The sequence below is a fragment of the Epinephelus lanceolatus genome, chromosome 14, assembly GCF_041903045.1.
Source record: "Epinephelus lanceolatus isolate andai-2023 chromosome 14, ASM4190304v1, whole genome shotgun sequence".
Lineage (NCBI taxonomy): Eukaryota > Metazoa > Chordata > Actinopteri > Perciformes > Serranidae > Epinephelus > Epinephelus lanceolatus.
In genome coordinates this window covers 12671850-12931568 of record NC_135747.1, presented here as the reverse complement: position 1 = coordinate 12931568, position 259719 = coordinate 12671850, and the positions used below count along the sequence as shown (strand labels likewise).

Sequence of the window (259719 nt, the reverse complement as noted above, 5' to 3'; positions counted from 1 at the left end):
AGATTAAGTTTTATTGACGTTCACATATGCTACGGGCAATTTTGCAGTTGCCAATTGCATGTCTCTGGAGTGTGGGAGGAAACAGAAGCAGAAGGTCTGGACCCCCCCTTCTTTGGAAAAACAATATATCATTTTAGGAAACTATACAATTTTAAATTATATAATAATAAAAACTGAAAGGACTTGTGCCAATTATATACGCAACATGATGCATTTTTAACTTTAAAAAGATTGCATCCTCGCCCATCATCTGCCTCGCAATGGTTTGGTCCAGACATGTCAGACACCTTTATTTACTTCTACTTTTCAAAAGAACAAAACACGTTACCAGTTGTAACCAGACAGCGTTTTGTTGACTTCATTACCTCACGGTGTAATCTTCTGCGTGAATGCAGCAGTCATACAAACAGCCCAGCTGCTAAAAATCATTCAAACTCAAAGAATTTTGGACCAATTTTAGTGCAGTTTGGATTGTTAGAATTTACAGAGGTGTGTTTACAAAAGGGAATACTGCATTCTCATACCAATTTTTTTATCTTTTGCAAATGATAACTGTAATATTTCTATATTTAAAATCAAATTTAAATTGAAAATCAAACATCTTAAATGATTAAGTTCCAAGTATATTTTTCCTGCATTTGAAGTTGTTGCCATGGTGTGATTTTGTTTATAGTCTTTTAAATAAATGAAGACTTGATATAATTACAGCGAACATCAAGTGTCTGGCAGCCTTCATAATAATGCGTGTGTTGTTGTTTTTTACACTGACAGTAAAACAAATAAATTTGCTTCTTTGGGAAAATTAAATTCAATTAGGCATATATTAGCTTTAATTCAGTTAACAGATTTTGTCTCTCTCCTACTACTGTAAATAACCAGCATGGCGTGTGTGTGTGTTTGTGTGTGTATGTGTGTCCTATTTATTGGCCATTAAGGTCAGCAGAATTGGCAGAAAAAAGAAAAACCAACATCCGATCACTTTTCAGTGCACCAAAACACCAAGTAAGTAGAGAGACCCTGTAGTATGAAAGGCAATTTAATAAATATTTTTAAAAAAGTCATACATAACATACTAAAAACATTCACATAGGGGCTACTGTATTGAGGAGGGATGCTGTTCTAAACATTATTATTACTTTTAATATAATTATTAAATACATTTGACCATGCGGGTTCCATGTTGGCACAAACTGGCACATCCTTTTTAAGAGTGTGTATTCATCTAGGAAAAAAAAAAGATTTTTTTTGCTTTGCAGATCCAAACTGTTGGCGAAGTTCTCTATAGGTGGGGATGTGGATGTTTGTCACGTCCCAAAGTCCTCTCTCTCAGACATTCCGACATCCCATTAAAGTCCATGTCAAATACTGATGTCTTAGCAGAGATATTCCAGAAGCTTGCCGAGAAATAAAACGAAAAAGGTCTTATCTCAGTGGGGTAGCTCCTCTGCAGAACTGACAAGAGGCTCTACAAATTGATAGATTGAGCACTCAAAACTCTGATAAAGAGATGGTTGTTTTTCAATTGGCAATGAACTCCTCAGTCTCCTGGTGTGGGCTGGAACCCATAGGGAATTCACTGTCTGGGCCTTCCTGATCCTCAATTGACTCAAGCTGGTTGTTACTGACCAAGTATCTGTCAAGATATGGACCATGCAGAAAACCATATCTTTTATGTAAGATTCACTGGATGTTTCCAGTTCAGCAGACTCCTTTGACTGTGGGGAAGTAGGATGCCCGAATGATTTCACCTAATGCACGTTCACCCTTTTCGTCATCTGTGCTGCCATCAACTCCAGTGTGTTTCAGAGTAGTGGGACCTCGTCTGTGCGACTCCTAGCATCACACCAAAACATGAAATGAATTCCCCAGGCTGGCTTGGATATCTTCCTCTGTCATACTGGAATAATTACACTCCCTCTGCGCAATACTGTTTCTTAAAAAGACAGTCAGTCACTGTAGGAAATATTGATTGTTACATAATTTATAATTTATTCTGTGGCAGCATTTATTAAATAAATGCTCACTGACATTCTCCACCATTTTGTATGAAAAGTTTGATTGATATGATTCATTTAGGGTGTGCATTCTCCACCATTACATATGTAAGATTTGTTTGATTATGAACAGTTTATTCAGGTGCCTACATTTTTCACCATAAATACTGTAGGGTTTGAGTAGCTCAATATTAGGAAAAAAGTGATGTTAATTAAGCAATATCACACGAGAGGGAGTGATGTTATACTCGTATATCATCACGGCTGTGATTTGGTCATAGGCACGAGGCCGTGAAAAGCACAATTCAACAGCTGAGCGGCATGGGAAGCAAAGAGGGAAACATCTGAAAACTTAGGGGAAATCCTAGTTTTATCTAATACTCCCTACCATACTTATTAAACTACGCATCAAACCCCAGCACAGGAAAATTATGTTGTTTCACCTGAATTGTAGCAGACCAGAAAGAAGATGCTCTGGAGGGGGGAAGAGGAAAAAGCAGCGCTGCTCCTTGGTGTGAACCGCTCCTGGTGCTGTCCCACGGGGCAGCCTGCTCAGCTGGTCCTTCTCTTCTCCTCGGTCGAACTTCTTGGAGCCCTCGGGCACTTTTGGGCGTTCCTGAGCCCACATGGCAACTTTGACTCGGGTGAGCTTGGCCCTCCATGTCGGTCATCTTCACACACCCAGTGTGGGCATGCAGGAGTCTGCCTTTCTTTTTGACCTTGTTGGTCAAAAAGTCTCTTCTCATCTTATAGTTGTCCAAAGGGGTTGAGACTGGCAGGCAGGCTCCGGCCTCTGTGCTGTGATTGGCCTTGCCAGCTGTCTGTCTCAGGCTGATGTCCAGTAGGAGCAGTTCACTGTCACTGGCGGGACATTTCACTCCTCCCCTCCTGTACCTTTGCTAGTTTAAAGTTTAATTTACTTTAATTGCTTCCTAGATAGTTAATGAAGCTTGGAACATTTCTAATGCTTCCTTATTTACCAACGTGCCGCTGTCTGCTATTGAATGGTACCAAACACACATTGTCTGCAACAGGATATTACCAGCTTATAAATAAGTGGTCAACAGACACTACTAATTCAGATTTAAATGTTATACATGGTGATCATGTTATAACATCATATATATATGTACATGTCTATGTATATGCACTGAAATAGAAAGAAAGGTGAAGCATAAAATTACAATCAACATGTTGGTTCCTGGAATCCGCATTTCTGTCTGTCCTCTTAAAAGACAACCGCAGGGAAAGGTGGGTGTTATCACATTAGCATACAGTACACACAGACGTCTGCACCATAGGGGACCTGGTGTAAGAGTGGCATCTCAACTTGAATCTTCTTCCTGGATAACACCAACACCAACATGTTAAATAATAAAGTTAAGTTTGAAACACCTTTCAGACCATGTGGCTGAGTTTGTCTCTGAAGTGACCCAGTGGTTGGTCACCGATTCCTCTCTGATGTCAGGAAGCTGAGTAGAAGTCCATTAGTGTAAATCCAAAATAAACAGGCTTGATCACCCTACAGTCACATATTAGTCATACTGATGATTAAGAGGAAAGTGTGACTGAATAAAACAATGTTTGGTTGTAGGAAATTTTGACTTACATTGTAATAGAAGTGTTGCTGGAGTTTCTGCCACCCTCTTGGTCAATCTGCATCCTACTTGTAACCTGAGGTATCGCAACATCCAGAGGGTGAGCATTCCCAAAATTGCATCACACACGAGGGACAGAAGAGTATTTGTGTCTGAGTGGATGTGGCCATCCAACAACAACATCCTATGCCTGAAAGAAAAGATTAGCAACGGTTAAAGTCCTGGTAAAGCTGGACCATCAAACTACTTTTCATAATTTTTGTGTCCAGGATTTTCCATGGCTCAATAATGCACTGGAGCAACCCTTAACATAACCCCACCCACACTATATATAAAAACTCATGTCAGAGCACATTGCATCGGAGATCTCTATTTTCAACAAGCTCTTTTAGCTCTTTCATTCGAATAAACAGGGTAAATGAATAGATCATACATAAAGATCTCTGTTAAAGCTACAGTTGGTAGCTTGACTGTGTGAAGTGACTTTTCGTCATTTTTGATGAAACTGTCACTACAATCTGTAAGAAGTACATGAGAACATGAGACTGTCTGTGCCCCCCGTCGCCCCCCCCCATCTTCCTACTGCCTGTAATGGCACTTGCTAGAATCAGATCGTAGGGTGGCAGCAAAGCATTTTGATGCTATCAATTACATATGTGCTCTTTCTACTACAAAAAGCCAAAATGTCAAATGTCAAAAACAATATAAAGCAGAAACCTGGAAGAGGAGGCTGAGGTGCCTACTGCACCATTGATACGAATGAATTCATGAATGATGTGTGAATAAATGAAGGATCTCAACACTGCCCTACGGTCTGTCTCCGGGTGCCTGAGAGCCACACCAACAAACCACTTACCTGTCCTCGCTGGTAGCGCTCCAGCCGAGGTCAGACAGGAAGCAGCAACACTTGCCCTTGCCCGAAAGGCACAAACAAGTGAATCCCATCTCCTCCACATCGTTACGGAGGCACCACAACATACGCGCCTCAAGTCCTGATGCACATGCCCAAGGACTGCTCCGCACAATACCAACTGTCACCTCCAAAGCCTCCTGGGTCAAGGCAAGATGGAGGGCCCAGTGGAAGTCAGCAGAACCATCTAGGCTTCACCAGTTTATTGAAGATCCCACGGACGTCCTTGGCCAGCATCTGCCCTGACAGCAATGGACAACCCTCAACCGCTTGAGGACAGGTATAGGATGCTTCGGTGCAGCAATGCAGAAATGGGGCATTGCGGACAGTGCCCACTGCAAATGCGGGGATTAATTACAAACTGTAGAACATATAATAAGCAGCTGCCCCATATACCGGCCACTGAATGGTGATCGTGGTCTAATCGACGTGGATGATGACACGCTGGACTGGTTTGCATCAACGGAGCTGACGGTCTAAGGACATACACCAGAAGAAGAAGAAATTAAGGATCTGATAATTAGTAGTCATGAGAATAAAGTAAGAGGAATACAATTATAGAGAATAAAGTAAGACTGAGTACATAATGGTGTGCTCAGCTTTACTAATTACCTAAATATAGAGACTTGCATAGGCTGAAGACAGGGTGAAGAGATATCCATTTCCCTGATGACATTTTCTGTTCATTCAGTGTCTTGCTGAAGAACACTGTTGCAAGTTGAAAAGAGCTGGTCAATACCTCTGCTTGAGGAATGCAAAACACAATACCCTGTAAGCTATCATCCTAATCTCCATGAACAAACATCTGCATTTAGAATCTATAGGCAACAGCACAACATTTTGGTATCAGCAGTGTTCTGCTTTCTGTTCATAGTTTGATTAGTATTTTTCATGGAGTGGCCTGATGTGGCCACTGAATATCTTGGGGTTGCAAACCAAAATCAAAAGCCATGACTGAATTTCAGGAATTGTATTTTGCTGTTGTAATGAATAGGTTAGTTGAAAACTATGCCAATTTGGAGAGTTAAAGAATCCCACTCTGATATACTTCGGTTTCTTATTTTACAGTATTTTACAGTTTTACAGTCTGCATTAATGTGCTGATATCTCTTTATAGAGATTAGGTGTATGGCTAAACTTCATAAGCAGAACTTGTGCTTATGATGTTTGGTTCTGCATTACCTGCATCAATCTGTTTATTCAGTGTGCGACTGCGTATACCAGACTGTGAACCCTGGACCTTGATGGTTTGGTTCGAACTGATACAGCCCTAGTCAGAGGTGTTGAATCATGATATGTAAGTTCATAACCACATAACTTGAACTCAGCAGTTCATTTGTGTTCATGCATGTACCTGCAACCTGAAGTCTATTTTTAATGCTTTTTCCTCTGACTACATTAGCAGTGCATGGCACATTGAGCATTGTCAAAAAATCCCAGGTATGGACTGGCATTGACAAGGAGTTACTGTACATGACAGTATGCAGGAACAGCTAAACAGTACTGTTTTTTTTATTCACAAATCAAAAGCAATTGCAAATCTGCAACTCAAGAGGGCATATGATAAATTAAAAGGTTTGTTAGAAAAAGGTCTCTGATAAGGGGCCGGCAACTAGCCTGTTAAGAATACAATTTGCAGAGCACAGTTCCACAAGGTACTTTGAAACCGACAGTATGAGAACATCCTGTGTGCCTGCACAGGAGCTCGGATACTGGATCCTGTGGCTGAAATAATCCTCCAAACAAACAAAACCAAAAAAAGAAAAACAGAATGGCAGATGGCACAGCAAGTAAACAACACAAACACTATGGAATGGGAGCTAAAGTGGCAAAATATGAAATAAAATCAAAACTGACAAGTTTTTAAAAGCAGTACAGCTGGACTCAAACACACCAAGCCCTGCAATAGGCTTTAATTGCCATATTGTGGACAGGCCCCCAATCAGAAATGTGAAATTGCTGCAAAACAAGTTAACACCGTTAGTCTTGGGGTGCATTACTCTAAGTGAAGGTACTTTTCTTACTGAATGTCTCACTTGAAGATTTATGTGCAAAATACTTGAAGAGCTGTCATCACTGAATCACCAGAGTCAGTATTACCATTTGTTCTGACAGTCTTTCATACAACAGCCCCTGTGAGAGATTATTTTCCCTTCAGCAGTCAATTATTTGAACATATTAGGTAACCCTGACCCCAAACTAATGTCTCCTGTCCCCCTCCAGCGAAAGTATGTTTCTGTTATGAAATACTGAACAGTCTCAGAAGCCACACAGCTACATGAATCATCTACTTGCAACTTTCTGGCTCATCATGCCAACTGAGAGATCTCATTGAAATAACTGAATAGCCTGCTATCCTGCCAAGATATGCAATTTGCAGGCCTTCCAAAATTGTGAAGGGGCTCCAAAATTTAATGAGTTCTTCCCTGGCCCATGCTACACCCTTCCACCAAGTTTCATGAAAATTGGGCCAGTTGTTTTTCTGTAATCCTGTGAAAAACACACAAATCAACCAAAAAACAAACTGAACCAACACCATAATGTAATTGGCGGCAGTAATGAGATGACTGTTCCATGAACTTGATTTTTCATTTACCCACCATTACCAAGTGATTCATGTTCAGTATCCACTCAGTTTATTAAATCAGAATCATTTATTTTATTTACATGGTGCTAAATATAACACATTAGTAGTTCTAGAAAAAAAATTCAGAAGTCTTTGTTCTTAAAACTAGCCTCAAAACCAGCCACAACTCAGCCCTGAACAAGAGTGACAGTCCGCTACTGACCAATCAACGGACTGCAGTGCTCACAGTGCTTTCTTTTCCTATCAGATCTGTGTGCTAGGTACCCCAACACAAGGGGAACCAAAAATGGGAACGGTACGCAATGGTTCAGTTGGTACCATCCACAACTTTTCGCAGTGGAAATGGAAAAAAAAGCGTACCGAACTGAGCTGTACTGTACTGCTCAGTGGAAATGGGGCTTAAGTGTGGCTGTGTATCTGTTGTTGAGAAGTGGCCCACTGTGGCCACATGGTAAAATGATGAATTCTTGCATATTTAATGTCCAAAGTTCTTCAGTCAGTTTAAACACATGATCAGCAGGTGACCTGACTGACAGAAAATGGGATGTGAAAACAAATATGTCTCCTGGTGAGATAAGGTGTGTTGACATCTTTAGCGTGAAGCGGTCAATTGTAAATGTAGGGATGAAATGCAGCAACAAAGCAATTCTGGTTTCCAGACTCAAATTCCACTGAGAGTCATTTTTATAGGCACCCTGAAAGTCAACGTGACACAAACATAGATTGAGTCAATTCAGCACTCTTTTTGTGAAACCCTGGGATATTTCACATGAACACAGAGAAACTTTTGATTCAAACATTGCCAATTCATGAAAGTAATAAAGACTCCATCAGGGAAAAAAAACAATACATATATATATATATATATATATGTATATATATATATATCTGATACAAGGCTGGATATTTAGTTATTGAATTATTACAAGTGTCAATGGGATTTAGAAAGTTTTCTTACTTCTAAAACAATGTGACACCTAAAAGAAAAGAAGTGATCAGATGTATTAACATTGAAACAACTTTAAGAGCCAGCTCAAGCCTTAAGTGAAAAGTTACACACAGTATTAATACATTACCACATGGCTACTTTAGTCATATATCAGTTCTATGGGTTCTACATAGATGGTAATATACAGTAATACACACTGTATGTGATATAAATTAAGACTAGCTTTGCAAGTAGACAAAATAATTGAATAGCACCTTGCTCCCCATGGCCCCATCCTAATAGATTTTCAAATTAAATGGCCATTTCATGCCAAGCCAGTAATTATTTCAAAGAGCCTCTCTTCAGAGCAGTAATGAATGACATTCAGCAGCTAATGCCCTTTGCTGGTTTGAACTGCCTCAGGCAAATGTGACTTTATAAAATATCACCATTTGGGAAAGTAAGAGGATGAATTACGATTAAGTTAGTTCATAGCTCAAATAAAGATAGCTACAATAATGCATTAGTATACTGATGCTTCCCACCAAGCAAATAACATCCACAGATTGGCTTCCTCAGGTCCACATGTCATAGCTATCACCACGCCAAACCACAAAAAAAGTCCTTGACTCAGCTTTGTATGGTGTCTATTTTTCTCCAGATTTCATCCAGGATGGTCATGTTTTAACATCTAGTTTATAATTTAACAAATCACCAAACTTTTTTGTGAAAACACAAAAATCTAATTTCAGGCTTTAAGAATTAGCTAAATTAATCATTCGGGTGAACCTGTTAAGGAATTAAGTTTTGAAATAATGTGACAATCAGTTCTTCTCATACATGCGTGTTCTGCACGTAGCTTGGACTATACCATTTTTGCCCCAGAAGTTATGGTAGTGTGTGGCACATAGCTCACTCTCCCTTTGATTGTTCTTATGTGGGTCGTTCTACTCTCCCAAAATGTATTATGATGTACTGCCCTTTGTAACCTGGAATAGGGGCATTTTGAAGATGAGTCTATATTTTTGAGGCACTGCTTTCTGGATGAGCAATTTCTTTGGACTACGGCCACCCAACAAAAAACAAGGTCACTTTTGGTATTCAAACAATGACTTCGATTGCCATCCTACAAAATGTAGGATGGCATACCATGCGTGAAACCCACTGGCAATTGTGCAGACTGAATAATTACCATGATTCTGATACCAGGAGGAGTGCATCATATACTCTGGTTAATTCCATAGACTTAATGATGGAGTTGGCCCCAAATTGGAATTCAAAATTTCTTTACCTATTGTTGTATAAAGTTAATGTGTACACAAGCCAGCCACTGATGGCAAAAGCCATCTGTTGCGGTAGTATGATATCCGGACGGATGGCATCAGTTCATAACACGGCCAGATGGCACCTGACGCAGTGGTATGATATGCCACAGGGTGGCATCAGTTTTAAACACTGCCAGTAACGACATAAGGATTTGGAAAATCCTATAGTGTGAGCAGGAATAGTGTTAGAAAGGTCCAACAAACCTTGAATCCTAGTGTTCGTTTCCTGTATTAATGTAGAAGCAAACCATATGCTTCTGTTGCCTAAACCTTACCATGTGCTTTCGTTGATATGCCGGTGCTGGTAGTGACATCCTGGGATGTCAACCGCAAACGCAAGAAGATACCTAGTGTGTTATATATAGACGTAAAAGTCCACTGACAAAGAAGCAATATGTCACAACTTGGAGTGAGAACATGTTGCACTAGTGAAGCAACAGTAAGTGGCAGGCTGGCGTGTGGAGGACACATTAACAACAGAGTCGATGAGTACATGGAGTTTCTTTAGAATGTCACCACAGAGAGCTTTTTGAGAAGCAGGGATAAGAACACATTTCTGAACCTGGTGAGAAACTTGTTGGTCACAGTCATGAGACAGGAACAAAATTATGTAATTTATGCCTACCAACCTTTGCCTATACAACCCTTGAGTCCATGATCACAGCTGCCCATGAAGGAAGGACTTTAATCTTTTAACACATCCAGTTACCATGGGCAGTCGCACATGCACACACAGGCAAATCGCATTCACTGGAGCATGGCTAAATGTCCCCTTGTGTGGCACTCTCTGACATCAGTGTTTCACTTTTCATTCAATCAAGCTATGAGTCAGAAGTTCAGCTTCCATTTAATAGTCTTAATTAATTTCATCCCACCATTTCTATTCATCTCTGAAGCTTTTTGCCTGGTGCTATATTTAATTCTAGCTTTTTCCAATTAATTTCCACCTGGCTTTTGAAATAAGGTCAAACAAGCTTTTTATTTTATTTTTCTTTATGACACTGGTGTCATTAGCAAATGTACTATACTTTACACAGCTTGGTTATGCCAACTTCCATTTAGATGCTTTATACCTTGCACTTCAGAAATGTCAGAGAATGAGCCTGTGCTATGTTAGAATTCATATACATACTTTGTGGGAAAGACAAGATCAAATACCCTGGTTAAAGATCCAATAAGCAATCTTTTGGTCTTTTCTTTCATCCTTTTCATCTGTGTCTGTGCATGAAATAACATGGAAATCGACTGTAACAGACTGCACACTGTGTTCAGCAGGCCATATGGCAGCAGGAAGTGAAGACTGTTATTGTCATCAAACAGCCATTTCAAACCTCTCTAGCTAATATCTACAAATCCCATGCTGTCTATAGATTGAATTCTGAGGCTGTACCGTAACCTATCACAGGATGAAAGACAAAAGAAAAGGAAATGCAAGTGATGTGTGACAACCGTTGATTCAGCAACCTACACAGGGTACTGGTCCACCTGCTGTCTGCTTTCTTTTTTCCCATCGCTGAAAATAAGGGTAGGCATATGGACTAAAACTGCCCTTCGAGAGCGAAATAAAGTGACTCACATTTTGTCACAATTTTGTAAATGCCTGAATTTGACTTTCTAATTTCCTGAATCTAAATCATTATGCCATTGGATTCTTTAATTTCTTTCAGAACAGCCTTGTGAATTTCCACCATCTACTAAAGAGAGCTAAAAACAAAGCAAAAAAAATCAGTATCTGCATTATATGTTATTGTAAGATGAGATTTATTTTGTTTTAGTGTTGTTCTGAATGTTGTTTTGTTTTGGGTATTAGTTGAATATTTCATGATTTAGTTAATGGCTCATTATTTGATAAATACATTATTTACATTTGTTGGAATGAGGAACTATATACATAAGCTGCTTTGTAGTGTTTGTTTACATTGGGCGGAGTGATATGTGTCGATGAATTGTCAGTTGTCCTACTTTTCTTAAGGGACATTAAAGTATTCACATGTTTTCCTCCAGAGAAGTTGTCCCCGTGCTGTTATTACCCACGCTACCCTATATACTGTATTATACAGTTAATGCTAACTCAACACCAGCATTACATTATTATTGCATTCTACTTCTGTATTGTTACCCAGGATGCAGCACTCACCTAGTAAGGTTTATAATTTTCCTAACCCACTTTAGATGAAACCACAGCCATTTCCACGTGGTGAAAGCGGGCTGCCAGACGTCAAGGCTTGATGATTGGCTGCCAGCCTGTTGCTAGCCAGTGCTATTGAAAAAGACTGCTGCTACCCAGCTAGCACTCCCAGTGGTTATTATGCCTTATTTTCCTTGGCTCAGAGGCTACAAAGCTGGAAAGGTGCACTCAAAGCCCTGGTGCTGGGTTTTGCGCTTTGAGTTGCTTAGCAACTGAAGGTCAAAATATGAGAGCTACAGCACCTTGGAAAAATGCAGCATGGCTAGTTAAGGAAAACGTTGCAGATTTTGCAGTGTGGGTAGTGTATACAAATTAATAGTGTTTTGGCTTCCCCCGTGCTGCCAGCTTGCCGCTCATTTGCCAGTGGAGGTTTGCTGGACTTTTTCCAGTGGATGAGCTAGGTAAAGTTTAGGCAAAGTTTCCCTCAGGCAACTGTACCTTTATTTCTGGTGTGTCACGTTGACAAAATAAATGTGATAAGGCAAGGTTACTAAACAGTAAAAAGCAGCATGGAGGCCAGTGAAAGTGTTACAGTGGTTACCAGCTTTTAATTTCTGTTACTTTTTCAGTATCTCCTTCAAATTAAGGTTAGGGTTAATCATCATCAGGAGACCTCTCACCTTGTTGCATTTCCAGTGTTGCATTTTGAATAATAAAAAGAACAAACCTGCTGTTGCATATTGTTCCTTACCATGCGCCAACCCCCCAGGTGTCATGCTTCCAATAAATAGCCAATACTGTGACTGCTGCAATCATTTGGCCTAGAAATGAATGCTGATTGTAACCTTTCTGACTAAAGACAGTAGCCACATGTTAGCAGGTGTGCGTGGACTTTTTGTCCAGTCAGAAAAAGGCTTGAGAAGAGCTTTTCTGTTGCCCTGATGGCCCTGGTGGATGCAGAGCCTTTGCTTGATCAGTATGGGGCAGAGGTCTGGAGGCTGGAACCCTCAATTTACCTCAAGATGTCATTATAGCTGGGGCTGAACATCTGGGTAACATACCCCTCACAGTGATTGGAAATTCCTTGTTCCTCTGAAAACCCATTTGAAAGGCACTATTCTGGACACAAGATCCTCTAGCAGAAGAAAAGTTTTAATTACAGACTGTCATGGGTGAGAAATGTTGTGCAAAGTGCCTTTGGAATGATGGATCTTCCAGAGAAGGACCCACTTCCACTGGAAAAAAAGTGGATGCCATTGTGCTGACAGGCTGCATTCTGCAAAACTTTCTCCTCAAACCCACACAGAATCAGAGATGGCTTTAAAAACAAGAAGGGAACCAATTTGAGGAAGTGGAGAGGATGGGGGACAACAGCAGTGGGCAGGCAGCATATGCAGTAAGGGACAAGCTTTGCTAATAATGCAACTTGCCACAAGGGACTGAGCCATGGCAGGAGCTTACAGTGTAGTGGGAGAGACTTAACTGACTTGCTAGGCACGTCCATACAGTATGTCTTATGGGAAGATTGCCCCTGCTCTGCCTCTGATTGTCTATACTCTTCTAGGCATTTGCTGAATGCTGATGTTACCCATGCTATGATGTTAACTATGAACTAGACAGACCAAAGAGGAGAGCAACTCAGCCCCAGGGACCCATATTTTTGTGTCTGTAGTCCAGAAGTAGGCTACATGGTCCAAACAACGGCACTTTATTTTCTTTGTATGGTATTTCATCATTAAATTAACTTCAAAGAATTTTTGAGGCGAGAAATCAGCTGTGTAATTATGAATACTGGCAGCTTTACTAACGTTTACTAGATAGCCAGCTGGCTCTTGCAGACCCCACTGTGAGCTGACTGGAGCTTTCTCAAGAGACTGATCTTGAAGGCAAGAGTCTTTTAGTTCCCTGTTGATGGATGGTTTACATATCACAACCTAAATGTCCATTATAAAAATAATGAGAACCTGTGGTTAACTGCCTTGTTGTCCTGTTTTTTTTTTTGGTGTATTATCATTATTATTATTAATAATAATGAAAATAAACCTTTGTCTGATAGACAAATCTCTTCCCAGGACAATTGATACTCTCTAACAAACATGAAAATACAGGGATGTGTAAAATATTATAGTATAATGAAAAAAATGGACCCACAATTGCAATGTACATCACGAAACATCTCTTTTTTAAACAGTGTTTCAATAGCGGAGAACACTACCATCTGGATGTAACCTAATGTGTGTAATCATAAATAAACAAATAATTAGCTCTGCGTGCCTCTCTGCCTGCTATCTGTTGATGTCCTTTTCTGCAGCTGTGACACAGAGGGATGGGCAATACTGCTCTACTGCAAGCAGGGGAGTTGGTTGACTAACATCATCTTATAAAGGTAAGGACTAAATAATGCCACCATGTCCAAAATTAGGTAACTTTTTGTACTGTCTCGTAATATACTGTAAACTTTTTCATCCTTTGGACAAACATCTGCACATTCCTGCACCATTGTACACTTAACAAAGCAGAGACTGTAATAACAGAAATATTGTAATGTATTCTATATTCTTTTTCATGTTTACCATATGTTTCCTTATTTGTATTACTGGAATTATTTTTATTTTTTATAATGTCTGTATACGTTTGCGCTGTCTTACTGTCACACATCAGTTTACTGAGTTAAAAGTCCTTGTTTGGCAATAAATAATTTGTAATAATTTGATTCTTTTTTTAATACAGAATTGCAATAAAATGTTATTATACCATGGTCTGGGTGAATACTTGATTCTGATTGGCTGCAGGGTGTCCATCAAAGCCTGATACAGGACGCTGACTATGTTCTTGTGGTGGAATTAGTGCGCTGACTACATAGTAACAGTCTGTAAAAATGAGGAGCCATAGCAACCGGGACACAGTCAAAATCTCCATTTGCAATGTATTGCAGCCAGATAACAAGCTAACATCTAATAACAAGCAGTGAGTTAAGCATTTCTTTTATCCTATTTAGAGAATATGAAACTTTGGTGACTAGGATGCAAATTCAAAAGGAAAGGGAAAAAAAGTTAACATTGGACGAATTAAATCAAATAGAAGATAAAAAAAGATGAGATCAACACACTGAGTTAACACACTGAAAGACTTCCTTGCAAAGCAACAAATGGATTCCAACTTTGAAAACTACACCGCTGATGGTGATGACCCTGTAGTGCTTTTTGGCAGCTATCTGAAACATCAAGCCAGGGGTGAGTGCAGTGTTGCCAGCCTAAGGAGTCTTAGGGCCGATCTAAACTGTCATTTAACTGTGTTCAATGTCATATCTGACACCAAATTCAAAACCAGCAATGCAGTGTTTCAAGCCATACTTAAATGTTACAGGAAAAGTGCCACAGATACCAGTGTCCACCAACCCTGTATCTCAGATTAACTTTATTTTGAAACTCCACTGCACTGTCTCCTGATATGCCTCTCGGTCTGGTCAGATAAGTCCAGTTCGACAACCAACTATCTTTGGCTTAGCATGGCAGGGAGGGCAAACAGGAGCTATTCATGAAATCTTCTATCCTCTGGAGAGATGAGGATGGGGCTGAATGTCAGGCTGGTGCACAAAACACAAACAAAGGACAATAAGGCCCAAAATGACCCAGACAAGAAAAAAATCTAAGAAGTTTTATGTTTGTCATACCAGAGGATCCTTTGTGTCTGATAGCAAGTTTCAAGAAATATATTTCCAAATGTCCATCAGATTACAAACTTTTCTTCTTTCACCCAAAGTGAGCTATGAACTCTGATGTGTGTTACAGAGATGGAGATGATAGGTGTCCACTACCTTGTGAGCACCTCATGAAAAAGATCAGTGAAGAGGTTAATACACTTAATGTCTATCGACTAATAAAGACATAACAGTCTAATAAATCTGTATGAGACTAAATTGTAGCCAACTGTCTCTCTCCATCACCAAAATATAATAAATATCCTTGTCATTACACCTTTCAGGGAGGTCTTGGGTAGGTCGACACAAACCACATCCTCTGAAGTACTGCTGTAGGTCAGCTTCTCAGACAGCAGTCTGGAGATCTGTCAGATACTGTTGGTGACAGGCCATTAATGTAAGAGCAGCCTATGGGCTTAGCAGGTGGCACCATGTATAGTAGCCTCAACCACCAGTGTGTGAATGTGTGCATAAATGGGCAAAATGTGCCTTTCTGTTATTACATTTAATGTAACTCTGTAGTGTAAAAGCACTTTCAGTGGTTGGAAGACTAGAAAAGTGCTTTACAAATGCAAGTGCATTTGCTATTTACCAGTCCCCAGTTGTCAAACATCTGCCTTGAATATCCGCTATGCTGGAACTTGAATATTTCTCTATTGAATTTCACAATAAATGGAAATGTGCAAATTAATTTTAGGTAAGACAGGTACTGTAGATAGTTCTTTTGCAGTGGCTTTGTCTGGTGCAAAAATTATTCATAATTAACTACTCAGTTTGTTTCTATTAAGTATATGATTTCCATTGGTGCCAATTTGTGGAGTGGAATTAACTGACATGTTTCTTTACAGTAAAAATACAAATTACTACTTGTGGTTCTTAATCAATTAAAATCTAGCCGTGTGACAAGTCCATGACTACAACATGAAACACATAATACATCCAGTCAGCCTTTGCTGTTTGAAAAAATGGCATGAGCATTATAGGTTAAATATTTCAAGCCTCATGTGATATATCTCGTTGAGCCTTCAAACGTCTGCCGGAAATGGTATTAGCTTGGCGTGGACACCTTGACATTTGGAGAAAATGGGGCAAAAAAATCTCTTTATCTTAACAGAACTGAGTGCAATTCTTAGATGCCTCATTCTCCTCTGAAAACCACAGAATGGTGACTGTTACACAAGCTGCAAGAAGTACTGCCCTGCTACTTACAGATCATTACTTTCATATAAGCAATCATCCACATCACATTTCCTATTCAATTCGTTATTTCAGGGTGTGGCCGAAGGTACCCATGGCCTGTCATTTGATAACATTATTATCATTTAATGTCAAATATAAATGTGGCAAAACATCTAGGAAAAGATGAGGAAGATAGGCACCAGCTACAATCCCGACCGCATGGACAGGGACGATCCATCTCTTAGTCCATCTATGGATCCATAGCTACATCAGAGGCAGTGTGGCAAGTGAAGAGGAATCAAACACAGACTGTGATCCTGATTGCGTGGATCTTTCTGCTGAACTAGTAATCTGCTAGCCCTTGTACAAGTGCAAGATGATAACCTGCCCACGTCTTTTTGTTCATTATGGATGAAACTATTCTAGAGACCCCTCAAAGTGTGTCCTTTGTTCAGTGGGAGTAGTATGTCTTTCAGTTTCCACTTCCTCTCTTTCTCTCAGCTCTTCAAGTTTTCTTTAGTCTTTCGCTCCCTTTTCACGTCCTTCATACAGGATACTGCATACTCGGGAAACCTTCGTATTTGTTTGACAGTAATCTCTCAAGACAGATTCTGCAATTTACATTGTAGAATCTGTCGGCAGCCCTGTGTGAAAGATGACTAGAGAGGGGGGGAGGGCGTGGCTTTGAGTTTGAACAATGCTGCGCTTTAGCCAATCACAATGGAGGGGGCGTGGCCGAGACGTGCAGGTGTCCCCAGGAAATGTGTACCTACAGAAACAGCAAGCTCCGTGTTCATAGCGACTGCTCCACCCAAAACGCCGCCTCGTCAATGTGAAAAAAAATATTTTTTCCAGCAGATGTCTTCGTTACAACATGGTTGAGCTATCAGGAGTAGTTTCATGTCGTATCCAACAACGGGAGGCTTTTAGCAGATGATGTCCTGATGTTAGCTTTGCTGCTGCTGTTTGCTGTGCCTGTCAGCTGCAGCCACTGATGCTTTCTAGACATCGTGATTTCCCAAAACTGAATAAATACCACACATAGCAACACAAAACTGCTTTGCTAGCTCAATCATGTTGTAACTAATATATCTGCTGGAAAAAATATTTTATTCACAGACCGTTTATTGAGTTATTACCTTATTTTTATACAGTCTATGATTATTACAGACACCGCTAACGGCTAACATTAACAGCTAACGGTTAGCCCAGCTAATCTACGATGTTATTATTGTTATTATTTACAAAACGTGCACACAGAAATAGTAACGTTTGTTCAGTCATTGTGTTTATAGACTTAACAAACAAAGATTAGTCTACACAGTGATATAGTGACGTGAAAAATGTGATATATAGCTAAACCCGAAAAACTCCGGGCTGTGCCTCCAGAGGTAAAGGAAGATTTTTTTTTTTTTTTTTTTACCGATGGATTTCCAGATTGGTTTAACGGTGATATTTGCTTCACATCCTTTCTTTTTTGTGTCTTATGTATGGAACCATTGTCATTTGTTGCCTTTGTTTGCCCAGATGGTGATGTACTATGCATCACCATGGTCTAACACATAGCCATTTTTGTATCCAAGTGGTGAAGAGTCATGGTTTTTGGTGTCCCCCAGCAGGTTCAAATTGACACTCTGATGTGCGGGCTGTTGGACTTGAGATAGGCCAAGGACTTAACTTAATGTTCTCATTGTCAAATTCTGTTAGGTTGAACTGCAAAAACTGTGAACAGTTTCACAGCTGTCTGTATCATACTTATACAATTGTGCTCAAGCAGCATAGCATGGGCAGTGCCATCTGTAACAATGAATTAAGCCTAATTTGCCACACCAAAATCCGCCATGGCGTTATTGTCGTAACAAATGCAAAGACTGAGAGTTTGAGTGAAGCTAAAAGAGAAAGGTAGGTTATACAAATGAACCGAAAAATGTGTGCTGGTAAAACCATTTGAGTCATAGATCTTTAGAAATAAAGTGTGTATACAGTGGATAATACAGTGTGGATGTGTTATTCAGCAGAAGTGTATGCTAAACTAACTTCAGTGTTGTTCCTGCCATGAACGTGAAGAAATTATAGAAAATATATGCAGTATGGAAAAAGGTAACCATAACCTCAAGCAAAGTCTACAACAGATGCTCCATGCTGAGTGGTGATGGAACTGTCACCAGTTTCTGAATTACTCCTTTTCAATATTTCTCTTTTATTTACAGGGAAGTTTTAGATTATACAGATTTAAAATAAACAAAAATATTAGCATAGCTCTCACTCATTCTGTTTCAGGATGAGGTCAGCAAGTTGCTTCCATCACTACAAAGATGCTCAACAGGGGCCCTAGAAGGTAATGGTGTTGTACTTGACAAAGAGATTCCTAACTATAGGAAATGCTTGCAGAGATGTGCAGGTTGTTATGTAAATCCTTTATGTACTTCCTCATGACTTATGCTGTCAGATGGTCTCTTTTTGGGATAATCAAAGACAAAAGATTCCCATGACTCATTAGCGAAGTCTGTTGAATCAGATGGGATTTTCTCATCTTTATTCTCAGTTGGACTGCTTTGTTCCAGTACATTAGCTCCTTGCAGGAGGATAGTCCTCATGTCCTCTCTGTTCTCAGGGTTAAGAAAAACCTTGACATGGCTGTGGTTGCCATTTTTGCTTCTTTGCTGGTTAACGCTGATCCAAAGCAGTTGCCTGTGGCCTCATTAAAAGTGGTGCAGTTTAAACCGAATGAGGCAGTTTCTTAAAGAGCTTTGTCTTGAGGCTCAGCAAAGTAGGGAGTAGAAATCCAAGGAAACACTTGTCCTCACCCTGGAGAAGGTCGACGAGAGCCGCTGACATCCAAAACTCTCACTCCATCATTGTCATTTTCCGACTCATGCTCTATTGCACCGAACTCATGGAATACCTTTGCAATTACTTCCATTGTGTGTTACTGTGGACCTCACTTTGTTCTGTGCTTTGTATTCAGCAAGAATTTCATTTAATTTTGTTGCTAAGGCATCTTACATGTGTTGAGACTTTAAGGATGCACAGGCCAAGTTGCGATTTTCATTCCATACTGTCCTCTTCCAGTGTCCTCATCAAAGAAACTCCTGTTTTGAGAACAAATGTCAGCTGTGGAGACTATCTACTTTAACAAGCTTGAAGAGTCTAGATTCATTCAGTGGAGCAAAGTCTCTATAAAGGCACTGCATCAGAATATTTTAAACACAACTTTCTTCCCTCCACAGATTAGCTTGAACAATTTTCAGAATGCTGACTGCTCCACCAAAGAAAAGCATTGTACATTATTAACCACAAAGCTTACACTTTGCTGTGATGCGCTGAGCTCGAGACACAAGAAGAAGAAAGGGATTGCTGTGAGGAGATGGGGTAATGGAGCAATAACAGTGTCAGGCTGTGGTGGTGGATGGTACAATATGACACAATAAAAGATGTGCGACAGTAGTCAAGTAATTATTTCTGGTAAAACATTGTAACAGAGATACATAAATGCTAAAAAGCAATCAAAGTAAGAGTATTACAGAAGCAGCTGTCCATGAGTTATTAGGACTACATTTTCAGACTTGAAAGGCAGTAACTCAGTGGAATAATGTTAGATGTTTTCCCATACCATGTCAAGGTAAGTGAATTTTACGTTAGTTGAATACTGCTTAATAACTAAAGACTGCTATCTGCAGCTGCTGTCCCCACAGACAGCATTGTCTAACATCACTCAGTTATTGCCATATTTATGCTGTTAAATATGGCAATAACTGCAGATTATGAGTTTGATACACTATCAAAAGACTGTAAAGAATATTGTTTAATTCAAACTGTCAGCACTTATAAAATTTGATTTGATATGTTTGTGAAACATACTTTTTTGTATTGCTTAGTCACCATTTACTGCGTTATGTACATTTTCATAGTCAGGTGTGAAATGGACCATGTTTACTCTTTAACATTTTTAGCGTATTTTAATATACTTGTATACATGTAAAATGTACTGATCAGAGGCTTGCTAAAGATCATAAAACATAATACCGGGGGTGAGGGTACAGATTTGCCAGAAGCTTTATGCAGCCCGCCACACAAAAAAGAAAAATATGAAAAAGAAAAAAACATTAAATTCACTGACACTTGGGATTAACTTCTTCTTCTACTCTTCTTTTTTTTTGCAGTAATAATGTTTAATAGTGTATTGTATCACAATGTTCTTTTTTTCCTTTTTTGTTTGACCTTTCTTGTTTAATTGCATGTAATAGCAGAAATTAGGGATTAAAAAAGGACCACCATCATCATATAAACATAAATTTGTGCATTGTTAAATAAAGTCCAGATATTGTGGTTACGGTTTGGCAAATAGTTGTTTTTATTTACATATTCACAAGTAAACATGGGTGGGCAGCACAAGCGTTTGCTCTACTCTAGCCCTTTCTCCTCCTCTCCCATGGGCGCATATTCTCCATTGCTCTCCAGCCCTGTCTCCTCTGGTCAGACATTGATCTTCTGCTCCCATGCTCTTCAGTCATCTGTTCTCTCCTCTCCTGCCCTCTGCCCTGTGCTCCATTCATCTCCTTTCCTTTACACTGCTCTCTTCTCTCATCTCCTGACCAAGCCATCTGTTCTGATTTGCCATTCTTGAAGCAAAGGATCCAAAGGCCCTTTTGTGCTTATTGTTGACATTAATATTTCTTCAAGGTCCAGTCTGTCCAGTTTGTTGTGATGAACCTGACACATGGCCATATTATTCAGCATTGTCTGACTCATGGTGATCTAAGCCATGGCTCATGCATCCTCAGGGCACAAAACTCCTCTCAGCCTCGGCAGAGCAGGCAGGGATGAGCAGCAAGAGCCTCACTAAAGCTTCTACCTGAATGAAGAGACCTCTTGACAGGGCACCATTTCCAGAAAATGCAACATCTGAGCTTGTTTGATATGTAAAATTAGTCCCAAACATGGCCAGCACATTTACATGCTGCTGCAGCTTGTGGAATCCTGCTTGATCAACCCTCTATGAATTGAATCTTCACTGTGTCCAAGACATTGTAGAATTGGGCCTTGTACAAAGACTGAGCATCTGGATGGATATGAGCTGCAGCCCGACTGTTGTTAATGCTTTGTAGGTTTGTGGACTGGAGGCATCTGAATAGCTTGTAGATACAACTTAATTGCCAGAGCAGCTGCTTTTGCAAAGAAAGCATCAAAACAAACAAGTGTTTCAAAATAGAAGCCAATTTTGGTCATTTCATTCTATTATTTTAGTTTCATAACTAAAATTGTGTGGTTTGCCTCAGACCTTCCAGGCCAGGCAGAACCATCATGGGGGCCAGTATCAGCCTGTGTAATGCCAGGTCTGCGGGAGGGGCTGAGCACACTTTTCACATGGTCACGGAGAATTGCTGATCCAAAAACTGTCAGCAAAGCCAGTGCAGTATTCTTGAGACAGCTAAACACCTTTGTTAGAGACATCCAGCAGGTGTTCTGTGATTATGTGCAGCTGTGGTTTCCAGCTGTTTGTGTAGCTCTGCAAACTTTATCATCCGCAGTGTTGAACTCTTTAGCTCAGTCAGCTGCATTACCATGTCCTGTGTGCCCAGTCAGTCCCTCCGGGATAAATCCAGTTCATGTCCATCAAAGCTCTCAGGTTTGATTAAGAAAGACAACATGGGTCCATACTTCTGAAATTTCCAAAATCGTTTTGTGAATTCAAACTCAAGCTCTCTTATGCATGCGCATATTTCAGCAGTGTTGATGCTGTGCTGCATGAACAGCCCCCTAAGTGTCTGATGTACTGTCATTTAAAGGCTTTCCACATTTTGCAGTGGACTGAGCAATGTGACAGCTTGCTTTGAAAGCATGATTCGTAGATGTGGCAAAGACCTGAGGGTGTTTGCTAGAATCCCGTACCGGAAAACAGCATGTTTGATAGATTCAGCCTTGCCTGTCTCATCCTTGAATGTTTTGTCATGTTTGGTCTCAAAATGACATTTCAATTTTCCACATTTTCAGGATATAAAGTACACATGGCACAGTCCTCCCAAAACACAAATCCCCGTTCTTCTGTACACAAGCGCTGGAAGACCCGAACATTGACGTTACCTTTCTTAGCTAGCAGGCCCGCCATTGTCAACTAAGCCCACTCTGACAGGGTTGTGTTTTTCCCCACTTGCATTCTGTGAAGAAGGTAATGAGTAAGAGTGAATCTGAGGCAGAGTAGGGTGGGTCTTTAAAGAGTGCTGATAGGTAAAAACTAGTGCTGTCAAGAGATTAAAAAAATGGAGAGATTAATTAATTATGATCTGTAATTAATTGATCTAATTAATCTCTTTTTTAATCTCATCTCAAAATTGCTGAGAAAAGCCCTCAACTTGAGGTATTTTCATTTAAATTCATTACATTATTGTGGCAGATGATCAAAAGATTGATATATATTACAAAAAGTGGTTTTATAAAGTCATAATTATTGTTTTCAACAATAACACACTTGAAGACAGATGCAGTACACCTAGCCATTACATTCTATTGTTTTTGAGATTAGTCCCAATAAAGAATGCTGCAACCTTCAGTCTCGACCACCAGGGGGGTGCTTGACTGTCATGACATGTCAGCGTCATTAAAAGCATAGCTGCAGATTAACGCAACAATAGATGTAAAACACACAGAAACAATACATCTGTGATCAGTTCCCTAATTTTATTTTAACAATTTTCTAAATTATTTTACTCTTTTTCAATTTCTCGTTTTATTTCATGGAAGTGATCAAAATAAGTGCACTTGTCCTTTAAACTTAATAAAAAATAAAAGCTAACAAAATAAAAGACACCTGGTGCATTCGTTACAGCTGTATCAGTTTATAGAACAGTTTTAAATAGTTAGAACAAGAGGCTGCACTGCAATGTGCAAATCACTCCTTCTCGTGGCTGCCTGCGCTTTCCCTGTCCTTGCGGCTGCAATTTATGCTGTCTTCTCTTCTTCAAACTACAACACCCATAATTCATGTGCAGCCAGTGGGAGCTGCATGACAACTCAACCACCATGATCAGTTTTTAATGTTTTATCGTGCAATAACTACTCCAGACTCTGCCCTAGTGTAATTTTCGGGACAATCAGGCCAGGATTCAGGATTCAGGACAACTGCTTGGATGCCGAAAATTACACGGAGGTTGCCGGGGAGGTCAGATACTTGCGTGCTAGGGCAGACAGCTTTTCATAGGCTCCTGAGTGAGCAGACCGCCACTGCAGGGGACAGTCATCAATGCTGATGCTGGGCTCTGCTCTGTAGCGCTGCAGCTTTCCCACAACTCAAGCACAAAGAAGCCCAATCGTACGCCTACAGATGGATTTTATAAAAGGCAACTCTGTGGCATACAGAAACAGTAAAGTTTAAGATGATTAAAAATGAGATTAATGCGAACAAAAAAACATATCAATCAAACCACTGTGGCTGTTAAAAATCTCTTTCACTCCTATTTCTAGTGTGCAATGGATCAAGATACTACATGCCAGTAGTGACACGTGCTCCTAAAGCGGGGTACACACATAAAAATAATCGGGCTGATTTTGGCCCAATTTTCCCCCTTCCTGACCAAGGACGGCAAACGCCCGATTATCTTATGTCTCATAAGATTATCCTATAAGATTATCCTGTGGTGTGAGGTGTGTTAAAAGTTAATTTGTCCCGATAATCTGCTTGGAAAAGGGTCAGGGCCGACAATCGTAAATACTAAAATTGTTCAATATTTACGATCAAAAATCCTCATGTGTGTGGGGAAAGTCAACGACTCCCGAGTGAATTGTGATGTGGAACGGAATGTAGCCAATCAAGAAGCAAGCTGACTGAGGAACAAGGAAGCAGACATAGTAAATAAAGAAGTAAGCACGGCCGAGCTGAAGCACAAAGTCAGGTGGACGTCGGAAATGGAGGACCAGCTCGTAGAGCTGTGGGAAACCCATGAGTGTTGATATAATGTCTCCACCAAGTCGTATCACAACAGCAACGACAAGGACAAGAGTTGGCAAGAAGGTAAACTTATAGCTAGCAAGCTAACAGCTAGTCTTGCTCCAGCCAGTCATTATGTGTGTGGTGTGCTGTGTTGAGAATATTAGAGCACACCACACACCGTACAATCAAAACTCTTCAATCCATGATTTTTTATCCTCATGTGTAGGGTCTCTCACAGATAAAAAAATCTCTTAAGATTTATAAAATCCTTATGTGTGTACCCCGCTTTAGGTTACCGACCCCTAAAGAGTGTCCTATTTGACTAGGTATGAGATTTACATTTGGCTGTTTTGGCAAGGTCCACGGTCCTCCCTTCCCCCTTGCACCTTCATCTTCATCTGCCTCTTGGCAGTCTCTCTCTGTCTGAGATACACATGTAAAAGCCTTAGTGTCATCAACAGGCTATTGAAGAGAATATTTCTGTCTATTAATAGATGGCTGGACTAAACTTAGCATTGCTCTGTGGTCTCTCTGCCTTACTCAACACTGCAAAAAGACTGTTCTACCAGGAGAACAGCAGCTGTGGAAGCTCTGCATGGACCTTCAGTTCACTGCTGTCACAATTACAGCTCAGCCTAGGTCGTAACACTCATGTTACACATTCTAGTTTTCCCCTTTAAAAAACATTTTAAAGTAATGAAATTGAGAGACAATATATTGTTGTACCAATGGCCAATCAAACAATGGCTTTTGCTGCGGTATGGCAACACCTGGACAAACCACATGCAGAGCTGCAGTAGCCTATGCCATAATACTAGAAACAGTAGTAATAATGGTAGTTTAATGGTAATTTGTTACGTTTATTTATGTCAATTACGTATGCTAATGATTATTTTGGTATGGTTGTCATAACGGAAGTGTCAAATGTGGACCCACAGTGCAGACATAAGACTCTGAAAAGCTGCTGGTAGATGAAGAAAGTCTTTTATTGTAATTACAAAAGAGCGGAGCTGGAGCGGGGTGGGGGTTGCAGAGTCTGAGGGGTCCAGAGAATGTCCAGAAGGCTCCAGGTGGGTATGGCTGTGGTGGTATGAGGCTGGGTGAGGCTGAGTGCAGCAAGACAGGAACAATCTAAGTGGCAGAAAACAGAGTCAAAATCCAGAAGTTCAATAAAAGACAAAGAATCATGAGCCAAAGCACACTACCACGCAGGTAAGCAGACAATCTGCCGAAGAGATGTGAACTGGGCCAGGCTTTCATACAGAGTGGGGTGGAGATGGCTTGATTGCTGATGGTTGGCAGGTGGCTTGATTGCTGATGGCTGGCAGGTGTGCAGGTGGGTGGTGACTCCAACTCCACCCAGCTCCAGACAGACACACACACACAAGACAGGAAGACGAGACAAAAACAAAAGGGGAGGGAAAACAATGGAAACACACTAGGATCCTGACACTCAGTATGTTTACATGCACAGTTTAATTCCACTTTTAATCGGAATGAAAGGCCATTCCGATTAAGAGTGGTCATGTAAACGGTCATTCCGATTGAAAATTAAATCCGATTAAAGGGGGTGGTTTATTCCGTTTGTCATTCCGAATGAAAGAATTCTGTGTGCATGTATACACTCATTCCTCTTTAAATTCATTCCAGTCTTTCTGCGCATGCTCGTTTCCTTGCCCTTCTGGCGCAATGACGTATATAGCGTGCATAGCAACGGGCTGCATAGCAACAGGCTGAGATAGAGCAGTCGGACTTGTTGCACTCACCGGTTTCCATTCGCCACAGCACGGTCTTCTATCTCCCTTCTTCGACCTTCTACCTCCCTTCTCATCCTCAACAGATGAAGCATTAGCAGAACAAGGTTGTTGTCGTACTGCTGCTTCAAGAATATAAGCAAAACACACCCGAAAAATGCACTAAGAACGGCATCGTCAAACATCTTGTTATCCGGAGCGAGGACTACAGTGTTTTCTTCCGGCAAACGTAAACACGTAACATCCGCCCCGCCCCCTATCCAATCAGAAACCTTCCCTGACCCAAACCTTGCGCAGACCTGAATAAAGGCGATTGAACTGATCTCCCATGTAAACCATCATTTGGAATGAATATTTCCCATGTAAACTACCTGGAAAGACTTTAATTCTGAATGATTTCATTCAGATTTATTTCATTCTGAATGAGAAGCCATCATGTAACCGTAGCCAATGGTTGCCTGTTGGCCCACTGGCATTAAAATATTTGTATTTTTAATAAATATGTTGCCTTTTAAGCATATATTTAATATTGTGGATGTGCGTCACCCCCAACATATATTATAATTATGACCTAGCTGTTTTCACTCAACCATCTGCTTCATTCTCCCTATGACTTCTGCGCAAACTGTCACACACTCTTGGATTAGAAAAAATATTCCTGCCAGTGAACATATTCCAGGCAGCAAAAGCAAATTTATTGTATATAAAAAGTATTGTCTACACGGCCACACAGAGAACATCAAAACTAGTACTTGTTCAGCAGTCTGGCATATTCACTTGGGGGTTTTCCTTAGAACAAGAAGAGTCATGCCATCATGTTTTCTCTGCTCATTGCATTGGAGGAGGGGGGTTGGGGGGAGTATGATGACAGCCTCATGCTGACTGTAATTTCAACTATCAGTGCACTTTCACGGGTTGTCAGAGTGTTCCTTCCTCTGCTGTGCCACCAAAACAAATACGAAAGAACTACTAAGACAGTACCACCTCCAGTCTCGTTGAGTGACAAATGTGACCTTTAATTTCTGTTAATGCTTATGCTCACTGATCTCAAGAAGAAAAAAGCAATTTTTAATTACAGAGACTACTGACTCAATTAACTATCAAGTTCCCTTTTTCTCCCAGAAATATGAGAAAGAAAGAGACAGAATGTGGTTAAGTATATCTCCATGAATATGTGGATACCTCTGTTAATTAGTGGGCTTGGGTGTATAGGCCACGCTTATTGCTAACCATGCATTAAATCAAGCATAAAGCCAGGCATACAGTACTCCTCTGACAGACATTTGCAGAAACATGAGATCTCGGTGACTTTCAACATGGTGTTGGAAATGTTTGCCAAATTTTTGCCCTGCTGCACCAGCTCCAGTCAGCTGTAAGTGTTTTGATTGTGAAGTGAAAATGTGTAGAGGCGAGAAGAGGTTAGCCTGAGAGAGGTGAGCACACAGAAATGTACCATAAGCACAAAATGCAAAACAATATTTTGCTTTTGGTTTCAATTTTCGCCAAACAGCCTTAGAAAAGTGGCAAGAACTGTCCTTGGCTAACCATGTTTCCCTATTATAAATATACCCCAGGTTCCTGGTTCGAACCTGGGGTTGGGGGTTCAATCCGCGGCATGGAGGAGCCCTTCTGTGTGGAGTTTGCATGTTAATTGGTGACTCTAATTTGGCTGTAGAATTGAATGTGAGTGTGAATGGTTGTCTATTACTATGTGTCAGCCCTGTGATAGTCTGGCAGCCTGTCCAGAGTGTACCCCGCATCTCGTCCAATGTCCGCTGGGAAAGGCACCAGCCATTTTGACCGGTTGCAATTACCACCCCTGCCCACTTGGCGGTGGGGTGCACAGTCAGTGGTTTAAGTGACTGCCGTTTTCACACTGCAGAGAAAAGGTCATTCATCTGCTTCATGTAGCGTTGTTGACATAACGCCTAGTCTGGCAACCTGTCCAGAGTGTACCCCGCATCTCGCCCATTGTCCACTGGGAAAGGCACCAGGTTAGACTGAATACATCCAGCTCCAATAATGCTAACCACAGACTACCCTTCTCTTTCTGTTGTGCTAAAGTAACACATTACCTGTTAATTCCAGCTTGTTAGGCATTATTGTGCACTTGGCACTGAAACAAGAACCTCTTCCTATTTAATTTTCTCTCTGCCCTTTCAATTATCAGTCTGGTTGAACCAATTGCCACATCTACTCGTATATTTAGTAATTACTGTGTAATAATTTCGTACTGTGAGAAGTTCTGAAATGGACTGATCTTATATGTGTTTTATGAATATTCGGACAATTTGTGTCAATATAATACCTTTTTAAAAAAAAAAAAAAACTCTTTAAGCTTTTATCCATTTATGTGTTTTGAATTTGTTTGACAATTTCTGCTGTTAACTTATATGCAATAAACATTCACACAGTAGCACACCATGCGAGCAGGAAACAAGTAAAGACGAATGAATATTACAAATGAGCATGTGGATATACTGCATGCAAAATATTCAAAACACTCATATGAAACTCAACAAAATAAAGCTAAGCTCCTAGAGATTTTCAGAGTCGTCAGATTTCTGATAAATATTTACATCGATTGAGGAATTATTAAGGATATTCTTGCTGTTATTAAGGGTCAACATCTGGCCCCCTGTTGTCATTTGTGTCTTTATATCTGATCCCAAAAAGACTGCAGATTTTCTTCAGCATCAGGTCAACAATCTCCTCCTCGTCTGAGGGCTGGGTGAGAGAAGAAAGATAACAAAGATCACACTTATTGTGGAACACAAACCCCCGCAGAGAAAAACTATGAAACAACTATGTTTCCTTACAGTGACATTTTGCAGGCGTACCATGGCTCTTCTGAAAAATCATGTTGGGAATAAAAAGAGGTTGTCGAAATCCAATTCCAGTTACTGTGCAACTCCACCAGGAAGTAGTGTTAATGGCCCTCATTTATCAATCTATCTTACAGACCAGCATCTTACACCAGCGCAAATCTGAGTGTAGAAGAGTTTGTGTGTGCTTTGTGAAACATTTTGATCTCACCAATCACAGGGAAGGAATGATCAGGTGCTGATAAATGTGGTGGCTGAAAATGATTGTCATTTAATTTTCCCACCCCAATATTTTCTCGGTGTAAAGGCCTGGCCCCTAGAGTTTACGACAAGAAGAGACGCAACTGGAAACGCTGATGTCCCAGGTCCACTGTAACCAATTCAACTGGTTTCTATCCATAGACTGTAAATAAAGATGGACGACATGACAGCTACTGAAAAATAAACTGAAATGCGGTGGTTTGTCAGTGTTTACACAAAAAAAGAAAAGTTTCAAATAGCGCCAGGCACAAACGGTGTTCATCCTTCGGTCAACCTGGAGCCACTCCAACAGAGCCAGAGCACACGTCCAAATGGTGACTACATGTTTGTAAGGTGGTTAATATGTAGCTACAAATACTTAGATGCCAGTCAGAATAGTCATATTACAATTCTGTGATTTAGGCGGATCTACTGCTGTACCGCAAATCCAAGCTGACTCAAAGTTGCGTACGGGAGCTGAGACCTTTAGTGTTGTACATTTGTTTTAATGAATTAGGGCCACTGACTCCTGTGTTGTGTAACGTCTCTTGGTTGCTACCACTGAATGGATATTATATTCTCAATATCCCTGAAACACTCACAGGTATCTTGAGTTAATCTAATTTCAAAACACGTGACATCGCCCGACTCACTGCACTTATAACAAATCTCCCTTCACTCCTCAGCGAATCACAGGCCCCCAGCCTCTCAGCAGGCTCAACTACTGTCAGCTAGCTTCTGTTGGTGTTCAACAAAATAAAAGGCAAACTTATTATGTCTTTTCACTGTGTATTTGCAGCAGCAACATGTCGGTTGGTTTAGAATTACTTTAGCACTGTTGTGGACTGTTAACAGGAGCTAGCTGGGAACATTTTGTTGCTGCTGAAGCAGTTGTTGAGCCAGTTGGATGGCCGTAAGTTATGACTGATTTATCACATGAATATAAAGTAATAAAATGGACAGCTTCACTGTTTACTGAATTTTATCGACTGTTTCAAAATAAAGTACAGCTATTTCATTATGGGGTTTTATTATTAGGTGACATCAATCCACTTGAAGAGGGCAGCTTCAACCACAGGTGCTTTAAACCTGCACATCTGTTTTTGTCTCCAACACCAGCAGCCATTACCAGCAGTCACAAGCTTTGAGGAGACTGTTTTTCATTGAGAGAAAATTACTTTCTTTTTCCCATCATGATTTCAATGTGCACACAGCACCAGTGTCAGGTAGGTAGCTGAAAGCAGACGGGTTACCACAAGGCAAAGTAACTTTGCAAAAGCTTTATGTTATCATGCTAACCTGAAAATCCAGATGCCCCGCCCCTAGCAAATTCTAATTTGCACTGCACGGGAATCTGGCCCCAATGAGCAGAGCCTGCTGAATCGCCTATCGGACCAATCAGATCAGTCTATCTGACAGAGGCGGGCTCTGGGTGGGCGTAACATGATAATGACAAAGCTGCGCCGTAGGAGTCAAAAAGTAAACAGCCAAGATGGCAGTTGCCAAAGGGCCGCGTCCATTCAATTTAGCTTTGGAAGAAACGCTAAGCCAACTACACTTATCTTTTTCCTTGAGAGAGGAACAGAAGACTGAGGAAGGAAGTTTTTGCTGTTTTGCCGACGGGATACGGCAAAAGCATAATATATTAGTTGGCCCCACTGTTCGGAAAATAAATGGGCCTTAGTGCAATGAATACGTCAGATTGTTTTTTTGCTCTGATTGGCCATCGTGCTATCCAATTGCATGCGGTGGCATTTGAAATGCCTCAGTTAGTGCCGCCCTTTGGGTAGGAAGGGTGTGTTGGTGAGGGCCAGACTCAAAATCTGGATTTCCAGGCTATTATCACGCATGATGAGAACCAAAATGAACACTGTAAGCCAATTACTTGATTACTGCAAGCAAATTATTTATACAGTAATGATTCTGTCCCAAGCTTTATGATCCACTTAAGCCGCAAAATCACTGTACGCAACTGTGTGTATTTTATTCTTAAAGGGCCAGTGTGTAAAATGGGTTGAAAACCGTTGAAAACAGTGACATTAGTGGTCAGATTCTAGATTGCAGGGTTCACTCGCTCACCCCTCCTGTCGGGTAAATGATGGTGGCCTCGTAGGGACAAAAAGCCTTGCGCACGACTTTTTCAGGAGTAGGTCTATCTAGCGACGAGGTGAATGTTTATTTAGAAATCTAAGCCATGTTACGATATTGTAATGAATCCCTCACGAGCAGGAGACCAGAGGAACGTTTGGGAAAAAGGCCAGTTTATTTGAGCACTCCAGAAACTCCGGTAACACTCCACTCTGTCCCAAACTCTGACTCTTCTAGCGTAACAGACACACTTCATAACTTTACACACATACTCGTTTACCATTCTAAGTGGGGACCCCCTCCCCTCTCTGCTCTGCCAATCTCCAGCCCGCACACTGACTGACAGCGTAGCCGGTAAACAGAGCTCAGCTGTTTATTTAGCCTAGCGATATCTCCGGACTATAGTAGCTGCAATGGACGACTTTGAACGCGATTTTGAAGAGTTTCTTGTAGCAGACACAGACCCAGAGCCATACCTGTTTGAGCCGGAGCACACAGATGAGGAACTCCATGTGTTTGATCATGAGCGGGTGAGAAGAGAGGCTGAATGCACAGAATGGGATTCGGTGCTACTGCTACCATCGTTGGGGAGATATATCATCAGGAGGAAAGCGCCGCAGAGAGTGCATCACAAGGAGTGAAGCTGCGTCTTCTTTTCCTCGCAGATGACGGTTCGGGTTCATTCCCTCCTGTTGCTTGGTAAGTGTGGTCCATTCGCAAACTTTATAACTAAAAAAACTTTTCACTACTCTCTATCGACGAACTACTAACACTCTCTGCTGTTTCCTCCTCCTTCTTCCTTCCTTCCGCTGTCTTCGTTGGTTCATTTATACATGCGAAACGCGTTCTCTGGCTGGCTGGATTGTCCACTCGGTCTGCCGTACATACATGGCGGCGCAAGATGGCGACCTCTCTAAAGCAAGGCCCTTGCTATATATATATATATAAAAGCATAATTATAAGGCTACGAAAACCAAACGAATTTTATTTTATAGCGATCATACACTTGTATAAACATATTAATGGGTAGAATATTCAGATTCAGATTCAGATTGACAATAAACCATGCCAAATATTACACACTGGCCCTTTAAGACTAAACATTACTGTCCAAAAGTTTGGAATTACCTGGTACTGATGTTTTTCTTCTTTCCTCCAACAAAGGATATTTTAACCTAGATACAAACATTCAGACACCAAATGTACCATTTACTCTCCTAAAGCAACAACCCTGCTGATTTCAGCTTGTTATGGTCATTACTGTGCACTTGACACTGAAACAGGAACCTGTTTGTATTTAAATGCTTATATTTTGATGCTAAGCTTCCAGTTTGAATAGTGATTTCTTCTATTCATATTGAACTGTTGCTCAGAGATATCTTTGTCTCATTCTGCCCTTTGAATTGTCACGCTGATTGAACCATTGTGCAGCGTTTTGTTCTCGATACACAAAATGAAACCGCTCATACAAGATAACATAGATTTGTAAAGATTTTCTACAACCTAAAAGCATGAGAAAAACATACAAAATGAAAGAGTAGTACTCTTAGCCATCTGACGGCACCCAATACACTTTTCTGGTAGGCAATTCCAAACTTTTCAACTGCAGTGTACATTTTATAATATTTTACTTATTTAATTAATACCAAACACTTTGCAGCTCAATCCAGCATCTCTCCATGGATATTTCAAACACTTGGGCATCATTTTCAGTAGTTTTTCTTACATGTGACAACTGATTTGGCATGAATGCCAAAGTTATGTAGCGTTATGTAGAGTCTTTCACCTCACATACTCCTGTACAGTTTCAGAAGTAAATGACAATAAAGGGTGACAGAGGGCACACTGGAAAGTAAACTGCAGCAGCCACAGAACAGAAATGAAGAGCAGAGAAAACTAAATATTCAAAGAAACAATTGTACCAAGGACAGGCTGGCTGTGTTATCCTTCAGCTGCTTTTATGCTGGCCATGTCTTCTTCAATGATTAGGCCAACCTAGCACAGGGTATTTAAAAGGAGACATGTCTCTGGGAAACTTGGAAAGGATTGATGAAGTTCTGGACTTGGCAGCAGCTGTACATACTGCAGGGGCATAATGAGCAGATAAAATCAAGAGTTTCCTTGGAGTCTTTGAGAGCACTCAGAATTTCAGCCTTGTGCTGTACCTTGGACAGCAGAAGTAAGCATTTATGGGACATAATGAGGTAGGTGGCTATTCAGTTCAATACATTTTCACCATATTGATATGGATTTCTTTGCACCTATAGGACTTTGCGATTTTCAACTGCCTCTGTAGATGTTCTGGTAGTTACTTACCAGACTTTTAATTCCTATCTTTGCTTTTGAACTGCACTGTTTATGATCAACTATTAACTATTAGCAATAATGATTGTTTTAGCCACTTGGTGGGAGTAAACAAAGCTGTAAACATAACACTGATATATCACCATTAAAGTTGCTGTAGCAAAGTTGTTAGCAGAAAGTTACACATCCAGCAGACACAGAGTAACATTTGCATTTATTTGGAGCCAAGTTTCTGGCATGCATGAATGTGTGTGTGAATGGGTGAATGTGACGAATAGTGTAAAAGCGCTTTGAGACAAGAAAGGCACAAGAGCAAGTCCACCCATTTAGCATTTCTAGTGGCTTTCAGTGCACACTGTAAAGTAAGAGGTCTAGTTTTGTAGAATATTAGTAAAAGTTAACACAATTAAAGAGATTTGGTCAACCTCTAAAAAAATTCTAAAAATGAAAAAAAAAGGATTAGACTTTAATTTTTGGTCTAAAAACTTTGATTAGAATGACTTGTGATTAATGTTACCTTGTGATATATTTGCTCCTGGTTGAATGCCACGAGGATCACTGAGAGGAGGAGATTAAGCACCACAAATGTCATGAACACAACACAGGAACCAAAGAGTAATCCACCAAGCACAGGGGTACCGTCCAGGACCTGGCAAAGAGTGCACCAGTGAGACATCAATATCAGTTTGAGCTTATGTGGAAAAATCCTTATTCATGCACATGATATGGGTTAGAGATTCAGCAATATGCCCCTAAAATTATTATTATCTCATACATACGTTTTTTTACATAGCAAATATGTGAGTAGGGGGAAGAGCTCACGTACCTCGTCATAATTAAAGATGCCTACTTGCAAACTGATGATTGTCAGGAGAGCATCTGTAAACGTTCTATATGTGGAAATCCTCCAGCCATAAATCACATTGGACTGGAAGGTGATAGACGATTTTATCAGCAGAGGAATCACTAAAATCATTTCCATCTAGCTTGAAGTTATATTGAATTGACCATCCTGGAGATAATGGACTGAGGTTAGCTAATTCGTATTTCATACAATTCATTCACATATCACCCCTTAGATTAAAATTAATGAATATAACAAAGATCACCTCACAGGGCACCACCATCATCACAAAAATCTTACAATATGGTATTATCCAAGGCCCAGTAACTCAGAAAATAGCAGTAACTTAGTTTCCTTACCTGCGTATTGAATAAGACTTTGATCTTTGCAAAAGGGACAAGATACTCACTGCAACTGAATATGCCACGAGCATGATCACAATGATTACAAGGAAACCAGATATATCACTCCAGGCCCGCCGCAGCGCAGCAGTGATCATGTTCATCTTAGGGTTCAGTCTGAGCAAGTGCCACAGTTTGAAGGTGGCGAGCAGGACGAGGAAGGCGATCAGATACTGGAGCACTGAGTCTGCTGTGGCTGTCTTGTAAAAACTGGCAAATCTAGATACACAGTAAAAAAAAGTACTTTAAAAGAACACTGTAAAATACTGCCATGATTACAGAAGAAAAGTTTAAATCAAACAGATGCCTTCATATAGCCATACTAGCAGCTCCATTAGACTTTACTTGGGCACAGCTTTGAGCTAAATTCTAACTTTAGCATGCTAACATACTCACAGTTATAATAATCAGAGACGGCTGGTATAAATGGGCTAGCAGGGCTAAGCCCTGCCTATCTTTTACAATAACAACGAGAAAATTATTAAATTAAAGAAAATATTAAAATATTAGTTACTGAAACTTGGAACTGATTGTATTTGGTGGAACCTATAGCAGCAACAGCACTAAAATAGTCACAAAAACGCAGGATTTATCTAAATGGGCTGATTTTTTACAGCCCATACTCCTGGAATTCCAATCATTGTTGTCACATCGTGAGTGACAGGTGTCGTAACAAGCCCCCTTGATTTACTGTCCAGTTGGGCTCAATTAATTCAGCCCAGGCCACTGACTTTTGGCCAATGACAGTGTGTGGAAGTACAGTGAGGGCCTGCCCGCTGTTACTGTAGTGGGAGAGTGAGCTTTGAGTCTTGCGAATTGCGTTAGCATCATGCTGAACGAGGTGGATCATTTTAAATGCTGTCTATCGAGCGGGACCTCATCCAAAAATCATCGGACTTAAATGACTTGGTGATTTAGTGATGTGATGTGTGTGCGCGCACGTGCAAGCGAGCGAGCCAGCGTGCGCGAGAGAGAGAGAGAGAGCGTGAGAGAAAGAGAGAGAGAGAGAGCTTTTGGCATCACAACATTTTTGTAATTAGCCTAATTCTCTAGTTTTGTTGTAGTGTATTGTTGCTGTAACCTGGTACTGTATCTCTGTGTGATGTTACTGTTACTGCAGCTGAACTATTGATCAGTATAGGCCATAGGCCTAATGCGTTAGCCCTCCCACCCAATTTCACCACGAGCCGCTACTGATAATGATTATCAACAAATTGCTAATATGCTGATAAGTATAAAGTTTACCATGTTCACCATCATAGTTACACATGTTTGCTAACATCCGCTAAACACAAATGACAGTTGGGGCTGATGGGAACATCTTTGCAGGTTCTTCAAACAAATTAAGAAATTGACCCGCTGATGTTAAGTTAAGGGACCATCAAAATGATAACAAATCATCGTGAGGGGGACATGGGTGTGTTTTAGGGGTGGGGGAAATTTCCGATTCTTAGATGCATCACGGTTCGGACGTGGATGAATCTGAATCGATTCACAAACGCCCAAATTTCGATTATTTAAATCTATTAATTAGAGTAATACAGAAGGTTCTAAATAATGCAGAACTAAGAAGTGCGGTACGTGTCATTTCCGGGACACTTTGGGATGCGCACCTGGAGTGGACACGCTGACACGCGCACAGAGGAAAACAAACATGGCTGACCACCACCCACCTCACCGTGAGATCCAAACAGCTCCTTCTAATTTAAAAGCAGACGTGTGGAAACACTTAGCCTTCTACAACGTTGATGGCGGAAGCGAACTGGACAAGAGCCACGTTATATGTAAGCTGTGTCATGCTAAAATAAAATACTTTGGCAACACAACAAACATGAGAAGCCATGTAACTTGAATTCCACCCGACGGAGGAGTCAGGGAGACGGCAGGCTGTTGTTGCTGTGGCAACTAGTGGCGCTACCGACCAGAGAACAATCGAGGAAGCAATTAGGAAGCTGCCACCCTCATCGGAAAAGGCGAAGTGAATTACGAAGGCCATTGCGACATTTATTGCCAAGGATCTGCGTCCTTATTCCGTTGTGGAAAATCAGGGATTTCGAGCACTGCAGCATACATTGGAGCCCAGATACACCATCCCATCCCGACGCTATTTCACCAACACGGCCATCCCGACACTCTACAACCAAACCAAAACAGAAGTCATGGCCTCGGTGTTGAAGGCAGGTAGGATTGCAGTTACATGTGATGCATAGACGTCTGTCGCCACCGCATCATTTGTTACTCTAACTGTGCATTTTATCTTGTGATTTAAGATGCCTGTTGTTACCTTTGGTTCCATACAACCAAGTTGTAACTTTACAGTTTGCAAGCATTTCCATTTATATGTTTAATAAAATATAATGGAAATGAATTCAACTGTTTCTTATTACAAATGCACTGTTTTTAAAAATTGCAAGTGTTGAATGCTTATTCAGTGAGACAAAAAGAAATGTGTGTTGTGAAAAAGTGCATCAATATACATAAATTAAAGATGCATCAATAATCGTTTTATAATCGAATCGTAGCCCCTGAATCGTAATCGTTATCGTGAGGTGCCCAAAGATTCCCACCCCTAGTGTGTTTACCTAGTTTCATGGCAATCTAGCTTTTGAAACTTTGCACAAAAAATAGAAAAAAAAAAGAAAAATCAATGTATTCTCATGCAACAGTTTGTTTATCTTACAAAAAGTTATGCACATTGTTCATTTGATGATCGTCGAAAATTTTTCATTTACGAATTAATGTCACTACCGAATAGGTTAGGTTATGTTAGATTCCGTAAAAGAGTCATGGTTGTGCATTGTCACGTAATGCAATTAGTGTAACGTGACATTTCATATATGTAACTTAAACTAACTAAATGTTGAGGTTTGATTTCACATGGGACACAAACCCTTGTCTCCTGGGTCAAAGTCCTGTGTCTGGCTAACCTGTCCACTACCCTGACAATCTAGCCATGTGGACTTAGTCACTCTTAATACTCTATGACCTGACTTTTTCCTTTGCTCCCATCATATAACCGGACAGCTTGCAGTGCATAGGTCATGTAATCACCATGGGCCAATTATGACACAACATCTCCACCACCTCTCCCACATAGGAGAAAGACACACAGACCTTGTGGTATTTTGCATCTCTTTGTAGTCGTTATGCTTGTTTTTGTGGGTTTGTCTCTCTTAAAGGTAAATGTGTGTCTTTTCTGGTCATTTTGAGTCTCTTCTTGGTCAATACTTGTTAATTAAAGTTTGACATTTTGCAAGTGAATGCCAGGGGGGCCACCTGCCACTTAGGGCCCCTGGGCCTGTGCCCAGTAGGCCCATTCAGTAATCCATCCATGGTGATCAGTTATAGGCTATACAATTGCTAGTGCATTGGGTATTAGTACAAACAGTGAACAATACCTGCCTGAAAAAATGCAAATGTCAACGTCATTGTGGTGCTAGAGGAAAGATAAGGGGATCACCCAATGATTAAGTAGGAATAGGCTTATTTAAGGATTAATCGTCTAGGGATTTCTGTACCACATTTTAAGGCAATCCATCAACAAGTTATTAAGATATTTTAGTTTGGATCGAAGTGGTTGACTGACTGATTGCTGCTTTCATGGCTAAGTAGCATTAGAAAGTAAACCATACATAAAGCGCACTGTGCAGCTTCTACAAACTAAAGATCAAGGTTTAGCACACTATTACGTGAGTCTTACTGGTCTTTGTGATTTTGGTAGTAGGTCATATCATGGTTCCCAAGCAGGGTCCTTTGTATGAAGACAGCCACGGTGCTCCAGCTCAGTAAGATGATAGCCAGCTCAAGGAGGTTCCACTTGCTCTTGAAGTAAGCCCATCGCTGCTGCTTCATTAATTTGCCCTGCCAGGAGAAAAAAAAGACAGTTGTCATATGTAAAACAACAGCAGTGAGTTTGTGTGCATGTATTGGATGTAGAGGTTTTTACCTTCGCTGGTCTCTTAACATATTCAGTACATGTTCATACATGTTTACACTCAAAAGGTTGTTGTAGATGCCTGACATTTTCCTTAATTTGCAATCTGAGTTAATATTCATTACTTCTTGACTTCTTATGAGACTTTGATCTCAATGCTGCTAATACGCAAACTTCAAAGGTGTCGGCAACCACTAAAGAAAAATCTCCTGTATTACATTTTGTCAAGTGCAGTATTGAATAAAGAAAGCCATCTGCATGTGCATGTATTTCTGAAATCAAAACACTCATGAAACGAGTCTATTTGTTAATCCCTGTATCACAATAAGAGTCTCCAGGGGCTGCAAGGAAGGACACACAATGCAATCCAAATGTCTCTCACAGTTAATGGTGAACAACACCCATGAACATTCACCATAATGGCCCTGAGAAAAGTGGAAAATTATAATTGAGATATTACTCAATGCAGTGATTTTGGCTCGACTAAGAGGTATTACATGGAAGAAAATCACAGAGAAGATAATGCTATTACATCCTCACGACAACATCAACATCGTCATCAACACATTAAAGTTAATGTCTTCATGTATTTGTTTCCTTATGTAATTGTTTTAAGAGGCATACTACACTCAAAGAGGGCAATTTAATGTCCTGTCTTTTTTTCAGGGTGAAAGATTAGAGGAACCATGAGCGGGGCGCAATAAGAAGCTTTGAGTCAGCTGTACATTGCTTTTGGATTTATAAGCAAATCAGTTAATGAAAGTTTGATGAGGTTACCACATGCACAGGTGAAACACAGCGGTTTAATTAGCAATTTAGCCTCAAATCAATCTCTCTAATGTTAATAATCCTCTTTCTAGATTGATTCTCGCCAGTCTCTGTCGCAAACAACTGTGGCATGTCCCAGGGAACTGCTCTAAACCAAAAAGCATCTCCTATCTAAACAGGGTGACAGGGTTCATGTCAAGAGAGTAATGAGCCCTGTGTACATAGTTTGATGTCAGTTTTTAAAATGCCCTTAGTGAATGGAGAAGCTCATGGGAGTCTCATTAAGCATCTGAAATCAAATAGGTGCATCGATAAGAAAGACCCAAGCAATTAGTGGGACTGGAAGTATATGCTGTAGTAGTCGTGTTAGTGTGTACCTGCAGGAACATGTAATAAAGGATGAAAAGCAGGTATATGATCTCAGCAGCCATAACAAAGATGTGAAGGCCACCGGTTGATTGGTAGAGGCGAACACTCTGTAGCTCACTGTGGAACTGAAATGCCCCTGTAAAATCAATTGGAACACTTTTGTTTAACACATGCAGGCTAGTGTGACCTCATTCATACACTGTACGTCAATGTGCAGATAGGAAGAGTGAATAAAATCACAGGCTTAAACTAAGTTATAAGACAGTATGGTCTAAGATGCACAGATTTATGTAACAATAATGTTTACATCTTCCTGAAAATCCTCTTCAATAAAGCGGCATTCACACCGACACCTTTGACAACACTATGAATGCATAATGTTTGCGCTTTTCAGAGGAAACACTTAATCTTACCTACAGCTGTGGTCTCCAGCAAGAATGTGACGATGCAGAAGAGGTTCACATTAGCATTATAAACAGTGAACTCGACAATGATGGCTCTTGTGTATATATCCAGCCACGTGTTTCTGAATAGATACTCAAGGGTGCTGTAAATGAAATATGCAAGAAACTGTTTACTGAGGGCCTCTGTCTGCTTTTTCTACTTAAGTGTTACACTTGTCTTAAAATGGTATATCACTCCAGCTTTGTTCGACTAGAAAATAACAGATTTTTACATCTGTGTTTTCAATTGTAATAAATTAACTGATAAATCTGAAGGTCACTGAGCCCACTGAGGATAATTTAAAGTCCTCATCCAGACATATTTTAAAGTATATGAAAATACACTGCTTTGATTTGATTTGATTTGATTTAACATGGTTTTCCTGCATGAAAAATAAAACATACAATTCTGAAAAGGGTCTGGAAATAAGGATCTTTTCTCCCTCTCTAAGAAATTCTGGCTCTGGCTTTGCTCATGCCCTGCCCACCACTGCTGTTTGCGGTAGGTTTCACTTTCTCAAGTACTAGCAAGGTGCTAAAACAAAGTGAGGAGATAGGTCCGGTACGCATGACTATGCTAGTTTGATCGATGACAGAGCAGTGAGCATCAAGAAAGCTAGCGTTAGTGTTAGAGGAAATACTGGAGAGATTCAGCCATATATGTTGGAGCCTCGGTCTGACCTAGCTCAGATGAGAAGTCTGCTGTGCACCAAAATCGGTGACTAGCAGGCATATCAGAATGGTAAGTGTAGTTAGAATCTTTCATTTGTTTATGTTGTTTGTTTGTTTGTTTGTTAGCTTGTAACTAGCAGTGCTGATGCAGTGTTAGTGGTTGCAACATACACTGGTTTGGTTTACAAAAAATACCTTTAGTTCTCAAACTGATGCATTCCAGTTTGATAATGGACGTACCTGCTTGCATTTTGTGAATCTGGACCAAGCTCTGCTACAAAGCCACCTCCCCTGTAGAGCACCATTTTACCCCAGAGAGGATGAGCCCTGAGCTGAGCCTGCGTCTGGTACGTCCAAGGGCTGGAAGTGCTCACAGAGATATTATCCCTTACAGTATGGTTCCAGCCAGGGTCATAGGAGCCCATGTCTTCTGCCTCCCATGAATATGGAGCGTGACAGTCTGGCACAAACTGGAGCATGGAGTCTGCAGTCTTACAGGAGTCCTTCTGCACTCTCAACTGACGAAGACGGGCATTACCCACTAGCTTGGAGTTTCCATCTGTGATAAATCCTGAAACACAGCTTTTTGCAGTTAATTTGCAGTGCTGAATGAAAATTACTTTAGGTGTGTGGTTGCCATTTGTCACACATTTAACACTTTGGTCAGTTTACTGGGTCTGAGCCAAAGATCTTTTTAGGGGTGTTTCACCCAGAGAATTGTTCTGCACAAGACTCTGCTTGCCATTGTATGCACTATATTCAAAACTATCTCTTTTGGGGTACCAAGAAGCTTATCTGTTAGAACAGGCAACCCATGTCCATGCCGCAGTGGCCGCAGGTCATCCCCTCTCTTTCCCCCTTTCCCACTAAGACTGTCCTGTCAAATAAAGGCCAAAAAAAAGCTCCAAAAATTAGTCTTTAAAGAAAAAAAGACTAAACAAACACTTGTCACTTGTGATTGTAACTTAGTAGTGTGGATGATTGCCTTTCAGAACACATAAAAAAAAAAAAATCACCGGGTCAGTCTGGGTCAATATAGCACTTGCAATAGCACTTGCACAATACAGGGCTAACTTTCCCAGTACCAATGAGCTGATGTTCTAACCCAATGGTATTTTTTTAATTATTACCATTGGGTTATTATGTTATTATTTATTATCCTGTATGTTAATTTTGTTATCTCATACAACACATTTTATTCAGTTTGTGTTTGGCTATAATCCTGTACGGATTAATTAAGTGGCCAAGTTGTTTGTGCTCACACTAATCCCTGGTCAGTTTTCAAATAAAATTTGTTCAAACAAGATGTTGTCCAATGTTAACAAAAAAGAAAGAAAGGCTGCTTTGTGCAATTGTAATTGACGGAAAGAAAAAAATACAGAGCTCCCGATGGTTTGAAGATGCAGACAATATGGTCTACAGTTACATCCACAACATGGTAAATACTACTCCAGTGTTGTCGGTGAAGATTCTCAGTCATCCAGGTCATGGTAATCTTAAGAGCAAAATCGTAGGCAACTGGACTTGCTTGAGTTTCCTGAAGACGTTTCGCCTCTCATCCAAGAAGCTTCTTCAGTTCTAAATGACTGGTGCGGAGTTGCAGGCTTTAAACTTCCTGTGAATGTGAACCCTTACAGAGTCGCTGAGGTCACATGTGAGCTCTAGGTTTCAGAGTCGTTAACGTCACGTAAGTCGTTGACCCACCCGGCCATCATGTGAGATGGGACCAGGTGCGAATGGAAGTGAAGTCGCCTACTGAACGAAGCCAAGAAAGCCAGATGTGAAAGAAGCCATCTTCGTCAAACCGGAACAACTATCGTTGAACCGAGGAGGTGGCCTACGCCATCACTTATCACCCACCTGCAATGCAGCCTTAGGATCCCTCCCCAGATGACTTCACATCGATTCACACCTGGTCTCATCTTATCCTAACAACACACATGATGTCCAGGTGGGTCAACAACATATGACCTTAACGACTCTGAAACCTAGAGCTCACATGTGACTTCAACAACACTGTAAGGGTTCATACCCACACAGAGTTTAAAGCTTGCGTCATCTAGAATTGAAGAAGCTTTTTGGATGAGAGGTGAAATGTCTTCAAGAAACGCAAGCAAGTCCAGTTGCCTGCGATGTAGCACTTGTGAATACTCCAGTGTTATCAAACTAAAGAAAGGAAGGAAAGGAAATCAATCAGATGTTGTCAAACAGCCAATGACAACCAATCTGGCAGAAATGTGACCCAATCCTAAAATCAGCAAAGGGTTACCAATTAAGGCAAAAATCAGGCTTAATATATAAGGTGTCTGTGTGGTTTCAGCATTCAAAGCTGCAAAATGATTAACATATTGAAAACATTCAGTTACAAACGGTAATGAGTGAACCGTTCGGACATACCACAATCCCAGCAGTCACAATAAAAAAAAAACTAAATAAATGACACTAGCATTGTGTCAAAACAACTTATTGTCTTTGGTGTGTTTCTACCCATTTGGTACAGTTACGCCAGCAATAGGCATGAATTAATATGTGTGGGTGCAAATACAGCTGCAGTGCTTTTAAAGACAGAGTTATCCAGTGAGAAGTTGGGATCATGAGAATCACCTGGCACCTCTTAACAGTTCCCTCTGGCATGAAGGACTGTATAAAACCCAGCAATTATCTTGTGACAAGAAAGCATTTTGCTCCCCAGTGGTGGAGTTGTTTGTTTGAATCCACAGCATGAAAGCGAGAAGTCTGTTTTTCCGAAAAGCAAGGTTTTAAACAGCTTTCACACCAAAACAGTTTTGGCACAAGACAATCACGGTCCTACAAAAGGAAAAGGAAATAGAATGCTTTGACAGGAGGCAGTATAAATTATTAAATAACTAAATGTGTAATATAAGAATTCAGAAAAGCACAGCCATAACAGAGCTGTAAACCTTTCTTTACAGCTCTGACACAAAATCATTTGGTTACTAGGACAACAAACAGCAGGGTCTGATCACTTCTTTCTCATCTGCATGAGGTGTTATATATATTTACCTGGATAAACTCCAAAAAGGTTGCTCAGTAGTGATGTATTAGCCCAAGTGAACACTTCTCCAAGACTCATGCTGTCTGAGATCCCTCTACTGAAGCTGTTCCGGATGTGCTGGTTCAGGAAAAAAGCATTGGGATCTCTCTGGCCATACGCCATCAGCAGCAACATCCACATAAACCCCATGTAGGCTGCAACAAATGGGCACATTAGAGTTCTCTAAATTCACCATGCAAAAACAGAGCTGGGTGTCAGAGTCAATTAATATTAATATAAAGCAGATGCTGCAATTTTTGAATAAACAATTTTTTAAAAAAAATATAATTTACCAGCTGCGATTTTACTGCTGAAGAACAGTGCATAATAAGCACACAATAACAAGAGTGACAGTTAAGCAGCATGCACAACACCAGGACTCTGGAACTGAGGCAGCTAAATGATATTCAGTCATCATTTATTTTAATATTTACAGCTGTGCTTTTCTTACTGTAATGTGTCAAATTGTCTGCTGTGAAAAAGGCTTCCTGCCCTATGAAAATCAATCATTGGCAGAATAGATAATAATGGTGGATAATTAGAGTTGTAATGGGAAAGTTAAAATAGCATGTGGATTCTCTCTCTATATAAAAATTGCATACTGAATCCTGTGAATGACAGGCTATTTAACTGCATCGCATAAAAAAAATGATTCATATCCATTCACTTATTGCCATAAAACTGTGTTTCTACTTACTCAAAATCTCCTTAAGGAGGGCAAAGGCTTTCTGTTCCATTATCTTGTTTCTTCTCATTTTCTCAACGTCTGCAGGAGGCGGAGGCTTATAGAGATTACTGTTCTTTCTGACCATTTGTTGTTCCTTACGTTCACCTGTGGGTAAAGTGTAATATTTTTGTAACACCTGCACATTTTTTGATGATAACCAAGTCAAAATCTGAGACCAGCGAAGAGTATTTAGAAGTTTTATCTTTTACCTAGATTTCTGTCAAACTCCATATTTTCAAAATCTTCTTCATCAACTTTCTTTATTACAAGAGCAAAGAAGACTGCAAGTAAAAGCACCTGTGGTAAAAGGATAAGTTAATACAAGTGTTCTTTCTAAAGAGAATAAATACAGTATAAATATTGACATCTGTAGGAAAGTTTAAAGGAGCAGTGTGTAGGATTTTGTGGCATCTAAAAAGTAAGGACTGCAGATTGCAACCAGCTGAAACTTGGCTGCTAGCCCAGTACCTGCTAAGGTGTGCTCACCTTTTTTCTCTGATAACCTAAGATCCAAGGGTTCAGGAGGTTTTTACTGGGGGCCATATTATCTGCAGAGGTCTTTTCCTCTTCAAAACAAAGGGACTTGGCAAACCGGTTAAAAAAAATACTGAATAAAGCAGTGTTTTTCTGATGCTGTTCGGTTTGCTGCGGAGTGGCTGCTAACTATAGTGGATGATGCGAAAGCACGAAAATGCAAATAGCCCTAGTGTTTGATTTGTCCATTGTGGGCTTCTGTAGAAACATGGTGGTGCAACATGGTGATCTCTGTAGAAAACATACTTATTATATTATATTCCATTTCTACCAATATATCCCCAGAATCCTACACACAGGACCCTTGGGCCCAATTCCAATCCGATCCCTTACAGACTCATTGACTTAGAGGCGCGTTCATGTGAAGTGCGTGAGTGTGTGAGGGCTGTCCCATTGTCAAATCGTCAAGTCAGTGAGTCAGTGAGTGAGCCCTTTATGCCCCCTTACCGTAGGTCAGCATCGATGCGGACTTACGGTAAGGAAATTACCCACAGTTCATAGCGTTGTGACATCAAATACAGGGGTTGCCCTCGGAACACCGGAAGTAACACGGTCGGCAGATATGCAAATATTAACGTTATGGAAGGAGAGCAAAAAAACAGATAGATAAACAATGAAACATTACATTAACAAGGATTTAAGATGGTACATAAACACACATGAAGTCAGAGGAATACCAGTGGTTATATTCCACACACAAAGAATATATAGATAGATAGATAAATAGATAGATCTATCTATCTATCTATCTATCTATCTATAGATATATATAGATATATATTCTTTGTGTGTGGAATATATGCTGACAATAACTGATAAATGATCACGCCCAGAGCCGCCAGTGTTAACAACATTTTGTAGAGAGGAGGATAAGTTCTGTCCCATTCCTATTTGTAGCATCCGGAGCCCTTTCAGACTCTCACACTCAATCACTTACAGCTGACGTCAGTTAAGTCAGTGAGGGTTTAGGGCTTGAGTCTTTAGGGGCCGGATTGGAATTGGGCCTTACACTATGATGTTAAGCTTTCTCAAACATGTACAATGAATCGGATTGGAAATACAGAGCTACCACAGAGGTATATAGTTCTTTATGAAGAGAGGAAAGAATCTTTTCCTCACCTTCAATGGCTGAATGACGAGGATACTCTGAAAAAAGGAGATGATCATGGACACCAACCAGCTCACAGAGCGTTCCTTCCCAAATTTCAACCCATAAAGCATTGTGAAATATCCTGATACAACACTGCTTGCGATCACTAGCAGCCAGCCGACAAAAATAAACCACCAGGGTAGCCCTCCATGACAGCACACCCTTTTCTTCTGACTGCCGTCACCATCCGTGCTATCTGCAGGACTCAACCTGCAAGTGAGAGCAGTGAAAGAATACCATTCAACTCTCTTTAGAAGGCACTTCACTTGAGTATTATTATTTTAAACTACATGCAAACTGAATTTTACAAAGGACATTTTCCTGTATTTCAGCTCCAAAACATTTACTTCAGTCATTATTAGACTATAAAGTTGCATGTGTGAACTATATAAAGTAACTGATATAATACTAAGCTGTTCATTTAATTTGTAATTTTTGGCCCATTATCCACAAACTGTGTATTTCGTAGTGAATAGTTAAAACATTTTTGAAAATAGGTTCATTTGTTGTGACTTGGCTGAAAACATCAATACCACTTTTATGCTTGTATGCTCAATATGAAGCTACAGCTGGTTAGCTTAGTTTGGCATAAAGACTGGAAATAGGGGGACACAGAGAGTCCGCATCTATCCAAAGGTAACAAAATTCGCCTTCCACCTTCAATCATAACAAAAACAAAGTGAAAAGGACATGTTCTGGTCTTACAGAGTGTTTACAGGGGTTTTTACACTGCAACAACTTCATGGTGAATAGCTGCAGGACTCAGTGACCTGAGACCATGAGCTCGCTGGTCACAGTTACAGCACACAAACCTCATGAACCACAACTCATGGCTATTAAATGTCTTGTTTGTGTACCAATTAAACAAACAAGGAATAGAGGCGTTGGCAGGCTAACCCTAGGGCCACACTGGACACGGAAGCGCTGCGAATAGCCTTGAAGCGTCTTGAAGCGAAGCCAGTTTCCTTTCGGCGCCTATGTTAACCGATTGTGTCATCCACACCGGCCGCGCCGGCGCTGCAGTGAACGTTTCGGCGTCTGGTCTATTTTCTGTGTGAGCCGGGAGTGAAAGTGTCAAGCCGGGCAGGAAGTCAAACAAAGGAACAACAACAGCATCTGGTCAATTTTCAGAATAAAACAAATTTCAAAATAAAACACCCCGTTTGACAAATGCAATGTATATATGTATTTATATACATATTAGTCAGTGGTATCTAAACAGAGCGCGAGAGAGATGAACACACACACACACACACACACACACACACACTCACAACCACTAACACACATGAGAGAGACAGAGACAGAGAGGGCTGGGGCACACACACGCAAACAGAGAGAGATACCCATGATGGAAAACAGCCCCAAATGTGACGGAGACAACAGCTGGGAGCAGAAGCGCTTGTCGACCGGCATGGAGAAATGCACGTCTGATGTGAATGGGCTCGCGCGAGAATTTCGGTGCGCTGCGCTTCGAAGCACTTCGTTGGCAGAGGCCCTGGTGTAATTTTTCAAAATTACACAAAGCGAGGCTATTTGTCTTCCTCTGCTTCTAGTCTTGAGCTAAGGATTTATGTTTTGCTTTGTTTTTCATTTGTTTGTAGTGTCTAATGATTGGATCATGGATTCTTTGTATGTAATGTGTTGTTTGAATGTATATAATGGATATAATGGGATTTATGTGTCTGATCCAAGTGGCAACCTATGGGGCTGAAAAATGAAACCAACATGGAGGTGCCAAAAACTGCATTAACTGAATGACCACTTGAGGCTGGCTAAGGCTGTCAATCCCCATAGACCTCCATGTTAAAATGCCCAACACTACAGCAGAAACAAACATGTTTACAGCCTGGTACAAAAAACAATTTTGGTCTCTATAGCTTATTTCAGCATTCAACATATGAAACTAACGAAGATGGCGACAGCTGAAATGCCGTACTCAAGGCTTCAAAACAGCAGTCCACAAACCAAATGGTGACGTGACTATAGCTACTTCTCTTTTTTTTAAAAAAAAAAAAAAACAGTCTATGGTCAGACCCCAGGAAAACTAGCTGAAGCTGAACCATTAGCTTTTAGGGATCGTAACAAACAAATTAACCATCTCCTGCCTCTTCATATCTAATATAGCCCAGTTTCTCATAGTGAATAAGCCTATTTTGCAAAACACTGAACTATTCTTTTAACATTGACGCCAGCTGTTTTCCAAACCGCCCAATTTTCAGTTGGATTCCGTTCATTTCAGCACACAAAGAAAACCAATTTGCGGTGACTTGGAAAATGTGTGATACATTTAAAGACTCCTGACAAAGTTCTGTGGATGTCAAAATGGTATTACACTTGTGGGCAAGGACCATAAACCATAAACACAATGCTTAACAATAGCTGCTTCCTTGTGTTGGAGGTCAAAGTGTCCTTGAAAGCACAACCAAAAACAGTTTTCAAAGTGGTTGCCATAAGCAACAGCGCCTGTGTGATAAATAACATTTACAGAATAACAAAGACAAATAAACATAAAGGCAATTAATACTTAACATTAAAGTCTTTCAAGCAACTTATAAGGCTTCGGCTCATCTTGGAAATGGAAAATAGATACACAGCTTGTAGATAACACATGCAAATCCACCACTGTGGTCTTTTAAATGAGTGACTTCTGTACTTGCTCTGGGTGAGCTCATCTGGGTTGGCACAGCTAAATGTGAAGAGTTGATCTTCAAGAGAGCCCTTCATGCCCTGGACCTGCTGCAGAGCCTGGCTGTAGCTGTGTTGGGTGGGGAAGCCGGAGGGTCCCAGCAGGCTCAGCTCTTTGTCAATGTGACACAGCTGCCGGTAAAGATACTGGGTTTTGTTGCTCTTCTTTTGAATCCCCTCTACTGTTGACCCAGGATGCATACTTGCACTGGCCTCTAAAAATGTATAAGATTTCAGACTTAGTAAACTGTGTCTACCTCATTATTTGTGTATGTAAGAATGTAGGCACATGTTGCATAGGGTTGTGGTCAGACAGAGAGTAAAGTAAAGTCTTTGCCTGGCAGCATACCTTCAAATTAGCAACAGATGCAGCCTGTGTGTTTGTGTTCAGCTCATCCTCTGAAAGTTTCCGAACTTACTAGAAACTTCCAGGTGTCTTTGTTATACCCCTTCAATGTCTATACTTTTTTCTTTGGTCACCGTACTATTACACAGCAGACTTAATAAGCCCTGAGATATGTGCGGAAAATGTCATGCAAGTCAAAGCCTTTCAGCTCACTCAGACGCATATTTGTGTCCTATCATGTCTTTCCATCGACTTTGTATGCAGTTTCACTCTGTCTGAACACACAGTGAATTGTATTACCCCTAATACTTAGGGTGTGAAATCAGTTGCCTTGGAGCCAGACAAATCTGCGAGAAAGTGTTTTATCTGCTCTGGCAGCAGCATCTGGCACCCCTCACCTTTGGACATATTGCCAGCAACTCTGACGGGCCAGTCACAACCGTTTATCTAATACGTGGTGTGGTTGTGACAATGATTGTAAAGAGGAGCACTGCTGAGGCATTTTTGACGATGAAGAAGTCAATCTAAAACAGTTAAGGCCTGTCCTGTTGATTCAAATATTTTAGTGAAGTAAGTCAAAACACATACTAATGCTACACCATCACAGCTCATCTCTGCATGATGTAGTTGATTTACATTTATCTGTTGCTCAGTGCTATGTCATGTTTCCTTGCTCTAATTTGTTGTAGATCTATTTGATTGTGTTAAGAAGCATTTTGGTCTATGCCCATTGATAACGCCCCCTGGAAATCAAAAATGAAATAAGAGAGTCTGGAATACTTCACATTTGCGAACTTGTCTGGCAATGTCAGGCTACAAAGTCCGTTCATGTCTTATTCCAAAAAACTGAAACACAATGGGATTTTCTGTGCATATTTGAAGCTAAAAATACATGTGCTTCTGTCCTGGGAAGACAAATTTGTGCACCTCCTTTTTTCATGCTGATAATATAATCACTTTTTGGTTTTGTTGTTCCCAAATTTTACGCAAGCCTAATAAAGTCAGTATACTCCTACTTATGCACAATTGAATGCCCAGGTATTAATTCAGATTTTCACAAAGTCACAGTGGGCAAACATTTCGCCTTCTTTTTCTTTTGTAAAATTTGAGAACAAAGCATCACTTTTCAAGTTCTGCCCCCAGTGCGTTACATTTCATAGAAGAAGACATGAGGCAAGCACATACATTATCTTTGCATTTATATGAAATTTTATCAGTAAAGATAAATAATCAGGTTTGCTGCAGGCAAAATACTTTTGAATAGTCAAGCACTTCGAAGAAATGATATTAAGTGAACTGAAAAGAACTGAATTTACCAGCGTGTGTTTATACTGTAGCTGAGACTGTGGGCAGAAACCCTCAGTGTCAAGCTTCTTAAAAGGACTATTGAAAGAAATCTGTGAAAGCTATCAAGTTTAATCAGGTTTAGCTGAGTAGAGCAGACATTAGCTGGGGAAGCGGACAGGGCTTAAGCACTCTCTTACATCCACATCAGCTCATGCTATAAAGAGCACTCTACAAAATTAAGACAGCATTATCTCAAATGTCACAGTATCCACCATCCACAGCAGGTACACACCTGGCAGCTGAGGCTGAACGGGGTTGCAGAAGCTCTGAGTTTTGGTCTGGGTGGTGTCGCTGGTTTTGTTATTCTGTTTGATGAAATCCTCCACCACAGAAAGGACAGCATTGATATCCACTTGTTGTCCAGGCCCAAACTTGAACTCTGTGCATGGTACATTGCTTTTTACAGTCTTAGACAGTGAATGAGCGATTCTTGTGATATCCTGAGAGAGAAAATGTTCAAATACTGTGGTGGGTTTTTTTTTATATATATAAAATTACATACTATATATGCATTTGTAAAATACACTTTATTCATTCAAAAATAAGTATTTGCATATCCATTGCTTTTTGAACATGTACGTGGCCATAGAAAATTTATTATTATATAATTTGAATGCTACTGATTCAGCAGCCCCTAAATGTCTATGGCAAACATTGTAAATAGTTACCTATCACATGAAAAACATGAAGCACCTACCTTAATGACAGAGTCTAAAGTGACACTGACATTCATGTCGTTGGTGTTAGCCTGTGAGCAGGAAGTCTGCTCCATAGTATCTGGTTTTTCTGTTTTGTGCTTGCAACAAGACTTCTCCCGAGGACAAGTGTTTCTGAAGATGCTGACAATAAGGATATTCACAGGAAACATGATGAGAGAACTCTGAACTCCAATCATGAACTGTTGCCAGCTAAACTCAAAGTGACCTGAAAATACAGAGGATGAGAGAGAGAGAGATGAAAGACACTGTACAGAATGTCCACAGCATTTTATAAAGGATTATGTCATCTGCAAATTCATGAATGCATATTTTGTCTAAAGCAACTACAAGGACCTTTTTCATAACTTGATGTTATACCACATCTCACAATTTATTTCATAAATAATATAGACAGATTAAGGACTTTGTCCAGGAGGAGGAGGACCAATTCAGGATTGATTATGAATCTTTTTTAAACTACTCATATGTTGAATGAGTGACCAAATTTGACCTGTGTTTTCCCCTGCACTCTATCTCATTCCCTTTTTTGTTCTTCTTTTCTTTTTCTCTTTGCTGACCCTGCCTCAGTGTCACTTATTACCAAAAAATATCACCACATCTGAAAAATAAATCTCTAAGAAATTTCCTCTCCTGCTTCCTTTGGGCTGGCTAATATATGACTCACTTTGAAACTTTACCAGGGAGGTCATACAGAGTCATTATAGTATTACACTGAGACTGTTTCATAACCAATTTAAACTCCTTGTAGCTGAACTCTAGAGTTCTGAAAACTGCCAGCACATTTTTTTTTTCTTTTTTTTTTCATTAATAAAATGTGTTATACCCAGATCCATGGTCTGCTCAGAGGGATCTGTTGGGATGCCATAAAACATGATGCTGGTCAGCATGGTACAGAGCAGCAGGCTGAAGCAACAGGAAACTCTCTGAACACAAGTGAAGGTGCTACTCGGTGGTCGACTGATCACAGAGTACCAGAGGTGTCCGTCACTGAAATCCTTTGAAGTCTTCATGAAGAACAAGTTACTGGAAAAAAACATGGTACATTGGGAAATAAAAACATTTTACAAACTCCATGAACTACCAATTAGTGATCATTTAGCATTAGTTTTTTTTTTTTTTAAACTCTCATCATTTCATCGCTGCATAATCCAACACATGCTCACTCCAACCTCGTCACATATTGGCGTTTGGTCATGAACTTTCCACGACCACATACGACATGTGAGGTACCCTGAGTGTGTTGGTTGTTGGCGCTCTGGGACACCGTGCCAAGTTCTGCTTGTTACATGCATTGTCTTCTTTCAAAATACACGTCCGTTTTCACAGAAAATTTACCGTTTACATACAGTCTCTTTCAAAATAAATGCACTACTTTGGTACAACACCGAAAATTGACTTTTTTTTCCCTTCAACAACAAACACGTGGTAACATTTCGGCAACAAAAATATGTGGTTAGGTTTCGGAAAAAAGACAGGGTTTGGCTTTAGAATCTTACAGGACGTGAACACCGCTCTCTCAGGTGAAAGTTGGAATTAGAAATCTGAACACAACTTTAAAGGGCCAGTGTGTAAAATGGGTTGAAAACCGTTGGAAACAGTGACATCAGTGGTCAAATTCTAGATTGCAGGGCTCAGTCACTCACCCCTCCTGTCGGGTAAATGACGGTGGCCTCGTAGGGACAAAAAGCCTTGCGCACGAGTTTTTCAGGAGTAGGTCTATCTAGCGACGAGGTGAATGTTTATTTAGAAATCTAAACCATGTTACGATATTGTAATGAATCCCTCACGAGCAGGAGACCAGAGGAGCGCTCGGGAAAAAGGCCCGTTTATTTGAGCACTCCAGAAACTCCAGTAACACTCCACTCCGTCCCAAACTCTGACTTTACACACATACTCGTTTACCATTCTAAGTGGGGACCCCCCTCCCCTCTCTGCTCCACCAGTCTCCAGTCCGCACACTGACTGACAGCGTAGCCGGTAAACAGTGCTCAGCTGTTTATTTAGCCTAGCAATATCTCCGGACTATAGTAGCTGCAATGGACGACTTTGAACGCGATTTTGAAGAGTTTCTTGTAGTGGACACAGACCCAGAGCCATACCTGTTTGAGCCGGAGCATACAGATGAGGAACTCCATGTGTTTGATGCTGAGCGGGTGAGAAGAGAGGCTGAATGCACAGAATGGGATTCGGTGCTACTGCTACCATCGTTGGGGAGATATATCACCAGGAGGAAAAGCACCGCAGAGAGTGCATCACAAGGAGTGAAGCTGTGTCTTCTTTCCCTCGCAGATGACGGTTCGGGTTCGTTCTCTCCTGTTGCGTGGTAAGTGTGGTCCATTCGCAAACTTTATAACTAAAAAAACTTTTCACTACTCTCTATCGACGAACTACTAACACTCTGCTGTTTCCTCCTCCTTCTTCCTTCCTTCCGCTGTCTTCGTTGGTTCATTTATACACGCGAAACGCGTTCTCTGGCTGGCTGGATTGTCCGCTCGGTCTGCCATACATACATGGCGGCGCAAGATGGCGATCTCTCTAAATCAAGGCCCTTGCTATATATATATATATATATATATATATATATATATATATATAAAAGCATAATTATGAGGCTACGAAAGCCAAACGAATTTTATTTTATAGCGATCATACACTTGTATAAACATATTAATGGGTAGAATATTCAGATTCAGATTCAGACTGACAATAAACCATGCCAAATATTACACACTGGCCCTTTAAACACAGCATTTTTGTTTTGCTCCCATTTTTCATAGGTTTAAGCTAAACATGTAAGACTTTTTTCATGCACTCAATAGACATAATTTTTCTCAAATTTTGCCACAAATTTGTTAAAATTTGTGTTGATGAGCACTTCTCATTTTCCAAGATGATCAATCTACCTGACAGATGTGGCATATCAAGATGCTGATTTAACACAACATCATTACAGCACAGGTGTGCCTTGGGATGGTTGCAATAAAAGGCCACTCTAAAATGTGCAGTTTCATCAGATAACACGATGCCTCAGATGTCCCAGATTTTAAGGGAGCATGCCATTGGTATGCTGACTGCAGAAATGTCTACCAGAGCTGCTGCCCATAAATGTCCATTTCACAACCATAAGATGCATCCGATGTCTTTTCCATTAATTTGGCAGTACATTGAAAAATGGGAGCAAAAATAAAACAGTAACAAAAAAAAGAAGGACATACTGTGCTGTGGCCTACATAGCTGAGAGTAACTATTCAGGGATTTATTCAGGCACACTCAGTGCTATTAATTTTGCATTTTCCTGTAACATATTTAAATTGCCTTTTGACTATCTGGCACAGAATGAATAGAAACATCCCTCTATGTTATATCTGCCTCATTCATTTTCTATGCATCAATAGATTTTGTCCATGGTAATAATTGTGATAAAAAACCATCTCACAACAGTTTGGGTTAACCATTCCTTTTTGCTTGTACTGCTGTGAAAAACCATATTAAAAAAAACCATACATACTTATCTCTTGGCTTGTTTGATTCTGCTGTCATGAAACAAAATGCACAAGTGTTGGAGCATAGGAACTCAGCTACATTCTGCCCTCTGGTTTTAGAATATGCCATAACTCAAAACCTAGGCTTGTGGTAAACTTGACAATATTCAAGCAAAAATCATTTCATTTGCATTTAATCTGCACTATCATTCACATTCAGATGAAAAAATTCTGCTTGGGTTTCACACTCAGCCTTTAGGCTTTCAGCAGTTTCCTTGACTGTATAATTTTGCCACCCATACCTGAATGGTTTCACCTTACCTGAACCTCTTCAAATCCACCTCTGTCGAAACAGGAAAAACTTTATCGAGGGAACAATCGCCCAAGTCTATCGCCAGCCAGGAGTTGCATAGAAAATGCCATTTCTGTTCCGTCTGTAGGTCCTGTACCACGACATTGCCTACATACCTGGAAAAAACACAAAGAAAGCAAAAAGGTAAAAACTTTTTTTTTTTTTATGTCAAAAGTCAGTTTTGTTTTGTTTTCTAAACAGACCTCAAGGTGGCAAAATGTTTTGTTCGGAGCACTAAAGTGACAACTTAATTGTATTTGATGACTGTGTTCTCTTACCAAAAAAAAGAAGAAAGGAGAAAAGAAAGAAACAGTAATTATGGATAACTGTGAGCCAAAACATATTGTACTCACATTATGTTCTAAGTCATATCAACTACATCAGAGGAAATGCTATGGCTTATGTTATATTGCAATAGCTTCTAATGGGATTGAAAAGTACACTTTTAAGATGCTTTTCTAAATGGCTCTGACACATTTACCTACCAGGAAGGATGGCTCCCTGAGTTGTTGTGCCACAGTCTAATGCCCTGCAGATCTCCCAGGGAGAAGGGTGTAGCTAGCAGGAACACATCCACTGCTCCTCTCTCAAACACACGTTTCTTTGGATCTGTCAGATGATGTGGTTCACTGTTTCCCTCTGCACCCAGCAGAGTGATTGTCACCTAAGATAGTTCAGTTGTCTGTATTTTAAAACTGAAAAGTCCAAAACAAAAAACTTACAAGTATACAACCTCCACTTTGACCAATAAACAACAACAAACCTTAAAGGGAACATTCCCCACCTTTTATGCCTATGTCCAATTAGTGCTGATGGTAAATGTAGTCCACTGAAGCAATAAATCCCTCAGTGCATGCTATACTGACCAAGAAAGCCCAGTTTCCCTGCTCATGGAGCCGTGCCAGCAGTGCAAACATCGTCCATAACAGCCTCTGCACTCATATTTTGAGACACCACTGTTGGAAACGTAGCTAGTTGGAGCAGCAGCAGCAGGAAGAACAACAGACCTTGCAGCTGCAAACTCAGCTTTCCTTGTCAATATAGCATGCACTGAGGAATTTATTGCTTCAATCTACTACATTTATTAACACTGACTGGACATCCACATAAAAAGGGGGCACTCACTTTTGGCTATTTAGTGCAATTTAATTAAAAGTCGTATGAAACTCTGCAAAGGTCAAGAGACTGTGTGATGTATACAAAAAATGAATATTATATCTGCCTTTCATTTGGCCGATCAGTGTAATTATGACAATGTCAAAACAATCCACTGTAACACATTGTTTGAGAACTTTTTCTTAGAATTGATTCAATGACATTTAACATATTCTCTCAGGAAAAGTCAAATACACACTCACCAAAGTAAGTCTTTTAAATTTTGGTTTAGACTTAAACAAATATTGATTATCGGAAGACTGAATAAGGAACAAGAAAGCTTGAATGATTTGCTGGTAAAAACACTTCTAAAAGGTTCACAGATAAAAGCTCCCCCCTGTAAAAATAACCAACTGAGTTGAAAACAAAATCTAAATGTATCCATTATTAATTGATGCTGTAAAAATGTATTTACACTGGCCACATAGCATAAGAACAAGCTGGTGGTCTCCATTGCCTGTGCCACTACAGACATAAACCAAACACAAATTGATAGTCGAAGCAGAAGTAGCCGGCTTGTGGTTAAAAGGTGGAACTAAGAGCAATGAAATCACTTGATGAGTAGCCGTCTGTCCTCCATTTAAAACTATTCAGGCAGAGATCTGACCCTGCACTTGTTTTGCCATTAGCTGTTTGGTTTATGCTTCACAATCACTGGTTCATTCACAGCTTTGTAGCTAATAACACAAAGCTCCCTCCACCACCATAGCTAGGGCTGAGCAAAATACTCAGATGAAACAAGTATCCTGTGTAGATACTGTACTTTATATAAGTACATGTTTCATCTGCAATAATAGTGCCAATATCTGTACGCGATGAAGGAAAATCCTCATGAGGGTAGCTGTTTTCAATCTCTTATTCTTGTGATCAAAAATGATCTGAAGCTCAATCTGGCAATTGTTCTGTTGAGAATTTTCTTAACTTCTGATTTAAAGGGGCTTTATTAATGTGGGAAACATTTGCATTGCTAAAGCAAGTGTGAAATGAAAACAAAAATTGTGCATATAACAAGTAAAGATCTACTGGAGCAATTGAGATAAACTGTAGCAAAATGGTGCACTCCGTTTTCAGACTGATCGTGCCCCCAGGCTTAAATAAAGGTAGGATCTGGAGAATTTTCAAACAAAACAAAATATAAACATATACAAATGAAATCCTGCTTAATCATCACCTATGGGCTTCTACTCATGTGTGGTGGTGACTCTGTTTGCAGAGCTCCTGCCCTTTAACTCTAATTGTACTTCGGGGCGGAGATTTCCCCAGCCAATGAGAGAGCGCAAGTGCCATGCCCGAGCGTGTCCGAGCATGTCCGAGCGTGCACCAGCGCGAGCCTTGCCTGAACCTCTTCTGTGAAGCCTTCTTCCGTACATCCGGGCTTCGTACACCCGGGAGAGTTGAGCCTGATAGGAGGGGCCAAATTTGTGTGTGTGTTTACAAACAGCAACTGGAAAATCCTCCAGACCCTACCTTTAAATAAGGACGCATTCACACTGGTGCTATTTGGTCCACTTTAAATGAACCCTGGTCCACTTCCATGAATAGTTTGGTTCATCTGGAGTGGTGTGAATGCTCATTCAAAGTCTGGTGCGGACCAAACAAGCAAACCCTGGTCCGCTTGAAAACTGGGGGTCTCGGTTCACTTGCAAGTGGACCCTGGTGTGGTTCGCTTACAGTGGGAAATGCAAATGGACTATCCAGTGAACCAAAGAGAGGAAGTGACGTAGAGCACAGTGCATTTTGGGGTGGAAAAAAACAAAGCCAACAGTGCAGGCTGGGAGAAAAAGTTTGAAAATGTCTTGTGGGCAGACGTGGAGTAGTGAGGAGGTGCAGGCACTTATTAAGATATGGTCAGAGGACTATATATCGCAGTTGCTTGTGGCTACCCACATTGGATTTCTGTTTTCAGTCCTGGCCAATCGATGAGCCAAACTTTTTTTCTTCCTCATGCTTTTTTTTTTTTTCCTCGTCAGTGGTTGTTTCGGGCAGTACCACCCCCCAGATGAGCAGCTGTTGTAACTGTGTGACGTTGTACAGGCTTTAAAAAGTGCAGTGTAAAAGTGAACTGAACCAAATGAAGGTGTGACATTTTTGGGCATTCCCCGCCCAATCGAACCGAGTCCCGATACAGACAATTTAGTTGATTGAATAGAAACAGATACAGATAAAGGTGTACTAACTCATCCCTAACCCTAACCTCCTACTTACGAGGTATTGTTGTTTTACTTAAAATGTAATGTCCATGTAATGCTTCTTAAAAGGATATCAGCAGAATCCTTGTTGTGGTGCAAATTCATTGCAGGCTCCTGCCAAATCTAACTTTAAATATTTGCTATGCACTAATATCATATTTACCTGAGAGGAAGTGGAGGCTCCTCCCCGGTGCCCAGTGCTGACACTCAACAGGTAGCGATACTCGTCCATGGGATCATTGTCCTCCAGCACAGTCACCTTGACCTGCCGACCAGCCAAAAACATAAAGCATGTTTCTTTTAAGATGCTTTTTGTATGTGGGGTTACATTTTATGTTGCTTTATTATTTTTTTTTATTATACTCTGGTACTGAAGATATACTGTACCTTGGCCGTGTCTTGAATGTCTTTTCTTCGTGCCCACACAACCACCAAGAGATAGGCCACAAAGAGAGACCCCACAAAGCAGACAACCACAGGATTCTCAGCAAAAGTCGCAAACAGCTCAGCAGTGCGTGATGGATCCACAAGGTTGGGAGTGACGAAGAAAGAGCTTCCGAAGAAGGTGAGGTGGTTGCAGAGGCACACTGTGACTAAATGTGTGGTTTCTACACCGACCTTGGAAGACAGTAAAAACATTTATTGTCATTAAAGTTTCAGAGACATGTTACACTTGACAGACAGATTGAATTACTGCACTTACCCTGCATCCATAACTGCTCCAATCCAATTTTGACTCATTCCAAAATTTGCATGCTGTAGTGATCGAGGTAATTGTTAAACTGGCATTGATGGATTTTATACCTGGGCCTACAATGGGCCTCACTACAAGATAGTGCATTCCAGTGTTTCCCTTTAAATCTTTAGGGTCTAGCAGCCAAGTGTATCTCTCCTCTGTACAAGACATACACACAAGTACTCAGATAAGTATCAAATCAAATTTAAAAGGCATTAGAGTAAAAACATGCCATCTCCACCATGAAGCAAAGGGATTTGTTACCTGGTGTTGCTCCCTGATGAGGCATCTCTGTCATTGCAACATAATTGGTTTCAGTAGGGTAGGCCATATAACCCAGGAGCAGTTTGAAGGGTAAAGGATCATTTGAAGGCACCATCTTTAAAACATATATTGACAGAGTTGCAACAAAATGATGAGTGCATAACTTGATGCGTCCAGAAAGTTCTTAATTTAAAGACAGAAGAATAGCAATTATATTCCAGATTTTTTTCCCAGCATTTTCAGATTTTCCTCAATTTTTAGACTCACGATACCAAAAAAAATGGCACAATTAACAAACAATCAAATCAGTAATAGTAGAAGAATTTATGATGTTGGCAATTGTGGTGGCCATGCAACCATTTCTCAATCCAGGGCATTAAATACCAATGCTTTGTCAGACCCCTTGTCATTTTATAGCAATACACACTGCATCCTTTAGCATATCTATAGCCCTTTGTAGATAGGAATAGTGCACATTTGCAGGAAAGCCCAATCAGTCTTTTTTCAGCATTGGCAGTATAAAAACAAAATCAGGGAGTGTGGCAAAATGCCGCCTACCTAATTTTGTTTATACAGAATGTGCCTTTTTCGGGGCAATGGGGGGCGTAAGAAAGTAACAAAACGTGTAGCTCAGTGTGTGACGTAAACAGTGACGTGGGAGGGAAGCCGCAGCTAGTCAGTCCTTCGGCAAGTCTCTCTTAAGTTGGCCCGTTCTTCGCCTTCCCCGTCATCTGACGGTTAATGGCCTCTTCATTTGCAAGGGCAATGTAGAGTCTGTATAGAGACTAGGTTATATGTAACATGATGGTAATACGTCATGTGAGTGCCTATTTTTGTCAGTGATGCAAGTGCAAGACAATTATACGTAAGTTGCATAATATTATGTCAAAACAGTATTGACTTGTGGTTTCACACAAGACACAAACAGCTTCCTGGATGAAAGTCTGGTTTTGTTTGACCCACGCACCTCCCTTTCCTCCCGCCCTAAGCAGTATTTCTTGCTCTTTATACTAAGTCAGTTGCTCTGAGCCTCAAATACTGCAGCAAATGGGTTTAAATTGGAGTTAGCCCACATGCTAAAGGGTGCCTTTGGCATCAATGTCAGACACTGAGGGCATGACAAAGTATTGGCATTTGACACCCTGGAAATAAGAATGGGAAGTGTTTTGCTAGTAATACAGCCAATGTAATAAATGTGTCAAAGTAAACCAAAACTGATGTGAAATTAGTTTTCTAAGGTGCTGATTACACGTCTCAGAAGTGGAGGTAAGAACATCTTACTGCACCTTTAACACCAATGTATTGTCAGCTACAGGAATGTCTATGGTGGTTGTGCTGTAGTTTCCCAGGTCCAAAACCGAGGTGTTCACCTGCTCTCCAACAGGTCTTGGCAACAGAATCTGCGGACCAGGCAAAGTGCTAGAAATACATCCAAATAACAAACTCTGTATACAAATATAAAATGATTCTCTGTACCATCTGCAGATTGTAATCTAATAAAACATTTTAACAAGCAGGCGGTGCAATTAACAGAGTGTGCTCTCCATGGTCATCATTTACAATATTGTTCTATTTTCTCATCTGTCCCATTAGTTAGAATAGTGTATAAGATATAAATGGCTGTATGGGTTTGGTATTTACAGTCTTTTCATTGTGTTTGGTGTTCTATTGAAAGCTGGAGAAGGGAAAACAGTGTAGTGTAGTTTATTATATATGATATAAACAACATTTAAAGTTAAAATTTTGTATTTGAATGTGTGTTAATAGTAAAAGTATTACAACATAGCCTCACTGCTAACATGAACAAACAAATAGACTTTCTGTTTGTCTTCTACTGTTCACACTTTGAAGTGTTCTCAAATGGTCTTGCTCATGTGAATTTAATGACTCATGACTCCCAAACAGTAAACAGCTGAGACACTAATCTTGTGAATGAAGGTTGAGGCCTTAAAAGTCACTGAGGCATTTCAAAGCTGACAGCATGCAGCACACCTGGGGTCGCTGGATACAAAGTGGGATGAGTAAGAATCTCTGTTCATGCATTAAAGGCAGGCGTGTTATGCACTGCCAACTCCTCTAATCCTCTTTAACCTGAGTGCTCTCCTCGTGGATGGGGGGGCAATGAGTCTGTTTTTAATGAAGTAGGCAGTCCTAACCTAGCCTAACTGATATATTGACTGTTCTCTTATGAATCTGCTTCAGCTTATCCCAGTGGTCTTTGCAGCCACAAGCATCTCTAACCCCAGGTTAAGTGCTCCGTTCATGCTACTGCTAATGAAATACTTACTTATGTACTGTACGCTGTACATTGTCTGACCTTTTCATTTCATAGAGTACTCCATACAAGCCACTTGAGTTGATTGTTCAATCTGAAGTCTGTTTTTGTTAAAAGGAGGTATAGACCTGTCCCCACAGTCAACATGCTCTCAACAGGAGAGCACAGCGTAAAACAATCCCCACTTGCTGCACTGACCTCGACATCCTCACTCAAGTTCTCCACAGGGATATCGGAGCCATCAGTTGTTGTGAGGGATAGAGCACCTATTTGGCCACTGATGTTTCCTCTTTCATTCCAGGAAAATGGGTTTTTGTCTACGCTCAGCATCTGTAAATATGTTTAGAGTGCAAAGTAGGTTTAAGCCCCGTTAGCAGGTCAGACGCTTCAGAAAATTGAGAAAAACATAGCATATAACATGCACACCATCCTCTGTATTTGTAGGGAAGGTGTCCTGAGGACAAAGACAACAGTAATGTTGAGAGTTAATAAAAAAATATCTGTAGCAAAGTAAATGCACTAACCAATGAACCACAAGCACATGACAAATTAATGCATTAATATACCAGAGAAAATTGATGCATCATTTTGAAGTGCTGACTCTGAAAATCAACAATCGACATGAATACGGGTAAACACATCAGCATTTCTGACTCACCCTTATATCCACTGGTTCATCTGAAGGTAACACATCAGGGGGTAGTTTTGGGAGAGAAAATGATGGGCTGGAACTGTTGGGAATATTTATAGACTCTGTGTGCAAACTTCCAGGTGTCACTCTGAGGGACAAAAAGTAAAGAGACTCATATAAGTTAGTTAGTTAGTTAGTTAGCTGAATGGTTGGTTGGTTAGTTAATAGTCAGTTGTGTTTTTTGTTTTCAGTTTTAGATTGCTTGTGTTCTTAGGACTACTGTTCAATCTTTGGGGATCTTACCCCTACATGTTTTCAGCACAGAGCCAAATGATTTAAAAAGATGTGCAGGCCAGAGGTATTACTCTACATTTTAAGTGCACGTCATTCATATAGGCACTTTGTCGCACTCTACATTTTTTTGGTAAAGGCAGTAACAAACTGATAGCCGACATTTGAACCCAAAGCAACCCATATTTCTTACATCATTTAGAAATCTCCCAGCACAGGGAAATACTCGTATAATCCCCATCTTAGCCATCTTCATATCTGTCCAGTAAATGTAGCCTACAGCTACAGATGTTACAAATGGTTAGCTTATTTGAGCATTAAGACTTGAAACTGGGGAGAACTGGTAGCCTGGCTCTCTCCAAAGAGAAAGAGCACCCACACAGCTCACTTAGTAACAGCTTATCTAGTTGCAGTGTGTTAGAGGAGCTGGGTGGGAGCTTTGGCTACCTTCAGATAGAACAATGTTAGCTGTGTCCCCTTGTTGTCAGTCATTATGCTAAGCTACAGTAACCTGCTGCTGGCTATAGACTTATATTTACCACAGAGACATGAGAGTGCTACCTTCTCATCTAACTCTCCACCACAAAGCAATTAATAGTACTTACAAAAAAATTGTACTATTGAAAGAAGTCTATCCACTGTATATGACAACCGTGCTAAAGGACTTACCTATGAACAAACACACCAATATGAGCTTGTTGGATGATAGTTGGCCTCTGGTGCACATCTTTAAATGCTAACAGTGCACTCTGTGTATTGCTCAGGGCAAGGAGAAGGGCATCAGAGACATTCCTCTGCAAAAGATAACACAAAGCATTCATGTCAAGAGAGAGTTGTTCTGTTATAAAGGGTTAGAGAAAAAACACCATCAGCACTGGACATAAGGTTAAACAACTTACACTCGAAGAATAGTGCAGGATATTGCTTATTCCTTCCACAATGGTGCTGGCTGCAGTGTGTATTTCATTGATATTTTCTTCGCTATTGGTAATGTTCATGTGGAGGAGGGATGAGCTGAGGGCTGCAAACAATAACGAAGCCTCTTCCTGTAGTGTGGGAATCAGGGCTCAAAATTACAGACACTTTTGTAAGATTTTATGTTAGAAGTAACATTTTGTATAATCAAGGACATGATAACACTCTCCTGATATCTCACCTCTTACAGTAATATCCTGCCTCATATACACATACAACTTACAAGACTGAGTTAACCTTGTCCTTCCAATGGCTATACATTGACAAAAAGCAATAAGCCATGGTTAAAACGGCACTTGACAGATTTTTCCTCCTTCCCACAAAGTGTGATTCACTGGACAGTACCTGAGCAGAGGTGCTGAGTTCAGTGCCTTTCTGGACAACAGCAGTAAGTCCTCTGGTGGTTGCTTGAACTTCATCTGGAGTGTTGATGGGAGCTGCTTTTACTATGTTATTCATTATGTCCAGCATCTTCTCACGAAGCTTCAACAGATAAAACCATGACATTTTGTTATTAGTGTAGTATTTAGTTGTACAATATCTTTAACCAAATGAAGATTAAAAAAAGTCTTCCATGTAAAGACAGGCTGTCTCTGTAGGTTGTACTTAGGTTCATGGAATTCTACTTATTTGAGTCTTGAAGAGGGGTGTCAGCCACACACCTCAAGGGGGGCAGACACAGTAACCTATCATACATGCCTTTACAATCACTGTTGGGCAAGTTAATTGAAATTGTAGGCTAATCCATTACCCATTGAAAAGTAATACATTACTTTATTAATACTCAACAGCATAAGTGGTTGCACTGCTTGTCATGGGGTTTGCATTGCTCAGCTCAGTTCCATCCATTGTTTCCACTTCCCCTCATAAGCACTGTCAGTACTTTTATCAGCTCCTTTACCCCAGTCAGTTGTCAGTATTTTTGAAATATCCTGGTTGTTTATGTGAGCATCATACCCTGATTTCAGAAACCTAGATAAGCCCTTATTGTCATGGTTTTGAGAAACCTGGCTATATTATGCGGTAATCTGATAAAAACCAGATAGGTGTAATTCAAAGTGAGATTAGTCAGGCAGTTTTTATTTGGAAATGGGTTTCCAAATGGGTTTTCATGTGAAAATTGACTTTAATTGTTACAGGCAGCCCCATGACAGCCGTTTATGAGCATAAAATGGCTATCATTTACAGTCTCTACACGGCCATGATCCCTGTTGCCCTGGACTGTCTTTCCTTGTTTAGGCCACATAGTCAACTGTGTCTAGAGCAGAGTTTTTCATTCTATGAAGATAGCTCTCTTTCAACCTAGCTAGATCGCCATTGTAAATTATGCCGCAGAAATATCCTAGTCGAGTTTGAAATTGGCAAAAGAGTGCCTTTCACAGCTACTTTCAGTAGCATCCCTCCTTAACAGATGTGAGTGAGTGACACAGATTCTCAGGTGAGGGAATTTTATAAATGCACTCTATCCACATGTATGTAACGTTACAGTTACAGAAATGCCACCAAATGAAACCATGAAGTTACAGTAGCCCTGACTCTATGTATCATGTAGCTTTTTTTTGCCATGTGAACCTACTGTATACAAGTGATGCAGAAAATTTGAGCAAAAATGCGTCTTTTTATTGACAAGGTTGTTTGTGCTTTTACTGAACTACCAAGTGTGTTTTTAGTGTTCTCTTCTTCATTTACCTATGCTTGCATGAAAAGAAGTCTTCCAAAAAAATTGCAGATAGCATTATACATTAATAATTCTTTAAATAATGAATCATTATGTGTTTACTTGCATATGAAATGCAGTATAATTTCCTCAAACCATATCATAACGTTACCACCTTGAATTGTGTTTGAAGCCTTGATCTTGATGTACTGAAGTCTGTTTTATGCTGCTGCTATATTACAGGTAATACTAGAATAGTGATTAGAAAATTGATCAGTCTATTGGTATTCATCACACAAAATATTCAGTCTATAAAAATCATTTCACTTTGATTTGCCCAAAAACTTAATTGATTTCCATGTACCCTTCATTACAGGATAATGTCAGCATACGTCAATTAAGTTCTTGAACATGATGTTTAAATCTGCCGCATCATATTTAAAGTTTATGAGCTGTAGAATGTGCAGTCGTCATGTTATAATGATGCTAATAATAATAATAATAACTTCTGAATTCACAGTTTTCTGCCGGCATTTCTCTCCTGCCTTAATTGAAGCAACAGTATCGCTTTTTATTGTTTCAGTTTTGAGAGTCAAACACGCATGTTTTGACTTGTTTTATGGCAATGCACTCAGAACAGGAGGTAGAGAGTCTGGGTTAACAGAGCAGGTTGATAACGACTTTTGTGGTAGACGTTATTTCAGACTGAGGTTTTACAGTTTGTTGAGCCAGCTAAGGCAAAAAAAGCCTGACTCTGTTTGACTTCCTTTGTCGTAAAGCCCTCGGGATACTGTAGCATGTAAGCACCTTAGCCAGGTTTCTGAACATTGTTTATTGGTACAAAACATAGTGGCTAAGATGGTGAGAAACCAAGACACAACTGTACATTGATTATTAGAAACCAGGATACAGTACGAGGTATGCACACAATCAGGTGTTTAATGACCATCAAATATCATATCCCAAATGAGATCTACACCAGGTCAGGGCTCCTCAAAATACTAATTATCATGTAAACGTACTCAGTGTTGCATTGTGCCTTGCCTTTGAGCCCCCTGTACAGTACCTGAATCTTGAACCCTGTAACCCGTACCTGAACCTAACCTTAATCGAAGGCTACACTATTGTAACCCTTGTTCTACTAGCACAGGCTGCACGTATTCAGGTCGGCACATCCCGATAGACCTACTACATTTATGTAAATTTCAGTGGGCAATTGCATGCTTGTGATTGAAGGACAGTATTACCCGTAGAGTCCAGTAGAGGGCAGAGCCTGTGTGAGATAGAATTTCTGCCTACCTGCACCTTTGGACTCTGTTACTTCTCTTTGGACTTTTCTACCCTTGCCAGTAAGTACATGTCCCATCATTTAATCACTAAATCCAGGAACTTCTCCGCCTGCTTCATTGTCTGTGTTTGAGCCCTCCTCCCTCTGTTGCCTGTATTTCTTTGTGGACATAAGGCATTCCCGATCTCTGTGTGTTGGAGGGTATAAGTCTGTCGAACCTATGACGATACCCAGGATCACAGCTAGGTTTGGTCTGTTGTGCTTGTGATGACACCCAACTGTATTTTGGCATTATGGTGGTTTTGTTTTTACAGTACACTCTTATCACAAACTTCTTGATTGAGAAATGTCCTCCAAGAGCATTTGATAGTTTGGACCATGGACCTTGTTTCCAGCACCCAAATGCAAATCAGGGAACTTGAATTTTCTCAGATGGATCTATGCAACCTACTAAGATGCACTTATGCCAGATTTTTGCAATCCAAGACAATGTCTCTGAGAGGTCATTTACCTTTTGCCTGTCAGCTTGTTTCGATTCATCAGATTGGGCATTCAGTTTGTTGGCCACAGAACTGATGATTTGTCCCACAGTTTCTCCTGACAGTACACCGTGCTCCTTTAGCTGAACCAAAGCATTCTCCACTGAAGTCTTAAGATCATCTACTGAGGAGCTAGATACCGCTGTGTAATCCAGCACCTGAGGAGAAAGACATATTCTTACTGCAAGATAAAGAAAGCTTACAGCATTTCTATAGGATGTGTTTTGTTAGTAACCCCATTTCTTCTATCATTGTGGGGTTGTTTTTCTTTTTTACAAACCTCTGCAGTGACAGTGGTGCTAGCTACAAAGCTGCCATTGTTTGCAGTTGCTTTGATATTCAGCTTGAAGTTGGAGCTGCTGTCTCCGAGAGGAAGGAAGACAGCCTTCACTTCATTGTTGTTGCTGCAGCGCAGATGCTTACCTGACAATTTTCAAAAAAGAAAATAAATCAGTTTGACAGATTTCTATAAAAGTAATCTAGGATATATTTTGAGATAGCTGTGTTTTTTAAAAAAATATAAGATAAATCAGTTCAGTTATCATAGAATCTTTTCTGACCTGGATCACTTACCTTCATCAGTCTTAAAACAATACTGACAGTCAGAACAAGGAACTTCAGTATTGCAAGTTATATCGAAAGCATCAAGGATTGTTCCCCTCTGCGGTGATATGCTACACTTAAGGCTGTCAAAATTGTTGGTGGTGACTGGTGGAGATGTATCACCAGTGTCTGTGGTGGTAGGTGTGGCAGTGATGTCAGTAATAGTGCCAGGTGATGTAGAGGCAGGACCAGTGGTGGTTTCTTCGGGACTGTCCTCTTCCTTACTGTCTTCCTCCTTACTGTCTTCTTCCTTCTCGGTAGATGATGATGTCTTTATGATGTATTTGTGGTAAAGTGGTACAACATCCGCTTTTGTGTTAATGAAAAAGAACAATATTATTTCCAAGAAATGAAAGTGCTGATTTGCAAAAGCAGGTTTATCAATCTTGATTAAATAGTCAAAAATAGTGACAGGCCAACATTAAAATCATTCCTTTAAATTGATATAGCATTGGTGTTTCTCACATGGTGTTGATTTCCCTGCATGAAATATGCTACACATGAGAAAACTGTTTACGTCATTAACCCTGGATTACATCTGACATAAATTAATAATTGGTCTGAACCAAAAAATGATCACAGATCAAGGCAGGATAATTACCAGCACAGCTTTAACATTATTCTAATGAATAATGTGTACATACCTGATGTTATCACCACAGTGACATCCAGACCTTTAGATTTGGCTGCCTGAAGAATCCAATTTGACACAGTGTATTCAGTCCCACCATGCATTTTCAGTACAAGTGGCCTTTTCTTTTCCATTTTATAGCAGTCTTTTTCTATATCTCCCTGTTAATAAAATAAAATAAAATGCAACTTAATTAAGTTTCTGACAAATTGTTTTTACAACATTAAACACTATGTGATCTTTGAGTCCCAGAATTAATTTATCAGACTTACTGGCCAGTTTTTGTCGTCACGTAGGTCCTCAATGTTCCACATAATCTGTGGACACTGTTGTCCTTTACAATCCATTTTAATTTTTGCATCATTGTTCTTCTTGATTGGGTTACAGCCTTCAGTGCAAGTGAGACTATGGTATAACAAATACATAGATCATTTGGTTAACACACAACTAGAATGTCTACATCTAAAAAAAAAAAAAAGTACTGCGGTGAAACAATTTACTGTAGGTGTATACTGTACTCAGGGTTCCAGGGTTCGGAGTTACGAAATACAAGTAATGGCGTTCCATATTTAAAATACAAAACATGAGTATCTGTATTTTGTTGCAGTTCATTGGCGGTATTCTGAATACACTTATTGTAGTGGAATACGTTTTACAGGTAACCTTCCCAACACTGACCAACAATTAGATTTTAGTTATCTGCTTAATCTGATGACACAAAAAACAGCATTCCATTTAGGTGAGCTTGTTCTAAGATCTTGGTGTTGTGCTTGCTGGCTCACTGACATGGCTTACTGAAAAACTGAGCCATTGTTAACAAAATTAGTTCCACCTGTGTCTTTCTATGACTGGTCAAAATGTCTGCCATGAGAAAGGTCTATCTTTACAGGACAGTTTTGCTCTAAAATTAGTAAGATATGTCAACTCCTTTCCAAAGCAGTTTCATTTGTTCCAATAATTTTCTGAAGTCAGTGTTGACATACTAGCCTGGTTCCAGACCATAGACCCCGCCCACTCAACTGAGTAGGCTTGCATTACTGGTCTGGCATACTTCAATGAATTTGCGATTTATCTCGTCCAAACGATGGACGGACCAATGAACGCCGGGGGTCTAGCGATTAGCCAATCAGCGCCACGCTGATGTCAAGCTGTACGCCGGTGGGTAACTGGTGAGGATAGCAACAATGGCAACCGCTACAGATCCTACAGACCACATTAACGATGCTCTCGAGGTATTTTGCCACTACTCGCGTTAATGGAGGACCAAATTAAGGAAGCTGCTAAACTGGATTTAACGGCGATGCAGCTGGGCGTGCACTACGATGGAGACATTTTAAACGGGCAATGCTCGCTTGTTTTCGGCACCCCCGAGGCATGGATACTAATGACGTCAGATTCTGGGTGAGTCGTTGATCTCTACTGATTGGTTAGGGAAAAATCAAATTCCCTCCCCCTTGTAAATCGCCTTCAATGGAAGCCATGTCAGGCTAAAGGTTCTGGAAGCTTCAGTCTGACACTCAGGCTAGTGACATACTGTAAATATTCATTTACGTTTACCTGTTTACCTGATTTCAGTTGTTAGAAAATGACAGATACACAATGCTGAAATGCTGCCAGATAAGGTGTTGAGAACACAGATGGGAATGTCAGGTCAAGTGATCAGAGCAGATCAATTTCAAGTACCTTAGCCAAGTTGGCACGTTCTTCTGAGGGTTGAGGGTGATGCATATGGATTCCGTTTTTTCCACTTTATTATTGTCTTTATTTATCACATTAAAATGGTACTTAAAATATTGAAGAGGATCTGGTAGGCAACGTTCTGTAATGTCATAAGTCAGTCCCTCAAAATTTCCCTGGCATCGACAGGGATTCTCTGTGAATCAGTAAGGAAAGTCATTATTCTACTGTAGGAACAATTGAAATGCCAATACAAAACATTTAAGAACAATTTTTCATGTATATACTGTATATTTACTGAAGCCATCCATTAGGAAATATGGGCAGGGGACAACATTTTCAAAAGTAGGCCCCCCATCCACACCCAGGGGGGGTGGCAGGGGGATTACTATACATATCACTATGCAAAATGTTATTATGCCTTCAAACATAATCCAATTAATCATATTTCTATATGTATTTTGTATCTACATTGTGTTAGGAGCATATTTTCTTACTGTGAAAAGGAGAGGTATTCACATGTGAGTCCTAGGCCAAAATAATCCCCTCCAGTAAATGATTAGAGAAAGGTAGAATCAATCATTGATTAAACAATTACTGCAGGATATTAAATCATGAGGTCTAATCCTGAGTGAACAAATAATTGTTTTTTCTTGATTCATTAATACAATCTTGAGGGCTACTTTAATCAAATATTGGTCAAATTGTGTGCAGAACTAAAACAATATAAGGAGTATATGCCTGTCAACTCTGAGTTTTCCAGTCATACCCAATGTACGTAATTCCAAGACTGTTCAGGGACCCCAGTATGCAGAAATATTTAGATACACTATTTTGAAAAATGGCAGTGTTCCTTTTTCCCAACTTTAAAGCGTTATTTCGCCCTCTTTCCGATAAGAAAGCACAACATGGTTGGTACCTATGGGTCCTCCAGTTTAAAATGATACCTGTGTCTTCACTGCAGCTTTGAAACTGAATTGAAAGTAGGAGCCCTGATTTTTGGTGAAGTATTCTGACTTAACTAGTCAGGCTGCAGTTTGCCTCACAAGTTTATATTAGCAGCAATTGTGAGTTTTGTGCCCTGTGCCCCTGACACCCTCTGTCAGATGGACTGTACCATTCACAATACCTGTAGATGGCACATTAAAATGTGGCATATTGAAATTTGTTTTAATAATAAAAATACATTTATTTATCATGTGAATCTTAATGACGAAAACTGTGTGTGTGTGGGTGTGTCTGTTTGTGTCTCTGTCTGTGTCCCATTTTTTTTCCTCACTGACTTGGTCAATCCATGTGAAATTTGGCACAGTGGTAGAGGGTCATGGGAGGATGTGAATGAAGCAATATTACTTTGAATGGGCATATCTCATGCCCCGTATGTCGTAGAGATGCCTCTCCTCACGAGGAACAAATTTGCCTAAAGAAGACCATAACTTTCGGTTATATAGATTTTCCGCCATTTTGAATTTTTTGAAAAATACTTAAAATTGATCTCTTCCTAGGAAGTTTGAGCGATCTGCATGAAACTCAGTGAACATAATCTAGGGACCAATATCTAAAGTTCCCTCTTGGCAAAAGTTGGAAAACTTACTAAAACTGAGCTTCTATAAGGCAATGAATATTGCAGAGGGCATGGCTCATCACATAAAGGTGTATAACATCTCAAGGGTTTCACCAATCACCACGCAACTTTGTAGGCATATGAACACACATAATCTGAGGGGACCCCTCCATTATTGACCTGATCAAACAAAATGGGGGCGCTAGAGAGCTAATTTCTTATCTAGGCCTAACCGCCACCGAATGTTTGTTTTTTCCTAATTTTTGGCATGACTAAGTCATGGTATGGTATGCTGTACATAATCACGGAAACTGTCAGTGTGTCATTCTGTCAGTCAGTCATTCTGTCTGTCCCACGTTTTTCTACTCACTGACGTGGTCAATCTATGCGAAACTGCACATAGGCATTGAGGATTGGCATAGGTAGAAGGTGACAAAGCTACCAATGGGTATGGACTAGTACATATAACTTGTATTGCCAGCGACATAGCTCAGCAATTCAGTTGTTGTTTTTGATCCTATTTATGGGTTAATCATAGACCTTTTCATGCTCCCCTTACTAAAATGTAAACAGGTGAGTTATACAAAAATTCCCCCCTGTACAATTGTCATGAATGTTGAAATCAGCCACAGAGGCCAAAACAGTTTTTATGTGCTGGACTGTAAACATGTTTTGATTTGCTGTAAATCTGAGCATCTGGAGCCAGCCCCAAGTGGCTGTTCACAGAACTGCAGTTTTTGGCACTTTTTGGGGTCATTTTTCAGCCCCAGAGTTTGCAGCATTATCCTTTTTTTATCACCTTTCCAAAACACAAAAGTAAAGATGCTCAGGATTAATTAAAGAGTCTTTATCTGTTCGAACGTAAGATGCAATCTTTAGTATGCCAGGCTAGCTAGCTTGATTACCTAAAAAGTAGTAGCAGAGGGTTTCTTCCGTAGCCACAGAGCACATCATTAACTATGTACATTAGTTTGTGGGGGGTAAAGGTTGTGTTAAAAAAAAAGAAATCCTAATTCATGACAAGCACAGCCACTATACTATTTTCCCACTGTGGAGGCTGGTCTTGAATGTTATCAAAGTCTGGACAGCATGACATTTGTCAACACATGGGTTATACCCCTTCTCTTGGAACGTTTGTGCAGTTGTGTTGGAACGAGATAACATATATATGATATTATATTGCTGCATTTATCCTCATCATAACCTACTTACTGGTAGGACAAACCAATATGATACAAAATACTACCAATAAATAGTATAATACTAAATTTAGAAATAATATGAAAATGCATAAACAAAGCTGTTTTTCTCCATTTCTTCCACATGGATATTCAGCTGGTGAGGATGGTAACTTTCTGCCTTTTTTTTTTTTTTTTTTTTTTTTAAACCAATTCATACAGAAACATAAGCTACAGTCAATATAAATACATAAATAAATAAATAAAATCTAGTAGTGACAGTTGGCTGCTTAGAAATGGGAAGCTAATTTTGTTGAAATCAAGGACCCATATTTTAAAAATTACCAAGAATTTAAATCTGTCACAGTTTACGTATTGTGAGAATAGAAAACTTGAAAGGCATAGTAACACTAGCAAAGGTAATGGGGTATATCAGATTCCTTTACATGTAATGCTCTGGCTTAATCTGTAGCTCAGACAATCAACACATTAACATGACATCAAAATGTGTTACTTTATGAACCTTATTATCATCAAATATGAAACATTTATACTTAATCTTTGAATTAAAAAAGATAAAAAGCGCAGTTCTTACGGCATGCCCACACGTATCGTTTCTTCGGGTCATTTAGTTTGGCTGCATCGCTTACTGAAAGCGTGATCGTTATATCTTTGGTAGGTACAGAATATGAAGGTGTTGCAATGGCTTTCATTGGAGATCTGACAACTCTAATTGGTTTCTTTCCCTGAAAAAAAGTAAAAGGATTTAATATAGTATGCACTATAAAAACACAGATTTATGAATAGAGTTAGGAGAGCTGGAAGGGGTAAGTATTTTTCTCCTTTACTATAAAATATGTCTGCTGTTGAGGGTACAAAGAAAACATTTTACCGGTCTCAAAAAATGGTCATCATGACCATTTGAGAGTGAATCCTTGCCACAGAAAGCAAACATATCCACATCCACTTCCAAAGAGGAGAAGACATTCCATGCTCTGACTTTCATTTGAACAGAACCTGCAGCAAAACATTCACTTAATATTCAACAATAACATCTGCACATATACACAGCTGAAACATGAGTATGAAATACTCACAAATCATTATATTACAGCCGTATTTTGACTCATATGTGACCCCCATTTTTGATACATCTTCCCTACCTTGAATAGGGTGTCCAATTTGAAAGATTTCCTTGCTTGTGTTCATTTCCCTGGTCTCGGTGTACGAGCTGTTGTCTCCAGACAGTGAGAAAAGGAGCAGCACAGGTGCTCCTTGTTCAAGGGAAACACCAACTGTAATATCTGGATAGTCTGGACAATCATCCCTCTCTGTCAACACAGTGGCCTCAAGCCTGGCTACTTTTTCCAACTCACACATCTGCAGTACATGAAGAATTACAGAAAAAGAAAAACACATCAACTTCCCTTTTCACATCACTTGTCATCTGTGAACCTTTTCACAGCAGACAAATACATTGGTTAATCAATTATTGTGATTAATTTTTAAGTTACAATTTTAAGCGTGTAACTACAGTATAGTGATTTTGCATTGGGCTCTGAGTGCTGCCAAAATGCAGGTGCCCTACAACTCATTACTGTACCTGAATGCATTATGAGTGGACATGAATGGAGCACTGAGGCTGCTGCTTTGTTAACATGTTGGTCAAGCTATGCCTTCAATTAGCTTCATGAGTTGTTTCTTATATGTTTCCAATAAGCCAACAAGGTCAAAAGTTAATGAGCCTATTAGCGTTATTAAGGAGCCATTGGTCTAGATCATCTAAGGTTTTCTTCTAACCTATCATCTGCACACTGAAAACTATTAATCAATAATATGTGGTGGGAATACAGCCTGGGCCTGACTCCTCCCTTAGCCAACCTCCTAATCAGGTCCAGACAATATTTAGCACCTGTCAGCCTTTGTTCTCCCTCTTCCTGCCTCATGCCCTGTCCCTGCTGTGGCAGCCCCTATTTGTTTACAGCAGGTTTTTCTTATTTCAGGACTGGATAGCCAGATTGGTGAGAAGCTAGGCACCCGTAGTGAGGTTCCTTCACTCTTGCATGTGAGTAGTTGCACTGGGACACCATAGATTGCACCATTTTTTGTTTGAGGATTGCTGTGTTGTTTGCTGTGCCCACTTGTAGTGAGTAGTGGTAGCACCCCTTGGCACTCCTCCACGTAGTCCGCCTCTCGACAAGTGGCCTCAGCTCAGTTTCCTAGTTTCTTTAATTTTGCTTACATTGATGCTGAGTTTTAACTTTTGAATCATTCGCTTTTTAGAATTTATATTAAGGCCTTTTGTTGCATAAATTGTAATAAAGTGTAAAGTAATTCTAAAAGTTATTGACACCACCACTACACCATTCCAACCCACTAAAATTTACCTACCCCCTCGCCACATACAGTACAGGCCAAAAGTTTGGACACAACTTCTCATTCAATGCGTTTTCTTTATTTTCATGACTATTTACATTGTAGATTCTCACTGAAGGCATCAAAACTATGAATGAACACATGTGGAGTTATGTACTTAACAAAAAAAGGTGAAATAACTGAAAACATGTTTTATATTCTAGTTTCTTCAAAATAGCCACCCTTTGCTCTGATTACTGCTTTGCACACTCTTGGCATTCTCTCCATGAGCTTCAAGAGGTATTCACCTGAAATGGTTTTCCAACAGTCTTGAAGGAGTTCCCAGAGGTGTTTAGCACTTGTTGGCCCCTTTGCCTTCACTCTGCGGTCCAGCTCACCCCAAACCATCTCGATTGGGTTCAGGTCCGGTGACTGTGGAGGCCAGGTCATCTGCCGCAGCACTCCATCACTCTCCTTCTTGGTCAAATAGCCCTTACACAGCCTGGAGGTGTGTTTGGGGTCATTGTCCTGTTGAAAAAGAAATGATCGTCCAACTAAACGCAAACCGGATGGGATGGCATGTCGCTGCAGGATGCTGTGGTAGCCATGCTGGTTCAGTGTGCCTTCAATTTTGAATAAATCCCCAACAGTGTCACCAGCAAAACACCCCCACACCATCACACCTCCTCCTCCATGCTTCACAGTGGGAACCAGGCATGTGGAATCCATCCGTTCACCTTTTCTGCGTCTCACAAAGACACGGCGGTTGGAACCAAAGATCTCAAATTTGGACTCATCAGACCAAAGCACAGATTTCCACTGGTCTAATGTCCATTCCTTGTGTTTCTTGGCCCAAACAAATCTCTTCTGCTTGTTGCCTCTCCTTAGCAGTGGTTTCCTAGCAGCTATTTGACCATGAAGGCCTGATTCGCGCAGTCTCCTCTTAACTGTTGTTCTAGAGATGGGTCTGCTGCTAGAACTCTGTGTGGCATTCATCTGGTCTCTGATCTGAGCTGCTGTTAACTTGCGATTTCTGAGACTGGTGACTCGGATGAACTTATCCTCAGAAGCAGAGGTGACTCTTGGTCTTCCTTTCCTGGGTCGGTCCTCATGTGTGCCAGTTTCGTTGTAGCGCTTGATGGTTTTTGCGACTCCACTTGGGGACACATTTAAAGTTTTTGCAATTTTCCGGACTGACTGACCTTCATTTCTTAAAGTAATGATGGCCACTCGTTTTTCTTTAGTTAGCTGATTGGTTCTTGCCATAATATGAATTTTAACAGTTGTCCAATAGGGCTGTCGGCTGTGTATTAACCTGACTTCTGCACAACACAACTGATGGTCCCAACCCCACTGATAAAGCAAGAAATTCCACTAATTAACCCTGATAAGGCACACCTGTGAAGTGGAAACCATTTCAGGTGACTACCTCTTGAAGCTCATGGAGAGAATGCCAAGAGTGTGCAAAGCAGTAATCAGAGCAAAGGGTGGCTATTTTGAAGAAACTAGAATATAAAACATGTTTTCAGTTATTTCACCTTTTTTTGTTAAGTACATAACTCCACATGTGTTCATTCATAGTTTTGATGCCTTCAGTGAGAATCTACAATGTAAATAGTCATGAAAATAAAGAAAACGCATTGAATGAGAAGGTGTGTCCAAACTTTTGGCCTGTACTGTATACGTTGGCAGATTAATAGCAACTTAATCCCTTAAAGGGATAGTGCACCCATAAATGAAAATTCAGCCATTATCTACTCACCCATATGCCGAGGGTGAGTAGTGTTTTGAGGACTCTAAAACTTTACCAGAGCCTCCCTCTGCATGAGGGTGAGTAGATAATGGCTGAATTTTCATTTTTGGGTGCACTATACCTTTAAGTAGATCTTATTGTAAAATGTAGTCTTTTTGTAAGTTGTCCTGTGGAGTTTTTGAACACTAATAGCACAAAAGAGCAAAGTTTTTATGTATTGTTTATTCTTGGCCTGTGCTAAAGGATGCACGGGCACAAAACATTCCTTATGATGACCTCACACTATTCTGTGAAAGGCAGGGGCTGGTAAGGGGCCAAGAAAATGCCTGCAATGCCTCAGCTAATGCAGGGAAGGAGAAGACTGTAGATTGTGAATGTGGATTGCTGAGATACTTATTGAGATACTGCACTTTTTTAAACACCATGAATGTGATAAACAAAAATGTGAATTCCTATTTTAAAACTGTGACTTGGCTGTCAAACTTTAGATGCCTTCCACAGTAGCATTGCAGTGAGAAAAGCCCTGGCACAGCCAAGAAAAAGAAACAAAAGATAGAATAAAGTGGCAGAGCAATTATATGCCAGTCATTCTATTGTTTAAGTCATGACGTTGCTGTTAAATTTTATGATATTTCCAAACTTCTGATAACAATTCCACACAAAATTTTATGGGTTGCGTCTGTTAAGATGGCACTCATGCAGCATTATACATGCCTAGAGTAGAACTTTGATTAAACTTTGATCCATCATACATTTTTCTCACCATGTTCCAGTTTTAAAAGTAACACTAACTAGCCAAATCAAAATTTTAAACTCAGAGATGACGTCACAGGATGCTGATTTGGATGAAATTCAGAGGGGTGTTGCATCCTCTGTGTTCTGCTGTTTCCAGATATGCCACTAACGCAACATGGTGCCATAATTAAAGGTTAATTTTAATTTCTAATTTAGAGAGGCCTTAATACTTCAATCAATGCCTTAATCACATGATGAAAATGTCATCTTCAAGTATTACATTTCATATGTCATTATCACAATCAGGACAAAACATGGAGGGATGACGCATCATGTTATTTGTGGCCGCATCATCGAGAGAAGATGACATGTTTACTTGATTAACGTTGATTTACCTGCAGGTGTGCGGACACTTCAGGGAATGTGACCATGTTAGATGCATAAAGGGTCAGCTGGTGGCAGCCAGGCCCACGCTGCGTCATCATTTGTGGAGTCACTGTGATGTTCTGGGGAATATTTCCTCTCAACACAGATAAACCTGACAACAACATGTCATCACTCTGGACTCTGTAGGTCACATTTGTACCTGCAGAAAGATAAGAAATACTTTTAAAAGACGAAAAATAGAATACAAACACCAAAACCTGATGCTTCCAAGCAGTGATATCAAATTGGACAGGACAAATCATTGTATATTATGGTGTTATGGTGCTGGCACCCACCTGCCTTTACTTCAATTTGAATTTGGAATGGCTCTCCCCAAAGGGCTTTGCAGTCAGTTGCATGGAAAGACAGTTTCCCAGCATAGCACCTGATTACACCAAACTCTATAATGGGCTCTTGAATGGTTATTATTTTCTGAGCTGTAATGTGCACGTCCCTGGTGATGCATTCGACAACCACAACAAATGTGCTTGGATAAGTATATCTGTGCACCATGCTGTTCTCCAATCTGAGAAAAAGCACATATAGAGACAGTTAGCTGTGACCACAGTATGCTCCTCTTATTTCCTGGAGAAAAATAATTCATTGGAGACAAAGTGGAGATGTATTGACATGAATAATAAGTTTTTGGTCTAATTTCACGGCAGTATGGATTGACGATATGGGCTAATTAAAGATAAGAGGTTTTGCACGCTTCTCGATAACTGAAGTTTATCTGCAACAATTGTAGTTCAACAAATATTTTCACCTATGGCTGCTGACAGAACTCTGAGCAGAAACACAAGGGGCACAAAAATGAGGCTAAACTTGAAATGCATTCATTATTAATTAAACAATTTACAGGTATATCATGCAGGATTATCCTAAATAAACAATGTATAGACTCATACAACAGTACCCTTCTCAATCATCACCTATGATCCACTACAGTGTGTGGTGCATGCACGTGCAGAGGGGGGAGCGGAAGGGGCTGGAGCACCTGCCCGTTTTGTCTCTTGACCCTCAAGTGCCCTGTTGTCAAGCTTCTTTTTTTGTGATGAAGGCCTTCCTGTGGCCCCTCACAGGAACATTTATTATTAATAAATGTTAATAATTCACAATATATGACATGCCGCCAGCCAGTTCATCATATGACATCACGTCATGACCCCAGCAGAGAGAGTTGTTGTCTGTCCAACAGTACAATAATGTAGACAGTACAACAGTATGACAGTAGAACAGTTGGAAGTCGAAGAACCGGTAAGTGGGTGAAACAAAGGATGTGTACTTTGTTTCATGTATTTTGCGAGACAAAGTGAAATGATCATGCATGCACGTTTGGTATGTTTCCATAAGGGCCTTTGGACACTAGCTAACCACAGACAGCTGCTGCTGTCTCTGTCAAATGAGGGCAAAAAGTATAATGTGGATGTTTTTCTTACTTTCCTGTCTTGGACTATTAATTACTGGGCCTGACATGTAGCCAGCAAGAGCTTGTCATGAAATGACATTGTTTAGTACCCGTGCCATGCAATGTGTGTGTTTGTTCATTACGTTTCATTCATGCATTCATTTTTGATTATTAATCATAATATTTTATCCTTTAGTGCAAAGATGCCCTGCAAAGAGAGGCACCTTCAACAACAAAAGAGGGAGCTGCATGAGGCAGCAAAAAGTAGTGGATCCCTAACCAACTGGGTTAAAAAGAGCACAACAGGTAAGAATAATATTTTCTCATAGACAACACTACATTGCAGTGTGTTTTACATTACATTTTAGATCTATGATTGCATAAGGTTCAAGAGTTGTTAATTACGTTTAGCCTCTCTAACTCCGCCAGGACACCGACGTCCTCGCTCCCCTCCTCCTTTGTTAAATCGTATCTCCTAGGCGCATTACGTCATCAAACCATGTGATGTTTGGTACTGCCGGATTCAGGAAGCTCTTGACTTTTCAAAAATAACATCGTTTTTCTTTTATTTCTTATGGATTTTGCACCAGAGCAGCCTAAACACACATAGTCCAAAATCGCAATGAGTGGTGACAAGTCATGTCATGCCGTTTTTCGACGGGAAAAGTTAAAGGATTACTCGAGATCTTATGTGGAGATCTTCTTCAAATTTGAAACAAATGTTCATTGATAGTGTGCCTACAGCCCCACAGTGCCATTTACCTGCTCAGATGAAGCCACAGACAGTTATTCATCCTGAAAAACATTTTTTATTTTATTTTAGGCAAAATCTAATTTTTTACTGACTTCAGAGGCCCATTACTCTGTCTCAATATCACCTAATTGATGCTGATTAATTGTTAGATTATTGCTTGTTCCTAGATCGACAGGAAGAAAGTGATAGGTCAGATGATAAATGGAGATGGAGCCAACTCAATTTTGCATCTTGTTTGTCAGGTGTAATTGTGATGTCCATGTCAAAATAAAATCTATCTAAAAATTGCAAAGTACAGTACAGGCCAAAAGTTTGGACACACCTTCTCATTCAATGCGTTTTCTTTATTTTCATGACTATTTACATTGTAGATTCTCACTGAAGGCATCAAAACTATGAATGAACACATGTGGAGTTATGTACTTAACAAAAAAAGGTGAAATAACTGAAAACATGTTTTATATTCTAGTTTCTTCAAAATAGCCACCCTTTGCTCTGATTACTGCTTTGCACACTCTTGGCATTCTCTCCATGAGCTTCAAGAGGTAGTCACCTGAAATGGTTTCCACTTCACAGGTGTGCCTTATCAGGGTTAATTAGTGGAATTTCTTGCTTTATCAATGGGGTTGGGACCATCAGTTGTGTTGTGCAGAAGTCAGGTTAATACATAGCCGACAGCCCTATTGGACAACTGTTAAAATTCATATTATGGCAAGAACCAATCAGCTAACTAAAGAAAAATGAGTGGCCCTCATTACTTTAAGAAATGAAGGTCAGTCAGTCTGGAAAATTGCAAAAACTTTAAATGTGTCCCCAAGTGGAGTCGCAAAAACCATCAAGCGCTACAACGAAACTGGCACACATGAGGACCGACCCAGGAAAGGAAGACCAAGAGTCACCTCTGCTTCTGAGGATAAGTTCATCCGAGTCACCAGCCTCAGAAATGGCAAGTTAACAGCAGCTCAGATCAGAGACCAGATGAATGCCACACAGAGCAGTAATCAGAGCAAAGGGTGGCTATTTTGAAGAAACTAGAATATAAAACATGTTTTCAGTTATTTCACCTTTTTTTGTTAAATACATAACTCCACATGTGTTCATTCATAGTTTTGATGCCTTCAGTGAGAATCTACAATGTAAATAGTCATGAAAATAAAGAAAATGCATTGAATGAGAAGGTGTGTCCAAACTTTTGGCCTGTACTGTATCTCCATGCTTACTCTATCACAATATATCATAGTACATTGAACTGTAATAGCCGTCATTGTCAGATTTTTGCCAATACACAGCTCTAACACCACAGTGTTTTAAAATCCGGTTCTATATGCCCCTTTTTGACTTTGAGCACCTGTCCCTTTAGAGGACTCTGAAGGACCCTGGTGTGGTGGTGTATTCATCTGCAGGGACCCTATACTCTGCCTGTATTTTCTTCTTATTTTGCCATGTTTGGGACATCCTTAGACACAGCACACAGGTGAGATCAGGACTTAATAAAAAGGTTGTGACCAGGTGCAAGACTGTAAGCAGTACGCGTACAAGAGGAAGGTACAACAATTGTGGACATATCGCCAAAACGTGCAAGAATAGCGAAGTGAAACGTCAATCTGGGGCTGGCTTTCGCTTTCACTTTCTCTGGTGATACTGTATACAAACAGTAATGAACAATTTCTGCATGGCATACCTTTAATAAAGGCAGCTACAGGATGTGTTACATTATTCAACAGAGCTGCATGAAAAAACAAAAGCAGTATGTGAGCTATGGAAACTATCACCAAATGCCAAAAAACATTTAAAGCTGATTTAGGGCATATTTTAGGCTTTAGTACTTTACAGTTAGCTTAACATACCTGTGATCATGTATGTAATTAATCTGCACAAACACTTGTGTAAACTTGATACAACTGTAAAGAACATTGTTTTCCCAATAATGTAAAAGAGAAGGACATGGCTGACTTACACAGTAAGAACATCAGAGAGCTTAATAAACACTTCTAATTGGAAGTTTAATATAACCTATGGCTTTGAGGCCGCTTTTGCAATGGCAAGAGTTCATGTTAATTTGTCTATCCCTCAAAGCATCCATGTGGGGTTAAAAGGGTATAGTAATGATTGCAACAGTGCTCCATACCCATAGAGGTTAGAGGACTTCCTCAGAAATCTTGACAAGAGATATTCTAACTTTTAGGTTTAAGTTTGGAGCTCCAAAATCACTTGATCCTACGTTTCCAATATTGCAACTCAGTCCTGTCTTTTGATAAACCTTCTGTTAAATGTCTAAGTCTTTCAATCTCTACCCCTACACTATGTTGTACATTTTAAGTCTCAAGCTAAATCATCATCATCATCAGGGTTATTTTGTCAAACTTGACAAAGCTCCACCAGAGCTTTAGAAGACATTATACACCTGTTTTCACAATCTGAGTAGTATTGATTGTATTTTAAACCCCCATAGTCAGTCTATACTCACCCCTGTGGACTAAGCAGATAAATAACATGGCCATCTCCGGTACTCAGCTTGCAGCTGAGGTTACCTTGCTGTAAATGTAAAAGCCATTCCACGTTGATGGTGACGTCATCATAAACAGCAGCCACAGTGCCCACTGACAGTGAGAGCCCTGTGGGGAGATAATGACCAGAAATGTAGCACAGTGCGTGTAACCCACCTGTTTTTCCAAAATCATTCTTTAAAATAATAATGAAATATAATAGACAAGCACAGATCCTCATCTCAGCAGACAGCAGAGAGACAGGGCTACTACAGGGATGTTTAATACAACAGCAACAAGGTAACAGCTTCATGGGTTTGCACGAATTCCCTCTTTCCTTTTTCCTATTTGCTCTGTACAGGTGACTGCACTGCGGCTTTTCAGACATTCATTCATTCATTCATTCATCTTCTAACCGCTTCATCCTCTTGAGGGTCGTGGGGGGGCTGGAGCCTATCCCAGCTGACATCGGGCGAGAGGCAGGGTACACCCTGGACAGGTCGCCAGACTATCGCAGGGCGGATTTTCAAACAAGATGAAATAAACAGATTTAATAAATAATTTATAACCACCATCATTGTCAGAACTAAAATGTATTTATTTATGTTTCTATGTATGAGCTCTAACACTGACACTGTTGTAGAACCTAGCAGTGACTGTATAAAAACACAGCAGAGTCTGTGAAACATGCCATCTATGGGTCATGAAAGGAGTTTTTGAAGCCTGGATTTGGGTAGACACAGTAAGTGAGTAAGTGAGGCCTAAAAAAACACATTTAGGAAAAATAGGCCCAGCCATTTTGACATTGCATAGAAGGAAGACCTACAAACAACCTTGTGTTTTCAGAGAGAGGTTGTCGCTTATTATGATGATCTCTGTGAAGCCACGGGTGGTTCCTGGGAACATCCATATAGTGTACCTCTTTGTTGGTTATTTTATAGGTTTCAGCTTTTGGCTGCAGAAACCCCCACTTGGGAAAAACTGTATACAGTAAAGGGCCGGATGGGAAACAATTGAACCAGCTTCTACTAGATGTAAAACTTCCCCTTGGAACATTTGTGATTTCTTAGAATAACTGTGACCTACCATCTTTGCAGTGGTAGTCCACAGACAGGTAGCTCCCCAGCTGAGGACAGAGTTCAACAAAGGAGTCCACAACTGGAGCAATCTGGCAAACCTGGCGACCATTGCAGTGAGCTGGGAAACACACGGGGAACTTAATCAGCTACCGATAACACACAGCAATGATAGTGACATTATGGATTTTTTTTCAAATTACTTCTTCCTGTTAAAACAAGTTTCAAAAGAGGTTTGCCCTATACTCCTTTGTGGTGAGATGCAGAATTACATACTAAGGATGATTGACAAAGGGATTCTGTATCCAGCTGTGTTGTTTGCTGAGGCCAGGGATGAAGTCCAGCATCTACCTTTTAAGCATGTAGCCTGAAGTGACTCCCCTTCAGTCAGAAAGTCTGACACATTTTCAGAAGACTCATAGTTTGCTCAGGACAGTCTTTTCTCCCACAGATACATTTTTGCACATACATTCTCACTATAACTCTTTATACACTGATGCTCCAGGTACCCCTCCAGCGTCAGTTTTAGATGCTTAGGGACAGCATGCCATACCAAACAAACCACACCAAGCATTAGTATTTGACGAGTTGGAAGTGTGGCAGGGTTGTCCTCACAGTCGTCTCTTTTTTGTCTTGTATGTAGACAACACATTCCATGTCAAGATACAATTTGCTAGGTACCCTAGGTGAATTGGTTGCAGATGTTTTGGTACACTGTGTCAAGTTCTGCTTGTTACATGCATTGTCTGTTTTCAAAATACACTTCCGTTTTCACAGGAAATATACCATTTCCTTACAGTCTCTTTCAAAATAAACACACTGTCGGTACAACACTGCGAACACTGGCCTTCTGGGTGAATGTCATTGGTTGTTGGACCCATCCACCACCACTCCTGCCCGCCCTACTCAGGCTCGGACCACTTCTTGTCCTGCCACATTTACCTCTGATGCCGCCGGATGCCGTTAAACAATAATGCCAACTGGCGGCATATCATACCAATGTGAAAGGATGGCTTTTTTTGTTGGTGTCTGACACCAGAAGCCACTGGCCAAGTACCAGATTTCGATGACTTTGGAGTGAGATCAGGTTGACAGAGAAGATTGTTCCAGCTCTACCCTGTAGTGCAAACTATATATTTTGATGACTTTGCTACATTGCCCTCATTTGTTTTGAGTGTTTCATTCAAAACCCATAACATCTGTGAGGTTTCCTGCTTGCTCCGGGACACCAAACACAGGGGAATTTACATTGTCCAAATGTCTGACTGTTTATTATTCTGTGTTGTTGCTCTGATAGACTTCTAACTTGCATAGAATATACACTCCCTTTTACCTGAAGGATGCTGGGAAAGGCTGCAGTGCCCCAGACCTTGAACAGGATGAGCAAGTTTGAAAAATGAATAGATGGATAATATGCTTTTGCCATCAGTTAAATGCATGAGTCAATATTTACTCTAAAATGGATAAATATCATTGATGTATCTTTAAGGCTATTAAGCTTTTAAGCTATTATTGTGCATTCTGTCCTCCATAAACGTCATGACGAGCACTCATTCTAGACAAATAATGGTCTGTAGTGAAACAATAATGTGCTTTGTGGTATCTGGCAATGACTTCCTTCAAAAGTGGATTGAATTTCATCACAGTTTCATCCATGCAAAACCTTTTCATGAACCACAGGTGTTTGTTTTCCTATTCACATTTTTTACCTATTGAGCCGAGCAGATAAAATGAGAAGAACTAATATAAATCTGATAGTAGTTATTAGTGGATATCAGATCCTTTAAAAGCTGTGCATTAGGTAATTGTATCCATTCAAACATTGTTTATCATAACACGATTACCAATTAAAAGATATGGCAATAATTCAAGTTTTCATTGAAGGCAAAACAAAACAAAACTATTCAACCATATTTTACCTGTTAATGTTTCAACAACATCCACCCAGCCACACTTGTGCTCTGTGGTTGTTGTTGGAGGGGAGAACATGGATCGACAGTAATGAAGGTTCTTACGACCATAGAAGCTGCGATCTATCATTAGGACTTGACCAGAGCCGCACTGTAGAGTGGTGTTACGACCTGCACACACAATGGATCTGCCAGAGTCTGGAAAGAATATAAGGCATTACAAAGTGGTAATTCATCACAGAGTCATTGCTATACTGTTTTTTCACAGAACACAGAATACAGATTACCTACCAAACTGGCAGATAAAGTGCAGTTTTTTGTTGCAGTGTCTTGTGGCTTCCCATTGGAAGCCTGAGTCTCTCAGTATGTGTCCACACTCTTCTCCTGGCTGTGGGCTGCTCACCCAGTTTGAATAGGTTAGATGAGAACCATCCAGCCAAGAGAGAGCACCTGAGGATGGAACAAACCACTGCTGAACATATGCAATGAATGCACAGTTTGAGTTGAAGTTAGGTAGTTAGATTTGGGCCACAAAACCATTTGGTTAGAGTTAGGAAAAGATTATAGTTGACAGCACAGTTTGTCACATCAGACAACTCACATGACTAACAACTAACTAATGAGTAACTAATGACTCAGGTTACAAAATAACTTAACTAATGTTGACTTTTAGTTTCACAGTGGAGACAAACACTGCTCTCCTTGGTCCAAGTCCTGTGCTTATCGGAACAATCCACCTGCCCTAAGCAGACTCTGCTGCTCTTTTTAGTACAACTGACCATCTAATAATTATGTTGTCTGAAACCCCACTGCGTCTCATACAGGCGCTAACGGCTACCTTGTGCATCCATATCTAAAGCCGAGGGCCACTGCTGAAGAAATGTTTTTTGATGCCCTGGGAATGAGACCTCAACATATTCAAAAGAGGCAACATATTAAATTTAAAAGCACCAAATACTCTAAAGTTAGGAGTACTCTAAATTTCACTTATTTACAAATCTCATTAATACTGTTAAGCATGAGGCATTTACTCCCTCTTATGTGCCACTCATACCTGTCCCCACAAAACAAGGGCGGGTAGGAACCAATTAGCTCATAACCAAGGGAACACATTGTCTCCACCACACATTACATAGTACGATAAATGACAATGAAATCATAATTTACCAGTAACTCAATAATGCTGAATCTATTACTACTTGAATATAAATAATGTACCCATTGGTAATTAACACAGTAACTCAAGTAATAAAAAATAACCCCAAATTATAATATGTGTATAATGTATTATGGTTGCAATACATTACAGCAGTAATAAATGTTTCCTTATAACAATGATACCCTGTGTAGCCAAAACCCATTGGGTAGTTTATACCTCTGCTATAGACCTCCGTTGTGTCCAAAAACTACGAAAAACATGAATATGAACCACACCGTTGCATTAGGTGACAGGTTTCTTCATCAAAGTGAACAAGGGCGTGTAGGTTGTTATGGATTAATCCCACATAGACTGACTGTGATGAGCATACCTGTTGCCATGCAGAGGATTGAAATGTTGGTAATCCCCCAGCAGACACCTTCTATAGATTATAGTTCATTTTCTCCTTCAGTGAACACATATGTACTCATAGTTTATTTAGTATTGTTGGCAGTACATCAGTTTCTATTTGTATGCACGCATTTAGTTAACTTCATTTTGTCTTTGATTAGTTTGCTTTAAATCATTCTCTCTATTTCTTTGTCCTTGAGTTACCAGTGCTTAGGGTCCTGGTTGTTGCTGCTGGAGAGTCATTTTGGCAGGTGGGAACAAAAGATGCATTCCATAAAGCAAAACTCTGTTCTGCAATAACATTTTTCTGGCTAGTACTCAGTGTCATATCTCAGGGATAGAAGGGGAGACGTTTTTGTCAGATACTGAACTGGTGACACTAATCTTAGGTGTCCACCTTGAAACTGCGCTGATTGTATCGATCTTCTGTGCTGCCAGGGGGGAAAAGATCTATGTAAAGCTTGTTTTTTACAGACATGGATGTAAACTGTAAATGCAACTTGGTGGTAATTCTAGTTTGAAACTTGTAATTTTTGTTTTTTATTTTTTGCACAAATATTGGCAGTGTGTGAAGTCTTTCTCACTCCGCTGAGGGGAAAGAAAAGGCTTCACACCATTAAAAGATTGTAATTATTGAACAGAGGAAAGTGAGAACAACAGCTCAATAGGAACAACATTTTTTCCAAGACACAGAGCCAACTGTGAATAAAGTAGACACATTGCACCAAATGTACCATCATTTAGAAGATCATTGCTATCAGTCACTGTTAAAGTATTCTCCTCAATGATGCACGAAGTTGCAGTATTTCATTAATTGAATCAAATGTGCAAGACACACAAAATCCCTTAAAATGCAGTTGTCATGGACTTTGGGAGAGATTGGCTCTTTAGCATTTTGTTGCAAATGTCTGTAGATTTAAACTCATTTGTCTAAGGTGGATAGACTTATGAGCATCTAAACAAGAGTAGATTTCCACAGTTCATAATTACACTCAAAACTTTATTCCATATTAATTTCAGCCTTCTTACCTTCAACAGTTGAAGAATATTGCAGGTTTGGAGAGGTGGAGGGCGCTACTCCAAGCCAGACATCCCTCTTGGGGTCCATGAGTGTTTGAATGAAATGTTGAGTTTCTTTATCTGGGATAAAAGCAAGGTGTCCATCACGCTGCTCACACCAAGCCTGCGCACTGAAAAAAGTATGCTGGAGATCCACAAACTCATAGCAGGAGCCTCCAAAGGCCGTCTGGTAGCCTGGACAGGAAACAGAAGCCCTTATCTTATCTTCAGCATTAGACAGACAGGTGAGTGTCATCAGGATCATCAGGTGCATAAAGGTCCAGCACATTTTTGTTCTCTTTTCTCTCAGTCTCACATCACACTTTTTAAATTTTCAGTGCTATAAGTGCAGTAACCCTGCTTCACTCTTTTTCTCTAATATTCTCATACAACCCTTATCACATCCTGCTTCAAATGGAAATGAGCCTCTCTCACACACTTTGTCTGTATTCAGTGGAACAACAGTGTTTACCTAACAGTCATCTCTCTGAAAACCAATGAATGCATTACCTTGGCACACAGACAGAGCTGGAACAAAGGAAACCTAGGAGAGTAGCTTCAAGCAGATGGCAGGGTAGCTTGAGGGTAGAGGTTCTAATAATGTACAGAATTTAATGACAAGGATTTATAGATCTTTATTGTAAAAAATAGGTATCTAGTAGATCAGTTTAATATAGATCTAAGCACTGGCTAACATGCTGGTTCCCTACTTCACTTCATTTAAGAGATGCTAAATAATGTCAGTAAGACAGAGGCTCCCACTGCAAGAAAAGAAATGAGGCCACTTTTCAGTGAGATAAAACATTTAAAATCACCCATCATTCATTTTTTATTACTGAAAGGTGCATGCTCTTTATCCACAGATAGAAAGTGAATTTCACATTCAGATGAAATACAATGAATCCAAAAATATTCTCAGTAATAATTAATCAATTCAATATTGTATATGTATGAAAAAAGGGGTCATTCATAGTGATGAAAGCACAAAAATAAATAAATGACAGGATTGTGCTCTTCTACCCAGCTTTACAGAGCATTATAGCATCCTTTGGCTCATTGTTTTGGTTTTCTCACTGTTTGGCTTTTTTTTTCTCATACAAGAAGTGGTTTACTGGTCATCCATCATACCAGGACAAAACATGGTGGTCTGCTGCATTGGTGGGCTGGTATACTGCCAAAAAATCTAAACATTTTTATCAACTGTCCAGCCCTGTCTGTGTCTTTACCAGCACTCTTTGTGTGCCTGTCATTTGGGGTGCGTGAGTGTGCTGCCTGTTTTGGGACTGGGTTCTCTGGCCAGTCTCCACCAAGTAGCAGGTTGAAAGCTGAGGTAGCCACACAGCTAGACCCATATCAATTTGCATACAAACAACAAAGAGGCACTGATGATGCAATCAGTAGCTGAGTGCATATGGTCACTACACACCTAGAGAAACCAAAGTCCTACGCTAGACTAGTTTGTTGATTTCAGCTCTGCATTCAATACCTTGCAGCCACACACACTAAATCAACTCAGTGTCAACCCAGTCATCATCAGGTGGTACCATTCATTTCTTACTAACTGCACCCAGCAAGTCAGAGTGAACAAAACTCTGTCCGAACTCACAACCATTCATACTGGAGCACCTCAAGGGTGTGTTAGCTCAACTGTGGTGTTCACTCTTATACAAATGAATGCATTAGCCACACTGAAAACGTACGCATCGTTAAATTTTCCGATGATACTGCCATCTTAGGACTTATGCAAACCGATTCTGGTGTGCTGGGGTATAAGTCTGCCATTCATGAGTTTGTACAGTGGCGCGACAAACACCATCTCATTCTCAACACAAAAAAAACTGAGGAGATGGTGTTTGTCTCTGACTCTTGCTGATCATTCAATGATCATCCACGATCCACGAGAGCATAATGCAGGTGGACTCTTACAGATACCTGGGCATCCACATAGATAACGTGGATAGATAACGGGTGGAGGACCCGTGTGGAGGTCATCTGTACCAAAGTACAGCAATGGCTGCACTTCCTGAGAAGGCTGAGAACCTTTGGTGTGACCCCAGAAGTGCAACTCTTTTTCTGTCATGCTGTGGTGGAAAGCCTACTGCGCTATGGGATTTCGGCATGGTTTGGAAATTTGAGAGTCCAGGCCAAGGCCCAAATTCACAGACTAGTAACGACAGCCATGAAGAATATGGGAGTCTGCCAACATCCCAGTCTTCAACATATTTTTCAACAAAGCATAATTAAACAAGCACAGAAAATCATCTTAGATCCAATCCATGTACTCCACCCTTAGTATCAGCTTCTCCCCTCAGGCAGACGGTACAGAATCCCCCTAAGCAAGCACAACCGGTTCAAAAACTCTTTTGTCCCCCTATCTATTAAGGCCCTCAATACCACTTAGGCTGGACTGGGGAGTCGCCATTGTTGTACTTGTATTCTTTCTATTGTTTAGTGTCACTCATCACTGTACTACTGTCATATGTGTGTCTCTGTTTTGTTTTTGTTTTTTTATGATGATGTAAATGGGCATGTGCAATTGAATGGAGGCAGTTGTCCTACTGCTGTATTTTAGTATGTCTGGATGTATGTGTTGTTTTTTTTATACTGTTCACAATGCAAACACTGTAAAGTCCAAGACAAATTTCCCACTGGGACAAATAAAGTCAACAGTATCCTATCCTATCCTATATCCTAAGTTTGTTAAACCTGTGCTTATGGCTTCCTACTGTTGCTGCTCTTAAGGAAACTGTTGCTAAATTGTTTTGAGCTTCACAAACTCTGCAAAATGACTCATTTTTGATTGAAATGTTCTAAACAAAAAAACAAAAAAAAAACAAAAACAAAAAAAAAACACTCTAGAAATGGTTTGTTCTTTTATTATTTTTCATGGAAAATAGAACAGCAGGAAAGAAAAGGTGAAAGTCAGGACAGACCTTTTTGGCTGGCTAATCAAAAAGCAATGAATAAACAGCAAAGACAAACAAAAGCTGGTAATTTCATTCTCTTTTATTAAATTCTGTCCTGCTGAAAGATGATAGACATTTGCTTATCTTTTTGGCTTGTTTGAAAATTTGTTGGCACCTGAGTGAAATAAATGAGTAGGTGATGTTGTTTGGATTTTCCTTTATTTCTTTTCACTTGTTTTCAGTGAATAAGAATTTGTAAGACTGCAAAAAAAAAGAGAATGCAATGCATCAGTTTGATTGTACCAATCGACTGAACAGCAGCAGGTCTGAATTCAACCAACTGGCAAAAAAAAGATGTGCTAGTGGCATTATTCTGCAGCCATTTACAATGTTGTTGTTACTTGTCGATCCAAAATGCACCAAGATCTCTATAGCTCTGAAGTTAATTTTAAAGGAGTTTATCATATATTATTATTAGGGGTGTCAAATTATCGCGTTAATTGCGAATAATTAATTACAGCCATATTTAACGCGCTATGTTTTTTGATCGCGTTAATCTAATTTTTAATCTCTAACTTTACTGTTTCTGTATGCCACAGAGTTGCCTTTTATAAAATCCGTCTGTAGGCGTACGATTGGGCTTCTTTGTGCTTGAGTTGTGGGAAAGCTGCAGCGCTACAGAGCAGAGCCCAGCATCAGCATTGATGACTGTCCCCTGCAGTGGTGGTCTGCTTACTTAGGAGCCTATAAAAAGCTGTCTGCCCTAACATACAAGTATCTCACCTCCCCGGCAACCTCCGTGTAATTTTCGGGACAATCAGGGTAGGATTCATGATTCAGGACAACTGCACAGTCCCGAAATCCAAGCAGTTGTCCTGAATCATGAATCCTGCCCTGATTGTCCCGAAAATTACACTAGAGCAGAGTGTGGAGTAGTTACATTAACATTAAACACTGACATTAAAAACTGATCATGGTGGTTGAGTTGTCATACAGCTCCCACCGGCTGCACATTGGCTGCAGCAGTTCCTACATGAATTATGGGTGTTGTAGTTTGAAGAAGAGAAGACAGCATAAATTGCAGCCGCAAGGACAGGGAAAGCGCAGGCAGCCACGAGAAGGAGTGATTTGCACATTGCAGTGCAGCCTCTTGTTCTAACTGTTCAAAACTGTTCTATAAACTGATACAGCTGTAACGAATGCACCAGGTGTCTTTTATTTTGTTAACTTTTATTTTTTATTAAGTTTAAAGGACAAGTGCACTTATATTGATCACTTCCATGAAATAAAACAAGAAATTGGAAAAGAGTAAAATAATTTAGAAAATTGTTAAAATATAATTAGGGAACTGATCACAGATGTATTGTTTCTGTGTGTTTTTACATCTATTGTTGTGTTAATCTGCAGCTATGCTTTTAATGACGCTGACATGTCATGACAGTCAAGCACCCCCCTGGTGGTCGAGACTGAAGGTTGCAGCACTCTTTATTGGGACTAATCTCAAAAACAATAGAATGTAATGGCTAGGTGTACTGCATCTGTGTTCAAGTGTGTTATTATGACTTTATAAAACCACTTTTTGTAATATATATCAATCTTTTGATCATCTGCCACAATAATGTAATGAATTTAAATGAAAATACCTCAAGTTGAAGGCTTTTCTCAGCAATTTTGAGATGAGATTAAAAAAGAGATTAATTAGATCAATTAATTACAGATCATAATTAATTAATCTCTCCATTTTTTTAATCTCTTGACAACACTAATTATTATATATATTTAGTATATAATGACAAAAACTCTGTCTGTGGGTGTGTCTGTGTCTCTGTTCCACGTTTTTCTCCTCACTGACTGGGTCAATCCATGTGAAATTTGGCACAGTGGTAGAGGGTCATGGGAGGATGTGAATGAAGCAATATTACATCAATTGGCCAAAGGGGGGCGCTATAGCAACCGATTGAAATTGCAAACTTTGAATGGGCATATCTCATGCCCCGTATGTCGTAGAGACATGAAACTTTGCACAGAGATGCCTCTCCTCATGAGGAACAAATTTGCCTCAAGAAGACCATAACTTCCACTTATATTGATTTTCTGTTATTTTGAATTTTTTGACAACAGTTTGACTGATCTGCATGAAACTCGGTGAACATAATCTAGGGACCAATATCTAAAGTTCCCTCTTGGCAAAAGTTGGAAAACTTACTAAAACTGAGCTTCTATAAGGGAATGAATATTGCTGAGGGCGTGGCTCATCACATAAAGGTGTATAACATCTCAAGGGTTTCACTGATCACCCTGCAACTTTGTAGGCATATGACCACACATAATCTGAGGGGACCCCTCCATTATTGACCCGATCAAACAAAATGGGGGCGCTAGAGAGCTAATTTCTTATCTAGGCCTAACCGCCATATCGATTTTTACTAAACTTGGTAGATATGTAGAACAGGACGCCTCAAGGTGACTGGAGAAATTTAACTCTAATTAGCAACTGGGTGGCGCTATAACAACAGAAAAATGCTAAATGGCTAAAATGTGACTGAACGCTGTGGCTCCCCCTGTGGCTGGATGTTTGGGTTTTTTTTTCTAATTTTTGGTATGACTAAGTCATGGTATGGTATGCTGTACATAATCATGTAAACTGTCAGTGTGTCATTCTGTCAGTCAGTCATTCTGTCTGTCCCATGTTTTTCTATGGTCAATCTATGTGAAACTGCACATAGGCATTGAGGACTGGCATAGGTAGAAGGTGATAAAGCTACCAATGGGTATGGACTAGTATAAATAACATGAAAAATGTAAGCCTAAAACTGTTCTTACTAGGAACAGTACTCAGTTCCTAGTAAGGATCTTAGTATCATACAAGCCATGATCTCTGCCAAACTGAACTCTTCATATCAACAAATACACATTTCTACACCCAACCGCCTAACAGTAAGAAAAGTTTGTACAGTAAAAAGGATGTCTGTGCTTTTGTAATATCCTTCTTTCAATCCTTAATAGATTTTTATTCTATACGCGTGACTGAAGCTCTGTACGAACAGTCTTTTTCATGATGATCCAGTATGCTGTGAGAAAAAAAAGTACATTCACATCAGACTGAGTGTGGGTGAACAGCAGCACCCACAGGCACCTGCTACCAGTGTGTTTTGTAAAAGGCTTTTTACCCTCTCGACACAACATAAGAGGGTGGCTTTTGTTATCAGAACATGAAAACAGACTTGTCTGTCTTAGTTATTGGCTCTACAGAGATATAACTGTGTCCAAGTTTTCAACATACATGAACACTGTGGCTTCTCTATTTTAGTGCATGTTGTTTTTGTTGCTTTACGGCTTATCTTCATATTTAAGGGCCTGTTCTACTAAGCAGGTTCACTGAATTATCTGAATAACGTTGTGGGAAATAAGAACAGGCCTCTTAATGTCTAAATTGCCAGCTTGAGGGAGTTCTGAGTAATACTAAACAAATTCATCTGAATAATTCAGTAAACCTGCTTCTTGGATCGGGTCATTTAATTTGTAGAGCTGCATCCTGTACATCATAATGTTCTGAAGTCACTTAAATTTGATAAAGTATACTGGGGTAAATAGAAATAACCTGAGTGTTTCTTTCTAGTTAGTTAATTTAAATTCAAAAGTATTACATCTAGAAGAAGCTTTAAAGGGATCGGATTCAGGGGCTGTTTTAACTGAAAATGAATCTAATATTTATAACTATGTTTTCATTAGTTTATTTGCCTGAAAATAATAACTGTTGTGTTTTTGTTACCTTGGAATGAGCTGTTTATATCTACATACAGAGCAGGTCCTCTCCCACAGAGTCTGCCATGTTGTTCTACAGTAGCCCAGGTTGGACAAATCAAAAGCCCTTTTTAGATAGGAGATGTGCAAATTTGCAGGAAAGCCAAATCAGTCTTCTTCAGCATTGGCAGTATAAAAACAAAATCAGGGAGTGCGGCAAATTGCCGCCTACCTACTTTTGTTTATACAGAATGTGCCTTTTTCAGGGCAATGGGGGGTGTGAGCAAGTAACAAAACGTGTAGCTCAGCGTGTGACGTAAACAGTGACGTGGGAGGGAAGCCACGGCTGGTTTGTGTTTCCCTCTTGCTACTAGCTGCTTGCTAATTCCTGCTATCAGCTGTTTCCTGTTTATCCACCACCAGTGGGTCGCACGTGCGGCGTCATCAACAGCTCCTCCCACAAGTCATCAACAGCCCCTCCCATTGCGGAAGGCTGCCTCGGTCTGTTTAAACTGAAAGGGTTCCGCCAATATGACTACCCTACGAGGCGGAAAATTGGGCACCTCGGATCAACTTGCCAATCCGGCTCTGTGTGTATAAACGCTCGCAGCTTGCCGGCAAAACGGCTCAACATCCGTGGAAAATCTGGCAGTGTAAAAGGGGCTAAAGACTGGCTAAAGATAGTGCCATTCATGTTTTTGTGTTGCCCAACATAGTTCTCCTACATGCTTGGCCAATGGGTGTCATCACAACTTGTTAAATACCACCACTTTGTCAGTGAACATAACTGGTAAAATGTGATGCACTAGGTATCCTCCTGCGTCTGGTTATTACATTTTGTGATGGCATGTCAATTTATGCTTTTTAGATACATGCATAGTCTTTTCAAAATAAACTTACAATGTACCTAAAACACCATGTTTTTATGATTGTTTCCTTAAGTTGAGGCAACAGAGGCCAAGGTTAGGTTTAAAAAAAAAAACATTATGGTTTGGATTAAAATAAGCAGCCTACAGTTGTTGTTACTAACATTATATAACATCACTTGACATATGTGACCGGATGTACATCACTGCCATAGCATGCTACACATACTAGCAAGCTACATTGTTATTCAAATAATTCTAATTCTTTTGGTTTCACATTGCAAATGAACAGCGGGCTCCCAGGTCAAAGTCCGGTGTTTGTTTGGCCTGTTCTGGGGACTTTCTTGCTCTTTATATTATGGTAGTTACCGTAGCATTACAAACTGCTGCCCGCCTGTGCGTTTCATAATGCCGTCAAAGGTGCCTTTGTGCGTCAGTATCTTATGTTAACATCTACTGACAAAGCAGTGGTAGTTGATGACTTCAGTTGCTGGCTGCTGTATGAACAACTGCCACTGCCCAGCACTTATTATACTGCTGCTAAAGGTCCCTTTGTGTGTCAATCTCTAACCAGATCACTGACAAAGCAGCAGTATTTGATGAGTTGGTAACTGGCTGGCTTGGCAGACAGGAGAAGTTTCAGTTTCTGCCACCAAATCCTACACATGGTGAATACCAGTCTTATAATTCCAGTAAGTTGTGGTATTCAACAAGTTTTTTTTTTCAGACTGTTTCAAAGTTCTAGTTGGAGTTAGCAAAGTATCCAACAGTCATCCAGGTGCTGCCAGAAAAGAGCTGTGGTGTTTAATTAAAGCCTGAGTTAAAACATTTGACCTTTCAACAGGTTCAGACTGGCCATTGGGAAGTTCAGAGATCTTCCTGGTGGGCGGTCTTGTAAGGGTCAGAGGGACCCTGGCATCATACAGCAGAAGCAGCCAGCAGCTACCTTAGCTGCAATGCGTAATAGCAGGAAGCAGCCATTGCCATCAAAAAAAAGAAAAAGGCTTTGTTGGCTGACACTGCAGGTACACAGAGATTACTAATTCATTTAAGCAGTCTGCAGCACCAGCAGGTGATGATGAGGACAGTGGTGAGGAACCTGAAGCAGGAACATCAGAGAGGCATGAGCAGCTGGCAGCAGGTGCTGCTGTGTCAAGATTACATGTTTTGTGCTGTAAACCAGCTAAATAAACTAATTAAAGACGCAGATGTTTTTGTTAACTTTGGGGTTAAATGCAGAGTCGGACTGAGTGCACAAACTTTTAGAGAAGATCACTTCAAATGTGTACATTAAAGAGACTGTGTTAAAAAAATGTCCCCAAAATTTGACTGGACATGGGTAAAATAAACATGTAAATTTAATACTTTTCTTCTGGACTATTCATCAGTTCTTTTCGCATTATAGCCTGTAAGGTACATAATATCTGATAGCTAGCCCAGCAATAAATACTCTACAGGTGAACATGAACTCTACTCTGCAGGTGAACTCTGAGCAAGAAAGAGAAAGGGATGGAGGAGGAGGGTGAACCAACACAGATCCAATTACAGCTGCACTATTGACTGTAGTATTCAGTGACTATGAATTCGAGATACAAACTGAGGGGGCAGGTGTCAGAAGGACATCCTTAGCAAAAAAAAACAAACCTGTATTAGTTTTACTGCTAGAAAGGCTAAATTTCAGTCCCAGTCCACCCCTGCATATACAGGCATACTATGCAGGATTGTCAGTTACCATTACGCTCGCCAACAAAAGTGAAAGTAAAAGCCAACCCCAGATTTACTTTTGTTTGCCATTTCACCTTGCTTTATTTGCATATTTTTCAGCATGCTGTGTTTCTTGGACTCCAGCTGCTTACAAACTGGCACCTGGTCACTACCTTTTCAGAAGCCTTGACCTCGCCTATGCACTGTGGGTGCACATAATCACGAACGTCCTGAGCACAGATAATAATAAGCAAATACAGGCAGAGGGCAGAGTCTCTGCAGAAAAATACACCGCCAAACACTTCTAGGGGGTCATATGTGGTGATTGAGAGAGATTACTTCTGTGTGAGCCTGTATATTGTTATTCAGGAAAATCCTGTATATTGAAGACCTTGAATAACAAGCTATACATTGGTATGATACTGTAAGTGACTTCTGTTTTGGACTCCATTGATTATCCATGTGGACATTCAAAATGATCAATAACTTTGTCAAATATCAACCATTCGAACACCATACCTGCTCCTGCTGATGATCTTGTGGCGCTATTTCTGACAATAAGATATTAGCCTACTACAGATATCAGTGGCAGTAATAAAGACAGATGTGTCTATTTACAGATGGATTTGATTACCCTTTGAGCTGACCAGTGGAAAATCAGTAAGGTCTGCGAGGAAGGAGGTCAGGTGAGGTCATTAATCCATCCTTGCAAAAAACCTAATAGCCAAAGACATAATCAAGCGGCAACATCTGAGGGTGACAAATGAAGCCAATGCAGAAGAGCCAAAATCTGCAGTTCCTTGAATGGCCACTTGAGGCTGGTCCTTCAGTGTTCCTTGTTCAGAGGGTTTTTACTGGGAATTATCTGAAGAGGCCTCTTCCGTTCCAAGACAAACAGACCAGGGGCCGTATTCACAAAGCTTCCTAGTACAAAGAGTTGCTCCTAGTGACGAAATTTTAAGAAAATTCTTAGAATTGTGACGTTTTCTTAGAATTTCCCCTTAAAGTTAGGTCCTTGAAAAGATTAAAGTCATTCACAAAGTGAGTAAGTAACCCTTAAAAGAGCTCCTAAGGTGAAAAACTGTAATGAGTAGGGGGGAGGACTTTTAAGTGATTTAAGAGTTTCTTAATCAGAGGAAAAAATGGCAGAAACACAAAGAGGTCGGAGAAATATTCTCCAAACGCTAAATGACAGTGAGTAAATGAAATGCTACAGATTAGATCATACAGGGATAATATGTGTGGTTGCTGTCATTAGGGATGCACACACATTTCCCACCTAACGCTATAACGCCAGACATAAAATGATCACAACACTAAGATATTTGGAAAACTGGAAAAATGCAACAGTGCAGCAGTGATGACTTTTGTCTGTCTCAACCTTTCATCGGCTGAGTGATCACACTAACAATGACAACAATTTCATAGTCTCGTGACGTGTTCTCACACAGTTCATTTCATTTCCACTGGGTGTCCACACCTTGCAGGCTCACAAAAGGGGCGTGTCTGTGACAACCAATCACATCTGTTGGAGCATCATACCTAGCAACAGGGTCAACAACACCTCCTCACTAAGATGAAAGTTTCCATCCCTTCTTTGCTCAGAGTTGCTCAGAGTTGTACTTAGAACTTTCCCAAATCACTCCTAAACTAAGACTCTTTACTAAAAGGTTTAGTCTAAGTTAGGAGCTCTCTGAGCGTACTCTCAGAATATGTGTGACTATGGCCCCAGATGAAAAAAAAATGTTTTTCTGATGTTACTTGTCAGGGATGGGCTGCTATGTATGGTAGCTGACACAAAAATGCAAATGTCCTTATCTAGAGCCAGTGTTTGGTCTACTGAAGCAAAATAGCAGACTCAGTGGACCCGCTCTGTATGTAGCTCCGTTACAGATACAGCTCATTCTAATGTAACAAAAACTCAAAACTTCTTATTTTCAGGTGATGATACACAAAATTATATAGAAATTATATTATCTTCCATTTCTGCCAATATATTCCTCTATACTGGACCTTTAACTTGTTCATCTTTCAGAGTCAAATCTAACATTACTATGGCAGATCCTGAGTAAAGTGAATGAAGACCTTCAATGCCCAGAAACACTAACAATAGGGGGAACAGAGGGCTGTTTGCCCTGAGGTGCATTTTTTGTTTTAGTACATGGAATGTATTATTGCATATTTTCCCCTTCCACTTTTTATTGATGTATTCCTAAAGACAACGCTACACCCAAACTGAAATGAGTGCTACAACAAAAGTGCTTGCTTTGGTATTCAGTAAATATAATATAGAAGTTGCACCTTTTGATTGAATTTCCTGGTAAACAGTAATATAAGGAAATTTAGAACATTTTGTGATTAGCTTAATTGAGGCTTTGACATACTACTTTCAAAAATTAAGTTAATGTTTAGTACACCAGCATATGTTAAACATCAGCAATCAGCATTAATCAAATTAAATATGTGCAATTTAAGAGAAGTCAAATGGATGTAACGTAAGTTAAAAACAGTAGAAGTAAAAGAAGGAGAATAAAAGTAACTACAGTACGTACCCAGCTGATCGAGCCCATACAACATGGGATGAGAGCACTTATACACTGGTGTAACACAGAGAGGACATACTGTATATTTTAGGACCAAAAAAAAAAAAAAATGAAACCACATAATTAAAACAAAACACTGACATGACAGACTGAAGACGTGTAAAACAGGTTGGCCTTCCTTGGAGGCTGCAAAGAGGGGCTTATTACCACAAGTCACACTGCAGTTATGCAGGCTGACAGGTTGGCAAACTGGTTATATTGAGGTGCTTTAAAGTCTGACAGGGCATCTGTCCCAGAACTTGTCCTGTGTGCAGATCATTTGCATCTGGGAGATACCGCCAAAGAACAGTCAGTGGTCACACAGTCATCATTTGGTTACAGGACTGTCCAGAGGTAAGTGTTGTAATTCTTTACTTTGGAGATAAGAGCTATGCTGGATACTTAAAACAAAAATGTCAATGTGTTACACTGCCTTAGAGAAGTCACAAGGGAGAGCCGTAAAGAAATGTGTGTTATGCTAAATGAAGTGTGGAGCCAGTAGCGAAAAGTTTTCTAGCATTGTGCCATTCATCATCATTATCATTGTCCCATTGTAGCTTCTCATATCCCTTGTGCCTTTAATGTCTAATTAGATATGGGATGTTAAACAATAAAGGAACATCAACAACATAAATCATAATCTATGGTCTGACATGTCTGAGAGAGAGAGAGAGAGAGAAAAAAAATAATTTCATTCATTCTCTCTCTTTCTCTCAGTCTTAAATCTTCAAATCAAATAGCTCGATTGGCATGAACAGATATGTTATTGCTAAAGCATTTCATAAAAAAAAACAAGTAAATAATTAGAAGTAAAAATAAAAAGTAATCACATTTGACATGTTACATACATTAATTCATTACATACATATTTAATATACAGGTGTCACATACAGGTTCTATATCATACTGCTGCTGTCCATTTTTGATTACTATACAATATAATATAGTACACTGCATTTTTTTTATTTATCTATTTACAATTGAATACATATTAGTTGTTAGTCCCTCAGGCTGTGGCAGGCAGATGCATTTATTTGCAGTGAACTCGTCTGGGGATCTGTTCCCAGCACCACCCACTTCAAGAGAAAGAGAATGCGCATGTTGATTGAGCCTAGGCAGATGCATTTAGCCACCAAAGGAGCTGTCGTCCCTTCATCTGTGAGGACTGCTAGTTTCAGTTGTGAGGAAGTTTGTGATTTTCTTAGCTATTTCTCCAAAATGGAAATCTCTGACTGAGGGGAACACACAGTCACAGTGGCGGAGGAAGTACACTTTCTACCTCTCCTGTCGAGCAGTTACTACATACATGCTCCTCTCTGGGCAGCCATGCCTGTCTGTGTCTCCCTGTTTCTCCTGCCAGGCGATGGTCACTCAGCCTGTATTTGGTCAGGATTAGTCTTTGTTTCCTGTCTCTGACAGAGTGCAGATATTCAGTCAATTTATATTCTCTGTTTAGGCTCAAATAACAATTACTTTGTGTTTCTCTCTCTCTCTCTCTCTCTCTCTTTGACACATCAGATACACTCCTTTACTCCTGTCTCACCACTGAACATGCAGAATTCTATGTTAAGGACACTCTGCATTAATGTAAAATAACCTTGTAACCTGGTTTAAAACAAGGCCAATGCCACCCAACATTCAACTCTGCTGCATCAGGCTGAGCCCATTTGAATCATGAGAAGGTCAAAGGACCCCCTGTGGAGGACCTTGTTTTTGCTACTGGTCATTGGTTTCATCTGGCTTCTGAGTCTTCCATATTTCATCCTGGTCTGTATTCTCATTCGTTCATTCACCTATAACATAAACATTAAAGTCAGGTCACAACTGTTTGCCTCATACAAACCTCTTCTTAAATTCAGTGTTCTGTGTTGTGTGACGTATCTTGTCTGTCTGAACTGACTTTAGAGTAATGCTGAGCAAGGGGACATCAGTGTGGCCGGTCACAACACACTGAGACGGCACGGCAAAGTGTGGATGGAAACAGGCAGGGCTGAAGGTGAGAACAGAGGAGAGGAGAGACTTTTATACACATTTTTGTGTGTAAGAAAATAATCACAGTGAGTAACACGCTCTCTCTTCCTCACATAGCTGTTAAGCAGTAAAGCAAATGAGGTATGCATGTTTTTCATACTGGGCAGATACCACATGTAGTAGGCTACATTTATTGAGTTAGCATTGTTCACCAGTGGAGCTTATTTGAATGGAGAATGATTAACCCTCCGCCATTTTAACTGCACACTGTAGAACTGAAGGGAAACAGGTTGCAATAAAAGTCCAGTGTGTAAGATATAGGGGCATATATCGGCAGAAATATAATGTAAGAGGTGTGTTTTCTTTAGTGTATAATCATCTGATAATAGGAATGGTGTTTCTGTTACCTTAGAATGAGCCATTTATATCTACACAGGGAACAGATCCGTGTCCATGGACATTGCCGTGTCGCAGAACCATGTTTTCACAGTGGCCCAGAATGGACAAACCAAAGACTAGCTGCAGATAAGGCCATTTGCATGTGTTGGTCACCATAGCCCCTCCAGAATGAGCAGTTACAGAAAAATAACACATAAATATACAAACTTATATGACTGGGTCTGTTTGTTTTGGAGAGGAGGATACCTCTAAGGATAATTCAGCCCCAGTCAAAACCTCCTAACTTATTGGGAAAAAAAGGTGAGCATGTATTAGCTGGTGATGGGCGACTGACATGTCAGGGACAAGCCAAATAGTGTACAAGAAACACTGATTTGTGACGTGAAACTGCTTTGTTAAGTGTTTTTTAGCAGTTTGAAACAGGTCTGTGCACCTCCTGAGTCAAATAAGGAGTGCGCACACACACACACACTGAGCGGAAGAATGAGTGAGAGCCACTGCTCAGTGAGCAAGGTGAGCACACATTAGCTGGTGCTGGGCTCATGGCCTTTGTAACGTGGAACTGTGGGAGAAACTATGGGTGAAATTTCTTTTGATTGCAGTCTGCAATCCTCGCTGCTCGATGTCACTGAATCCCTGTAAATATTACACACTGGTCCTTTAAGGACATTAGATACAGCTAAAGAAACATCCAAATAGGAGCTATTCACGAGAGGGGATACAGGATGTAAAATAAGGAGTGAAATTAAGGTAACAGTGGATAAAATTTCACTAAGTCAATAACTTTCTGTGGAAAAATATTTTTTGTTATGTCAGTAGAATCTTTTGCATCCTGAAATATCGGGGTTTTTTTCTTGTTTTTTAGTATACATCACAGCCTCCACTCTCCTCTCTTTCTTAATTCCCCCTGACTTTTCTGCTCAAAAACATTTCCCCTTGTCTTTCCTAGAAATAATGAAGAATATTGTTACGTTTGTGGATAATCTCCTGAACATCGTGGGATCCTCTAACAACTGTAAGCAAACTGTCCAAAAAAAGATGTTTTTTTTTCTGCCACACAAATACACACTCATGTCAGTAAATATAATATTTCAAAACTGCATTTTTTATCAAATTTAAATAGGAATTTCCTTAGTATTATTTGCTAACTGATATGACTAATGACTGTTGTTGAAATTCTTGAAAATATGCTCAAAGCAAAGGGATAATTACTCAAATGAACATAACAAACTCTCTGTCTCTCAGTCTCTCCCATGCCTCCATTGAGGAACTACAAAGAAGAATTACAGTCACTCCAGATTAAAATGGAGGCAGAAAAAGAGAAGGGAAAAATGAGGGATGAGATGATTAAGGAGCTGCGTTCCGAAAAACTCCATCTCCAGCAACACGTGGCTCAGACGGAGAAACTCCTAAAGCTACAGGCAGAGAAGGTCAAATCTGGTAAAAATGACTCTTGATCAATTTAAGAACTGAATGCTAAGTGAATTCCCCCAGATGCAAGTTTTAATATAAGAAACTCTACCATGACAGTGCAGAAAGTTGTCCAAAATGATTAAAGTTACGTCTAAAGTATGTTATGATTTTCCTTCTCCTCCCTACTGAAGGCTGTATCTTTAGAAATGGGTCAATAGTGAATATTTGGTTTTTCAAAATAGGCAAAGTAGTTTTGCAAAAATGCTGGGCGCTGTAGCTTTTAGCAAATGTTACTTAAAGATGAACTACAGGTGCTGCTGTTAGGGGCTACTTTCAGCCATGGATTTATTTGCATTTCTTGCTGTACTAAGTTTACGACAGCAAGACGGCGTAAATGGGATTGAGTACAATAAATTAACATGTCATCCAGTGGTGTAGCTCACTGATGTTTTTTGTTTGTTTGTTTGTTTGTTTTTTAATGGATTTTGGACAATAATGGAGCTTTATGACGAGGAAAAAGATAGAAAGATTTTTTGGTCTTATCATGTTTCTTTACTGTCATACAAATACACACTTATTCCACAGATCTCAGTTAACATCAAAATACATTTTCAGTGAAGAAACACTACATCGAAATGAAAGAGAAATATTCACTGAGTTATAGTTAGAGTATAGTTACCTATAGTTAGGTATAGAATGGCCAGTTGCTTAAACAGTTTTTTTTTTGATGCCATCTTCTTGAAAATATGTTCAGAGCAGAGGGTTGATGACTCAACACAACAAACTCTCTTTCTCTCAGTCTCTCCTCCACCTCCCTTGAAGAACTACAAAGAAGAATTTCAGTCACTCCAGATTAAAATGGAGGCAGAAAAAGAGAAGGGACAAATGAGGGATGAGATGATTAAGGAGCTGCGCTTGGATAAAATACAGCTACAGCAGCAAGTGGCTCACTTGGAGGAACTCCTAAAGCTACAGGCAGAACAAGGCAAAACTGGTAAAATTACTCTTGATCAAATTACGTGCAGAATTCTAAATAGTTCCACAGTGCCTGCTTTTAACATGGAGAAACTCAGTACATGCAATTTATTCTGAAGCGATTCCAGTCATGTCAGCACACAAGTGGTGATCTGAGATTGGTCATGTGGGGATATGAAAAAAATCACAGAACAAAAACCTTGTCTAGATGTACCTTCTTGACTATCTAGTCTATTGGCTTTATGTTATTCTTTCTCTCATTGTCAGCAATTTCAATGACATGTCCAAAGCCAACAATGCCTTTGTCTGTCTCTCAATATGTTGTGATTTCCCTACCTTATACTTAAGATTCAAATCTTCAATGGATCAAAAATTAATGAGGTGCTTTTTTCAGAAAAGGCTAAGTCAACACATTCTCACTCCGACCTTGTCATATATTGATGTTTTACTCATGACTTTCCACGTCCACATAAGACATGCAAGCTATGCTAGGTATGTTGGTTGTTGGCATTCTGGGACACTGTGCCAAGTTCTCTTCTTTCAAGATACACCTCCGTTTTAACAAGTAATTTTACGGTTGATTACAGTCTCTTTCAAAATAAATGCACCAAGTCAGTAGAACACCACAAATTGACGTTTTTTTTCCTTCAGCAACAAACACACATGGTTAGGTTTAGGAAAAAAGAGCAGGGTTTGGCTTTAGAATCTTATGGGACACGAGCACTGCTCTCTCAGGGGAAAGTCTGTGTTTGTTAGGCCTATCCACCACTCCTCCTGCCTGCCCTACTCAGACTTTCACCACCTTACCTTTCGTCCTCGTCCCACCGTGTTCCCCCCTGATGCCAGCGGGCGCCATTAAACTATGATGGCAACCAGCCATTTATCATGCCGATGTTAAAGGACACCTTTTTCATTGGTTTCTGATGCTGCAAGTCACTGCCCAAGCACCGGATTTCGACGACTTCAGAGTGAGACTGGGCAAAATAAGTAGTTCCTGAAAAATAGCTGGGCCCTGTAGATTTTAGCAAATGTAACACAAAATTTAGTGGATGGTGCTGTTGTTAGGGACTATTTTCAGCTTTGGATTTATACACGTTTGGTACTTTAGTAAGTTTACTACAGCAAGACAGCGTAACTGGGATTGAGTTAAACTCCAGTCCACCACAATGCATATATTACCTGCATAATCTATAAATATATATCTATTATATATATAAATATATAGTATAACCTTGTGATCAGGATGACGGCAATCACAGACCAATATGCTGATGGGAGTAGAGAAGAAAGTAGTATAAAGACTGAAAGTCCTTCTCGGCATGCTGGAGTGGTGGAAGGGTTAAACAACACAGGACTTTCCCCCAGGTGTTCGGCACCATGTGAAACCAAGTGAACTTTGAGCTACGTTAAGATTAAGTAATAAAGAATACAATGATTTTTTGGTTAGTTTTAAAACACACCACACTTGGGTTTCCCCTTGAACAAAGGTACCCTTGCCTTTGCAATGAAAGCAGTCTAGTAGCAGAAGTCAGTTGTGCCAATAACATCGACCTGTTGTTGTGTATTAGACAGCATCCCAGTACATGGCAATAGTGGGTCAAACTACTAAATCATAAATGTGAACTTGTTCCGCTACACTGTACAGATGCTTTCATTTCTAATATAATAAAGCAAACACTCAGGCTGTACTCGCTCAGAGAAACACAGAGAAACAGGGTGCATCGGGGTTCTTGGATTGTTCTTACAAAAGCCTTTACTTTTTTTTTGTTCCATGCAGGGATTGACTTTAATGCTGCTGCCTGCAACTACTCCTGAAATGTAAAAAAACAACTTCGCCTTTGTGTGACTGGACTCGCTTATTCAACCAATGTCTCTTCAGGGGATTTTACACATGGTTAGGAGCGCAACCTCAGGCGGCTGAATTTCTTTGCATTTATCCAGTGAGAACTAGTTAAAACCACTCCTGTAGGCAGGTGGTGAAAACATGAAGGTTGTCCTCCTCAACAAGTCTTGAAGGTTAAACTTTAAATATTTGAATTTTAGACTTAGAAAGAATGAATGATGTTTTTATTACATTTACATTAGTGGCAGTATTTCCCACTTCATTAAGCAGGAATTTGACACAGTCTCCTCCAGCACTTATTCCAATGATATCACTAACTGGACTCAGAGTGAAATAACTAAATAAACAAAATGAAGAAATGAATACATTTTAATGAACAGAGCATGCATGCTGTTTGTGTGTTTCTCAGAAGATCAGATCAAAGAGGATAAAAATTGCCCACTGCCACCCATGGATGGATACCCAGACTGTATGAAGAAATTGAAGGTAACACGTTTCTTTATCATTGTAGTAGCAACCTTTCATTAAAACCTCATTGGTAAAAAAATCCTTAGAATGAATTAATTTAGTGACTGCTCATTCAGTCATGTTTTCAGTGTACATTGAAAAAAAATGCATTTCTATTCTAATATAATATAAAGAGATTAAAATATGGAAGATACTGTACAGCAGCGGTCTTGCTCTTGAATAGCTTATGTTAAGTGTTATGTTCCACTTGGACCGTGTAAAGCATTTTATTGATCAGAATAATGTACTTGTTTTTTGTTGTGACCCCCTGTGGCGTGTTGGTTCTCCAGTGGATGAAGGACATGTGGAGGACTGACCCTTGCTACAGCAGTCATGGGGTGAATGGATCTCTGTGCTCCTTCCTCTTCTACCTCAGTGAGGTACCCAAGTGGCTTCAGCTCTCATATCACGCAGTAACACAGCTCAGTGAAGACCTCATCACATTCAGTGTAGTGCTCAATTTTGTAAATGCAAAAAGATGTAAAAGTGTACGATCAATGCTGATGTAGCTGCCCCCTCTTTCTTTCTGTGCTGTGTTAAGATAGAGCCCTGGTGTCCTGTACTTCCAGGCCGAGTGATTCCTGAAGATGTAGTGGAAAAGGTAAAAGCAAAAACGAAAGAATGTCAAGACTGCATGCTAGTTGTGTGTACTTGTTGTGAGTAAAATATATATAATCTTTGTAATCTTTTTCTAGCAGTAGCACACACCCTAAACCTACGCAAAACATTTTTCATTGTCCTCTGAGCTCATTTTCTAAATTAGTTGCCTACATAGCCTGATGGTTGATGTCACTTTAATGCTAGTACTGTATGTGGCGTTCATTGTCCAGGAAAGCAAAATTTCAAACTGACACAAATTGGAGTAGAGACATTGGCAATGATCTGTGATCCTCTTAAGCTCAGTTGGAAAGAGCAAATTTGATTTATCAATGCTAAAGAGGTAAGAAGTCATTGTGCTTTTAGGAGATTCGGAAGTCCAACACAAATTAACAAAAATGGTAGCTAGAAGGGCATATAGAGAGCATAGATTCCTGCCAAGGTCAGATGCCCTATCTTGCAATGTTAACAAAAGTGAGAAATAATTTGTGATGTATCCATCCTGTGATTCAGACCTGCTCCCAAATTGAATGTCTTCCTCCTTGGCCCATGCTACACCCCTCCACCAAGTTTCATGAAAATCGGGCAGGTAGTTTTTCTGCAGTCCTGCTGACAACAGTGTAACAAACTGACATCCCACCCTAAATTTTTTGTCTGTTTTCACAGGCAGAGCCTGACGATGCAGTGGTACAGGAAAGTTTTAAAGATCTGTACCCCCCTCTGGAAAACAGAGTCCAGTTTCGTTGGATACGCCAAAGAATTGGCAGTATGGAGAAGATTTGGGTTGATGCTGGGCGCTCTCTTTCAGCCAAATACAACCTCACAGAGAGAAAAGCCAAACAGGTAATGTATACCTCCCATCTGTTTTTATTGGAACACTAATTGACCGTTCCCTTACCCCCGCCCAAAGAGCTGTTTGTTCTCACATGGCACCATGGTGATGAGGGGGACTTATTTCCATCTGCAATCATTTTTGAACACAGGTCACTCTAATGACCTTTAATGCTGTAGCTTACTATGGCATTCACTGATTTAACATAGAGAGAACATGTGCAGGTAGTTTTGATTCTGTTTTGGATTTTTTTGTCATCAGTCTTTATTCATATAGCACTTTTCATACAAACAGAATGCAACACAAAGTGCTTCACACAATAACAATAAAACAATACCTAAACAATACAATACAAAACAGGAACTGTGACATGTATAGTTCCATAGTGATGCTCATGAAAGGGACACATTAATTTCTTGTTAGAGAATGCTTTTAGAGCTGGCTGCCTCACTCCCTCCTTAAATTTGGTTCTCATTTCAGTGATACTAAAACCAGGAAAACAAGTTTATAGATGTGAATGACGTACATAGAGACCTTACTATTTCTTGAACTCAACTAAACTGGCCTTCCATTATACATTACAAGGGTATTTAATGTTATCTGTGCAGGAAATGAGCCATCAGGCACAGATACTTTTTCCTTAAATGCTCAAAGAGCTTTTCATGTGATAGCCATATTATTTTGAAATCTTAGAAAATTGCTTCTGGGATCCAAGTGGGCAAAATATCTTGACCAAATTAAAACATATGAAACAAAGGAGAGTAATCTCATTCCCGCACATCTACCCCTCCCCAGATTCTGGTTCATCCTGGAGCAGTTACAGATGAATCACGTTCTAGAATAGCAGAGGCTGCGTTCAGTGGTGGCCCCCTTGGGGAACTAGTCCAGTGGAGTGACCTCATCTCCACACTTTACATCCTGGGTCACCATGTTCACCTTACTGCCTCCATACCTGACCTCAAGCAGTGAGTATGCACACAAAATAGGTTTAGGGTAAATGGGAATAGGACATATGACACAATAAACCAGTGATTATGGCTGAAAAAGCATCATGTAAATCATACACCATGCTCGTAATGTGCAACTTTGAGGTTATAACTAGTTGATGTGTACATTTCCACGTATTCCATATTTTTCCTTAATTGCTACAGATGTGTAATAACTCTATTTCTGTATATCCATTCTTGTGTTTATCTCTCTCTCACTCTAGTTTTTTTGGGATTAAGACAGGCAGCTGCCCACCTCATACTAAAAAAGTGGAAGCAGACCTGATCTATACCGACATTATCGGCCTTAGACAGATTCAGGCACTGCTAAATACATCTTGGCTAAAATACAGGTGAGTATCAAGACCCTGGTCCTGACATTATTTTAAAGCACTTGTGAGTTACATGAGAGTGAGACTATGTGCACATACAGCATCAGTGAAAGAGTGAGATGTCTCATACAGTGATGCCTTATCAGAAGTATACAAATTAAATGCAATTCACCTATGTTTTAGCATCTGTATAAGATCCCATCTGATGAAGATGATAATACCGTATTTCAGTCAGGAAGATTTCATTTAATAGAGTCTAAAGGGGTAGAGATGTCATGAACAGTGCCAGACCTAGCATGCAAGCTTCCCCTGACCCCTTGTGTTGTAATTTTCTGTTACTCTAATACTCTCCACATACACAGTTGCCCTTATATTTTGATTTTTTTTCCAAAAATCACCCCGCAGACAAGTAGATGATTAGCTCAGGAGAGCAATAGAAATTTAAAAAGAAGATTGAAGATGTCCTTCAGTGGAGAAGTAGTCAAGAGGCAGCAGAGAGGGGAGTCAAGTATGAGTCAATTGGTGATTATGCTGGCACAGAGGTTACAGAGGGTAAAGTGATTTTGGCAGAATTCTCAGAATAAGAAAGGACTATATGGATCCGAGTTCAAACTTGTTGGGTGCAATTACTGTTTTGTAATATCTGCTTTTATATAAATGATATAATTTCACCAAACAGGAATAATAGCAAGCCAGAGTCTGAGGCCTGTAAAGACGGAGTGGGTTGGAGATAGTGATATGATAAAAGACAATGTCAAATAAGGTAATGAGGTATCTGGCAGAAAAAAAAGGAGAGAAAGACTAAAAGAAGGAAAGTAATTTAGCAGTTTCTTGTCACATTTAAGGAAAAGGAATACAGAAAGAACAGATGCAGTGAAGGAAGATGAATGGAAAATTATATAACCGTTTTAAAATTTCATCGGGGGAAATGGAGCAGTTCTGATTTCTGCATCTAACATTTCAAAAATGGCAACATAAATGTATTTCTTACATCAATTTAGGATGAACAGAAAGTGGATGTTGCCATCACTCAACTTTCAATCAAGTGACTGTCTGTCATGTGTCACTAAAATGTAATCTGAAGTCTTGTGTATATGCATTCATGTTAGTAGAATGATGTGGGGAAAACAGGTCCCCATCCCCAGGTTTTCAAAGACCCTGTGGAAATTCTGAAAGCAGAAGAGCGGAGGCTTTTATGGTGACATATAAACGCTATGTTTTGGTGTTTAGGAATTATGTGGTCAGCAATCACGGAGTGTAATGTTCAGATGGATAGATAGATGGATAGATGGATAGGTAGGTAGGTAGACAGATAGATAGATAGATAGACAGATAGATGGATGGATGGATAGGTAGATAGATAGATAGATAGATAGATAGATAGATAGATAGATAGATAGATAGATAGATGGATGGATGGGTGGATGGATGGATAGATAGATAGATAGATAGATAGATAGATAGATAGATAGATAGATAGATAGATAGATAGATAGATAGATAGATAGATAGATGGATGGATGGATGGGTGGATGGATGGATAGATAGATAGATAGATAGATAGATAGATAGATAGATAGATGGATAGATAGATAGATAGATAGATAGATAGATAGATAGATGGATGATGGATGATAGACAGATAGATGGATGGATGGATAGATAGATAGATAGATAGATAGATAGATAGATAGATAGATGGATAGACAGATAGATGGATGGATGATGGATGATAGACAGATAGATGGATGGATGATAGATAGATAGATAGATAGATAGATAGATAGATAGATAGATAGATAGATGATGGATAGATGGATAGATAGATAGATAGATAGATAGATAGATAGATAGATGGATGATGGATGATAGACAGATAGATGGATGGATGGATAGATAGATAGATAGATAGATGGATAGACAGATAGATGGATGGATGATGGATGATAGACAGATAGATGGATGGATGGATGGATGATAGATAGATAGATAGATAGATAGATAGATAGATAGATAGATAGATAGATAGATAGACGGACGGACGGACGGACGGACGGACGGATGGACAGACAGACAGATAGATAGATAGACAGATAGATGGATGGATGATGGATGATAGACAGATAGATGGATGGATGGATGGATGATGGATGGATAGATAGATAGATAGATAGATAGATAGATAGATAGATAGATGGATAGACAGATAGATGGATGGATGATGGATGATAGACAGATAGATGGATGGATGGATGGATGGATGATAGATAGATGGATAGATAGATAGATAGATAGACAGACAGACAGACAGACAGATAGATAGATAGATAGATAGATAGATAGATAGATAGATAGAGGATGGATGGATAGACAGATAGATGGATGGATAGATAGATAGATAGATAGATAGATAGATAGATAGATAGAGATACGATGTGTGTGTTGATATGTTTATGTGTGTGTACCTTTGTCTGTTGACCAGGTGCAAGTTTCGTGTGTTGGACACTTTCGGCACAGAGCCAGACTTCAATCATGCAGCTTGGGCCCAGAAGAACAACCTTAAGAGTCCATTTGGCGGCCTGCACCTGATCCCTATGCAGTTCTACACCATGTTCCGTATGTTTCTGTTTCTTTCTCTTCTCCAACAGCTCCTTGTGTGATTTACATATGTAGACACAGAAATGGCACCTTTTTTTTTCTTTTTTAATACCTGTCTTAATAAATGTGTGTTCTCTTACTGTGAGCAGCTCATACACCAGACAACACATTCCTGGGCTTTGTGGTGCAGCACCAGCTGACCTCTGAACAAACTGAGCAGTTAAAGTCTACCACAAGACAAAACCAGGCACTTGTGTACGGCAAGAGAGCCTCGTTTTGGAAGGTAACAATGGACTGACGTTGAAATAGAAAAAAAAAACAAGCAAAAAAAACAAGCATTTTTCCGGGAAGTACTCTATAAGATATTTATTTCCTCAGGCACCTATATTGATTTGATAAAGTACTAAAGAAGCGTTCAGGTTCTAGTTAGGGGTGGCTGGATAGAAAAAAAAACTGTTGAGTAAAAATCCTGGTAGACAAATTTTCCAATGAAGAGGAAATAATGAAGGAACTTTTTTTAATTTTTCACATTTTAGGAGCAGTTTTGATTGTTATACGCATTGAAAACACTTCAAATATATCCCCTCATTCTACCTTTTGTGTGTTTAGTAGTTTGTCGGTTCACCCTTTTTTTTCAGACATCCCCTCACAATACCAACTTGTCAGGTGTAATATGTGCCGCATCCATTGATTTTCCAGCAAATCACCATTTGTTTCCTCTGCTGTTTCTCTGCAGGGTAAAGAGGCTTATCTGGACGTTATCCATAAGCACTTAGAGATCCATGGGACGGTCGATAACAGTGCTACTATTCCAAATTATGTGAAAAACCACGGCATTGTCAAAGGCACTGAGGTTCAGGCCTTGTTGAGGCAGAGCAAGGTGAGTGTGTGTCTCCCTTTAATTTACCTTTGAGATTTGCTGGCTTTACTTCTTCCAACATACAGCCCACTGCTGTATTCATAAAAACAATAACAGTAAGCTATTTTTCCCACTTGTGATTTTTTTTCTTTTCCTATGACCTTATAAAACCCCAATATGTAGTATTAAAGGTAAACACCACCTATAATTAAGAATTCCAATAAGATATTTCCATGGTGTAGGAAAATTTCTGATGTGAAACAGAAAATGTATCCATATACTTCGAACACTCCCCTGAGTGCTCTCAGTGTCATCTATAACATCTTTTACCTTTCATTGTCTATGGAGCAGCTCCACACTTTATACTTGATGACATCATAAATTTCACTTTTAGCTCTCTAGGTTTTTTTTTCTATTTGGGAGAGAGAGTTTTTACTAATATTGTTTGACTGTGTAAGAACATAGGAATAACATATATGAATTTTGAAAATGGGCATAGTTCCCCTTTAAAGTGGCAACTGTTCCCTCATTTGATGGAAGTGACGACAACGAAAACAACAACTAAACAACAACTAAACTCTTGGGTATAACCATTACATAGAAAATGTCTTGTTGATTTCAAAATGGGCAGAGCTATCAAAATGTGTCACTCATGTCCATTTTCAGGAATGTTAAAGGTCCAGTGTGTAAAAATTAAGGGGATATAGTGGCATCTAGTGGTGAAGATTGCAACCAGCTGAAACTTCTCCAGGTTAGAATTCCTTCAGTGGTCATTGGTTAGGAGTTGGTTCCCGGGAGCTGAATTTTCTGCACAAGTCCATGTTACAAATCAGTGTTTCTCCTTTGCTGTTCGGGACTGCAGGCAGGCTGCTAGCCTAGCACCTGCTAATCTGTGCATGTTAAAAACTCACTGTAGTAGGTCTGCAAAAACACAAATGGCACTCTCTGAAGCCAGCGTGTAGTTTGTCTATTCTGGACTACTGTAGAAACATGATGATGTGACATGTTAATCTATGCAGACAAGGGTCCACTCCCTATGTAGATTTAAACAGCTCATTCTGAGGTAACAAAAACATGATTCATATTTTCAGGTGATTATACACTAAAGAAAACTTATTTTATTATATTCCATATTTGCCAATTTGTCTCCTTAAACCCTACACACTGGACCTTTAAAGGAGATAAGATGTAAAATGTTTGTATGTGGCACATGTGCATTATTGGATGTCCTGAACTTCTCAGTTAGACAGAAGGTCAAATGCATGCCGTTCTGTCCTCACTGAAAGTGGAGGGGAGACTGGCCTGCGGTCTTTTAATAACCTTCCTCTGGAGATAGACCTTTACCAGGGATAAGCACTATCACAAAAGTAGACGAGTGACAGAAGATAACGTAACTCTTTTGCAATACAGACCTAGCGCTTTGAAAAAAGCAGTTTTGTAAAGGGTTGCCATTCAGTAAAATCATTCATCCTTCTTTATGAAAAAAATCCCTGAATGAAACTACTTTCAAAGAGATTTCTAAGAGTAATAGATTCAAGGTTTTTCTGACTTATACAGAGTTTGTATAGTTTATGACAAAAACAGATGTTAGTTAAAAAGCATAGTGGTGTATGTTGTGTATGTAGTTAGTGGACATTTGATTACAGTGTTTATGCTGCAGTACCTATTTATCATATGACAAAGTTAATTAGTACTGTATCTTGTTTTACGTGGATGTGTTTGTATGTAATTATGCACAGTATGCAGATGCATTTGTATGTAATTATGCACAATATGTGAATGCATTTGTGTGCACTGTTTTTCCCTAAGGACCACAGGAAGGGTCCGCCCAATCACCTGAATAGATGTTAGCATTGAACGTTCCTACAAACCAGGGATATGTTTACTTTTGTATGTTTCATATATAAATATAAATCTCTACGTTTCTTTATATGTCGTTACAAAGCTGTGGTTAATGTGTGATTAGGTATAGCCACAAAAAGCGCTTGGTTAGGGCGAGGAAAACATAATGTTTTGGCTTCAAATTCCCAGTTTGATTACTACAAACACTACTGGACATGTCCTGGTCTGTCTTTCAAAAACACCTACCTCTGCTGCTTTCCTGCCATCTCACCTGGGTGTCACACAATACATCCTTCTCCTCACAAGAAACTTAGCTCATATACATGTAATCTGAGCTATATCATATGTATGAAATGTACAAATGTAAAATATCAGTGATTTGTGGAAACCTACAGTGCCAACATTGTACTCTGGCTACTGTGCTGGAAGAGCAGCTGTTGCATTGGTGACAAAAAATGGGGATAAACAAGTGATCCAGATGGATTTATTTGCCTGTGAGACTCCATATAGAAGTAATGCCACACACTTCTAGTGGGTTGTAAGTGATGATTGAGAGGGATTACTTCTGTATGAGTGTATACATTGTTTTTCTTTTTTTAGAAAAATCCTGTGTAGTTTATCTTTGGAACATTACTCCAGCAGCATCACACTCTTTTTGTCTGCGTTTCATATAAACAAGAAAAATATGCATGCAGCCGTTTAAGACTCTTCCTATTCACTGAGCTCATCATTTCTTGTCCTGGTGTTGGCTGGCATCATGTGGTGGCAGTACAGTAGTGCACGTGGTTACCTCTGCATGTGTTGCTTACAAGGGTTGGGACATTCTAAACTGTTTCTTCTTTTTATCTTTGGTCTGTTGTAGGTTTTTGTCGGATTGTCTTTCCCATATGAAGGCCCCGCCCCATTGGAGGCCTTAGCCAATGGCTGTGCTTTCCTGAACCCCAGGTTACACCCGCCACAGAGTAGCCTGAACACAGAGTTCTTCAAGGGAAAGCCCAACATAAGAGAGGTCAGGGGGCAAATCTGAGACACTTACCATGAGCTGATAAACACTTAAACCTCAAACAAATGAGCAAGTTGATCCAACGTAAAAATCAATCTACTGTCTTTTCCTCAAAAAAAGGAAAAAAAAGATTAAATTAATTTAATCATTTTCACTGTTGATGTGCAGGTGACATCCCAGCATCCGTATGCAGAAGCCATAGGAGAGCCTTATGTTTGGATGGTAGATATGCACAACTCCACAGATGTGGAGAGAGCTCTCACTGCCATCCTTAATCAAACTGTAAGTACCCGCTAAATATAGTGCCAGATTTTGTGCCAGTCTTTCCCAAAGAGCAAAGTGTAAATACAGAGGAAGCTCAGCATGATGAATACAGAGCTGCAATTTGCCCGTGACATATCAGTAATTATGGGTTTTGCATATACATTTCAGATTGAGCCCTACCTTCCCTATGAGTTTTCCTGTGAAGGGATGCTCCAGAGGGTCAACATCCTGATTGAGAAGCAGGTTGGAGAAATGTTGGTTTTCAGATGGAAAAGGGATCAGAGATTAGGTGTTCAAGTGGAAGTGTTTTTGCGTTGCCTTTTTTTTCTTCTTCTTCAGAAATGTTTTTGCAAATTCCTGTGAGATGATACATTATAGACACATACAATTTTCACCAGTTATTGGAAGTTGTGTGCAAATGTTGCTCAAGAAACATGATGCCAATTGGCCACATGGGGGCGCTACACCTCCTCCTAAACCAATGGTCCAATACGAACCAAACTTTCTGTGGATCATTATTCAACCAACTTTATATTAATATATTGACCAAAAAACTTAAGAGGGGTTGTGGCTCAGCACATAAATAGACCTAAATCCATAACCATTTAGCCAATCATCACAAGACTTGTGATCTGAACATGTCGGAACATTCAACACAACATTCAAATTTTCTCTTCGGGAGTGCCAAAACTGTAGGTTTGAATCGTACCACATTTACTATGGATCATCATTGGAACAAACTTATCAAACACTTGTTGATATCTCACTGCATTTTGAGGATATTGATGAATGAACTTTAAAACTGGTGTGGTTCAGCACACAAACAGACCTACCTCCATAACCACTAGGCCAATTGTCACAAAACGTTGATATGTCTACATCAGTACCTTTAACATGAACTGAAAGTTTCATTCCAATCAACCACTCAAAGCAAATGCAGGCACAGGCGAGGCATAACGCAAATCAGAATATAAATCAGAAACTGTTTGTCTAATCCTTCCAAAACTTGCAGGATATGTTGAATGTTAAATCATGTGTGTAAAATTATTTTGAAATTGCTTAATAGGGGGTGCCACCAGTTGCAAACAACTGCATTGGCCTTTCACATGTACAAACATTTACAAACTCGGTAGATATTTTGAACTAAGCCACTGAAGTATGTCCCCAAAAGCTTACTGCATCTGACCAATAGAAAGTGACCATGCTGCCAAAGAAGAGCATGGCCCAGCACAAAATTTGGCCATTAAAGGAGCTATATGTAAAAAATCTAAAGCAAATTGTCGTACAATCATCCTAATATGTCACAGAGACTAAGGAATAATGTTCATATAACATACTGATCTCACCGACAACAATAGTACAGCCAGAATATTTGCATCTAAAAAATTTTTTTGCAGTCTGCAAATCATGTTTATGTTTTGAATTTCTGTTTTGGCCTGTTGTGCCACCCACCGCCGTCCACCAGTCACGCAGTCAGTAGAGTCTCAGCATCAGTTACAGTTACGACTGAGCTACAGCAGCACGGCAAGCAGCATTAGCAGTGTCCCAGTACATAGCATTAGCAGCCGGCTCCTCCTCTGCTGTATCCCGGCAGCAGCGTTAGCTATGTCCCGGTACATAGCATTAGCAGCCGGCTTCTACTCTGCTGTATCCCGGCAGCAGCGTTAGCTATGTCCCGGTACATAGCATTAGCAGCCGGCTCCTCCTCCGCTGTATCCCGGCAGCAGTGTTAGCTGTGTCCCGATACATAGCATTAGCAGCCGGCTCCTCCTCCGCTGTATCCCGGCAGCAGGGTTAGCTATGTCCTGGTACATAGCATTAGCAGCCGGCTTCTACTCCGCTGTATCCCGGCAGCAGCGTTAGCAGTGTCCCGGTACATAGCATTAGCAGCCGGCTTCTACTCCGCTGTATCCCGGCAGCAGCGTTAGCTATGTCCCGGTACATAGCATTAGCAGCCGGCTCCTCCTCCGCTGTATCCCGGCAGCAGCGTTAGCTATGTCCCGGTACATAGCATTAGCAGCCGGCTTCTACTCCGCTTTATCCCGGCAGCAGCGTTAGCAGTGTCCCGGTACATAGCATTAGCAGCCGGCTCCTCCTCCACTGTATCCTGGCAGCAGCGTTAGCAGTGTCCTTGTACATAGCATTAGCAGCCGGCTCCTCAGCTGTATCCCGGCAGCAGCATTAGCAGTGTCCCGGTTCATAACATTAGCAACCGGCTCCTCCTCCGCTGTATCCTGGCAGCAGCGTTAGCAGCAGAGAAGCCGGACTTGCTCGAACGGTCTGCTGGAAAACTGACGATCAAGGACGCAGCGACGCGGCCCTGCCACGGCAGCCGGCCGTGGTCAAACAAATCAGTCTCCAGCGTGCCGCTGTCCAGCAACCTCGAATCTGTAGGGGGGGGCAGTAACCGTTTTGGCCACATTTTTACATACAGTGCCTATAATAAATGAGAATCTGTCTGATCAGCATAAAACGTGTTGGTTATTTTTAATGCAGTTGTCATAAACTGTCAAAGGTCTTGATTCTATGCAGCTTTCAAATTTTAACCCCAGGATCGTACTAGCGGCGATATGTTCATTATTTTATTATTATTATTATATTTATTATTATGTTTTTTTATTTTCTTCTCTTCTCATCTTGTTCTCATCTTTACCTCAGGACTTCTGCAATAGTACAGGGAGCTGGCTTCCACTGAGCGCACTCCAGGTTGTGAAGGCGGAAGCGAACAAATCCTGCAAACAGGAATGCCAGAAGGCAGGGCTGATCTGTGAACCTGCATTTTTTCCATACCTTAACAATGCTGAGAATCTTGCAAAGTAAGTACACATGTCGGTGTGTATAGAATCCAGTGACACAAGTCCTACTTTATTTTTTTGTGTCTTTGTTTATGAAATATGGCTTGAAATGTGTTGTATGCAGTGTGAGGAGATGCTCTAATTGGGGGGGTATCACCTATACATACAGTACAGGCCAAAAGTTTGGACACACCTTCTCATTCAATGCGTTTTCTTTATTTTCATGACTATTTACATTGTAGATTCTCACTGAAGGCATCAAAACTATGAATGAACACGTGGAGTTATGTACTTAACAAAAAAAGGTGAAATAACTGAAAACATGTTTTATATTCTAGTTTCTTCAAAATAGCCACCCTTTGCTCTGATTACTGCTTTGCACACTCTTGGCATTCTCTCCATGAGCTTCAAGAGGTAGTCACCTGAAATGGTTTCCACTTCACAGGTGTGCCTTATCAGGGTTAATTAGTGGAATTTCTTGCTTTATCAGTGGGGTTGGGACCATCAGTTGTGTTGTGCAGAAGTCAGGTTAATACACAGCCGACAGCCCTATTGGACAACTGTTAAAATTCATATTATGGCAAGAACCAATCAGCTAACTAAAGAAAAACGAGTGGCCATCATTACTTTAAGAAATGAAGGTCAGTCAGTCCGGAAAATTGCAAAAACTTTAAATGTGTCCCCAAGTGGAGTCGCAAAAACCATCAAGCGCTACAACGAAACTGGCACACATGAGGACCGACCCAGGAAAGGAAGACCAAGAGTCACCTCTGCTTCTGAGGATAAGTTCATCCGTCACCAGCCTCAGAAATCTCAAGTTAACAGCAGCTCAGATCAGAGACCAGATGAATGTCACACAGAGTTCTAGCAGCAGACCCATCTCTAGAACAACTGTTAAGAGGAGACTGCGCGAATCAGGCCTTCATGGTCAAATAGCTGCTAGGAAACCACTGCTAAGGAGAGGCAACAAGCAGAAGAGATTTGTTTGGGCCAAGAAACACAAGGAATGGACATTAGACCAGTGGAAATCTGTGCTTTGGTCTGATGAGTCCAAATTTGAGATCTTTGGTTCCAACCGCCGTGTCTTTGTGAGACGCAGAAAAGGTGAACGGATGGATTCCACATGCCTGGTTCCCACTGTGAAGCATGGAGGAGGAGGTGTGATGGTGTGGGGGTGTTTTGCTGGTGACACTGTTGGGGATTTATTCAAAATTGAAGGCACACTGAACCAGCATGGCTACCACAGCATCCTGCAGCGACATGCCATCCCATCCGGTTTGCGTTTAGTTGGACATTTATTTTTCAACAGGACAATGACCCCAAACACACCTCCAGGCTGTGTAAGGGCTATTTGACCAAGAAGGAGAGTGATGGAGTGCTGCGGCAGATGACCTGGCCTCCACAGTCACCAGACCTGAACCCAATCGAGATGGTTTGGGGTGAGCTGGACCGCAGAGTGAAGGCAAAGGGGCCAACAAGTGCTAAACACCTCTGGGAATTCCTTCAAGACTGTTGGAAAACCATTTCAGGTGACTACCTCTTGAAGCTCATGGAGAGAATGCCAAGAGTGTGCAAAGCAGTAATCAGAGCAAAGGGTGTCTATTTTGAAGAAACTAGAATATAAAACATGTTTTCAGTTATTTCACCTTTTTTTGTTAAGTACATAACTCCACATGTGTTCATTCATAGTTTTGATGCCTTCAGTGAGAATCTACAATGTAAATAGTCATGAAAATAAAGAAAACGCATTGAATGAGAAGGTGTGTCCAAACTTTTGGCCTGTACTGTATATGTATACATATACACTCATCATACCTCTAGCTCTGTTCATTTTTTTCCCATCATTTTTTCATTAAGGCAATTCAGCTGTAAAAAAAACATCACCATGTCATGCATAGGCATTTGTCTTTGGAGAGCTGTCTGCTTTTTTTCTAGCCAACAACTACAAATTAAAAACAGGCAGACATTTACTTTAATATTTTCAGCAGTTTTTTTTAAGCTCATAATTAGTTGGCACTTTTTGATGTCAGCCAACACATACAATTTGGACTACTTTACAGTCTTTTTTATGTGGGACACACAAATATTGTATGCAAGTTCAAATTACTATTAAATATATCTAAGCTGTCAGAGCCTTCGCAGGAAGCCTTTTCACCACCGCTTAATTACACTGAGCCAATTTTGCCAATTTTAGCAGGTGTCAGAGTTAGCTCATAAGCTGACAAAAAAAAGGAACAAAACAGCTTAAAAACTTAGCCCAGCGCTTTTAATATGAGCCTTTCATGTAGATTCTCCTCTGGAGTTTTGCACAGGTCCCCTTCGCTGGGGTCACTTAATCCAGCCACATATACCTGATATGTGAATATAAGAATTTAAATGTTGTAGCTTGCTGAAGATGACTCCATCCTCCATCACTATTTGATTTACAATGATTGATGATGCTAATGATTTCTCCTCCTGTTTGTTTTTCTCCAGCTACAGTGTAGACTGTCAAACATCAGAGTTTTCTGACAGTCACTTGGTGTTCCCAGCCTACAACAGCATCAGTAAGCACTGTCTGTTCCAGTCTGACCCCCTGCTCTTCAGCTGTGTGAGATCAGACCAGTCTTTGATTCGCATCTGCCCCTGTAGAGACTACATCAAGGACCAGATAGCCTTATGCAAGGCATGTGTCTAGCAGCTGGATAGAAAACAAAACCCTATGTACATACAGGTTAACAAAAACCCAGTAAACATATTTATGATGATTTTATCTGAATGTCCTGACTCACTCCCTCATAGACTTTGGCTGATGTTCCCATCCTTATATTTCGGGGGGATAAACGTTTGAATTGAGGGTCTGCCATGAATTTTGTAGAGTGCCACTCCCCTGTAACACTGCAGTGTCTGACATGATCTCTTTCCTGAAGAAAGATACCTTTATCCTGTAAATCTCCCACTCCACCTCTACACTCCACGTGGCTCAGTGACACCATGCTCACCCATGTTCATTAAGTTCACCCTGAAAAGGGTCAACAGACTCAGAGACCGTTTACACGTGGCTGGCTATTTTCATAAACGGACATTTCACCATCTCCGTTTTCAAAAAGATCTTCGTTTACACTTACCCGTGTATATATACACAAGAGCATGCCAAACCTGTAGGTGGCAGTGTAACGAGAAGCTCAAGCCTTCCATGTATCCATTGTCACCATAGCAACATAGGTTGCACTTTTGACACAGGGGCAAGTTCTGGCGCATACTGTGACGTGGGCTGCCTATAACTCCGTTTATCTCTGTTTATCTCAGTTTACATGCAAACGCGCAACCGGAGTTTTCCAAAATCTCCACTCTGGTCGGAGTTTTTATGAAGACTCATTTTCAGAGGAGAAATCTCCGTTTGCGTGTAAACGAAGGGCACAAACGAAGGAAGATGTAAATCACAGTGTACATGTAAACAGCCTCTCATACTAGGAGGTGGCACCCAATGTCCTGAACTTTTCTTTAAAATCACCAGATTAGGATCTATGAGACTTAATTGCCTAATATCTGACAAGACCACGTGCCTGGACTTTTGGTATATAACACGAATGTATGTACATTTTTATGACTGAACAGTTTTACAATGGATTTATCAACAGTTGGGTTAGTATTTATTTATTTATTTATTGTTTTCCACAGTGGGGTGGGGTGTGGCATTGACAGACACGTGTTGGGGATTATTTTAATGGTCTATTGTGTTTCCTTTTTTGTCATTCTTAAAATCCCTTGGCATTTTGTAACTTTCTACTATTGAGCGTGACAATCTCCTTGCATTGTACATGCATTGTTGAAGTATACAGCCAATGTGGCTTGTTACACCCGTCATTGTTGGTATATAATGTAACCTTTTACAGACAACTTATTTGCAGTCATTTGATAGTTGCCTGAAAACCAGCATTGCATTTACAAGCTCACATCTGACAAGGGACTTTCCCCTATGTTTCTGTTTTTCTACTTCATCACCATTTCTCTGATGAAGCATTAATTAAACAGTATGTTTTAGCCCTCATTTAGTCTACATAGCCTTTAGGGACTCATTCATTTGCCAGCTAATAGGACTGAGCTTTACCTGATCCACACATAAGAATTAAGCAGCTGCCTTTCTGATAATGATGATAACAGTCATGGGTGTTTCACAGTCTCCTATCAATGTGAAAAGCAGTACACAGACAAAAAATAATAATAATTATAGCTGCTGCGCGGCGATGGGTCGGGTCCGGGCATTTTTAGGCAATTCTGAGCAACAAGCAGAAGAATTGGAAGACATTTAGGAATTTAGCAACACAATCGGCCTTTTGCATCAGCTGAAGCTTGAACTCACAACCTCTGAGACTAAGAATCAATTTCTATCTCACTGAGCTAATTAGTCAGTGACAACTCATATGTAGCTTCACAAACTGACTAAGGCAGATGTGCAGGTTTAGCAGCCGTCCTTGCATGGAAAAGCAGATTTCAAACCACTGAAAAAAAATCAGTTATCGAAACAAAAATCTGAAAATACACATATTGCATCTAGACAGCATGGAGATGTTGGTAATTTATTTTAACAATGATTGATTTGCTTCATAAAAAAACTGAAAAACTGATGTTTAACTAGTTGAGCCATGTGCAAAGTGAGAAACCTCAGATGGTTTCACACTGAAGTATTGACACTGGACCTTTGTGCAAAGTTTGGTTTATTTTCAAGCATAAGAAGGCAGATTTTCTAGCAGAAAAAAGACTTGAAGATGCTGCACAGTGATCAGTCACGCTCAGGCAATTTTAAGCAATAAGCTGGAGCACAAGAAAATGATTACATTACAATGTGGATTCTGCACCAGCTGAGGCTCAAACCCACAACCTCTGGAACCTAAGATGGTCATCTACCATTCTGAGCTAATTGGCAAGTAGCAACTCAACAGTGGCTTCACAAATTGAGTAAGCCATCCACTATTGTGTAGGAAAGCAGCCATCCGTGCATGGAAAGGCAGATTTGAAACCACTGTAAAAAATTCAGTTATTAAGACAAAAATCTGAAAATACACATATTGCATCTAGACAGTATGGAGATGTTGGTAATTTGTTTGTAACAATGATTGATTTGCTCCATAAGTGAAAAACTGATGTTTAAAATTACCATTTTTATATTGAGTCCAATTGTTCACATTAAAGCAAAATTCAAAATGCTGCCAAAAATTCAGTTTTTGAGATAAAATTCTGAAATTTGCCACACATCATCTACCATGACTCTAGAATTTTGTCATTTTTTTCATGAACATTGAAGATTTATTTAGCAAGAATTTGCATGAGCCAATCTACCAATCGAAAGATCAGCGGTTCGATCTCCGGCTCCTCCAGTCTGCATGTTGAAGTGTCCTTGAGCAAGATAATGAACCCCTAATTGCTCCCGATGGCTGTTCCATCGGTGTGTGAGTGTGTTAAAACTCAGCAGCAGATGGCACCTTGTATGGTAGCCTCGGCCACCAGTGTATGAATGTGTGTGGATGGGTGAATAGGACTCGTAGTGTAAAAAGCACTTTGAGTGGTCGGATGACTCGAAAGGTGCTATACAAGTGCAAGTCAATTTACATTGGGTACGTCCCAAGTCTCTTATTTTATACTGCTAACTCCTAACTCCTTACTTGAACCGGAAGTCGTTCGAGGTCCGCCATCTTTAAGGCCGTCTCATGTCTCTTATTCCTGCCAGTAAGGAGTTAGCGTTAGGCATTAGGAGGGATAGGTGCGATGAGTAAGGTAACACAAGAGGTTCCTAATAGGAAGTCTTTTTCAGCTTGAGGCCCCGACGTATAAATACCCGCCATCTACAACTGGCTCATTTGAACAAGATGGCGGAGAAACAGTGCAAGTGTACCAGTTGCATGCATTCTTTGCAATGAAACGCTGTAATTCACATGCCTACCTGACTACAAAGAGTAACGTTAATGATATTTCGTGCAAGGCTGTCATGTTGTAATTAAGTTTATTTCATTCACAACCTGTTGCGTTGTTCAGCGGACTGTCGGTGATGTGTGGCTGTCAAATGTGCAGCTGCTCATGTCCAGAACCACATGAACACACACACACACACACACACACACACACACACACACACACAAACACATTTGCCCATCATTAATTATCCTGCATGTCATATGAGTGGAATAATGTTTAATATTAATATTAATTAATATTATTACTTTCATTAATGTTGTTGTAAGCTACTGTCATTTCCCTTCTGTCCTGCATCTCTCTCTGGCTCTGTCTCTCTCTCTCTCTCTCTCTCCTTTCTCTCTCTCTCTCTGTCTCATTGTGTCATACGGATTACTGTTAATTTATCATGTTGATCTGTTCTGTACAACATCTATTGCACGTCTGTCCATCCAGTGGATATATATAATGTGACTTGGGATGTATGCTGGCTCCGTTATGCAGCAGATCCAGCTGTGTCGCCATCATCAGAAAAGGACGTCGCTTTACGTGACGCTTCAGAGTAAGGCCGTCTCATGTCTCTTATCAGCAATCCTCGCTCCTCACTCCTAACTCCTAACTCCTGACTCCTTGCATGTTTTCCTAAGTGGGAGGGACTAAACAGTTAGGTAAGGTGGCTAGGTTAGGTGGTTAGCAGTAAATTTAAGGGACTTGGGATGTACCCATTGTCTTGCCAGAGCAGTGAGAGTGCAGGCCTGGAATGATGATGCAAAGCTGTGAAATAGAATTAGGGCAGGTGAGATAACATACTGAATTGAGAAATGTTTTATCATTATAAAATGTACTAGGCTTTGACAGTCTATGAAGAATGATTCTCTGCCAAAAACATGCAATGCCTGCTATTCAACTGTTTACACAGTTATGTACACAGTATTCTGCATGTGTAGAGAAAGGTTTCAAGACTCTGCAGGGTCAGTAATAATGAGTTGCTCTTCAAGGACTTCACACTAGTCTTAACACTTGAAACACATATATAACAATCTTATATTCAGGTATTCACATAGCCAATGTCTGTACTGCAGAATTTTCATATTATACTGAAAAAGTATTCTATATACCTAATGTGGCATTTACAATGACTGTGACACTTGATGCAACATGATTTGTCTTTTGCTTATGCCACAACAGGCACAGTAACTGTAATCCAAAGCCTTTTTGATTCAGGGTCAAACTATGCCTACTTTAAGGGTGGAAACTGCTCAGCTTCATTCCACATAAAAATGTTACCAGTGCATCATTCATGCTGTAACCACCGATGATTACATAAGTACCAAAAAGAGTTCCCATGACCACAATACTATACACTACATATGAACAATACTAGGTTAAAGAAATAGTTAATTTGCTTGAAAAGTAAAGTGTAAAAACGTCACCTCTTCAGGGGATTTATGTGGCTGACTATTTTTTAGCTGGGCACAGTAACTTCCTGGAGTCTCGTCATCAACATGAGGTTGCCCTACAACCAGCAGAGACTCTGTGAAACTGCAGCTAAGGCCATCAAATACCAAGGCTTTGTTGTGCCCCTTGGCATTTGATAGGGACACACAAGGCACCCTTTACTGTATCTATGTGATCCACAGCTAAATCACATTGTAGCACGAGATAAATGTTGTGAAAAGGTTGCAGGTAGCTTTAGGCAACAAAACTACTTGGTAAGGTTTAGAAAAAAGTTCACATTTTGTGTTGAAATGGGTAGGTTTGTTACAATAATTTGCATAATGTTATGTTTTGGTTTTACACAGGACACAAACTGTGGTCTCGTGGGTGAAAGTCTGTTTTTTTTTTTTACCCATCCACCTCCCCTCCCTCTCACACTACGCAGACTTTCTTGCTCTTTATACTACATCAGCTGTGTATGACTTTTGCTGCAGATGGGTTTATATTGGAGTTAGTTGAAAGCCCAGTGCGTCTCCTAAAGATACTAAAGGATGCCTTTGGCAACAATATCACACATAGAGGGGCATGAAAAAGCATTGGTATTTAATGACCTAGGAATGAAAACGGGCAGGAAGTTAACAAGTTATCCAAGCCTCCAGTCTTTGTGCTAAGCTAAGCTCATCTAGCTGGCTTCTGGCAGTAGCTTCATATTTTTTGTACAGACATGAGTGGTAGTACATTTTTTGTATTTTATTATCTTTCGAACTTATTTTTTTCTAACTTAGGTTTACCATATAGACACAGCGGCTGATTGTTCACGATGAAAGAAACTATGCAATTGTTAAAATTACATCCTTGTGCCCATTAAATGTGTGATCTCAGTTGTAGAAAAAACAGTTGTGTGGTTGAGAAGGAAAAAGAAAACATGCCTCAACATTAAGCAGGATAAAACTTTATTAATCAATAAAACTTTGCTCTTTGACAAAGAGATACCTCATAGTTCTTTTACATAAATAAATGGTGTTTACATTGTCTGTAATACCACTGATGTCATTACTGTACAAACAGACAAACAATAACTGTTACAGTCAGATTTATTGGAAATACAGTTACATCTTTGTATGTTTGGTTGTGTGTGTGTGTGTGCGTGCATGCATGTTTGGCTGCAATGCACTTGTAACCACTGAAGCTGTAAGGGTTTTTACGCACCCATGCAAAGCCTATCGCAACAGAGAAGTGGTTAGTATTGCCATCATAATTTAATGAAATCAAGGCAGATGAATGGTTTGATGTCTCTTCTGGGGTGATAATAATAATAAGTCTATTCATCCATACAAGTATAATTTAATGATACACATGTCAGAAGAGATGACTGATGTTTCAGTGATTTGGCACAGTTCATCAAGCTGCAGAATCTGACGTTTCTGAGCTGTCTCAATGGAACAATGAAGTGTTTTCTAATATCATACCATCTGTCAAATGAATAGAGGTTTTGTGTTTGTGCAAATACATGGTCAGAGATAATTTCTTCACAAACCTCTATATGTATTTAAGTGAGAGTTGAGTGTGAGGGTTAAAACATTTAATTGAGCACTGAAGAAATCATGATAGACGAATAAAAGGCAACCACGTCTCTGGTGATCATAGAATTAAGGTTATATTCATTATACTTTTAGTTTTGGTATTCAGCTGTTGCACTGACTCAGTGATTTACAGCCAGTGCAGCAGCTTCAAGGATCACCCATTACTAAGGTGTGAAAGGGGGGCCAGGGCCACAATCACAGCACCCGGACCTAAATTTCATGTAGCATGAATGTGCACAAGAGAAGTGGCATAGAAATAAAACAAAGTGCAAAGAAGAGAGGTAGAAAGGATTTTGTTGCCCAGATCAAAATGGTCTCCAGTTTATCCAAACACAGCATAGCTAACAATATGAGCTAGTAATGCATACCGTTACTATGAGTTCTTATGAGTTTGTTCTGTGCCTTATGTGGTGGTTATTAGCATGTAAACACTGTGCGTTGCTAGTAAAAGTCATTGTAAAGATTGTCTTCTATGCATCAGAGGGGAAACATTACAAATCAGTGTGCTGTTGGTGAGTTGAAGTGGTGTGAGCTGATTCACACCTTCAGTTTATAGCTAATCCTTACTCTTCACACAACGAAACTAACGATAATACCAAGAATTTTGCACCTTGTCTAGTATGTCAACTGAGAGCTGATAATTACAGTGTAGAGTGGATGTAGGTGCCCTCAGAATTACAGTCCGAGGCTTTCTTACTGTCTTCAGTCTTGGATAAATTTAGACTCTCCCTTGGATCCAGTGCACTGAATACTAATTACAGCTCTTGTCATGTGGCCTTCTACCACAGGGGGGCGTACAAGCACCGTGGATCCACATTTACAGGAAGAAACCAGGCCACAGTCATGTATAGTGTACAGCAGTGACACTCAACTTCCAGCTGGGGTGGCCCACTGACCATTTTTAATTCACAATGGAAATAAACTGATTGATTCACACTTTTTGTACTTTGAATGTAAATAAGATGTCAAAAAGCATGCATAAAAAGCACCAACGAGCTTGTTCATCAAAAACAATCTGCCAGGGGAAGATCCCCCAGATTCCCCTCAATAAAGGTCCAGGCTTGGCCCCAGATGTCCTCAAATCCTGGAAATACTCTTGTGTAGATCTGACCTTTGGGTGTTGCTTCAACTGGATTTGCCTCTTGGCAATGATGAGTGAGGACAGCTTACGTCAAAAGGTTTCAAACAAGCAAATCAGTTATTATATATACTCATGAACATTAATGTTTGTTTATTATTTGGCCCTTGGCCTCCTGTCATTTTGCAAAAGTGGCCCCCAGGCAGAGCAAGCTGAGTATCCCTGGTGTACAGTTTACCTCACTTTAGATAGTGAAAATGAGTAAGAGTAAGCTCATTCACTATCTGTTTGTGTTTGTGCAAAACACATCTATGAATGATTTATATTAATGTGTTTTCATTTTGAATCTCCATAGATTTGTAGAAAACCAATCTAACAACTGAATTCATTAACCTAACTGCTCATTTCAAGGTGTTTCTGTTGCTTCTTCCGAGAGAATGACGAGGAAGGTACTACTCAATTTAACTAATTACACATGATTCACTTAAGTGTTTCGCTAAAAACTTTTTGGGAGATTTTACGTCTGAGCTTATGATACCCACTTAAGTTCAGTAAAAATAATACTGATTTGTGCCACCAGGAGAATTGCAAATGTCATTTTCAGCGTGTAAAATATTGATTTGACAGCTTTTAATAAATGATAAAGGAGCCTCGGACAGCGCTGTCAGATTCCACCTACATCTAGTCTATGATTTTCACTTACAGTGCAAAAATGTACAGTAAGACTTATTTCATTTCACCAATAATCTACAGTAATATGTAAAACAACATTTACAGTATAAGCAGTATAGAGTAAACATGTTTAACTATATGCAACATTGATCATCCTGTACTTTAACTATATGCTGTCTACTCCAAAAAGCCTATAATGTTGGCCATAAAGTACTACGACTATATCTGCGACTTTTTGTTACTGATGCACCTGAACAGTGTAATAAACATATTTACAGACTGTGTGGTTTGTATTTACATTCTGTCCATTGCACATAATAATGGATGGTAACAATGGCGACATGCAGAACAAATGAGTCATAAGCAGGTATGCAGACATAGGGGAGAAAACTATCCGTCTTTGCAAATGACATGCAGTTAAAAATTATATTCCCACAGACTGCTTTGTCTTGGTCATTGTGCTTTGTTTCATCTTGAGTTTGAGACTTCATCTTATCAAACTTTTCAGGTGAACTTTGAAATCAAAACAAGTAAATAAAAAGAATCAAACATGAATAAAATAATATATCTCAAGTGGATTAAGTACAATATTTCAGGAGAAAATGATAAATAATAGAGTTAAGGTAAATAGTACCAGAGATTTTCCTGAAGAGTTGAGTGCTTTTACATCTACTAATTATCAAAAACAAAAACATATTACGAAATTTTTCCATCTTACCCTTAAAAATACTTTAATTTTATTACTATTTTCCAGTTGTAAGCTATTAGTTGGTAAAACTTTGTCAAAGTAAATTTCAAGTAAAAAACAAAAGATACTGAATGTATTTCAGTAAATAACTGACAGGTATGTGTGTCTGTAAACAAATCAAAAGATATGTACAGTATATGGCAATGAAACATATTAGATACAGCAGTTAAGACAAAACAGGCCCTCAAATAATTTCTTAGTTTGTAATTACCCATTGTGCTAAACTGTCAGCAACAAACACCTGCGTATGAAGGAGAGTTGGCTAATTTGTGCTTGGATACATTACATACATTTCAGAAGGCTATGCAATGTAAATAAATAACTTGTGCACTTTAGGCTTACGGCCCCTGTATGGCAAATGTTTGTCCTTAGTGTCTCCTGTGCTCTGCTTTTAGTTGTAGAGTTTCTAGATCAAGGCTGACCTCACCTGACTGTTCACTGATGCTTTTCACCTTTTGGACAAAGCAGCATTTGCTGACTCAGTATGGCTCATATGCTCTCTGTCTAAGTCCTCTTTCCTCTGCTATCCAGGTCCTCTCTTCCTTTCTCAGCAACAAATTAGAATGGATAGTGTCTGCTTTGGGAGGAGGCTGGTGAGGTTTGGACAGGAACTCTCTGTCTGATTTAGGAAAGGAATATCTGTACTGAACAATAACTAGAATAATAATACAATTACTGAGCAGTCCTCAGCTTAACTTGGAGATTGTATTCTTAACTAAGATACAACAGGGATACAAAGTGGTTCTTAAAAAGCTAATTACATGTTTACGCAAGTAAATTACATGGGGAAACATACTGTGTTTTGTATGTGTTTACACCTCATTTAAGAAAACTCTACACAATTTGAAACATTTCAATTTTGACCCAATATGCCCACCATGACAATAGCTGAACCACAAGGACAAATCAATATGCTTTAGTTTCCTGCAGGTGAAAACTGTGATGATGTGAATGGTGCCATTTAAGCAGCAACTATCTCCCAGTCAAACAAATCCAAGGCCCCTGCTGGCAAACAGGAGTCTCAGCTCTTGGGCCTTTTCCTTATTCTAGGTGTAACATTTAAACCCATGGTTTCATGAACAAAAAGTGAAGAAAAGCGGGGAAAAAGAAGGATTTTACTTGAAGTGTTTCCTCTCCAGGATGTGGTCCTCAATCATGTCCTTTTCCCTCAAAGTCTCTCAGTTGTGTGTGCATGCATGTGTGTTTGTCTGAATGTATGAATGTACTATGTACAGTATATACAGCACGTGTGTATATTCATGTGTATGAGAACATGTATGTGCTGCATATGCAGGCGAAATGTGTATTGAGGTGTGTATGAAAGACAGAGAGAAGAGGGTGGAGGGCAGGAGGCAGCCAGGTGTGTGGACGTGTGTGTTTGAACCTGCTCGTCTGGTTGACACACACTCTCACTCAAAGCGTTCGTAGTTCCTCGTCTGTCTCACACGGGGCACCATGTCCTTCAGGAGTCTGTGGACACGGAAACAAGCTCTCATTGGTAAGTATGTAAATGTGCACAAATAACTTCTGCAAGGTGTTTCAGCCTGTTTTGGCACTTCAAACACCAGACAGTACAGAGCTGTTGAGTTGACATGTGAATGTGGCATTACTGGAATTTGGATCAACCTAATAGAAATGATCTGAAATCAGTAGGTCAAAGAAATGAAGACTGGTGGTTTTCTATCTTACTTGACACCATATGCCAAAATGATGAGTCCAATGAGAACTCCAATGGTGCCATCCAGAAACCAGACGTCAGCATGGTGCTTGAAGACTTCGGCACTGATCAAGATGGAAAATCCCATGATTGAACCGACCAGAGAGTTAAACCCTGAAAAACACAAACATGGGGACAATGTCATGTCTTTTTATGCATTCTGTGTCTGAGTAACGTGGTAATTTCAGATGCCCAGACTTAAATACGCTTTATCAGTCCTGAGTTATATGCAGTTATTATCAATGAGTGCGTTTACATGGACAGTTTAATTCCCTTTGAATTCGGAATGAAAGTTCATCCCTATTAAAAGTGATCTTGTAAACACCTAAATCGTAATGAAAATGGCCAATGCGATTGAAAATTCAATCCGACGTAAGGGGCTGGAATATTCCGTTTCTAATTCTGACTGAAAGAATTTCTCGCACTTGTATACACTCATTCCTCTTTAAGTTCATTCCGGTCTTTCTGCGCATGCTCGTTTCCTTGCCCTTCTGGCGCGATGACGTATATAGCGCGCATAGCAACGGGCTGAGATAGAGCAGTCGGACTCGTTGCACTAACTGGTTTCCATTCGTCACAGCACGGTCTTCTATCTTCCTTCTCCGACCTTCTACCTCCCTTCTCTGAAGCATTAGCAGTACAAGGTTGTTGTTGTACTGCTGCTTCAAGAATATAAGCAAAACAAGCCCAAAAATGGCACTGAGAATGGTGTCGTTAAGCATCTTGTTATCCAAAACGAGGGCTACAGTGTTTTCTTCCGGCAAACGTAAACACGTAACATCCGCCCCACCCCCTATCCAATCAGAAACCTTCCCTGCCCCAAACCTTGTGCGGACCCAAATAAAGGCAATTAAAAGGCGATTAAACTGATCTCCCGTGTAAACCCTCATTCGGAATGAATATTTCCCATGTAAACTACCTGGAAAGACTTTAATTCCGAATGATTTCATTCAGATTTATTTAATTTGGAATGAGAAGCCATCATGTAACCGCACCCAATGTGGTACACACATTTGAACATAGTAATCTGTTTATCTGATCTGTTAGGTCTTTTGGTGTCAAAGGGATAGTCTGACATTTTAGTTGATTCATTCATTTACTCTTTTGCTGAGAGGCAGATAAAAATATTTATGCCACTGTTGTGTCTGTGCAGTAAATGTGAAGATACAGCCAATAGCCTGTAGGCTTATCTTATATGATGAAGACTGGAAATAGGGGAAAACAGCTAGCCTGACTCTGTTTAAAACAAAATCCTCAAATACTTACGTTTTTTTAGCTCTGCACAGCAGACTATGGCGCCCTAGGCACCCCTCTAGTGTCAGTTTTGGATGGTCAGTGACGGTCAGTGATGGTGTGTCAGTTTCCCCTTGTTACTTTTTCAGAAACTTCCATGTTCACTGGAAATGCACAGTTTCTACTTGTTACATCCATCCAGTCTCTTTTCAAACTCTAATGCAGGTTTACCCTGTTTTTAGGTTTACTTAGTTGAGTTAACAAAAGTACTTGGTTTGGTTCAGAAAAACAATCAGGGTTTGAAGTGAAATAAGTAAGTGTGTTCTTACATTCAGTAACAACAAGCACTAACATAATGCTACCTACTGTATGATGCAGTTTAATAAACTCAGTGCCTAGTTTGGTTTCAAAGGAGACATGAACAGCAGTCTGCTGAGTAAAAGTCCTGTGTTTGACCTGCCCATCCACTCTGACATCATCCCTACACGGACCTTCTTGTTCCTCATGCAGACACTAAAGGGTCCCTCAGTGCGTGGTATAAGATGTCGAGGACCGCTGACCAAGTGCCAGTAGTGACAAGTTAGAAGTGAGAACGGGTTGGTCCTGGACTTTATTTTTTTTGGCCAGGCCCAGTGAATCCTGGAGTTCTATCGTCACCATGCAGTTGCCAGGCATCCAGCTTTAAAGGACCTAGGTGGATTTTTTGTACAGAGCCTACCTGTTTCCCTGCCTATCTGTCTTTATGCCAAGCTAAGCTCTCCAACTTCTGGCTGTTTCGGTTCATATTTACTCTACAGACATGAGAGTGGTATCAGTTCTCTCATGGAACTTTTGGCAAGAAAGCAAATAAGCGTACTTCCCACAATGTGGGATCCCTTTTCAGACCACAATGGTGTCAGGAAGGGAACATTCACTAGTGTTTTTTGAAACTCTCAAATATAGATGGATATAAATGCTTTGTAATTGTTGAATACATCTAATCAAATAAAGTATTTGAGTCACCAAGTTTTTTTTTTGTTGTTTTTGTTTTTTAATAATTACATTTCTCCTTGTATGAATTCCAGCGCAGTGGGTTATTGTCTCGCCTGCAGTAAGTGTATAGTCTTGTGGGAAATAAATCCGGTCTCTGAGAACAGCAACCTCAGGTTTATTGGATTGATGCCCTATGCGTTCTGAGACCTGGGGATAGCAGTGTGCAGTGTGTGTTTGTGTGTGTGTGTGTGTGTGTGTGTGTTTTCTGTGCTTTTGTTCTTGTGCGCATGTGTCTATGAGCAGCCAATGGGTCATAACCTATTAGTCCTTTCAATTCAGTTGTGAGAGCAACTTTCTCTCACACAGAAAGATTCATACACACACACTGTTTTGAGGCCTTGATTTTTATGCGTTGGATCAGTTACTTCACAGATTAAGACTTTGAAGGCCTATGATGAGCATATGGATGTGATGCAATGTTATACGGTGAATCAAACTACCCAACAGCATATAAAATAATAACATGAGCTCCATTTGGACCAGCTAAAACACTGAAATGACTCTGGCAAGTAAATGCACAGTAAAAATAACTCAATAACAATATATAGTAATAAAACTCTGACAGAGGGCATTTTGGTGCATAAGAGTATTTCTAGCTTTGATATTGCTGATATTACTGATGTACTGTTCTACTTCTAGGGATCTGAATAAATCTACCACTTATTACCATCTACCTACTTTCAAACTTATTTTCTTCAGCAGAAATCATTTTTTGTTGGTCTCCCTGAAACCAACATGTTTTTTACATGACAGTCAGTTTTGTAACAATTTAGGTTGAACTACAGGAGAGACACAGACACTGATCATCAACATTGAGAGGCCAAAGAATTGACTAATGATAAACACAAGATCATTTTGCCGGTCATTAAGAGAGTAAAATACTGTTTCCTATTGCCTTTCTGTAGCCATTTGTGAGCTACGTTAAGATCTCTTATATTAGTGTGCTATTCATTTATTTATATTCAACTATGTGTGTGTGCTTGTGTGTGTGTGTGAGTGTTTAAGTGTGTGTGGCGTTAGAAAACACACAGTCATTTTACATCATGTCGCTAGACCGCATCACGTAAATTTCATGTCAATCAGATGATCTTCATCACATACTATAAGACTGACTTCCACTTGTCAGTAGGTGGCGCTATGACTCTGAGTTAATAAGAGCATGTAGATGTCATCAGGCCTGGACTCTTATCCACCACGTGAAATTTAGGCCAGATGGGACGACATAAAGTCAAGTTACAACAGCTTCCTGTGTCATGTTAAAACATTGAAATTTAAGCGTGTGTGTGTGTGTGTGTGTGTGTGTGTGTGTGTGTGTACACTACCATCAGTGATGAGTGCCCGGCTAGTCAGCACTCTTCCCAGCATGAACTTGGCTACAGCCAGCACAGCACATGTGAGCCCGCTCACTATAGACACACTGTAGAGGAAGTCATCCTACAGAAAAAAGATAGAATAGTAGATTATTCATATAATACTGTGGGTTGTGTTAAACCATGTGTGTTTAGAGATACAGCATACAAACAAATTGAGAAAAAGCTACACACAGTATCTGTAAAACAAACACTAAAAAGCCACAAACATCTCAGTCAGACAGAATGACCCACAAAGCTTTTGTCAGCTCAGCCATTAATAATAAATATACAGGCTTGTCTTGGTGCATCAACCCAAGGTCATTCAGATGCATGCCTCTAAGTGATGTGAGGGTCTGGTGTTTTCAACTTAAGTCTCAAACAGACTCAGCAAAAATCAACACTTGACCCCAGAGTGTCTCTCTATCAGCTTTAATTGGGCCAACAGGGGGGAGAGAGACAGAGACAAGTTGGAGAGAAAAAGAAATGAGCAACTGGGACAATAAGAGACACATGAGAGAAAAATCAGACTTTACCTTTCTTCTCCAGACATTTAGTCAGGGCTATTTATAATGTACTTGGATAAAATTAGGCTCTGCTACCAACCCACCAATCAGCATATATAGAAATTATTAGTGTGGGGCTCCACTCACACAAACAAATGTAATAGGCCTTTTTTAACGACAGACATTTTTATGGACTGATAGAAGGAAATGCACAAGCATCACTTGTGACATTAATGATGGCTCTGTGTGCCTATAAGCCTTCGCATCATGATGTGAGCTATCATGCACAATACTGGGACCCAAAAACTAATGCAGCATAATGGAATTCAGCCATCACTGAATTTACATGCCATATATGAAATTGAAAATAAGAAAACAAAAAGGTAAAATAGAAGTTAAGGGTTGTTTTCTTATCTGAACTTTTCTTTCAATGCCTTCTTTGCAAAGAGTTCATATACAAGTGCTAATTTTGGTCTAATGCATCAGTAATCTGTCTTTACCCCTTCATATGTTGGATTGCATCCATCTGTTGGACTGAATGGTGAAATTGCAGACATGAATTACTAACATCAGACCTAATAATAGTATATGTTTATTCAAGGCACTACATACTCATGGTCCACCCACACAGGTGCTTTCACTTAATTTGCCTGATTAGACTCTTTGTAAGGACTGTGTGGGCCGGTAAAGACTGTGCTTAACTGACATCTAATTTTTTACACCTTTTTATTCCTATTGGTTAATGGATCTTGGTGAATTTGTGTAATTCCAGTGTAGATCCAGGCACCAACTGATTGAGTGTGGGTGTGAAGGAACATCAAAAGTGAAATAAGCCTTTTTCTCAGACAATATTTTGACAAGTCTGAGTGGGAAAGGCACAGGTGTAAATAAGAACAATAACTGAAGCAGCTAAATGCATTTTAGCTGCGCCAGGTATTGTTCATGCTGGCTCAACGTCACACTGTCATAGCCTACTGGATGTAATTTTATTAGTCACACCTGTGCTATTCCTACTCTAAGTCAGTTAAAATGCCCCTGCATAGTAGATAATCAATGGTTTACTATGGTCATAACATCATGGACGGCTGTAGAGTTGCACAATGGCAACTTTCCCTATGAGGGCATTACAGTGCATACACTTCACACTCAGCATTTAGACACTAATGTATGGGTCAGGGTAAATAGTGTGGGCTATATAGTAAACAGGAAGTGATTTCAGACAGTCTTAGTCCACTCCCGTGGTTTTTAATGATACAATAACAGTAAGAAGCATTCTGATTCTATTTCTCTCTCTATGACACACACACACACACACACACACATACACACACACACACACACACACACACACACACACACACACTTGCTTGTAGTTTGAGCTCTTGATTGCTGGCCAGCTAATAAGTTGTTAATCCCTTGCACCCTTTATACTCCCATTTACTTGAATTAGATGGAGGCAGAATAAGAACAAGCTGTTCTAAGTGAGAGCACTGTTTTGAAAAGATGGCTACACTGTAGTTTGTGGTTTTGGATTTCATTTCATACATGTCCCATCAGTCTCGGAAGTCATCATGTATCATCTGACGCCAATAAGCCTCTAAGGGCAACGGCCGATATCCAGTGTATTCAGCAGATATCCGGGCCAAGACTTCTACTTCTGTGCGCTGCTCTTTTCGGCTGATCTCAATAAACAGATAAGAATCTACATAAGAAAGCAGATTTTAATATAAAGTTAAATCGTCATCAGATGATGGCCGATCGGTTGCAAGATTAAATTTCAACCAATGTGCTCCGCCTCTCCACACAGACTGTTTACCTGGCGCTCAAATATAACTGGTCAATACTACTTAGACAACAAACAAACTACAGATGGAAACCAAAATGCTTCCGATAACAAATCTTTTCCTGTTGCCTACAGATTCTGCATACATATGCAGATATCTGTTTTTAGAGATTAATCCTTTATTGGCTGCTTCTGCTCGTGTTCAGTGTCTCTCAGTAATCAACAATATCCTCTCTGCTTCACAGTATTATGGAATATGCTGTCCACGCTGTATATGTACTGTACTGATTTCAGTAGACCGAAAGAGGCGGTAAAGGCAGCCCTGTCAGCTCTTTACAGATGATTTAGATTGGTGAGCGTTATTTCATTTACAGAGATCAAAATCAAAGAACAAACTGTGAAAAAGCCAGTTTACTGTAAGTGTGTCACTGCATGCATGTACTGTATGTATTTGCTACATCAGTGTGTGTTGCCCTCCGTCCAGCACAGAAGCAGGGAGAGCCAATCTCAGCTCTCTGTGTTTAATCAGGCACTAGACACAGACAGCCCGCTATGAGAGCAGCGACCCAGGACGTGATGCGAATCAGGATTCCTGATTTTCTCCACCCTCTGTCCGCTCAATGTGATTTTACAGCCCAATACTTCAAGGTAGCGACATTTTACAGTATTTGCACTGTATTGCTGCTGTCATCTTCTGGATGTTACATTTAAAAGGAAAATCTCTCAGAGGAAGAAATCAGAGAAGTGTTAAGCGAGAAACATCAAATTCAGCCTGCAGATTTCCCGCCAAAATGTCCATTTTCTTTTTCTTTTCGTAATCTCTATCTGGCTCCTTCAGTCACGCATGCTGTCCTGCAGACACGCACAAACAGAGCACATAAACAGATCACTGCTGGTGTGAAAAATCACCTCTGACTTCTCTTTGATGAAGACTTCAATGAACAAGGCCCAAAGGTTGATACAGAGAGGATAAGAATGGTGAAAATAAGAGTCTCAAAACAATAAAGCAGTGAAGACAGACATGCTAATGGAGGCAGAAAGACTAGGTGAGCTTGTCGGGAGAGGTTAGAGAAAGAGTGGGAATAATGATGGAAGAGGATGATGAAAACAGTGAATGATATGGGCTATGGAGGGAGGGGATAGAGAGAGAGGGGAAAAAGATAATGAATGTGGTGGTGAGAGAAGAAAGTAGAGAGAGAGACCGGATAAATGAGACAGAATGAGATGAAACTATCCTTTAAACTCCTGCATTTACAAAATTCAGCCAAAGCAAGTAGCCAGTCAAAGCATCTCACAATGAAAGACAGATTACTTTCAAACAAACTGATAATCGATCTGATGTAAGTTAAGACAGAGAGCGTCAGAGCCCAAGAACGATAAGATACAGTACAAGGAAGGAAGCGGGAGAGAGAGAATGTCAAAGAGACAGACGGTGGTAATAGGCGCTTGCTGGTGTCAGGAAGCTCCTCTGAGACCTAACACCCCCAGTTTCTATTAACATAATGGCACTGGAGCATCAAACGCAGTCTGCGGAATAGCTGCTGCCCTCAACCTGCTTCTCCACCGGTTCTAGTCTCTTGGCTTTTCATTTGTGGTCAAAGGGGCTTCAGTGACTCATTTTTTACACCATCAAACACGCACTTAAAAATGATCAAGACATATACCTGGTTTGTCTAGTACAGATATTTATACACCAGAGCGCTCTATATTTATCCTTCCTTCAAATCTTGTTATATGCACATGAATACAAACACATTATCTTTTTGTTTTCTTATTATACCTATATCTGCTTTATATCTGTTGGATAGAATTAGGCTCTGCTACCAACCCACCAACCAGCATATATAACCACTCACACGCAACAGATGTAATAGGCCTTTTTTTAACAAAAGACATTTTGATGGACTGATAGTAGGAAATGCACTTGTGACATTAATGATGGCTCTATTCTATTCTAACAAGTCCTCCAGCCAATACGACCACATAGTTCATTTGTTACTACTCTCTGAATATGACCCACAGGAGCGTTTCCTAAATTATCACCCCTACTGCTGCACAACACAACACCTAATAGATGACCATTAACAGTCACAGTTTCACACACGTTCTTAGCGCGGTGAAACGACCACAGTTGCATCAAAATTACGTGAGATGGTTTCCTACTTTGTTCCCGTAATTAATACAATGGCCACAAGAGGTTGCAGCCTTACAAAAAGCATAAATATGGGTCTGCTTGTAAAGGTAAACTATGTGGTTGTATTTTGGAGGGGGACAGTCTCTTTTATCCAAGTGTCCCTTGGGAGCCATCATGCACAATACTAGGACCCAAAAACTGATGCAGCATAATGGAATTCAGCCATCACTGACATTATATACGCATAAATTAAATTGAAAATGCAAAAAACAAAAAGGTAAAATAGAAATGAAGTTTTTTTTTTCTCATCTGAACTTTTCTCTCAGTGTTCTCTTTGCAAAGAGTTCTTATACTAGTGCTAATTTTGGCCTTATGCGGCAGTAATCTGTCTTGGTCCCTTCATATGTTGCGTTGCTTCCATCTGTTGTACTGAATGGTGAAGTTGTAGACATGAATAACTAACATCAGGCCTATTAATAGTACTCCTTATCTACTAGTACTCTTTATCTATTAATATCTAATATCTCCTCTTTATCTGCTATTTCTCACGTTGTTAAATATATTGTCAAAACTCTGGATATCAATTATCCTTTTTCTAAAAGGTGTATGTGAAAGTCTTCTAAACAACTGGACTCTTGTTACCTGAACCACAAGTGTGTTCAAACAGAAGACGAGGCAAAATTTAGAAATGTTATGAGTGTATTTTAAGTTTCAAGTGGGTGCAAAATAGAGGCTAATTTGCCTGGGGTGATGCGAACACGGGCCAAGATGCGTCCCCGCAATGTGACATTGATTCAGCTTAAATAAAAAATTCAGAAAATATCCCAGAACTTTATGAATCTGCTTAAACATACAGCATCAAGAGGAAAAAATAGACAGCCTGTGTGTACAGTAGTTGGTGCATTGTTTGCCAACTAGCTTATAGCTAACGTCTGTTGGTACAGTCAGTAAGCTGCATTGGTTGTTTGGGGTGAATAATGGTATACTGGTCAAGTTTGTGCAAATAATGCAAGGTGAAAAATTTCTGCCCTTTCTTTGTAAAAAGAGCTTCAGATAACTTCATGTGGATATTTTAAACACAGGCTACCATTAAAACAGTCATGGTCGCAAATATGTTTTTGCTATTGCCTGGGTCTTCAAGAGGGGGTCTGGGACCTCTATGGGATCCTCAGAGTTAGTGCAGGGAGGTCACCAAGTTACTGCTTGATAATTAAAGTTTTCATTCTTTTTTTTTCATTTCTTTAATTAAAATATGTCTGAAAATACATATTAACACAAATCCAACATATTGTTAGCAAAGATAAATTGGCCTATTCATAAACCCCATTTAATTTACAGTATACACAACATTCATGGTAGGCTAATGAATCCTTGTGCAATCATGTGAGCTAGGTAATGCTAAATCACTGTAGGGAGCCTTTTTTGTTTGTTTGTTTGTTTGTTTGTTTGTTTGTTTGTTGTCACTGAGGCACCTATCTATAACAGCGAGGCAAACTAGTTAGCTAACAGTTTTGTACTACTGAAACATATTGGTCAGTTAGCCTTATTATTATTCCAAGTGTGTGGACATTCTTGTGAGCCACAATAATTTGGCTTGTTTTGTAACTTTTTCGGGCAAGAGACTCTGACATACCTGCACCTTAGAAACCACTGGCAAAAGTGCAGAGGGTGAGGCTAACACCCCTAGCCATGCTACATCTGCTGCTGACTTAGCGGCTACAAAAACAAATGAGAGAAGACCCAAAAATATTTAGCCATTTATCTCAAGTGAGACTCAATTTTTTGACATATATGTAGTAAGGGTCCCTGCTCTGTCTCTTTGTGAGCTGAGGGGTCCTTGGCCTGAAAGACATTGAAGAACTCTTTGCTACTGTATATCACTATGGCATGTTGAAGAGGGTATGCGCAGAGTAGCCCATCTACATTACAGTATACAGTGCTTTAAGCAAACACATTTTTCTTCATTTATGGAGTTTTGGCCACTAGCAATACACTGGGGTAATGTTTTCATAGCTGGGTATACGTTTTGTTTGTATCCACGGACTGTATAAAAGAAGTGGACATAGCTACCTGGACATCACCCATTGGTTTGAAGACTCACATTGTGAAGCCTTGTCACCATCTTTTGAGTTAAAAATGAGCCCATTTGGATGATAGGGTAGAGTTGTGGAGGAGCGAGAGGTGGATCTGTCTAAGAACCTACAGATACCACTATGGTAGCAACTAGTCAATCACAAGGTAACCACATCCTAAGGCATGACCTGCTTTGTTGTCTATTTTACTCTAAATGGGACCATAATTTACAAATGAGCTTCATGGTGCGGAAGACTTGAAATTAGCGATTGGGACCATAAACTGATTGGGAAAATGTTTAGTGAGGTAATAAATCAAGTGAGATGTAGTGTCCTGTCTCGTAGACTTGGTTTAAGACACTTCTGCATTAGCTTTACACAGCACATTTCTGTCAATGATATACATGCTATTCCACTGAGCAACAGTTGGTAGTTATCCGTCAAGAAACGTATACCAGAGAAAACAAAGAAGAAGACTGCTAGCAGATGTCAACATGGATACAAACAATGCAGGTTTGAAAATATTTTTAAAATCAGCTTTGCATATGAATTGTGAGGAATGAAATGCTTCCAACACATTTGTTAGGCCTCGTGTGCAATAACAATGTATTTTTTGTGTCTACAGGGAAAACTTCGCAGAGCAAGGTACACCCCCTGTCTCTATTAAAGGTCCCACTAGTCCCCCAAGTCTCAAATTTCCTCTCTGCTCAAGGCTGTTTCAAAAATCAAATGTGAACTGTGTTGTGCTTTAAAAACATCAGCAGTGATATTTTGGGATTTGGGAGCATTGCTGAGATATATAACAAAATCAAAAAGTGCATGTTAGAGCTTTGAAACTACCTAATGGAGAACTTAAAGAGGAACTATGTGTCTTTGGAGTGTACAAATCTCTTTTTCCTCTCTGTCTTGGCTTTACTGGTTAATGAAATGGACAGATGGTGAAGGTTAAATCATTTACAAACCAAATATGAGAGTTCAAAGCACAGAACTGGAAAGGATGCAATGGGCGCTCCCCAAACAGTGTGACGACAGAAGAGTTGGGCCGTGCCCCAGCAACAGAAAGATGAGACTATTTTGGGACCTTATTCATAGTCTTAACACCTCCAGAGAGAGGTTGGAGATGGGAGGGGAGTGAAGTGTTGACATTAAAAAGAAAGCGTGTGTGCATGTGTGTGCGTGTCCAACAGAGAGAAGGAACAATAGTCAGGTGGAGGGAGACAAAACTCTGACGTCAGAGCAGCTACAGCAGAGGGCTATAAAAAGATACCTCGCTCACAACACTGACTGATGTGTGTGTGTACGTGTGTGTTGCTCTGTGTGTAAATGTACTGTATGTGTATGTATTGACTCAGATTGAGCACATATGGAACTCAAGGCTGTTGTAAATTTTCATTCACTTGTGTGTGTGTGGTATGCATGTGAACGTGTGCACAGAATGTGTATATAGGTGATTTGTGCTGTTTACTCACACACACACACATGCACCTGTGTTTGCCACTTTTCTCATAAACACGTTGTTTATATTGTCGGGGGAATAGCTGGGAGCAGCTGAAGAAAATCACAAAGCCCAAGGTAAGGTTTAAACTGCTGCACTGTCACGGCACTTGCAATCCCTGACAAAAAAGTTTTAAACTTGAATTTAACAGCATTTAATGAACAAAACACTGCCCCTTCAATACAAAGCTATACAGCACGATTATTATACACAGAAATCAGAGCATTCTGTTTTTAACACACATGAATCACAGTCTGACATTCAATTTAAACATGCTGATGTTGTGACAATGTTGTTCCCATTTTCTATGAGGTCAAGTCTCTGGAGGAGCTTTCCAAAGTTTGTTACATCTGGGGCTTAAAATTTAGAATATTAAATTTAGAGCAGAAAGCCTGTGTAACAAACTTAAGGTGTGGAGTTTGAAAGTGGACATTTAGGGGAGTAGAGCGTGTCTAATGAAAGACACTTTTGAGCTGCATTATGGGATGTGAAGCTTGACACATACTACGCACTACATAATGTAGATATTTTCGCCTCTGTCATATCATTGGACATCAATCCTTTTCCTGATATATTATTCATTATATGTATATGGGGATAGAGATGCCTCACCATTAAGCCAGCACTGGGGGTAGTAATAGCACCAAAATAAGATCCGTATAAACAGTGTGTTAAGGTGTTATGCGTGCAATCCACTGCAAGAGCTCTAAATGTAGCCACTAGCAGTTAGTAGCTAACTCAAGGAAGATGAACAGCAGCTGAAAATGTTGGCAAATTGGGAAAACAATGAGGTCTGGGAGCTCATTACTCTTCAAGCAGAGGAGATTAGAACATACAACACACAGTAAATGATTGTTATTGCCAAGTTATGCCATTGTTATTGTTTACAAAGCGCTGCTGGTGCATCTGTTTTATGTCACACCAGGGGCAGGTGCCGTTGTGTTATATGTCATGCCCATCACGCCACTATTGCTTCTGCAATGCCGGCATTCTGCCTAAAATCAAACACTGGAACAGCATGATGCCGCCATTGTTTGATGCTGTGTAAAAATGCAAAGACGGCATGAAAAAGGGACTTTGTAGGAGCTCTTTAGTGTCATCTCTGTGTACAAAGGGCTTATGTAATTTCCTCAAAGGTGTGTGTGTGTGAGTGTGTGTGTGTGTGTGTGTGTGTGTGTGTGTGTGTGTGTTTGTGGTCTTACCACTTCCGGGGGCATCCTGGTTGCCAGATCATGGATGGCCTTTCCAAGGATGCACAGGGAGGAAAGAACGAACACAATCCCAAGGATTACACATGCTCTGCAGACAGACAGACAGAGAGCAGAACGTTAGGCGTTCGCTTCAGTGAGTGTGATCCCTCTGCTTAACCTGCCATGAGGTAGTTAAAGTTGAAGCAAAGCAACAACCTTAAGAATCTGATTCAAGAGCACTCTCTCCCAGTTTTTTGTTTCTCTCTCTTGCATTTGAATCAGGACAATTTGTCATTTTCCTGCTGCAGCGAAGACACAAACAAATGTTCAAAGCATCCTGACATAAACAGTTATAAATAATACTGCCGGTGGCTTTGGGCAGTCTGGCACACTAGTAACGTTTTTTACCAACCACTATGAAATAATAAAGGAAAATTTTAGCAAAATTTAAAGCAAAAATCAGCCATTAACAACTCCTGTTCACTGTCTTAAATTACAACCAGTGCAACCCTAGACCTTTGAAAATGACATATATGTCGGTAAGTGATTTGGCAGTGCTATGGTAAGCCTACTCATGCATTTTCTTCAATTACATTGAATATTAATTAAGTTAATTTCACAGGCTAATGATAGAATTATCCATATGACAATATCTGGCACAGTGCATGATGTATAATGTTATAACAGAAACTGCTATAGGACTGAAAGACCTCTTTATGTCTGATTTTAGTGATAATGCAAACATATAATCTCACACATATATTTCTCAACATGATCGCAGTATTTGTGAGATGAGTCAGAAGACTGTTTGCAGTGTATTTGGGGCACTGTGTGCTACCAGAATAAACAAGTTGCCGACTTCCATCAGAGCACTTGAGGGCGGCACTTTGTGATGTTTGTTTATTAAAAAAATATCAGGGATAATGAGGTTAATGCTTTTGGGGGGTGGGGCAATGGGATCCTTGCACATGCACACTCCTGTGCTCTGGCAGCAATGGAATAAGACATGCTTATTCAACACCTCTCCGTTGCTCGATCATTTACAGTCTCGCTTGGTCTGACACATCTACTGGGCCTGAATTACAATAGCTGTGTCCCATCTATCTCACTACAGAACAGAGACACTGTATCTGACAGGTGCAGTGAGGTGGTGTTTATCCTTTACTGATTTGGACGGTGGTTGGTTGCGACACAATTGACTTAGAAAAGGACACTTTTAAAGTCTGTATGCGTTTGAGAAATGCTTCTCTCTAGGACACCTTAGAAAATGTCTCAAATTCAGAGTCACTTGATTTCTAGCTATTAAATGTGGTAAATTATACACACATTAACAAGAAAAGTGTTACATCACCTAGACAGCTGTGCTGATTAATACAAATGTAACCTGAATAAAAAGACACTCTTTATCCATTTGCACCAACCTAATTCAAAATGGTATAATATCCTCCTATGTCTCATTATCTTTTGCCTTAGTATCTATTACCTAAGTCCGATGCACTATAGCCCGATGGTCTCATCCAGCCCCATTCCTACATTCTTATTTTGTTTTTGCATATGTATTATCAGGAGATGCCACAAACATGCAAACTCACAGGAAGTCTAAAATCCTGCTCTTCACTAAGTGTGAGCACACACCACATTGGTCAAACTTTAATGGTTCAGTTTCTGTCACAGCAAACAGGACGTAAAATGCATGCTGTCACTTTTGGTGTGTATGTGTATGTTGCATGTATGTGTCTAACTACATTTTAAGTACATAGTAAAACTGAAAGGGATAGTGCACCCAAAAATGAAAATTCAGCCATTATCTACTCACCCATATGCTGAGGGAGGATCAGGTGAAGTTTTAGAGTCCCCACATGCCTTGTAGAGATCCAAGGGGAGAGGAGGTAGCAATACAACTCCACCTAATGGAAGCTGGGCGCCCCAGATTAAAACATCCAAAAACACATAATTGAAACCATACATATATATATATATATATATATATATATATATATATATATATATATATGTATATATATATATATACAGTACAGGCCAAAAGTTTGGACACACCTTCTCATTCAATGCGTTTTCTTTATTTTCATGACTATTTACATTGTAGATTCTCACTGAAGGCATCAAAACTATGAATGAACACATGTGGAGTTATGTACTTAACAAAAAAAGGTGAAATAACTGAAAACATGTTTTATATTCTAGTTTCTTCAAAATAGACACCCTTTGCTCTGATTACTGCTTTGCACACTCTTGGCATTCTCTCCATGAGCTTCAAGAGGTAGTCACCTGAAATGGTTTTCCAACAGTCTTGAAGGAGTTCCCAGAGGTGTTTAGCACTTGTTGGCCCCTTTGCCTTCACTCTGCGGTCCAGCTCACCCCAAACCATCTCGATTGGGTTCAGGTCCGGTGACTGTGGAGGCCAGGTCATCTGCCGCAGCACTCCATCACTCTCCTTCTTGGTCAAATAGCCCTTACACAGCCTGGAGGTGTGTTTAGGGTCATTGTCCTGTTGAAAAATAAATGATCGTCCAACTAAACGCAAACCGGATGGGATGGCATGTCGCTGCAGGATGCTGTGGTAGCCATGCTGGTTCAGTGTGCCTTCAATTTTGAATAAATCCCCAACAGTGTCACCAGCAAAACACCCCCACACCATCACACCTCCTCCTCCATGCTTCACAGTGGGAACCAGGCATGTGGAATCCATCCGTTCACCTTTTCTGTGTCTCACAAAGACACGGCTGTTGGAACCAAAGATCTCAAATTTGGACTCATCAGACCAAAGCACAGATTTCCACTGGTCTAATGTCCATTCCTTGTGTTTCTTGGCCCAAACAAATGTCTTCTGCTTGTTGCCTCTCCTTAGCAGTGGTTTCCTAGCAGCTATTTGACCATGAAGGCCTGATTGGCGCAGTCTCCTCTTAACAGTTGTTCTAGAGATGGGTCTGCTGCTAGAACTATGTGTGGCATTCATCTGGTCTCTGATCTGAGCTGCTGTTAACTTGCGATTTCTGAGGCTGGTGACTCGGATGAACTTATCCTCAGAAGCAGAGGTGACTCTTGGTCTTCCTTTCCTGGGTCGGTCCTCATGTGTGCCAGTTTCGTTGTAGCGCTTGATGGTTTTTGCGACTCCACTTGGGGACACATTTAAAGTTTTTGCAATTTTCCGGACTGACTGACCTTCATTTCTTAAAGTAATGATGGCCACTCGTTTTTCTTTAGTTAGCTGATTGGTTCTTGCCATAATATGAATTTTAACAGTTGTCCAATAGGGCTGTCGGCTGTGTATTAACCTGACTTCTGCACAACACAACTGATGGTCCCAACCCCATTGATAAAGCAAGAAATTCCACTAATTAACCCTGATAAGGCACACCTGTGAAGTGGAAACCATTTCAGGTGACTACCTCTTGAAGCTCATGGAGAGAATGCCAAGAGTGTGCAAAGCAGTAATCAGAGCAAAGGGTGGCTATTTTGAAGAAACTAGAATATAAAACATGTTTTCAGTTATTTCACCTTTTTTTGTTAAGTACATAACTCCACATGTGTTCATTCATAGTTTTGATGCCTTCAGTGAGAATCTACAATGTAAATAGTCATGAAAATAAAGAAAACGCATTGAATGAGAAGGTGTGTCCAAACTTTTGGCCTGTACTGTACATATATAATATCTCCATACTGCTCGTCCGTAGTGATCTAAGTGTCCTGAAACCCCAACATAAAAAGTTGTTTGGAAAAATGTCATTTGAACTCTGCTTTTAGCCTCATTGTAGCCTGATGCTCTAACTGCCTCTCTATACACCGTGCTCATGTGTGTGTGCTTGTGCGAGACTGTGAGACATGGGCACCGCCTTCATGTGTGTTCACGTGCTTTTGCTGGTCTCGCACGCAAGCGTGCACACGTGAGCTTGGTGTACACAGAAGCAGTTAGAGCTACAGGCTACAATGAGGCTAAAAACAGTTTTTTCCAAACAACTTTTTATGTCAGGGCTTCAGGAAACTTGGATCACTAAAAACGAGCAGTATGGAGATATTTTATGGTTTCAATTATGTGTTTTTTGGACGTTTTAATCTGGGGCGCCCAGCCTCCATTAGGTGGAGTTGTGTTGCTAGCCCCATCTCCGCAAGAGATGTGAGGACTCTAAAACTTCACCTGAGCCTCCCTCGGCATATGGGTAAATAGATAATGGCTGAATTTTCATTTTTGGGTGCACTATCCTTTGAAGTAAGTATAGAAAAATCTTTTATTGGACCCCCTGCAGACTGTTTAAGCTTAAACTCAGGAACAACACTGACTGTTGATCGTGTTGCAGCTCTGAAGGGACTCTTCTTCACTTACTCTGTAAATGTCCCATGAATCACAACTACTGGATGAAGGTTCATGAACGTATAAAAAACATCACCCAGACTAACTTCTAAGTTCTGCCCGAGGATGTATGTTCTCAGTGACCCACAAATGACATCTCACTGTGGAGCCAGGGGCTTCATTCAGACCAGTATAATGGTGGGAAAGAAAATTAGACGGGAGGAAACCAGGTTAGGCGTCTTTAAAGGAATGGTCACAGAGTTGGCAAAAGTTGCATCATATGAATAAATCTCTCTCACAGTAATATGTGGCAAAGTGGAGAAACTACTTGGAGTACACTGCTGGTGTGGATGGATCTTGAAGTGAATCACATGCCATGTGCATGGTGCTGTTTTGCACAGTTTGTGTGTGTGTGAGGGCTAATCAGCTGTAGGTCAGAGTAGATTGTGGTGCATATTTATGTAGGAATATAGGTTTGATTTTTTTTCTCTAAGAATTACTTTTTAAAGGGCCAGTGTGTAAAATGGGTTGAAAACAGTGACATCAGTGGTCAAATTCTAGATTGCAGGGCTCACTCGCTCACCCCTCCCGTCGGGTAAATGACGGTGGCCTCGTAGGGACAAAAAGCCTTGCGCAGACACGGGTTTTTCAGGAGTAGGTCTATCTGGCGACGAGGTGAATGTTTATTTAGAAATCTAAACCATGTTACGATATTGTAATGAATCCCTCACGAGCAGGAGACCAGAGGAGCGTTCGGGAAAAAGGCCTGTTTATTTGAGCACTCCAGAAACTCTGGTAACACTCCAGGGGGTAAAAGACTCCGTCCCAAACTCTGACTCTTCTAGCGTAACACACACACTTCATACACACATACTCGTTTACAGTACCAAGCAGGTACCCCCTCCCCTCTCTGCTCCACCAATCTCCAGTCCGCACACTGACTGACAGCGTAGCCTGTAAACAGAGCTCAGCTGTTTATTTAGCCTAGCAGTATCTCCGGACAATAGTAGCTGCAATGGACGACTGTCTGAGCCGGAGCATACAGATGAGGAACCCCATGTGTTTGATGCTGAGCAGGCGAGACGAGAGGCTGAATCCTCCGCTCCCATTTTGCTGCACAGAATGGGATTCGGTGCTACCATTGTTGGGGAGATATATCATCAGGAGGAAAAGCGCCGCAGAGAGTGCATCACAAGGAGTGAAGTTGCATCTTCTTTTCCTCACAGATGACGGTTCGGGTTCATTCTCTCCTGTAGCGTGGTAAGTGTGGTCCATTCGCAAACTTTATAACTAAAAAAAACTTTTCACTACTCTGTATCGACGAACTACTAACACTCTCTGCTGTTTCCTCCTCCTTCTTCCTTCCTTCCGCTGTCTTCGTTGGTTTATTTATGCACGCGAAACGCGTTCTCTGGCTGGCTGGATTGTCCACTAGGGCTGCCTTACATACATGGCGGCGCAAGATGGCGACCTCTCTAAAACAAGGCCCTTGCTATATATATATATATATATATATATATATATATATATAAAAGCATAATTATAAGGCTGCGAAAACCAAATGAATTTTATTTTATAGCGATTATACACTTGTATAAACATATTAATGGGTAGAATATTCAGATTCAGATTCAGATTTGACAATAAACCATGCCAAATATTACACACTGGCCCTTTAATTATAATTTTATTTAGTTGTTGGGTCTTTTTTTCCTCTTATGTATGTATATATATATATTTGATTTGCTAACAATCAGCAACACTGTTTATGTTTAAAAAAAGTTCAGTAAAATATTATTTGTTAATGGATGGCAGAGTGGCAGCTCAGTCTTTCATCCTCTGCAGCACCTCTGTGGTGCTGTTACGAGACGAACACGGCTCTGTGCAACCTGACAGCCACTTGATGGACTCAGCTGAGCTGCAGCAGGCCTGAAAACCGCTGGATTAACAGGCTTGTGTTTAGCACTGATGTACAGTCAGTGACCTTGTTCAATTAGGAATATATTGCTCCATTCGCTCTCACCCTCGAATGAAGAAATAGAGTTTGGAAAAAGTATTTAATCTGTCCAGGTGGATATGCCAAGCATGACTGAAAGCCTAATAAGACAAGGCTTCACACTCTCAAAGGCACCAGTAATATAACAATACCCTATTGGCTTAAAGCTCCCTTCATCCATCCCACATGCCCCTGAAATACTCTTTCACTGTAGTGGAAAAACAACACATTTTATTTCTGTTGGAATGTATGGAAACACAATGGATACAGAACGTGGACAGGTAGGTACAGCATGTCAGTGCTTTGACCATGCAAACACCTTTTCCACCTGATCTATTTGTCAATTCAAGAATAACAATATTAAGTGGTTTATTTTTTTAGAAGAATATAAATACATGTCACACACACATGCATGAAATGAGTGGATTGTAGGGCAAAGGAACAAAGCCCTTACACTTCACAGGACAAGAGCGACTCTCGATTGTATCCTGCTTCAATTCCACATTCAGTAAATTTCTCATTCAGTCACAACAAGGGCACACTGGATGTTACGTGAGCATTAAAATGATGTGCGGCAGCCTTCACCAGATCTTGACCCAACTCAAAACCAATGGCAATTTTGGGCCAAAACACAGAATGAAGGATAATCTTTGTATAGAATAGTGTCAGAGTTCCAAACCTTGGATAACCTTTTCAGTGGAGCACTGTGGCAGTTGTGGAGGCTTTTGGTGGACTAACTATGACATTTTATGTTAGTAAATGTTTGCAAATGCAGATGTTCTGTTGCTTTAATGCAGGTGGAGAAAAATAACCCAAATTGCATCAGACCACATGGATTCATTATCAATCAAACATTAATTAAACTCAGCAGGTTGCTTGGTACTCACATATACTCTCTGTGTGCTGAGTGCACAGCTGCTGCATTGCTGTAGCGCCAGAGGACAATGACTGATGACAGGACGTCCAGCGTGGCATCAAACTACAGCAGAAACAAAGAGCAAGCAACAAATGAAAAGAGGAAATGGTCTTAAGTTGCAAGTAAGCACAGTTTTTGCAACAAACTTGAGTGTTTTTTAGATAGTAGATAAGTATTTGCGCCACTGCAACACATCTGTGTTTAATATGCCACAAAAGATGTAGTATCTTTCACCATATCAGTGGTTTTAAAGATCCAGTGAATGTTTGGTATGGTGTGAAACATACAAGAGCTGCTTCAAAATGTAATGTATGACCAAGACTGTTTATGTTTTATTGCCACAGGGTGATAAAACATTACTTTCAACATGATACTGTATATGACTTTGTGCTGCATTGTTAGTTATCCTTTGTCAAAGACAACTTAAGACAGTCTTATCTGCCCTGAAGCTGTATCATAAAATATGATCATTATCATTTAATTTTCAAGTCACATAATGTACCTGTAAAAGCTAAAAGAAAAATGTCAACTTTCAACATTATAGCAGCTAAAGCTACAGGCAATCAGCTGCTGTGATCTAACCCCCCTGCACAGGGTTATAGCAACGTATTGTCTTCTTGCTACTTTATTAAAACCGTCATAGATAGCTTTCCTAATTAAAACCCAATCTTTAATAAAGAAATAGCTAGCACTGCAGATTATGGTATATAATATTCCAATCACATTATGCTAATCACGTTTGCCCTTACTGGCTTAGAGTGCGGGGGATTTAATATTCACTTCACTCTCAATAAGTCTTATTTTTTAAACTAATTACACCCAGTCACTTCCTTTAAAGAAAAATAGGTAATAAGAAGCTTTATTTTGGTGAAAGCCAGCAGACGTGTTTAGCAAACACAAAAGGCACCTGAGCTGCGTGCCAAGTCTCTCTTCTCTGCCCTGTTACCTTGGAGACAAAGGGACCAATAACACTTTGGTAACAGGATTCATTAATAAATCACAGAGCCCAAAGTTATGACTAATTGATCAATGCAAAGGGAGGTGGGAACTCACGGCAAATCCAAAGGATGACGCGCTGTGCCTCATGAATGATACAGCTGTGGAAGGAGAGAGAGAGAGAGACAGACAGAGAGAGCAGTTAGCACTGATTGATTAGCTTTCAGTGGTCAGTTTTATCCTATAGTTATGTGACATTGGTGATCTCATTTAGTTGAATACAAGATACTATAATAATGACACGTTCCCAGTATGCATTAATGAAGCATATTCATATGTACACATACAATGCATCATGTATAATAAACATGATGCGGAAAAACCTAAGTTAACAATGCAAACAACTTAACATGATGAAACATTACAGGATTATTAAAGGTCCAGTGTGTAGGATTTAGGAGCATCTATGGGCAGAAATTTCTGGAATATAATATTCACAACTAAGTTTTCATTAGTTTATAATTATCTGAAAATTAGAATCTTCGTGTTTCTTAATCTTGAATGAGCCATGTTGTTGTTGTTCTCTAGTGGTGAGGTTGTAGATTGCAACCAACTAAAATTTCTCCCATGTGGCAAGTGTGCAGAAGAACTACACTGGCCAAATGCAAATCTTTCCTGGTGACAGTGTTTACTTTGTCCATTCTGGGCTACTGTTGAACAACATGGTGGACTCCATGGAAGAGGACCTGCTCCATATGTAAATGTAAGCAACTCATTCTAAGGTAGCGATGACATGATGATTCCAGGTTTCAGGTGATTATAAACTAATGAAAACTTAAATATTTCATTCCATTTCTGCCAATAGATGCCCATTAATCCTACAAACTAGACTTTTAATGTGAAAAAAAAAAAACTTTTTTTTTTTCTTTTTTTGGTGGTTGAGAATTCATATCAGCAGCTCATGTTACATAACGCTATACACCTAGAAAGTGGAAAGTAGTACTATGATCAGTGGGATATTTTGCAGGTGAAATACTGAGAAAACCATTTGAATTTACTGTTAAACTTCAATTAAAAGCCTAGTCCCAAATAAATACCAGTCCCTTTTACTAGCTGTGTAGCTACACATTCTGACAAATAAATGCCTCAATTACACGCATGGTCTGGTTGCCAAGCAGTTCATTTTTATAGAAGTTCTTTGGATATATAAAACACGTTATTGGCTACCCACTTGAGTTAATGTTAGTTAGGTGCTTTGATCACACATATAAATATAATATGGAGATGCTGCATATTTTTAGTTTGGTTAGATTCTCACAATTCAATCATTCATTTCATTTTACTGAAACTAGTATGAGCATCAAAGAAGACAGTAATCTTCTGAGATATACTGGCCTAAGACACACAAGAGATGTGAAAAAAAAAGTGGTGACTCCCTATGTTACCTCTGAAGCAGTCATATAGTCAGAATATAGACGCATGTCTCAAATATAAGCCTGTTGAGTTCAGTGATTTAAGCAATAAATAGCACAGGCTATTATTAAAGTTTTGACGGTAAAAAAAACGGGAAAAAAAAAAGTTTTACGGTAAACCATAAAAGACTACTTTCCTTACATGACATGTTAAATCCTTCCGGTAATTTGGGGGCAGCACAACAACCTGTAAACCCACCACTGACATATTAACGTATTAGCAAATGGTTGCTTATTACACATCCAGCAGACACGGAGCAACATTGGCATTCATTTGTAGTTGTGTCTCTGGCCACCTGACAAAAGTAAGTCCTGTATTTACTCACTGATTAGCTCTAGTTTGGTCTCCACCAAATCCTGAGTGAAGTATTTGGCTCTTTAACTGCTAAATGCTTCACTATGCTCACCCGTTAGTCGCTAACATTGTCTGGATGCTGCTCAGTGATTTGCAAGTGAGCGTATCAAATGTTTTTGTTAAAACAAAAAAAAGAAAGAAAAGGAAAAAGGTTGATGACCATAACCCAAAACAGTAAAGTTGGGCGCCGTAAAACCAAAACAATCAGCTGAAAGACACGAAAACACTCCAAGGAGCTAAGAGGAACGTTCGTAACATTTGGTGCCATGCAAGTGGCATCACAGTTAAATGCTGTTCATATAGTAACAACCTTTCAAAAGCTCCATTGAGCTCAGCTGGATGCATGAAGGTTCCCTGAACGGCAGAGAGGGTATATTGAACATTTGTTGCAGTCCTTGTCTAGCACACCTGTGCTTTTTTGTCCTTCTGCCTGCCCTTGTGTTGCTGTTTCTCTTTCTTTCTCCCCCTGTGTTTTCAGGACAGAGTCTCGGGGGGGACAGCGTATCGGCAGTCAAATCACCATGGTAACAGGAGATTTGAGGCCAAGCTGGGAGTAGGCCTGAACTACAGAGCTTTCATCTTCTTGCTCTTTTTCTCCCCTCTTTGCTCTTTGTCTTTGCCGCCTTTGTCGCCCACTCCTTTCTCTCAGATTCTGATTTCCTCTGACACATATCTCCTTCTTTCTCTCCTTTCCTAACTATCTCAGTGTCTCTTGTCACATCTTTGAGTGGTGGACTTTTTCTTTTATTCATATAGGTAAGAGCTCACTGCTCCATGGCCATGGACATGGAGTGACGTTGCATTTTGCCAGAAACGAATAAATATTTAAATGTAAGTTACAAAGGACTTTTTCGTTTCTTTCGATGTTTAAAACATTGCTAGCATGAAAAAGAGCAGCCTAAACTACTGAGGCACAATACAAAGAAGAAATGAGAAACAAAAGAGCTAAATAAAGAGAAGTGATTGAAAAGGAAGAAGAGTGGAGATGAGAGGGCAGTCCCAGACAGACCCCTGATACAAGGCAGATGGTATTAGTCAGGCTGGGTGTGTAACACATGACTGCCCACAGACACTCACACACATATGCTGTCCCTCTGTCTCGCTCTGTCTTGGAGACTGTCACCCACGAGTCTCCCTCTTTTACACGACCTCTTTCTTGATTGTCTTCTCTCTCACGTACAAACTCTCTCTCACACTCACACACACAACACACACTCACACACACACACACACACACACACACACACACACACACACACACACACAGGGTGAGCCAAATGTGCAGAGCTCCACCAGGCCTCCGACCCATCTGGAGAGTCCAGAAACAGAGCCAAACTGAGAGTGTGCCTGATTCTCCAGTGAATACAAGAAACAAATACAGGGTAATTGGACAGTTGGAGACTCCCAACTTTACTGCACCTTTGTCACGATGCTTGAACCAGCCCAGTCGCCAGAGGAAATGTTGGCATTGTGCTTTTCTGCAAACCACAAATATGTTTCATTTGTACATTTCATACATACCATGTCAACATTTCTTAAGTAGCATTTTATATGAGTGACTTGGGCCCAATCCCAATAGCCCCCCTTGTCCACTACCCCTAGCCCTTGCCCACTATCCCTTGGCCCTCAAAATGAAGCAACAAGGGGTAGGGGTAGAAATCTTTCCCTAGGAATTGAGACACAACTCACTACGTCACCACGTTGGTTACGTTCACGCATACAAAACTATTTTAAATAGGAAGCTGCGAGTCATCTACATTTCCAACTGGCATCTACAATGGAGTTTCATTCATCCAACCGATCGCATTTGCCACATTCATCATGCTTCGTTTGATGAACGACAGACAACAAGGGACTTCTGCTAGCTAGCTAACCAGCTAACATTATGAGGCAGCATAGTTATACTAGCTGGCGTGTTATCGTAATGTGAAAAGTCCGACAAATTTGCAGAACAGGACAGATGACAGACGCCAGATAATGCGAGCTAGCTAGCTAGCTAACAAGCATCCTGACGACGGTAACGTTAGCTATGTATGAACTTTTTTCCCTGTCTCTTGCTCGGTGGTAGCCATGGCGACGTCTACTCCTCGCTGGCAAGTCAGCATCTGAAATCCCTCGCTCTGAAGGGCTAGTTGAATGCACAAATGTAGGGGTAGGGCCAAGGGGTAGGGCTAAGGGGGGTATGGGGACTGGCCCTTAGTCTTTGGAATGCGGAAGGGATGGTGGATAGTGTGCTACCTAATTGAGATTCCTGCCAAGGTGCAGCTCACTGCAGAGCACTGTTTGAGACCAAAAACAGTGAAACCCATTGTTTTTTACCAAGTCACTGCTGCATTTTTCAGGTGCTGCTTTCAGACGCCTTTCGCAAGTATTGGCAACTTGGTAGGAAATGACTCACAAATTGCGAAAAAAAGAAAAAAGAAAAAAAAAGATTAGAAATTGATTTTGAAAAACAGGGAAAAAAGAAAAAAGCTAGAAAAAAACAATATTTGTAATTATTATTATTATTACATTTTTAAATTATGTTATTATGTTATAATTAAACCAAATTATAATCATAAATCACTATAAATTAAAAATCAAATTATTATAACTCATATCGCAGCGGTGCCTGAACAGCATGACGTGTGTGGTTGTGCTGCTGCCGTGGTCCTGCCAGATGCCTCCTGCTGCTGCTGCCATCATTAGTCATTAGTCATACTTCTACTGTTATTATACACATATGACTATTGTCACACATGTATACTGCCAGATGTTAAAACATACTTTCAACATATTGTACCACAGTAGCCAGAACTATAACTATAATATTATTACTTTCATTAATGTTGTTGTAAGCTACTGTCATTACCTATATCTCTCTCTCTCTCTCTCTCTCTCTCTCTCTCTCTGTCTCATTGTGTCATACGGATTACTGTTAATTTATTATGCTGATCTGTTCTGTACGACATCTATTGCACGTCTGTCCGTCCTGGAAGAGGGATCCCTCCTCAGTTGCTCTTCCTGAGGTTTCTACCGTTTTTTTCCCCCCGTTAAAGGTTTTTTTTGGGGGAGTTTTTCCTTATCCGCTGTGAGGGTCATAAGGACAGAGGGATGTCGTATGCTGTAAAGCCCTGTGAGGCAAATTGTGATTTGTGATATTGGGCTTTATAAATAAAATTGAATTGAATTAATCAAATTATGTTATAATTATAACAATTTTAAACACTATTTCCAGGAAATTTCCTTGTTTGTTAAATTTCATTTTTTCCACACATTTTCTTGTTTTTAAATTTTTTTTTTTTTTTTTACTAATTTCTTGTTAATTTTTTGGGTCATTTCTTTTTTCTTTTGCTCATTGCCTTTTCCCCATGTTTTTATAAGAAATCAAGCCAATTTGCTCAGGTTTCAAAGGGTTAATATGGTAGTAGATAGACCAGTGATAGTGCCACAAAAAGCATTTTTTTTTAGACACCACTGCATTTTCAGCCAGGATAGTGCCATGAAAGTGGTTGTGTTTTTTACTTAAACATCCCTGCATTTCCAGCAGCTTCTCAGCCACCAAATGTGGGTGTTTTTAGCATCTCATCCAGGAGCATAAATATAGACAGTGCAGGCAGTGCAACTGCCCTTGCAAGTGATTCAGATTGCCACCTTGAAAGTATACCTGTGTTCAAAAACCTGTGTTCAATAACATACTCTATTTGTGTCAAGACAATACATGCATGACAGGATAGCACGCACTAGGGCCAATCATAATTTCCGCTGGACTCATTGCTGTGTTTCCAGCAGGGATAATGCCATGAAAAGCGGTTGTTGTTTTACCAAAACATCACTGCATTTCTTACTGGGATTGTGCCACAAAACCAGGTTCTGTATGTTCAGCCAAAACGATGTATGGGCTACAAGTATTCAGGGTTTGTGTACAGTGCCTTGTTTATTCTGGTGATTGTGTTGCTTAAACATAAGTTCTTTTGTCACTTTGAGCAGTGGCAAATAAAGCTGTAAACTGCTTGTTAGCTCATCAGATGTGCCAATATGTGAGAAATCTTTTTAAAAATGGTAATGATGCTATTTGAGATGCCACATATGCCAATGGAGGCCCCGGGTCCAAACAAGAAGTGTTACAGTCCACAATTTAGTAGGAATGATGACTTGAAAAGCATAATTTTATAGATATTCTGAAAACAAATATGATTATTGAAAAAAAAAAAAAATCACGGCTGTGAAAATAAAGTTTAACTGTTCAGTTCCAGTATATCTATGCTTCTTTGTCTTGAAAAATTCATGTTTTGCTTGGTTGATGTAGAAGTATTTAAACAGTAGTTTCCTACTACATTAGCACACAGCCAAGTACAAAGGAATGTTATTTCAACACAAATTAATCGCAAGATAATCTGGATTTCCATTATTCTGATTTGAGCTAATTGAGCTAAAATATGGTTAATCTGCTGGCTTTGTATGTCTCATGTCAAGCAGGCGATGTGGATGACACATTTCATGAACAGACTTGGTGTATGCATATAATGCTGGACAGCACAGTTAAAAACGAGGACATGAGGGCTCGAAATATTTAAATACTGTGGGTCATAAGGTCTGGCATAAAATAGGACAAGCTCTTGGCTTGAAAGCCAACAGCGCTCCCTGACCCTCCTCCTAGATTTGGCCACCCCTTGAGAGATCTGCCTTTGACAACCATAATCCCATAGATTTTAATGCTTTGAGTTTTGCTCGGGGGCATTTGATCGCCTTCCTTGTTCAGAATTTCACACTTGTTAGATGTCAAGGAGGAGTCAAGCTTTGGTACTTTCTTAAATTCAAAGATATAATTTGTGATAGAAAAGAAAACTTAAAGGTCTTTCTTTTCTTTCTTTTTTCAAACCAGTTTTCACTTTATGTTATCTTCACTGAGATAGGTGAAGCGGTATACATCCAGTGATGCGGAGGGTTGTGACCTCTTGGATCTAAAAGCCTCTGTGTGTGACTGTCTACATTCCAGGAAAGCCTCAGATACGAGTTCAGAGCTGAGCACTGCTGGGCGAGAAGCACTGGCCCGTAAACTGTCATGGGTTTAACCTAGTTTTGTGGGTTTCATCTGGTTTAATGCACACACCTCAAGAACACATACAACTCCGAGCTGTGCCTAACTTACAGACTGATCATAGGCAGACACCATTTTGCTCCTAAAGTTGACTTAATTCATTTACAGAGACAAATTCCAATCTTGACATGACTTTATGGTGTCAGCGTGCTCTAAACTTGTGACTGTGGTGAGTCTGTGATCAGCGATCACCATGTCAGTCTGTTGCAACTTCAAGGCCATGTGTAACATTTTCTCATAATACTGTGTAACTTATAGCAGATCATATTATCATACAGACTCAACTCATTACTGGGAAATTAGTTGTAGTGATTACATGTTGTGACTTGTGCCCAAATCAAATAGCTCACACTGCAACTATTACAATTTTTAGAGATAGGAATAATGACACCAAACTCTTCAGGCTGTATTTCAGACTAATTATTTACCTGAGAAGGTCTAAGAAAATGGAATAAACTAACTGAAAACAGAAGATTAATAAAAATTGTTACTGCTTCTCCGGGGAAATTAGTCCACGTGAGTCTGCTTGTTTTTTCTGAATTTCTCATTGTGTAATAAATTGTTTATCTGACCCTCTGTCTTCAAAAGCGATGCAGTGAGTCAGCTGGAATGTTAATCAACACTTTCACTGAAGAAGCACTTTGTGCACACGCACACATGCACCAACACACACACACACACCGCTGTGTTTAAAATGTATTCAGTTCCCAAAAGAACAGATGTCCTCTCTCTGTGTCATCTTTCTAGAAACTCATTAGGGAAGCATTTAAGACCCCTCAGCTTCATCACCTTGAGCCTATTCCTACCGTCTGCCCTCATTTAAACATGCAGCATGTACTGAGCCTGAAGTATAAACAATACGGAAGATCGAAGACTTTCTTATCCACACATAAGACTTATTTCTCTCAAATTTTGTTCGTTACGTTGTTCAAATCCGTGTCGGCATGACCACTACATAACATACTACAACACAATGCCCTAGACATTGCAAGTTTTAAGGGAGTGTGCCATTAGCATGCTGACTGCAGGAATGTCCTCCAGAGCTGCTGCCCGTGAGCTGAATATTCATTTCACTACCATACACTGTCTCCAATTTTGTTTCTGTGAATTTGGCAGTACATCCAATCAACCTCGTAACAGCAGACCATGTGTAACCACACCAGCTCAGGATCTCCACATCCAGCGTCTTCACTTGCAAGATCATCTGAGATCAGCCACCAGGTCAGCTGATGCTCCAGCTGATTTGCTCAATTGAAGAATTTCAGGACAAAATGTCAAAAATTGTCTCAGGGAAGCTCATCTGCATGCTCGTTGTCCTCACCAGGGTGCTGGTGACAGCAGTTTGTCGTCTTAACCACCCTGAATGGGCAACTGCTCGCCTTTGATGGCGTCTGGCACTATGGAGAAGTGTTCATTTCACAAATTAATCCTGGTTTACACTCTACCAGGAAACAGATGGGAACAGATTTAACCAACACTTGAGAGAAGTAAGTATTTTGGGTGCATGAAAAAGTCTTGAATCTTTAATTAATGTTGTCAGAAATAAAAGCAAACAAAAGTTCATATTTTTATTCAGAGTAGTATTCAAAAACTGGAGCAGAGTTTTCTGTGTATGCAGTCATGGGGCCAAAAATACAGAATTCTCCTCTCCATTCCATATCAGCTATTAATTTGAAAATAGTGGGTTCTCTCCTCCCGGCAGTCCTTCAGTTTCTGCTCTGAAGCTCATTTCGATGTGCCAGCCGTCTGTGGGGTTAGCGCCTGCCAGCAAATCAATGCCTCTCTCAGGGAGAGCAGACACTGCTTGGTGTAACATCCTTTGGGTTGTTAGTTAATCAGGGAGGCAAGCGTGCGTGACCAGTGCTAACAAGACAGGGGAAACAGGAGAGAAAAGGAGAGGAGGAGGTGCAAATGGAGTGGAAGGAGGAGGGAAAAAGAAGAGGGCAGCGGGAGATTAAGGAAATGTAAGAGAACTAGAAAAAGGGAGGGATTTCAAACGGGAATGGGAAAGAGGAGAATGAGAAAAAGAAGAGGCTGACTAAGGAGACAGGAGAAAAGAAGTGGGTGTAATGATTAAAGATGGGTTGAAAGAACTGAGGAGGAAGACTGGTGTTAAAAGATGAGCAAGAAAACAAAAATGTAACACTCATAGTGTGCTGTGTGTCCAATTAAAGTGGGTCTTTGCTTTTATTATGTTGCATTGTAAAAAACACTAATCCTAATACTTACAAGCTGCTTATGCCACTTTATGGGCATCAAACATGAGGCCGTTGTGTCTTTTTGGTCTATTTCTATTCTTTTCTATTCTATGTACCCTATAGTCCACTCAGATGTCCTGCCAGTACCTGCAAAGCCATAGCAATGGTTATGACTTGGCAACAGTAAAACCCTAATTATCAGTGAGTTATGCAAGAACCGGGGCTAGTGCCAACACTTAACACCCATACTCTCTCTCTCTCTCCTCAGTGTTCACTTGGCACCCATTATAAGCAGAAGATAGATGAAGCAGCATCTGATCGGACATTAATTCCAGACCAGACTTTGAACTGCTGGGGGTGTTAAGGACCTGTGAGCAACACAACATCCAAGCATTTAAAAACACATATAAGTATTAAAAGTTCTTGAGTTATTGTGTCGTTTGTTTTGGGCTATGTGCATGAATGTATATATATATGCTATATGATGTTTGAGGTAGGAGCTTACAATGTATACCTCCTACACTTGACATAAACTACATGTGACATGTCATCCAAAATTATGACTCACATACTAAAACAATCTGTATAAGAGTGACCATTATCAGACTACATGGATGTACTGCTTAAGTTTATTTAACTACTGCCCTGTTTGACTGAACCCCCGTGCGTAAGCGTAAGTTGTTGAGATATTTTAATTTCAAGCCAAATTCGAGGACTGGCCAACTTTTAGCCATACTGCAAGTTTGGCTAAAAATGTAATTTCATGAACAGAAACTATCAATAAATATAATGCCATTGTCATCTACATAGAAGAATATAAATTGATGAATTTGCCCCTCAGAGCCAGCATCCTTTACTGTTTATCATTAACAAAATTATAAACAATTATTACTTAATGTCAGTAGAGTGAAAGATAACCGCACAAAATGCACAACCATGTTCACAAGCTATTTCTTCTACCATGTTATAGAAAGTACAGATCTGGCAATGTCATGGTGAAAGAATCTCGTATCACATACAGTTTCAACTTAAAGGGCAATATGACAGACATAATAGCAAGGGAATAGGCCATTACATCCCTGCTTCAGGTCATTTTAGAAAAAAAGAGGGGTGATATGCCAGCTTTGCAAAAACAATAAACTGTGTATACCAAAAAGAATAACCATCCCAACTTCCAACACCACCACTGACTTTCACCCAGTAGGCCCGTGTTCACTTCACAATATTATTGTTAAAGCCAAAACCTGCTCTTTTTGCTAAACCCAACCACGTGTGAGTGTTGGCAAAATGTAACACGTGCATTTGTTGTTGAAGGAAAAAATGTCAATTTACAGTGTTGTACCATCATAGTGCATTTATTTTGCAAGAGACTATATGCAACCTGTACATTTCCTGTGAAAAAGGAAGGGTACTTTGAAAACAGACAATGTATGTAACAGGCAGAAGCTGAAACAGTGTCCCAGAACGTCAACAACCAACGCACCCACGGTACCTTGCACGCCATATGTGGACGTAGAAAGTCCATGACCAAACATCGGTATGTGACAAGGTCGGATTGATAATGTGTTGCAACTACTTGTCCTCATCCTTAAAAAACAGAACAGCTTGTTCTTCCAAAACAGCAGATATGACTGTTGGAAAGAATCAGCAACAGGCGCCCGTACTAAGAGTTGCAAATTTAAGCATGTGGTTAATGCTGAAATAGTCACAGTTAGGTATAAAACATGTGGTTAGGATTAGGCAACAAAAGGATTTGGTTAAAGTTCCAGTAGGCAACATTGTTTTGGTATAATTGAGTAAAAATTTTATAATATTCTCTAAACATAATGTAAATCAAGTGGTCTGAGACAAACAATAGGTTTCTGCACCTCACCATGGCTCTGTGTTCAGCCTCTAAAGAATCAGTATTGTGCCGATGTGCATCAACCAATCAAAGGTCAGCTCAGACCACTGCGTTTCTATTGGCTGTTCTACTGCATATGCACATTCCCGTGCCGCTGGCAGAAGGGGAGAGCAAACGGCAATGGTGAACAGTGCACCAGGTAAAATAGCTACTCCAGCATTGGCTACAACTGCCTACATGGCTAAACAACCCAAAAAAGGAAGACAGAACTCAGTTCCCCGGAGCCCCGGAAAGAGGGGAAGGGTGAGGTGGGGCCGGGCCCAGCCGGAGGGCACAAGGGTCGGCCGTGGGAGCGGAGCCGAGGGCTCTCGGCGGAGAGCAAAAGCCGAGCCTCGGGAGTATGTGAAGGTCCGCAAGGGAGGGATGGGGCGGGCTGCTGTGCGGAGAGGGAGAGCCGAGGATCCCAGAGAGGGAGAAATAGAACCAACTAGGATAAAATACTCGCATGCTCGTCTGGTAGGAGGGGCTCAGGGCGGAGACGAACGAAACCTAACTCAGATGAGACTCAAAAATCAACCGTTTTCAGGCTTTCTACCTGCTGCAGCTTTAAGTTTAGGAAAAGATAATGGTTTGGGTTAAAATGTATGTTTGTTACACAACTTCAGTTGCATTTGTAAGTTACCTTACGTTGTGTATGTGAGGTGAGTTAAGAACATAACAGAACCTATGTCAAAATGAGTCAATGCTGACTTCTGGTTTCACACAAACAAATAAAAGAGCGGTCTCTGAGTCAAAAGTCCTATGTTTGTTTGACCATCCATTTACCCTGGCCTTCTTTTTACGTGGACTTTGTCACTATTTATGCATCAACTGACTTCCCCCTTTACTACCATGTTAACAACTACAGCCTCTAGAGGAACTGTCTAACAATAAACATAATGGGTCTGAATAAGCTGCTAGCATAGACAAAAATATACGGCTGTTTTTTGGAAGATAGCTGTTTGCAACCACTACATTGATGTTAACTCAATCAGTCTCCTAAACTATCTGCAGCTAAGACAGCTGTAGTTTTCAAATTCTTAATGACTACAACTGCTCTTAATCTGATACAGAAGCAACAAAAATGATACTGAAACAATGTGTTCAATTTCACTAAAGACAGAAGTCAAAATCCACATTGCCAAACTGGGCTCAGGATTGTGTCTTTCTCCAGTTGTCTGTAGACAGGTACAGTAAGTCCAGACTGTTTCTACCCCAACTGCTTTCAATTCAATCATTCAATCACCTGTCAAAACACCACTGCTGTTGAAAACTGTATGAAAAACAATATATATCCGTATCGAATTAGTAGAATCATTTGCAGCCAAGCAGAAATGTAATTACGTCCTCCTCTCTGTTCCTCAAGGGCAAGGGCTCAATTCAGGGATGTGAAATTCAATTACATCACAAGGAGCAAAGGAATAATCTGGGATAGACAGGGAATGAGGAGGAGAGAGATGAAAAGAGAGGCAGACAGAGCGGCAGATGGACAGACAGACAGAGAGCGAGACGGGGAGGCAGTGTGGGTGAGAGGGCAGACAGAGTGAGAGATGAATAAAGTGAGAGAAAGAAAGAGAAAGAGAGAGAAGAGACCTGAGAGAGGGTGCAGGAGTCACTCTCACGCTGTCAATCCGTGACTCTCTGAGTTTCCAATCTAATCAAGGTGACTCATCTGTGTCAGTGCTCTGAAAAAAAACCCTAATATACACATTTATTGAAGCTCAGGAAAACCACTTAATGGTCCCAAGATGAGGGGAGGGATTCAAAGTGTTTGAAGTATAGTCGTGTGGTTCAAAAGCAGTTCATTATATTTCTGCACTATGTGGTGAGCTGTTATTTGCACAATGTAATGATGAGAAGGGTATAATGGCAAGCAGAGGCGGGTGAGGAAAAGGCTAGAGAGAGGTATAAGAGAGCTGGACAGAGAAGGGAAGAAGAAGGGAGGGGAGAGGTTTGGAGAGTGGTGGAAGGGGCATGGAAGGAGGAGAGCAGACAGCGAGGAGAAATTATGCATCATTAAAACCTGGACCAAACAAGATTTTTATGCAAATGCACCTGTCAAGGCCGAAATTGTGCTACAGGGTTGGACTGAAAAAGAACATCACGTTGGCACAAATCTAGACACTGTAAGATCAACGCTCTCATATACCAGAATGACAGAAAAGGTTGATTTCCACTGGCTTCTGAAACAACATATATTATCATCCTAACATTCGCAGTTATTAATATGTTCTAAATGTTATGAAATTGTTGCCATTATGCTTTAAAATTTCAGTGTTAGGTTTAGGTGACAAAACTAGGTGGTTTAGAAAAAACATCACTGTTTGGCTTTATGTATGTACTCATTTAAATATGTTTTTTTTATACTTCGTCACATCACTAGGGGACGCTGTGTGAGTTGTAATCAAGTGGCAACCTCCAGGGCTGAAAAATGAAGTCATCATGGAAGTGTCAAAAACTGCAGTTCTTTGAAGGACCGCTTGAGGCTGGCTCCAGAAGTGAGTCTATCCCCACAGACACCCATGTAAAGATGTACAGCTTTACAGCAGAAATAAACATGTTTAGAGCCTGGTACAAATTAAGGTTTACAGTTACACATAATTACCAGCGGGCCACAATGAGTGCCAATAGCGTCCTCGGCTTCTCAGTCAGATCCATCCCTCGCTCCTGCACAGCGCCACCTTCTCGCCCAAATATGGCCACTTCTGGCTCCAAAAAACCAAGATGGTGACAGCCAAAATGCTCAAGGATTCCAAACGGGAGCTCACAGTTAGACATCCAGTGGCATCACAGCAGCTACAGCAGCTACTATTTTTAACGTGCTATGGTTGTAATGAACTGCTTGCACAATCAACCTTTATGGCTGTTTTTCTTGTTGAGAGTGGGCTGTGTAAAATACAAGACTTCATCTGGTGAAGGAAGAAATCCCAATTTCAGACAGGGTTAAAGGAATATTTTGCTGATTTTCAACCAGCTTTTAACCAGCAAGAGTGCTTATTGGGTGGCACAGTGCATTGTGGTGGTTGTAGGTATTCTACCTCTTGGGCAAAAGCGAATGCCACAGCCCTCTTCTCTGTTTTCTCTGGTCATGTAGCACCAATTTCAAAAGCATTTGCATCTTTCTACAGCATAGATGGAGTAGTTTTATTTAAAAAAAAGCTTTTTTAAGTATTACTCACTGCTATGTTTGACTGAAAATGTGCAAGGTGACCTAATGCAACTTTATAAGTTTTGATAGGTGAATTGAAATTGCTAATATTGAATATAAAAACAAAATAATCTACAACTATTAACAGCATATCCTGCAAAATGCATTATGTATTAAAATACATGAATGTATGACTAAACACTTTATGCATCTTGTAAAGATCAGATACCTATCACAAATTTTAAAGAAAGTGTAAATGCACCTGAAAAGCTTTCAAAATGGATCTTAAGGAGGTGGTTTGGGATGTTTCCAGCCAGGGTTCTTACCTCTGATCAACTTCCTGATCATCTGTCTGGGTGAGAGAGCATTTATCTGTGAGGTGAGAGGGCTGAATGAATGAGCTTGTGAAGACTATCGAACTTGTAGGTCGTAGTTCATTAATGTGTTGCATCCATGTGTTGGTGTGCACAACTTATTTTTCTTCTGCCACTTTTGGTAGTTGGCAAACAAAGAGCATTATCACCACCTCCTTGACCAGAGAAGGGAAAACACTCAGTACGTTTACATGCAGGCAGTAGTTGAGCTAAGCTCATAGCTCGGCTAATCAGTCAAGTTGGACTTCTCGTCTTGCCTGAGTATACATGCAGAGGAGAAAATCAAATATCTGATCAAGTACGTCTGACTCCGCCTCGATAGGTGGCGCTGTGTCCTTATTAATATTGTGCATATTGAACTAGTTCCGGTTGACCCGAAGAGGAAGCTAACAACGAATGAAGATGGTGGAGCATGAATGTAGTTTCCTCGTCCGTCTAGAAGTGCGACTTCTGCTTCTCGGTCCCCATGGTGTTTGTTTGTTTTTCTGGGAGTTACTGCACTGCTGCTACGTCATCCCCTTCTGCTTCCGGATGAAAGCCCGCAAAAGAAAAAGTGGTGCATGCGCAGAACACCGAGTCCGACTCCAGTCAGACTAAGTGGATACATGCAGCAATAGTTCAATTTTCAATCGAATTATCTAGGTGTGTTAGTCAAGCTACGGATAGTTCAATGTCAGTCGGACTAAGCCAATAATTCGTTTTTCTCAAGCTGCATGTAAACGTACAGACTGGGATGCAATCGGATTTACAATCTGTCCAGCTGAGAAAGATACATATGGCAAAGTGTGTCTTAAGTGTCTTAAATGTTATGTGGATTTAAGACACTAACCACAGATGAGAGTGAGGACGCAAACCCTGCACTCTAGTTTCAGTGCCCTGCCTTGCATGCCCACCATCCATCCCTACCTGTGACTGTTGCAATTCATAAATGGTGTGCTTCATTCATTTAGAAAAAGACTGCCTCTGAACATAATCCAGGCAGCGACTACGTTTTCCACCACAGTGTAGTAGGAAAACAATTTTGTAATATTTAAATGTAATTTCTAGGAGACAGGGTTGAATGACAAGTGTAAATGGGATGTATTTTGTCTAGACAAACCCATTACCAAATGCACGTGTGTGTGTGTGTGTGTATGTGTCTTAACTTGTTGGTTGCTCTCCACTGGGGCAGGGAGTTAAAGCAAGGGCCCCCAGGACTTTGCTTCCTCATTAATTAGAGGCTCTAAATGCGCATACACTCCCTCTGATGACCACACACACACACAAGCTCACAAAAGCAACAAGCACACACACTATCAAAAAAGAAGACCATCAAGCCAAAAGCACAAACTGTATTGCATTCAGAAACACACATCTAAGCACATATAAATACTCAAAAACCACGAGGCATCACCTCCCTCCCACACACACACACACACACACACACACACACACAATCCTTGCCCCCTCAGCAGACACATCCGACATTGCTGCGGCCGTTTGCTGCAAAATATTGTGTTTAATAATTCAGGACCTACTGCTCAGCTCGGCTCAGCACTGCACCGTGCCTCACACTCTGGCTGAGTTCACCCTGCGGAAACCCCTACCGGGATGCTTCCTCTCTCCATTCCTCCCCCTCCTTCTTCCTTCTTTTTAACCTCCCTCTTTTCCCTGTCCTCCTCTCCCTTTTTGTCCCCTGTGGATGGTCCTCTTGGTCCCTTCTGTCCCTGTGTGTTTTCTAAAAGACAAATCATTCCCTTTCTTTCTGTCCCTTCAGCTCCATCTTTCTGTGCTCTTTGCTGCAGTTGTCTTCATCTTCCCATGCGCCTCCGCCCTTCATTTCACTTCTGTTTTACCGTTAATCATCCTTCCTCTCTTTGCTCTTTCCTACCCCTCCCTATCTATTTCCATCCCTTTCATTTTGCTCCTCAATCTGTCTCCTTTTTCCTTCACTCTTTCCTCATCTTTCCTACATTAACACCCTCATATTCCTAACCCTCCCTCGCTGTGGTACCTCCCTCCTGGGCTCACTCACTCCTTTTCTCCATCAGCCCTCTCCCCTGACAGTAGCCCAGCACCAGCAGTATTGATTTGTAGCAGGGCAGAAGTGCAGTCGATGGGCACGGAGAGGGAGGTGCCATCTGCCAGCGGCTTGGCACTGGGGACTTGCCAGGGTTCGTGCGGAGATTAGACTAGGACAAGCCTACGGCTGATTGAACTAATGCTTCCTAGACACCTGCAGGTTTTAAAGAGCTTCACTCTGGAAACGTTTTAACGGCTTAAGAAGCTTCGAGTGGTGTTCAAGGATTTTCCAAAAACAAGGAGTTCTCTGTCCTGTTCTAATATCAAGAGACAAGTGTCATTGTGGGCTGTGTTTGGTGAAGTGATAATAAGATATGAGACTTTTAACACAATGCCTCACAATTAGGCAGGATATTACAGTTCAGCAAAACCCAACAGAGTCATAAATGGGTTATGTTGGTATAAAAGACATTTCAACTGACTATTCATTTCCTGTTAATGCCCTCACAGCAGGGAGAATTAGTGTGATGCAGTTAGCTAAAGGACATATTGTGACAGTATTATGAGGGAATTCATTAGCAGCACACAAAATATCATCTCAAGGTCTTCACTGCTGTTGTTGTGCTCAGCTACATCACTGCGACAGGCAGAGCTGTAGTCCAGCTGAGGGCAGGTATTAGTTTCTCTCCGAATTTGATAAATGGATTATGTGACTGGATGATTTGTCTGCAGGATAATCTAACAAAAATGACAGCGGTTTATTTAAACTAGCTTCTACAGTAATTTACACGTCAGTATCCAGTCTATTAATTTAATGGTGGGACAAAGAAATGGCTGTATGATATAGGCAGCACTTTCATACATCAGAAGTTGTAATTGTCCTACTGGCTTTAAATTTACACACTTGCCTTAAAGCTATTTAATTTCCAAGTAGGATAATATTCTATCTAAAAAATCTCCAGTTATAAAACTCTCATTTTGTTCAACATGCCTGTGCACTGTCTTAGCTGCACTGCTAACTATAAGGAAAGTATAACTCTTCTCATTACAATATAACATAAATACCATCTAATTAAATCCCTGGGGATTTTACTCCACTTGCAAATCACTGTGCAGTTATGGCATCAATTATAAACAGTATCATCAGCAAAAACCTGGGACTTTTTTTGTAGAAGTATGGATGTTAATAATGAACTAACAATAAGAACTGTGATTGACTGACACCATCAGTTAAACACTTGAATAATATAATACACTGGCTTTACAGGGCAGATCATGAGACATCGGATTATGCTGTTGCCCAGGATGAAGTCACATGCTGCCGCCAGGGCAATGCCATGGTGTTGCTCATCAGGAGACAAGCACCCTTCAACAAGCCAATGACCCAGAGGCAGAGGTGGATGCCTATATAGTGCCATTTCCACAGAGCATTACGGTACGGTTCCGTTCAGTTCGGTACGCTCTTTTCCGTTTCCTCTGAAAAGTTGTGGATGGTACCAATGGAACCGTTACGTACCATTCCCATTTTTGGTCACCCCTCCACTGGGGTACCTAGCACACAGATCTGGTACTTTAAGGTGGAGCTGTGAACACTGCAGTCCACTGATTGGTCAATAATGGATGGTCACTCTGCTCAGGGCTGAGTTGTGGCTGGTTATGATGCTCATGTAAACACTGTTCGTACTGAGATACCAGAGGTTTATAAGTAAACTGTAACTACAAAAAGGATGTTTTGTTGCCTCTTGCAGCAGCTGGAGTGGGAGACAGAATAACTTAATTCAAGAGTTGTAATTCAAGAAAAACTGACACTAAGACTAATGTGGATCTAATTCAAAGATGTCTCAACTCTCAATAATGAGCAGCAATAGAGCTCATCCATCAACTTCTCATTCAGAAAGAGTTTTTGCAAAAATCACACAAATCTCATTAATTTTCGCTTGAAACATTTTCTTTTCTTAAGTCATTGTTCTTTTTTCCAAAGCCAAAATACATTTTCTTTAAATGAGCCAAGTTGCGCATTAACTGAAAGAAAATATGGTGGCTTTCAAATACTTTCAAAATGTTTTCTCCGCACATTCCAAATCAGGGTGTCACTGTGTTTCTAAGACACAATCTCACACTAAAAGGCACTTGTTAGAGCCCAAACCTGCCAACACTAAGCAAGTTTCCAACTGGCAAAACTGCACCTTCCACAATACTCCTTTTCTCTCATTGTTTGTGTTTTTCTTGCCAACTTAGACATTCTTTACTAAAGCTAGACCACTTGAGTGCAGTGATTACAAAACAAAATATGAGAAATTAAGGAAATTTCAGCTATATATATCTCCCATCTAACCAACCAGTCCTTAGAGAAAGAGTTACAGTATGTTACAGCTAGATGGATGAGAAACTGGTGAAAAATCACTGAAAGTCTGAGATACATACAAAGCAATTGAGTGAATTCTGCTGATGCAATTTATCCTCATGCAATGGTTAGTGTGACATCCTTAAAAAAATCCTTAAAATGAATGCCCCACGGATGATGTAATGTGATGACATACTTAATGTGAAGTTATGTACTTAACATGAAGTTATGTAGGTTAGGTTTAGGCAAGTAAAGTTACTGTGGTTAAGTTTAGAAAAAGAAACATGGTGACGACGTAGATAGACTTAGAGTTCACTCAAAGTTCGCACAGTTCTGAACACAGGTCTCCTGGGGGCAAGTCCTGTGTTTTGTGATGCATCCACCACCCAAACCTGCATTGTTATGAGGACCCCTTCCTTCTTTACTCCTGTCGGTGCATTGGTCATGTGATCTCATCCTTCCCAAATGTGTGGGTCATACACAAATTACCCAATAAAATTATCCCTGTACTTACGCACCTAACACACTTGAAAACAAAGCTGTACAAGCCCAGTAGCAGTGATGTGCAAAACCGTGAGTAAAGTGAAAGACTGAACTGAAACTAAAGCTCATTTGTTCACTCTGACACATGAGATGCAGCTGAAACATATATGGTGTATTCTGCTATGCTGCCACAAAGAAGGATCTGCCATTACGCTGGCTTTGCGTTTTTTTACATTGAACAAAACAATACCTCTGCTACAGGCTCAGTGGTGAAACAATGATGCCTTTCTATTCTGTGCTTGTACGTTTTATACAGAGCAGCGAGGTTGAATAACAGCACAATATTCTCGCCTTGAGTGGGCTCTGTAAAGGGGCTAACAAGGTGTTCTATACAGTATGATATTCACAGCATATCTATGATTCAAAGGAGCTAACAGTGCTAACAACAGCAACAGTGCTGACAGAGCTAACAGTGTTATCTGGGGGAAAATATCAATGCCCTGAAAATCATATAGAGCTACTTTAACTGATAAACACATTTTAAGTAAGTCCCTCTGATTGACTGACAACAGCTGTTCACCTTTTTCCTCTTTCATTTTCAAATTGCTTTACAAAAAGCATACAAACCTATACAACCCCCATTTTTTTCAACATATAAAGTTTCATAACTCTATTGTCAACCCTTACACTACCCCATTTAATTATAACAAATACACAAACTCAAGCATGGTGTTGTGAGTGCCTCCTCTGGGTCCTTTGGAGCTCTGGCTGGCAGGAGCATAAAATAATCCCCCCACTGTTTACTGTTTACCTAACTAATTTATTTGCTTTGATACGTTTCAAGACTTCCAGCACTTCCTGGCAGGAATACAGTGAGCAATAATTAGCAGAAATCATCCAGCTTCATTATCCCAAACTAGACAGCTGCTGCGGTTAGCTTTGACCAGTAAGGAGTGTTTAGGCAGTTTCTCAGGCGTGGGTGGTAACAACTGCTGCTAAACTGCTCTGACCTGCCAGGACCAGATTGGCTACTGAGGCACAAATATAGATACACAGTCTGCACCACATGACGTCCACACAGGTCTGAGGAGACCAAATGAACAGACACATGAGCACACACACAAATGCAGATACTCCTGACGTTACATTTTGCTTATGGCAAAATGGATTCACCTGAGTCCATGCAGTGAGGAGCTCTGTGAAACACCTGAGCAGCTACACTACCTCCATCTTTCTCTCTCTCTCTCTTCAATGATCCTATATGCACTCCAGAGCCAAAAGCAAAATGTTTGGGGGGAAATGCAGCCAGACTGCTTATCCAGTGGCTTTTTAATAACTGCAAGTTCTCATTTCATAGCTTGCAACATGATCCTTGCTACCTCTGATCTCTCTCTTGTTGCTAGTTAAATTTCAAGATAGTTTTATTCTCACTTTCAATTCAGCAATACACTCATATGAGCTGCTGTGGAGACCACTGAGACATTTTCAGTTTTGTCGTGCCAAGCGCACTCTTGTGATGTCAAATTTTATAATTTCTGTTTCAGAGTATTTGTTTATCTTTTCTTGATGTTATTTTGAGGAGCTAGTATGTTAAATAATTGGGAGAATTTACATGTTGACTCATAAAGAGAGCATCGCAGCACCAGTTACTCCATACTCTGACACAAACTCTGAAAGCGCAAATACACTGAAAGTAATAACTGATGTACCTTGTTCGATGCAATTGATGCTACATATTTTTAATTCCTACAGCAAAGAACCACCAGTATTTAAAGTATTAAAGAAAAGGTTGCTATTTATACAGTACAGGCCAAAAGTTTGGACACACCTTCTCATTCAATGCGTTTTCTTTATTTTCATGACTATTTACATTGTAGATTCTCACTGAAGGCATCAAAACTATGAATGAACACATGTGGAGTTATGTACTTAACAAAAAAAGGTGAAATAACTGAAAACATGTTTTATATTCTAGTTTCTTCAAAATAGCCACCCTTTGCTCTGATTACTGCTTTGCACACTCTTGGCATTCTCTCCATGAGCTTCAAGAGGTAGTCACCTGAAATGGTTTTCCAACAGTCTTGAAGGAGTTCCCAGAGGTGTTTAGCACTTGTTGGCCCCTTTGCCTTCACTCTGCGGTCCAGCTCACCCCAAACCATCTCGACTGGGTTCAGGTCCGGTGACTGTGGAGGCCAGGTCATCTGCCGCAGCACTCCATCACTCTCCTTCTTGGTCAAATAGCCCTTACACAGCCTGGAGGTGTGTTTGGGGTCATTGTCCTGTTGAAAAATAAATGATTGTCCAACTAAACGCAAACCGGATGGGATGGCATGTCGCTGCAGGATGCTGTGGTAGCCATGCTGGTTCAGTGTGCCTTCAATTTTGAATAAATCCCCAACAGTGTCACCAGCAAAACACCCCCACACCATCACACCTCCTCCTCCATGCTTCACAGTGGGAACCAGGCATGTGGAATCCATCCGTTCACCTTTTCTGCGTCTCACAAAGACACGGCGGTTGGAACCAAAGATCTCAAATTTGGACTCATCAGACCAAAGCACAGATTTCCACTGGTCTAATGTCCATTCCTTGTGTTTCTTGGCCCAAACAAATGTCTTCTGCTTGTTGCCTCTCCTTAGCAGTGGTTTCCTAGCAGCTATTTGACCATGAAGGCCTGATTCACGCAGTCTCCTCTTAACAGTTGTTCTAGAGATGGGTCTGCTGCTAGAACTCTGTGCGGCATTCATCTGGTCTCTGATCTGAGCTGCTGTTAACTTGCGATTTCTGAGGCTGGTGACTCGGATGAACTTATCCTCAGAAGCAGAGGTGACTCTTGGTCTTCCTTTCCTGGGTCGGTCCTCATGTGTGCCAGTTTCGTTGTAGCGCTTGATGGTTTTTGCGACTCCACTTGGGGACACATTTAAAGTTTTTGCAATTTTCCGGACTGACTGACCTTTATTTCTTAAAGTAATGATGGCCACTCGTTTTTCTTTAGTTAGCTGATTGGTTCTTGCCATAATATGAATTTTAACAGTTGTCCAATAGGGCTGTCAGCTGTGTATTAACCTGACTTCTGCACAACACAACTGATGGTCCCAACCCCATTGATAAAGCAAGAAATTCCACTAATTAACCCTGATAAGGCACACCTGTGAAGTGGAAACCATTTCAGGTGACTACCTCTTGAAGCTCATGGAGAGAATGCCAAGAGTGTGCAAAGCAGTAATCAGAGCAAAGGGTGGCTATTTTGAAGAAACTAGAATATAAAACATGTTTTCAGTTATTTCACCTTTTTTTGTTAAGTACATAATTCCACATGTGTTCATTCATAGTTTTGATGCCTTCAGTGAGAATCTACAATGTAAATAGTCATGAAAATAAAGAAAACGCATTGAATGAAAAGGTGTGTCCAAACTTTTGGCCTGTACTGTATGTAGGCAAGCACAATTTTGTATGCTTTACAGATAGACTAACCCCATTAAGAGAGCATGGTGGTGCAGTGTTTAGCATTGTTGCCTTACAACAAGAGGGTTCCTGGTTCAAACCCAGGGTGGGAGGGTTTGTATGGAGTTTGCATGCTCTCCAATGTCAGCGTGGGTTTTCTCCCGCTTCCTCCCACCATCCAAGGACATGTAGGCTAGGTTCATTCATTCATTCATTCATTCATTCATTCATTCATTTTCCATAACTACTCAGCAATTAACCTAACCTGCATGTCTTTGGACTGTGGGAGGAATCCAGAGTACCCAGAGAAAACCCATGCTGACACGGGGAGAACAGAAGGCCTCCCCCTACCTGGGTTTGAACCCCCCAACCTGGGTTCAAATCAGGAACCTTCTTGCTATGAGGTGACAATGCTAACAACTGCACCTGCACCATTGTGCCGCCGCTAGGTTAATTGGTGACTCTAAATTGCCCGTAGGTGCAAATGTGAGCATGAATGGTTGTCTGTCTCTATGTGTCAGCCCTGCGATAGTCTGGATTTATGTAGCAAGGTAAGTTTTATGACCAGTAGATGTCAGTTAACGTCCATAATAGATGACACAGGGTGGGTCTGTTATGCTTGCGTAACTACCAAGAATCTAAGCTTTTATTTCTCTTATCTTTAGTATCTGACATTTGATAACACAATAATTAAAATCTATAGTGGTATAGCTGTTGGCTGTGGTAGCTGTTTTTGTTTAGTATTGAATAATTACAATTGTACAACTGTCCATACCATTTTGAGCTAAGCCAACAGAACTAATGTCAGCTGTCAGCTGTTGCTCAAAACTGGTCTGCGCTCTTACTGCACGTCTGCCCCTCTGTCTCTTCATCTCTTCTGTCTCCCTGTTTGCTGGGTCCTCATTTGGTGTTCTCAAAAAATGAAACAAGGTCAGAGTAGGGGTTGTCAAAGCAGTATGACGTGCCACAAAACGCTTCTGGTGTGCGTTCGGCAATTTAAAACAATAAAACAAAGCACGCGTGTCAGAAGCTTTCAGTGTGGACCTTTGGACCTTGAAAGCCTGCAACCTCAAGTTCTCCCAGAGGAAATTTGGTTTGCCGGCGGTCACAGGAATACACTGAACCATACAATCAACGTATACTTAAATTAAGACATCATTGTTGAAATTAACAGTTAGTTACACAAAACAGTCCACAACTTTACCTTCTACAGTTTAAATAACCCACTCGGCACCTCTATGTCTCACTGTAGGTGTAGTCAGTATGTAGGTCTCTCTCTCCCTGACCTTGAGGTAGTGCTGATTCAGGCATAACTCCAGTGAGGATTCATTTTCAGCCCATAGAGATATAAGAAGGGGAAGTGTGAGGGATTGACAAAAGAGTGATATGCGAGGGTGTTTTTGCACTGGCGTCATTTTACCATCAATATACCTGTACATCCTTGTGGGTATGACTGCAACTTTGTGTGCATGTGTGTGAAATATATAAAGAGAGAGAGAGTGATGCAGTCACAGTGTTTTTACCTCAGCCCTAACCACATGACCACATCACATTTCCCCCACAGTTAAATAATGAGCTCTGTGGAGACTGTTCTGCATAATCAAATTGAGACACACAGACAGGAAGAGACACACGCACACAATAGTTCACACACAAACACACACACACACACAGACGCATGATGTGGGGTACTATTAGTGGGAGGTATAAATCTGATTTCGGCTGTCAAACACCAATTACTGTGATGTTTTGTATCAAAACCGCATGAGTTAAAATAAATATTAGGCATTTGAATATTTTCTATTGACAGATGGGCAAACTGTCATCCGCTGTAAGTGTGTGCTTTCTGTGGAGTCTTTCCTTTGTGATGTAGCCATGCAATCATGAGCAGCAGATGTAATTCAGTCAAATACAATACTAGAAATGTGGTGCACTCACACCCTAATGTACACCCACTTTGCATCTAAAAAGTGAAGGCAAACATATCCATCCCATCTTAACCCTGTCTGTCTGTGTGACATATTCCAAACTTCCTTATGTGCACTGCAACCAAACCCTGAGACTACAGCAATTATATGTGACTGAATACTGACATTTAAAACAGTCCAAGACACGCCAGTCCCATTAATATTCATTCACACTTGTGACTTGTGTTAAAGCCGAACAATTTAAATCTCATGCATCATTCTATCCCTTTGTTTTAATGCCTCTCTCGGTCTCTGTCTCATTACAACAATGTGTAATATAAATAAACCTGAAAATCAAACACGCCAGCTGCTAATTGGTGACATCCGAGTCACGGTGATTCATACATCACGGCATCTAGCTTTTCTGCCAAATAACTGAATATTCTTAGACTCCGTCTTGTTAAAAACAACAAGCTTATCTCCATTACATGGCAGCAGGTTGTTGCAGAAGTCAAGAAAACACCTCAGCGGCTCGCTCACAAGATTGTAATAAATATAAAATATCCTGATGAGGTTTATTTATTCAGTGTAAGAAATGTGCTATTAAGGATGTTACGCTGTTAGGTAAGGACAAGCTGGAGCTGCCAAGATTATCCAAGCGTTACATTTAATCAAAGTTTCATGCCATGAATTACACAGAATCAGCTGGCTGTGGTGCATATCATCAACTTACAATGACGAGAGTTTGAGTCTACATGTAATATCCTGTTAAAAAATCCTGCAGAATAATTTCCATATTTTCAGCACTGTTGTATTCTTCAGCCACTTTAAGACCATCAAGCCATAACTGACAGGAAGCAAAGTATGCCTTTCAGCAAACTGTTACATCTCCTGATCTTGAAACATAGTACATTTCATGTCAGTGGATGATATAAGGGGGCAAACAGTGTTTCAAGCTGCCTCTTCATATCAGATATTTGTGTTATGGCTTGTTTGTATTCATGTATGTTTTTTTTCTGATGATACATCCTTCAAAAAGAGGCGGATTAGGAGTTTCTGGATGCACGCTGCGACAAGCAGTCCTGTCATAGCAACGGGCCTCCTGTTTCATCATCATTCACCGTGGTAACACAAGCACAGAAGGCGCTGATAGGCTGATAGTTAAAAACACTGTGTGATGTATTGGGCTCAGTCGTGTTAAGGAAATTCATCGAAGTCGTTAAGCTGAAACTGTAGTTAAATCAAAAAGGAAAGGACTGAACTGAATTTGACATCAAGCTACAGTATAAAGCACGAAAGGTGTGTCTTATTATGACCATGTGGTGACAAAACTCCTCTCCAATCCCACAATAAGCCCTTTTCATGTGTGTTGAAAACAAATTAGAAAGCAGGTTCTGATTTATCTCCACAGTCCTGACTGAGCATCTCTTTTACATCTCAGACATGGGTTTTGAAACATCCTACCTATTGCTTTGTCTGAAAACGCCCTTGCTTTGAGAAATTTATCCGACGGTGATTTTTATAGCTCTGTTTGAAGAATCTTGCTCACCGCGAGCTAACCCACATTCATGCAGAGCAGCTGCAGCCCAGTTTCACTCATTCAAACAACTCTGCACTCAACACACCGTTTCTTTCATCTTGCTTAAAAATGAATGAGGTATGAGTCATGACCAGCAACTATTTCCATCTATTTTGATTCTGTGCTGTCACTTTCTATTACTGGCGCCTCTGCTTCGTAGGAGAGTTAACAGCAACAGACAGACAACAGATTACATTGGTCTGTAAGGCCATATTTTATTTGATCCCACTAATCCATATAAATCCATATATCTCCACTGTATTTGTTTTCATTAAAACCATTTAATTAGCATTACTATAAGAGGTAATGAGTGACTAAATACAGTGGCAAACATGAATTTGTGTTAAGTGTGACATCTACTAGTGATAAAGATGCTTCTGAACCCTTGCCACCACTTATTTTTGGTGCCAGCTGATCTCAACTTAATGTTGTCTACAAAAAGTGACACACTGTTGTTAGAAATAAGCATAAGTGTCATATGTGATTACTTTGCAAAGGGTGAGTGCAGGTGTTTTGGGATATTTATTGATATAATTTACTAACATGCATTTTTTTTATTAATGCTTACATTTGTTGTGATCACTGATCTCCCAGCAAGCCATGCTGTCAGACATCAAGACTAGGAGGTTGCTGCCATGTCAGCAGCTCTGTGAGGTCGTAGCCTCCTTTGTCTCAGTGATGCTTCCCATTCAGATCCCCAATCCATTCTATTGGACATAACTTTTCTAGGATGTCCAGATCTAACATTACCATAATCTGACTCCACCCAAATGCACAGATGTCTGTGGCACAGATGTATGGAGTCATTGACTCTGTGCATACGGACTCTGATTTGAAAGATTGTGGGTGGTCCGCCAGCTTCCCACAGAAGATGGTGCTTGATTAGATGTCTATTAGCCAATCACAATGCTCTTCATCATCTAAAGTGGACTGCAATAGCTCCACACCACCTTTTTTAACAAGCATGGCTGAGTGAGGCAAAGAGAAAGCGCAAGGCACATTTCAGTCTATTAATCATATTGTAAAATATATAATTTGTGTTTAAACTATGTTTAAAGTAAACATAATATGTTATATTAATTACACATGTCAAAATCTTAAAGATTTATAGCTTTTTATCAGGATTTTTTTCTCAAAAATATCCATCCACTGGTATGGACAGTGGATCTGAGTGTCACCGGGTAATGAATAGGTAAATACTGTTATAATGTATCCAGTTGATTATGTTCACAGACTATTCATCTCAGGAGCTTTTCATGATTCTACTACTTGAGAGACAAATATAATACAAAATATAGTATGCATTGTTTAGTATGTATAGTATGGGTTTTAAAGCATCACTTTATTTACTGATATGCATTTACATTAGGGATGCACCGAATATTCGGTAACCGAATATATTCGGCCGAATATTGCAAAAAAACACACATTCGGTATTCGGTGGAATAAGTTAAAAGCAAGGCCAAATAATAGCAGCGTGTTTTGATAATGCAATCAAACAGCGTGCCGTGACGGGCGGAATAAAATGTCGGCAGTGTGGCGATCCGTCCGTCACCGCACTCGCGTTTGCGACTAAAAATAGTTTTGAGCGAGCAAAATAGGCTTAAATCATTCAGCACGCTGTGCGAGCAGCCTTCAGATTTCAACCAGCAGCAGAAACGAAAGGCGAATCCCACCGATTGTGGGTTGAACGGGGGTCACACACACAGACAGTAATGTATTCCTGTCAAATATGGCGACCATCGGCTTACCAGCGACGGAGAAGTCGGTTCCAATAATATCCTCTTCTTGGCGTCATGACTGCCCAGAAGTACCTGAACAGCCGAGCCAGCCGAACACAGGTATGTGATGTGTCAGAGGAGAAACGAGCCGTTCACTTTAGGGACTGTTCTTTACTTATGAAGGGGAGGAGGGTGGCTGGTTGATTTTTATTTTATTTATTTATTTTATTTTGATCCCCCCTATGTTCATCACTCATTGATGCTGTTTTTGAAGTATGAATAAGTCAATAAGTAATTTATTCCATTGAAATATCATTGATGTATTATAGAAAAGTGATTTATCTTTTTATAAATGACAAAAGGCACATCTGCCTCATTTTTGCTGTGGTATCATGATACTACTCAGAACCATGATATTTTCACTGGTATCGTACAGTGGGATCCAATTTTGGTACCGTGACAACACTAATCTGGAGGGGATTCATCTGCAAAAACTAATGAAAAACTAAACAACGATATTCGGTATTCGGTACTTGGTATTCGGCCAAGTGTTTAATAATATTCGGCTTCGGCTTCGGCCACAAATTTTCATTGGTGCATCGGTGCATCCCTAATTTACATTTCATGAAAAAATGTTTTTTTTGTTGAAAAAAGGTCCATGAAGACCGTTTACTATAATTTTTACTATTAGGTGTGTGTGTGTGTGTGTGTGTGTGTGTGTGTGTTTTGGAATATAAGCTAACATGCTCGCAGTGACAGTGCTTACATACAGATGTCTGCTAAGTAGGCCTATAATGTTCACTATCTTAGTTTAGCGTGCTAGCATGGTGACATTTGCAGATTACCACTAAACACAAACTACACCTGAGGTTGATGGGAATGCCTTTAGTGAATGCCTCACCACAACTCGTGGCAGTTGAGATATTTTTGGTCTGGACCGAAGCGAAGAGCTGATAAGCAATGCTACTAACCAATGCTACTATCCTTTGTAGTTTAGTAAAACATATATGCCAAATAAAAAAAAACTGAACATCTAAAAGTGAAAACAACATACAGACTACATTTGCTGGTTCTCCTCTCATACAACCTATCACACTGTTTCTTAAACAGTGTATTAGCCTACTACACACTGGGTACAGTTTACATATCACACCGTTTATAGAATCCCAATGTCATATGCAGTCCACAGAAAACTGCTAAACAAATTCATAAACAGCAAGACCTTTGTTTGCTGCCTTACTGAACTATAACTATTCTAACATCCATCCCTCTGTGTCTTGTGGACTGCCCTGGCTGAATTCAGTGATCAAATGGCTGACTTGCATTGATCATCAGCTGGTGTAACTCATCTGGTCAGTCTGAGCCCTCTATGCTATAGAAGCTGGGCCATTATCTCACTTTCTCACATTTTCCTGAGCTGGCATCTGCCCTGCATTTTTTCCTTCTTCTCATTTTGGCACATAGGGCCTACTGTAACTCACATATAAAAGTGTTGCTTTTTATTGTCGAAAGCAATAAACGGATGTGTTAGTGAGATGTTTAATGGTCCCAGCCTGCATTTTTTTTTCCTTCCTTTTATTTTGACAGCACAATGACACAGTTTTGGCACTGCTTTCATTGTAGAGAGCAGCGCATGGATTGGTGGGTCATTAATGCTGACTTCCAGAGGCTATTTAAAATTTAAATGATGTTTACTTTAAATCAATTACAATTGTGTAATATCTGTAGGTTGTTCTTTTTTGTGACACTTGCTGGGCCAATATGTGACACTTTTAGGACAATCTGTACACCATGACGGACCTGTAGGTTAGTGACGAACGTCGGTAAAGGCACGTGTGGGGCAGATACAGCAAGCCATTTTTAGACACAAGCTGTAACAACCATATGTTGCCATGACTCATCAGAGATATTTTTTAGGCCTTTAAAAGCAAGAAATTAGAAACACAAAGTGTTCACAAGCAGCAATGAAGAGTCATAATCAGAGATCATCAGCATTAAAAAAAAAAAACACAGCCATATCTATCACGTCACAGCTCTGATGATGATCTCTTTCCATCTCCTGCTGCAAACACATATATAGATTAATTAAAAGGAGACAGATGGGAATGTGTTCCCAGTTGCTATAGCCATCAATAAAGCCATTAACACTGTGTTCACCAGGCTGGTGGAGGGCAGAAGCAAATTCTGTCCAACTATTGCTGTGAATTTAATTAAAAAAACAACCCTTTTCTACATGTGCAAGACTGGTGACTTGTACTGCTGGAAGTACCTGTCACACTGGAGAAGCGAACACACACACGCACACACACACACACGCACACACACACGCGCGCGCGCGCGCACACACACACACACACACACACACACAGAGACAAATAACATGTTAGGGTCCAGTGCAAATAACACTTCCAGTGTGCTATTTTTCCTCTGATCTTGAAAGTTGGAACTGGCTACAATATCATATAGTGTGCTTGAGCCAAGAGAGAGCTGGCTACAGTACTGTACATACAGTATGTGCTTTCAGGGCTACAGCTGTGCAGGCAGTGAAGCTGAGCACCAGATGGGGACAACTGACATCTTGAATTTCATCTGAGATCATTTTACAGTTTTGTTTCCATGCATTAGGTGAGTTGAGAGCTTAAAACATGGGAAATCTTCAGCACTATTAGTCAGCTCACAATCTGTTACAATAATGAAATGTGACATGCACCACACGGAGAGGCACCACTATCCAGGATGGACATGGCAGAGACATGCAAGAGCAGACAGGCCTCTGCTGAAGCACTGTTACGAGGTGTTTTTTCGGACTGACGTTAAATGGTTATTGTCTGCTACTTATAGTAAATGCCTTGCTAGCATCTGTCAACCTGTTCCTACAAGATCTCTGACTTCACACACATCTACAGCGCATGATCCACTCAGTGTCGTAGTGCAGCGGGACATCTTTTCTGCAGGCTGTTCATTCAGTAAAACATCCTGAGTCACTGATATAAAAGACTGCTGAAATTGTGGAAGATAAATCTATTTTTGGTTTATCAGCTAGGATCATGTTTTTAGACACACACACAGACACAAACACACGGGCATCACCTAAGTCCTGTTCCACAAAGAGGTGGCAGAAAATTGAGTGTAAATTAGTCCTCTGTCTCAAGTGTGTGTGTGTGTGTGTGTGTGTGTGTGTGTGTGTGCTGCTTGGGGGATATGGACAGATCAAGACAAAACACTTGTAACCTCTCAAGTTTAAATTGCAGCAAAGGTGTAATCCAGAAAGATTTCACCTTGAAACATGGCTGCACCGGTTCATTAAGAGCAGGAAGACCGCCAGTCACCTCATGACTACAAGGATTCTGCCATAAATCTAAACTTCAGCTGCACATAAGGACTAACCGCTGCATCCCTGTGATCTCCTGTTTGACAACCACATTCCTTCTGTCAAACACACTCTGTCTGATTGTCTCCTTTTCATCTGTCTGCCTGACAGAATCGACATGAGACAATGCTTTGACTGGGTCGAGCGCAGAGGAGGGTTTGTTTGTTTTCGTACCAACCTAGCATGAGGGGGTGCTCACAAGAGGATACTATGATTCAGTGGTGGAGAAAACAAATGATCCCAAAACTGACAAAAGTAACTTGTGTAAACTGTGGATGAAAGCTCCAGGGAATGTGCATTTAGCAGGTGGTATGTGTGGGTTGCATATACCCTTTGTTATCCCTTCACCCCTGCTGGAACTGCATAAAATACCTCCACTAGAACCAGAATGACTAGATCCATTTTTAGACCGATATTTGTGTTTTAAATGAGTTTTTTTTATTGTTAAGGAATGAATACAGAGCTTGCAAGCTAAAAGGTCGAACTGAAGGTCAAATTGATTCAATCGAAGGTCAGGCTGCTGCAGTTTGTTTGTCTCCTGAATTAAATACTGTAACAGACGGCATATTGTAATTCAAAAGTGGCTCTCAGATTAATGTCTGCATAGGGCCCTGATACACCAAGCTGACCATTGGTCAATGTGTGGCCGTCAGTAAGCAGCTGTCGCCCTAGTTTTTGCGATGTGTCCCGCACCATTGGCGAATGAAATCACTCCGATTGGCAGTTCAGCTCAGTGCATGATGAGAGAAATTAAGGAAAAGCAAACAAACAACTAAAGTCAAGAGGGTGTGAGATCGAAACAAATTTGTTACATGAGGTAAGATAACTTTTTTTAGCCACTGAGCTCTTTAGCACACATTATTTTTAATTGTTTGTGTTATTGTTTGCTAGTGCACGGTAAATTGTTCCTTCAACAAAAGGTGTGTTGTTAATGTGCTAACTGGCTAACTAGCATCTTGAATCCGTCCCATCGGTCTTCAGGTTTCCCATTTTGAATGACAAATACAGACTACTGCCGCCTGCTACTGTGAAGAGTTATTTCCTCACACAGGCGCAGAAGTACGCTGTAGTTGGCTGTGGGCTGTAGTGTTTGGGGTGGGTTAAGAGCAACTTTTTTGGGCAAGACACAGGCAATGTGAGGCAAATTTAGGTCTATGATGTCCTTTTTTTGTGTGTCTGAGCCAACCTAATGTCTAATAAGGACCTGCTGTTTATGTACTGAATGATGTGGAACACTCTACAGCTGTAGAACTGTTGAACCATCATTGCCCACTTGGATATGTGGACAGCAGACTGCAGTTTATCCACACTTCTGTAAGAATGGAAATGCTGAGCAGAGTACTGTGGCCGTTCAGCTGCTCTGGTTCAGCTGCTGATCTCTGTTTGTTTTCTTCTTGTTCTTTATGAGCTCAATCGCTCATGTACCTCTTACCCCCTCTGTCTGCTGTCATTCACTTCTCCTCTTTTTGCTCTAATTGACTCCAATACCTGGCCTTTCTCTCACCCTCCCTCTGTTTACTCTCCCCCCCTGTGCCCACGTCTGTCTCTGTCTTTGCTTTCTCTCAGTTAATAAAACCTAAGAAGGTGTAAAGCTGTGCGTAAGCATGGGGAGAGAGAAAGGGAGATCGTGACATCGAATTCACCAGTTACCCCTCGTTGCTTTCCGAAAGATGTAGGTAGGGATGGTAATTACCCTGTGGAATAAAGATAGATGGCATGCCCAGTGTTCTTGCACACTGTTCTGTATCCCTTACTTTCTCCCTTGCTTATAGCCTCCCCCCTATTTACGTCCTCCATCAGCCCAATAGCATAGGGTTCAATATATAAAAAGTAAGGCATTAAGGGTAAAATTGGGCTTTCCCCGTACCTTTTCCCTGAGGCCACCCTCACCACCATATAATCTATTCCCAGGTAACAAATTGCAGTATGAGGAAGCCTAAGCCTCTTGGTAATGGATCCATTACAAGCATCAGTTTACTATTGATCAACGTGGAACTAGCTGTTGGCTGCTCTGGGAGTTCTGTCGCCTGGTCCTTTTGTGTCCCTCCACTGCATGAGGCGAGAAAAGCTAGCAGTTTAGTGAGAGTCAGTTTATAAGCTCAATCCTCAACCCATTCATAAATTAAATGCATGCTTTTATACAATAAATACACTAGAGACCAGAAGAACATGGTTGTTGGGTTATATGTGAACTCTTTTTTTTTATTTTTAATGAGCTACAGCGATCTCTTTGATTTGCTAGTGACTAGAGCGGAGTGACTGCTGCAGTGATGATGAGAAGCAGGGACAGAAAAGTCATAATATGGATTTAACAGACAGTCCTATTCAGGTTAACATCCTGAAAAGGTCATTTGTCAGGATGCAATGCTAGAGAGCGGCCCTGACTGATTCTCTCACAATGTCTTCTGATACGCATTAAAGGGGAATTCTACTGATATCACACATCAGAGTCAGTGTCCTAGCCATGGCTAATGCAACTCAGACTGTAAAAACAGTTGTATGATATCCTCTGCAGATCTCAAGGAGCTCTCTCGAGGGGACACTTGCAGGCAGGTAAAACATTAAACATACAGACACATGGCCACACTGACTAAGCTACGTAAAACATGATAAAATACATATAATGTAAGTACATCAAATGACAACAAGAAACACAGAGAGGATGTTTAGCCATCAACAAAAACATCACCAGCCCCCAGTAGTTAAATGGGAAACTAATCATCAGCTGAGTCATGATGAGTATTTAACAGTCAGGCGGCCTGAGAGATAAAAGAATTATTCATGCTGTTAGGTCTGACCTTAAGACATTATGGTAATTGTTGACTGTTTCCACAGTCTAGGAGCCATTTGTTGCTCTAAGGAACACTTAAATATGAGATGGAAAATAAAACATAATTGATTTGCACAGAGTTTTAGAAGGTGACCGAAGATAATATCAGGCCCAGGGCTCGTATTAGTCTTGGTTTAATGGAGTAAGTGCCTGACATCCTGCACGTTGATATCTAGCTATGCAGTGGTACACGTACAAAACCAAATCACTGGAAAGCCCCTTTATTCTATAGCATGTATCCAAGTGTCCGCTTCAAATGTTATTACTTGATTGAATGTTTATTATCAGTGGTTATCAGCCTCATAGGTATGGATTAGAAGGGGCCTGCTACACCTACTACTAAGTTGTGACCTCCACTGGCTGCAATAATTACGAAGCTCATCCATTCTATTATGGAGGTCTACTCACCAACATGCATAACATGAGCATAATGAGCAAAAAGGTCTGCGTGGGGAGGACGTTGGGGCGGTCTATGGGTCAAATAAGCACAGGACTTTTACTGAGGAGACCGGGGTCCCTGTAAACCAAAAGTCAACTTTTACTTATTTTAACTAGCAAAAAAAGTTCATCATACCACGGAATGTCACATCACATTAGTTTTTCCCCGTTAAAGGGTCTTTTTTGGGGGAGTTTTTCCTTAGCTGTGAGGGTCCAAAGCACAGAGGGATGTCATATGCTGTAAAGCCCTTTGAGGCAAGTTGTGATTTGTGATATTGGGCTTTATAAATAAAATTGAATTGAACTGAAACTGAATTATGTAGCAAATACTTACTTATTGTAACCCAAACCATGATACTTTTTCTAAACCTAAGCAAGTAGTATTGGCACCTTCACTACTTTCACCAGAGAGACCAAAGTGTCCCACGCAAAACCAAAAGTTAACATTGACTTACTTTAACTAATGTATTTAAGTTTGTCACATTACTTTAAATCACCCCTCATCACATTACCTAACAAACAAACTTATTTTAGCCCAAACCCCAATCTATTTTCTAAACCTAACCATGTAGTATTGGCACCCTGAACAAATCTGAAAGTGAAACATAACAAAACTGCTCCCAACAAGCGGCTGCAGGCATTTAATAGGCTAATAACAGGCTTCTGAAGCTAGTCAGTGTAGAAAGCCCCTACTAACCCATATCTTTGCAGCTGATAACCGCTGATAATGGCTATTCAGTTTGAGTGATAGCATTCAAAATGGGTGATCCAATTGCACTTTCACAAGATGTTTGCTTTTTGCAATGGTTTGCAACAATTAGCAAAGAATATAATGCAGGTTTTTAACCTTCACAGCAACAACCAAACCACCACAGTGAAAGGCTTAATATGGACTCCCCTCAGCTGTTAACCACCCTACATGCTGTTGACACCAGCACTGCAGACTTGTGTGATACAGTTTCATTAATTGAGCTGCTATTAATATTTAATGAATTCACAAGGCTGTTCTTCTCATGTATAGATCACATGCAACAGCACCAGAGCAAAAATACAAGATAAAGACCAGGGAGGTGAAAATATAGGAACTGTTGGGTCCCATACACACCATCACACCACTAACTACTCAAAATTCACCATGTCTCTCGGATTAAATCCTTCACACTGCTTGAGCTGCACTTGTGCTTTGGTTACCACAGTGACAGAAATGGTAGCAAAAAAACATGAATTTTCAGATACAATGATAGTCCTTCAATTTGACATTTTTGTGGAAAATCTCTGTGTTGTTAAATGTCGGAGCCGCACAGAGCAGCTGTGAAATGCGACATGTTGACACGGGACAGGTAGAACATTACATTACAACACTGTGTGACTAACAAGAAATATCCTGAACACACACACGCACACACTTGATACACACACATGATGCCATTCACTCAGACACACACATTCTCTCATGACGTTTATATCCGATCACACCTTCACTTGTTTGGCTCATCGGCGAGGAGTAAAAATAGTCAAGTGCTGCTGACTGATAAAAGATGGTGTGAGGCTGCCTCGAGAGGCTGCCCTATAATTACGCTGCAGATGGAGAGTTTTTGACAGCCAAGCAAATACACAGATAAAACAACTCCATAGCTTCTGATAAAAATGCCTACACAGAGATCCCTGACACATAAACAGCAAGGTGAAGTGTGTGCGATAGAAGTACTTGAAATCCTTTCCTCCTAAAAAACATCCTAGTAAGCATAATTACTAAGAAAAATTCACTGCCACTATGCTTTCATACCTTACCTACACCAGATGTATATAATTTGTCTCTTATCTTTATCTGTTAGTTCAAAATGAAAAGCACAGAGAGTTGATGGAAAAGAAAGGTCAACAACTTGAATAAAACTAAACACTTGTGAGCCTTGGACCTTGGTCTGTCTTGGTTGGAAATTAAAGTATCTTTTACCCTGCATCAGCCCTGCAGGGTTTTCAAAACAATTTCTCTTGAGACGGGGATCAATAGTGTAGCCTTACTGCAGTGAGGAAGAGTATCCTCAATGGCCTCATCTTTAAAGGGATAGTTTGGATCTTTTAAAGTGGGGTTGTGTGAGGCTGCAGCAGATAGCAGTCAACACACCCCCAGTTTGGTGAAACAGACAGGAGTACCACCACAGAAGCTAAGCGATGTGCTGCTGTGGACGGGGGCAGCGGCAAAACATATCTTAGCCACTTCACCTAAAAATAGTCCCAACTACAAAAAATCAATAACAGTCTAAGTGCATGCTATACTGAGATTCTTTTCACCGCTTTACCTTGCCATCAGACAGCCCTTTCAGATGAGGAAGTGGTTAACAGCTTAAGTTCCCCATCTATGCTCTTGTCAAAGCCACCACACTCCACTGAGACTCCACTCATTTTAGCTCATTGCACACACGAGCTGCTGGTCTGCTGTTGCCTCGATCAGTTAGTATGCTTGAGTTATTGTGGGACATTGGTGAATCTGAACTGATCTCTTTAAATGCCAAAGTCACACAATTGCACAAACAAACTAACTGATCGAGGCAGCAGTAGACCAGCAGCTCCTGTCTTCAGCAATGTTTAATTACTGTTTTTCTCAGTGGAGTCTGGCTTTGTAGAGTGCAGTATAACGGATTAAGTTTTTGCTACTGCCCCTGTCCACAGCAGTGGCCTACACTGCTTAGCTTCCGTTTTGTACTCCTGTCTGCCTCTCCAAACTGGGTGTGCCAACCCCCATCTACTGTAGGTAATACACCGACTGTGGATGAGTCACTTATACAACTCCACGTCAACAGATCCAAAGTATCCCTTTGAAGCTGCAGCAGGCAACTTTGCATGTTTGCAGCACCAAACATAGCGACTTTGAGTTTTAAGAATCGGTACCCACAAATAATATCAACTGCAAAATCACAGTTGAACCCAAGTGTCATATGAGGGAAAAATGTGAGGGTGGAGATGTAGAACACAAATATTTTTACATGACTGAGCTTATTCTCGTCGGCTGGGAGTGCATGTTTTTCACTTATAGGTTCAGCTTCCTGCATGAACTAAAGAGTTTAAGGTAGTAAACGTACAAGAATTAAATACACATGGGCCAAAATACAGTATATGACATGAAAAAAAGGAATGAATGAGCTTCTCTGTTCTCAAACTAAACCTAAGCTGGACCTGACTGGACTGGCTGCCATAGAGTCACTCTGGCCCATTAACCACGCAAAAGCCACTTAACAGCACGGTTGTAACATCTGACCACCTGTCACAAACTACAGGTGGGATCACACAGTTAATGTAGTGTGAAACCTGAACAGAAATCCATTCAGCATGAGTATGAGGCAGAATCACCTGGACAACACTGGCAAAGCCTGAATCCCAATGTAAACAAACAAAAAAACAGTCTAATTTCAAAATGCCAGAATTCTTTTTACTTTTTTTGGTCTTTTGTATCACTAAAAAGTTCTACATATAAATAACAAAGCCAGATACAATATTTCAGCGGGACAAGCACAAACAAAAGCACGCTTTAAAAAGCAGGTCTTGAATCAGAGGGAACAAATCCTTAGTGTATATTCACGCTGTTAGCTACATTGGCTAACAGTATGCTGCACAACCTACATAAGCGTCTCTACGTGTGTCTGTTCCTGCGTTCATAACTTATTCAGTTTAATCACAAGATCTGATGATTGAAACTGTGCAACAAACCATGCATGACCACATGGTATCCCCTGAACATCAAGGGTTTACAACACATCACAGGTGTATGCACTCACACAAACACACACATACACACTTGTTCAAAGGCTTTGTAGCACAGACGCAACCCAACATCATTCCCATACCATTTACAAACAACTATGGAGTGAGCGTTAGTGTAAACTGAGTCATTTCTGCTTTGATTAAGGGAAACTTCTATTTTGTATCCATCCTATCTTGGAGTCGACAGAAAGTTTGATCATTTAATCTTTATAACCTCATAGAGATATTTGATTTTCCATGATCCGTTTAACTCAAACATTGCTAAACCTGAAAGAAAATCTTCATCTTCATATCTCTGTACTCCTAGGACACATCCTCCAAGATCCCATTTAACATTACATCTAATCTCTTGTGTATTTGCACAAAACCCATGCATAGATACAAATTTGGCATCTTTGGAAACTTCATACACTTGACTGTAAGATAACCACTGTAGGACTGAAATGTGTTTGTAGCACAGTCAAATACTGGCACTGAATGATCTATGGACTTGTTCACTTACACTTTAGTCATATATTTGCTCATTTACATAATAAATGTGACAACTCTAGACTGTATTTTATTTAGGTAAAGTTATTTTGCAGCTACTGGTGTTAAGACAGTTGAAAATTCCATCCATCCATCAATCCCTTTTCTAACTGCTTCATCCTCTTGAGGGTTGTGGGGGGGCTGGAGTCTATCCCAGCTGACATTGGGTGAGAGGCAGGGTACACCCTGGACAGGTCACCAGACTATCACAGGGCTGACACATAGAGACAGACAACTATTCACGCTCACATTCACACCTACGGCCAATTTAGAGTTATCAATTAACCTGCATGTCTTTGGACTGTGGGAGGAAGCCGGAGTACCCGGAGAAATCCCACGCTGACACGGAAAGAACATGCAAACTCCGCACAAAAGGGCTCCCTCCGGGATCAAACCAGGAACCCTCTTGCTGTGAGGCGACAGTGCTAACCACCTCACCACCGTGCCGCCCAAGTTGAAAATTGACAGTGAAAATACATTTTTAATATTAAACGTGAGGTATCAAAGAAATTATTGTTTTGGTATCTGTGACAAAAATAATGTATCAGCATAAGTATGAAAACAAATTTAAATGATATACAGCCTTAAAACTACAGTAGTCTTGAACTATATTCAGCTCTGCAACATGCATTTAAATGGGGAACTAGCTGATAAATCTCAGAGTTAGAGATCTTCTATCACCCTCTGTTCAGGCTCAGAATTCAAATGCATCCATGCCATGTTGCATGAACAACCTAAATAAAAAACAGAAATCTTCTTCATTACTGGTCCAGGCCTGGCTGTGATCCACTAATGGGTATAGAGGAATGACCAGGGCTAATAGAGAAGAAGAAAAATGGGTGTTTGGGGAACATTATGTCTGTGATTTATAACTCTGACATTATCCTCGGCATTATAATGATTTCATACACCTGCAGAACAGTGGCCTGAGTACAAACACTTACACATGCAGTGTTATACACACATGCCACAGCAAACACCCAGTGGACAATTCAGTCACTAATGATTAAGATTAGGGTGTCTTGATTTCATTAAATCTATGAAAGGGGAGTCAGTGGTAAGAACAGGGCTGCTGTAGGTGTAATATGTTGCATTGTATTTCTTATTAGCGTTTAAATTCAAGAAACTACTATCACTCAATCAAAATGTTTGCAATACTTCTGGCTGTACCCCTTTAACAAATGTATTCATATCTTCATCCTACGCCATACGCTGCCATGTGAGGATGACACATCTATATGTGTATGCTTATGTGATGATTAGTCTGTGTCCTCTTGGTGCTGAAGAGGAGGAGAGGACATGTGAGTGAAGCATCTGGTGTGAGAAACCGAGAACACTGAAGACAACGACACTGCAGCGCTCAGAGGAGCTCAGAGAGTGTGAATAGCAGGGGATCTGTTTGTTGTGACAGGGTGGTACTTCTACAGAAGACCATGGAGTTATAATGCGTTATTACTGCACTCTATGTTTAGATTACAGCTACACTACATCTGACAAGTGCCAGACTCAAATGCCCTGATGCATTAACATGATACACTGTGTTATAAAGATGGACGACATGACTGCTCACCAAAGGTGAAGCCAAAACATCTGTTTTCTGCCATTTTATCACACTGTTGTATGTTCAAGTGTTTGGTTTTAATTAGTTATTTGATGTTATAGCCTACATAGGGGGATTAAGGTCATGACTGACAGCTATGTGTGCCAATAGGTGTGCTCGCAATCAATGGTGTTGCTCACAATTACTCAGACAGGTGTATAGGAACTTGACACCACTGAGATGCTAGTGCATAGACTCTGGCTCCAAATGAAATCACCAGTGCAGGATCCCAGTAGCCATATCCAAAATATTTTGGCTTTAACTGTGTAAAGTGGAGGTAAGTGGAGACGCATGAGCTGTGATGGTGTAGCACCAATGTGTCTGTGAACAAGTGTTACCATTTTTGGCCATCAGAATTTGAAAATAGTAATTTAACAGGAAGTCCCACATCAGCTGCAGCCATCTTGGTTGTTTCCACAAATACTGCAACAGCACTCCTCTTTACTAAGCTTGGTTTCTGCTTGCTGTAGTGTCCCCAGCGCAAGGGTGTGTCAGCCAAAAATGACGTCATCGTGTGTTGCGCGAAACACAAATACTTGGCAAGTTGTCAGTCATCGTATCAAACAGGCCCCATATTAGATAAATGGTTGTGATTGGCTCAATTTGAGCCAGGTCGCTGGAGTTTACCTGCAATTATAGAAAGTGAGGAAAACAACAAGGAAACAAACATACAGTTCCAGCAAACCAATTAATAATATCACTTTCACACTTTTTTTTCTTTTCAAAAAACAACAACAACAAAAAACGGTTTCATTGGATCTTAACCTATGACATGACCCAGTAAGACAAAACAGTTACCATGAAATATGGACTGTAAGGTAATTAATTCGTTGAACAGTAGTGGTGACGGTCATCCTGCGTCATCAGTGTTACACAGTCCCATGCAGGGAAATCTAGCAGGTCATGCAGCACTTCACTTTTAATTATTTTCTCTGACATCACAAAAAAACTCACAAAGAAACAATGGATCAAGAGCATTGTTAGTTGAGGCTACAACTAATAGTAATTGTTGTTTTGTATGGGAATATTACAGGGGGATGGCTATTCAAAATCATCAAATACTCATGCAAATTCATGCAAAAATCACACAGGCTCTCTATCACCACAACACAAACCACAGTTTGCTTGAAAGCAGATCAAGAAAACCAGAGGTTTATGTATGAAAGTAAACTTCCCCACTTTTCAAGTCACTGAGAGCAGCTGCAGCGCTGCAAACACCTCAGTAACCCCACTCTATCCCCGAGAAGTCAAAGTACCCTTGTCCCCATTCTGTCAACAGTAAGATACTATATAGTGATGCTCCATGCTGCTGAAGCCTGTAAATTTCACACAGACCAATTGCTACTCATTACTGCGAGTAAATGGCAAATACAGTCTCAGCGCATGTTGCCAAATCATGGGTTGTAAAAGGCAGCATTATCCTCTCCAGCACACAATACAGATAAGGCAAAGAATGAGACGTTTAACCACTAAAGATTAACATACCAGTCACCAGCCAGTCTGTGGCCCCATTCTGCTTCAGTATTCCACATTGTCTGCTATTGTTTGAGTGTAAATGACAAGGGTAGTCACTGAACACTGAGCAGGTATGTGGAGTATTAGGATGCAATAAAGTTGCAATTACATCTGTGCAGAGGGATATCAGTGATTTGATCTGCCATATTTATAATGTGTGTCTGTAATTCCTGTTTAGAAAGTAGGCATTCAGGGCAAATTATCCTCTGCACATTCCTAGGTCATCTGATGATAGTAATCCAGTTTGAACAGAAATCTTTTAAAGTAATAATGACTTTCTCTTCCGCCAGCTGGCAGATAATAACTATCTCTCGTTGTTTCTAAATGTAGCACTTCCAGCAGTTCAGCACATTTGATGACGCTGATGTACTTGCATGATTCTTGCAACTTTGGTAATATAGAAACAATTAAGACATACAGAATGATGTATGCAATTAAGCATGACAGAATGGCATAAGCATTTAGTCCAACTCTTTTAGTCTGTCTACACATAAAAGTTAAAAAGATCGACACATACGTAGGTAAAATTGCCTCTACTGAGACAGCACATAACTCCTTCAAGAAATACCACCAACCTTCCAGTGCCTGTTTTTGTATATATATTGGGACATATAGTGGAGTGGGCAGGACCTATCCCCAAACTGATTGAAAATCTTCATGAAAGTCTAAATAAAAGTTGTGTACCTGTTCATGGTCTGGGTGAAAACAAGAAATGGAAATAAAACAGAATGTTTTAAAATTTCAAATCACATTGGCTCAATTGATTTTTCTTCAAGGTGGAGGTTGTATAAATAATGTGAGGAAGCCCAGATGAATATAAAGCTGGCTTTCATGGTACTATGCAGGATTCTTGGTTATTGTTTGCAAACATACTAGCCAGTGAAAATAAAAGTGAATCCCAGATTCAGTCTTGTTTAGCATTTTGCCTCATTACATTTGCTTTATTTCTGAGCTCTGTCTCTTGGATGCCTGCTGTTTATGGTCTGGCACCTGGTCACTACCTTTTTATGAAGGCCAGACCTCACCTTAACTATTGACAAAAATCTGAAAAGCTCTGGTGGCCTTCATGGAAAAGAAATAGGCAGCTCTAGCTGACACTGAATACACAATAATGACTAGGCAAATGGTATCTGGAAAAGCGCAAATAATCCCAGTCTGAAAATCATTGCTAAACAGACAGGCAAAAAATTACTCAGTTGTATTTAAAATTAAAGTGGTATATGTTGAATTTGGTAGACATACAGTACGCTGCTGATGTGCTAATTTCTGTACTTCCAGAATGTAAATGGACCTGGAATACTGAAGTAAACAAGCACATCATTATGATGAGAATGATGTTAACTCAGTGTGCTGCTTGTTATTTGCCAACAAATACATACAAAAACACATTAATTCAGTCGGGCTTTCTGTCTCACACACAGACACCTATACACAGACACACACATCTGCATTCCCACAGGTGTGTTATACACACTTCTAGGTACTCAGTCTTGTGAATACAAGTTTGAATGATCCTGATGATCAGTGCCAAAAAATGGTCATTTCATAGGCCTGCGTCTCTTGTATGTTATGTCCACCTATGTGTACATTTTAGTTGCAAAACCATGGATGCATTTGGCGCAGAAGATTAATGGCTCATTTATGCTAAATGTTAGATATGGATATGGACACCAGCAAAGCCCTCTGTCCATACTCTGTGTTCATTTCTTCCACATTTGTGCAAATTTTGTGAAAGCTTACAGATACGGACGAAACAGTGCCGTACCACTGGAGATCGTGGAGGCAACATAGCGTAGTTCAAGCAAGGTACGACTGTAGGACACAACAGACATTTTAAAAATGGCAGAATGGAACGGATCGATAATATAGTGAAAAGAATTCTCTGTCCACATGTTGAGATGTATTTAATGGCCTGACAGACTACAGCCGGACAACACTGCCTCCATTACAAGGTACATTACTACGAACTCCTCCATCATCACTATGTTTTTTATTATGGATGCACCGATTTATCGGCAGAACATCAGTATCAGCCAATATTCGTCTTGTTGACTGCCATTGGTCTATCAGCAAATGAGATGACATTCACCAATGGCTGTGGCTGATGTTTTCCTGTTGTGTCACATCAATTTTGTGCAGGCTAAAAATCAGGACTCAAGACAAACAGCCACAAACTGAAATTAATGAGCACGTACAAGAGGAATACAGTGACTGTTTGGCAGATGGACTGTGATTTCACTCTTGTGTTATGAGATGGTGAGTAGCAGCTGGCATCCCATTGTCCAAGGGACAACAGAAAATGTGTTTGGGATGGTGATCTTCCCCAGGACTTCGAGATGAAGGGAAGCAGTAAACTCACTATCGTCACATCAGAGGGCGCACCCTATTGTTTCCCTCATGATGCTACATTGTAAACAACAAATCTGTGTTAAAATCGGCGGGAGGAGAGCTAGTTAACGTTAGCTGTTTGCAGCCGGTGGCTATCAGCTCACACAGGTTGCACAGAGTTGCATTATGATGCGTTCAAGCTCTATTCAGCAATAAAATAAGAAATGGGCAATGGTAAATTGTGACGGTCTTATGATGTGTTCACTGTAACCTTGTAAAATTTAGATTTTTACCAGCCACATATAAATAAAATCTGTGCAAAGAGAGAGCCCAAACACAAAATTAATATCGCTATTGTATGTGTGGCTATGTGTGCACAGGCAAAGAAAACAAAAAAGGCCAAAAAAGGCTAAAGGCACAGGTAAAATGATTACAGAGAAACAATAGGAAGTAAATGGTTTTGATTTCTAAGCCTGACACAATATAGCCTGGCACTTCTTCCCTGCTGGCAACTTGGTTTAAGTTAATTTACCAGTAAAAATAGACTGCACAGGGACGGAAGGGAAAACAAATGAATAAATGATTGTGTTTTCTACCCTGAGACAGACAGTAGGTGGGCTTGGGCGTACGAATAAGGTGGAGGGAAGGAAACAGAAGATGGAGAGTGGAAGTTGGTTAGGGCGGAGAGAGAGAGACAGGAGGGAAAGTGGGTGGGACCAGGGGATTGGGGGAGTAAAGCGCAGAGAGCGGCAGAATTGGAGCAAGAGGGGGAGGGAGAGAGGGATATTGGTACAAGTGTGTTTCTGCAGTGACTGCCCAGATATGATGAATGGCCTGCAGATACCTCTGTACAGCTGAATGCAAACATCTCCATTGTGTACACTCTGCCATCTGTGATTCATCATTTGTTTTTGCCCTGACTATGTTTTTCTTTCAGATCTAGCAAATGAGATAGTGGAAGCAGCAGGAGTCAGCGAATGCATCTCTAATGACCATAGATGAGTTCTGATAATATTACAGCGCTTTATCACAGCGCTGACATAAAAATTATTACACTGTGACCTGTTGTGTTACTGGCGTCTTCTGTCTCAGCTACAAACATGTTCATTCTCGTCTAGTATAGTCTTTCATTATTCATGGTGTGGATAGCAATCTATATAAATTACATCTCTCCAACAACACTTCAAGTCACATTTTATTTTATTTAAAGGATAAAGCTGGTGTTATTCCATATTTTCCATATTATTGTCAATAAATCTGAAAAGACCAAAACAAACAATGCATTATATGGTCTCTCACTATTTCCCATAGCCTCAAGCTCATTTGTTTGTTCAGAAGACATTAATCTTCTAAAATGAGTCACACACAAACAGTTTAATTATTTAAGAGGTTTAAGTAATTTCCTAAAACAGCTGAGTGCTGTAGTTTTTAGCAAACATTACTCACAAAGAAGTAAACAATGCATTTCTTGGGGACTATTTTCACCCACAGTTTGCAACATATTGGGTGCACTGATGAGCACAAGGCACCTTCAACATGATGTTATTACCAGCTCGTCACAAACAGCAGCTTGGTCAGTAACTCTACACTTCAAACTACGACACTGAAGGTACAACTCAAGCATCAGTTTCAGATGCGTCAGTTTCCTTGTCAATTTTTGCTCGTTACATGATTCATGTTTTTTCAAAATAAACTTCCCTTTCACATGAAACATGGGTATCTCCACTCTTACATACTCCATTGGTTCCTCTAAGTGTGTACTATTGCTGCATAAGGATTTACACTGGTGCATCTCATACAGATGCTAAATGGTGCCTTGTGTGTATCAGACGCTGAAGGCCACGGACCAGGCTGCCATATTTGATGGCCTAGGAATGAGAATGGGTAGGCACCACGTGGGATGACTTAATACAACTACAGTGTTGTCGTCATGGTGAAGGAACATGTCAGTGAAATGATGTGGTTCCTCGATGGAATAAGCTATACCAAACTTTGGATGCGGTGGCACTGTCATGCAGTGGTTAGCACTGTCATCTCACATCAATAGGGTTCTGGGCCACCCCAAGCCATTCTATATGAAGGTTGCATGTTCTTCTTGTCAGCGCTGGTTTTCTCCATGTTCTCTGGCTTCCTCCCACAGTCCAAAGACATGCAGGTACGGTAAATTGGTAACTTTAAATTGCCCATGAATATGAGCACGAATGGTTGTCTGTCTCTATGTGTCAGTACTGTTATAGTCTGGCAACCTGTCCAGGGTGTACCCTTTTGCCCAGTGTCAGCTGCAATAGGCTCCAGCCACCCCGTGATCCTTAAGAGGACAAGTGGTTACAGAAAATGGATGGATGGATTGAGACTTTGGATACAGGCAATATTTGTTAGAGGGATCAACTTGTTGGTTTTGGTCTTCTGTTGGCTAGAACATAGCCACTGGTACTTTCTATGGGCAAAATAAAAACTTAATGTAAAACACTTGATCAAATTACCACTGTTAAAATAAAGTCAGATATTGATGATCTACCATAATCTCTGTAGCAATTTTACGCAAATAAAGTAGCCTTAAGGGACCAAATATGTTTTGAATGACATCAGAGTAAGGTGACATGTGCAAATAAATTGGAGCAAAAAGTCAATTACAACCGATAACAGAAATGTTTTCACCTTGGTTGACAAGTCAATGAGAAAATAAGCAAAAATCAGTTATTGCAACTACGATTCCCTATGGAGTTTCTCTTTACATTCAGTACTGCTCACCAAAACACATTGCGTATACTTAAGGTTTAACAAGCATATTTGCTGCATAAAACCTTTACAAAACTCATATTCTATATGGTCTGAATTTGTACTGTCAATTATTAATTTAAACAAAAATTTAGGCTAAACAATAAGTTCAAATATCCATCAAGACCTTCCACTATAAATCCCCCAACAAGGTACTTGCTACACTTAAATACAGAATGGAAGCTAGAAGATATAAATATAGATGTATTTTAATGACCTGAGAGGATACTGCTGTGTTTAGCTGAAATATTAATATTAAACCTGAAATGATTCTGTGGTGTAGTAGGGACGTTTATGGAGCTACAGTCACTAAATGACCAGCGTTTTTTAAGTGTCACAGCAGTCTATGGTGTGGGGAAAATCCATACAGCATAGTATCACAATATTTTGATGTTACTGCAATACTCAGTATATTGCAAAATGTTTAAAATTGCAATATTGTATCGTGAGACCTCTGGTGATTTCCACCCCTGGCAGTCTGATACGTCTACAATTCAAACAAGTGTTTTTTATTATCCCCTTCATACCACATGTCAAACATGCGGTTTCTGTGTGTAAGCTGAGCTAACTTTCAGTACTCTCTCCGGCTCAGCTCCTCCTCCACAGCTACAAAGTCACAGCACAGATAGATATCCATAAAGTGATGGTTTATTTATAACTTTGTTGGGCTTTTACTTTATGTATCTGGGTTAAATCCCAGTAATTACAGCTCTACTGTGGAGAAAGAAAGAACGACAGAGCAAAAAGGACATCAAGAAAGAAAGAAAAATTGCAAACCAAAGAGTTGGTGTGTTGAATTCTTGGAGTTGTTAATTTGTTTGTTCTTTCATTCCTTCTCGCTGTTGTCCTACTGTGTCTTCTGCTCTACAATGCTTAATATTTTCTCTTCCATCTGGCCTTATATTTATTTTTCTCTCCGTTTCCTCCAACTTTCTCTGTATTCTGCTATCACACAGTGTTTTTTGCCATCTTCCTCTTTTATGTTCCTGTTTCCGTCCTACTCTTACTGTACTTCTTGTTCCTACCTTCTTTGCCCCTCCCTCACGGTTTTTCTCTCTCTCTTTCTTTCTCTCTCTGCTTTATCCCCCCCCCCCCCCCCCCCCCCCTTCTCTTCAACTCCCTCCCCCTCCTTACTCAAACATTAAATGGTTGTTGGCAGTGCCACTGATTGATCGTGTGGCAGCCTATTAGTCCACAGGCCAGCTCCCCCAGCCTGCTCCTAGAGGGCCTGCAAGGCAATCTGAAAACCATCCTTGCTAGAGAGCAGTCCGGCTCCCAAACTGAATATGGAACAGCCTTTCCCGTGGCTGCTTAGCAAGCACAATACAAAAGCATCACATAAACTCAATTCAGATATCCCTTCATACCTGATAATGAAACAATATCTATTCAGTTACTTATACGCCTTAGGTTGGGATTTCTAACAAGAAATAAAGGCTGAAAAAAGAACATTTCTTCTTATAGTTCAGCACAGAGGTAAAGTTTAACTGTTCCAGTGCAAAGACACTCCAGTGGAATACAGTGTAAATTGAAGGAAATATGTATTTCTTCTTTTTCATTTATCCTAGAAAGAAGTCAAGCTTTTGGCTGAAGTGCAGAAAATAAAACCTTTCCTTTGTGTTACCTGTATTTTATATCCCGTCCAGTGGCCACAAAAAGTCTTCTTTCTGCTTGGCTGGATGGTGTCTGTAGTAGTCAACAGTTAAACCAACGTTCTATTTATGTGCAAGGTTTAATAGTCTGGCAACAATACCGATGCTTCAGGCTATGCTAACAATTAAGAGTTAACTTGCTGTTTAATGATGGTTAAAAAATACATACACATGTAAAGGTGGCCTGTGGAGTTTTTGACCACTACTGGGCTGTGGAGCAATGTTTTTATGAATGGGTCCACAATTGACCCTTTGCTAAGGCCCGCCCCTTTGCGATGGTCGGAGTAAGCATGGAGCCCACACTGTAACTAACTGCACTCCCTGAAGAAATATTATCATATTTTTGGAAAACTGAAACAATGATTCCAGAGAGAAGCAGACAGAGGGGTCTACAGTCTGTGTGTGAAGGATATATCCAGGATGTCAAACTGACTCAGCAGCAACAACAGGTTAAAAAGACAAAGATAGTTAGAAGATAAAGCCTATACCAAGCCTATAGGCTACAGATCACAGTGTAAAAGTGAACCACCACATCACTGCTGATCGCCACAGAAGACAATGAATATAAAGGGAAACTTCTCTGATATTGAACCAGCTGTGTGGCATCGCAGTGTGTGCAGATGAACGCTGTTTGGCTTTGTCCCCGTGCCGCTGCCAGCACCTGGACCTCCGCCGCCAGACAGGCAGGGATCTCCAGGGGAAGTCAAACAGCGTTCATCTGCGCACAATGTGATGGTACACAGCTGGTTGAGTATCAGCAAAGTTTCCCTGCTTCCCTTTACTGGTTCCTGTACAGCAGGGTCTGTCTTTATTCACTGTTATAATCACCAAAAAGCAACAGCAGTATGTGTATACATTCAGTAGGCTATATCTTCAGTAGCTAGCTAGCTAACCCTACACTTTTCAGGGCCTGATTTTGGTTTTGGAACAGGGAAGAAACGCAAATCCCCTTCCTACCTCTCTAGGTAACGATTATCATTAATACACGACGTGCCCCAGGCACAACATTTAGCTCCAAATCCACAAAACCAGCCTGAAAATGAAGGAAATCTGAAACGATTGCATTAGAGTCAATGGAGCACAGCTGTGTTGTTGTCGGACCTTGATCTGAGCCGGCCCTATACTACGTTATGATTGGCCAGCCGCATCCAGGGGCGGGACTTAGCGAAGGGTCAATTTGTTTGGACATGCATGAACAGGCAAGTGGTGTGCTACACAATCCTGCCAATGGTGACATGCTATTTCACTGACCTACAGGTGGCGGTAACACACACGTTCTTTTATACCTCCACCATGTCCATTATCCTGGAATATTAAGCTAACTTGCTATGTACTAATGCTTATATAAGATATTTCATTCTCGTATTTCATTCATTCTCAGGAGAAAAGGGGAGAAGTAAGTGAACTATTTTTAAACCATTGCTGACATTTAATCCATAATTAGTAATATAATTATGGAATTAATAATAATATAATGTTGGCATGAATGCAGTACGGTAAAATGCCAGGTCCCAATTACCAACTTCATAAAATATTGTCTCGGGAATAACATTTGTTGTCTCAGACTCTTATTAACATAAAACAACAGAAATAAACATACGTGGGAGGGTGGTAGTCTGCTGCAGTATCACTTTGGGCTCTTTATTTAATTTAGGCAGAGAATAAAAAGAAGTAGTTGTCTTTTTATGTTTTCCTCAAATGATGAATATTTTATTTGGAACAAAGCTCAACTTGGAAACGTACCATCAAGATGAAGAAGTCTGTGTGTGCTCACATGCCTGACTGACCAATACATCAAGGAACTGCTACGCCAACTACCTATCATACACGCTCTTAGCTCTTGAGGTGTGATCTCTGCTTACTCTCTGAGCCTGATATGTCTGATAAAGCCTTGAAGTTTTGTACCACTTTCACAGGTGAATAACTTGCCAAGGGAGCACAAAAGACAGCTTCTCAGGAAAGGTTATGAGCTAGCGCGCGCGCGTTGTGTATGACTGAGACATTTAAGAGTCAAGGCGACTGAAAGTAGAGCAGAAAGGGATTGACCTTGAACCCTCATCCCTTCTAAATGTTAAAATACTGCGAAAGGTCACAGAAGAGCAGAGGATGTTTCCTTGGAGAGAGAAAAAGGAAGATAGGGGAGAGAAAGGGGGAGAGAGGGGGAATAAAAGTAGGAAAGGTTGGCAGAAACAGGATGAATGATACATGAGTTGATAAGGAGGACTTTGACTTTTACCTTGCTTTTACTAAAACATGCCCACCAGAGGAAAACTCATAAAAATATGTACAAGACACACACTGGACAGCTTGACAGAATCAAACCATCTTTTGACTTGGGATATAGTGGATCTAGTCTTACAGACACATAAAAAATAAAGGGGGCAAACAAAGAGGGAGAGATGTGGTGAGACAGCACACAAAGAGCAGGTAAAGAAAGTAGAGGGTGAGGAAAGAAGCTGACGGGACGTAAAAGATAAAAGATGGAGGATGGCGAGAGTTTGGGAGAAAGAGAAACTAGGGCACAGGCGGGAGGAAACGGCGCGCTGGTGTTCTTTAAAGTTGAGCCATCACAACCACTAAATCCCCAAAGCTGCCTGCCAGGACTCATCCTCGTCCCCTGGTACCATTGCACCTTTCAGAGCTTCACTCCACACCTCCATATCCATCTGTCTCTCACTCTCTCTGGTCCCTCTGCATTCTTTCACTAAGACGGCTCTCTCTTCGGCGCACAGCCTTTCAGCTTTTCTTTCTTTTGTACCTCTCTCCATGCCGAGCAGTGGCAGAAGAGGGAAGTGTTGCATTCATTTATTAATTTCCTAACCCAGTGCCACTGACTCGTCCTCTAGAGGCTGCAGTTATGACTGGCGGAGAGGGAGGCTGTCTACACATCTCTGGCCCCCCCGTCCCTCCGTTCTCTTCTTTCCTTTTTGTCTCCTAGTAGCTGGGCTGTCTCCCTCGCTTTTAGAGGCTCACATTTTTGTGGGTCATCATCTGTTCAAGTCTCTATGTTCCAACGCTTTGTCTCTGTCGAACAATGTTCAGATACATAGAAAAACATTCTCCATCTTTCTGCTTTGCAGAGTCTGTTTCCATGCCCCCTCGCACTGGTTACACTTGAAGTGAATGAAAAATATGAATCAACGACAGGAATGTCATTCACAAACTAGACTAAACAAGCTGAATTCATTTGTGGCAGTCTTCATACTACAGTTTCACTGCAGTTTCAGATGAACACTTCTGATATTTCTCCCAAACATACCCATTAATCATCATCATCATCATCAACATCATAATTAAGTCTGATCATGCTGTAATAACTGATTGTTTTTTTTTCTCAGCTTGAGACCACGGAAACAATCTGTAAACTCAACGCTGGCATATCCCCACCTTTTACCAAACAGTTATTACTCATTTAGAATTGTGTTTCTGGGCACCTGGCCAATGTATGTCCAATATACACTCTCTTTTAGCTCTGTTTTTGGTCTCCACCAACTCCGGAGGGAAATATGGCTTCTCCACCTGCACCCTGGTCTCATTCCCAGGGCATGAAAATATGCCACTTAGGTTGCACCCCCCGCATCAAGGGGGTACCCTTTAGCGTCTGTATGAGACACACTGGGCTTTCAACCAACTCCAATGTAAACCTGTCCGTGTCATTACTAGATGTTCAGAGCAATGGATGTAGTATAAAGAGTGGAAAGTCCACTTAGGAGGTGTTGCATTAAGTACACATGTCTGCCGACGAGTGTTAGCAGACATGTGTGAGCTGCTCTTGCTGAGATAGACTGTCCGATAGACAGATCTCTTCATAGGTTTCGTCATGAGAGTCATTAGTTAAGTGTGTGTTAGTTAAGTTGACTCACGTGATGATGACGTCAATCATTATCTTTTCCTAACCCTAACCAAGTAGTTTTGTTGTCTAAACCTGACCCACAACCCCTTCTTATTCACGTGATTCAACTCACATGATTTACGGTGGACCACTTCTGCGTCAAGCTTCACAAACCCTTTCTGCGTCAAGACACAACACACAAGACATCTTTATAATGACGCTGAGGGTTTGTACCTAAGGGTCAAACGTTTCTAAGTTTGTCTAACTTGCCAGATGCAAGTAGCATACAATGGGTTTTTAGAGATTCTTGGTTGAAAGCCGCTGCTTGCTGCAGCCAAAAAAGACACGATGAGAGCCATGGGAGTGAATCAAAACAGTTAAGCTATTGGGAGCAAAACTTAATTATAGGCTATAAAACTCCATAGGGCCAAGGTGAACTTGAGATATGGGTGATTATTCTCTGTGGGTTGGTCACGACAAGTGCTTAGAAGTCTTAGATTTTCAATATCGTATCATTCTAAGTGTTGTCTTTTCCTGGTTTTAAAGGCTGCATTACAGTAAAGTGATGTTATTTTCTGAACTTACCAGACTGTTCTAGCTGTTCTATTATTTGCCTTTACCCACTTAGTCATTGTATCCAAATTACTGATGATTATTTATCAAAAATCTTACTGTTTTTACATTGTGTGAAAACACTGATAGTCAACAGTACATCATTGCAATATTAGTACCAAGGCATTTGGTAAACCATATTGTGATGTCTGATTATCTTCATATTGCTCAGCACTAAACATAATGTTATATGTGTACAAGGTGTTTTACAAATGCTCATATCTCCCTCATATAGTTTCCTTTAAGTCCCTTTGTTTGCTAGTTCCTAAATGTGAATCCATGCAGCTGTGCCACTAAAAAAAGCAAGGTTGTGCTTAGTCAGCACATCGAGGATAAGTCTGTATAGACTGGTACACATCGTGACTTGAAACTGATCCTGAGCCAGGATGACAAAGCAACATCCCGTGTTGCAGCCACAACAGTGCGGCACATCGTAGACATCCTCTATATCATAAGACCATAAAATGTGTGTTGAAATTGTTGCTACATCATTTCACCACATCAGACAGGTTACTAAGGTGCAGTACATGCAGTTTGTAAAACCAGCACAACAGCATTAGCAGGCAGACTCCAACAGAAAACAAGATCTGAGGCTGTGTGATTCAGTTGCCAAGAAGAATAAAAGCATGTTCATCACATAGTAAACAGACATCAAAGCACTGAAAGACATCCTAGACATTAGATTGTATATTCTATATAGAACACTTGGGAATGTGCTGCTTTGCACTCTGCTCTTACCTTAATACTTAATGCAGTACTGACAAATTGAATACACTGTATGTATTCTCATGTCTTTGCCCTCTTACAGTGAATCACTGCAAACATATTTTTTATGTTATATTTACCTACAGGGAATCAGTCTTATTGCCACATAAATGGCAGGGAGCCTCGAAAGTATGACCCTTTTTTCAGACTTTTTCATCAGTCAGATAATTAAGGAGGTGGGCAAATTAGCTCAAACAACATGACTGTGACTAAAACACCGAGCCTAAGGCTGCACATTGTGAAGTTTTACTGTTAGTCTGCAGTTGCTCATTCTTTTTGGACAAGAAATGTGTCCTCCAATGCTCTTCCACTGTTTGACTTGTAGTGTAAAGTGTTATATATTGCTTAAATTGTTTAATTGCTCCATTTGAACCAACAGTGCTTCTTTGTATGACACAATGTAAGGCACAAAAACACATTTTCTGAAAAAACATGAAAGTGCAGCCCCACTCCACCAGAGAACAGTAGCGCTGTTGATTTTCTTAAATGTCTGCGCTTTCTCAACTGCTTTCCAGTTATTTGCCGTGACTCATTTCATTGCTTTTTTGGACAGCTGACATTCATCATGTGTGTAAAAGGCACATCCTCTTTGTGGTCATACAGTGCAAAAACATGTGTGGTCAGCATACGATATGCTGTGTCACTATAGCATTTCAAAATAATACTACACACTGTTAGTGACTAGTGTAGAACCAATTAGCTCAGTGCTTTATTAGTTTCATTAGCTATGGACACGTTTGTTGTTGACATCATGGATGTGCTCACTGGCATCTTGCACTTTAAATGCAGCTCAGAATATCACTTGATGCAAATAAATATTAGCATTTAACATTATTAAAACATTCAGTCTGACAATATCTGCTTTTGCCCTGCAATATATATAAGTATATGTAAATACATAAGTGGAAAGTGTGTAATATATTTTAATTTATGGTTAGCATTGTTTAATTAGAAAGTAGGCTAGCATCTGTGACTGTTTCTTTACCTTTGTGAAACAGCATAAATCAGGAAATCTGTATTTTCTTCACTCCCACATTGTAAGACACTTTGCGCCATGACAGAACTGACGTTTAGATGACAACACCTTCTCTTAGTCAACAGGGAAATGAGAAGTAAACTGCCACAGTCACACTATGGTATAGCACATACACTGTTAAAAGTCACTGTATAGCACTTGAATAAGTATTTAAATGCTTACTGAAAGCTGCCACAGCCAGTATGAGCGTGACCACGATGGAGACCCAGGAGACCCAGAGTGCCTTCTTCCTGTAGCTCTGAGCCTCATGGGGCTTCAGGCGCATGCTGCTCTCGAGGAGACCTGCAGTGAGACACATAAACTCTGTTACAAGGACAATTCCTGCTTTCTTTGTGCTTGTTTTGTAACATTCATTTTATGTTGTGCTTTATGACATGATCATATCAGACAGCCAGAGGCAACATCAGTGGTCATTTTGACCTTCTCCAACACTCACGTCAGAGAGGAATAAGATTCTCTTAAACCCTGAAGAATCACTTGGGTTATTGAAAGAAAGGGTTTAAGCTTGTGTGCCTAACTACGATGCAGAGCACAATTCTGCCAGTTATGCTTAAACTTATTTCAGTTCAGCATTATCAACCAGTGATTCAGGATTCTGGAGCACAACAAAGGTGTGATGTTTCGGTGATGACTCGTGAAAATGGTTTAATTTCATCTAAGTACATTTACACTTTTACACATTGAACTAGCCACTGGCCCTCCAGGCTATTTAACACTATACGGAGGTCAGAGGTCTGGCTCTGCCGGATAAACCCTAAAGGAAAGTTCACAGAAACGTGTTGTTGAAGTAGCAGCCATAATCAATCCACCACAAAAGACCACATAGACCCATCAATGGGTATTCACTACTGCTTCGAACAATGGAGCTGTTTCTTCCACCCTTCATGCGTCCTTCAGCTAACGATAATTCTCCACACCTTCCATCAGAGCACCGGACCAATGGGGATTTACACTGAGTGACATAATGCCTGAGGACTCTTGCTATACTGCAGATTATAGGTCATGGGAGAAGCAAAGCTCAGACACAGCTTGTCAAGTTTTACTTCCTTTACTGACCACCACATAGGGAACTGGAGAAGCAGCAACAGTACACCTGTATCAAACCACCATGCTGAACACTCATGCGTGAACTGTCTAAAGTAGTCCCTCAAACTAATTCAAAGCAATCAGGAAATAACCTCTTGAGAATATAAAATTACCAATGAAACCAATCAAGTTTACAAATTAAGTCGACAAAAATCAATCTTTTGTTGCCATTGATTTTGAAGGACCAACCTTAATAGCTTTTTAAGGTTCCCTTCTAATAACCTGAACAGAGACTGTGCTAAGGCAAAACACACAGGATAACAATCCACATGCATTTCCTAAGGGCTCAAAGCCCTGTTTCTGTGCGAGAAGCCTTCGCCTGAAGTCACAGACAAAACAGCCCAGATTCTGAACCGCCTGGAGCTCTTCCATTGTCATGAAACACGAGGCAGGCACTGCAGATTCATGCAATATTTATAAGCCTGAACTTTTACATCCAAAAGGGCTTTTATTGCTATCAGTTGTCATTCTATCCAGAAATGTGTGCCAGGGACCACAGAGTCAGCTGCCTGTGAACTGTCCTGAGACACAGAGGGTGTTTCCTTTGCAGACTGCAAGTTTGGCCACAAAATCAGGCAGATAATTGGAAATAATGAAGGCAAAATCCTCTGATCCTAGAGTGAGACAAATGTTTGGACACAGTTCAATGATATTTAGAACTTCCTTTCTGAGTAGACTATCTGCAGTCAAAACCCTAACCCCTCTTTGTCGTTGGGGTCCTATTTTAGTAAGGCCTTTAGATATAAAAATGAGTTTATGCTACATGCCTTTATAGCTATTTGAATTGGTTTCTTTTGAAGAAAATAATTTGTTTTGGGGGAATTTTCTCTCACTGGCACGGATGACCAAAGCATCAACACATATAAGGTGCCATTGCAGTGGCAGAGTTATGATACAAGATTGTTCCAGAAAACTTAAGAAAGCTTCCACAGAGTAGACCCTTGCCTCTTCTGTGCTCCCTCTCTTATTTTTTTAAAGAAAACAACTGAATTTCTTTGAATGGTGCAGTAACCTCCACTCTCCATCTCCAACGTGACACAAACCTGGGTCATTTTTGTTGTGAAGATTTCATGTAAATATTTGTCAGGGTACCACATCACTTAACCTACAGGAAACCTGGAATCACGGATTGTAGATCTGCCCAACCTCAAAAACAGATCATCCCTTAAACCTTGGAATTTCGTAACTTGAACACTGACCAGAAGGCCTATTAGCCTAAGTTATGACACTCGAGACAACATCAGATGTTGCTTTGCATTTTACACAATTTCACTTGTGATCAACCGCCTGATACTAAACAACAGAAACAATTCAACATGACTTACAGGCTTTAAACTACATGTAATTATGACTGTGTATGTGTTTGCATTGCAAAGATGAAACCAAGCCATTCCAGAAACAACTTAGTCTTGGTCACATGGTTGTTTTATAGACTAAACAGAACACAACTTATGACTGAACCAGTTTTCATATTGTCATATCAAACCTTTTTAATAATAAAAGGCAAACTATGTTTCCCATGATGCCATCAACAGCATTTTTGTATTTGGCCCTGTCTGTCTGGTACATGTCCACATCTTTCAAACGCCATATGTTTGGTTTGTTACGCTGTTAGGAAGACAAAGCTAATGTAAGTTTAGAGACTTTACAATAAATTGTAACATTTTCTCAGACTTGACAAACCTCCAGAGCCACAGAAGACACGAACAACAGCACTGTGTAGTACTCCCCATGAGAACTGACCATACTTGAAACATCACTGATGTTCCCTTTAAGTTTTAAACCCCATCTCAGTTTCAATGAGACGTTTTCACAGTATTTTTGTAGAAAAGCTATTTGCTGGTGCAGTATCTGTTACAAGAACATTACAGTCCCCTTTGTCTAAGTATGTTTACTACCCTAAAAACTACAGTCTTGTCACCCATATGACAAAAATGGCCCTTTTGACAAAGGTATAATCAAACTACTTCTTTATAACCCCTGCCTTTCTCTGGGATGGCCAGTTCACCCCTTCACACAGCCCTTGGTGTTGTTCACTCCTACTGATTGTCCCATGTGGGTGTAGACAGAAGAAGACATTGCAGACAAAGCATCCAGAGGGAGTTGGTGCAGCTACTAGAATATGATCCCTCACCAGCTTCCCACTAGTGAATACTGCCAACTGTTTCTGATGGACAGCCAAACCCTTTCACTCCAAGCAATGTACTCCTTCAACTGGCTTTAGTTTAGTTCAGGCAATTTGTATCTATAACTCTCAGAAGCTTCTTTGAATCCAAGTATGTATGTTGAGGTGAAAGGATATGTGCCTGGGGCCCCTTATGAACCTGTTATGATGCATTTGTAACATATATACTCTACTCCTGTTGTGTCAATTTGGGAGGCAAAGGGGATCAATGTGAATGCAATTGGTTTAGATATCTGCCAAATACACATATCTTCAGAAGGTATGTTAGTAGTCTTGCATCCATAATTTCTATTTTCAGTGTCATTCTCATATTGAATTCATTAAAACACGTAGCCTACGTTTTGGTTTCACAAGGAGGAAAGCATCAGATGCAGACCGCTTTATCAGCATGCTCACCCCTTGACTCTCACCATCTAGCTGATGTGAAATCGTTTAATCTGGCTGTAACTGATTTCTCTGAAGATAGCAAATCAAAGAAAATCACATGGCTTGTGCTTAAAGGAAGCTAAGAATTATCTGGTAGGCCTCCGTCAGGGCCAAGAATAAGAACAAGTTGCTGTACTACAGGCAAATTGAGTCACACTGTGTGTATGTGAGAAGACTAAAATAAATGGGTCCCAATGTGTGTTTAGCTTTGTTCAAAATCTGTGTGTATTGTACAAGTGGCGTGTACTTTATGTGTGTTTAGAACTACAATTACACACTTCCAATCTTAACATCACTTCTTTTCTCTGGTCATTTTTGATCTGTATTTCAATTTTCACTTAAAAGCATGTGAGGATTTATTGGCTGTGAAAGGCTGGCTGATTGGAAAACACATGTCTTGTTATAACCTCTGACTTGACATGTTCTGATAACACCCTAAGGTGCTTGGAGCCAGAGTGACTTCCTACAGACATTAGCATTGTTTCCAACAATACTGTGGCAACCACAGCATGCGTGTGTGTGGCTACGTGCGGCAGAGGGGGGAAGTGAGACAGCATGGTTAAATCACTTTGCTCACATGATCCCCGGCCGGGGGATCAGACAGAAGACATGTGCTCAACATCTCCTCATGCATCTCTCTGTGACACACGCTCAAGTTTGTGTGGGTGGGTAAATGTGTGTGTGTCTCTCGACACTTGTCTCTGTCACACCTTTCTTTTCTAAAAATAATTAACATCAGCCATGTAGCTCAAAAGGCTGATCACACACTCCCTGTACACACTTGCCAGGAAACACGATTGAATATTAAAATCCTGGGAGGAATGTGACCTGAAAGAGATAAATTAATTACTTTTTAAAATAATCTGAGAGTCTGCCCCTCACCTTCACTACTTGTTTTACTGCAATGCTGCCTGACAGATAGCTAGATAGATAGAAACCACTGGCATGGACAAGCAATACTGCAGAGGTTTCTTAACAGCAATGGCAGGGACATTTATGTAAATAGGAGAGAGATGAGGAAAGCGGGGGAGGGATGTAGACAGGGAGAGTGTGAATGTGTGAAATAGAATGTGCTGATATGTGTGGCTGTGTTTGTTTAAAGCTAGCTCTTTCTACACATCTATTTAAATTGCTTAAGTTTTAATTAAAAGTAAAGTTTTCTCCTTGATGCCTGCTCATATCATCTTTAATATGTCTGTGAGTGGCCCTTACTTTCAGAGGAGTTAATGACCTTTATTCGATGACCTCAGCTGACATCACAAGCAAAGTAGCACAACTGATTACATACACTTAAAGGAGCACTCCACCGATTTTCCATGTAAAAAAAAACGACTCAACTTGTGATGGTTAGTACTACTCAGCCTTTTAAGTCCATTGCATACAACACTTGTTCATACTTAAATGACAAAATAATTTCAGCTGACTTCCAATATGACATATATTACCATCCCCAAAACAACATGTCATATGTTAGCATCCCCACAATTGCAGTTTTAAACACATCCTTCATGTTATGAATCGGTCACACTTACATTATAAAACTTAATGGTTATGTTTCGGCAACAAAACTGGTGGTGCATGGTTCAGTTTACAGAAAAAACACCATGGTTTGACTTAAAATAAGTTCAATTTCAGTTCAATGTCATTTACACACAAGCACACAGGGATGTCAAGGGGCTCCATGCTCCATACTTGGTCCGTATAGGGACTAAAACCAGCAATCTTCCGATTCCCAACCCAAGTCCCTGTGGGCTGAGCTAGTGCCAACATAAGTTATATGCTAGTATGTGTAGCATACTTTGTTATTAAAAGAAGTCAGTGTTGACATCTGGGATAAGAACACTTGTCTCCTGGGTGAAAGTCCTGCGCATGTTTGACCCATCCACCACCCTATACGTTAAGAACTTCTTCCATCTTTACACAACATTATACAGGCTTTGTCCATTTTCATACTGTGTCACTTCAATTCCTCCTCTGCTCTCCTAATAATAATAATTACTGCAGCTAATAAAGGGTGCCACACTAAAATAAACACAAGTATGGGTCATAATAAGCTGCCTGCATGGTTGTTTTTTCAGTAAAAGTTGGCTGGTTGCATAATGACATCTATGGTTCTAGTGGAGCTTTGCTAAGCCTGAAAAAATATGAGATGTCATGGTGATGTCATCAGGGTTAACTTGGGCTGGGTTTATACAGTATAACTTTTTAACAGAAAGTCTGCATTGCAAACTCAACATGTAAATTTGATACCAAAACAAACAAAAAACATGGCTGTGACAGTTTACTAGGCAAGGAGGTCTGATTAAAGATGGAATTAAGTTGCATTATGGGAAATGTAGTGTTGGTGGAGCTGGACCCTTACAAGTGACTAAACATTAATATATCTCTACCTCTGTTGCTTCAACCATGTTTTAGAATTCTGTCTCTTGCAAGTTGCCAGACTTTATGAAAGTGCAACTCTGAGTCACTGTAGTACCCCTTTAAGGATTAAGTCTACTTTCTAAGAGTTAAAATCTGCCAGGTCATTAGTTTCTGCCAATTAGAAGATCTTAAATAAATTGTAGAGCACAGACACAAACAATTAAGTTCATATTTCTTCTATCATCTTTTTTCTCTTTTTTTTCTTAGGGTAGATACAAGGTTGATACTGTATGTTGTTTCCAGATCTTAAATATAAGCCAAATCCAATCAGCATAGCTGTCGCCACTCTGAATAAAATAACCACATCAGTTTTTTTATGAATTACTCAAGACGTGCTGACTACCACTTAGAGCTACATAGCTTAATTACCTTGTCAATTATCCTTTGAAATAAGATCCAGTAAACATAACATAACATGACATATAATGAAGTAAATGCTTACATAAACTAACAGGCTTAGGATGTATTGTATAACTGAGGCCCTTATATTATCCACTGTGGAATTTTTTAACAGGTTCTATGCATATTAGAAGATGAATGGGATTAAAATAGTGGGAAAATGAAACACACAGAGACATGTGCTTACGCAAATGCAAGTGCACATTCGGGGGTTTGTCATGCATGTGACTGGTATCAGACTCTAGCTTTAAAGCAGACTGAGACTGTGTGCCTCAGGCTGCATGTTTTAAGGAACAACTGAGCTGTCACAGCCAACTTTGTCCTCGGATGCAATGCAATATGAAAAATAAATGAATGAATGAATGAATGAATTTGGGGGTTATACTCACTTTAAAAATGTTTTAAGCTTTGAATCCATCTTTTGCTTCAGTCTAATCCAAATCCTGCTGATTTAGGACTATCATAAATTATTCAAATAAGAGCAGACTAAAATACCTCACATGGATAAAAATACCTCCCATCTCTCCAGGGGTCCCACTGAACACACACATTGCACTCACATGCACATCCACAACTTTTAAAACCACATCCAAACATGACAGAGACAGATGAAGTTACCTTCTCCCTCCACACTGTCTGTGATTTTCATCTCCTGGCCCGTGGTGAACGTCTCGGGCTGGCTGGGGGTTTTGGCTTGCTGGTGATGGTTGTTGGTGAAGCCATCTGGGGCGCACTGGCCGTTCCGCACCGTAGCCGGGCAGGGATCCACAATAGTCGGGTCTGGGACAGGGTAGGACTCTTGGCTGGCCGGGTCTGTCATTGTTGTTGCAGTTTTGTTTTCAGGCTCAAAAGCAGGTAAAAGATGAAGATGATGAAAAAAAAAGATTCACGCCGGCTCGCTAGGTACACCAGCCATCCAGCGCGTCCAATATGCCACCGGTGTCGACTCAGATACGCAAGGGGGGAGAGAGGAGATGGCGATAAGAAAAGATGGGAGATAAAGGATTAATCTCCCCAGCATCAGCAGCGAGACAACTCCCTCTGTGGGAACTCAACACAAAGCTCTGCAGCCTCAGTGCAAACACCCGGTCCGGCTGAGCCAGTTAGAGACAGTTTAGGGTTAGATGCGGCGATGCGATAAATTGCTGAGATCTGCTGTGAATCTGGCAGGCGGTGCCAGCAAGTTTTTTTTCTCCTCCCCTTCTTCCTTCTCTCCTCCTCTCCTCCTCTTAGAACTCAGCACCTATTTCTCACATAGGCCACATGAAATCATCAGTGACCATACTGAATCACTTTAAAGTTCTCAACAGATTCGATTTCTGAGTAAAGTTAAATGGATCTTAGAAAGCTGTTATGTTTTAAGCAACATTTAAAGTAAAAAATAAAAGTTATGTTTTTACTATTACCTTATAATGACGTCACATGGGTACTGTTGTCAGTCTTATTACATATGATCATTGGTTTTGTTTACATCTTTCATAATGGTGGATTTGCCCTTTACTCCTAGATCACTTTATTGACCAATTATCAGAACCCATGGAAATCAACTATTTTCTCACCTTGCCGATGACACACTTCCCTGTACTCTGCTTTATCGCTCAAACACTTCACTAAAGTGCAATTATTAACCACAAGGTGGCGCTGAAAAGCAGGACTGTGTGCAAGTGAGGATGTTAAAAAAAAAAAAATTTCTGTAGGATGTCAGTCAGCTTGACACTGATCTGCTCCACATTATGTAGGTCAGTGATTTTCAACTGTGTAGCAGCCTATAGTCAAATTACTGTGAGAAAAATACATGCGTAATCATAATTCATAATGCAACTGCATCATCTTGCAACATCCAAACATGCATAAACAAAACTATAAGCTCAAAACTCTGACTCAGCAGAAGGCAGGTAGCCAGCTGCACAGATTCTGCTTTAAACTATTATGTGTGTGTGTGCGTGTGTGTGTTGCTAGAGTAGGGTGGGGTGCAAATCATGTTTGAGGTTGTCATATCACTTGATGGTTCAGGATATTAAAGATAAACCAACATTAAATAGCCTCCATAGACTAATGATTACTTTCTGCCTGATTTACTATCTGGGTAATAAATGACCAGGGTGTCCCAGCAGCAGCCAGGTCACCTGTCGGTCATTGGTTTGTGGCTGAGGGCGGAGAGTGTTGTTTGGATTTGCGCTCAGTTTCTGCAAGAAATCTTAGGCAGCAGACCTCCCCATTTTCCAGAGGGTAATCACAAGGATGAAGGTTGATATCCATAATCATATTTTACCAAAGGAATGGCCCGATTTGAAGCAGGTAGGCACAGAGAGACACAAGCTCAATGAGGATCTGAGAAGTTTTTATAACAGCCTGGAGCCTCCAGAGTAAATCCAAACAATGTGTGGTTGAGTGGGTTTTTTTTTTTTTTTGTTAAAAAGACATCTTTCTTTGTTTTGAATTAAAAGCCAGTAAAATAAAATGTACAGACACTTCCCATTGAAGTGTCAGCAGGGAGTTTAACAGCTCACTCCATAAATCTGTGTTCTCTATGGATGGTTAAACTTTAATCAGTAAGTAGCTTTGGCCTTGTGCTTCCCTGCCCTATCTGTTATCTGTCCCTGCTCTTTCGTCTTTGTCACTACGGAGGCTTTGCTTTAGCTAATGATTTCCCATGTTTAGTGCTAGACAGAAGAGATGGTTTGCAGTCTGGTGCCATCACCCTCCCTCAAGATTTCTATGCACCTTTCTTTCTTGTTTTTTTTTTTTTACACCAGTAAGAAAATGTATATAGTAATATAAAACGACGGCACTGTCTTTTGAGTCATCATGGCTTCTCCACCAGTTGAGACACCTGACTTTAAACCCATGCAAGCTGAGATTGTTTTGGCTGTTACACTGAAATAATACTGTATTTCACCACTTTTGGTGAACTAACTGAAGGCTGATGTAAACAGAAGTAAGTGACACCTTTAGGATTTATTCTGCGAGTCTTGATTCAGTGTATCATCAAGGCCCATATCATTATGATGAATGGGATCATACTGGTTATCATATTGGCAAAAATCAGTGCACACACAGAGGTTATTAAAACCTTATGTTTTGTTCCGTTTTAACACTTATTGTTTGGGTTCCCAGTATATGTGAATTAGAGCTGTGAAGATTAGTCGACTAATCGCCATCTATTTTGATAATAGATGAATTGTTACAGTCATTTTTTCATGCAAAATTACAATTACAGTAAATTACAGTAAATCTGCTTTTCTCCGTTTCATTTTAATATTTATCAAATTGTATATCTCAGGGTTTTCAGTTCAGTTTTCATCATCTTGGACTTCAAGAAACTGGGATGGATGTTTTTTTTTACCATTCTCTGACATTTTCTAGACCAACCAATTAATCAATTGATCTAGAAAATAATCAGCATGGGCATAACCAATTGATTGATTAATTAAATAATCAATAATGAAAATAACTGTTAGTTCTAACCCTAATGTTAATAGTGACAATGATAATAATAGATAATAGTGCAAAATTTACAATTTCTTATGTCTATTTTTCTTTCCAACTGCATAAAAATCCAATAAGCAGATAACTACTGAAGTGGTAACACTTTTCCCTTTCCCTTTGCATAAACTGGGCTGTTCCAAAAAGTCTTTTACAGACAAAGTGTTGATAATACCTTGATAATTAATTAGCCTGATGACAGTCACATCAAGTGACACTGCCTGTGTTTGGTGTCAATTAGACACCAGAGACATCTAACAGGAATCCAACTAGACTACAATAGAATTGTTGTAGGATTTGGGAGGAGTAGCACTGCACAGAAATCTAGTGTCAAACCGATCACATATGATAGTGTATGAAGTCCTTTGTATCTAGCCATGTTTTATAGTTGGGGTCTCTGAGACCCTCTGAAACAGAAGTAATGCATCACTTTCTGTAGCAGACTTCTGAAACATGTCCTCAGTACACGAGCAGTTCTCATTATATTCTGAAAAGTCACAAAGTACAAAAGTGAAAATACATTATTATGTATATTTCTGAGCTGCAAAAGAGGGTCTGGTTACTCAGGAACCAAAATAGAACATTAGGGTGAACTTGTTATAAACTCCACTGTTGAACTGGTGCACATGCATTTCATTTAAAGCAAGTTTCATCGAGGAAACTACTTGGAGACATGACACTTTTAAGAGAAGGGCATAAAACCCATCTCACATTCTGAATAGCTGAGGCCTCTCTGTGGCATCAACAAAGCACACAGCACTGCAGATCTGTAGGGATATAAAATGGGGCTTTACTGGCTGTATTGCTCACGTAGATCATTTGCAGCTTCATCTGTATGCAAAAGAGTCAACAGCCTCAGATGGCACTCACTTTGAGTTATCCAGGGCGTTGGAGTGGATAGTCCTCCAGGATGAAGATTGAACCCTCGCAGATGGGATAACACAATCAATGGAGGCTTTCCCACAGAAGGATGCACGGAGGATACCAAACTATGTTCATGTTTATACAGAGATTTGACATCTAAGTTAAATACACCAGATAATGCATAATGTGCGTTTCAGTATGTGCATATTCACTGTTGTGCATGTCTTTCAGAGGTATGGATATGGTGGGTTTGTCCAGCTTCACCATCACTGCAAGGTGAGTCACAGTTTTTTTCCTTCATGTACAGAGTACATGAGACCTTATGCAACTGTACTGTATCCAACGCTCAGGACACAGCAGGTCCCTCCCTGCTGCACTCTATCCTGTAGACCTTTCAGCCTGGTCCTCGCCATGTGAGCAGCTGCAGGACTCAGCACGGTGCCTCTGCATCAGTGGAGAAATTCACTTTAAATACGCAGCAGAAGACAGAGCAGCCTGGCAGCTGTGTAGCTAATGCAACTTTTAGCGGCCGACATCGGTTGAGCGTTTGGCAGCAGCAAACTGCACATAAGGACGAATAGCTGATTATGTCACATTGACGCATTCAAACAGAAGCCATGTCTGGTGAGGAGCATCTGTTTAAGTTATGATGCCAATGTTAAAACAAGATCTACAAGGACTACAGGTCACATTGTAGCACAGGTGTAGATGCACCCAAGATGTTTCATTACACCTATAAAGAGAGGGGTAAACTGTCCAGATGTTGTTTGTATATCTTCATTTAAATATACCTATACACCTTTACAAAGACATTTTGTCTGTCATGACATTTTAATGCCAAGTGTAAAAAGTTTACATCTCTATGTGGTCCATGAAACAGTAGGAATCGACTCTCTGCTGCCATCATGTGGTTATATTTTGAAGTTTTATGAAATCCAAACGTCACATAATTTCATCATCATGAAAATTGTAAATGTAATGAGTGAAATGACCAAGAACAAGAAAAATAAATCTGCCATGTTTTCCAGACTCTGTAATTGTAATAATTTTATTGTGGTCATATCAATTAGAAATTTGACTGGTGTTACAAGAATACTTCACCCCCCACCCCCCACCCCCACCCCACCCCCCCACCCCACCCCCAAATGACCACATATATATCAACTATACTCACCTAGAGTTATGTTGTATTTGTGTAGAAACATTGTTCTCACATGCCTCCACGATGAACGAAGAATCCAAAACTGGAAAAAATCTATCAGAACTAAATCAAAGCATCTGCTTACTTACAAAATTTCTCACAACTCGTGCTATGTAATTCAAGTCTCATTTATCCAGTCCTGTTCTTGGTAGCTCCCAGACAGACATCCCTTTTCAACAGGGGACTGAACTAAAAGTGAAACTTATCTACACTGTCTTCGAAGCCAGACTCCATTGACAAAAACAGTTCTTGCTGAACACAGGAGCTGATGGTCTGCTGCTGCCTCAATCAGTTGGTTTGTTTGTGTTGTTGTGTGACTTTGATGTTTTAAAGCGTTAGTACGGAATCGCCAAAGTCACACCATAACACAAACAAATGTTCGAGGCAGCGGTAGACCAGCAGCTCCTGTGTTCAGCAAGGTAAAAATACTGTCTTTATCAATAGAGTCTGGCTGTGAAGGAAGCAGAGATACGTTTTGCTTTCAGTTCAGTTCCCCAACACTAAGGGCTGTCTGTTTGGGAAGTACTGAGCACACAACTGCATAAATGAGACTTGGATTATACTGCTTAAGTTGTGTGAGAGTTTGTAAATGGATGTTTTATTCACAATAGTTTGCTGTTCTTAAACATGGCCACCTAAAACTTGGATTTTCTCCATTTTTTGGATTCTTCATTCATCTGAGGCATGCGAGGAAAATGTTTTCTTCATGTATTCAGTGTAACACTGATACACAAAATGATGATTTGGAGGTTAAAGTATTCCTTTAATTTCGTGTTTCAGGGTGAAGCAGACATGATGAAGGATGGAAAGCTGTTCCGAGTAATTCAGGAGAACTGCTGGGATGCAAAAGCACGCATAAGGGACATGGATCAACATGGTATATGCACAGACATGAAAGACAACAACAGGGATTGCAGTGTTTTATCATACTGAGGCCTGAAAGAGATGTTTCTGTTTATCACCCTTCAGGTGTCACAGTTCAGGCCCTGTCCACTGTCCCTGTGATGTTCAGTTACTGGGTAAGTGTATACGAAGTCTGAGCAGCTTGGATCAAAAACAATGTAGCGATTATGTTTTATTGCTGTGTGGTAAAGACCTGAATCACAGTGTTGTTTACTGTGCCCCAAATTACTGTGAGCTGCAGCTACCCAATCCTGTTGAAACAAGGAGCAAATCAAATTCTAGGCTTTTTCTGGAACACCACAGTGGCTTATCTGCAACACCTCTTAACTGTCTTTCACATCAGGTTTTCACAGATATATTTACCTATTTCTGATCTTGTTTTTGGATTACAGGCCAAACCTCATGACACACTGGATCTCTGTGTTCTTTTAAATGATGATTTGGCCAAGACAGTGCGCAGCCACCCCAAGAGGTTTGTGGGCCTGGGCACTCTGCCCATGCAAGCCCCTGATTTAGCTGTGCTGGAGATGAGGCGCTGCGTGAAGGAGCTGGGCTTCCCTGGGGTGCAGATCGGCTCACATATCAACAACTGGGACCTCAATGCAACTGAGCTCTATCCCGTCTATGCTGTAAGACATTGAGCATTGCAGTACATGCTAATATGATGACATAATACTCTTGGTGATAGTTGCACACGTACCTTATTTTGTACTGAAGTGCAGGACATCCCTTTGTATTCATTCATCAAAAAATACTGATCCTGCAGTGCGTCTCTCATGCAGGCAGCTGAGGAGCTGGGCTGCTCCATATTTGTCCACCCGTGGGACATGCAGACAGATGGGAGAATGGCTAAGTATTGGCTGCCCTGGCTGGTGGGTGAGGAAGATGGAGTAGGAACAGCGATATTGAATATCCCCCCTGGCCTAGTCAATAGAAAAGAAAATACACTTTTCTTGTGAAAGTACACTCTCCTCTTGTGACTGAAATGGATCCATGTTTAATTATCTGTGCGCAGAAAACCAAAGCACTGGCAAAAACACAGCATATTTACCCACGATTTCCTGAAGTGATTGATGAATCCATCAAAGCCAAATCATTGTATTTCCTTATGTGTAAAATTGGTGTTGATAATCTTTGAGTATAATAGCTTTCACAGCATATTCGATTAGGGATGCACAATAGTGTCAGCACGTCATCCGTATTGGCAGATAAAGGCTTTGAAATGAAATATTGACATCTGCCTGATATGATCATCTCGCTGATATGACAGGCTGATGAGATGATGCTTTAATTATGCATTTTTAATTAGATGAAATAGGTCACATTTGCCCTGGTTGTGACTATTGTCAGGATTGTCTCAGGGAGAGCATCATCCAAGGCTGTTAAAGCAGGATAAATTTCACAGTTTTGTTTGAAACTTTGTCTGCTCTGCCAACAAGCCATCACAATAAGAGTTGGCATAGTACCATGTTAATTCCATCACAGAAGAGACTTGATGTTCTCTGCAATTATGTGGAAATGAGTGCATAGATTGGCATATCGGATATCGGCAAAAATCCAATATTATGCATCCCTATATCTGATGCATTGTGATTATGACAATTTTTTATTTTGCTTCTACCACTTAGTATATCAACCCACTTATATTGTCTTATGATGAAAAGGCATTTAATTAAAGTACAGTTTGAAAAGAAAGGTTTTATTGTCTTTTGTTTTCCATCTCAAAGGCATGCCGACAGAGACAACCATGGCCATTTGCTCGATGATATTTGGAGGCGTGTTTGAGAGATTTCCTAAATTGAAAGTCTGCTTTGCACATGGAGGTACCTACGAAATGCTGCTGATACAATATTGTAGTACACAAAAGTCAAAGCAGAGTAATATAAGCACTAAGGTGTCGACTTAAACATATTCTTACTTCATTCTTAATTACAGATTTCGTGTGACCGTTATTGTTAATGTCTCTCGGCTTACAGGTGGCTCTTTTCCATTCACCATTGGCAGAATTGAACATGGCCACAAAGTCCGCCCTGACCTGTGCGCAGTGGACAACGAGATCAGTCCCCAGAAATACCTCGGTTCCTTCTACACCGACTCCCTAGTTCATGATCCCACCGCCCTGAAGCTACTCATTGATGTTATTGGAAAAGTGAGCTTCTTCATTCATGCAACTCACACATTGAGAGGACACTGAGGGAGTGTTGCCAGTTTGAGCATTGAGTGGGTAGTTTCAAGTATTATTTCTGTAAAACCACTTTAACCTTGGATACAAAAACTGTGCACCAAGGCTCATTAATGTTGCACACTGCTCTTCTGATGTGTGGAAGCGCCCCGATGCCTCAGAATGGCTCTGTTGAACTATTCCCTCTTTCATCAGTTTGACAGAGAAACTTTGGATGTGTATCTGCACATGATCACCACGTGTTTAACACTACAATAGTTTAACATGCAGGTATTCCTCTTTCAGGATAAAGTGATGCTGGGGACAGATTATCCATTCCCTCTGGGTGAGCTGCAGCCTGGATCATTGATTGAGTCAATGGATGAATTTCATGACACACTAAAGGTAATGATATTTTCTTCTCTTTTATTCAGTCAATGCAAATACTTTGGAACTGTGTTCATGAATAAAATAAAACATGTGGCCAGGTAGAAATGGCTTGTTAGCAGCAGTGCAAGAGACACAGGAGCCACAATTTTAGACGCTATCCCAAACATCTTTTATTCTGCTAGCTTTCAAATTTTATTGTGTAAATGCATTTATTCAATATTCAGTGTACTCTTTTGTTTTGCAGGATAAATTGCTTGCTGGAAATGCACTGGACTTTTTGGGCCTGAAACGAGAGCAGTTTGAGTGACATGAAAATCGGAGATACAGCTGCTACAAAGGCCTTCTTTAAATATTCATAATTGTATGATTAAGGATAAAAATCCTTTTGGAATAGCTTGTATAGTAGATATAACAAATTATGTTGTTGTTTAATATGATAAAGTAATTATTTTTCTCTCAGTATTTTGTGAAATGCTTTATTTGTTATTACACTTATCATCTTAGTGATCACCATCAGCAGATTGTTTTTTTTTCTTTTAGTTTGATTAGAGAATACTTATTGCCAAAGACCCCACAGTACAACAGACAACTTTTGCTACTTAGTGTTATCAGGAACACATGCAGCCAATCCCACTATTAAATGCAGGGCTGCTCCAGTTGCCTTTATAATTCCCCAACCGAATGTATTCCATATTACACTTATTGTTTGGGTTCCCAGTGTATGCGAACTAAAGCTACTTTAGGTTATGTACAGACAAAACAAGACATTTAAAAAGTCATCACCTTGGACTTTAAGAAACTGGGATTCACTATTCTATGACATTGTTAAGACCAAACTATGAATCAATTAATCTTGAAAATAATCAGCAGATTAATTGATGATGAAAATATTTGATAGTTTCAGCTCTTGTGTTAATAATAATATAGAAAATTGCAAAATTAACCATTTCCCCCCATTGAAAATGTCTGTCATTCCTTACAACTGCATAAAACTCTATTAAGTAGATAACTATTGGAGTTGCTACCTTTCCCTTTGCATGAAGTGGGCTATTACAGTTGTTTGCCAAAAAGTAATTCACAAACAAAGACATCAGTCTTGATAATGCCTTTTAAATATCCTGATAACAGTCAAATCTAATGACAATGTTTGTGTTCCATGTCACTTAGACACCAGGGAGGTCTAACAGGACCCCAAATCAATAGTCACTGTAGTAGAATTGTTGTAGGATTTGGGAGGGGTAGTAGGCCTACTGCATAAAAAATAGTGTAAATCCCACTATTAAATGCAGGGCTGCTCCAGTTGCCTTCATAATCCCCAACTGAATGTGATCCCTCACTTCTTATGAATAGACTTGAATTACTTCACAAAGTAGCATTAATATGTGCTCTACTTCCAAGAAAGAGTTATTCAAGGATCCATTTGCACTTCTCTGGCTAACATGAGCTCAGCTCAAAGAGAAAAAGCATTTCTTATGTCTATCTTGCCAAGTGAAGTTAGCTTCAGCACTACGAAGTCATGCATCTAGCTAAAGACTTTAAAGCTATACCCCTTGTTTCTAAAGTAAAATTTAAATGTTGTTACTCTGTTTATGATATTATTCTGTTACTGTGGACATGATTCCTTGAAATGGTATTGACTTTAACCAAGGCAGTAATCATAATATAGCTATACCTTACCCATGCTATGCTACAACAGGCAACCATGCACCGCCATCTATGACAAATAATCAGCAAATGTAATCGCAATCATAGACAACCATAACAATTCGCCATTATTATTACCATCGATTCTAGTATTGCAGTGTACTGCAGTTCTGCATGTGGTTTGTCTAAATGGTGTTGCCGTACACTGGTTGCGTCTATGGTGTAAGTACAATCAATGTAAATGTAAGAGGCTGTAAGAATAATAAGATAATTAAAATTAATTACATGTTTGATAGATTTCATATGAACCAATGATGACACATTATTTTGGAGTCGAATTACATTTTACTTTATTTTTCTTTTTATTCTGTTCTTTACATTTTTTCTGTGTTGAGCCCATGGTACAGACTGTTTTGTGTCTCTGTAATGTTAATGTACCTTTGTTTCTTCACAAACACTTTACTGTGTCTCTTTCATTTCTTTCAAATTAATTCAAAAGTGAAAGAAAACTACAATGTAATATGAGTTAGCTTGCTAGCATACATTTCATAGAGAGATTCTGATTCCGTGGCTAACTAAACGCAATGTTGTGTAAAGTGTGAATAAATTAAATTGAAAAGACAATGTTATTTACTTGTATTAAACAGCATCACAAATTTTACAAATGTCTGTCTGGACACCAGCTGGTTACACACCACACCCAATCGCATCATGGGCTCACCATCGAAGAAGTCGTGTTTTCCTGTGCGACACCGACGTCACATCCACTTTCTCGATGCTCGATGTTGGAGAGTAATGGCGGCGTGCCGGGGATCCTCGTCGAAATGGTTTTTCACCCGGGAGCAACTCGAAACCACGCCGTCCCGCCGATGTGGAGTAGAACCGGACCGGGAACTCTCCTACCGGCAACAAGCGGCGAATCTGATCCAAGACATGGGTCAGAGACTGAACGTGTATCCTTTGTAAACAAACTTATCTTAGAACCAGACTGGAAGTAGACATGGCGCTAACATTAACCGTTGCGGCGGGCCCGATACCGTGAGCTAATTTTAAAATTGCTGCAGAGTTTAGGGACAAAGACTCAGGACTTTTGGACCTGAATGTTTGGTTTTCTGTTGGTTAAAACACGGTTACGCTATTAACGTCTTAACCTGGAATCCAAATGTCACTGGTTTATGTTTAACGTCAGCTAACGTGTGCGCTAATATAGCATGCTAACTAGCTAGCTATGGGTTGACGACCAAAAGGCCAGTAACGTTGGGCGAGTTTGCAGCTGTTGCTAGCCAGTCTTCCACTGATTGTCTTTACCCCTCGGTGGTGGTTGAATAACTACATATTTCGATAGAATTCGTGTGTTTATTCTCAAAATGACTTAACATTTTCTTGTTGTTTAACGTTAGATGTAACGTTAGTACAGTTAGCGCTATCCAAAAGCTATCGTAAGTGACCCAGCTTGCTTGCTGTACAGTGTCGTTTGCTCAACTGTAAACTTTTCTTCACTCTGGCCTTTACATATTTTCAACATATTTAGAGTGCATTCCCTTAATATGGATGTCTTGGCTTGGTTTAATGGCATAATTTGTTCACAATGTTCATGGCAGTGTTATTTACACTTAGTGCATGTTAAATTTTTCCTTGACCTATCCTCCAGCTCTCAATTAACAATTAACACAGCCATTGTTTACATGCATAGATTTTATATGCACCACTCTTTCACCAAATTCCACAGGAATGTAAGTATTGTGTTACATAATGCTGCTAATGACCTGAAACCAAGTATCACATGTTGGGTAGATTGTTACAGCAATTGCAAAGTTAAGGTAGTATATATTAAAATCAATGCCCGGTGCTTTTGTACAGATAATTTCTCCAACCACCTTATTCTTGGCTGCAAAAGTGGAAGAGCAACCTCGGAAACTCGAACATGTGATCAAAGTTGCACATGCTTGTCTAAATCCACAAGAACCACCTCTAGACACAAAGAGTAATGTAAGTTCAGGTTCAAGCTCTATATATTGTATGATTACATGTTTGTTTCTCCTTCTGCATCTTACATTCCAGTTCTCTCAGTGGTCATGGTTTCCCTATGTATACCTGGCTGTGCCAAATTCCTTTGCCCTTTACAGAGGGTCTTATTGTAACTGCCCTGGCCTGCTGTTGGCGTGTACCAAACACCTACACCTAACAAGGCCTACATTAATAGTAAAAATGAGCCTCTCTGTTTGGTGTGTTTGGCCATTTGAAATCAGTTGTTAGGGGGGTAGATTAATAGACTCATTACAATTGTGTTGTAATGACTGTCTATCAAACTTCAGGCATACCTCCAGCAAGCTCAAGAGCTGGTGATACTTGAATCCATAGTGCTGCAGACCCTGGGTAAGTAATGGTGACTGGAGTGGATGACTTGAGAGAGATAGCGTTTTGTTTATAATCATCATTTTCTGTGGCTTATCTTTATTGGTAAGGGAGTAGTGGTATTGATCACTGATGAATTTATTCATCACAGCCTGTTGAGTGAAATGTTTAATCAGCTGCTGTATGGGTATCTTGTCATGCACATATTTTCAAGAAATCATGTAAAGGTGACATGTCATTGTGTCCTTGCCGAAAACATGGTATTGACGTTATGGGCTTTTCCACATTATGTTTTTTTGTTTTATTTTATCTCCATATTGCTGCTGGGAAACATTCTATTTTATGGCTACAGCAATTTGTGCTTGCTTATTGATTACATTCAATACTGAGAATTGCCTTTCATCCAGAATGAAAGTGACCAGAGCTGATCTGATAGTACTTAATTTTCAGTATGCATATATGAATTGGTCATCAGGCCCCACTATTCACATCTAACATGTAGGTACCTACTGCAATCTGAATTGGTAGCCTTAAAACATATTACTATGTTTGTTTATTGAACCCTAAAATGACATGTCACCTCCCAACTGTCTTTGTGTTGAACTCACCTGTCATGTATTTTGTTCCAGGCTTTGAAATTACTATTGATCACCCACACACTGATGTGGTGAAATGTTCCCAGCTAGTGCGAGGTAGAGGCTTCCTTCTTTGCTCTTTGTGCCCTCTGCTCTTATTTGTCCCACCTCAAACATGGGTGGGGAGGGGGGTGAAAACCTTGCTGATGTAATGGTTACATGACCACACACCTTGCTCTTTTGATGACCTTTTGAGTTCATTATATGACATGGCACATAAACAACCACATTTACTGACGCTTATTGGGCCAACTCTAAGACTGAATTCTACTCATTTGTTTGGGGCGTTAGCCGCTTCATTCTCTATCTGAGAAACTGACCCCTCTAAATATTTGGTTATGGTCAAATCAGTGATCATGGCTTAAATTCTAAAAATGATCCAACTTGCTGAAAGTTTCCAAAATGTAGCAAGAGTATGTGCCTAGCAGGCATGGTACAGTATCTACATTTCATGTTACAATTATCTTGGCTAAAATACTTGGGATTCACGATAATATCCCTGATCTTAAAACTCTTTAATTTTACAAACCACACTGGAATCACTTAACCCTACATTTTGTTAAGTGAGAAACAACATATCCCATTGCATTACAGATAGAACACACATCTTTTATTAGTGAACATCCTTTTCAGTGGAAAGAAAGCCATTGCTACATGACTTTGTGTACGTTCTTGCACTACTCTAGTCAAAGTATCTAATACATTGGCCGTTAAACAACAAATCATGTTTTACAGTACCAAGTTTAACAAGCATAACATTTATTCTCACTCGCCCAATCAGACAGCTGCATGAGGCATTCTACTCACCAGGCATTGAGTTTATTTGCTTCAAGCAGCAGTCAATTTCATGCCCATAATCTTTGGGTGCTGCCAGACATGATGTTCATGATTATCCCAGTAATGTAAATTTATCTCAGTCAACTCATAGTGAGTGCTTTTTATCAATACCCAAAATGAAATCATATATCGTCCCATGCCTATTGCCTAGTGTTATTTTCAGTCTTGGCCTTGGCTTAATCAGTGCATTGAAACATTCAGTTCCAGACCTAATGATAATGAAATGCTTTGACTTGCAGAAATGGTAATCCTTTTTTCCCCATCCCTGTTTGTCTGTTTGTCTGTCTCTCTTCCAGCAAGCAAGGATCTGGCACAGACTTCCTATTTCATGGCTACCAACAGGTTGTTATCCTGCCCCTCCTTTGTTGCACTTTGACTGCACACCCTAGCTTCCTGTAATGCAGGGTACCCTTTCAGTGTCCAACGGGCCCTACTTGCACTGGTGGTTATTGGGATGCTTGCCTCCTCCCCTCAGCTCCCCTCCCTTGTGCAAAGGGAGCGGGACAGGGTGGCTTGTAGCATTACCGGCCCCAGTCGCAGTGCGGTGTATTGTACAAGGGACCACGTGTTGGCACAGATGGGTTGAATGCAAGATGTGAAGTGTAGTGGTGCGCTTGAAACCCACATGTTTGTTCGGTTGCGAAAAAGTGCATAATTCTAAAAGAAAGACACTTTGGTAGCCTGAATAGCAGCTAAAGATTTCACAGATGTAAACATTTCTCGTAGAGGTCCTTCCGGTAAGTACCGCAAATTAATTTTTAAACTCTTCTTTTTCATATCCATTTGTTCAAAATGCATTATCTCCTCAGATATTTTCCACCTTTTGCAAAATTTCCTTGTCTTTAAATGAACGTATCTTCTAGCTTTCTGCAGCATTCTTTTGTACGTGTAGCTCATGTATAATGTGACAAGAAAAACGTAATCGTGACCCATTAAGGACCTGCAGAATCAGTAATATGTATACCTATTTGAGTATCTCTCAGACAGATCAAATGTATTCGGTGGTCATGATTTATTCTAAAGCAAAGACAAACTGTCATCATGTCTTGTATTTGGAAAACTGGGTCCTTAAAGGGTTTTTTTGGTGGTAGACGTTGGAAATGAGTTTTTATTAATGTAATTAACTTTAACTACTTTAAATCAGTTGACAATGTCTGGATGCTGATTGTTAACATTGTTTAAAGTTTTGCACTGATTTGGCGCTTAATAACAGTGCAAGCTGTAGGAAAGGATCATTCTTAGAATAGCTCACTACTCTTACAAATTTATTTTAATTTGATCAAGAGTACTCATTTCTAATGGTTTAAAGGATTTTGGATGTGTTAAGTTAAAGGGTTTGAAAGGTTGCCATTAGCCAAATGCTTGTAAACATCGGCTGAGACTGATAGCTTTGATTAAGGTAGCTATAATCTGACAGACCAGACTCCAGACATTGTGCTTGTCTCACAGTACAAGGTTACCATCCAGCTCCTACCAACCATGTTGTAAAATGCAGCGATAGAAGGCAAAGTTATGGGTAGTTGTGTTTATTTCATACAGCTTTATGCTGAGGTGTTGTGTTAGTACAGTGATCTTATATCTCGTTATATCATGGACATTTTTTCTTGAGAATCTTTACGGCGACACAGCAGGATTACAATTATGTAGTCATGGCATAAATGATTATGGGTAACCTACTTTTATTAAAAAATAAAACACCTTTGGTGCTTAGGACTCCCTAAAAACTTGGTATTTCATCCAGGGGCAGTGCTTTACATTCTGAGCCACACAGCATTGTGGGCTTGATGCACGTTCTTCTCTGTGTCTCCTCACCTCGTTTCCTCTTGTGACTTTTTGGATATGAAAGCAAAACAATAACCTAAAAATTGTTTATTAACCTAAACCTATGGAAGACCTCAGGCGTAACTGTTCTTTTTTCTTCTGGTTGTCTGTTCACAAAGTTACACTCAGATTTTTGCTCCTTGCTGGCAAAGCTGCTACCACAACTAGACTTCCCCACAGATTTCTTAAATGTATTTTACCTGGCTGCTAATAAAGTCTCAAATTGACCATCATAACATTTTACTTGAAAATATGTACAACTCAACAGTGCTAAAATACATTGCACTATATTACTTTGATGGGGATATTCTGATACCAGTGGCTTACAAGGCAGACTTTCAATTTGGAAACATGTTGAGAGAGACCAAATATAGTTATATATATATATATAGTTTGCCTAATTTTCCAAGCACTGCTGCATACTCAAAAACCACGCCTATCTGGGGGAAATACCATGTTTTGAGGGAGTCCTATTGGTGCATCTGGGATATAAACAATTTATATTTGGTTGACCACGGTGAAGCTAACAAAGAACTAAAGCCTTTAGTTGTATTGGAGCAGTTTGTGTCTGTGTTTTAGCTGTAAATACTTGGATGTTGGCCATTTGTCTAATTGTATTTGTTACATTTTATGTGATATGAATGAATTTCAATATGATCTAAATTTGGATTACTCTTCACTCTTGCAATGTCATTGTTGCAGAACAATGATACACCTCTTGAAATTTGAATTTTACCCATGATATTAGCTTTAACATTTAATTTAGGAATGCTCTCAGTGTTGAGACCATGCGTACACTTCATTGCACCGCTAATACTGTCGACACTGGTGCCACGTTGTATCCATTGATCTGGAGGGCCCAGTAGGTTTACCCCTTTCAACACAGTCCCAGAGACCCATACAGAGAGGGTTGTAGGAGTAGCCCCTTGTCTGTTAACTGTACGATGATGTTAACAGTCACATGGGTGGCCTCAGGGTTTAGTGTTTCACAATGGGCAAACTACACTTAGCTACTACGCATGGCCCCCTCTCCACTTCCCCTCACTGTGATTTCCCAACACTAAACCAGTCAGTTCCTTGAAACTTGTCACATGATGCAATTCAATACTTATTTTCTAAGCACACTGGGAATTATGTCTTTACATGAATCAAAGTTATAAGCAATGTCACCTGTATTGTGACCTGTCTTTGACATGATACATTATCAGACAAAGTTTAACGTACCAGTCAAAATAATGCTTTATCTTTGGCAGCCCATACTTACAGTAAATTAAAACTGTCTGCTCCCTCTTGTGTTTTCTTTTTCTCTTTTCTACATATGTGGAACCAATCGGGATATCGCTGTGCCTGAATCAACTCACTCACATTACTACACCCTCACATACGTGGAATATTCACTCTCTTACACACACTCATCACTTGCGCCTACCCTCACACACACACACACACACACACCATACAGTCTACACCTCACTACCTTCTGCCTCCAGTACAAGCCCACAGTGATCTCCTGCGTGTGCATCCACCTGGCATGTAAGTGGTCTAACTGGGAGATCCCAGTTTCCACTGATGGGAAACACTGGTGGGAGTATGTGGACAACACTGTCACCCTCGAGCTGCTTGATGGTGAGATTGAATAAATGTATTTAACTTTTCCATAATGTATTACAGTGAATACACTTACCTCACAGTAATCTTCTACATAGCTGTTTTATAAACATGCTTCCTTTTATAGAAATTACAGATTTTACAAAGGTGAAAATGAGAAGAGGCCGATGCATTGTGTCAGTGTAGCAGCAGTGTTTGAGGTGCTTTGATGACAGTGTTCATGTCTTGTACTTACAGAGTTGACTCACGAGTTTCTGCAGATCCTGGAGAAGACACCCAGCCGGTTAAAGAGGATACGCAACTGGAGGGTAGGTTACATAGCTACTCTGTTCATGCATTAAAAAGATGTGTCAGTTGAAATTTGATTTATTAGCTCAGTATGTATCAAAGCAAATAGTGTCACCAAGGAAGTTACATGTACACCTGTGTGATCTTAAAAGCCAGAAAAAGTGTTGGCACCAAAATCAGTTCTGAAAACTCTTTAAATGTCTGTAGTATAAGAATCATAAACACCCCGGTTTGGCAAACAACTGTATTGCAATGTTGGTGGCAGTGTTTATCACACACATTACCAGGACAGAAATCCTGCTTCAATGATTGTCCCACTACCACCGTTGAACTCCCTTCAGAGAGCGTACTGCAAACTAAACCAAACTCTAAACAGCGTCCCAAATCTCTTTCTATTCTCTAGGCAACACAAGCTGCTAAAAAGCCCAAGGGTGACAGCACTCAGTTGACTGACAACTCCTTTGTGGGGCCTTCCATGCTCCAAGATCAAAGTGACGCCTCCTCCAATCCAAGTTTTTCCAAAGCTGGCGCTGCCTTCACCGTGCCCATGCCGGGCCAGTCTGGAGCTGCACCCCTGTCTCTGGACGCCTTGGCTGGCACATACAATCCAGGTAGCCACAGTGAGTGGCCCCTGGGCAGCCAGAGCCAAGCAGGCTACCCTTCCGCCTGTATAAAACAGGAACCCCTCAGCATCCCTCTCCAAGAGCCCACACTGTCCTTGCAGACTTCCACTTCCTCTTTGCTTCAGCATCCGCCGGTGTACAGGAGTGAGAAAACACTAGACTTCATCCCTGTCAAACAGGAACATAAAGGAGCTGGTGGGAGCGGAGTGGGCAAGCATCAGCCACCACCACAACCGTCACCTGCTCAGAAGCTCACTCTGGACAAATACAGAGAGAAACACGCTGCAGAGCTGGCTGTCTCTGGGCAGAAACGTAGTCAGGAACAGCATGGAGGACTAATGGATTGTGATGGGAGGGGGGATATGTTATCTTCCTCCTCTTCTACCTATGCACCATCCTCTACTAACCAAGACCATAGAAAACATTCACAGCCCCACCAAACATCCCATGGTGGGGGTGGCAGCACTACTGCCTCCCCAATGAAAATTAAAGTCCCCTCCTCGTCAACTTCAGGGCAAGATAGACGTCATCACAGTGACAAACGGGACAAAGGCTCGCTTAAAGTCCGCCTGGCTGTTCCTGGGTCTGGCAGCAGCTCTCAGCTCGATAAAAGTGGCCAACCAAGCAAAGATGAGCTTAAGATGAAGATAAAAGTCTCATCATCAGAGCGCCACAGCTCATCAGATGAAGGCATGGCGGCCAACAACAACAAGAGTAAACATTCCAGCCCTCTGGTGAGCAAGGACAAACATCGTGGAGCAGATCACAACCTCCATCGCCACCACAAGCACAGTCACCCTCATCCACACACACACAGCGGGAATGGCGGGGGAGGCTTGCTACGGGGTCCTCCAGGACTGGTCAGCATGGAAGGGACCACGCTTGCTCCTCCGGGATCCACCTCATCTTCCTCCTCGTCGCGCAAGAGGGCGTACCCTGAGGCCAGCCACAACCACCACCCTTCCTCCTCATTCTCCACTTCTTGCTCCAAAGTGGGCAAAATCTCCAAGGGTGGCACTGGTGCTGCAGGTACTACATCTTTTTCTCTCCCCTTTTTTCCTCCTTGCTCCTCTCCTGTACTGCAGTGTGTCTCATCTGGCTTGCAGCTCTATGGCTAACCTCCCCTCCCCTCCCCCATCCTCCTCCTTCTCCTCCTTATTCTTGTTTCTCCTCCTCCCCTCCTGTCACACGCAGGTGGGCTGCGGACCTCTCAGCAGTACCCGCCTCCTACTAGTGAATCGCCACATGAATTGGGAGAGCAGAGACACTGAGTCCACCTCTCTGCAGCCATGGCCAGCACATGGAAATGGCAACAAACTACCCACAGCTCAGACTTTGAAGACTATGCTCACCTCCCTGTTAAGTGCCCTAGGAAAATAACTCTTTATGTCATAATAAACCCTTTACTGAAAGGCAGAAAAATCTATCTGCAAAAAAAAAAAGTATTGTCGGACTTCTCAATTTCTGAGAGACAAGAATGATGAAAAATTATGCTTCCTGACTGTCGGATATCTGGGCTGTGATGCTCAGTCCTGTCTTTCTGTTAGTGTGTTGAATTGCTGCTTGGTTCTCCTTCCTCCTCACATGAGTTTCGGAATGTGCAAAAGTGGGTGTGAGTGTGTTTTCATTGGGGGGGAAGTCCTTCCCTACATTTCAATTCTCCATATGGGAAAACAAAAGTATTATAATTATTGTTAGCGGCATGGAAGGTGCACTTTCTTCATTTTCTTTCTCTATTTTTTTTTAACGAGTAATTTAATTGAATCACGTTTCAGCGGTTGTATGAGGAAGCCAGTGGCCAGCTGGAGATGACTAAGTTATGTTTGCTGGCATTCCATTTAGTACTGTTGATGGATGCAATTTTTTTTAGGTGTAAAGTTTCATCTCCTCACTTTCTTTCTTGTCTTGATTTCATTTTATACTTGAGTACTGTGCTTATGATTTGCATGTTTCAATCATCAAAGGGATTTAAAAGGAGAACACGTACTTGCTGTTTACAGAAAGTGAGATAAATGTACATACGTTTTTGTATGTTTAAAGAAAAAAAAGCTATACCATGACTACTCAGGTTTGGAGCTGCTTGTAAGTATAACAAGATAACTATAATACCTATAAAAGACTTTTATTTTGTTGATCAGTGGATTGGGCATCGTCGAGTGAATGATTGCAGCATTCCAGTGGTGTGTGCTTCTTACAACCTTCCTACAGGGGGTGCTGTACTGTGCTTTTTCATCACAGGTAATATCAGTTAATGCCCTCAGTCACACAGGCGCACCCGACACCTACTTATCACATCAGAGCGATGCAATTTGTACCAAAAATTATTTTTTTGGACCTATAAGTAGACCTTAAGCTGGATGCCAAAGGTTGTGCCTCAAAAAGAAAAACAAAACTGACAAAGACAGTAGTAGTGTGCTATTAAAGTTTACATAACCCTTATTTTTCCTTTGAAGTGCATCAGACATAATTTCTTAACATGAAGCTGTAGCTGTTAGATGTCAGCCCATAAAGGGGGTACATGTAAGTATTATTTAATCAGCCAGTAATCTGGTACTAGGTATAGAAAAAAAACAAAAAAAAGCAACAGTCATCAGAACAGTGACCAATAGGCCATATGCAACATGACCTGTACCTGCAACATGGATGGCCCTAATAGGTTTTGTCACTGATGTCCTCATCCAATTGGCTGCATTTACATTTACAGTCATGTACCTGTCCGGACACAACATTACATCATTTTCATACATTAAACTCTATATTCTCAAATCTGGACATGTCCATCCCCTCTGTTATAGACATTGTTACGTATTCACGAGTGTGCAAAACACCTAGCAAGCCTGAGGCTGGATTCTTTGTATCCTCATAGGGATGAACCGTTCCGCGCACAGACCAAAAGCAGCTGCGGACAAAAAAAAAAGCATAACCCACTCTTTACATCCTTTTTTTCTTTTCATTTCAATATTATGAATAAACTTCAAAGTTGCCACTACCCTGACACAGTACAAACCCTGGTTGTCGCTGTCAATTTATTATGCATATATCCATGTCACAGAGTCACTTGCTGATTTGTATAATTGAATATGAGGAGACATGTTTGTTATAGTAATGACAAGTTCTTAGCAGTGGCATGTCTCTCAAGCACAATTTTACACACTGATTCCTCAACTCATCAGGAATGCCAACAAAGTAGTTTTACAATCTCTGCATTAGAAAATGGAAAATGATACTGCAGTATGGATTAGACAATTTACCAAAATCTACATACATCACATTTCTAAAGAGACCTAGAGTTACACTGTATAAATTTAAAAAAGGTATTAAGATTGGCACATACGATTGTGATAGGAAATATTCAAACCAACAAAAATCTTACATCTATCTTTTCACATTTATAGGCTCTATTAAAGTTAGAAGTATGTAAGTGCTTCTCGTAGTTTCCTAAACTTCAGCTTAATGCAACAACTGCAGTCTTTCATATTCTTTGTATTGCAGTTTCTAGAAAGGTATGGGACACAAGCCCATTGCCCCATGCTTGCAAACACATGTAGCAGACTCTCAAAGGGTCACAATAGAACATGTTATGTTGTGAGTCATCAGTCTGAATTAAATCATTAAAATGTTTTAAACAACAAAAAAAAAAAAAATAGGGTAACTTGTTAACCACACAGTCCCTGTGGGTGACCACAGCAGTTCCTTTTCTGTGTTCCACAAGACTTTGCTCCCATCTTCCTTTGTGGGATGAATGAATGCTCCAGCAGCTGCTCTGCAGATGGCCGGAGCCTCTGGTCACTGAAGTTGAGTAGAAAACCAGTGATTAGATCCAAATTCTTAATTCATTAGAATTTATCAGGGATAGATTCAAAGGGGAAGTGAGTGCGTGAGAGGAAGTCGCCAGTTTGCACAGACCAGGTAGGACGATAGTTCTCACCTTGTCAAACTGATCTTTACAAAGTCCTTGGCATTATCTGAAAACCCATCTGGTAAGGAGGGCATCAACCCTCTTTGAGCCCCAATGTAGAACAGGGCAGCCATCTTGTCCATGTGTGCCAGCGGTGGTTTCCCTGTGGCCATCTCAAAAACTGTACAGCCCACACTCCATATATCCGACTTCCTGCCATATCCGGTCTCATTGATAACCTGAGGAGTGAGGAAGATTCAAGGAATCAGACAAGATTAAAAGGGCAATTTTACCCACAAAAAGATGAGTACACTCTACACCTACCTCTGGTGCCATCCAGTAAGGTGTGCCGTGAACAGACTTGAGCAGATCTCCACTGTTGCTTGCAGTGTGGTTCAAGCAGCTGAGACGACGCGCGCAGCCAAAGTCTATGAGCTTGATGACGCCAGTAGGCATCAGCATGACATTGTTTCCCTTCAAGTCACGATGAATCACACTGTTCAGGTGAAGGTAGGCCACCCCTTCCAGGATCTGATGGGTGTATAGAGCCAGGACACGCTCTGGCAAAGGACCAAACCTGAGGGCAGTAAAAGGGGATGTGTTAAAGGCACTAGTACAGAACAATTATTGTTAAAGCCCCTGATACTCTGAAGCCCAATGCCTCAACAGACACTTCTGGGTTTAATTGTCATTCTATTTTGAATCAACCAAACCTGTGGAGGATGCTGGCGATTGATCCTCCTGGGATGTACTCCATGAAGATGGAAACCACATGTTGATTAAGTGAAGTCCCCAGAAAGCCCACAATATTAGTGTGTCTTAGGGTTTTAAGCAACTCCACTTCCCCCTGCAGACGACTGTACTCCCTCTTTGCAGCATCTGGGTCAGAAGCATCCAGGGTCACTTGCTTCACAGCTATCAACTGGCCCTGGCTGGTCAAGCCGCAGTACACCTGGTAAGAAGGCAGCAGTGATCACCAGGGTTAGTTGAGCATCATTGTCTGCTACTGTAAGTATGATGTTCTGAGTATTACAATGCCTCCCGCATTAGCTGGAGGCCTTATGTTTTTGCATTGTCTGTCCGTCTGTCTGTCTCATTCTCATCCATGTGATATCACAAGAAAGCCTTGAGGCATTATCTTTAAAATTGGCACAAACATCCACTTGGACTCGACAATGAGCTTATTTGATTTTTGTAGTCAAAGGTCACTTTGAGCTCACAAACCATCTTTTTGGCTATAACTCAAAAATTCATATGCTAATTATGACAAAATTTCACACAAATGTCAAAAGTGATGACATTTCATATCCAAAAGTTCAAAGGTCAGCTCCACTGTGACATCATAATATTCTGCAATTAACACATTTCCAGCCATTGTTCAATGCCATAACTCAGGGAGACATTTGGTCAGATACTAAATTGGTGACACTAATCTTGGGTGTCCATCTTGAAATTGCGCTGATTGTATAGATCTTCTGTTCTGCTGGGTTGAAGATGCGTGTGAAGCATCCATGTTTAGACGTAGTGTCTTTATAGCCAAATCCATACTAGAAGCATTGGGCAGCTGTCATATGAGTCTGGACAAATATGAATGTAAACTGTAACTTGATTGGTTCTCAGAGATGGTAATTCTAGTTGTAAGATGAATAAAGAGGACATGGTTTTATGACTAGATAAGATTTAAGGACATTAGTGTATCATTTTATAAGCCTCATTAAAGCTTTTAACAGCAGGAGTTCTGATGGTCAACAGACCCACAAAGTTGGCGATACAGTGACACAATGCATCTATTTTGTTCTCATGCTTGAATGTGTTATTAGCTTTACTTTGCCAGTCTAAATTTCCATACTTACTGTCCCATAAGCTCCTCTGCCGAGTACTTCACCCTTTGTCCATGTGATGGTGTCATCCACAACCAACCCAGAGCCAAGCAGAGCAGCACTGTCTGTGGACTTAACCTGTCATAAAATACACAGAATGAAGGTTAGCAAAGTGACTGAGAGCAAAGCAGGGTGTCTTGGAATAATACCACGATGTTTGACAACAAATACCTGGTTCTTTGAAGCTTTAGTAAATGGCAATAATTTTCTCAAAGATAAGTTGGTGAAAATCTTTAGTATGTTTTTAATCGATAAGTACGTTCCATGTTAACATGCTTAATGGAGGCCCTTGCTGGGGTTATGAATGTTTTCTTTACACCCTCCTCTTGACTTGAAGAAGCACTTGTTCCACAGCATGTCAAAATAATAGAACAGTGTTCAGTTGGTACAGCTTGTTTAATGTGGTAGACCCTTGGTTAAACCTTAATGTCAAAATGAAATTTCCAGTGTGCACCAGGAATTTACACATTAATAAAACCCCGATACAGGGACAGAACTGTGGCTCTATGTTTGTGGAAAAGCTCAGCTTAATGAACCATGGTACAAACAATGTTTTTTTCTTTTTTAAAGAACAGTGTTTTTTTTACATTTGACCATGAAAGTTTACCTCAGGAAATGTATTTCTTCCTGATACAGGATCGTCTTCTTTGTTGGACGCCAGGTTTTCAGGTCCTATAGATACATCCCTCTCGTCCAATGAGATCAGCTCCTCGGCCAGACATTGCAGCAGATCGTCTGTAAGTGGCCCATCCCCTACCTCATCCAGAAACTTCTGGTAAACTGGTGACATGATGGTGTGGCTGCCGTTCCTGCTAGAAGATGTCCAGGTGTTGATCTTAGGCTGTTGGGGGCTTTGAGATAGCACAGGCTCAGGAACTGGTCGGTTTGGATTTCCTATTTCTTGCATTTTCATGTGCAGGTGGCTATAACTTTCAGAATGAGATGAAGCTGCTGGCATAGTCAGTGTTTTGTCATCAGATTTTAATGTTTCAGATCCATATCTAGAAAGAGCCTCCTCAATGGTAGATAACATATGATCTTCAGCCTTTTCTTGAGCACTGCTATGACAAATGTCCACCTCCTTAGAAAGAACTAACTCAGCCTCTGTATGCCCATCCGATTTAGGCATATCCTTAATTTTGTGTGCGTCTTTCCTTGGTACAGGTGTGAGGTGAGGTTTTGCCCGAGAGGATGGAAGTTTTGGTTTGCTTTTAGCTGAACCCACCATATTCTCCCCTGGGCTTCTCCTCTGTGCATGTTTCAATGGTCTGTGTTTGACTTTATGACACAGTTGAGTCTTCCTAGACGGAGCAGACTGCACTTGTCTGTCCTTGACTTTCTCACAGGAACTGGAAACTCGAAGGTTATCATAGATCGGACCAGCAAACATCTCGTAGATGGCAGGTCCTTCCTCCCCACACTGTATCTGCTGGAACATGTCTTTGTAGGTGATGAAGTCTACAGCAGATTTAGACCTCGGTGTCCCCACGAGCCCGGGTCTCTTCAACTGCCGACTACTCTTCAGCTCCCTCACTGGTGGATGCTGTTGAGCTTTATTGCTGGTCATCTTGTCAGGATTTGCTCTTTTGCTCTGATCAATAACCTTCTTTCGTGGTGTTGGGGTGCCAGTGTTATAATGAGCACCTTTAACAGATTTAAGCTTTGGCTTTAGTTTTGTGACTGTCTCTCCACTGATTATTAACTCAGGGCTTTTCCTGGTTTTATCTTTAACTTGTGTGGAAAGTGAGGAGTACTTCAGATTGCTTTTGGACTTGTTCCGATTAAGGGTGCTTCGGTCTTTGTGTGCCAGTACATTGAAGGACTGCTGGTTCATTTGAATGTTTGCTCTGAGTTCACGGTTCATGCTGGTTCTTCTGCCCTTGTTCTGAACAGGCTTTAAGGCTTTCAACATCCTCTCTGTTCTCTTTGGATCCATGTCTGACCGTGGAAGGTCTACAGCTGAAGCAAATACTGGAACATTGTCCTCAGTAGTGCTGGTAGTTAACTTTACATCCTCTCTATGCAAGATTGGTTTGTCTACCCGGGTTTCTTCTTGAAAGGAATCCTTCAGTGTTCTTTCTGTCTGATTTATATGCTGCAGGTCAATTCTGCAAGTCCCTTCAGAGGATGTAATAACATCACCTTGGTCATTATTCATATTACATGTTATCCCATGACTAGGCTCAGTCTCAGGCTCCAGACTGCAGCCCACATTGTTCTTTCCCTCCTTAGACTTTGATGTTATAGGCATTTCAACCCTCATAGCGTCTCCTTGTCGTGCATAGTTAGACTTTATAAAGGATTGACAGTCACCACGTTCCTTTGTACAGTTGATATTGGTGGCTTTGTCTTCACAGTGAGAGTTTATAGCTTTTTCAATGCTGAGAGGATCACTTGCATGATTGATAGGCTCTCCGTCCAGGTCATGTGCTGATCTGTGGATCATTGCAATATGACTGATCCTAGACTGAACTTTAAAATGCTGCTGTGTCTCCCCAACCAAATCAGCCTCACTAGAGCTCACATCATTTTTATGTGCCAACAGTCTCTCTCCAGCAAACTTCACAGGGCTTTCTCCTGAAGCTCTCTTGCGTATTTCCCTCTCATCCTCCTCATCTTCTTCCTCCAGATCGATGGAACTCTGGCTGCTGCTGCAGGATCCGCTCTCCTCACTACCACCCTTTGTGGTCAGAGGGCCAGTGCGTGGACTGCCCCATAACAGCCTCTCTCTCCTCAGCCGGGTCCTCGAACAAAGGGGGCTGCAGCTGATGGGTTTCAGGGGAATGTGGTGCTTCAGTGATGGAAGGGGCACAATGTCTCTGGGCCTGCTCTCCAGTGGTGCCAATAGCTTTGGTGCTCTGGGATGCAAAGCCAGCAAGTGACCTTGCGAGAACTGCAGAGAAAGGATATTGACGGTAAGTTAATGGTTAGGACTGGTGAGGTAGACAAGGTATGACATGGATGAAAAGAAAAAGGAATGTAGGTATGACAGACAAATAGATGAAGCTGATAAAAGCAGTTTTTTGGTTGAAACTCACCTTTTGTTCATTTACAGTGTCTTGAGAACCCAGTCCTGCAGACAGGGAGAGATTATAAATTTAACACGACATGGACACAGGTATCATTAGCAAACTAAAATACTTGTCTGATTTTCAATATATATTCATAATTCATACTGAAATAATGTTGTATGTTATATACAATACCATTTGCCTTTGAATATTCCTTATAAAATGTAAGGAAAATAAATAACTCTTCTGAGTTTTCACTCATTTAATAAATAGATTACATACGGGACTGGATGTGTGCTCTGGCCTGCATCATAGTGCTTGAACACAGTAGTGGTTCCATGATGCTGGGGGCTGATTGGCTGAGCTGGCTGGGTTCGGCCACAGACAGCAGGGCGGGGGAGCATGGGGATGCAGCAACCACACTTCTTGTTCTCTGCCTGAGGGACACATCAAAATCAGACTTTAAAGATTTTGTGTGAGTGCCACAGATGGATTGCATATGTTATCAGAATACAGAACTACAGTAAGTAAGATTCAGAGTGGGCATTAGAGCTAAAACAATTAATCGATTAGTTGTCAACTATTGAATTAAACACCAACTAATTTGGTCATTGATTAATTGGTTTGAAGATTTTTTTTCTGAAAAAAAGTTGAAATTCTCTGATTGCAGCTTCTTGAATATGAATATTTTCTGATTTCTTTACTCCACAATGGGTATCTTTGGATGGTGGACAAAACAAGACATTTTAGGATGTCATCTTGGGATTTAGGAAACAATGACTAACGTTTGTCACCATTTTCTGACATTTTATGGATTCTTCTTTCTGTCTGTTTCATTTATCCATTCATTCATTGTCCGTAACCACCTATCCTGGTACAGGGTCGTGGGGGGACTGGAGCCTATCCCAGCTGGCATTGGGCGAGAAGCGGGATACACCCCTAGACAGGATGCCAGACTATCACAGGGCTGACACATAGAGACAAACAACCATTCACACATTCACACCTACAAGCAATTTATTAGAGTCACCAATTAACCTAAATTACATGTCTTTGGATTGTGGGTAGAAACCCACACTGACACTGGGAGACCATGCAAACTCCACACAGAAGGGCCCCAGCCAGCACGTGGATTCAGATCTGTAACCTCACTGATGTGAGGCGACAGTGCTAACCACCACACCACTGTACCGTCCCAATCTGTTTCCTTCAGTGTTTCATTTCCACCAGTCACACAAGGCTGACAGTATTTTTCAGTCTCTATATGCAGCATGTGATGCTGACCAGCAGGTTAATGAGCTGGCTATTTTCTATTGATGGTCTTTCTTTAGTACTGTCAGATACGGAAAACATGAGTCCAGCTCCAGTATGTACCTGTGTGTAGGGGGTACCGGCAGGCAGGGGGTCCTGGTACTCAGCAAACCAGGTGATGGAGCTGGATCCAGATGACTCCAGCGTCTGCTGTTGTCAGCCAGGCTCGGCAGAGACAAACCTCCTCTGCTCAGCAGAAGAGGAGAGAACACAGAGAGGTATGTGATTAATTTTGCCTTCGACATGAAGAGAGTGTATGTATAATTTACTCGGGGCAGTTTGCTGAGGCTCAGCAGAGATGCTGGGTTTATTGCCTTGTGCTGAACTGAACATAATGCCAAAAGCCTCATTTTCCTGACATTTCTTTCTATTACTGGAAGCTACTGCTATGAAATTAGAGACTTGCTCAAAGACCCTTATTCTCCTCGGAGAGTGTGGACTTGATTCAGTGGTGAGAGCACCACATAGCAGACAATGAGCTGATTCACCAAAGCCCTCTCTCCCCCTGTCCCTGTGTTTCTAACCTGTTTGGGTAGAACAGGTTGTCCTCTGGACACAGTGACAGGTGCCTGCATACAGGACAGGAGTGTAACCGGATAGGACACTATTCTACTGTTGGTGTTCAGTAAGAGGCAGTTGTTGACTAACCCGAGGAGAGTGTGCTGTTTATACAAGTGAATGTGTGTTGGGGGGATGGAGTGTTAACTGTACGCGCATTAAATGTTTGCGTGTACACAACTGTTTGTGGTTACGTATGAACAGATGTTGATGTGTCCACATGTTGGCACTGTCAACACTATCGGCATAGTGCCATCAGCTGGCACATTGTCACTCCTTTACAGCTAGTATGCATTCAGAAAGTGCAGGTGTGTGTGTGTGTGTGTGTGTGTGTGTGTGTGTGTGTGTGTAAAAGATTGTGAGATTTCGCTCTGCCCACCTGCTTCCCCTCCCTGCGTCCTGGTAGGCTTGCCTGATGTCTCTCAGTGTTTCCATGGCGTTTTGGAAACAGAGGGGGATTCCCTTATCTGCCACAAACACACACACACACACACACACACACACACACACACACACAGACGTACACACACAGTTACACCCACCAATCCTATGTCCATTGTATTCTCTCAGTATCTACAGTCACACAATTTTAAAACATATACCATATTTCTAGCCTGACAGCAGCCAGATGTTGATGTGTTCATTCAATTCATTCATTCATAAAAATAAACAGCCATTGCTGATACAAAAGAAATGCTTAAATCATCATCAAACATCAATAGAAACGAAAGAAATCGGACTTTTTAGCTGCATTTCCTTGCATTTTCCTTGAAGCAGTTTAATGGGCCGTAAGGCCATAGATGCTATTAAAAAATGTTACGTTAAGGTTTTTGAACTTTGTAGCACTTGTATTCATTGACAGGCTACATATGTGGTGTATGGCTAGATTACAAAGCTGCGTCATGACATTAGAATGTGCCTTGATGACCACAGGCAAGTGAAAGCAAACTTTGAATACCCCTGCTGCTGTTCATTTAGAATACCCAATAATAATACCATATATAACACATTGATAGTCATCATAGAGAAAGCAACTCACATTACCTGTTTCTGAGCCTTTTGGTCCACTCTGTCCCCATACTGAAACACCAAGAATTAAATCAGATAGTTCCTCTCTCTGTTTACTTCTTGTTTGTTCCTTCCAGTGTGTTTTAGTGATCTGCTCTGTCCTCTCTGAACCATGCAGTTGTGGCTGAGGTACAAGACGCACTAGCAGGTTTCTCAGCTGAGAGGTCGTATTGTGCATTTGGGACCCCTCCCACCCAGTCAAGCCTTCCTCATTCCCCTCCCTCTAGAGGGTGACCTGATCTGATGGCCTTTTTGTGAGCTGTACAGTATATTTCTAAGTCCCTTGTAAAAGGCTAAAAGCAGTTTGACCCGTCTAAAGTAGTTAGTTGGCATCCAAGACAACCAGATCACCTTGTTGTGTTTTCTCTGTAGCCCCTTTTTTCCTCTACAATTTCTTCCTTCTCTAACAAGCCCACAGAGAAAAGAGAAACTCCAATTTTATACATCAATAGTTCATACCTTAGCTCACTAAAACTCCAGGAGTCCTTAAAAGAGTGCTTACCTTGGCCGAGGCCTTTGTGATGGTCAGATAGAAGAGGATTCTCTGGAGACTCCAGCACTTCCTGGAAGAACAAAAGTGAGCAATTCATTTATTACATGTCCCAGTGGTTTTTTAAGGCTGGTAGATTTCCTGCAGTACTGTTAGCTCAAGAGACCTAAGTGTGATTTTTTTCTAAATCAAGATAGAAAAATTACCATTTTCAACTTGGCATAAATAATGCCCTTATTTCATCCTGTATTGAATGTTTTGATTTCCTGTTTTCTTATTTGTTTGGTGAATGCCTTCTCAAAGTCTGTCCAGCAGAAGAGATTTCAAAAGAAAAATTAACCACAAACGCATGCATTTGATTTTTTAATTGTTAATATGATGATTTTGAACATGTGCAGAAGTAAAGCTTTAGATTTAGATATAGTTCTCTTGGTGGTTTGGCAGTCAATTTAACATTGTGATTTTTGTGTTTCAGAGGCTTAGTTCAGATTTGCAAAAGTACAACCAGCCATTAGGAAATATGGGCAGGGGGACAACATTTTCAAAAGTGGGCCCATTATCCACACCCATCGGAGGTATGCAGAAATATTTAAATACACCATTCTGAAAAATGGCAGTGTTCCTGACCAAAATTTAGCAAAAGTTTGGGGCATTATTTGGCCCCCTTTCCAATAAGATAGCATAATTTGGTTGGTAAAAATGGATGCCTTAATATGATACCTGTGTCTTCACTGCAGCTTTGAAACTGAGCCTGATACAGCCGGTTTTTCTAACTAAAAAGGAGTCTGCCTCATTTCTCACCTTCAGCTCTGCCTGTCATACCTGCTGCTTCTTCACAGTTCTCGGTCAGACATTTGTCCGTCGCCTCTCTGCTCCTTTCATTTTCCTGTTCTCTCTGTACCCTGACGTATCTTTCAGGAGCCCCTGATTTTTTGTGAAGTATTCCAACTTAACTAGTCTGGCTGCAGTTCGCCTCACATGATTACATTAGCAGCACTTGTGAGTTTTGTGCATTGCGTATTGCACCATTTCACAATACCTGCCGGGGGTGGAAGTATCAGATGGTACGTTGAAATGTGTTTTAATGATAAAAACACATGTATTTATGATGCAAATACATAACTTGTATTCGATCTTATTTAAGAGCCTTAACCATAGACATTTTTATGGGTGTCCACCTTATCTTTGGCCAACCGAAGTCTCAAAATAAGACAAACAAACTAATCTATTGAAGCAGCGGTACCCAACAACTCCGGTGTTCTGAGGGGTAAAATTCCTGTTTTTGTCTAAGGAGTCTGGTGGCATAGACAAGAGCATTGATCAGTGTCAGTGGAAAGGGCTGTAAAGTGGTGAATATTAATTTATTTAAGGCGACTAAAATACATTTTGTTGTAAACCCTTGGGATAAAGTGTATTTTTAGTAGACTGAACACTGTACATGTACACATACATCACAGCTGTGACAGTGGGCCCCTTACACACGTATCTTGTCGCTTTCTCCCGTAAACCACCTGCTCTTCCCATCCAGCTAACCAGCTGCCCTGCTTGTCTGCTGCATCTCTAAAGACACCCATAATATGGTAGTATGGCAGCTAAGTGTCATCTACCCAGGGCACCCCTCCTCCACACTCACACACACACATACACACCCTTATTTAAACAGCCAATTACTGCTTCCTCATATTTGTCTTCTGGGTGACCTCTCACTGCCAGTCTCTCATACAGAAGATCAACAGCCACATTATCAGCAAACCCCGCAGACGTCTGCACTCGCACAGTCAAATACAACAGATCATTATCAAGGCAGATCATAGGAGTTTATGTTGCCGTCATGTTAGTCTCACTTGAATAGAATGTTTCCTAAAATCTGGACAATTACTAAATTAAAGCATCCTCCCTCCCAAAGCACTTACCCCTGTGTGGCTGTATAGTAGAAAGCTGTGTTGATGGGTTGGTGTGTGTGTGGGAGAGGCAGCAGTTGGTTGATTACAATAAAGGTTCTCAAGGTCCAACTCTTCATCTAAATCTCCAAACTCTGACTCCAAATCCTGGTGTGAGTACTTGTCAAGGGCTAGTAGTGACATGGTCGCAGCATCTGAAAAAAATCAGAAATAATTGTAACACTCTGTGGCTTGCAATGGCACATAAAGAATGTTAACTGGTCCTCTCAGGTACAAGAGCAGGTCAGGAATTTAAAAACACTCCAAATCCACGTTTGGGTGCATAAGGTCGACACCCCTGGACCCTGTAATGTTTACTCAAGGTGAGGAAGCAGAAGTGTTCTCAAGTCTGAAAACATGTTTTACCTTTCTGTCTCCATCTTCTCTGCGTTACCTTGTCCCTGTATCGCCATCCTCCATACAAACTCTGACTAACACACTCATGAAGGCTCTCAGCAATGTGCGCGCTCACACAAACACAACCAAGCCTTTCTTATGCCCTCCCACATAAGTGAAGGCTTTGAGTGCCACTGCAGAGGTTTCGCTCTGACAAACAGGATCATGAATGAACTTGGTATGCTGTTTGTGTGTGTGCATGTTTGTGTGTGTGTGTGTTTGAGTGTGTTTAAGATGGAAAAAAGTGTGTATTTATACATAGTAATGAATAGAAAGATATATTTAGATGCTGCATGTATGCTTTGCATTAAACGCCCAGTTTAATAAGTAACTCATCAAGGAATCAGTAACCAAAGTGAAGCTAATAACACGAGGAAGTGAGCAAGTCTGAGCAACATTTGTTAATCAAAGGGTGGGAAGGCCATGGTATCAAAAACACTGCACAGACAAACAGAAGCATTTCTTACATAAGGTTGCATATGGCTACCTATTAATTAATCAGTTTATATAAAACAAAAGTATTGTGCCCTCTTTCTTTGTTATAGTCCAAGGTTAGTGTGCTGGCACAGTTTCATCTTGCAAAAACTTTTGTTAACTGCATAATTCTAATCAGATTATAATTATTCTTGAAAGAAACATGAGAATGTACAAATAACTGAATAATCTGTACTTTCCTAAAGCATATCACATGCACTGTTGGAATTAAGATCAGAATTTTCCCACAACCTTAAAGCAGCTTTGATAGATTTTTTTTGCCACTTGGAACAACAGAAAAAACTGTAAATGCAGCACTGACATTTGATCACCATGTGGACTGATATGGGTAAACCTGACAGTAAAGACTTGCCCACTTGAAGTTGCATTTTTAAATGCATTTTTTTTATACAGCTACAGGAAGTGTTGAGTTTGAAATGACATCGTGATGCATTAACTTTAACAAGGCAACGGGAGCGGATAAAAAGTAAAAATATAAAAATACAGAGGGAATAATAAATGACAGCCCATTTATAATGTAGTCTGTTTCAAATGAAGCTGGTAGCCTCTGCAGTTGAGGTAAGTAAAAGCCCCGCCACTATTTTTTTTTTTGGGGGGGGGGGGGGGGGGGGGGGGTCTAAAAAGGACATCTGAGGTACTTTGATTATGGTTAACACTGAGTAAGCTGGGACACTCATTGCTTTTTATTCCAATGTGACTATTTGTCCTACCCTTGAAGAGCACCTGATATTTTATAATTACCTACCCCTAGTGTCTTGACCCAGTGCTGCACTTCCCAGTTTTTCTTCAGTAACTGTGACTGTTTTGATTGAAAACAAGTATACCATACTGGATATAGTGCTGTGTATTGTTATTGCTGCTGCCATGCTCTTTAATATGTTCTAAAAATAGATTTTCCACTATGAGGAATTCATCCCCCCTCGAGTAATTCATGTGATCACTTAATCTGGAAAAACATTACTCATGCCCATCCCTATAGCTGTAAACAACACTGGTGAGATCCTTGAGAGTGAACTAAAACAGTAAAGTGACTGTGATCACAAATCCCAAAGAATAAACTTAAAGATGCTAAAACGTTCTGTATAGCTGAGGGGACCTGTTGAGTTTGGTGGAAACTCTCTGTGGATTCATCACTACAAGTGACTCATTTTGGCATGTGCTGTGCTTTTTTGTGCGAGTGTATGTATGTACCTGTGTGACTTAGGGCCTCATCCATCATATGCATGATCTCCTCCTTCAGAGGGCTGTTGATGTTAGCAGCGTAGAGCAGAGCAGAACAGCCACTGTGGTCTCGTACCCTCAGATCACTGTTGGAGATGTTCAAGAGAAACAGAACAAGTATAAGTAGACAGTTTTCTGCTTCAGGGAACTCCAGATTTGGTGACTGCTACCAGTGTGACTCTGAAGAAAAGTTTTTGTCTGTACAGCATGTATATCAATGCATTCATGAATGTGTGTTTTCTCACGCTGAGAGTCCCAGTAGTTCCTTGACCACTTCCACAGGTCTGTGTTCCCATGGCAACAGTGCCGCCATGCCCTCAAACAGGTCGATGTCCCTAACAGCAAGCATCACAGCCGTCACACCCTCGCAGTTAGGAACATTCACATCCACCCCGTCGGTCTGAGCCTGAGACATGCAGACACACAAACATGCAAAAATTACAAACATACATAATACATAGAATGGTAGCACTTAGTTTGGAGTAACGCACAAAGTGCTGTGGTGACAAAAGGGGGAAACATAGCACACATACAGTGGCATGAAAAAGTTAGGGCACCCCTTGTCAAATTTCGAAATAACAAAATAGGAAAATAGACTGAAGCAAAAGTCTGGGCACTCTGCATGGTCAGTACTTGGTAGCACCCCCTTTGGCAAGTATCATGGCTTCTTCTTTTGTAACCAGGTAAGAGTCTTTCTGTTCTTGTTTTAGGGATTTTCACCCATTCTTCCTGCAAAAGGCTTCTAGATCTGTGAGATTCTTGGATCGTCTTGCTTGCACTGCTCTTTTGAGGTCCATCCACAGATTATTAATGATGTTTAGGTCGGGGGACTGTGAGGGCCTCTGCAAACCCTTCAGCTTGCTCCTATCATGGTAGTCCATTGTGGATTTCAAGGTGTGTTTAGGATCATTGTCCTGTTGATGTGATGTTTGTCTCCAACTTTTGCTGGAATTTAACTGAATCCATTCTGTGAAATGTTCCCTTTGCTACTGGCTGCAACACAAGACCAAAGCATGATTGATCCACCTTCGCGTTCAACAGTTGTACAGTTGGTCTTTTTATGAAATTCTGCACCCTTTTTTTCATCCAAAAAGCTCTACTCTAACTTCATCAGCCCACAGAACTTGTTTCCAAAAGTCATTAGGCTTGTGTAGATGTTCCTCTGCAAACCTCTGATGCTGAATTTTGCAAGCAGGAAAGGTTTTCTTCTGATGACTCTCCCATGAGGGTCATATTTGTAACGGTGTCACTGCACAGTAGAACAGTGCACCACCACTCCAGAGTCTGATAAATCTTCCTGCAGGTCTTTTGCAGTCAAACAGGAGTTTTCATTTGCCTTTCTAACAATCCTACAAGCAGCTCTCTTGGAAAGTTTTCATAGTCTTCAGGACCTCAACTTGATCTTCGTAGTTCCTGTTAACTGCCATTTCTTCATTACTTTACAAACTGAGGAAACAGCTACCTGAAAACAGTTTACCATCTTCTAATAACCTTCTCCTGCTTTGCGAGTATTGTTATTTTAGTTGTCAGAGTGCAATGTAGCTGTTTAGAGGAGCCCATGGCTGCTGATTGTTGGGTCAGAACATTTATAAAGCTTTGAAATTTGCATCTCCTGGCCTTTCCTAACGATGACTGTGAACAAGCCATAGCCCTAACAAGCTAATAAAGTCTGAGACCCTGGTTAAAGTTGTCTGAGAGCTCAAATGTCTTGGGTGCCCAAACCTTTGCAGGGTGCTCCTCTTCCCCTTTTTCGCTCTAAAATTGTACAAAACAAAAGTGACACACTAATCTTGCTTAAAATGTTAAAAAGCATGTTTCATCTTTAACTTCATGCCTTTTGGGTTTGATCAGATTTCATTAGCCTGCCAACATAAGCAACAACCCCACAAGTGTCATCAGATTCTGACTGAAATGCTGCTAAATCCTGATTGGTACACTTAGATATATGACATCACCTTTTTCCAACTGAGACCCGCCCACTTTAAACCAGTGGGAAAAGCACAGACAGACAGAAGAAACAAGCAAAGTCACAAACCAACATTAGAAACCTTTCATGTGAAATACCCCATACTGCTGTTGAAAAATCTTGTGCTCACATAGGACCTCATTACACAACGTGAAGCTGGTTGATCAAATGTGTTTTCAGGACTATAAATCATCGTTTTGACTTAAGAAATTCATTAAATTCCTGTTTTAAATGCTAAAAAAAAAAAAATCCATGCAACACAGCAGTAAGAACAGTTAGCGGTCACATGAAGAAAACAAGCAATGCTACATTATTCACAGAGCAGCTGCTGCTCAGATTACACATCACTGTTTGAATGAAAAGCACCTGAAAATATGTCTCACATTTCCAGGCAGTTACACAAAGTCACACAAGGACATTATGAGACGTTTGTTGTCCTGAGCCGAATACAACTCAAAAATGTATTTCCATTCAAAATATGCCAAACAACCTCTCCACAGAGTCTGTGAGTTGCTGACGTTATTCTCTAACTTTTCTGAAATTCTTTGATTAAAGGAAAAATACACCTCTTCAGAGGTTTAAACATGTTTTCAGTCAGGGATGCAAACAAATGTAATGACTTGAACTATGGCCAATACATCTGATCAAAGGTGGACAACACTTAGAAACATCAACAGAATACCCAGTTGTGTTTTTGTCGTACGAAAACTTAGTTGTTGTCCTTTGTTGCCTTAGTTCATCAGGGAATCCTCCACCCCTCGCCCTGTATCTGTGTGGGAGGCTTACCAGCAGGTGCTGTAAGGAGTGCAGGTCTCCCTGCCAGGCAGCCTGCAGCATCTGTGTCTGAGGAGGCAGATGATGCTGTGACATCCACCCCAACAGTTTTCCCTGGAGCTCAGGGGGGCTTATGTGGAGCGCTGTCTGCCGGCTGCGGTTACACAGGGTCACATCGGCCCCGGCCCTCAGCAGCCTCTGTACCACCTGTTAACCACACCAGCAGGAAAAAGTGACACAAGTACAACATTTTTAGACTATTAAGATAGTAGATATCTTTGTTTTTGGCTTTGTAAATGCGTAAATTCCCGATAAAATCAGCTGTTATTTAGTTTGACTCATCTCACTTCACATGGGATCATATGGAGGGGGAGCGTTTCCCCTGTTACCACTAAGTCACATGCTTGTTTTGAACATGGACCCTGGGAGGATTCAGAGGAGTTACGTCAACAGCAAGCCTCAGGTCGAGTGGATCATACATGTGCATAAACACGTTATTGTTATGGATTGGAAAAATACAACCTGTCCCAATCTCTGAAAAACACCTGTAGAGATTTTCCAGTAAACAATGGACTGATGTCAGATCTGCTAAGTAATTTAACAGCCAGGTAACTGAAGCTTCACTGTAATTACACAACAATAGACACCTTTCTCACACACACATACACAACTCACCTCAGTCATGCCTGTACGACAGGCAGCCATAAGAGGAGTGGATCCTTGCTCCTCTTCATCTTCAGTGTCCCAGACATCCACCTCCTCCTGGCTCTCCACTTCTTGTCCAAGCGTCACAACCAGGACTTCTTCATTATCCTCCTCCTTCTTTGTTCTCAGCATCTCATCCTCACTCCTTTTCTGTCCTCTCTTCACGCTTCTCTCCATAGTTCACAGGTCCTCAGTCAGATGTGTGTGAAGTGCAGCCAGACAGAAGAGCAGAGTCGAAGCAGGAGATCAGACACGACTTGACCTTTTTTTTGTTGCTGTCGAAAAAGACAAACAAGAGCACAAAATGACTCACTAAATAAATAACTGTAAACACTGCACTAATTCCTTCGGCTCAGTCTGTATGTTGGTGTGATCATTACTGAGATGTTAACCCTGTGATGTAAGTCTCTAATGATCCATTAGTCCCAGCAGTGACAGCACAGGAGGCGTGACAGGAATTTTTCTTTCACATGATTACCGCTAGTGAGTCACGGTCATATACATCATTAAAATGAGCTTTAAATGAGCTTGTCGACCAGTGATAGTGTGTTCAAGCAGGATGTGTGTGTGTGTGTGTATGTGTGTGGCTGTCCTGGCTTAATGTTTGACACTAACACCAACAGAGCAACAGTCAAGATGGCCGTAATGTCTAATAAACAATATGTTCTAAAGATAAATTAGAAGTGACTTTAAGAAAATATGTAAGAACATTTTAGACATTAATCTGTTAGTGATTGGCAGCAGCTTTAGAAAAAGACTAACAACCATGAATTGCAATACAATGTTGAAATGAACTATTCTTTACTCACTGGCGTGATGTCATTTCATGCGTTTAGCTCCCGTTCTTCACATTCCTTGATGACCCAATTGAGCCATATGTCTTTTCCAAACTTCTGAGGACATTTGGTGAGCAAACCTTTGATCCTTTTCAACAGACTCTCCACTCTAGTGTCTCCTCTCCTTTCTTCTCTTCCCCCCGCACGCCTCCTGCTGTACGTTTACACTTGGTTGCCTTGGAGATGGTCAGGCAGACAGGGCTAGTAGCAATGGGTTTCAATGGCAGCAGGGTGTTTGTTGCCTGACACATTAAGACTAAGTGGGACCTGGAATATTTATGTTATGCCAACATTGTTTTTCAGTATCATTAGTGTGGAGTGAACTTGTTGGAGCAAGACTTTATATATCTTGTCTTTGCACTTGTAAACATGCCTGATATCTAAAGGAACAAACATCTTTTTTTCAGATATTTGCAAAGTGCACCCACTACTCTACTGAAACTATATGAACAACATGATGTCTGAGGAATCATTTTACTCATTCATGATATGCCAACATCATCGCTTAGATTAAACCTACAGGGGATCTTGAACAGAACATGTAAAAAACATAATCAGTCATGGTTCATACTTGCATGGTTCATAGGCAGCAAACTGATAGTATACCTTCAGTAATATTACACTTACTCCCAGATGGTCACTTGATGAGGTTATTGAACAGCTCCTCATATACAAAATGACATTAAAAATAACTCCAAACTCGATCTTAAATGGAAGAAACCATCCCCATACTGACCTCTGTGGCTTAAAAGATGCAAGTCTGTTGAAGTTCAACACATCACTGCTAGGCAGAGGTGTAGCACCAAATTCTGGGCCCTATGCATAAGCAGTCTCTGCAGGGCCCCTGCCCTTACTAAATTTTACGCCTTAAAGGGATGAGAGGGGCCTCAGGGAGTTTTTTATACAAAGTCCAGTCTTTCCAACACAGTCTCACTTAGAAGTCGTCGATTCTGGCCCTTGGGCAGTGACTTGTGGTGTCGGACACCATCGGAAAAAGCCATCTTTTAACGTCGGCATGATATGCGGCCGGTCACCGGTATTTTTTTATGGCAGTCTGTGGCATCAGGTGGAAACGTGGCAGGACAAGAACGAAAGTTAAGGTGGTGAAAGTCCAGGTGGGGCGGGTAGGAGGGATGGTGGATGGGTCCAACAAACATCGACTTTCACCTGGGAGAGTGGTGTTTGTGTCCCATAACATTATGAAGCCAAACTCTGCTCGTTTTTCCTAAATCCACCAACATGCTTTTGTTGCCTAAACCCAAGCGTGTGCGTTAGTTGTTGAAGGAAAAACAACGGCAATCTGCGGTGTTGTACCGACGTAGTGTGTCTATTTTGAAAGAGACTGTATGTAAATGGTAGTACATTTCCTGTGACAACAGAAGTGTATTTTGAAAGAAGACAATGCATGTAACAGAAACAACTTGACATGGCATCCCAGAACATCAACAACCTATGCACCCAGGGTACCTTTCACGTTGTATCTGGATGTGGAAAGTCCATGACCAAATGTTGATATGTGAGAAATGTATGATTGAGAATGTATTGGTCTTTCAACTGATTTATTCAGCCGATTTTGATTAAGTTATGGTACTTACTTACTTAGGAAGACAAAATTGCAAACAAAACCAAACTTTTTGTTCTAGGGATTTTTTTAGCCCCTAGATTGTGTGATCGGTCAGACCTGATTGTAGATAATAATCTTGTTCTTCACTACTTTGACACAGCTCCTCATACAGTTTCCCATTCCATCTCCTGTGTTTGAGTCCCAGTCCTCTTACTAACCTGCCTTTTTGTCCCAGTTCTTTTACGTCAGAGCTAACCAACTTTTCTTCCTTGACCCTGCGTCAGTTTTCACTTTCCTTTGTGCCCTTCTTAAATACTTTAAACATGCTCCTGACATTTTGTTTGAAGACTCCTTGTAAGAGAAGTGGTTTACTTATCTCTCTGCTTCATCTTCTCTTCAACCTTTCCGCAATCTGCCTCAGAACACATCTTGGTTTGAAATGGGAGTTTTTCAGCGTAGAATTTGTTGTGGGCTGCCTTTCATATTTTCTCCATCCATTCCACCCTCTGTTCAACAGCAATAATTTTTTCTCTAGGTTTCTTCTTCATGCCATCCTCTTGGTTGCGCCTTACTAAAGTCCTCCTTCTTGCCCTGGTTGTTTCTTCCATAGCATGTTTCTATTTTGTCCTGACTGGACCACAGGATGGGGACAATGTGCTTGGTCTTTCTCAAGTCTTGCCGCTTCTGAATGAATAAGGTTGAATTGTTTTCCAGAGTTCCTTTGAACTCTAAAAGGTCTTGATAGAGGTTGGGATGCCCGCAGTCACTCTCTCTAAAGCCAGCACTGTGTCAACTTCAGCCTCTAGCAGGGCCTATTCAATCAGTTCTGTGGTAGTTCTGGAAGCCTGTCTTGTAAATGTAGTATTTCTTATGGAAGCTCCTCGTGGTCCCTATGAGTCTGACATGCTGAGAGCCTGTGGAGATGGTTTATACATTGCTTTTACTAATAATAATTTGCTAATTCATTATCAAAATTCTGTGCATTAATCTACGTAATATATGGGGTTTATCATTCCAAGAAAGCTTCTCTGGTCCTTGTTTGCCTTTGACTTCTGCCCCAATTTCATGTTGTAATTATCCTACCTGAAAATATTGTTGAGGACAGATAGTGTGATATTTTTTCTGGACCCTTCAGGACATATTTAGTGGCACAGCCTGATCTAAGTCATCCTCAGTTTCTTTCAGTTGCTGCTTTTTCTCTTGTCTAATTTTGTGAAGTCAACCACTGATTGCTTTTTGCCTCTGTGTCATCCTCTTTTCAGTTCTTCTTTTTATTGATATGACCCTCCTGACTCTCTGTCAGTGGGAGATGATTTGACAGGCTGACTTTTCCATTCAGCCATTGCATTTTCTGAGTTTTTGTTGTCTGGGAGCTTCTTCTGTTGCTCTGATGTAACACCTTGAAGCCACACAAAGTTGTTTGGCAGAGAACAACATAAACAATAATGGTTTAGCTAAAACTCCAATCCCTACAAACCCACGCAGATGAGTCATGTTTAGCCCTTTTCATACAGATGAATGTGACCTTTCACACAAAGCCAACTGCAGCAAAAAAAGACACAATTTTAAAAGCACTTCAGTTGCTCCAAAAACTTTCCAACAAGACTGGTCTTTGAAGTTAATGCTGAAAAGTGTATTTATTATACATTTCTGCATAATATATGAATTATGATATACAAAGTAGACGTGCATTTGTGTGTAAAAATAGTAATAATCCACAGAAACTGAAGCAAAATAAAGTTCTTGCCACATGCAATTAAGTTTTTTTAATTTTTTGAAACCTTTTCAGCCCAACGCATTACAAACTACAAACGTACTCAAACCTGCATAACTTTATTTTAGAATTTTAGTTGACATCCCATGTTTCATTTCATGTTTCATGCAGAGTAAACATCACAACATTTCAACATAAAGGTGGAACAAGCTGATAAGCAATATGCAGTATATGTGACTGTGTCAGACAGACAGTAAAGGTGAATTTTCAATGTTACACATTCTTAAAACTTATGAGGAAATGCAGGAGAGAAATTGGATTTCACAGTGGATTCAAAATAAAACAACACAGCACTACACCGTGCACTCACCAGAGTATGAGAATACTTGCAGTGCAGATCCAAATATAAACAGCTGGTTTGCTTCAGTGAAGTAAGGTATTGATATGTTTTCCCTCCCATCATAAGCACAATGGGTTATATGGGTAGACTGCACAGGAAGCATTTTGTTTTTATTCATTTCTGCCAACGCTTGAATGGTTAAAGATTTTCAGTGTTAGCTACATTAAAAAACACACATCTTTTAACTCTCCTGTGTTATTTCATTAAAAAGAAGGAAACTCAGACTGAGAAACTATCTAAAGCATAAAATAATTGAATAGTTTGAAAAAGTCTTTGGCTCTCATGATCTGCTAAAGACAAGTGTCATCCATCCTCAAATAGAAGGATGTTTCAAAATCAGCCCCAGTGAGCTATTAGCTGGCCAAGATCTACCATATGGGCAATCTGGGCACATGCAAAGCGGCCCCTCAGCATAAAAGGGCCCTCCATGATGAGAGGTAAAAATGTATACATTTTTTTTATGTTGAGCTCCACACAATTATGACACAAATCTTGACCCACTTTTTTTTTTCAAGAAAATTTAAGGGTATCACCACCTAAATTATGAATTCCAACATGTTATTTCCATGGCCTTGGAAAGTTCAATCAATACTTGAGAAGTAAGTCTCAAGCTTGTGATGTCATAGGGTAAAAAACCTGAAACTGCTCCTGAGATATTAAATAGCAGACCGATTTTATGGACCCACAGCATTTTTGTTTTCTTTTCTCTACCCAAATGATCTTTGTTCTACTGTACTGTTCTCAGTTCTGAAACAAAAAATGCATTAATGTACTCAAAACATTCCCCTGGGTGCTTTCAGTGTCATAGAACATTTTTTACCATTCATTGTCTGCAGCACAGCTCCAGACATTATAACCCCATGACGCCACAAATTTGAGTTTTAGTACTTTTTGGATATAGAAGAGCATTGTTCACATTACATTTACTAATGTTTTTGGACTGTTTAGACCATGTCTGAATTTTAAAAATGGGCATAGTTCTCCTTTGGTCTAATGATTACTTGTTTTTGTTTAAGTTTTATTTTATTGTCTGTTTTCATGGCATTTGGCCACTTTTAGGTAATTGGAGGAACATTTTAAGCCAAAAACAAGAAGAAACAGCTGCAAGTGTTAATGAAAAAACTCATAAACGGACGCTGTAACACTCCAAATGGCCACTAGGTGACGGTATTGGACAACTCTGAATCCAATCCCGACCCAGCGCACAAATCCACACTGCACCTGTCTCCAGATCCACACCACAGGTGGACTTTATTTACTCTTCCACATTTCCACTATCACATATGATGCATACTGAGCTCTTGACTTTCATTATTTGCAGACTCATGAAAAAGTGTTTCTGAAAAGTTGTTTGTTGAGTTGTAGAATCGTTTGTGTTTTCCTATGAGGCATAATGACTACACGTTTTTTTTAATCTTATATAGTAACTCCAACATTTCTGAAAGGAATGTACAGCCTCTATAATCTGTGTCCGTGGTATCTCTTTATAAAAGTGGCATACTTGTACTCTATTC

General features: G+C 40.4%; 6 protein-coding genes and 1 long non-coding RNA gene across 12 annotated transcripts; 4 read left to right on the top strand and 3 right to left on the bottom strand.

The window, feature by feature from the left end:
* Window positions 1–26258: 26258 nt before the first annotated feature.
* LOC117251062 (polycystin-1-like protein 2) lies at window positions 26259–88754 on the bottom strand. The gene is given in 39 exon segments (XM_078174829.1): window positions 26259–28757; window positions 34005–34136; window positions 34314–34415; window positions 34741–34951; window positions 38433–38593; window positions 39812–39939; window positions 40217–40350; window positions 41159–41489; window positions 43943–44128; window positions 44671–44805; window positions 44910–44997; window positions 46354–46594; window positions 49056–49287; window positions 50998–51205; window positions 51463–51689; window positions 52308–52507; window positions 55288–55434; window positions 55804–55982; window positions 58826–58927; window positions 59050–59307; window positions 59309–59556; window positions 59663–59777; window positions 60949–61062; window positions 62136–62267; window positions 62596–62716; window positions 63529–63653; window positions 63759–63905; window positions 64180–64317; window positions 67291–67460; window positions 67595–67741; window positions 67892–68230; window positions 74135–74351; window positions 78210–78400; window positions 78537–78766; window positions 82870–83017; window positions 83975–84085; window positions 85884–86072; window positions 86166–86324; window positions 88453–88754. Coding segments are annotated over 39 exon segments (6849 nt in total). The 5' UTR covers window positions 88748–88754; the 3' UTR covers window positions 26259–28646.
* An 11582-nt stretch (window positions 88755–100336) lies between these two features.
* Window positions 100337–122252, top strand: LOC117251389 (alpha-1,6-mannosylglycoprotein 6-beta-N-acetylglucosaminyltransferase A-like). Of its 4 annotated transcripts, none has more exons than XM_078174371.1 (20): window positions 100337–100638; window positions 101803–102051; window positions 102190–102280; window positions 103604–103669; window positions 103900–104094; window positions 104867–105061; window positions 107298–107371; window positions 107683–107772; window positions 107934–107993; window positions 108656–108832; window positions 109617–109786; window positions 110032–110160; window positions 112622–112755; window positions 112887–113020; window positions 113474–113617; window positions 116301–116447; window positions 116610–116723; window positions 116874–116948; window positions 119364–119521; window positions 121976–122252. In XM_078174371.1, exons 2-20 carry the CDS (start codon window positions 101959–101961, stop codon window positions 122175–122177), a joined length of 2448 nt encoding a protein of 815 aa, XP_078030497.1. In that variant the 5' UTR covers window positions 100337–100638; window positions 101803–101958; the 3' UTR covers window positions 122178–122252. The 4 variants fall into 4 exon arrangements, with proteins under 4 accessions (XP_078030497.1, XP_078030496.1, XP_033473540.1 ...); XM_078174370.1 differs by having other exon boundaries at window positions 100339–100638; window positions 101905–102051; window positions 107295–107371; XM_033617649.2 differs by having other exon boundaries at window positions 100340–100638; window positions 107295–107371.
* Window positions 122253–123661: 1409 nt separating this feature from the next.
* Window positions 123662–130478, top strand: LOC144466854 (uncharacterized). The gene is made up of 2 exons (XR_013493266.1): window positions 123662–125990; window positions 129237–130478. It is a non-coding gene; the product is annotated as an uncharacterized LOC144466854 (long non-coding RNA).
* tmem163a (transmembrane protein 163a) lies at window positions 127802–216347 on the bottom strand. The gene is made up of 8 exons (XM_033617651.2): window positions 215781–216347; window positions 208808–208927; window positions 153732–153775; window positions 152650–152741; window positions 145470–145566; window positions 136251–136362; window positions 132636–132777; window positions 127802–132416 (listed from the first exon to the last, which is right to left on the bottom strand). Exons 1-8 carry the CDS (start codon window positions 215980–215982, stop codon window positions 132356–132358), a joined length of 870 nt encoding a protein of 289 aa, XP_033473542.1. The 5' UTR covers window positions 215983–216347; the 3' UTR covers window positions 127802–132355.
* Window positions 216348–217295: 948 nt separating this feature from the next.
* acmsd (aminocarboxymuconate semialdehyde decarboxylase) lies at window positions 217296–226266 on the top strand. The gene is made up of 10 exons (XM_033618368.2): window positions 217296–217460; window positions 219744–219788; window positions 221494–221590; window positions 221683–221732; window positions 222009–222245; window positions 222399–222492; window positions 223344–223439; window positions 223593–223765; window positions 224084–224182; window positions 224412–226266. Exons 1-10 carry the CDS (start codon window positions 217404–217406, stop codon window positions 224472–224474), a joined length of 1011 nt encoding a protein of 336 aa, XP_033474259.1. The 5' UTR covers window positions 217296–217403; the 3' UTR covers window positions 224475–226266.
* Window positions 226267–226577: 311 nt separating this feature from the next.
* ccnt2a (cyclin T2a) lies at window positions 226578–236985 on the top strand. 3 transcript variants are annotated; one of them, XR_004500961.2, is made up of 10 exons: window positions 226578–226764; window positions 227463–227544; window positions 227672–227800; window positions 228127–228187; window positions 228796–228858; window positions 229935–230375; window positions 232922–233085; window positions 233305–233375; window positions 233759–235007; window positions 235173–236985. XR_004500961.2 is itself a non-coding variant. In XM_033614552.2 (10 exons), the coding sequence occupies exons 1-10, from the start codon at window positions 226607–226609 to the stop codon at window positions 235247–235249; spliced, it is 2100 nt and encodes a 699-aa protein (XP_033470443.1). In that variant the 5' UTR covers window positions 226578–226606; the 3' UTR covers window positions 235250–236985. The 3 variants fall into 3 exon arrangements, 2 of the variants coding, with proteins under 2 accessions (XP_033470443.1, XP_078030495.1); XM_033614552.2 differs by having other exon boundaries at window positions 229935–229980; XM_078174369.1 differs by having other exon boundaries at window positions 229935–229980; window positions 233759–236985.
* Window positions 236986–237031: 46 nt separating this feature from the next.
* map3k19 (mitogen-activated protein kinase kinase kinase 19) lies at window positions 237032–254664 on the bottom strand. Its single transcript, XM_033614544.2, has 17 exons — window positions 254501–254664; window positions 253662–253966; window positions 252999–253193; window positions 250492–250652; window positions 250217–250332; window positions 248108–248289; window positions 246207–246267; window positions 245016–245103; window positions 244142–244264; window positions 243050–243204; window positions 242795–242829; window positions 240364–242649; window positions 239730–239834; window positions 238590–238828; window positions 238201–238453; window positions 237907–238115; window positions 237032–237767 (listed from the first exon to the last, which is right to left on the bottom strand). Exons 2-17 carry the CDS (start codon window positions 253866–253868, stop codon window positions 237635–237637), a joined length of 4548 nt encoding a protein of 1515 aa, XP_033470435.2. The 5' UTR covers window positions 253869–253966; window positions 254501–254664; the 3' UTR covers window positions 237032–237634.
* Window positions 254665–259719: the final 5055 nt, after the last annotated feature.

Coding starts and splice junctions, on each gene's coding strand:
- LOC117251389 (XM_078174370.1), top strand. CDS start 101,959: ATGAGAAGGTCAAAGGACCCCCTGTGGAGGACCTTGTTTTTGCTACTG. Junction 109,787..110,031: donor TCCATACCTGACCTCAAGCA/GTGAGTATGCAC, acceptor CTCTCACTCTAG/TTTTTTTGGGATTAAGACAG. Junction 112,756..112,886: donor GCAGTTCTACACCATGTTCC/GTATGTTTCTGT, acceptor TACTGTGAGCAG/CTCATACACCAGACAACACA.
- tmem163a (XM_033617651.2), bottom strand. CDS start 215,982: ATGACAGACCCGGCCAGCCAAGAGTCCTACCCTGTCCCAGACCCGACT. Junction 152,742..153,731: donor CGTCATCCTTTGGATTTGCC/GTGAGTTCCCAC, acceptor TTTCTGCTGTAG/TTTGATGCCACGCTGGACGT. Junction 136,363..145,469: donor CCAGGATGCCCCCGGAAGTG/GTAAGACCACAA, acceptor TTTTTTCTGTAG/GATGACTTCCTCTACAGTGT.
- acmsd (XM_033618368.2), top strand. CDS start 217,404: ATGAAGGTTGATATCCATAATCATATTTTACCAAAGGAATGGCCCGAT. Junction 217,461..219,743: donor AATGGCCCGATTTGAAGCAG/GTAGGCACAGAG, acceptor CATGTCTTTCAG/AGGTATGGATATGGTGGGTT. Junction 222,246..222,398: donor AGCTCTATCCCGTCTATGCT/GTAAGACATTGA, acceptor TCTCTCATGCAG/GCAGCTGAGGAGCTGGGCTG.
- ccnt2a (XM_078174369.1), top strand. CDS start 226,607: ATGGCGGCGTGCCGGGGATCCTCGTCGAAATGGTTTTTCACCCGGGAG. Junction 228,188..228,795: donor CATAGTGCTGCAGACCCTGG/GTAAGTAATGGT, acceptor ATTTTGTTCCAG/GCTTTGAAATTACTATTGAT. Junction 233,376..233,758: donor AGAGGATACGCAACTGGAGG/GTAGGTTACATA, acceptor TCTATTCTCTAG/GCAACACAAGCTGCTAAAAA.
- map3k19 (XM_033614544.2), bottom strand. CDS start 253,868: ATGGAGAGAAGCGTGAAGAGAGGACAGAAAAGGAGTGAGGATGAGATG. Junction 243,205..244,141: donor CCGGTACCCCCTACACACAG/GTACATACTGGA, acceptor TGTGTCCCTCAG/GCAGAGAACAAGAAGTGTGG. Junction 238,116..238,200: donor CTTACTGGATGGCACCAGAG/GTAGGTGTAGAG, acceptor CTCACTCCTCAG/GTTATCAATGAGACCGGATA.